This window comes from Camarhynchus parvulus, chromosome 14 (assembly GCF_901933205.1).
Source record: "Camarhynchus parvulus chromosome 14, STF_HiC, whole genome shotgun sequence".
NCBI lineage: Eukaryota > Metazoa > Chordata > Aves > Passeriformes > Thraupidae > Camarhynchus > Camarhynchus parvulus.
Genome location: NC_044584.1, coordinates 12546488 through 12775758, shown reverse-complemented (window position 1 = coordinate 12775758; position 229271 = coordinate 12546488). Strand labels below are relative to the sequence as shown.

At 38.6% G+C, this 229271-nt stretch overlaps 6 protein-coding genes across 7 annotated transcripts; 4 read left to right on the top strand and 2 right to left on the bottom strand.

The window, feature by feature from the left end:
• Window positions 1–285: 285 nt before the first annotated feature.
• On the top strand, window positions 286–39654 carry CPPED1 (calcineurin like phosphoesterase domain containing 1). The gene is made up of 4 exons (XM_030958220.1): window positions 286–399; window positions 10366–10584; window positions 24849–25271; window positions 38374–39654. The coding sequence occupies exons 1-4, from the start codon at window positions 336–338 to the stop codon at window positions 38604–38606; spliced, it is 939 nt and encodes a 312-aa protein (XP_030814080.1). The 5' UTR covers window positions 286–335; the 3' UTR covers window positions 38607–39654.
• A 39163-nt stretch (window positions 39655–78817) lies between these two features.
• Window positions 78818–175619, bottom strand: SNX29 (sorting nexin 29). Its single transcript, XM_030957918.1, has 21 exons — window positions 175527–175619; window positions 170003–170067; window positions 169229–169281; window positions 168671–168795; window positions 167386–167566; window positions 165581–165651; window positions 164456–164704; window positions 162093–162459; window positions 161246–161364; window positions 157992–158073; window positions 157416–157498; window positions 150306–150369; window positions 149159–149287; window positions 142087–142169; window positions 139080–139186; window positions 134765–134881; window positions 133905–133960; window positions 132882–132963; window positions 121310–121450; window positions 106568–106707; window positions 78818–80242 (listed from the first exon to the last, which is right to left on the bottom strand). The coding sequence occupies exons 1-21, from the start codon at window positions 175531–175533 to the stop codon at window positions 80113–80115; spliced, it is 2451 nt and encodes an 816-aa protein (XP_030813778.1). The 5' UTR covers window positions 175534–175619; the 3' UTR covers window positions 78818–80112.
• A 1367-nt stretch (window positions 175620–176986) lies between these two features.
• On the bottom strand, window positions 176987–185508 carry TNFRSF17 (TNF receptor superfamily member 17). The gene is made up of 5 exons (XM_030958456.1): window positions 185423–185508; window positions 185128–185163; window positions 178277–178401; window positions 178002–178133; window positions 176987–177243 (listed from the first exon to the last, which is right to left on the bottom strand). The coding sequence occupies exons 1-5, from the start codon at window positions 185506–185508 to the stop codon at window positions 176987–176989; spliced, it is 636 nt and encodes a 211-aa protein (XP_030814316.1).
• A 5127-nt stretch (window positions 185509–190635) lies between these two features.
• Window positions 190636–213127, top strand: GSPT1 (G1 to S phase transition 1). Its single transcript, XM_030958166.1, has 15 exons — window positions 190636–191071; window positions 200702–200749; window positions 201127–201168; window positions 201906–202133; window positions 203137–203170; window positions 203636–203713; window positions 204923–205103; window positions 205470–205624; window positions 206614–206754; window positions 207488–207581; window positions 207916–207996; window positions 208576–208749; window positions 209184–209273; window positions 209606–209774; window positions 210481–213127. Exons 1-15 carry the CDS (start codon window positions 190771–190773, stop codon window positions 210531–210533), a joined length of 1869 nt encoding a protein of 622 aa, XP_030814026.1. The 5' UTR covers window positions 190636–190770; the 3' UTR covers window positions 210534–213127.
• A 4920-nt stretch (window positions 213128–218047) lies between these two features.
• On the top strand, window positions 218048–223036 carry RSL1D1 (ribosomal L1 domain containing 1). Of its 2 annotated transcripts, none has more exons than XM_030958023.1 (9): window positions 218048–218196; window positions 218301–218440; window positions 219213–219351; window positions 219936–220084; window positions 220220–220321; window positions 220916–221009; window positions 221094–221222; window positions 221938–222141; window positions 222379–223036. In XM_030958023.1, the coding sequence occupies exons 1-9, from the start codon at window positions 218161–218163 to the stop codon at window positions 222721–222723; spliced, it is 1338 nt and encodes a 445-aa protein (XP_030813883.1). In that variant the 5' UTR covers window positions 218048–218160; the 3' UTR covers window positions 222724–223036. The 2 variants fall into 2 exon arrangements, with proteins under 2 accessions (XP_030813883.1, XP_030813882.1); XM_030958022.1 differs by having other exon boundaries at window positions 221935–222141.
• A 1750-nt stretch (window positions 223037–224786) lies between these two features.
• Window positions 224787–228555, top strand: TMEM238 (transmembrane protein 238). The gene is made up of 2 exons (XM_030958402.1): window positions 224787–225182; window positions 228332–228555. Exons 1-2 carry the CDS (start codon window positions 224806–224808, stop codon window positions 228339–228341), a joined length of 387 nt encoding a protein of 128 aa, XP_030814262.1. The 5' UTR covers window positions 224787–224805; the 3' UTR covers window positions 228342–228555.
• Window positions 228556–229271: the final 716 nt, after the last annotated feature.

The following is a 229271-nucleotide window of genomic DNA, read 5'->3' as shown; positions in this document are numbered from 1 at the left end:
TTATTATAATTTATTTAAAAGCCAGCGCATCTTCGGGGCAGGTTCCACCCCAAGCCGCCCCCACACACGGCGATGCCGGGAGCCGCCCCGCAGCCCCCTGCCTGCTCCCAGGGCTATCCCGGGGCTCGCCGCAGAGCCGCCCGAGCACCGCTTCCCGCTGTTCCCCTCATGCCAGGCCCCAGCGCCTCCAGCGCGCCCACAGCGCCCGGGCCCGCGGGGCGTCCCCGGTGCGTCCCGGGGCCTCCCGCCCGCGCCAGGCGCCGCCCCCGGCGGAGGCGGTGCCGCCCCTCGGCGGCCGGGCCCGGCGGTGGCAGCGGCCGCGCGGGCCGGGGGCGATGGCGGCGGCGGAGAGCGTGTTCCTGAGGGCCCGCGGCAGGACCCTGACCGCCTTCCGCCCAGGTACGGGGAGCGCCGGCCGAGCCGCGCCATCGCCCGCGGGCTCTTCCCCGCCGCGTTGCCGGGCGGGAGGGGCGTGCGGAGGGAGGCCCCGGGTTTCCCCGGCGGCGGGAGGAGCTGCCGCTCGGGAGAAGGAGGTGTGGAGCGCCGGGGCCTGGGCTGTCTGCCGGCGAGCCCGTGGCGGCGAGCGGGGAACACGGGGGGCACGGGCGGCCGCATCGCGGACGGACGCGGGGCTGTGGCCGCCCCCCTGCCCCCTCTGTGCCGGGGCGCGCCCGGAGCCGCCCTAGTTTGTCCCCACGCTTTGGCTCCCGTGCAGATGCCAGCAGTGTCCAGCACCGGATTCGTTTTAAAATGCTTGTCGGTGCTGCTGAACCGGGTCTGCACAGCCTATGAAGCTGTTGGTGCTAGCGCTGTGCTGTCCTTTGTTTGTACCTGTAGGGGTGACCTAACAGGTGACCGCTGGGTCACTGTTGGTGCCCGAGCGAAAGGGCACCAAGGTGTAAGGTGGTTCACAGCTTGGTGAGATGCTGCTTTCCCCGGGGTGCTCAGCCTCGTTCGGGTCAGCAGCACAGGTGCTCCCCTGGCCCTTCCCCGCTGTGCAGAAGCAGCGCTGCGAGCCCTGGGCTGCAGCCAGCCAGGGCAGACGAGCTTCCACACCCGCCAGGTGGGTAAGGAGACGAGGCCGAGCCAAAGGTGGCAGCCGCCTGTCCCTGCTGGTTCCGGCTTGTGGTTGGACACAGAGGAGCGCATTTAACACCTTAACATCTCAGTGAATGCGCCTGCTTGTAAAATTCTCCCAAGGATGGAGGTTCTACAGTGTGCTGGGGTTTTTCAGGGACACAGCTGTGTTAAGAAATCATTTTCTGTGGTCATGCATAGAAGGTCTTCTATTTCTCTGTATTTATAAATTTCAGATTGTATTGGTTTGGTGAGGTCAGCAAGGCTATTTCATCCCATCAATTTTGTGGTCTTTTCTTGGGTTGCAGTGGAAATATTTGGCTTTGCTTGTTGCCAAATAAAGACGAATCACCAACTCAGAGCATGTGAAGTATATGTATACAGCCATTCTGGCAACCTATTAATTGCAGATGGTCTGGTTGGTTTGGAACAGAATGCCTAGCATTTGCTGAAGGGACAGATGGCAGACAAGCCATCTAGTTAAATCAACTATACAGTGAAATTTTGACAAAAGGAGTGTTCAACAGCAGTGTAAAAATTTCTGAGTAAAACCTGTATCTAACTCCTTGAAAATTTCCTTAAACATGGAAGAAAACATCATTTGGGACCAGGTGTGCTTCTTCCTTCTGAAGTGTCCTTGTTTGGAGTTCTTTAAATATTAGTTAAGATTTTTCTTACCACTTGGTTGCTTTTAATCTTGTTCAGGACTTGTTAGGCTATCACAGTCCAGCTACCATCTTCGAGTGCAATATTTTTTGTAAATAATTTACTTGGGTCTTTCTTAAGAGGCTAAAGTTCAACACAACGTTTTAGTAACTAAATTATTATGAAAAAAGAGAACCAAGGGCTGTTAAAACTGAGGCAAATTTTTCATGCATTTTAAGACAAAAATCAGTTATTTGTGTTTTGTTTCTTTTCTCCATCTTAAGGTTTCACTCCTGTTAAACATGTATCCACAGTTACTGTCACTGCTGTGGCTTGGCATGCTGCTTCCTTTTAAAGTTTGAAAGCCACTATTGAGAGCTAAATTTCCTTCCTTTTTTCCTACCATTTCTGCAAAGTCCCTCTTCCCTACTGGTAAATTGTTCAGTCTGCTTTTACATAACGTGGAGGTTATACCTGTAACTTACTCTCCTCTGCCCTTGATGTGGGACACGTGCATGAGGAGCTTGAGGTGAGGGATTGAAATTATCCATATAATCAATGAGGCACAGTAGGAAACAATGTATAAATACCCTACCTGATTGGCAAGAGACCTTTGTGTGGTTTGACTTTACTTTGTGAAATAAATTGTCTCTTTTATGCCTATGTGAAATTTTGCTTCAGCTGTCTACTCCTCCTATTAGTACTTGAGTGAAGAAACAGGACCATATGTTTGGGTAAGTGTTGTGTTCACCACTTCTCTCCAGAAGTCAGGAAGATGTTTGCTTTTTGGGTGGTTTTGGGTTGGTGGTTTTTTTTGGTCCCGAGTATGTCAGTAGCATGCTGTGCAAAGAATTTCTGTGGAAGTGGTGGAACACTTTTTTCAAGGAACTAAACAAGTGATAGTTCTGTCAGTTTAACTGGTTGAGAAGTGTCTGTTTGAACCTGTCTTTTGCTAGTTTTAGTTGATGGTTCTGAAACCTTTATGTGGAACAGGCGAATAACCAGTATTGCATCATCACAGTCTCAGTTCCACATGTGATTCTGTGTTCCTTTGTCATGCCTCCCTCACCAATCTTGTACACACTCTCAAAGTTTATTCAATTACTTCTCATATTTTCATTTTGCTCTGTTCTGTATTCCTTTCCAATCTCTGATTTTCTGCCATTTTTGAATGTTGAGGTGACTTCTTGGTAGCACTAGGTAAAAATCATATGAAGTTGGTGGTGTTTTCCCTATGTGCACTATGCTGCGCTTTTTTGCACAAAGTTCATCCTTTTATGAGCACTCACTGCATAGGAAGTCTCTCCTCAGCTCTTCACAACCAGGCCTGATTTTCATGCTGTCAAATGGCTTAATTTTAGCAAATTCCACTTCCTCGCTGTTCAGTTGCTGTGACAGATTGTTTTGAGTTTGTTGCACAGTATATAGGTCCTGGTACAGATCCAGGTGGCATCTGGGTGTCTTGTCCATTTTTGTTTTTCTTACCAGTTTTCTGTGCATGCAAGGACTTCATTTTGTATTTCCTGACAGCTTGGCTTCCATAAGAGTCTTTGGTGAGGAGCTGTTAGATCCTCATGGAGATGGGATCAAGTGGATCTCCCTTGTTCCTGTAAAAGCTGTTGATTACTCTTTCTGAAGAATCAGTAAACACAGGAACTTCTGTCTTGGTTAGTGCTTCCATCACTTGTCTGTACAGATGCCACTTTTGTAGTCAGTTGTCACCAGAACCCCTTTAAATGTAGATGTAATAGTGGCCACCTGCCTGTTCCTTTGGTGCAAGGGCAGGTTTCAGGATAACTCCCCAGAAGTTGAGTGGTTTTCACTTTTGAGGAGTTCTATGGATGCCCCCCAGTCTGAGTGGTTTGTTAGTGCCTGTGTCTATTTGTTGAATCATCTACTTGTATTTTGATTTGAAACAGACCTGATGTGCTGTCTCTCAGGAGGAATTATCACATTAGAGCTTCACAAGTAGATGCATGTGAATACAAAAATGTACCTTGTTTTTCTTCTTTTCAGCCTTTCTTTTTGGCTGCGTCTTGCATGTCTGGAACATCTGTTAACCTTAGTGACTGTGTGGTAGACTACCTGCTCCTAATTCCTGTACAAAGTGCTTTATTAGTTCTCAGTTTTATGCTGTTTTCAGTTCTTCACTTTTTTTAGCTTGACTTCTTGGACTTCAGTATCAAACCTTTCAGTGTATAAAATCTTTCCTGGTTTTTTTATTTGAATGCTTCAGCTTTTCAAAGGACATTCACCTGCTCTTATCAGCCTCCTTGTCACTGTTACTTAAGTAGTTTAGACAGTCTGGATTCTTTCTGGTCTTTCTAAAATCCTTAGTAAATACTGTGCATATTGTCTGAGCCTCTGGGATAGTGTCTTTGAATAGTTTCCATGCTGCCTTCAAGGATTTTTGCACTTTTTAAAAGCATCATAATTATATATAATTCGTCTTCCTTTGAAATTAAATACAACCGCAGTTGATTTCTTGCTTTCAGAAGAGTGTTAGATCTTGGCACATTATGATTACTGTTCTAGAGCTCTTCAACAGTAATATTTTTGAGCACTGATCAGAACTGCTTCCCAGCTTGCATATTCCATTCCCAGTACTGTCTCCAACTCTCATATGGATTAGGGAAATTTTTACGTGGGTTTTGAGAAACTTTCTGTGACTTCACCTTGTCATTATGCAAGCCACCCCCCTTCACACCTACAGTTCTGGGCTGTAAAGTTTTTGTAATGAGTTTACATGTTAAATTTGGGGGTGGGCATAAGGCATGACTAGAATTTAGCTTCTGTAGCCCTCAGTACAAATAAACTGTGTCTGAGAGGGCATTTCTTACCTTGATAGTTATCTAAGAAGTTTAAAAGTATGTCTTTTGGTAACAGTAGCACTGTCTCATTTTTTTTGAGAAACCATATTCTGTCATTTAATGTTTCTACTGACAGTATTTTTGTAGTCCATAATTTCTAGAATAATTTAAAAAGTTTTATTTTTTCTCTGAAAATGTATTTTAATACCTGTTTTGAAGGGTTTTTTTCCCCTGTACTTATAATGGCATCATTCATGACAGGTTGCCTTGGTCATTCAACAGAACCTTCAGTAGTCATATCTTTGGTAGACTCCTAGGGGCACGTGGAAAAAAAAAAACAGCGGAAAGACTTGCACATTTCTTTAGACTGAAATCTTTGGTATTTAGCCATACAAAAATAATGAGTTTTATAAGCCACATCTACTGATAATAGTTTAATATATAACAAGGAATTATTAAGAAAGTAGCACAATTTCTTTATTTGTTTTCAAGCTATTTCAGGACTGAGAGTAATGGAAAAAAATTGTTTCTGTTTGTGTTGTCTGTGATGTATGCATCCTGACTTCACTTAAGAGATTCCCTTTTCCTTCCTGCATAGACCTTCTTTGGAAAACCAAGGTTGTGCTTCCTTTTCAGTTTTACCCAGAAAAAGAGTCACAGGCACACTTTTGTGGGCAGAGACAACTCAGGGCAGGGAATCATGTCCCTGTGTCTGCTGTGCTCTGATTTTCAGGTATTGATTCCCCTGTCATACCCAACGTGACAGCGAGGGCATTTTTGTATTTGTTACTGCCCGTGATGGACTGAGCAGGCACTGGAGATGTGTCCACGTCCAAACTGCTCTGACACAGATGTGTCTAAAGAGAGATTATGGACAGGAGTAACTTTCTGTAACTGATTTGTTTCCATTAAATTCTGTAGAGGAAGAAGAACACCAATATACTGTGGAACCCAACCAATGTACTTATGAAAAATCTCACCAGGGAAATACTGGAAATCCCACCAGGATTCACGATTCTGTGTGCCTGTCAGAGGCCAGTGGTTTTTGTGAGCAATCTCAATAGATATGTTGGTGATCCTTGGAGATGGGGAGAGAAGAGAGATGTGAAACTAGGAGAAGCAAAAGGGGAAGAAATGAAGGCACAGCAAGAGATTAGCTGTTGTCCTTTAGAAGTTGGGAGATTCAGCTGAAATCCCACTTAAGTCCTTGAAGTGTCTTTTTACCTGTGATCACAATACATGGCTGAGGTTTTCTCTGGTGAGCTGCTGCTGACTTCTTTTGTCCTTCACATATTTAATCCTTAGATAAAATTAGAAGCTGGCACTGTTTTTCAGCCAATGCTACTAAAAATACATTGCATTGATCTTCTGTCTGTACTTTGGCATTCGCGGGAGCAGAAAAAGAGTAGGAAACTATTGAAACTGAGGCATAACAGCATGTTCAGGAGTTGGATTTCTTCTGTGGCCATCAGCTGTGCTTTTAAGGAGGTCTGGAACCAAAACTGCTTTGAAATAGGGGTTTTCTGTTGCTTGGTGTGTAAGAGCAGCTCCACAAACATTGCTTGTCCTTCAGAAATGGAAACTATATGTACCTCAGTTATCAGAGAAGTCTCAACTTTGTTCTGCATTTGTGTTTTCTTATGGTAAATTCTGAGAATCACAAACAGCTTCAATGTCTGTAGGGATGAAGAACCAATTTTCAGACATTCTCAGCTTCATTCAGTTTTGTGATGGAAGAGAGAGGACAGAAAAAATGATTAATTGAATCCTAATCTTCTAGTGCTTTACCTAGCATGCACTTCATCTAATACAACTACATTGCTCATCTAAAGGCTCAAAAATTCAAACTCCTAGTGAAAAGGATGCCTGTACTGTTATTCCCACAGAAGTCATTTGCTACATTTGAAGGGATGATGGCCATTGTACACATTATTTAACTGAAACCTTCAGAAGTAGCAACTTGGACCTGGATCATGACTAGAGGCTTGCTGCAAAAGCAGCTTTGGCCTTCCCAGCACTTGTGCCCAGTGGTGTTTGTTAGTTCTCCTCTGCCAGGCCTGGGCAGACCCCCAGCATGGGGCAGAATGATCCCCCTGAGCACTGTTCTTGAGATCCAGTGCAAGGACCAGAGAAAGGGCTCAAACAGGGCTTGTGGGGCCTGACTACAGGGCAGACAAAGTTCATTTGCTTGCTCACAGTACCTGATCCGTGGGTAGCTGAATGAAGAAATGAACAAGGTGAGGGAGAAAAGGAGGCTACAGAATAATGATCTGAACAGGGTCCATTCCCATTTCATTGTAAGGCAGAAGACTCCTGGATCCATCTGTGGTAGTGGAAGATGCTTTTCCCAGCTGTTTCTCGTTGCCACCCTCTTAGCATATTGGTTTTTGGAAGAGCACTCATGCAGACCTAGTCCTGGGGTTTTCAGCAGAATTAGTGAAATTGCACTGGTAGCAACACTTGAAACTTTAGCTGGACTGGTGTCACAGCTTGCACAGATGAGGAAAAACTTGTAAAAACAACTCTGAAGACAGAGCAGTGAGGACCCTCAAGAATTACCTCCTGGATGTGCTGAATTCAGAACAGGCTTAAGATTGGTGCCAGGTGCAAGTTCGCACCAGTGGTGTACTTACTTATACAACTCTAATCATAATATTCTGTTTTTATATTTATAGTACTTAAATACATTCCTGATTTTAAGAAAAAAGTTAAGTTGTAAGTTTAAACAATGTCCTTCCATTATTTTGTTCCCATATATTTCTGTTTCATGGGAAACAAAAGTGAGTAACAATTGATAAGAAATAAGCTAATGGAATTTGGTTTACGTACTAAGGTTATTTGGTTTTAATGTTTCTGTTGGAGTGATCAAATAACAAGACAAAGGTAGAAAATATTTTTTCAGCCTTACTGTTATTTTTGTAACTATTTGATAAGTTATTGAATACCACAGAAATTGCTATTGACTGAATTATTTGACTAAGACCAGTTAACTAAACTAACATTTTAAGTAGATGTTATTTATGTAGCCCTGATTCCTGGCTCTCTTCTGATATCCCTGCTTCACTTTCTTCATTTTATCTATTTCTTTCCTACAGGAGAATATAGCACATACCTTTGCATCATTTTCAGTTCCTTTCTTTTTTCACCTCCTATCTCCTTCCTTTTCTCCCCACTCTTCACCACCTCCACCCCTGCATCTTCTGTTTCTCCTTTCTTCTGCCATTTCTTGATTCTGTCTGTGTACTGAACTTCTCTTTTTGAAATTCATCTTATCAGTCTCTCTCTTTGCCTCACATGACCATCACTCACCCACTCAAACCAGAGCATCTGTGCAACAGTCTTAGAAACATTCAGGTACTTAAAACCTAGAGAGTTACTGTATTGGCATGAATATAAGTCAGGAAAATAAAATACCCCTGAAACATATATTAGAATAACCCCTAGTCTGCCTTTCCCACCTGCTCCCTGCCACTGCATTGTCTGCTTGCCAGACCTGTGTGTGTTCAGGTGTTCTGTCTGAAGTTCCCTGGGACCTGGGCCAGCCCTGCTGCCTGTGCACCCAGCCAGGGCTGCTCCAGGTGCTGCCTGTGGCCACCAGCACCACTGCTGGGCTCTGACAGCATAACACAGTCTGTCCATACTTGAAACACAGGCTCTAAAAACAGCTGCTAGCTCTTTTTCTAAGTAGTCTCTGTAAAAATAAATAAATGGAGTTATATTTTACTTAGGCTGCTATGGTAAAAATACTGACTTCAGATTAAACAATACAAAACAAGTAGATTTTGCTCAGCATTGATTTATCAGTACTGTCTGTCAGGTTGCTGGAAAAGGGACAGGTATTAGTAGTCCTGCCATATTGTTCAAAGGTTTGTTCTTTTGTCCCCATTTAATGAATAAATTGTGCCACTCCTTCAAACCAAGTTCCTGTTCCAGACATTCCTTTTTTTCATTTTCGTTTTGTAGAGGTCATAAAGGGCTTCTGATGCAAGCTTCCTTAACTGATTTTTTTTCCTATAGCTTTCTACCTATTAAAACTGTAACTTGATTTCTCTGCACAAACAGTGCCTTTATTGCCTTTATCATGTAAGCTGCTTTTATGGCAACTGTATTTTTCCATGCAAGTCATAAAATAAAAACCTACGTTATTTTTGGCATTCAACTGTTTCCATAAGGCTTATACTGCAAACTCATAGATAGATAGATCATTTCACTTCTCTGAACAGTTGTGTAACTTGAGTAAATTTTATTTCAGAATCAAAAGTCAATGAGTGGCTACAAGTTTCTGTCTATAAAATACATGATTATTATTTAGAGTAAGTCAGTGCTGGTAGAGAAATAATTTTGTTTAGAAATGAAATGTTACTTTAGTTCAAGTGCAGAAGCTTTCATTTGGAAAAACGATCTGATGCCATAGCAACAGATGACAATCACAGGCAGCTTCCGGGAGTTGCCTGCATTCCTCATCCCTCGTTCTGGCCTATCCATATCCGTGGTGCAAGAGATGAATTCTGAACTCAGTTTGCTAACCTTGCTTGGAAGAAACACACTCCCCTTCTTGCCAAGTGTGAAGCTTCAGTTCTAGAGCTTGTGGAAGGAAATCAAAAGTACATCCATGTGTTGAACATGCAACTTCTCTACTGTTACTAGAAAACCAGAAGACCATTTGCCTCAAAATGGATTTCAGATCAGACTGACATGATATGAAACTATATTTACAGATTATATTTTAATTTTAAATAATTTTTATCATTTCATTTTAGATTCAACTGTAGAAGGATGTAGTCTGTGAGTTTTTAACAGTTTAAATGCCGTTTTAAACCTCCAATAACAGTAAATGTATTAAGCCAAATAGAGCTGTCAAAATTAAAATATTCAGTTTGCAAATGAATGCATATAGACAGCTGGAGAAACCACAGTGTACTTGTGTTTGTACTTCACTTCCAGCTTTAGACATAAGTGTAGGACACAGGCTACCCATTTTTGTTTTAAATTTGTAACCAACTCTTGTTTTATTTGCCCAATGTTGAGATTCTTTTCTTCCAAATGGGCTTGTAGTCCTATATGTCACCCTTTATTTGTTGTACTTGGTATTACAATACTGGAGAAAGAAGTATACAAAAAATGGTACCAGTACAGATTCTGTCCTACCCTCTGCCTACACTGACTCTACCAATGGAAATTTGTTTCTGAGTTCTCACCTTTTTGTCATAGGTCTTGGGAGCAATTGTGGCAGCAGTAAGTTTAATTTTCATTGTTGCTGATGATTCTGGTGTTGCTGGGTTTAATGTTTGCTGACCTTGGACCTGTTGAGTGGCTTCAGTTCTGACTCCAAAGAATGTGCTACATCCAACTTTTCTCTAAAACTATGAGAACAAAAAAGCATCTAACTCCTTAATAGTTTAAGAAAAAAGTCTACTGGAACCATAAAATATGAAACTTGTGTATGTTTTAACTTGTTAATTAAAGAAGCAATAATTGGAATCTTAAAAGAGTCAACTGAAATCTAATGTTACGCACTTGTGCTGTGTTGTAGTCTTGTAATTTCCAGCACTACTTGCTGAATTCTTCACATACTTCTCCTCTAATCAGTCTGTAATTACTATGTGGTGTAATTAGATTAATATACTTTGGTTTATTACAACTATACATTAGAGGACAATTTTGTACTTCTGCCTTTATATTTGTCCTGTATGAATGAGTACAGAATTCTGTCTGTGCATTAAAGCAGTGTCAACCTACTGAGGTGAAGAACAACCAATTTAATGATGTATGGAAGCTTTCGTTCTCTTTTAAGTGTCTCTACTGGTTTTTTTTCCTTTTTTTTTCTTCTTAGATGCTGAGTACCAATGGAAGGGGCCCTTCTACTTCATCCAAGGAGCAGATCCTCAGTTTGGACTGATGAAAGCTTGGACACATGGAGACACTAATAATGGAGATGATGAATGGGGAGAAGAAATTAAATTAGCAGAGCAAGCAGTGCAGGCTGTTAACAAACTAAACCCTAAACCCAAGTTCTTTGTGCTGTGTGGAGACCTTGTCCATGGAATGCCAGGTAAGGCGATTAAAAGTGCAGAATGGCGGTAATAACTCAATTTTTTTATATTTCAGATTGGCAATAAAGCTAATTTACTTGACTTCAAAATAGTATTTCATAAGTATCATTAGTATTAGATTCTGTTTTGGTATTTTGGGGGGAAAAAACTGTGATTTGTAGATGATTCTTGAGATATTATTCTGATTTTTTCATCTGACTTTGTGTAGCATTCATCTTACGGCTGTACATTCATTTATTAATTGCTTGCTTTGGGATGACAAGGAGGGGCTCTAGCCACTGGGGAAAACTAATGCCAAGAAAATAGCAAAAACTAGATATGGCTTTTTGGGTACCTAAAGTGAGTAAGGCTTAGAGAATTCTGTAGATTTCTAGTGCTTAATAGATTCAAATATTTAAGTTTTTAAAATGCTAAAGGTCAGTGAGTTTGAGCTCTAGCAGCTCCGTCCTGTGGTTGTGGGACTCTGAACTCAGTGTGTTTCTTTGTACACTGAGAGGAAGAACAAAAAACCATGCAGAAATGTGAGCTAAAAGAAAGAGAAGTACTTTTCTGGGAAGTGAAATTAGACGTGGTGTTACCTGCTGAGAAGTGGTCTGGAAAGCAGAACTGAGCACGGTGTCCCACATTTGTTAGCCCTGATCAGCAGCAGAGCTGCAGACAGCCCTGGCTCTGTCACTGCCTGCTCCACAGTGCACCCAGGGAGCTGCAAACATCCTGTGCCTTGTGCTGCACTCTGCTTCACACTCCACCTGCACCTGAGGAGCTGCTTCCCAGCCCCTGCTCACAGCAGGGCTTCGAGCACGTTGGAGACCTTTCACTAATTCTTTCAGTGTCCCACAATGTTAATTTTAAGACTTCAGCTGTCAAATTGATTGACAGTATTTGTAGGCTTTCTTTTGATCAGAACACAGTTTTGCTGAAAGAGTGGGAAAGTGTAAAAAACAACAGATTTAAGCTTGAATTGAATCTACTGTGTAACACCTCAGTAGCTTGACCATAAAGTATGCCAGGGTGCAGTTTTATTGGCTTATGTGCTTCCATTAATTTTGGAATCATCTTCCTATAGCAGAGTTTTAATAAATGTTTTGATTAGGACTTCTAATTTGTGTAAGTGTTCCAAATATTTTGGTTTCAGTATCTCTTGAAAGAAGAGTCAGGAAAAATAATAAGTGTTATACATCCTGTTGAAAGGGATCTTTCACTCTAAAAATTTAGAAAATCCAGGAGGCTAAGTTGGTTTCTGTTTACCTGGATATTTCTCAAATACTCATAAAACAGTGACAAGTTCTGAGTACTTTTGTCTCTTTTGACTTCAAACAACATTATGCTAAGGCTTCTCTGTTGGTAGAGTTTAAGTGTGAGCTAGAGAGCCAGCAGTCTTCTGACTCCCACCGGGCACTGAATGGCTGGATACAGTAAGTCTTGTGTGTGGTACTTCTGGTTTTGGTTGGGTTTTGTTTTTCTAGCAGTGGTTCTCTGTAGTCATTATTGTCCCTTTTGCCAGTGTATGTCTCAGACTTGGTAATGTTTTAAATACAAACCTGTCAGGGCTTTGCAAAACATTAGCATTATTCATTTTGCTAATAGACATGTGAAAGAAACTGAGTGGATTGTACTGGTGAGATCACCTACATTGTGTGATGGATGTGCTGTGCCTTGTATAAATATTTGAAGCTGCCTCATGCAATTTCCAAGAAATTGCAAGAAAGAGCACTTCATTACTCAGTAAACTTAAGGGTCTTTTCTAGGCTAAATGATTCAATGATTCTATGATTACCTCACTTGAGCCACCATATTTTAGCTTCTCTAATAATTTCTTGGTGATTGAAATTATGTTAATAGTTTTCAAACCTGTGTTATCATGTAGTTATATAAAGTAGTTAAGGAAATGCACTATTAAAAGGAATTATAGAATATTCAGCTGGAACAATTACTTACTTCATTATTGCCTTTGTGTTTATACAAATGGCTTGCTCTGCTGTGTGTTGATAAACATAAAAGTACAATTTAACCGTTAAGTTGTACATAAAAGGACAGTTTTACAGCCCTTTGTCTTTCTGTCTAAACTGCTGACAGAGATAGCAGTGACTTGCTCTGTGGTGCAGATACCTGTGGATTAGCAGTCTTGGACTAGTTGCCTAAAAGGACAGGGAGATTATACAGCTTTTTAATCAATTCCTGTTGGTAAAAAGTGAGTGCGCAACGCAGATCTTCCTCTCTTCTCTTAAAATATTTTATCATGGAGTACTAAGGGTAAAGGTTTTGATGGACTGTTTTAAAGCATGCACTGTAGCCATTAAGCTGAACCAGTGTTGAAGCCTTTTGCAGAGGAACTCCAAGAAATCTCAGAATTCCAGCAGCTAGAAGTGATGAACAGAATCCTGATCAGCTGGGAAGCAATCAGGCACAGCACTTGGAATCCATTACAGATGTCATTAGAGCAACGAAGTAATCATATCTTGGTATTTAGCTGCTGATTAAAAGTAGTTTGTACTTTGAATATTATTTCCAGAAGTTTTTCTTGATTACATAATCAGAATAGGATATCTATTCTTGGTAACACTAATATTGTGGTACAATCACATCAAGAATTTTAAGTGTTACCTTATAGTGCAACTATCTCACTGAATATAATTTCTACGAACTCTATGCTTACACCTAGATACACCATGACAATGAAGGACTTCCTTCTGAGGGCATTTGTGTGCATTAAGTATAATATAATCTAATATGACAAAAATGGTAATCTGTAAAATATTGTTGATCAGATTATGTGTTCATTTGACTGCATTTTTCTAAAACTCTGGAAATTGATTTCTAAAAATGCTACTGTTCTCATGTCAAGTTGGAACCTTCTGTTTGGTTTTATGAAATCTTCCCATATTGTTCCTTTACCAATACACCTGGAGCCCAGCAGTCCAGTTCCAGTCCAACAGCCAATTCCTCACCCATTTTGTTCTCCACTTATCCACACTGCAACATCCCAGCTCCACAGCCCTTTGATGATTATAGAGCAGTGCCTCACAGTGACATCAGCCAGCTCTCTCAGTACTCTTGGATTCATCCCATCAGTCCCGTGGGATGGCCTGGGTTGAAGCTTTACAGGAGATTCTGGTTCCATCCCTCGTGTTTCCTGTGCTCCATTAGCTCTGGGAGAACGTTTCAGTGCAGGGAGGCAAAGGAAGCTCTGAGTACCTGCTGCTTGTCACTTCCTCACACAGCAGTGGGCTGTATTTTCTTTATTATTTTATTGCTAAAGTAGCAGTAGAAGCTTTTGCTGCCTTCTGCTAGCTGCAGCCCTCAGAGCACTCTCCCTGACAGCAGCCCTGCATACCAGGGTACTTTTTCAGTATTCTTCCTTTCAAGTATGTCTTTGGTTCCAACTCCCTCTAATGTCCTTTTTTCATTGGTTCTCAGACATGAGTTCCTCATTTAGCCAGATCGTTCTCCTTATAGCCTACACTTTTCTCTCTCCCTCTGCCTTCCCTGAGTATCCAGAAGGACCATTCTTTTGTTCATAGGACCTTGTCTTTGAACACTGTCAACCCTTTCAAACTCTTGCTTTCAGAACAGCCTTACAGGATCCTGTAGCTGATCCCTGAATAAGCCAGTGTGCTGTCATGAGGCCCCAGATGTGCTCTCTGCCTTTCCTGCTCCCCTCAGGATCTTGAACTCCACCTTACAGGCTGCTGCAGCCAAGGTTGCCAGGATTAACACACCCCCAGCACTGCTGTGTTTGTGAGTAGTAGGACCAGGACAGTGAGCCCTGGTTGGCTTGTCTGTGTCCAGGGATTGTCCCAGGCTCCCTCCTGGGTTCCAGATCTCCTGGATTGCTGTCAGCAGGTGTCAGGGATGTTCGTATCCCATACGTCCCAGGGCAATCTAGAGACTTTTTCAAGTTGCTCGTAGGAGACTTAATCTGTTTTTTGCCCTTTTTGGGTGGTCTGTGGCAAAATCCCACCTTTAGTGGCTGAGCTCTTCCCCAGTCCTGACTCAAATTCAATGAGGCTGGTGTCTGTTCCATAGAGTAGTGCCCACCAAACGTGGGGCAAACTCCCCCAGCTTCTTTCTTGCTTGTCCTCTCTGTTCCAATTTAACATGAGCATTGTGCTTCCTTCTCCATCTCATACCTCCAGTGTAGATTGGTGTCCAGGAAACAGCATCAGCATTTCAGCACCTTTTGTTACAGCAGCAGAGAATTCAGCTGTTGGCAGCCAAGGTCACCCTGCTGAAGCCACTGAGAAACACTGACTGTGAAGCTGAGAATCCAGCAACTATTTTTAAATGGCCGAATTCCTTCAGAGAAAATTGTTTAACTGCATTTTTTTAATGAAGCTACTGCTATCAGTAACTTGATAGTTCTAGCCAGGAAAGTATTTATGTGATGTATTTAGTCCAGGTGCTTAATTTTTTTTTCATTTATTGTTCTGGCTACATGGATAAAAGAGCAAGACAGCAAGTCCCTTTCAAACTTACTTAGCTCTGACTGTAATAAAATGTCGCTGTTTAGAGACTAAATGAAACGAGACTTGTCTAATAATGTGTATAATCACAAAAAACCTGATAGAACTTGATTAAGCTTGATCTGTTAGCAGTGTGATAATGGATCAGTGAGCAAGTAATGTTTATGCTTGCAGTTTTAAATTCATTTGTGTGTATGTGTTAATTACAAGAAATCAAAATCACTGGAATTTACTATTACGGCACTTGAAATACACTGTGAACACTTGTACTAATTATTTTAGTTAATGTGAAGGTATAATAATCTCTAATATACACATTCCCTACCCAGGTCATGCAGTGCTGTAATCTCACATCAGCCTTTTCTGTCAATTAAGCCCAAGTAGTGACATTTTTCTATTTTTTTGATACCTTTGTTTTATATTATTAAATTGTTTAATTAAGGGTTTTCAAATCATTATTTAGAACACATTTCACCATTTGTGCTTTTATACATGTATATTTTTTAAGTTGAACAAGCTAAAACATCTGATTGTTTCAATCAGCTTTACAGAGCTGCAGTCATATCTAATAGTGTTTTCTTATTGCTCCTTGGTGTGCTTGCTGTCTGTGTCTCTCACTCTCTTTGTTAGGCCATACTTGGATTGTAAAAGCTTCTAGGACTGTGTCTGTTACATATTTTCATGTTTTTCTGAGCCACCTAATGTGTGTTTCAGGCTGTGAGCCCGGGCATGTGTTGTTACTGTGAATAGTTTAAACAGGAGGTGACAGAAAAGGCCCTAACAATAGACAAGCTGAAAACAGAGGTGCCCCAGCTCTACACAGCTCATTGCTGATGTGTTCGTGGTCATTGAGGCGCTGCAGCCTTGAAAGCTGCCAGAAGATAACTTTGTGTAATGGGGGAAAAAACAACCAGGCAAGGCCCCAGAGCTGCAGCAGCTGGTGCTGGTGAAAGGTACAGACTTACCTTCCACAGCTGACATCCTGCAAAAAGCAGTCATGAATTTGGGAGAGAATTGTCAGAATCACTGTGGGACTGCGGGAGAAGCAGGTGCTCTCCCTGCCCAGTGACCTTCCTCTGTCTGTCTCCTGCTTTCTGTCCTTCAAGCATCGAACCCATGCCTACAGCTGGGATGTGTGGCTGTCCTGCTGCTGCTTCCAGGGGCCCCAGCTCTTCTGGGACATTCTCGGGTGCCAGCCAGCTCCCCCTGCCTGCAGGCTGGGCTCTGTGTGTGCATCACCGGTTTGCGTTTTCCCCCAGGAATTCGCACGTTCCGCTAACGCTCTTAACTCCTCCATAAAGCCTCAATAAGGCACATCAGCTCAGTTCAGCTAATTACAATTTTGGGCAACAGTATGTTCTTTATGTGAAAAGTGAAGCTGCATGTCTCCTCCAAATTATATACCCTATCCTCTCTCCCATGCAGTGTTTCTTCGTATAATAAAACAGGCAACGATGCGCAACAAGATTTTAAAACCAGGTGCCAAATGTTGGGATTCTGAGTTCATATTTAGACAGCAAGTAAGTGACAGTTTTTCAAATCAGTACTTCTCCATTTGACTCCTGCTTGACAATTTGATTATCAGAATATGAGATGAGATGGGCATACTGCCTTTTATACAATTAGTCCCCCTTATGAGCTGTGACACGTCCACAGAGGAGAGTGAAGTTATTTGCATTCAGAATAGACAAGCTGCAGAGCTGAGGAACATCAGAACTGATGGTTCTGGTGGCCAGACAGTGGTATGGCTTCATTTCTGTTTATAATCACTGTAGCATTTGAAGGCATCCTCTCTCCTGGGAGAATCACAACTGCATTAGCTTGAGCTTCTTTCCCATGCCCAAATTGGATGTGCAACTGCCGTGGTCCAAAATATTTGTCTCTCTCTTTCTGTCAAATATGGAGTGCCTTAACTTGACTCCCTCCAAAAATGTAATTTTTATAGACAATAAATCTTGAGACACAGACTGCAGTATATAATTGCAAACACCTTACAGGGTAACTCTAAGAAAACCTCTTTAATTTGCCTGATTTTCTAGACTGGGGAAAGCACATACCATAGCAAATGTTCCTAGTCAAAGCATTATTGTTTAAAACCTATTTGTGAATGTTCTGATTTCTCTTAATTAAAAAACCATTTTGGGCTGGTCAGGAAAGGTCAGTGAATACTTTGTTTGTGTAAGAGCTGAAGTTGGTAGGTCCCAGGAAGTCTTACCTGTCTGTCTTTTGGTCCAGGATTCACTAAAAAAGGAGCACTGAAGAAATGTCCAGTTTTATCACACTTGATAAAGTCCACAGTCATTTGACCATGTGTGTTCTTCCTTGTTAGGAGTATTGCCCAGGCCTTTGCTGTGCAGAGCTGTGCATTTGCAGCTGCTTTGCAGCAGCTGGGCTGTCCTTGGCCAGGCAGGTGCTGCACTCGTGCTTGTTGTGTCACACAGGGCTGGCGTGGTCACACTGCAGGGACGAGGTGTTGGGAGCTGGAGATCTGCTGCTGGTGGGTTTTGCACACAGCATGAGAGAGGAGTTGTACTGCTGAAATCTGCATGCAAATGCACAAGCTGCCATTTTTACATTTGTGAACTGAATAAATTACAGAGAAATGTCAGGTCCAATTCAAGTTCTTAATGCTATATACAGTGATTTGGTAAGACATTCCACAAAGGGAAAAACCTGTGAACTGCTTTTAATACTGCTTTTAAACTACCATTAAATAACCAATTTTGCTAAAACAAAGGATCATTAATTTATTTTTAAAATTTGGCCAGATAAAATTAGGCTGCACTGCTAGCCCTTAAGTGAGGCGTGTATATAAGGAGATATTTTGTCAAGTTTTAATTTTTAACTAAAAATATAGTAATTCTCAAAAACATCCCCTTCTCATCTAGAAGGCAAGAGCATGCATGCTGATGTTTGTTTTGTCCATATAATAAGCATATGAGGAGGTCAAAAAATAGTCTTAAAATAGGCTCCACCTTTAAAAATGGCTGTAAGCATTTCACCTTTACTATATTTACCTTTTTTGCTATTTGAACTGTCTGCTTGGCTCACTAACAAAAGCAAGTTTGTGTATTTTTTTAGCTCCCAGCAGCGTGGCACAGCTGGGGAGGAGGCAGCTGTATTCCAGTGTCACTTGCAGTTTCAGCAAAATTGTCAGCTAAATCCCAATTCCTGAATCTTTGTCAGTGGAGAATTGTAATTGAGCATGAAGTAGAAAGGACACAGATCGACTTTTTAGGTGCAAGGCAGAAGCAGAGGCTTTCAAATGTTTATACTGAATCAGGGTATAGGTAAAGGTTGTACTTGTTTGTGTGCAAGGTAACATTTCTATTAATGTGTCACTGCCTGATCGATAGGGCACTGCTTAGGTGTGACCTAGTTTCCTGACCACAAGGTAGTGTAATCTAACTAAACTCACTGAATCTGTTTCTTCTGCTGTTGTAACCTAACTCTGATCTGCTTGGTAGGATGGAATCCAAACCAAAATGATAGTTGGCTCTTTTGTTCTCCAAATTCTTGCACCAGTGTTAATTAATAATGGCTAAGAATTTGGGTAAGCAGCACATTATTTGTTAAATATCTAATAATAACTGTTTAAAGAAATACCACTGTGGTTGCGTAAATAAACATTTTGTAGTAATTATCTGATTCTAGTAAAACCTAATGGAGCGTTCAAAGCCTCAAACAGCTTACTGTGAAATTAAATTTGCTCTAATCAGCCCAGAGTAGGGAAGCATCAGAGATCTCCACACAAGTCCAACAGGCTTATATTGCAGAGAAACCACTGGGCTGTCAGAAGCAAATGTTTAATCGTCAGGAAGTAGACATTTATTTGTATTTTAGACCATGTTCTCTAGTCTAGTCTACAGTTGAATTTAGAAATCTGATAAGCAGATTGATATCTCTGAATATTAAAATCTTGGAGATGTAATTAGCTACACAATTTTCTCAGATCTTACATTTATGATACAAGTACTAGAGACAGTACTAAAAATCTAGTACAAGTACTGGATCTTTTTATGAGGTTTTTTATATTAAGTTAGGTTTTGGTACTGTAGCATAAAGGGTTTTTTTTCTGTTTGTGATGATTTCATCAGAAGCACAGACCCAAAGGCAGTGGTGGCCTGTGCTTGCTGTGACAGCTCTGTGTTGCTGGGAGGTGAGCAAGGATAAGAGCAGAGTTGAGCTTAAGTGAAGGATAATACTTATTTTCACAGCAGAACATGGAGCAGTAAATGCCATGAATTAGGTTGTTCTGTGGGCACCTGTGTGGCTGGCACTCAGAAAAATGTCAGCGTTTGCAGCCATTATAGTTAATGTCATGCACTGAAACCAGGAGCAGTTGATCCCATAATAGGCTTCCTTGTTCAGTTGGGAATTTTGTAATTGCTTTAATGTAATAATTGTTCATTATTAGCTTAAACTAGAGTTAAAATTTCTTCTTGTTTTAATGCTCAAAGTTATATAATAAAATAAATTTATATTTTCATGTAGGAAAATGTTTGTGTGATCATTTTTGAACCTCAAAACAGATTTCAAATGTACTGAAAAAGTCACAGCTGTAGACAAATGATTATTACAGATTCTGCTTTTCACTGGAGCTAATGAAATGAGGTTCTTTGTAAGTTATACTGAGTAGTCAATCAGTTTGTTCAGGAGTGAATATAGTAATATTTACATTATTTTTAACTGTATAATTTTTTGTTCATCATAAAATTGTCTTCAGGCTGTTTGAAGATTAGAAATATATATGTCTAAAGAAGAAAGAGGAGACATTTTAGCTACTACAGCACAGACTAAAGCAAAAAAACCTATTTCAGAACATGACCATAAATGGGATTATTAAAATGGATCTGCTTATTCCTGCACATAATAGTTTGGAATGCACAGTTGCATTAGTTCATTACAGCAGACACCAGAGGGGAAGTTTTTTAAGTTTAAAGCAAGAAACAATGAAGAGCACTAGTAAGACTGAACTGGGTGCCAGAGAGGTTTCCTTTCTATGCAGTGCCCTGTCCATTATCACATTTTTGTAGCCTCCCAGGACAAAAGAGAACGTGGGGACCAGAGTGTTTCATTCCACTCACGGCCAAGAGAATCACTTTTATGGGATGATCAGTTGTAGAGATGAGCAGAGGGAGGAGTCTGGCCCTGGCAGTCAGGAGGAGTCGCCTGATTGATGGGATGGGGAAGGGCAGGAGAGAAGGCAGCACAGTGAGGAACAGTGTCAGAGCTCTGGGGTGGGGAAGCTCCATCTGCATCAGTGCTCTGAAGAGATGCTGTGGGTTGTGCTTTGAAAAATGGCAAGATTGGAGCTCAGAGTTTTATGTTAATGCAAAGCAGTCAGATGTAGCTGCAGGAGGAGCCTGGCAGCTACGGTGTGGTGTTGATGATTCCATTGGGTTTGGACCTGTGATGTCTTCCAAGTGACAGTGGCCCCAGTGGGGCTGTCCCTGGGGAGGGGTCAGCAGACAGGGACGATGTAGGATCTTCCTTGTAGCCCTCTTAGTCTGGAGCCAACAGCCAGGTAGGTATCCAAGGCAAGAGCAGAGATGAAAGGCAGTCCTAGTCTGACAGGAGGGGGCTGCTTTCCCACAGAGATGGAGGTAACAGTTACATTTCCTCCAGAGCATGTTTGAGTATAGCCTTGGACCCCCTTGTCCCTAGAAATTTAGGGAACAGTGCTAGGGGAGGTCCTTTAAATGGAGGAGTAGGGCAACTGCAGACAGTCATGAAAACACAAAACAGGACAAATGTCTCAAGACTCAAAATAGTTAGGCTCTTTGATTGAAGCAATTGTGATGCACTGTAAGGCCCAGGAAAATACACAAATCTATCTGTTGTTATTTTTTAACAATCATGTGATTGCTGTCATCAATAATTAGTTGTCTTTTGATGTCACAGTACTTCTGGTATCATCATAAATTACAGAAGCAATGGACCCAGTGTTTTTCTAAATCTTATTTTCATAGCTGGTGTTTTGACATTTTCTATTTTGCTTTTATCAAATGTAGGTACTATTTCTATTTGATGTTTTCTATAGTATTTTTGTCTGCAGTGGATGCAGTCTCTTGGGTTAAATGTTGAACAGATTGCAGTTGTCACATCAGGGCCTTTCAAGAGTGTTGCTGGCATAAAACTTGATTTTTCTTTTTTTTCTTCTTCAAACTGAAAATTTGTGCTTTCCATTAAAAAACAATGTGATTGCAGCTCTTCTAAGTTTGGGACACTTAAGATACATTAAAATACTGAAACTGAGTAATGAGAAATCCAGGAAATGATTGTGCCACATTTTTGCATATTGTTAAATTCTTTGAAGATGTCTGAGCTAAAGGCTTCTCTTGCCTTGGGGGGAGTACTTGGACTTCACCCAACACCAAGCCAGGAATGCCTGGGGGTACCACCTCATAGTGGCATCATAATCCCCCCCTTCCCCCTCCTGATTCATATCAGTAGAAAAACTGGTGCTATTGTGAATTAATTGATAATGTTTCATTTGGAATTCTTCTGGAGAAAAAGTTACAGTGTTGTTGGGGGTTACTGTACAGGAAGGGTTGTGTTACACAAAAATTGCCATCAGCATTGCAGATACAGCTTGGGGGGAAACAGTGCTCTAAGTTGTTTGTAATAGCTGGTACCTTACAAAAACTAAACCCAACCCGATCTTACACTGGTGCACCCTTCTGTGGAATACCAAAGAAATTGTAACTAAGGATTAGTACCTAAAGGATTATTTATTTGGCAGAATAATCTGTAATTCTGCTGACTGAAGACAGCTCCAGCAAAAGTGCTGTAGAAGTACTGTGTTGAAATGTGCTCTTTCAGTGTGTGAAGAAGGCTGCTTGTCTTGGTTCCTTTAAGCAGGACAGAACACTGGAGCTGTTGAGGCAAACAGGGATACACAGCAGAAAACAAAAGGCATGGTGACATTGCACCTTCATGCTCCTGTTTACATCACTCAGCTTTCAAAAATGATAGGCTGGGAAGCTGTGGAAAATTGCACACAACTGCACCAGCAACAGTTCTCACTTTCGTGTTTTTCATAAAAGCCAAGCTGCCCTTTATGGGCTATTAATTTGTGAAATATTTTATCTCAGGGCAAAACTTTATTCACACAACCTAGCATAAAGACAGAAAATTGTGGCCCAGAATTTAAAAATGTCACTGCAGATGATGCCAGGATAAACATCACAGAAATTTATTTCAGTTGCATCTACCCTGGCACTTCACAAATAATTTTTTTTGTATTGCCTTTTGGCACTATATTATTTTCCTATTCACCTACAACAAAGCTCCCTCTAAGCCAAAAAAATACATGTCCATCAAACAGAAATGTTCTTCATAAAAATTTGAATAATTAGATATTATAAATCTGTGCCTGAGAGAGATTAAAAGGATATTTTTTTATGCTGTGGCAGAGACCACTTTAATTTTCCGGTGGCTTTCTTCTTTACCACTGTCATTCTCTTCTTTACCTGTTCCTTACCTCAGATGTAAACTGGGGAGGTGCCTCAGGAGGGCTCCAGTGGGACACATTTTGTGTTGTGGTGGTGCAGCTCGGGGCCGCTGGGACAGCTGAGCCCTTCCTCTCCAGCACTGCACCAAGGGCTCCTGAGACATTCCTCCACTTTTTCCCACTTTTATCTCTGTGGGATTCTCTTCTTTTGAAGTTGTTTTGACCTTCTGCCAAGCAGGTCAAGCCAAGATGCAGTTGTTCTAAACCAATCTCTCCTTAGTAGGATTTCCTAGGCTCTTGGGCAGAGACCTTGTTTTCCATTTTGAGCAATCTGTTTTCTGCAATAAACACTGAATATGTTTCTCTGTTGCTATAGAAATAATATTTCATTAAATGAGGGAATCAGTGCCCTGCTGTTGGCAAATCTAATCTAAGTGTTAGTCTCTAGAGTTTGAATTTCACCACTGGGAAGAGGTATACATAATTCTGCAAATTATTTCTGTAACTTTTGCATAAATGTCTTTATACTCTGCAACTGTTAGCTAAATTTCCCAAAGTGATAGCATGGAGTTTAACATGGTATAATGTGTTTACATGGATCTGAACAGAGCCTTCCCCCTTTGCATTTCCCCGCCCTCCTTCCCCCATATATTTTCATATTTAGAGCTTGGAATTTCCAACTCTTTCCATAGGAAAATGGGAAGTGGCAGTAAAAGCAGCACTCTCAGCCAGGTTCCTTACCCCGTGGACAGCAGTGTGCCAGGTTTATTTGAATTTTTGGTTTTATTTTTAAGAATTCAGCATCTCCAAGTAATATAGTTGTTATTTGCCCTGTATTTTTCTGGGATTAACAAGAACAGCCTAAATTACCATTAATATACCCCAAAAAGTGATCTGCTCTCCACTACTTTCTAGACTCCCCTGGGTATCCTATGCTCAGTATTTGTCAAGTTACTCAAAGATTTTCCTACAATAACTCTTTACCCTCTGCAGCAGTGAAACCCAAGAGAGTTGTGGATTTTGACTTAATGCACCTCATATCAATGTCCTTACATTTAGCCACAATTTAGACCTAATATGGGGGGTTTTTTCTCAGTATTTTTATAAGGCTGTAGAATTCTGGTAATAGCAATAAGGTGGTACTAAAGCCTGTAACTGTAAGGTATGTAAAACAAAATATTTGTTAATAAGGGTCAGTGTTTGTCAACATATTCATCATGAGTAGTTTGAAGAAATTGTAAAAACCCTTTTATCTCATAAAATACAGGAGTTGTAATACAGGAACCCATTTATGCATTTCTGTGTATAAGGTTTGTGTGTAGTTAGGAAAGTAAAACACAATTAAAAGTACCTGATGATTGATTGGCACAGACCTGTGTGCAAGTGTATGTTAGAAACCTGAATTCAGAGTTCTTGTAAAAATTCTGTTGCAGTTTTTGGTTAAAAAATGGAATTATTATTCCTGAAATGGGCCCATACTAGATGTGTGTTACATATTGCAGGACAAAACCAATTTATAAATGTTCATTTAATTAATTAATAATAATCATATCAATGGCCTGTAATTAAAGATTAGTCTTTAGAAAACATAGGAAAATCTCTGTAATCATTAGAAGAAAATTACTATCCTTTTAAAACTTCTTTCTAAATTCCTTCAGTGATTGTAAATCAGTCTGTCCATACAATAAATCTTCATAGGCTGGGACAAATTCCTGACATCCAGAAGAGTGCCTATATGGATATGCATATTAATATAAATAAATTGCAGAGAAAACTAGCAAAGTACACAACTTTTTTTTTATTTTAATGTCATTGTTATTATTAATAGAGACTCATAATATAAATAAGTCATCACAAGACACTGATTAAATTTTTGCCGTTAAAATAGTTCTTGTAATGAAAAAAGAAAAAAAAAACCAACCAACAACCCTTAATTTTGTTGCACAGCCATAAAATATAAGCCAGAAGTTGGCCTGGTTTTTACCCTTGTGCTGTTGCACCATCCAGGGCTGCTGCATTTTTTCACCACATCATGAGTCTGCAGATGAAAAGAACCAGCTGCAGCTCCTGGTGCAAAGCAGTGGCCATGGCATCACCTTCTGCTGTGCTCTCTGCTGGGTGCTGTCCAGAGCCTGCCTTCAGGGCAGCTCCTGGAAATGGCTGCAGCCTTGGGAGGGAGGGGCTGGGCTGGGTGGATGCACAGGCATAAAGTGGAGATGTTTTCATCATGGTCACATCTAATACACAATATTTTCTTACTATGCACAGTTCCATAAACAAAACCTAACAATGATGGTGAGAAATAAACATAAACATTCAAATATTTTGTATTTTTTTTCTTTAGGAACCCGATGGAAAAAAAACCAAGAGCAAGATTTAAAGAATGTTCTGAAAAACACTGACCAGGACATACCACTGGTATTTGTCAGTGGGAATCACGATATTGGCAATACTCCATCCAGAGAAACCATAGATGATTATTGCCAGAACTGGGGAGATGACTACTTCAGCTTTTGGGTTGGAGGTGTTTTCTTTCTTGTGTTGAATTCTCAGCTATACTTTGATTCCTCCAAGTGCCCTGAGTTAAGGCAAGCCCAGGATGCCTGGCTCGATGAGCAGCTGGCTGTTGCTGCAAAGCAGAAATGCAAGCACATAATTGTGTTTCAGCACATCCCTTTGTTTCTGAGCCAACCTGATGAAGATGATGATTACTTCAACTTGGAGAAATCAGTTCGTCAGGAGATAATGGAAAAGTTTCATAAAGCAGGTATTTTCTCAGACTTTCCTACTCTTGAATTTTTGTTTCAGATTGTTAATGGCTCTGCTGCCAGACAAAATACATTTAACTTAAATGGTACTGTTTTCAAGGAATTTTTGAATACAGCTTATAAGCCTCATTGTTTCCCACAGATCAAAATTATCAACTGAATCTACTTTCCTGTAAAAAGTATTGGACAAAATTTAAAACTTTGAGTGAAAAGTAAAAAGCTAAACATGAAAAGTTCCTTAGCATAAATAGCAAGGTTTCCATTTTTCAAGTACTGACAGATACAAGACAACCTGAGTTTTTCCTGCCTACAGAGGGGAAGATCAGGTATTGCCATAGGAGAAAAATACAGAATTTATGTTTTACATAAAACATGGAAACAGAATTCAGAATTACCTTGGAGGTTGCTTTCTCCCACACTGAGCCAATTTTAAACCAAGAGTGTAAGGCACCCCAGATTTATTCAGTGTTAAAACAAGTCTTGCTCTGCTAAAATCAATCCTTTGCACATCCCTTTCTAATAGGGGCCATGTCTGGGATGAAGGGCAGGTGGAGCATGTGCTAAATGAGTAATTGTACCAAATCCCTCAGCTTTGTGTGATGCCACTTGAGTGCCATGGAGACAGACACAGTACACAGCTACTCCTCCATGCTGTTCCCATTGTTTTCTGGTAATTGCCTTCATGTTCCTGGAGTGTGCCAGTCCCTCAAAATTTCCTGCCATCCTGCCATCACTGCATCAGAATGTCATTTTCTCTGTATCTATAAGAGAGCACATTATTTGGATTGCTGAACAATGCAAATTTTTTATGATCTTGTTCCCAATTTACTATCTAATTGCTAAGCCTGGCCTCATCCAACTCAGCCTAATTTCCAAGCTCTCAGTCTCCTACTGTTTCCCATCAGTGGGGCCAAAATTCACAGCTATCTGAGGGCTCTCCAGGGCACTGATATGTTTGCAGATTCAAGATTTACAAGTGGGACTTTTTTCTCATAAGGAGACATGCTGAGAACACCTCATATCTTTTCATTTTTGTGTTAGTGTTAATATAGTGGGAAGTGTTGCTCCTGGAGAGCTGGGCAGCTGTGACTGCCTGTGTACCATGGACTGCAGCACATCCTAGTTCATGGGTGTATCCCAGGAAACTGGCATGAATGTGGGAACCAAAGCAGTTCTTTGCTAGGATTTTCTGTCATCCATTTGGTTTACTAACATTTGACAACACTCACTACTGGGAGCATAATTCATCAAGAGGTGAAAGAAACATTTTCACTGTAACGTTGTTATATTGTGGTGTTTCTTAGAAGGGTGTCCAGAGGCTTAACCAAAAGTTGGGAAGGCTTCAAATGGTGGTATGGAATGGGAATGAGCAATACAGCTCTAGGGAAGAAATTCCCAAACTCCTTTCTGTGCCACCTTTCTGTTCCCTCCATCATTTCTCCTTGTGCCCCTCATTCCCATCTCTAATAATTTGTTTGGTCCTTAATGGGTGTGTTTAAACGCTGATCTTTGGCATGCTCCTTACTAAACATTGACTCAGTAGGTAACATTTGCAAGCCAATAATCAAACATTTTGCTAATGAAATGAATACAGAGAACAAGCAGCTCAGTAACTCAGACTGCTGAGAAAAATGAGCTGGATCAAAAGTTGGCTCAGAGTTACCTTAGTAACAGGTGCGTTCTGTTTCCATTTTATTATTCTGTTTAAGAGCAGCTTTTGTGAGACCACTGAGGTCTCAGTGGGTTGCAGAGAGGCTGTTGGCTTGGTGGCATAGAGGCACAGAGATGCAAGGACACCACTTGTTTTCTGAACCTCTGCTTTGCTAAAGAACAATCAAGTTTAGCACATCATTAGACACAACTGGTTTTCCCCCAGTTCATTTCATACATTCGTGGAGGATTAAAACACAGGATATTGCCATTGAAATCACAACATACTTTGCTTTTTTAAATTTAGAAATTTGGTATAACTATTTATTCTGGAAAACAAAAAAGTCAGTGTGCCTTTTTAGGAGACCACCAGGCTACCACTATTCTTCTCCCCCAACCTGTCACCAGTCCTTCCTTCCTCCCTTCCTTCTGCCTCTTGCTGTTTCAGTGCTTGTAACCATGTTTATTGTGTCATTATGTCAGTAACATGCCTGGTTTAGGGTGTTTGGCATCATAAGATGGGCATCATATTTCAGTTCTTTATAACCCAGGATCAAACCTGGAATTACCCCAGTTCTCATGTTTATACTTTTTCTAGAAGTGTCAAACATGGAGGCATAACTCAGCAGGTTAAAGAGGTACAGGAAAGGAAAGATAATCTAGTCATTCAGGTCTTTATGGGAACAAAGAAATTCATCTGGATTGTGTAGGAAATAGATACTTAAAGTATGGTCGTATTGGTCATATGGTCACAGGTGCTTTAAACTGAGGTATGCAACTTCAGAAAATTTTTATTTTCATTCCAAAGCCCAGATCTTCTGTAGTTATTATTTTCTAATCACTCCCATGTTACATAATGGTTTTGTTGTAAGTATCTGCTCATTACAAGCAGAGATAAAAGACTAACTGTAGAGGCTACATCTGGTATGAAATACTGAATTGCATTTCTCACATTAGAAGTGTCCTTAACAGTTGGGCTAATTAAAGATAAAATCATGTCCTTATGATAAATATTTATAATTGAAAATCTGGCACTTGTAAATATGTATTACTACTGTGCAAAGTTAAACCATACTTGTAAGCTGCATGTGGAAGAAATCCTGCTAGACCATGGTTTTTTAAATGAGAACTGTTGTCCTTGAAAATGTGATTTTGGTCACAGTGAAAACCAACTCAGTTGAGAGCAGAGTTAAGGATTTAAGCAGAGATACCTCTCTGAAGGTGTATTGGTATAACTTCTGCAAGTTAAGCCAAAGTTGTCAAAGCTCTGTCTCTTCCACATGCAAACATTAAGTACAGAAAAATCCCGTGTGCAAGAGCTGTGAAAGAGCTGACCTGATGTTCTCATCTGTGACATCTGCTGGAGTCACTCGACTCTGCTGCAAGAAATGCATATTCAGCTTTTAAGGATTTTACAGTGCTGATATAAATAGGTTTCCTCATAGCATTGTAGGGAAAATAAAGTAGTAATGGTCTAGCCAAAAAATCTGGTCTGCAAGTCATGTGTCTTTGATAAACATAAGCAGCAAATTAAGTTTTCAAATCAGGCAGTTTATGTAATAGAAGACCTACTTTTTCTTACATACCTCATTCCAGTAAAATTTTCTTAGGACATTAAATATTTTTTCTATGACCTGAAAAGTATGTATATTTTTGGTGAGCTATATACAGTCTTTTAAAGATGTCTTGTCCTTAGAACCATCACTGACACACTGAGCATTACTTATATTAGGTAATACAATCTAGTAATAAATGTTTCTTAATGGCACAAATCAACTAAAGCATATAAGCAAATGTCTAAACGTGTTTAGCAGCTCTGTTGAATAAAACCTAAATTAATAGATGGTTTTTCACCAACAGGGTTGAAAAGAGATCTTGTTTCAGAGTTAGATTAAGAATATGTGGTCTATGTAGCTGAGATGCATCTTAAAGAAAATAACTAGACCAGAGATAGAAACATACAGAAGGAAATTCCCTACAGTCTTCAGGTTTTTTTAATTAAAAAGTTTTAAATTCATCCAAGTGTCTTCAAAGCAATTTTTCAGATGTGGTTAAAAGTATTTAATGTGCACACAGGGGCAAAAATAACAACCTAACTTCATTAAATGGTATATTTTTTCATTATATTTGTGACTGGAGGTGCTGTAACTTCTAACACCTTTACTCATTAAAAGTGTGTGATATATCTACATTCTCCTCTTAGAAATGTTGTGACAGGAGAGCAGTGTTAAAAGAAGAAGAAGCTCTCAGAACATCCACAGCTGAGATATATTTGAGCACAGAATTAAAGCATGGAGTGTTGAAAGCTGTTGTTTCTAAAATTTACCAGACAACATATGCTATGTTTCATTATTTTCTTTGTTGTGTAATCAGAGTTGACAGGGAAGTAATATTTTCATCTTCTTGCCATTGAGACCTCAATTTTGGCAAAGCCCATACATTGAGTGAGTAATCCCATTGCTTATGTGTCAGTATTTATGATAATTTGAATACTCTCAACTTCAGTGATTTAGATCAACCTCTTTCAAGATTGCAGTTATGCACTTATGGCCCAGGTGGAGTGACCACATTTGATATATTCTATGTAAGAACCGTTTCCCAGGTATAGTAATGGAAATCTTGCATGGACATACACAAACATAGATTTTTTAAATTGTTTTTTCAGAAATTCAGCAGCAAGTACAAAATACATATAGTCTGTAAGGACATTAAGTGATATTTTTTCTCGGAAAAAAATTTTAAATCAGTTTTATCCACTGGGCTAAAGCTTCTTCTTGATCCTTAGAGCACACAGCAACCCAGGACTATTTGGGGTTTGTGCCAGCTCTGTGAGAAAGCATCACTTTCAAATGGAAAACAGTGGGCATTCACAAGAGGCATTCACAAAAATGAACTTGAAGAACAGAGTCATCTTCTAGAGACAGGACCTTGAAAGGCTTATTTAGACCAGTGCTCTGGAATCACCCTCTGGCTGTTTTTCCTCTGATTATATAGGAAAAACAAGTGACACCAAAATCCTTTTCTCTGTAGCTCTATTTAGTATTGTCTTATAGAAAGAAGCTTTCAACATCAATATACTTTTCAAAATAATATTTGGTCTCCTACTTACACTGACCAACTGACCACCAGCCACACCAAACTCTCGATTCTTTAGGCTACAAAGCAAATTTAAGAGAGAGGTTTCCTGCACGTTTGCAGGATAATGTTTGCAAACAAGAGTGCATGGGATATTTCTATTGAGATGCTTATAGAGCTGTGCAGTGTAAATTCTAATTACTCAGTTCTCTTTTATTCATACAGCCCTTCTGAGAAGGGGCAACAGAGAGCTTCCAAAGGGCTCCACAAAATAATTCTGTGTGCTACTGAGGGCTGACCAAAGAGCTTATGAAAGAGAGGATGTTGATCCCAATACTTACCAGTGGGACTGTTTCCATCTTCTGGTGCTCTGTTGGGAAATTATTGTTGTTTTTTTTTTTAGCAGATTCTGAGAGCTGCCTGAGCACTGAGCAGTTAACTGTGCTGTGACTGATGCTTTCACATCTTTCTTTGCTGCTGTAACACCTGCTTGGCAGATGAGGCAATGGGAGCACTCTGAAATTGCAGTGAGATAAAATCAATTCTATTCCACTGAAGAGATTTTGTTTTCAAAGACTTCTAAATATTATTATTCCTTGTATAGCACTGGAGTCTTGAAAAGATGAGATACACCACGTGCCCGGGGGAGAAAAAAAGGTGCAGCAAAAAATGCCTATGGTTAATGTGGCTCTTGTAGGGAAGCTGAAAGAACATCATTTTGGAGTGCAAAATTGTTGAGAAAACAGGTATTACTCTTGAACCAGCCACATTGTTCAGCACTTCAGACAGCAGCTGTACTCTGCAAGTGAAAGGAAGGAAGAAAAGCCAGTTTGTGCCTGAAACTCCAGGGAAAATGTTCAGATCAATTTATCCATATGACTTAAATGGTTGTATTTGCCAGAAACACTGCCTTTTACAAAATACCTGTGTACTGTAACCTGTGTGGGGGTGTACACACACATCTCAGAGTAGCATCTCCCTGTGCCTGGATACTTACTTGGTTCTCCTCTCTTTGAAAACTATGACAGGGTACAAGAGTGTTGATAGCATTCCGATCCTCCAACACAATTTAATGTCTTTGCAGAACTGCTTCTGCTTTGGCTGTACTGGTGCTCTCCTTAGCTCCTGCACTTTTGGGGACAAATGTATCCAGGATCAGCTTTTTCTAGTCTGTTCTCTTTCTTCAATCCTTCAATCCTTTGCTGAGAAACAAATTTGTGTGGTAACCCATGGATTTTTGGATAGACATAACTCTATTTAAAATCTAATTTTACCATTAAACTTGAACAGCTAACTGTAAAGCAGAGTAATGGGAGCAGAATGAGGGTCTCAATAGCCCAGTCTCCTGCTGCTCCTACTCCCCAAACTCTTGTGAAGGGCACAGGATAGAAAAGTGCATAATGGTATTTTTTTCCCAGGCCTCTTCCCACCTCCAAGACTTTTTCTTTCAAGGACTTACTGTGTCATATTAATGTTACCAACATAATGCAATTTAGTGATTCCTCTCTGGATTTGTTCAGTTGATTTGTGAAAACTTCCAGCTTTCACAATGGTCTGCAGGAGGGAATTTCATGTTTCACAGCTCTCTGAAGAAATGCTGCCTTTTGTTTGCTGTGAACTTCACCTGCTGTCTGGATGGAGAGCCATCAACCAGTACATGAAATGCAGTGAACAGTGATTCATGTCTGCAGTTACTGTAAAAAATAGTTCATTAATCAGCACTTAAAAGGTGATAATCTGAACCATGTGATAAATTTCGTAGTTCAGTCAGAACCACTTTTTTCCCCCAAATTCTCTACAGAGAGCATGGAAAGAGAGGCAAGGTCTGTACTGTACCCATTACATATTTATTATGTCATTCATATTGCACTAATTTAGCCTTCTCCTTCTTTTACAGTCTCATTTGCTTTTGCTGAGAAAAGCATTTATTTAATTGAAGGCTCAGTCTAAATAAAGCATGGTACTGATTGCCTATGCTGATTATTCCAGGCATTCTCCTTCTAATTTGGAAAATCTGCTTGCTTTTCTTTGGTTTATTTTTATGTTGGTAATTTTTTTCTTGTATTTTTACTCTGTCCATAGTGCTGGGTTGAGCAGTTTGATTTCCAGCTGAGGTGAGGTCAGTCACATTTTGGACACAGCAAACCTGCCTCAAAAATGGGGTTTGTACATTTGGAACTAAAGTTGGAAAACAGCTTCTTCTGAATTCAGGGGTTTTGGAATCAAGCCATAGAAGTGAGTGTAATTACAGAAATTGGAGTCAGACACCCCTGGAATTTAAACTAGCTCAAGTCTGAATTACAACCCAATATTATCTGATTATGTGAGAAAAACTGTTTCCCAGGTACATGTTTCTTTGGGGTTTTTGAGGAAAACCTGGGTGCATTGTTTTCCATCCAGTGTCACTGCAACTCAGTTTCCCTGGAGACTGGGGCTCAGCCTGTATTTCTTGAATTAAACTAGAAAACAGTAAATTTTTCACGAAGTTAAGAAAAGAAGTGTTACCTGTTAGACAAAATCTTACTGTTGCATGGTTACGGAATACACCTGTTTGTTTAATAAAGCAAAGAAATGATTTGGCTGGCATTTCTTGTTTAAAATGATACACTAACATGATTTAACTATTCCTGAAATAGAAAAGCTGGTCAAAACACTGAATAGAAAAGTTATGGCTGTTTGTTGGGCCCCACAGAGAAGAAAGGCCAGGGTCCCCCTTCTTCCTGCCCAGATGGAGTTGAAAACATGCCCAGTCTTCCATGTCCTTACATTTTTCTAAGCTACAGAAGACAGCAGGAGAGTCCCAAGTTAAGGGAACTTGGGAGTCTGGGAATTACAGGACTGCAGCTGCACAATAAGCTCCAACAGGGATGTTATCACTCAGGGGAATTGCCCATGAGACACAGCTAAATGCCTTTGTTCTCTTACAATGCAATTGCATCAAAATCATGCTGACCCTTTTCCCTGGTGCCACAGGGAAGGGTTTTTCTGAGTGATAAATGATAATTTGTAGAAAGAGTATGCTGCACTTTCTGTAAAATAATCTCAGCTTCTCCTGCTAACAGACAAACTGCCTCCTGCACAATACTCACTTGTAGTTTCTTTTTGTGTAATGAAGTATTTTCTCACCTGGTTCTTGTCAGGAATAAAATCAACAGTGTGCTAACAACGCTGGGATAGCTAAAGTTTTCTTCTCATTTTCTTCAGTACCTCCAGGGCTGAAAAAGGTCCTGACTATTTCAGTTAGGACTTGGTTTCTTTCAGAACACTCCTCTGCTTTAGGTTGCTTGGGAGCTCAGAAGTGCTGTAAGATGGCCACAGTTACAGAGAATAATCTCTATAAAATCAGAGCTGCTGCAGGCTGTGAGGATGTGATGGTTGTACACAGGCAGCTGCTTCTGAGCCTGCTCGGATCCCTTGGATCTCCTGATCCTTTTCTGTGCATATCCAGAGCAGAGGTCAGAGAGTTGTGTAGGCACCTTTCCCTGTTGGGCAGTGGATCAGTAGTACCTGTTACACCCTCTCTGTAAGAAAAGCACCTTTTAACACGTTGTGCTGGTGTGGGTCACAGAACCTCAAGAGAGAACAGAAAAAGAGAAGATGGGAAATGCTGATAAAAATTGTCCCATTTCCCAAAGCTGATAAAGTGAGGAAGATGTAAATCAACAAGAGCTTGGTGAAGCTCTACTACTTATTTGGAGAGCTGGCTGTAGAAAGCAGATGCAGAAAATGAGAGAGGGGGGCAAAGTGTTCAGAGGCACTTTTGAATTTCCTTTTGAAAAATGACTGCAGTAGAAACCATGAGTCAAGTGTTCATAATGTGGTTTTGACTTGGAAAAAGGTATCCAATTAAAATATGAACTTAGTTTTGAAATGCTATTAAAATAGAGTTGTGCTGTAAAGATTCTGCCTATGAAACAGGTAGCATCAAAGGCAGGATGCTAAACTGCATGAGCTGGGAACTCCCCTCCCCAGCACTCCCCTCTTACCTTGCCTCATCCGCTGAGGCCATAATGCAGTCTGTCAATTAGCATAAAACCAAAGTGTTTATGTGCTTTTTTCATGGTTGAGCTGATGAAAAGTCTAAGGCTTATCAACATATTTAAGTATTACATCACATGACTCTTTAACAATCCTTGTTTGGGTTTGTTGTTGCATCATTAATAATTTTTGCTAAGTAGGTTGCTCTGGGCTCAAAGAACTTGTACCAAAATAGGTATTTCATTCTTTAGTAGGGATGCATTATTCTGAAGGGAAAAATAGTTATCATCAGATCTTTGGGAAAGGAAAATCTTTTTGTCTTTTAGATTTAGCTTTTTCAGATCAGAACTAAAAAGGACATTTTGTGCTTGATCAGAAAGTGATGGCAAATTGAATGGCAGGAGAACAGCTTTGGTTTACTAAAATCAGAAGCAACTCCTGTATCGAAACCTTTTTTACAAAGACATTGACTTTTTTCACATCTTGACTGATTCTTAAAAGTCATGTTTGGTAGCAGGCATGAAGCTCAGTGGGTTAAGGTGTTTTCTTGACTCAAGTAAAGTTTTAGTACAGAACAAGACCTGGTACCCAGCACTGGGTGGAGCCTGCTCTGTATCTCTGGCTTCTAGTCCTGTCCTGATCAAAAAATTGATTTGGCAGTTCAGACCTTTTTTCCTTAGCAGATACTCTGTAATCTGTGTCATATTAAGCAGTCTGACATCAGGTGATGATGATCACAGATACAGGATGTGTGGATTCTTTTGCTTTTTTTTTTAGTGTAACTGTCTGCACAGTTTTTGACTTTATTCTGATTTTAATCCATTTTTCTTTAATGAATAATCCATTAGGTATGAATAGTGTCTTGCAGTAATGGATCCAGCTTTTTTTAGTAAATGGATACTGTGAAACCTCCAGTCACATTTAAATTCAAATAACTGTGTATTTCATAAAAAATGAAATCATGAATGTTTGTGAAGGTGCTGTTCTTTGGACATGTATTTACACAGGAGTTCTTTAGTATTTCATACAGCTTTTATATCAGTGTTTCTTCCAGCTGCTGTTTAAGAACCCAGTGATAAAACACAAATCACTGCTGCACCTTTTTTTCTTCTGTTGTAGTGGGAAGGGACTGTGTGTTTTAGTGTATAGCTGGATGCATTTTACTGACCTGGGATAAAGTGGACTATAAAAACAAGGTCTGCCAGGACACAGTTCTTTCCTCACAGAGCTGGGGGGGAAGGGGTGGGGGTGTCTGTTGCTAGCAACTTGGCATTATTACTTCAGATAAACATCTGAAATTAATAAATTAAATTTGGGTGCAAACATCTCAGATTCATTTTATGTTAAAGATCAAAAGCAAGAGCAAAGTAAATTGCCTGCTTGTCATCTTGGTGTTGTTGCAGTGGCTGGTTCAGCTTTCCTCCTTGTGCTAGCTCACAGACTGGGTGCAGTACAGCTGAAAGTGCTCCTGCACAAAAACCCCATCAGTGAGCCTCCATCAACACCCAGCAGTGCCCTGTTTGTGTCCTTGTCCAAGGTGTAACATCCTGGAACCCAGCAATAATGAGTTAATAGGAGCACTAGCACTAAAGGGTATCTGAAAACTGAAGTCTGGGCAAATTTTTTTACTGATGTGTGTCTCTGTCTAGGATGAGTTTCTCAGAATCATTCCTTGAATTATGAGACAAGTGGAACATTTTTTTCTCTAGCATAACTACAGTTCCTTTATAACTTTTGTATTCTCTGTCCTTCTAATTATACTTAGTCAGGGTTTGGCTTACATATATGATGACACAAAGCTTTGGCTTCTTTTCCTCTTTTAAATCGAAATGCCAAATTCTCTGGATGGTGGGAAGATGCTACTTCAGGACACGGAGAACTTAATTCCCTTCCAAAGTACCTATTTCTGCTACTAAAAGTGTGTCACATGGGTTTGCACCTCACTATGCGTTTGTGATTCTTACTTATTCTTAATTTTTTCCATAGACTAAAGTAGTTCTGCTTACCCACAGAAAAAGTGGAAATTACTGAAGAGGCCTTGTTACCTTGTTACAGTAGCAGCATCACCAACTTTGTATTCCACCACTGCCTTTTGAGGGACTCTGACTGGGTTTCTCCCAAGATGTAAAAACACTTCACCAGTTTTGCTGGGTTTTTGCAGCTGGGTCCCAGCAAGCTCCCAGAGTTGTCCTGCAGTGTTTCTCACCTCATGCCAGAGTGGTTCCGCTGCAGGATAATCAGCCCTGAGACACTGAAACAGGAGAACAGACAAGCTGGAGCTGACAAGGCCCTGGTACCATTGCTCAGTGACAAGGTGGCTTCATTCTCTGTTCTCCACATTGACTCATTTGCTGTTTGAGAAGGGCTTGGATTTGAAATATGAAAAGCCATGTAGCTCTTACCAGACACACAGCAGAATAATTTATATTTTGCTTTCCAAGCTGCTTAACTTTTAACTATACTTTGAGCCAAGTTTATATATTTTATATCAGTCTTCAGATCACTCACTCCTACAAAAGCAAAGGATTGATGTTAGCCAGCTGTCTTAAGATGGGTTCACCTACTTCTCTTTTTACTTTATCTCTGTGAAAGAGGTCTAAATCTACTGCAGGAAAAAATGTGGAAGGTTTTTTCTGGCTAGAGAAATAAGGATTTCCATGTGAAGGTGTAGCATTCCTCATTACAGCTCTCTGGCTTTAAATTGCCTCTGCTATTTTCCAGGATTTCTGCTCTCTGAAGGCAAAATCAGTTGCTGCTAGCTTTTTATTTTTTAAATGTCATTTAAGGTTGTAATGTCTCACAAATTCCCCTCTCTGGCCTGCCAGCAAAATTTCCAGTATTTTTAGTCATCTGATCCAGTAATGTTTCTGTTTCACAACAGTATAAAGTAGCATTAGATGCAGCTTCAGGAAGCTGTAAGAGTCTGGACCAAGGGTCTAAGGACCTTAGACCAAGCATACCAAAACATAATCCCAAATCCTGTTTGTAAAACTAGCTATTTATGCTAACTCCACATTTCCATTCAAAATAAAACATACACTACCTTAAATTAGCAGGAAAACTGATCATTTTTTTTTACCAAATTCTGAATGCTGTTCAGTGTGCTGCTCAGCTGTACCTATGGGCAGAGCTTGGAAAGGCTAAATGGCAAAGGAAGGTGGAATAAGCTGAGAATGAAAAGCTTTGTCCAGGGCAGAACTTTCTCTCCCAGGGAGGAAGCTGCATTCTCAACTCTTGTGAGGGGGTTTGCAAACTTTGACAGGAAAGAGAAGTACTTAGCAACAAGATGATGTTGTTTTTTTTTTTACTCAGACTCAAGGTGTCATCATTTTGTAGTAATAAAAGCATTTTGTTAAAATTTATCAGATACGGGGAGGGGAAGATAATCTATTTGGCAGCATGAATCTGATTTGTAAAGACAATCAAAAAGGCCATTCAGAGAAACAAGTACATTTGTTTATGCTTGCAAGACAGCAGAAACAAAAGTAGAAATTAGTGGTTTGGAGGTGAGGATGACACAATTCATTTAATTACAAATTGTTTCCAAATTTCTGTAAAAACTCCATATTTTTTACTCCAATGAAGTCCAAAATGTAAGTAATCTGGGGTGCTTTAAAAAAAAAAGGAAACAGAACAGCCTTAAGTCTTTAAAAATAGAGAGGGAATCAGAGTCACGTGCCTTGTTTGTCCCCATACATGATAAATGTTAATTCATGTCATTCCAAGCCTGACTCTTGCAGGTGCCAACCTTTCCTTTCCTGGCTGCTCCTCTTTCTCCCTCTCTTCTTAAAACTTCTGCTTTATTAGATTTCTTCGATGTACCTGGCTCTGGTTCCATCTGTGATACCCTCAGTGTCTTGTGAAATGACTACAACTTACCTTCTCATGTGTGTTTCTTGTTTGTCTTGCCCCTTTATTTTTTCTAAGGTCACTGGCCTTGGGTGTAGAGGTTTAAGCTCTCCTTGGGAAATTTTCTTCATGCTAATTGACAAATACAGCTCTGCTCTCTTTGCCTTCCAGCCTGTGTTTCAATCATTCTCTAGGCAGGGATCTCATTTTAATCAGCTGCTTCTGGACTGTCCCTTCTTTCTAGGCAAAGGAGTGGGGAGAAAGCAAACACACCTTGCAGTGGGCATAAAGAACTCAGTCCAGTAAACCTAAACACAGCTGGTGGAGCACAATAAAGTTTGATTAATTATTTATTACTATTAGAATACTGTTTACTGTTTAATATGCTGTTTACTAATTATTTGTTTAAAATGCAAGTTTGGGTAAATGTTTTAGTTTTAACTTTATGCTTAATGAGTCATTAAAGAAGGAAGGTAAATCTGTCACCTGTAAGGTGCTAACTAAATATAAACTCTGTCTTTTTTTTTTTTTTCTTTTTTTCTTTACCAGGCATTCGAGCTGTATTTTCTGGGCATTACCACAGGAATGCTGGAGGGTCCTACAAAGGCCTGGAAATGGTGGTGTCATCAGCTATAGGATGTCAGCTGGGACAGGATACACACGGCCTCCGAGTGGTGGTTGTGACAGAGGAGGAGGTGGTGCACAGATACTACAGCTTAACTGACCTGGGCAGCCATGGCATAGAGAAGGAGCTGCTGGATATGCTTGCTAAGCAAAAGTAGGCTGTAGCAAAAGAGATTTTTCTGTGTTAGATAAATGTAAACAGTTTCCTGAAGTTTCCCCAAGCAGAACTCAGATTTCTGACTGCAGTGTCCCAGAACAGGTCTCAGTTTGTTGTCGTCCTAAATAACAACGAAGCTGTTGACATGTTTTTCTTTTTGAAAATGAGACCTATGAGGAATATGGGAGAAGAGCAGAGCTAATATGGTAATGTGTGATTGAAAGGTACAGGTCTGAGAATTTTTGCTTTGCTCCTAGGTAATACTTTCTTATTACAGAGAAACTGGTGTCTGTAACCCTTTAACTTGCTAGGGTATTTCAAAACCAATAAATGTAGTAATTTCTGTTACCTTCTGGACAACATAAATGGGGCACATTTTACAGAAACAAATCTCAAAAAATGTGAAGTTAGCAGACTACTGGTGAATTTTAGCAACTTTTGGATCATATCCTATTACCTTGGTGTCATATTTTCTCCCATTTCCCACTCTTTATTTTCTTAGCTCTTCAGAGCCAGGAGCAACAGGAGACACATTCTGGTTTGCAGTCACAGCTTGGGTTTCTGTTATATCTGTTATAAAGTTTTATATAATGTTATATAGTTTTATAGTTTCCATTATATAGTTTTATATAATGAAAAGTCTGTAAATGAGGCTGATATAAATGTCATTGACAGAAACTAAGGTGAAACAACTGCTTCCATTTTGAAATTTCACTGCCATTCAATTAGCACATATCCTGGCTCTAGCTATGGAAGTTGCAATAATTGCATGGGGAGAATATTCTGTACAGAATACTGTAATCAGAAGTCACTTTGTTGATTCCTAGACAAACAGAGAACTTTGATTTCCAAATGCAATGTAGAGTGCCTTACTGTAAGGCAATACAGAATACTACAAAATATTGAAAAGCCTAAAAAGTATGTTTTCTTCACTGCAATAAGTCTTTTAAAACAAATTTATAAAATAGTTTACATGCTGAAATCCACCTCTTTTTTTAGCAAGTGTATCTAATTTTTTGCAAATAAATTCTTCATGTAATTAAGTCATAGCTGTTGGGGTTTTTAAGTATTTTGTTGAACACATTACAATCCATGCCGTGGGTTATCTGGAACTGGAGCTGGTGCAGCTTTGGCACCTGAAGAGGGAGGAACACAGAGAGCATCATTCATGCATTCTGTCCCGTTTTATGTATGTACTCACATACAACAGTGTTCCCTAGAGGGTATGACAGGTATTTAAAGATGGTGAAAGGTAGGGAATGCTGTGCTGAAGAGTCAGTTTAATTACATTTTAGTTACAACAGTTTATCAAGGAGTCTCCTTCAAGCCTGATTTATGAAACTGCTGAGACTGTAAAATCACCTTTGCCTTGCAGCAAGTGGCTGTACCTGCAGCTGGACAGGGCCCACCTGGGGACTGCAGCCCCATGGCAGCAGCTTGAGCAGAGGTAATGTTGGATTCAGAGAGAAAAGAGGTGATTTTGCTTTTATTCTCCAGCTGCTTTTGCTTAGCTGAATGTTTTCACAGTCTCATTTTCAGTAGAATGTGGAAAATGAGAGAACATTTTGTAGCCATATAATACAATCATGGGAAGGATATTTAACCATAGTTTGTGGCTGGACATTCCTGTATGTAGTAAAAAGTTACAAAAATAAGCTAAGAATGTGGTTTTTTTCCAGCATAAATAACAAATTGTGTTTCCTCACTTTTCTTAGTGTAATTAGCTGGTTAAGAATTAATACTGATGCTTTAACTAATTTGAAATGGCAGAGGTCCTTGCTGTCACTATGCCTCATCTTGTTTATGTCAAGAAAAATAAAATATGTTAAATTATGAAACAATTCACCCATGGAGACCCTAATTATAATTTAAAACAACATCTTTTGATGTTGAGGACATTGTTTTGGTACCTCCAGCAGGGTTGGTAATTGTAACTCTCTGTCAGTGTCATCATATGACTGCCTTTAAAGCAAGATGTCACTCACAGTTCAAAGTGCTGGTGAAACGAGAGCAAGGGAGTCCTCCTGTTGTTGTGGGCTCAAGGGGCTGGACAGAGATTAAAAAACACCAAGTGACCACAGTTCATTTTGGTTTCTCTTAGGCTGCTAAAAGGATGAGATAAACTTCGATGTCTCTTATTAAATGAGAAAAATTCCCATTAGAACAGCAGAGGAACCTGTGAAGGTAACCAAATGCTACTGTAATTAAGTACAGTCTGAGGGGAGACTTGTGAACATGAGGCTAATGACTGAAAACAAAGTCTTTGGGAGAAATACTGGTTTTCCAGCTTCAGTGTAAGCAAATTTAAGAACACACTATTTCTGAACCTTTCCAAAAAGTCATTAAGACATGAGTACACTCTGCCTACTGCTTGCCTTTAGTGCATTTGGGTACAGCATCTCATCTTGCAGGTTTTAATGGAGGTAATATTTTTATAGAGCTACAGTATTCAGCTCGTGGAGATTAGAGACAGAAATGAAACATCTGTCTCATTAAAAATCACATTTTACACTGGCAGAAGTAAAGTCTCCCCTGGCACCCTTATTTGCAGACAGCCTATGCCATGGTCACTGCTTGATGATTCCTTTCTTAGCTCAGCTCAGCTACTTGGTTCCCAGTGTCTGGTGTTCCCAGACATTATCCTCAGCTGGTTCTATTCTGCTGTGAGAAAAATAACTGAAGACACATCTAATGTAAGCAAATCAAACAGCAGCAGGAAAACCTAAACATTTCCCTGCTTCACAGGGCCCAGGTCCCCATGTGTGTCATGGCACAAGTGGCTGTGTCACTGCAGGCTCATTGTGTCCCTGCTTGATGCTGGGAGAAAGCTGCTTCTGTTCATGCCCTCCCCGAGCCTTTCTGTGCAGACTCCAGCTGAACCCAGCAATGTCCTTTAGAGCAAGGGCAACCTTCACACACCCAGCAGTTCCCAGTGTGCCTGCTAACAAACCCTGACATTACCTGGCATCCCAGGATTCCCAGTCACCAGAGAAAAGCTGATTGGCATCAGAAAATTGTAAAGAGGGAATTTCCAGTTCATTAATACTCTGCATTTACCAGGAATGTCTCTGCTGACATGAGACACCACATTTCTGGCACATATGGAAGTGCAAAGCCAGGTGGTTTAGGGTGCAGGCACTGTGCTTGTGGACACTTCATTGGAAAATAATCCCTAAAAAAGTGTAAAAACAAAACACATAATGGAGAAGAAGCATTAGACCAGCCTATTAAACCAGCTTCCAGCCTAAATGAAATACAACTGTGCAGCAGCAGATACAGAAGGGGTGAAGGGGTGTCCCCAGAAATCCCCCAACACTCCCAGAACTCAGGCAACACAGACAAATCAGAAGCTTTTCAAGCAATACAGAAAACACACCCAGAAAACACACTTCTCTTCAGGAAAAAAAAATTTAAAAATAAAAAAACTCCAAAAGCAAAACCACAACCCACAACTTAGGGAGCCATTACTTTTTTTTAATTGACATTTTCATTTGTTTCTCTAGAAGTAATTTTCTCCATTAGCACTTTGTCAAATGCAGATAGTTTAGAACATTTCTACTAATAAACACCTCTTTTTTTCCTCTAGGAGACCCATTAAAGCGTCATCCTATTTAAATTTATAATGTTGTTATGTCACTTTTAGGCAGCCAGAAATTGAAACATCCATCTTCTAAATATATCCTTATCTTTCTGAAACATTGCTTAGAAAGGTCTAGCATTGTTAAAAAAACACAATCTGGCCTTTTAAATTAACTGGTAATGGCATTATCTGTATTCAAATCTTTCTCACCTGCCATATAAAAAAGACACAGCAATACAGGAAGGCAGCTGATACTGCTCTAACAAACCAAGATCCACAGCCCCACACAAGGCAGGCTGCCTGTCCAGGGGTTCCCTGGGTTGTGTCACCAGCACTGCAGGTAGGACACTTCCCAACCTCTTCAGCTGTTGGAGCAATTGGAGATAGAGCTGGAGAGAAGTGATGTAGCACATGAGCTTTATAGAACAGTATTGTCACCCTCACCCCACCCTCAGTCCTTTCGTGGGGATATTTAGGAAGTTATTTGGCATATTTAGAGGTATGATGACTGTAAAATGGTGTAATATTAATAATTCAAACTATTTCATTTTACCACAGTCCTGTACAGAAGATGAAGTGTTTATTACCAAAAATAAACTCCAGCAATAACTGGGATTGCTGTACTCATTCAGTACATTTCAGCATATTTTGTTGAGACTGCAGATTTCTACATTGTTCTTTAAGGTGTTCTACAATACAACTACATCAAAAACAGGACAAAAGAAGAGGATCTGTCATTCATGAAAAACACTAGGTTTTATCAGTACACCACCTCAATGCAGTAAGGATTACAGTATCAATCACTTCTCCAAGAAAGCAAGGTAAAAGAGAGAAATACCAGAGCATTCTGTCTGTGACCCAATTTGGGAACTGAGACAGACCAGTTATTGTTCAGAGAACAGCATTCCTTTTTACTGTGCAGCAACTTAACCAAGACAATAAATTCATGCATATTTTAAAATAATTCTATTTAAAAACACAGATGCTGCCAATCTTCCCAATCAAAGGACTTTTCATATTCCCTTTATTCAGTACACAGCCATGACAGGATAACTGTAAAGAAATATTTTGTAAAGTCTATTTCTGAGCCTTGTTTTCCATAGAATTTTGTTTGCTGTGGGTACAAGAGGAGGTAGTATTTTATATGTGGGTCATTCAAAATTAGTTCTACATTTTACAGACCGCACTTTTTATACAAATTAGTTTGTAGTAAAATCAGAGTTGAAGAAAAACTAACAGTTGGACAAAAATAGAGAAATATGAATACACAGCAAGGGGTGAGTAAACAATCCAAAGAGCAACAGAACCATGTTAAAATTCGCTTTGCAATAAGCTTTTTACGGAAAGAACTTGTATAAATGTATTTGTTTCACTGTTTTTCTTATGTGTACACTAGGCCATGTAGAATTTTCCTATTTTTCTTCTAGAAAAGCAGCTCACAGATTATTTCTAAGCCCTGTATTATCAATGCAGATATCTAACAACTCTCCTTATCCTAAGAAACAATGCAATCCTCATTTATTTCTCATTAAAGATGCATTGTAACACTAATCAGCTAAAGGTATTTTACTTGAAGCTTCTGAAGTTTATTTTTAAGTCTTCAACATGTTAATTGCTTTGCTTTGCCCTTGGGTTACCAGAAATTAAATACAAACACGACACTTCCTGTGGAAGTAAAGTAAAACCCATGAAATTTCTGTACTCTTACACAACACTACAGCAGTGAAAATTAAAGCATGTACATTTATTGCTTACTATTTCTGCTTGATTCTCCCTTCCTCACTCCCCCCCTCTTTCTTTAAATCAGCAGAGTAAATAATTGCTCACCTTGCTGACTTCAATGATTAGTTGCAACTGCTGAACTTCAGGACATTTCCTACTTCTGAGTGTGCTTCTGCTTCCTTCCGCCTGTGCTCCTGTACTGCACACCCTGGGGAGAAAATCCAGTTGCACAGATCATAGGGGCCAGAGAGATGCCTGCCCTGGTTAGGGCAGTCTGGCTAATCAAGGTCTCTGAGCCTTGAACAGGAATCTGCAATAATGTATAATTGTCAGCCAGTTCAGTGCAGAGAAGGGCATTAAGTTACTCAAGGTTCTTTTTATTTCCTTCCACATATTCATTAGTAAAAGTCTTGGTGTTGTTTTATGATTTGCAAATGTAGAAAGGGGATTTGTTACAGAATTCAATTAAGCAACCTCTGCACTGTATCTGAAGGCAGACTGTCCCTGGATGAACCTGCTGCTGTTCCCAAGTTTCAGGTAAGGAACTGTGGACTCTGGGATCTGTCACCCAGCAGCATTGTCTCAGTGCTTCCCACAGTGGTAGGAGGCAAAAGCCACTTAACTTTAGGACAGTGAGAAATCTCTCAGTTACAGGAGGACCTGCTGATTAGCATTCCCAGTTTTAATTAAATCTGGTGTAGCTACTGCCCTTGGGGACTGAAACATAGTGAAGATATTGTTTTGAAATTAGGACATAGCCTGGCAGAGGCTGAGCAGCAGAGCTGTAGTTGGCTGGAAACCAGACACACTTAGAGATCTGACAGAGGCTCGGACTCCAACTCTACAGCCAAATCTCCCTTAACCAGGCCACAAGAATTGACCTCTTCATTTTTAAGTAAAGTTCAAGCCAGGATTGGAATTAGCTGGGTCCTTTAGCATGAGAAACTGTTCAACCCAAGCATTTCTTTGCAGTAAAATTTCTTTGCAGTCTATTAACACTGGAAAGATTCCCCATTTCTCCTGGGGAGATAATCCTTTCATTACTCCTGCTGACTTCTCTCATTCTCCTCTGGCTGTTGTCACTCTCTGTCTCAAAGATGAGCAAAGCCAGAGCTCCAGGCACACATTCAGGGCAAGCCTTCATCTCCCAGGTACACTGTAAATTCTTACTGATCTTCCCACTCAGCTCACTTGTGGTTTTTACCATTTCAACTACCACTACACAAAGGATATTGAATTATTCCTCCCGTGAACCCTGAATGAATGGCATTTTAAGTAAGGTCTGTTAATGAGACAGAGATCAAACTGATGCTTGATGGCAACACTCAGAATTTTTCAGCATAACATTAAAAAATTATCCAGTTCATAGTTCACTCTCAGTAGTAGCATTAGTATTTCCAACACACCACAGACTAACTGGTGAATATTATGCCTATTACAAAATAATAAACATGAAGGGAATTATTTGGCAAATCTGATCAATTTTTAATTTTAATGAATTTTTAATTTACTATATTTTAAGATAAATAAATCACTTCTTACCCTAAAAAATATAGAATATAATTAGGACTCTATCCTGATAGTTCTAAAAGTGTCATTAAGCATAAAAATCCTTAATGTAATAATTAATAATAAGGTTTATTTCTTACCTTCTGAACTTACAGTTTGCTTAACATTTGCAATTTTCTTTTGAAGCTTTTATATACATTAAACTAATAGAACATGAATTGCTGCAATATACTTATATTGTATGAGGATATAATATCTTATGTACCTGTTTCTGGGGTGTCTCAATACAGTCTTACAGCTTTGTTCTCAGATATTACTCTCTTTTTCTGCTTTATATCAACGCTAGAAATACTCCGTTACAAGAAGTTTCTATATTAGTGCAGCAAGGAATGTATTTGTAGAAGTAACTCTAAACATCTAAGCAAAGTATTTCCAAATGTTATTATTTTTTAAAAATCCAAAACTTGAGGATTTTTAGTTATTATGCTGGATGCATGGATGAATGCAATTATATCTTTATTATTCTGCACTGACCCATCAGCCCATCTGGGGCTGGAGACATGAGCTGTCTTCTCTGCAGGAAAACACTGAAGTAGCCTCATACAAGGCCATAAAGAAATTGTAATGACTCATTTTCTTAAAAACATCAGTGTTTTCCAGGTTAGGGGTGAAAAATGGCTTCATTGTTAAATCTCTGAGTTAAGAAGAACAGTCAAGCTAAAACAAAAACAACTTAGAAACTGCATTCTTCAACACAATAAAACCCCTGCAAATATAGAGCACATCCATCAGTACCATTTATTTCTCAGCTGGGGAACTCACAGTACCTTTTCTTCAACATTTAAGCTCATCTTTGACTCATTAATTTAATACTACCAGAAAACTAAATTATGTCCAGTGGTTTCATGCAGAAATGGCCTCCAACTGTGCACAGGCTTTTTAATGGGGTGAAACACTGAAACATCACAAAGGGAACAGGGTAAGCTGAGTTTCCAGGAGGCTCTTGTGATTTCAGACACTAATTATGACAACTTAAATTCAATACAATTATTTTAAATTAACACCTAGGCCCAGAAATAGACAGGAAAATTGTCCAGCTGGCTCTCCACATTCAGAGACTTAATAAAGAAGCAAGAAGAAGAAAGGATAGACAGGTAGATTTTTTTTTTCCTCAAACAGAACTTTCCTTGACTGAACTCTGCCTGCAAACTGGTACCATGACAGTAACTAATGTACTACTGAATATGTGCACTGCACCTTTTTATCACCTCAGCCCTGAGCAGGTAATATTTCAGTGCTGAGTACTGAACAAGACATGTGACTAATGCATTTTAATGGATTAAAAGTCTTGATAAAAATAACTATTTAGCAAAGAAAGCTTTTTAGTAAAAGAAAACCTTATGTGTTTGAATAGTCTTACAGCCTTTGCAAAGTAGAACTAAATTTCACTCAAATTAAGACTCTAAAACCCTTCAGAAACGTTATTCAAAAACATTTTGATATGCTGGAATTGTTAGCCCCTTTCTAAGTGATGTCAAAGGAGAAGAAATTAAAAACTTCATAATCCTCCAAAATATCCTAATTTCATTACTTGACCTGGTATCAGACTATTTGGAAGAGTTGTATTCAGGAATGTCAGCCTGTCATCATCTCCACTCCTGGACATTAAATTTCACCAGGTGAATTGTAGAAGTAGCAAAGGTACTGGTAAATTTATTATCTAATATTTAGCCCCAAACAAAACATGTGGAAGTAATTGTATTTCCTTACCCTGCTTCCAAATTAGAATGTTACTACTTTGAACTAAGGCATATCAAATGCTAGGAACATATTTATGTATATAGTTCTAATTAGTGAATTAAATTGTTGAACCTTCTCTAAAAGCCCTTGTGCTTACTCTAAAGGAATTAGAGCAAGAAGGAGCTAGTCAGTATTTCAAATCCTCTGAAGTGCTGCTGTGTTGTTCCTTAAAGGCCACTGAAAACAGAATCTACATAAGGTTTGATATAAAGGTGTAAATTTGAAGTTTACATCTGGTTACAAAGTGCCTTTGAATGCTAAACAAGTTTGGAAATTTCTGATTAGCTGACAATGATCTTATGAGATGTTATGTTCAGAAAATGCATAATTAGAACTCCCCCTCATCTTTACACATAACTTCACTGTGTGTTAACAAAGAGAAAGTCCCAGTGAGGGATGCTTCCAACTGCTGTTGCACTCATCACATGCCTTTGACTTCACTCTCAGCAGCAGATTTTCCACTTTCTGCTGGATGATGCTGCTTAAAGGGAAACGGGGAGAAAGCAAGCAAAATACTGCTTTGAGGTATGAAAAACAGTACAGATCCTCTACTGCCTTCTGCTGCAAACAGAGAGACGATCTGTTGGGATGACAGGCTGAACTCCTGAAAGAAAAAGGAGTCCCTGCCCTTGAGAGAGCTCCAGAGCTGGAGGCAGTTGATAGAGCTCATTGATCAGTGGCTGGGTTGGGAAGTGTGAGGCTGAGCAGTGCTCCTGGTGGCACTGCCAGCAGCACAGAGAACTCTCTGTCCAAAGAGCAGTGGAGGTTTCTTTTGAAAATGTGTGCACATTGAGGGAGAATGCATGAAAAAAAGGCCTTTTCATATCTGTGTTCAACACATGCACTTTTTTAATCATACCAGAGTGTGCTTTAACACACAGCCAGCCTCTTCAACATTGCCATGCAGCCCAACACCCTCCAGGGACAGCTTGTTCAGCTGCCATGATCTTTGCAGACAGGCCCAGCTGAAAGCTTTCACACCATTATTGATTAAACTTGCCAATGAGCTACAAATTGCAAAAATCTTTATGAAGCTCTTTCCAACATTTGTCTCAAGAAATGTTGATCTGATAATTCACCTCTGGCAGACAGCAGTTTTCAGTCAACATTTCCTTTTCTTTCCATTCCAGGTGGTATAATACAACTAAAGAAATCTGGGTGATTGAGTGAGTTGAAAAAAAAAATGAAGCATTTGTTCAAAAGACTGAAACCCACAGTCAAAATGAGGCACAGATTTTAAAAGCAGCAGGAAGCATTAACATTTCTATGTTACAGAGTACATCTCAGTCATACAAGAAGAATTGCATAAGCTTTTCCACCATTGTGGTGAAAAATAGTTTTTCTTAAATAGAATGGAAGAATTTGTAGCCTGACATTTATTTCTGTGCCAATAGCAAATGTGCTCTCAGTCTCCCCAAATTCCATCCATCTGAGGGCTGAAGAGAGAAAATAGGGCAGCACCTCTGGGGGACAGTGTGTATGTGTAGTTTCAGAAAGGACAGCAAAACCATTTGAGTGGTCCAGAACATTTATAGAAGTTATATTAGTAAATGTTTTTCAAGTTCTGTGTCTGTTATAGTATTTCTCAAACACACAAACAGTGCCCTTACTTTTAGTCCTCTACCTCCCCTCTACAAATTTGGGGATGACCAGTGGCAGAAGAGGGTTGCCTGCCTTATAGAGAAGGAGATTTGCCAGGTATTTTTACAATTGTTTTTTTAGTTTCATTGACAAATGCTTGATTTTCTTAATGCTGCCCCAGTCAATAACAGACCAGGTTTTCAAAGTCAACTAAGCACCAGCCATCCCTCCTAGTCTCTGTGATTCCATCCCATTTGAGTTCATCAGTCAATCAGGGGAAAGTCCTGGCAAACAATGAGGATATTATGGACCATGGAGGACTGAGCTACAGAACTGCACATCCTGACACAGCTGCCAGCCTGAACCAGGCTTGGAAAGCTCCAGCAGCCTCAATGCTCCACTGAAAGGAGCAGGAGAGCACAGGCTCAGAATCCTGTCTTTAAGATGGTCAGAAACTGCAGTAACCACCTTGTGCTGGGGAGCAAAGGAACAAAATCAAAGTGAGTAATTGCAAGTTATTTTGTCTGCTGATTACAGTTACTTAAGTTCTACAATGTAGTATCTGCTGTTATTTAAGATTGGGTTATTTGCACTTTGCAAGGAGAGAAGAAAACAGATCTGCATATGAAAGGTGACACTTCTGAAAGCAAATGCTGGCTTAGAGATGTAAATATTTCAAAAATATTTATACATTTCTGCTTTCAAATCCCCATGTTTAGACACTGAGGTTTTCATCTGAATAGAGACTGACCTTTACTGTCACTGAGTTCACTGAGAATTAAAGGCCAAGAACTCAGGGAAAAGTAATTTTGACAACCATCCATTAGGATGAGCCTAACCATTGCCCTCCAAATAGCTTTCTCCTTTGAATATACAAGAGCTGTCAGCATATAGAGCCATCAGAACTGAATATTGAAAAAATAAAGCAGCCTAAGGGGTGCAATAAGACACATTAATCTGGAACTCCACTTCTAATCCAACTTAAAGAGTGCTTACGATCATAACTAAATTACAGAATTACTGAGAATTTTTACTACTTTGGACTCTGGAAAAATGAGGCTAGAATAATATTTCAGGGCTCTGTTTTGATATTATCTCACTGATTTGAACTATTCTTAATTTCAACTAATGACAATTTCCCTTGGCTTTTTGAACATTAAAATTAAACTGGGTTACTCTCTTTGTCATAATGATTATATGGAACATAGATTAAGGCAGCCAAATTAACTTGCTTCAGACACACTGATAAATTTGTTAGATTCTTCCTGCACATGCCAGATCATCATCTGACTAATTATGCTTCAACAATGTGCCTCGTTGACTGTGATACCTCTTTCATGATGATCAATGAACACTTTTCTCTTTTCTAAATAAAAATGAAATATATGTTATTTTTATAGTCAAATCAAGTTTTGAATCCAACAGTGATTGCAAATACAGTAAGCAAGAGCATAATACAATATATCAAAATTTCTGTGCAACACATTAAATCCTGGTATCCTGTGGAGACATAATCACATTAGAGCTCTAAGCACATGTAATACTTCTATTTCTTGACATGTTGGGAAAAAGAAGAAACTTTAGATCATTGAAATGATCTCATATTCATATACTACCTCTAGAACTATGTCACATGGCAGCAGGTTATACTCTCCTTCACATTGCTGTTGGGTAGCATATTCATATGCATGCAAGTCTCAAATAAGTAGAGCCACTTCTTTGGACTGAATTTCAATAGAAACAAACAAAAAGAAATCCTAAGACTTTCAGGCTCTAAGATACACTCTCCAGTCCAGAATAAGTGATCCCAAAACTTTGATTCCAGCCTCACGTACTCTGTGACGAGTCCTTCTGTAAGCAAGGGTTGTAATGGATATCAACTCCCAAGGGAAGGGTTTAGCAAAGCCCATCAGCAAGTTGAGCAGAAGTGTCCAGGACTGTCCTTCATGGTCAAGGAGTAATAAAGCAGCTGAGTATCAATAATGTGCTTTGTTAAACAGCTGATGGCCTGGGAATACCCTGAGAAGGTAAATGAACCAAGGAATGGAAGCACAACTTCCCAGAGGTGTGGGGAGCTGTATCAAGGAGCGTGGCCTACATGAGTCCTCTCCAGGCCTCCATGAACTGTTCTGCCACAGTAAAGAGTTCTCATACATTGGTGTGCAAGTGCAGAATTATTTTGGAGGCAACAAAACATTCCTGCAATACCCCTACTTGTGCAATTTTTGTCTGCAAAGATTAAAAAAAAATTATTTTCACTTTGTTTCATGCATGCAGGTACACTTGTTGTACATACAGACACTCTTGTTAATATATCAGAGAAAATTTTATTTTGAAAGGGACCTCTGGATGTCATCTACGCAGACCCTGCTCAGAGCATGCACTTAAGCTGAAATAAACACATAACCTCTTCTTCCCTTGACAATCAGCATGAAATATTTGTGAAAAATAAATTTTACTTTGGCACCCTCTAATCGCAGTTCCAGTTACTGTTCCATTTTTATTAAAGAAAATACAATGATATTAGAAGTTCAGTGACCTGGCTTCACACTCTGGATAGCCATGCTATTTTGCAGACTTTTTTTGCTGGTCTTTAAGTTGGCAAATTGGAATGTAATGTCACACAAACAGCAGATGTCCCAACATCTGCAACTACCTGGAATTTTACTCCAAAAATTCCATTCCACTTGAAACAGAGATTGAAGTCCTTTGTAGCAAATGAGGACAAGGTTATTTTGTAAGAATCTAGTTGTTAGAAAGTTATTTTTATTCATATCATTAAAACCTGTCTTACTTGTTCAAAGAGAATGCCAATCTGATCTACTGATCACAGCTTTTGAATATCCATGTTTTTAAACTTTTAGAGTGCATGAATCCATGCATTAAAAAAGAGATGTACTTTTGTATTTCATCTTTTAGGAGATTTATATTGTAGACATACAAAATTTGTCTCCCAATTATTTTTGTCAAGATGAGGGAAAAAGTAATTTATATCTATTAAATTTCTACAGCTAGAACCACACTCCACTGAGAGTATACCTTAAGCAAACCTTAAGAAATTCTGACTTGCTTTCTTCTCTAATAAATTTTGCAGAAACAAAAAATATACATGGAATAAGATAAATGAATGAGCTCTGGGGTTTTTTCTTATTTATTTGCTTGTTTGCTTCATGTAATCTACAAAGTCACATGTAGGGTAAGTACCACTAAAACTCCCTAACATCAACCTGAATTGTAGTCCACACCACATGGACAACATGACAGTCTGAAAACAGGGAGATGTCACATTAGTGCTGACCTTTGAATATCAGTTCATGCAAATGGGTGACTGAAGCATCCTTATCCTTTGGCAGGCCTCTCCCACTATTGGCAATTCTTGAAATCTGTAGCAAATCTCTCAGTTCTTGTTCCATTTGCCTCATGTAAATTTCAGCTCACATCAGAAGAATCTCACTTGTGATATATTAATTACTCTTTTCTCATTGCTCTGCCCTGGATTTCACTAGATTTCTTTTTAAGTCAGTGCCCTTGCCACAGGCAGTGAACATCCAGCACCATTACAGAATTATTACAAGCTGAGCACTTCTGTCCAAAGGCTCTTATCACCTTAAGACCACAAGCTGCAGGGAGCAACTGTCAAGATTATGTTCAATAATTTACAGTACACCAGATCCTGATGACCATATGATATTGATATTAAATCTGATTTCATCTGCACCAGTGTGCTTATCAATGTGCTTTATCTGTCTCCATGCTTTCTGGAGATGGAAAGTACCTTTTTAAGATTCTGTTGGGTTAATGCTGGCTTTATTTTTCTCTCCTCAATAGTTCTCTTTTGACAATAGAAATAATAAACAATATCTGGAATACATGTGCATTACAAGTTTGCAAGGCTGTCTTAGGAAGTAGATTGGAAGGATGATCTATATGAATTTTATGAACCTATTGAATGTTTCCGTATTTCATCCATGTATGACTTCAGATACTTTCTCAAATACAAAGAGCACTTTGGTGAAATGGAGGCAAAAACATAATTTGTGTTATGGCAGGAGCTATCAAATCTGGAGGGAATTTTTGAGGAGGCTTCCCTGGAAGAAGCTATTTGAAAAAGCAGCATTTGGGAAGGCATCAAATCAGCAATTGTCAAAGTAATAAGATTCCACATAACACACCAGCCAAAAAACATCCCTTGCCACTTATAACATTAGTTTATTCACAGTCCTGCTCTTCATTGGCATAATATAATAAATATGCAAATTTAGTCATTGTTAATGACATCAGTTATTTCCCACTTTTGCTTTAAAACCCAATGGAAAAGAGTTACTGCTATATATGTATCTGCTGTTTAGCAGGCACATAAGACCCACCAGAAGATTACATATATTCTGATTTTCCTGATTTCTTCATCTGGTTATGAATTTTTTTCCTTATAAATAAGTACCAGGCCAGTGTCATGGGACTCTTAACATAAGCACAGCAACAGCAGCAAAAATCAGGATCTACTTCTCTTCTGTAAGACTCCCTGAGGAACTATATCTGATGACTCAGACACTTTACTACTTGTTTATGGTGTTTGTATGCACAGAGCTGTGGGAAATGATAAAAGCTGGTACCTGCGGGTAAAGGAATAAGAAAATAGAAAGATGACTGATCAAAGCATATGTTTCTGCCTGCCTGATTATAAATAAAGGAAAAGAAATGAAAAAACACAAAGTTCTAGGTCACTTATAGCAATACTTATCAAGAGTGACTGGCTGGATGTTCATCAAATGGCAAAGCAGTCTGCTCAAAGATTGGGCACCAGACTGTCACCTTCCACACATGTGCTCCTAGGCCAGCTCCTGTTCCGCCCATCTGCAGCAGCCAAGATGTGTCATCAACATAACAGATGCAGGTGATCCCTTTCCACCCCAAAGGAGAAAAAGGTCAACAGGAAGCCTACAGGTAACACAAAGATCCCAAAGGAATGCTTCTCTCCCTATCCTCACACGGAGGCAGACCTCGTGTAGCTGCTATAGACAAACCCTGCCACATATCAATGATGCTTTCCAGAAAAATTCAACAGTTGGAATTCAATAAACAGTGGAGCCATTTCCCCCATAAGAATTCACTTAGCAGCAGGGGACTGCATGCAGATTTATGATAAACACAGGGACAGTACAGCGTAAGAGTCTTGCATTCAAAACCCAACATGATGCCATGAGAAAAGAGATTTCAGAGGCACAAACAGAAAACAAAGACCACAGGGATGCTGCTTGTGCAGTCACCCAACAAGATTCTCTGTGCATTTTTACTGTTGTTGGTGTTATGATCAACACCAGAACTCCCAAGGAATGGACAGAGGAGTGACAAACAGTGGAGTGTTATTGCCTCTCTTCTGCACTGCAGGGTTTCATTATTCCCAGGTGGTGGATCTAAGCAACCAAATTAATTTAGCATACTCACCACTGAGCATGTACTGAAGTTGCATAAAAGAAATGTATTTTGCAGGAATATTCTCCCAGTACCCTTTCACCACAAAAATGTTACAAGATGCAAAGTCTGAAAGGTCCATCCCAGGCAGTAAGCAGCTCGGAAAGTCTAAGACAATCCTCATAGGATAACAAGACCTACTCAGATTTCTGTAAGCCAGTAAGCACTGGGGAAAAGCTTATCAAAAGGCAATTCTTGTAAGATTTTTTTTTAACTGAAAGGAAATTCCTTGAGGTAGATGCCTATTTTTTATTACTTCATCTTAAAATAAATCTGCAAGAAAACCTTAAGTTTCTTGAGGATAAGAGTCTTAAAAAAAAAGAAACAGTAATACCCAAGTAAGTCTTATATAATCTTTCAAAACATTCAAAGAATATGGAAATAATGTTAAGAACTCTTCAAGAGTCTCCCAGACCCTACAGCATCCTGAGAACAGGAACTGTGAGATAGACTATCTTGTAGTATTAAACATATCAACACTTCGTTATTACTAATGGCTCTGTGAAATGGATGGAAACACTTCACAGTGTAACTGCCACACAGATGAATAAGCAAATCCAATTTGATATATTAGCAGACTAAAGAACAGAGCAAGACAATTCATTGTTGTCATAAGGAAAGTTTATGACAAAAGCAGGTGTATTTGTGTTCATCCCTAGTATGCAATCTCCAAAACCATCACTCAGATGACAACAGCTTTCAATGAAGATCCATAATGATAAATAGCTTTTTCATATAGCAAAACCATAAATCCCTTTTCCATTTTTCTTAAATGTCTTAATGCTAATTATGACATAGATGTTATATTTGCATCCCTTTTGGGGCTGTATATTTACTGCTTATATGCAAACCTGAAATAAAAGATTGGAAAAGTCACTAAGCTTAGTCTAAATTTGAATACAGTAAATGTTATAAAAAGCAAGGCAGCTAGAAAGGCAAAGGAATATGAAGTAATAGATTTACATTCTACAATTCATTCATATGGACAAGAAGGGGATTAAATGAAAATCTGGGAAATCTGGATATTTTATTTCCTTTCCCTTTTGCCTTCTACCTCCCCAGAAGGCAGAGTTTGCATCATGTATTTTCCCTTTAGAATTTTTGTTTGCCGTTTCCAGTTTAATAGTTAGTTTGCTATTTACTGTTGAAAAACAAGAAAACAGAGCTAATGGCGAGCCTGCTACCCTGCACAGTTCATCGTTTAGAAAACCTAATATTTGGAAGTGTGTACACATGTTTTGCAAAAACCCTACAAAGACCAGAGCTTCTTTTAAAAGAAATAATATGTGAATATTTCTGTTCCGCAGCTTTATTATTAAATCACATATGTCCATTACCAACAGTGTCAGATTTAAATCACTAGCATTAGTTATTCCAGAACTGCTTGGAAATATTGCCAGTGTAAGGAGAGGTCAAAATGACTAAGTAACCACAGCAAGAATGAAAAGTCTAAGAAATGTGGTGTCCAAAGGTAACACCAGACTATTTGTGAAAACCACCCACACTGACTCCAAATACATGGAAGATAAACCCTACAAAAGGATGATAATGTAGAGACTTATTCAATAAGAATCACCTAAATGTAAAAGCTGAAGAAACTGGAAAACCCACCAAATTTCATTACAATTCCTGTTCTCTCGCACAGATTTTTTCTGATATTAAAAGACAAGGGACAGCAGGTCTGCTTCTGTTCATGCCCTATCATTTTAGAATTCATACCAAGTGACTTTAGAACTGATCTCACAAGTCACTCTGAAAGTAGGAAATTGTGCAAACCTGGGGTTCAGGCAATGATCTCAAATAGCGATGTTGACATGGGACACATCCATCCAGAGGCTATTATGCCATGCCTGAGTGTTTTATAGCACTTCTTCTTTCCTAGTGTAGCCAGAAGATCAGGTTGGGTGCTCTTATGTGGAAAAGAAAATGATGCTTCATTTTCAAACACTAAAGAAATCTCCCTAATCTCCCAGAGAAACAGGAAAGTAGATTCGCTATGTATAGAAAGTATGGAAATAAGAGGTGGAGCTGTGTCTTCTAGAGGAGTCATCCCAGCATCTCTACTTTAGTGGTACAGAAGGAAAGCCAGAGGGGAAAATTACCCTTTTCATGATCTTCATAGGAAAGGCACAAACTTTCTTTTCACACAGGAGAACACAACAGGCATTCAGTCCTGGGTTATTGCGAAGGAGGAGAGAAGACACAGCACTTCAAAGGCAGCAGTGATGTACCCAATAATTGCCTACGATAAACATGCACAGAACCCAATGATTAATGCTTGAATCCCTGAACTCCTCTACAGTTCACCTTCGAGAAACACACCCAGATCTACCATCCTTCTTCCATTTAACCTTTACATCCTCTGCTTTCAGCAAGTTCATTCATTAAGTGAGAGCTTGGCAAAGATTTCTGGTTCTGCTAAAGAAAGCCACACACACACACATTCAACACCAGCTCAAAGACTGTTTTTTCCAAGCCCTCACAGCTCTGTGCGAGTCAGGAATGCAAACACCTACACTTCACAAGAGACACAGCTATAATGATCCAAAACACTCCCAACCAATGTGTACAAATACATCAATACTCCAGGAGAAAACATGGCCTGTGACTGCCTCTGCTCCTTGAATCGTAATGAATTATCCTCCCACCTCTAAAAGCAGCAGAGACCAATACTGGACTAATTTTATTTTTTTTTAATATGAGGGTTTGTGAGGGTTATCATACTATCTAATTTTTCTATATGTTTACCACAGTTTTTTCTTAACTAAATCAGCCATTGTTATCTTGGTGGTTTGCAGTGTGCCATACACTAATTAGCACAAGACTCAAGGATTATTTTTTGTTTGTTTGTAGGTTTTTTAATCACCGGTAATAAGAAACCCCATGAACATGAACCACATGGGATTTTCTTGCTCCACAGCCATTATGCTGCAGATCAAGCTGTGAAAGACTTTCTAGACCACTTTGCTGCAGGTGCTGGGGAGTTTTGCTCCATATTTTAAGAACTATTTTCTGTTCCATGTTTTGAGAACTAATGAAGTAACTCCTTGTGGTCCAGATATTATTTTTCATTTACTTCACACCTATCCTTTTTTCAAATGCAGAAGTTGTCCAAAACTCTTCACAATGAAAGATAGGTTTCTCCTACAGAAATGTACAGACTAAACATGCACTCACCTGTATCTGATGTACATTTCACTTGCCCCGTAAAGAGAACAACAGGGGCTGCTTCCAGGGCTGCATAAAAAATGCTGTCCTTAGGTAGTTATATAATTTCCCTTCGTCAGATAGCTATTCCTTGCATATGACTGGCAAGCCAGAGACTTGGTTTATTTGTAGCCGCTTCCGCTCAGAATTTCCAAGAAGTGACAGTATCATCAGTCCACTGAGTCACAGACACTGCAAATAAAGCAGCCTCTGCATGACAGCTTGTCATTCCTTTAAGAAATTCCACTTTTGTCAACATCTTCCATAACATATTACAATACGTGAGGTAAACTTTGAATAAAAATGCACAATCACAGTTTAGGAATAACAATATCCTCTATTTTTGAATTCTTAATGATAACAGGGTTTAGTGTTTAGACTGAAGGATTAGGAAATGGTATTCATAAATTCTTTTCCTTGCTCTGCCAATGACTTTCTCTTTCTGACAGTGTTAATGGGCTTATTTTGTAATGCTGATCCATAACATATTAATGCAACTGAAACATACTGGCCAGACTTGCTGCGGTCCCATCTGTCATTCCAGGAAAGTTACTCATATCTGTGTCTCCTTCTGTAGTCTATCAAAAGCTGAGGACAATTGCATTTACCAATTTGATGGGGTGCTATACAATTAACTGAAACCACATACAATACATAATCTGTGAGCAGTTAGATATAATTGGCTAAAGAATTATGAAGAACTGCTACTTAAACTTGTATTAAAATTACAACTGAATTAAGTCCTGTCCCATTACACAAATCAAGTCCTTCTGGGGCCTGGAAACTTCAGTTTACTTGTTGTAAACTTCATTTTAGATTAATTTGCCTGGTGAGTGCTGCTGAAGTAAAGTACCAAGGGAAAAACGAATATACTCAAAGACAAAAGATCATCGACTCTATAACATGGACTGAACAGAGAAAGGACAAAGGTTTCGAGTTTATTTTTGAAGAGATAAAAGTTTTCTGGTCTCCAAGCTTTCTGAGGTTTTTCATCTATAGCACAAATACCTGTTTAGGAATGAGTTGTGATTTTAAGTTTCAAAAACCAATTATGAAGTTAAAGTATTTTTGCTATATATTTTGTAAAAATAAGTGAACCGTTTGCCAAATGAGCTAACGACATTAATAGTGAGAGCAGACGACTCACATCCCTTGTGACAAAGGGTAACTATTGATCTTCCTGAGGAGGGAGAAAAGGCAGGTTTCCTACAGAAGCTCCTGCCTTACCAAGTCTCACATTAAAAGCCTCCGGATTCCTCTTTTATGAGTAACTATATTACTTCCCTCAGTGACAAGTGTTGCAAATTGAGTAAATAGTAGCAAGAAAAAAATCATTTAAATTTTGACACCTCCTCCTCTATTAATTCACGAGTTCCTTCCTCGTTTAGCTTGCCAAGGAAGAACAAAAGAAGCGAGGCAGCCATAAGGGAAATAGCGTAAAGGGCTGAGCAGTGAAGAGCCTGGTGGCATTTCGCATTTCACAGACAGACATTAAACATCTGCTGCCTTTCTGCTCAGCCGGCAGCCACCCCGGCCAGCCGCGGCACGCCGGGGACACGGCAGCTCCGGGCTTCCCACAGCGCCTTCTCCCCGCAGAGCTCTGGAACCTTGGCGGGTCACCCGCGGGCAACACAAACGTTAGGGCTAAAAGCTCTGTTTTAAAATAGTATTCCTATTAAAGTCCTCCATGCCAGGGAGGTCAGGGGAGGCGAGCAGGGCGCCTCAGGGCAGGGCACGGCAGGGCAGGGTTAGGTCGGGTCCTTAGGGCGGGGCAGGGCAGGGCAGAGTCCTCAGACGGTTCTAGAAACTGCCCGGCCGATTCCCCGGCGGTCCGCACGCAGCCGTGGTGGCTCGGAACACTTTCCTGAGGGAAACCCGGGCACCCCGAGACAAACCCGGGCACCCCGGGACAAGGCCGGGCAGCCTGTGAGACAAACCCGGGCACCCCGGGACAAGGTCGGGCCGCTCGTGAGAGAAACCCGGGCACGGCACCCAGCCGGCTTGAGGGAAAGGCGAGCACACTCCCACGACGCCTGTGAGGCGCTGCGAGGAGGGAGCCTGGGGATCTGCTTTAAACCATGTTTTCTGGAGGTGCTGGCACAGCAGACGCCGCAGTTCCCAGCCCCTGCGGAGGCCGCCGGCTCCCCCAGCTCGCGCTGTGGTGGCTGAGGCGGGGGATGGCCCGGGACAGCCGCTGCCCTTCACTGTTAACTGCGGCAGGGTGAGTCGAGGAAATCATCCAGGTTTTAATTTACAGGAGGTTGCTGGAGGAGGGCACCCCGCGGGAAGAGAGTATGGGAAAACTTTAGATTGATGAATAGGGAAAAGTTTCAGTAGCAGCCCTGATCGGCAGCCAGCAGCGGCTGCTGGGAGCTGAGGTGACCTTTTAGAGGAGAAAACCCCTCCGCAGCCAAAAAGGGGGCAGATGCTTTGTGCAGGGAGGAAAGCTTGTGGCAAAGCCTGAAACTTCGATTTCAGCTGGCAAACAGAGCGGCTGAAGGGCAGATGAGGCTGCTCCAGGCAGCTGAGGGAGGGCTGGGCTCCCTGCGGAGCGGCGCTGGAAGCGCTCATCCGTCTGTGCTCTGTCACTTCACTGCAGCCAAATGGCACCTGTGCCACCGCCTCCGAGCTCATCGAGTGCCTGATAACGGGGACTGAACACACCGTGTGCCCTCCCCGACCACTGGATTGATACCTGTCCCTTTTGTTCTGTTCAGGTTTCAGCCGTGTCTCCATGAGGTGAGGTGGCTGACAGGTATCCAAGAGGAGGTGAAATTTAGGAAGACGACACAAAATGTGTCAGGGAAACTTGCCTTACTCCTTATCATATCAGCCTTTCTTCCTGTGCCACGGAGATAACACACACACCTGCTGCTCAGAGAGGAGGCCACTCAGGGGCTGTAATATTACCCAGGTAACTGTTCCATAACTGCAGTTAAAAGACTCTTTTCAGGTACCAATATCCTTGCTCCAAAATATCTGTCAAAGAAGATGACAGAAAAAAATGTTGCAATCAATAACACTTGAAATTTCTCAACTTGCTGTAATACTGCCTGGCTGCAAATTGGAGGGGGAAAAAAAAACCCAGACACTTTGCTTTTTTTACTGTTAGACCAGGCAATTTACAAAGTTCATCCTTTAATGCTGACCCCTGAACACTGCAGATATCCAGGACAGTAACATAATTTGAAGATTTATTTTTTGTTTATGAACTCTCAATTTGCTTTTCACAAGTGAAACCGATAATTGATTGGAACAAAACCCAAGGGCATCTGATATGAAAGGATATGATGTGTTGCAGTTGTTTAGCATTCCAGATTGATCTGCAGAAAGTGAAGATGTGCATGACATTAAAAAACAAGCAAATATATACATTTTAATAATGTTTTGCCAGTACTTCATCCCACCAGCCTGTTACGACTGGGAAAGTACAATACTCTGTGCTGGCTCTCAACATTGTCTTACATGTACATGCCCAGATTTAACACCTACAGTAAATATGTCACTGTCAAACTCTTATCAGTGCTTATTTACATGTGGATGTGAAGATGGTTTCAGGAAAACCAACCACTCATCAAAATGCAACATTTGGGTGCCAGGTGTGGCCACTGGCTCAGGCTATCTACAATGCTGCAGGGCTATTTTATCTATTGCATCACACCTATTTGTCTAAATTATGTGACATTTCTGAAAGTCTATGTTATCTGGGAATTCTCAGAAGACATTCTAATTCTCAGAATTTGCCCCTTGAAAAGTTGTACTGTCTTCATGAACCTTGACTGCTTGTTAGCAGCAGAATTCATATCCTGGGGTTTTTGTTGCTGTTTCCTAGACAACCACTCCAGGTTCCCCCAGAGCTCTTGCTTTTGTGTTCCCTGATTAAGATGTACATGGTGCCTTTGGCTGATCTTATTTGTGTGAACAGTATTAATTTTCGTAGGTGCAATATTGATTAACATTTTATTTTCTCAAACAATATTAATTCCAGTGTTTTATAAAGGATGATAGGATTACACGAATTTTAACTTTGCTAAATTATAGCTTAAGCTCCCTAATGTGGAAGTTATTCCATTTTTTTTTTTGCTCAAGGCAATTTGTGGTTTACACAACAGACTGCTTGAATTCTACAGTGTAGTGTTTTTCAGTTTTTATGCAGACCAGCCATAATTATTACATGCTTCTCTTGTCCTGTGCATTCCTTGCTTGCTTTTCAGACTCTCAACCATGGCATTTTCTGAGTTAGTCACTCAAGGTGTAACTCAAATATAAATGGCAGGGATGTGGCTTCTCTACTTTGCTACTCCTGCTACTTCCAGACCCTTGCAGGAGTTTTTTTTTGACTGTACAAAAGCCATCAAGTCTGGCATCTTGTCTTGGCTCAGTGTCTGGTAGGTGATTAGATTTCAGCTATGACCAACTTTCACTCCACACAGTGTGGAGTGAAATCAGTTTGGGGTGAGGAAGGAGAGGCAGCATTGCACTAACATGGGTCTGGGTGAACTTGACTCGAGCTTCTCTCTTCCTGCCTGAAAACAGATCCATTCCTCCACCAGCCAGATAAGCCCATACTGAAATGACTCAACAATTTTCAAGAGGAACAAACCACAAAAGTGTTATCTCAAAGTTCAGGCTGAGTTTATGTGCCGTGCTCTTTAGAAAAAGTAAAAACCAAGAATGTGCTTAATGGGCCACAAAATCAGAACCCCAAGGGGAGCTAAGATCTGGCCAGCAAATGTAGTGTCTCCACATCTTTGCCTACCAAAATTTCATTCCTTTGTCTCTCCAAGCATTTACTATATTAAAATATTAATATACAGATTATGTTGCTTTACTAAAAATGAATTATAGATGGAGGCTTTATTGGCATGAAGCTAGAGTTCTTAATACAGCTAAAAAATCTTACATACTGGGCAATGTATATCTGATTTGTATTTCATAATATATTAAAAATGCTTTAAGCCATGTTATTTCTAATATTTATCTATTTTGTATTTTTACAATATGGACTTGTATTTTTGTGAGAAGTTTAAATCTTACAGAATTTGCACAATGCTTGAATGCATTTATTTTACCTGCTGAAAACTCATCTCTAAATGTTTAATATGAAGATGAAAATGCAAGAATCTCAAGCAGAAACATTATATGTGCTTTTCACGAAATCCTGAAAAGATAAATAATGAGACTTACTTTTATAAATCTCCACCAAGAACTGGTCCTGTGTTATTTGTGTTATTACGATGACCTAGGGAATACAAAAAATAGATGAAAGGTAGGTGGCACTTCCTGATTTTGCCTCTATGTAGTTCCTGAGGGAAAGCATCCACTTCTCATGCTGAATGAAAGTCTATTTGCTTCACACAGTGAGCAATTGCTTATGAACGCTTTTGAGTATTACTCACTATCTGAATAATATCTGAATTCACTGCCTGAATAAGGTTTTTTTGGAGGGGTTTAATGTGTCTTAAATTAGAAAAATTACTTCTTTAAGAATAGTGGGAAACAACAAAGTCCCAAAGTTTTACTGCTCGACTAATTCTGGAGTCCTTTTGTAAATACTGGCCTAAAAACACAACAGGTTTTCTGTTGGTATGCTGCTTTAATATATTTTACAATACCCTTTATTGATGCCTTGTTTTCTCACATGGCTCTTTTTGAGGAGCATTATAGACAATCAGTCAGCTTTATATGTTTCAGAATTGCTCCTGATGCCTTTCTTTCACACTAAAAAGCCTCTGTAGTACATTATACCACTTTACAAATGGGAATTTCACACTATGTTCTTTATGTACATACATAAATTGCTTTCATTTGTTTATGCCAGTGGCTTCCATGCTGGAATTGTATGACTGCTGAATAAACAACTTTTCTCTCTGAATTACTTTTTTTCATGCCATTCATGTCTGCTGCCAGACAGTGCAGAGTGTATGTACCCACTCAAAGTGAGGTGTGCTTATCCTCAGAGCATGAGCTGATTCTTAAAAATTCCTTGGAAATAGCTTGGAATTCCTTTACACCGGTGACCTAATGAAGGAGAAATATGTTTGCAAAAATTTCAGCAGTGGAAGTCAATGCCTTTTTTCTCAGGCACAACTTTGTTACAAAAAAGAATAGTGAAAGTTGTTTGTTTTCATTTCTATCCTTCTACTAATTGTGTGTAATGAGACCTCTGATCTGCAAACAGGGGAACATCACCTAAGCAACAACTGTGGCTCTTCCCCACTTAACCATTTCCAGTTAAATGTTCCTGCACTGTTCAAGCTTACTCTCACTTGTGTTTCAGAATACATTAGGTCAAAGCTAGATTCCTTACCATCCATAAAAATTTGCTGTTTCTGTGAGAGTAAGAAGGAAAATTGGCATATAAGTCCATAATGAACATACTCTTGAAGGGATGGAGCTGGAACTACATTATTTCACAAACTTTGAGCTCTATGTCATATTTTCCATTACTTACCCACCCAATATCCTTTCCCTCCTTCCAAAACAGTGGCTGCCCAACTGCCTATGTGCAGCTGTAGCCCATAGCAGTGTCTCTCCTACTCACTGTACAGGTGTAAGTCCATTTTTGAGTTCTTGCACTACCACAAAGACAGCACCATGCAAACATTTGTCTGCTCCCAGCCTTCTTTTCCAAGAAAGCAGTAACAACAACCTTTTCTAGTTCCTTGCAGAATAGGTATCCTTGAGATGACTTGCCAGCTGCCAGCCAGCAGCACCATGTGCACTGTGTGCCCTGCTCAGACAGCCAGCAGCCCAGACAAATTGCTTTCCAAGCTATGTAATGCCAGGCTGAAACAGAGGAAAATGTGAGTACAGTACATACAAACCTGACAGCAGAGCAAGAAAAGCATTAGACAATAGCCAGTTCCAAAATGATCAGGTGGCACCTATGTTTGCCAGACATAGAGAAACACACGTGGAAATAGGAAAATAAACTTTGGGAAACATTTTGAACATCAGAATAAGCCAATTGCACAGCTGCTTTTATTTTTCCCCCTCTAATTGGATGTCCTTGTAAAACTCTAACCTACAGGAAGATAACAAATAGGAAACAATGAGAACTTGGAGATCAAGAGTCACAGCAGCCAGTCACTTTTAGACAAAGCAACTCTGGCTGATTTCCTTTACCTGTGGGGAGGAGCTGTAGGCTCAGCCCATGGATTGAGTTTCCTGGGTGTTTGTCATCAGAATGTGGCATCTCTGGAGAAACCAAGTCCTGGAAATCCTTCCCATGTCTCTCAATGGAAGGTACAGTTAATCTATGGTGGCATTGATTTTAAAACCCCGTGTACTCCATTACAGCCTCAACAACCTCGTGTACTTCTCATTAACCCACCTTAATGGGAAAATGATCACGGTTTATCCCTTGCTTATAGCTAATAGAACATAATAACTTGAACTGTTCATAGGATTATCCTTTGTTATAATGTCAAACTCAGAACCATTTACTATACTAAAATCTAAAAAAAGATTTACAGCCACAAAGAAGCAATTCTCTGTTCTCCAGTGCACTGGCAAACTTTGTAATTTGGATTTCCTAAAACTGCATACCCACACAGATGCACAAATTGTTTCAGTTTAGCCATTTCAGATATTCAGTTCTTTGATATGGATATAGAAAATACGTTTGTATGTGAGGGAATCTTCTTATGAGTTGAGTATTACACTGACTGTGGGGCAACACTGGATTTGGTATGTGCATGCTACCTACTCTGGGCTTTCCTTTCTTTCCTGGTCTATACTTTGCTAAAAATAAACAACACTAACATTCACTGAGGAATGTTTTCATAAATCTGCACAAAGGAGTCATCTAAATCTCATACAAAGTAAAAGGAAAGCCTCACAGACTTCACAGCATCCCTGACCTTTCCCTCACACCTGCTCTCCTCTTCCTACGCATCCATGGATGCAGAGGCAGAGATTTACAAGGCAGGAAAACAAAGGGAGGCATATACAAGTCCTTCATCCTGGGTCACATCCCTGCTTCAACAAGATACCATTTAACCTCAGCCTGAACCTGGTTTCCATAGGCCATGGGAACAGTTACATAACAATGAACAGTTGAAACACAAATAGACAAAGACTTTACAAAGCAAAGCAAAGGTAAATTGTTAACTGTTATTTTTTAAAAATTACTTTTCTCAGTAGCTTATCTTGAACTAAATACTATAAAACTACAACTTTAGCATTACCATTTATCCATTAGTTCTGATACTAAGGAGATAACTTCTTTAGTATCCTTTTGCTCTAAATAATTTAAAAGAATGAGTCTTGAGGAAAAGCTTCAGCCTTAAGAATATATCCCTGTAGTATGGCTTTATACTTTGTAAAACTATCAGTATGTGGTTGCCCCTTGCACAGCCAGAGAATTCTCAGGTTTGTCAATTCTCTGCAGGACACTGTTGCTATTTCATTTTCTTAATGCTGCAATTAAGGATTTTTCAAACTATTCCTGATAGCATAGTCAAATATACTGCAAAGGTTTTTTTATCTCTCTGAGTGAAAAACATCAGTATAATTGTAGGATGCTATATATTGAAGACAACCTAAAAATCTAAACATGTCAGATGTACTCCCTCCTCTTGTCCTTATATGAATGCTTAAAATTCCCTCACATTCCAGCTCAGTTACATCTAAATGGAACTTTGCATTCTGTTTAGCAATATGTAAAATAAGATGATAACTCATAATGCAAAATCCAATCCCAACTTAATGTGGTGGTAATAGAAAACTGCTTTTATTCCCTTCATCACATAAACATGCTATGTGCCTTCACAGTGTTACATGTGATGCAATTTTGCAGCTACAGATGAATCCAAATTCAATAGAAAATGTAAATCAGAAAGAAAACTTTTATGGTCTATGCAGTAATAAAGACTGACCCTGGTTCTTCATGAGGTTTTTTATAGACCTCCTCCCTGCAGAAGATATCCAATGGCAGGAGAGTTCTGAAATTCAGAGCCAATAAAGAGCACAGAGAAGTTGAATAATCCCTCTGTAACTGTGTTGGACCTTACGCAGCTTGAGGACTTTTTTTCCCTATAAATTGACTCTCTTACTCATCTTATTCTATTTCAGTAAATCAAGGGATGACTCATAGAAAATCAGAATCCAGGCACAACAAAGACACCATATAACAAGTCATTTAGTTTATACTGAGAATGTTGGCAAATGTATATGTATACATGCTGACTGCTCCCCTGAGCAGTCACTGAAGCTTTTACTGCTGGATAATCTCATTTTACCCTAATCAATTGCACTGTGACATTAGATTTTAAAATAGGCAGGTTTGCTTATGGTAATAATGCTGTACAGCTGACTCAAGAATAATTATTAAGCTAAAATTATAATTAAAGATACGTGCCGATTGCCCAATTTACTTATACTTCTTAAGAACTATTTATTACTCATTTAAAGAATGTTTTCAGACAGATTAAATTAAAACCACCATTTGTTTCTATGCCAGGCACGTTCAGAAAAAATAACTGCATTTTAGTTCTGAATCCAGCATTTGAATAAGCTGGGAGAAGCACTAAATTAAAAAATAAAAGTTGACAGGGCTCAGCTGTCACCTGGCTGACATCTCCCGTCCACATCATGACCACAAAGCTGAAATTGGTTTGGATTTCTCCTGCTGTATTTGTCTGGTCCTGCTCAGATGTAACAGTGGCATTTCTGAGCAATAACCAAAAAACTGTATTGCATGAGAATCTGGAGACATGGTGCAATATATGGCAGAAGGTAAGACTGCCTCTGCTTGTGCTCTTCAGCATGTTACATATTAGTAAGATACAACAGAATTTATATGAGCTTCATAGCACACAGTAAGTGACAATTTCTCCACATGGCATTGCACTCCAACATGGCTGGTGAGTTTACATAAATGCTAAAGCCTCTCTCATTGTATGTCAGGGCCTGCAGTAGAGATCTTTGTGAAAGACAGCAGACAGGGTAACCTTCTGTTTTAAGCTGAATGTTTCATGTTCTTTCTCTCAGTTCTCTCATATCAAAGTACAGTCCTAAACCCCTTGCAGCCCAGGAACTCCAGATTAAAGACTGAAAGCCTGTAGCCCTTGGATGTTGCAACAAGTGAATCAAACATTCAAAACCAATCTCTGGACTTTGCAATGCATGAGTTCATTCTAGTTTGTCTTCCACTTTTCTATTCTATTCTGCTTAGGAAGTTCTTAAATTGGTCTTATAAATGCACTGAGTACATTTCTGAATCATGTTCTATTTTTGTCCTGTTCCCTCAAAATAACTGATCCATGCTGTAGCTTTTTGTTTGGGGCTTTGGTCTATCTTAGAAAGAGTTGTTTGTACTTTGAGGTTCTATACTTACATCAGAAACCACAGAGATTTTTGACACTACAGTTTCGGCCTGCACTCCAAGAATTATCAGTCTCTGCTCTCCCCAGGATTACAGGAAGGAGTGTTTAGGATCATACTCTTTGCTTCTGAGCTTGTGCCCTGAGCATTGGTATGATGCCCAACTTTTAGACTTGCCTTCTTAAAGTGCATGAAAGTTATTGTCATTCCTCTTATTTTTTCTACGAGAAGGAATAAATGTCTTACATCTGTCACTAAAACACTCTGAGGTGGTTTTTGTCCACCTTATGGACAACTTCACACACTATCAAATACTTATATGGGCAGAGACCCCTTCGTTTTGAAAACTTAAGCCTGAATGCAGGTGGAAGGTTTCACAGAGTCTTTCCTCTTGAGCAGCAGTCAGAGAGCTGCTTCCCCTTTACTGACCATATTATTTCAAGTGTTAACATGTCCAACATCACTGCCCTCTCTCCTGGGGGCCCACTCCTTATACACAGACTGAAAGTGGGTCAAGGACACATTGAAGAATTACAATTCTAATCAATGTTTGAGTCAAAAATCCAGAGCACTACTGAATATAGATGTCATTTGACACAGTAAATTACAGTCAATGTATAAACAAATAAATAAAATGCCCAAATGTGTAACTGAATTTCCTGCTTTAGCACAGATAGGCCATAAGCAGAGGGAATTTCTAATTAAGAGAGAATTGCTATGGTAACCAGAGGTGGTCACAGATAATTGGGTGTGAAACCCCATGAGGCTTCATGACAGAGGTGTCTGCATATATTATCCAGCACACTTTCTGTTTCTTAAATAGAACTACATTGTCAGGTCAAACAATACTTTTTGTATTTTAGATGCCTTCTTTCTGAGCAACCGAAGTGCAACTCCTAAGGAGTCTCTGGTCTTTAAATGCTATCAGAACAGTCCATGTGCAAAGAGAAACTGGAGTGAGGATTCTCAGCCTTAACTTACTCTCAGTGGGGGGTTAAGAAGGAGGTGTTTGACTTTGTGTTTGCTATGGGACAGAGAAGGGACATAGCTGCCTGTATTGGCAGAGCAGAGCAATCAGGGTCAAAGGAACACTGCTCCTCACAATGGGACTATGCACACTGTCCAACCCCATGATTGTCTTGATACTGCATTGTCTTAGTTAGAACAATTATTATTTAAAGTTGATATTTTGTTATCACAATTCATGGGAAAGCAAAGGGATAATCACAGAAATTGAATTATTCTGTGCAACCCAGACCAGTCTGATCAGACCAGAGGGGATGCTTAAAACTCACATTGCATCAGCACAGTAACACCTGCATCAGCAACCAATTGTGATTAAACAAATTTACTTAAATTTACCAACTTAAGCGCTTCCTTTCAGATAGTTTTGAGTGTTATCTTAGCTAATTAGATATTCATTATCTATGTAATAAATTGTATATTATCTGTGTAATTAGCCTTGATGAAGATTAAAGGAAAATCTCATTATTTCAAATTGTTTTTCTGGCACAAGAATTCTAAGATTTGTATTTAAATCTATTCTTGCACATGTGGATATGAATGAAAGGTCAGCTCTTTGCTTTGCAAATCCCCATTTCTCTGTACCAGCTCTACTTAAAGGGCATAGAGCTACTTCTGTGCATCCAATATACCTCTGGTCTGGAGGAACTATGTGAATTCTCAGGACAGGATGAATTCAGAAATGGGTAGCATAAATAGATCAACTCCTGCAGATTTCCACTACTGCTGCAACTCAGAGAAGTTTTGAAACTCACTTCTTTTGAGACCTTCAGCATCTTTTAATTTCCCATATATTGATGGTGGTTCTCAGGGTGCATTGGTGCATTGCATTTGACAGTTCCTCTGTAACCAAGGACTCAATTAACAAGCCTTAACACATTTTCATGTCCCTGTTATCAGCAAAAACAAGATCATACCTGTTCTGCATCTTTAAATGAGGTAGTGGGTTATTTGTCTCTCTGCATATCTGAAAAGGTTGCTCAGCCACTCTGAAGGTGCAATCTGTAAACACAGTAGGGCATTAAAGCCATCAGGAATTATCTGACAGAAAAATTATCAAAGGTAGTCAGAGCTCTTAGTCTGCACTGATAGTGCCAATCTAGCTGTGTTCTGCTGTTTCTGCATGTCCAGATTTCCCATTAATTACACCTCAGCAGGAGTTCTGCATACAGCAGTGTGGTCAAAGACATTTTCAATCCCTAAGGAGAAGCACACTATCATAGTGTAGCCTCTGTCACACAGGGAGGAGAGCCCTACCCATGCTGATTAAGTACAGCAGTTGACAGCAGATGTTATTTGTTAATTACTGACATATCCAAAGGGTCCTATGGCTTGACAGACTCGGTAACAGATCCATTACCCACTTTGTTTTATCTCATTATGGAACATATGGTGGCAGTTTGATGTAGTACAATTTTAAACATTTTTTAAATGTATTCCTACCTTGAATTCCTCACTCACTTTTTCCGTTGCTTTTTGATGGGTCAAAACATGCTTTCTTTTATTTTCCTTTTTTCTAGTATCCAATTACCTTGTGTTTTCAACTGCTCAGAGGTACTGATGTATCTCATCTGCCAATTCACTTTTTTTTCACCTTTGAAAAATATCAACCAGATGGTTTCCAAAAATGACAATTATATCTAATGCATTGTTTGAAATTAAAGTACCACTGCAAAAATGCCTCTCATGTTTTTAACTGCTTGAAGCCATACGTGTATTGCTTTGGGTGCACAAAGAACTGTGTTCCATCACTGCATTAGACAAAAGCCCACTGAGAATTTGAGCTGCTTCAAGATAAAACTGAGTGAGTAGCTAAATTGCAGTCTACAAAGTATTAGTGTGTATCTAAAGCTCAGATCTGAAAAGCAGATCCATCAAACTGCTCAGCAGCTCAAATATAAAGGACATTATTTTTTTATTTAGTCTTACAGTTAAGAAATACACTTGCTTGTGTACTCCAGTGGAAACAAGGTATATTTCCAATGACAGACATCTGAGGTGTTACCTGCTTTGATTTGTAGCTAGAATGTTACTTAACTACATAAATTATATTTGATTTTCTACTTCTCTATAAACCTGTTTTCTCTCTTTGGAAGGCACCTGAACATTTTCTTAGGAAGAGCATAGCCAGCAGGACCAGGGCAGTGACTGTCCCCCTGTCCCAGCACTGCTGAGGCCACACCTTGAGTCTTGTGTCCAGTTCTGGGCCCCTCATGACAAGAACTGGACATGGAGGTGCTGGGTCACGTCTGGGGAAAGAAACAGAGCTGGGGAGGAGCTGGAGCACCAGGAGCAGCTGAGGGAGCTGGGGGAGCTCAGCCTGCACAAAAGGAGGCTCAGGAGGGACCTTCTCACTCTCCCCAGCTACCTGGGAGGAGGGTACAGCCAGGGGGGGTTGGCCTCCCCAGGAACAGAAGGAGGGGAAATGGCCTCAAGTTGTCCCAAGGAAGATTTAGATTGGATATTAGGAACAATTGCTTCACCAAAAGGGTTCTCAAGTCCTGGCACAGCTGCCCAGGGAAGGGGCAGACTCACATCCCTGGAGGGATTTCAAAGTTGTGTGCAGGTGGTGCCTTGAGAAGGCTGCTCTAGAACAGAGGCTGGAAAGAGTTAAAGAATAAAGTAGGGATTAATTAGGAGGCCTCAATGGGATCCACCTTGGGCAGCACAAGAGCCCAGCCAGGGCTACACCCAAGATAAACCCAAAATGGTCACAAAATGGATGGCCAGTCACAGGGTCTCTCACTTTTATAAGTTCTGGTCCATTTGCATATTGGAGTTAATTGTCCAATTACAGCTTTAGCCCATGAAGTCCCATCCTTCTTGTTTTTCTCTTTTCAGTCCATGTTGTTTCTGCTCTTGGGCCTGAGATTTGGATTGGTTGTCCTTGGTCCCAAGCTAGAGAAGGAATTGTTTTGTCTGCCTACTCTGTGAAGAGAGCTCACCAACATTTAATACGAAGTTCAGAACTACTCACTAAAGCAGCACTAAAGAATCTGGAAAATATAAAAGCTAAAACTTAAGGCATCACATATGGCACTTAGGGACATGGGGTAACAAGGGACTTGGCAGTGCTGGCGGAACAGTTGGATTTGATGATCTTAGAGGTGTTTTTCAACCTGAATGATTCAATGATTCTGTATAAAATTGGGAATGTTAATAAACATAATTTAATTTCCAACTAGAAACTGAAATATAGAAACTGTCAGTGTAATTGGCACATGTTGAAGCATTTTCCTTCACGGATGATTTAGCACTTGAAAAAATAGGGAATAAAATTAAGAAAAAGCAAAATACTTTCAAAAATTAGGCATTTAAAATTAGTATTAACCTGATTAAATCTTTTCTTGCTATATTCACTTAACCTGTAAATATTTTTCAGAGATTGAAGCTATGTAATAGCAATATGAAATCTATTTTATAATAGCAATAATTCCCAAAGAAAGGCATTGTTTCTGACAGCTCTGGCAGATGTTAGTTGGAATTATTAAAAACAGGCTTTTTTCATGCAAAGTTCCACAGAATCACAGAATATTTGGAGTTGGAAGGAACCCATAGGGATCATGGAGTCTGAAGTGAATGGCCTGTACAGGGATCAAGCCCACAAAAAGGGTAGAACTCACACTGAGTAAAACAAACCCTTGATGTACCTCAGCTGACTCTGAACAACACACAGCACCAGGAATAAAATTAATCATGAAAATATTCTTAATAGGAAAATTGACTAGTTAAAATCAGAGCTGAGCCCTATGCAAGGGTGAATTTGTCAGACGTGAATTCAAGAAAACTGAGGAAGGGCAGATCTTAGTGATGCGATGGAGAATCCAAAAATATCACAAACTCAACACAAGCAGGTGTAAAAAGTGAATCTCCAAGCATACAAAAAGCTTCCCACAGAAAGAGCAAGCCTGAGGTGCCACAGCTCAGTATTTTTAACAAAGTGCAAGTGCAGAGGCTCACCCAGAGCACAACAGTTTGCTCAGCACCGAGCTCTGAAGGCAGGACATCTGTTAATGAGGGGCCCACATGACAGAACCAATTACAAGCTGCATATGAGTAAGGCTAGAAGGTGACATTAAAAATAAAGACATTTAGCAATGACAGTGTAGGCATAAGGTATATGCACTTGCTGAGCATCTTTAAAATACTGGAAATTAAGAAATGTTGGAAATGGCATGGATATTGTTGAATTGGAAATAAAGAAAAGTAAGTTATCACCATGGTTCTTAAAAATCTCCCATAATAAAAGCCTGCTGTCCCAGTGCAGGTCAAAAAATGGCAAGAATAATTGAGAAAATAGGCATCACACACACACAGACACAATCTGCATGATGATTTTCTAGAACAAAATCAAGCACGACTTGCAATATATCAAAATGTCAGCTATCTATTTTAATTTTGGGAATACAGTAAGTTCACTCACAATACTTAAAAGGTCATTCAGAAAGACTGAAGTGCAGTAGCAAAAATCTTACTCTGAACATTATCTTAAAAATATCTTTGCTCTTTCTTCTGACAGATTGTTTGTATGAAGAATTTTCCTTATATCCTTAAAATTTTTAGGGAAATAAAATATAAATAAAAGTAGTAAACCCACCAGAGGTCCTTTCCTGAAAAGAAAAACTTTAAACTCTGTAGGCCCACATAGAAATGCCAAGCTGTTACAATTTTCCAAACACAGCCTGAAGCTTTGCCTGGATGCACAGGAAGATCAGTGGTCCCTTCCAGTGACCTTGTTCTTCCCAGGATTTTAGAGGTGGCAACTAAGCAGCAGCATCCCAGCACCTGGACAAGGCAGTAGAAGCCAGCACATAAAGGGTTACAGCCTCAACCCTGTGCTTTCCAGCCTTCTCCAGCCCAGGGCTGGGAATCTGCTTGTCTCTCCCCTGATGATCAGATTTTACCCTTCCCAAGCAGTTCCAAGGTTCAGACTGGGCAGGAAATGGAGCTCAAGGGGCCAAGAAACTCCCCCTGGGAACAGACACTTCTGCAGGACTGAAACTCCACCCTGGTGTATCTCCAGTCCATACAGTCCCATTAACAGCCTGGGGCTATTTGTGCTCTAGTACCTCAAGCAGACAGAAAAGGAGAAAAAAAAAAAATCTTGCCTGAAACTGAAACTATTAACTTAAAGTTGATAGCATAAATTTGCTTTATGATCTTAAGTAACTGAGATATGAAAAGCAAAAACAAAATCCTAAGGACTGCCAAGACTAATTAGAAGTTCTGTCATCTAACTTCCATAGTGACACCTAACCTGCTACAGGTTTCAAAAGATGGAGATAAACATCACTGTGAATTTTACAATAAGTGTCTTTTTTTAACATGAAGAGTTCAACTAATTAGATCACTCTAGAATGGCAGTGGCTTGAAGAATTGTTATTTAATTAACCAGCAGGTTACTCTGTGAGTATGAGGAATCTAGCAACACTTTATTTTTGTTAAACTACAGTTTTGTCTGCTGGAAATTGATTAAATGCATTTAATGCTTCCTTTCTAAAGGAAGCATTATATGCATTTAATCTTCCTTTTTCGCATGATATGGCAGCAGCCAGTTATGAAGTGGATATGAAAGTGCCAGGTATGACACAGTGATGAACTGGATATGAATTGCCAACTGTATCATGGTGCAATAAAAGGAAATAAAACATTCAGATATGGACTCAATGTAAAACTGCCAAACTCCACAAATATGGTGGCATTGCCTGGCATCATTTGCCTTCCTGTTTGAGTGATTTATCCAAAGCGATTATAAACTGAAATGTTTGAGATGATTTTCAAGAAATACTACCTCTCATGTGAAGAAATAAGATTTGAACAAAGTCCGTTATGTACATACATCATTCTAGAAACACATTGAAAAAATGAACATAAATCAAAGAAGCAATTACAAAACAGCTGAATAGGACAAATAGGATGTAGAAACACTCTACTTCAAAGAAAAGATGTTATTTTTTATTTTCTTCTTGGTAAAGTAGCATATTTTTACCTGGTTACAATAAAATTACCACAGGATATTAAAAAAAAAAAAACAAGAAAGTATTTAGAAAATGTTATATATATACACATTTGCTTAAAAATTCTATATGTAAACATTAGCATAGCAAGTTAAAATAATATTAGTTTCTTAATACTTATGTGAATATTGTACATATATATGCTTAATTAATAATATCTTTTCTACAGTTTAATAGTAACAACAACAAAAAAAATACCTCCCCTAGGTCAAGAAGGAAATTCAGCTTCTTCAGTTGCCAACAGGTTTGGTCCCAACTTCAAGACACTGAGTTCTTCATCTCAGTGTTAACTAAGAAGGTAAAGCACAGCCTTTCAGAACTGTATTTTCAACCACACTTACATTTTTATAATGTTTAGTGTCTTAAATGATTAACACTCAAAAAACCCACTTCTCACAGTTTAACTACTGTCATGGCATGGGGATGGTTTCTGAAATCTTGTTAAAAGAATTCATTCCCCTACAGGGAAGTGCAATAAATTCTGTTTTGATGTGATAAAAAACAGGATTTTTTTTTTAAGTCCGGTTATTTGCAGAAATTTGTAAATTTGGAAAAGTCATTCCTTTCTAAACAGTTTCAGTGCTGTTGTCTAGAATAAATTCATGCCATTATGAATGAAAAACTAAGCCATCAATATTGATTAGAACTATGCTCTCATAATTTTTGTAGAAGGAATTTATAAATAATCTAAGTTCTCTATAACTGGATCATAAAATACAGTTAGTGTAGAGTGAGAAATAAATTGAAATATACAGTGTCACACCACTGTAGAACAAGTGGTTTATCTTCCATTCAAAATGTGAAACACAAGCAGGTTAATCAATATTTTAAAATGCATTTTGTATTTCATATTGATATTTTCCTATAGTAAAGTGTTTCTTTGAATACAGAATGCTGTGAAACTACCAAACTTCCAAAATAATAATCAAGTTAATATTCCATGTGATGCAGGGTACTGACTGAAATCCCCTAACCTATAGAAAATGAAGGAGGGAAATCCTTTACTTTCTTGAATTGTTTAATCACTTTTCCAGAAATGACTCAAGATCCAATTCAGAAGCATTACTGTTGTTTCCAAGGAGAAAAATGTGTTTGTGTGTGGAACAGGTTTCTTTTCATATATCCCAGAGTTCCAGCTGGAAGAGCCCAAGGCTGGTTCTAAGATTTGCAAGGGTGTATAGCAGCAGGATTTGGTCAAAAAGTGGGTTTTTCCTTTTAAACAGCTGTTCCACAGGTTTCTCACTGTCATTTCAAGCAGGTAACTGTATTTCTATCCACAGGTATTTATTATCTGTTCCCAGAATGCCAAGACATTGGATGAAAAATGTTTTGGGTTGGGGGGTTTGAACCTTTGAAATAGCACGAAACTTCTAGCAGATCTGAGATCCCTACATTCTTTGAAGGAAAAAAATAATGACATCAATATCAGAAAGCACCAATTACTGATTCTGGTAACAAAATACCAGATTCTTAATCATTAATATGTCCTGGCAGAAGCATCATTAGTTCACTGGGGATTCACCAAGTCTCATTTATTATTAGCTTGCTGCTCTGAACTAGTCAACCCCATTGTTAGAGGGTTTGTATTAATTAATTTGACAGCTACCATGTAGCCATTATTCTGTACAATAAAACACGACTGTTACAAAGAAACACCCCACCTTAGCAATAGGTCACTAATACCACTCTGTTCTTTCTCTAAATGCTTGTATTAACTCCATCACAATGGTTTATGACTTGCAGTAGATTCTGTAAGGTAGCATAATTTGATTACAACTATCACATCAACAATATATTCCATTAAAAAGACTGGCTTTGAAATTATTATCTTCCTAAGAATATGTGACTTAATGGACATATCAATTTAAGCCTTTATAACTACGTCAATATCCTGCCTCATATGAACCTTGGAGATTTATTACTATTATTATTATTATTATTGAGAACTTTGATTTAATTTGCAAAAGCCAAGTCGACACATTGCATTCTCTATAATGAATGAGAGAATCTCTAAATAAATGAGATTCTGAAAAACCACAGTCAGTCTGTGAATACTGATGAAGACATCTGCAAAAGCTGGAAGAGCTCTGCCTGCTCTGCATTTCTTAGGGAAGGGTTCATGGTGGAGGTGACTGGACAGCAGCATTGCAGTAGAAATTGTGCCACTTTTTTACAGTTTATTTTGAACAGTCACTAAACGATGCAGAGGAGAAGCCCTGATCTAAAGACAAAGCAGGAATGAAATGCTAACAAGACCACAAATTGCTCTAGGCTGGCTCTACCAGCCAGGAACAGCTCCAGGGCCCCGCCTGTCCCAAGCCTGCCCAGCCTGGGATCACAGCACTGGCCACTGGTGCCAGCAGGAAGGGTCAGTAATGAATCAATTAATAATTAATTAGTAATGAACCCAGCAGCTCATTGTGAGCCGCCCACTGAGCACAGACAGGGGTTGAAGAGCTGTGAGTCAGCCAAAGGAAGTTTAGAGCTGCACAAAAATTGTAACTGGATGGAATTGGGTGAACAGAATAAGCTGATAAAATCATTTCACTGGCAGATTCGTTGTTACAGGGATTTCAGATGAATAATGTATTTACTTGGGGTTCTTAATACCAACTGGTCAACTTTCTTCAAGAGGTTTTGCTGGTTCTGGTGAATGAACAGAAGTGGGATTTGTAACAGATATACAGGATTCTAAGATAGAGCCTTTCAGAATGTCTTGAGGTGGTAAAAATTGGGGCATTCCTGTCAGTAGACACCTACTGACATTCATGCAGGTACCACTGCAGTCTTCTACATAACCAGGGGTATAAAGTGGGAATGCCAGCTTGTGAAGAAAGGCTTTCATTTGATTATTTCCTGGGATTTTAGCAGAGCTTTTGAAAGGATTAATAATGCACCCATGATGGTATCTCGTATCACCAAGTGAACATTGTTTGCAGACTGTCATCTTAGCAGCTGATACACAATTCAGCTAAAGTTAACAAAGAGCAATTTGTACATGGTAAACAAGTTTAGGATCTTTATGTGATCTACATACATACTTTAAAAATTACAAGAAGAAAGATAATCAGGAATGAAATAATTTTAAGAGCCAAATGCAGATACAAAAAAGTCCTTTTAAACAACTAAAAAGAAATTCAGTCCGCAGTAAATGAAATTTCTTACCATTTGCAGTTTGCTGAATAAGTACTTGAATCTGTGAATTATTTCTTGAAAATGAATACAGCTTTCATGTAACAGATACACCACAAAGGTTTCCACACAGTGTTTTCTTTCAAATTTACTTGCAATTCATGTGCCATATTTCTACTAACCAAGTCTCCACCTTCAGAAAAATGAGTTAAAATTATTTCAAAGTGGGACCATCATTACAGCTACTTCTCTTTCCAACAAAGACAAGTTAAATCATCAGCACTGCATCAGGCTGAAGAGTTTGGAGAAGCTACTTAACTGCCAGTCTACTCACTTCCCTTTCTTCTTAAGTGAGTGTCCCACTGTAACTAGCTCAAAACACCAACACAGTAATTAATTTCTTAATGAACACACAGCAGTGAGCTCCCAGACTGGCCTTTGGGCTTTTCTCTTTGTGTGGTACCTGACATCTCTTACTGACTAGGAAATATTGTTTCATTTCTGTGATGTGGTTTTACTTAGTGGTATTTCACCTACTGAAATTTCTGACCTGGAGAGTGAATCCCACTCCTCTCTGCCACATTTTGCTGTTGAGTGCAATCTGGAAGTTCCACATTTCAGTGCTGGGAACCCAGCACGTGGGGCTCCTGCTCAGGCAGCGCTGCTGCCACTCCCTGTGGGTAACAAAGCCTTTCTCACCTGAGAGGTGCCACTGGAAACTGAGCACTGACCTGCCCGAACAGCACTCACTGCTCACAGCACTGCAGAACACAAGTTCCAGTTCCCTGGAACTTTAGTAAAGCACCGAGGTACAAAATCTGTTATTAATCATCAGCTTGTTTTTTTTCCTGGAGAATAATATAAGATGTGAAAATTTAATATAATGAATGGATAGTAAAATGACAAGATACATCGATTTAAGTAATGTTATCCAAAAAACTTCTGAGAGGAATGATGTTCTTACATAAAGGAAAACTAGAACACAATTAATAGAAAATTTGAGCATACACTGCTTAAACTTAACGAAGAGAAGAAGATAGCTAAAACATAATTAACTGCCTATGGCAGTGCAGCTAATGGATGCTGAACTGGATTCCAGTTAATCCATGTCAGGACTTCCATCACTTGTAACAATCCTTGTCAATGTTTTAGTTACTCTTACAGTAGTAGCATTACAAATTACTTTTCAGTAAGAGGTGATGGGTAACAGGCACTTCCATTACAGGCAATTTTTAAGTATCACCATGTGAAGGGTATTACAAAATCAGATTAAGAATTCCACCCTGCCCTGTTAATGATGGACTATTCTGTAACTTAAACCACAAATTAATAACAAAATATAATCCAAGAGTTAAAAGCACTGTTTTGTACCACATTAATTTTGTGTATCCTTATGGTGGTTTGTAGAAATGAATAATATTGCACCTGCCTTACAGCAAGACTGAAATTTCACTAAAAATAATTACATTCTCTGATTTTAAAGAATTACTTCCCTCAGATGAATGCTATTGAGACTATCTATCTAGAAATGTACAAAAGCTATTTTTCCACCTGTAATGTTTTTCTCATCATCTACATGGTGAAGTTTTTTAAAAACTTTTGTGTCAGAGGTTGACAATAAAAAAAAACCCAAAACAACCCAGGTCTTTCTATTTACAAAAGGTAATAAGTTAGTGAGGTTCTTTTAAGCACATCCTTCTGACATATTAAGTAGTGATAATCATAAAGGTTCTTCTAAGGAGAAAAAAAATTGTCTTGACATGAAGCCCACGTCTCTCTGGAACAGAAAACTGTACATGGAAAAGGGACAACATAATACAAACAAGGAATTCATTGTGACAGAAGGACTTCAGAGGAACAAAGGAGAATTTGTGCAGTGCAGCTTTACAAAACAAAGGGAACGCCGAGCAGTTTGCTGAGCTCTCGTGAAGAGCCCTCGTATTCTTTGAGAAAGTGATTGCTGCCTTCCAAAGTAGTTAATCAGGATATGACCCTTGGTAATGAATGTCTCTTTTCAGGATTTAAGTTGATGCAGCTGTAGTCTCTTCAGGAGCTTAAATTATAAATATAGGCTAGGAAGGAATGACAGAAGAACTGACAGTACGTGCTGCCCATGGTGCCAAGTGCAGGCAGGGTCAGAGGTCCCCGCTCTGAGGCTCCAGGCTCCGGGGCTCCCGGGGGTGGCCGCGGGACAGTTTGGGGAAGCGCGTGCTCACTCTGGAGCGATTGCTTTTGCTCACTGCTTCTCCAGAGGCTGGGATATCACTAGGGAGACAAAAAATAAACACAGAACAGTTCATTTATGTTCTATCAAATTGTTGTGTAGCTACTTCCAACATGAAAAAAGCAGATGTTATGAGAGCCTGGCACATGACTGCGAAGTACAGCACACATCTTCAACACCACGGAACTGCATTCTTTCTACTGGTGTCTCAAGTGTGAATTACAGAATGGGCTCTTTCAGAAATGAGAACTAGTAGAACTTTCAATACTTTATGGAAGATTGCAAGTTACAGGATAAAAGCGGATCTCTATGAGTTGCAGATCAGAAATGGTGGGAAAAGCATTTTGAAGTGATAAAAGTACAAGCAAAATAGACGAGCTTGGATGATGCTCAATTAACAATCCTCTAATCATGGATGGATGTATCATTACATGATGAAGTACATTGGTAATACATCCCTGAATTCTTCAGTCTCTCCTGACCCACAACAGACTACAGTCTTACATGAATGAGCCTTTTGCAAAAGACTCTGAGAAGAAGTACATTAAGTTCAAAAACAAGCAGTAACAGAAAATTCCAGCTTACCTAGGTGATATTCAGGCTATAGACTCCTCGGAAAACTACAGTATAAAGGGATAGCATTGTACTTTTGCCATTCTTTTACAGGACTCCACATGGTTTTTAATTAAACTACTTACACACAGATCAATAAATAAAACTAAGTTTTGCATCTAGCAACTCAACTAAGCAATAAAATTACACAGCATACAAAGCCAAGCTTATTTTCCTAAGTGAAAAACCCCAACTTCATAATATCTATCTTCAGACTGCGATAACAAGTCCAGAAAGGAGAAATTGCTCATCTGCACTTCCAGCCATATTAAACAAACACAGACATATTTTAAAACAATCCCCAAAGTTCTCTGTGCAGTTTCTTTTGCTGTAGAGTGACCTTTCTCACACACAGGTCAATCCCTCCTGCCAGAGCCACAGGCACACTCAGGCCCCACTGGGGCGTTTGGAGCACCACATGGGAGAGATGTCAGCAAAGCAAAAGCCTTTAACAAGTCCTGGGATTGACTGGAAAATTCACTTGCAGGCAGCAGAGCACTTCTGCAAGGGAAGGGCAGCTGTCCTGCCCTGCCACTGGCTTCAGAACTACAGTGCACACACAGCTGCCCCCACAAAGGGAAGAGAAAAATACAGTATGGAAAAGTTATGTTCAGTTCAGATGCTAAGCAGCAGAAAATGAAGTTTTGTGGGGTTTCTAAATGGCAGAGTATTTAACTGGTCTAAATTCCTGAGCAGAAAACTCTCAAATAGCTTTAGTTAAAATAATAAAGGATTTTCCTAAAGCAAGATTCACCACATTCCTATAATAGTATTTAGTCTTTCAAGGTAACAAAGAAGTTCTTTGTCTGAAAAAATGCATAAAATACCTGTGGCATACCTCCTCCTCCTCTTCTTCAATAACCAGATTAACATGTTAGATCTTTAATTCCTTATTTTCCTTGTCACTAAAATAAAAAGTCTAAAAATTAATTTAGCCTATGTTATTAATTCTTGGTAGCCAAGGATAATTGGACTTCCAACTGTGGCTCTTCAGTTTCTTACTCTGAAACTCAGCAATGCTATCTAAGTTGCTGTAGAGAATTCTGATCATGTGAATCCAATTTCAGCTGTGCTCATTACCATGGATTTCTTTTAGTAACATGAATATTATTACTCATAATTTTTATACTATTTATAAAACTGAGCAATAGTGTTGATACTGTAATTCTTGTAAAAGAGAGCATGTGACATTGACTTCAGAGGGTTGTGATTTTGTTTTAAGATATGTATTTTTCAGAACATGTAAATGTAAAATAATCTAAATATCAAACATATAAGGAATAAAATGGAACATTCACCTCATGGGGCTTTGCTCAATCTAAAGTAGGTTAATTCCCCAGCACAGTGGCCACTGCTGACAGAGCTTTGGCTGTCTGGGGCACACGGGGATCCCTGGCAGGTACAAGGGGTTTACCTTGCAGCAGAGAGCACCAGTGGAGTGCAATTACTGTAATTTGGTGACTGCTTTATGGAAAGCACATTTTAATGCACAAGCTCCTCCTGCTGGCATGTCCCCAAAACGACATCAGTGCCAGCCCAATGGAGCAAAGCTATTCAGAGGGAAAAGGGCAAAAGGGGCAGAAGCAGTTCCCCTAAAATGAAGAGAGATGAATTAATTTCAGTCTGGCAGGGCTGAGGTAATCAGGTCATTTAGGGTAATTACATGAACACCAAAGTCTGTGAGCAAAGGACAGAAATTGCAAGTAATTCTGTTAATTTAAATGATGCTACTCCACAACATGATATATCTAATGACTAAATTAGAGATTAATTTATCTTAAACGTCTTAGCTAATTTTTATAATGACAATCTAAGACACATCATTATCTAATGTAGGTTTACAGAAATCAATGTATAGCTGAGGAATTACAGCTTCATGCATCCAGCATGAAAACAAAACTGGAGCTGAAATTGAATTGATCAACTTCCATGGAAACAGATGTTCTACGGGGAAAAACTTTCAAGTATTAAAAGAGTCATGAATTTAAGAGTCTTTCAGCCCCCTTTTGATCCTCCCTTTTTCCAAACCTGATGGGAGAACCACCCATCTCACTTGCCTGCTTCAGCTCTGGCTTTCTTGCCAAAATGACCAACCCAAAACACAAGGTAAACAAGTAGGAGCGAAAGAGTCATCTCCCCTCTGTTCTGTCTCTTGTTATTAGATTTAATAATTTAGTTCTGGCCTAGAGTTAGAACAATACCTACACAGTCTCTGGCACTAACCAAGACAATTTCTAAAGGTATTGACAGTTCAACTGGTCAAATATTCCACAAACTCTTGCAGAGAACCATGAAGACCTTAACGTGATTCTGTCTGTATTTCTGGCAAATGCACATGAAGATGGATTTGAGACAAATCTTTTTGCCACCCAGTGTTTGGGATAAAGAAGGAAGAATAAGCCATTACATACAAGGTTTGCAGATCCTCTCATTTGTCACACTCAGTAAAAATAGTCCCTAGGTTAGTTTGGGGGTGCTGAGTTAGGGTCCACCTCTAGTTGATTGTTTTACTCAAATTAAAATACAAATTCAAAATAACTAAATCTAAACCAGGGAGTAGCTGTGCTGCAGTAACTCTGCCAGCCCTGCTCCCCCAAGTCCCTAAGTTCACAATTTATCTAAGCCTACACCTTTCCCAGCTACACCTGTTTGGCTTTAATAAAACATTCTGCTCTTCATTCTGTTCCTTCTGAGCCACAGAAGCCTTAGCAGGGTCCAGGCAGAGAGGCTTGCCAGGCACTGCCCTGTTCAGCAGTGGAATGTCCACATATTAAATGCTCAAGTTCTTTTCTACATTCTCACCTTGGCCCATTCTGAAGAAAAAAGCAACCTGCTGAGGCAATCAATTCTTCCTTCCCACGGGGTCATTGTTTAGCTTTTAAGCATTCCTGATTGATCTGCCCAGCGTTTGTTTGGCAAACGATTCAGTTTCATTGATTTTGTCTTGGTGTCAAGTTCTGCCTGAAGTGCATCTATAGAAAATAGCTTAAAATAACCGGTCCTTTTCATCAGCTGCTGGTTTATTCATACCTTTGATTTCTTGCTCTCCCTGTATCCAAATGCAAACTGTATTTTGTGGGGTTTCTTTACATACTCAGTACATGGAACTGCAGCATTCTCTTGGCTGATGTTGTGAGTGTTTACATGAAGAAATTTATTTCCCATCTCAATGCCTATTCTTCAGGATAAAATTAGAGAGAGAAGTTTCTGATAAAAATAGTATAACATATCTGCAATTGGAGATACTTTTGTATCAGCCAGAGATCAGAGAACAGAATAAGCACATCTTGGGAGTGTAGCAAAGCTCAGGATCAGGCATTTCATGTATCTATCTATAGATCTATCTCACACGTAAATGCCTCTCTGGAGACATTCATAATTCTAGTTTTACTTCAGTTATGTTAAATACCTCATGAAAAAAGGCATTCACTGCCAGGTAAATTTGGTGACTTTTGCTAGCTTCTTGTGTTATTAATTCTTTGTTAGTCATTATAATAATCTAATTCTGGTAATAACCTCAACACTTAATGTGGTGCTCAGGCAGGCAGCTCCTCAAAAAGGTCCTGTTCAACAATACCCATATCAGGAGATCCTTATTAGACAATTGAGAACTAATTCTGACTTGACAGTGCAACATATCTCAGCACCTTCTGCCAATTAAAATCAGATAAGACACCTGTTTAGTGGCATTATTAACTACGATTCTGAATTCACCAAATCATTTCACGTACTGTATTAACTCCTGCTTTGCAGTCAACTGGGTAAAATCCTAATTCCAGTTGGTGAAGTGTAAAAATAACTGGAGACACATTTTCTCCACTGCTCCCAATTTTGTAGAAATTAAATATAATTATTGATGAGAAACTGTGATCTCCATTTATTAATATAAATGTCTCATTTGGATGTTTAAAGAGTCAGTAATTAACAGAAGAGATAGAGAGACAATCCCTCTATAGCACACTTCAACACTGAAAATCCTGAAGACACTATTAGAGCAAAGTTGTCAGGTTACAAACTGAATAATCATTTCCCATCAAGATTAGATCTGAAATGAAATTTCAAGAAATGAAAAGCATTAATTCTAATACTCTATCCAACCATTTGGTTAATGTACAGCTCCTTCTACTTCCACATACACACTTCTACACTCATGGTGTATTTGATCTCTTCTTGCAATGAAATAATGACACATAATCGTGTTTCCATTTGTTACAATTCAAATTACCCTGACTTGAACATTCACATGCTACAATTCAGTTTTCATAACAGCATAAAGACTTTCTTCATCAACATCTGCACTATTTGAATTTTCCTGTAAACCATGACACTGTACATGACTCTCACGACACAACATTTTTCCCCACTAACTTCATTTTGAAGTTGGCATACTGAGATGGTTACTGTATCTAATAGTTCTATAACTGAATAACATCTGTGTTATACACTCACTCAGGAAAGGCTCAGAGCCCTGCAAAGGTGATCTTTCATCACTTTCCATCTAAGCAATACTCAATACTCTCATTCCTGGGCTTTCCAGTGCACAATGGGAATGGTGACTCCCCAGGTTTTGTGATGGCCCAGACAGAATAAGGCAATGCATGGACACTGTGCTCTGACAAACGACCCCTGCCCAGCTAACTAGGAAGACAGAGACCACTACACATTTACATTTGTTTATAACTTATATATTTGGTTTTTGTGTTCCTGTGCTTAGCTGAAAGGCAGGAAGCTTGGCTGTTCCATCCATTTCCCTCTGGAAATCACCAACATCCAGCTCTACTCACTCTCCTCCTGTCAGGGGTGGCTCTGTGTGAGCAGCACATCCACCACACTCAGCAAAAGGGGATTTCATGAACAGGTGGTTCAGAAGCAGAACATGATCCAGGGTTGTTTATGTAATAACAAAAGGTCAGATTTGCTCTCAGAACAGTGTTCAGTTCCTGGATTTGGGTTTTCCTGCTAATAATTATCTTTAGGGAAAGCACAGACAACTAGAATACATTGTTATTGAAAATATTGAGGAACTGAAGACAGAAGACATGCATTAGGATTCACAATGCATCATATACATGAAAATAAACTAAAACTTCTGTTTGGCAAGTAGCAATTTCCACATGCTGAGGCAGCAGTGCATTACAGCAACCAGGCAGGCACTTCCTCCCCCACAGTCACAAACTGTTTGCACACAATGGCTTTGACGTGGAGGGCAGACAAATTTAATTACCAAATTAGCTTTTAAACAGCATATAATCAATACAATTGGCATTGGGCATAAGAACAAAGTTTACAGCAAATGCCTTCTCAGACATCAGGACACCAGTAAAGCCAGTGGAGCCAGTAAAAGGAGTTAAGTATTAACACCCCTGAGCTCTCCACATCTAGTTTACACAGCACACAAAATGCAAATAATTAATCATGTTCCATGCCAAGCATTGGGGAGGAAAGAAAAAAGAAGGTTTATCATCTCCTCCATTTGCTTAATTTTGCCAGTCACAGAGAGGAAAAATCTGAAAGCTTAAAATATTTCTTCTCATGTGTTCATTCCTATAATTTACCTGATCCTGAGCTCACTAATGTACTGAGACTAATGGCAGTAAAAAACTTGGTGCATATTCCTGCCTTACTTTACCACATCAGACCTTCAGCCTTCAACACCCCCTAATTTGAGCATCTGGGAAGAGCAGCAGTTACCAGTCTCCTGTTTTTCCATGGGCTCAGGAGCAAACAGCTCCTGGTGCCTGAGCTCTGCCTGGGCCATGGCCCTGCTGGAGCCAGCTGGCTGCTGTGTCCCTGCTCAGGGGCTCTGTCCCTCCACTGTCCCCAACTCTTCTTTGATTCAAATTCAGCCAGGCAGGAATATCTGCCCCAAAGCACTGGCAGGTGCAGCTTTCAGTGAGTTTAAAGAGTCCCCAAAAGAATAATGTGCTCTTTGCTTGGGTTTTGCCAGCAAACTGCCCATCATAAAAACCTGCACAATTACCATCACTCTTATTTTTAAGGATAAGCCCCTTCTTTTAAAATTACCATGGAAGCAAATGGAATGATAGAGAAAAGTTGTGATCAAAACATGTTGTTTTGATCTTCCAAGGAAGTGCTTCAGTTTTAATTGCTCCATCAAGAGGTATCAGCTGCTTCTCTGAAGTATCTTCATTTCTCATGAAGATTACACATGATATTAACATGTGCAAAAGGCAAGAAAGCTGATGTGACCATTCTCAGAAACAGATCCAGATTTCAATCAATATCACAATTACAGTTATGAATATTTTAAAAATGAACAAACTTAGAAACTGCTCCAGGAATCATAATCATAACTTTTCTGGAAAATATGGTGACGACAGTAACATGAAGAACACTGTTCATCAGCAATCACTCTTTCTGGGTTTTATTTTTAAAATACTAAGGGCATGTTATTGCATTCCAGACATAAGCTTGATACTAATAGTGATCCATGCCCTAAAAACCTCAAAAATATAGGCCATAATCTCAGCCCCTGGGAGCTTTTAAATTATTCTTCATTTTAGCCCATTATTTAGTATTCCTAAGATAAAAAAAGAAATTCCCACTGACTTGGATAAGCCCATAGAAAAAAGTACATCTGCACCTGGCAACATAATCACAGGGTTGAGACTTGGTATAGTGGAATTAGATCTGTGCTCTCTAAATAAACAAAAGTAATCAAGATGGGGAAATATGTAAATAAATGAGAACCATCAACAGAATAACAAGGGAAATGCTGACTTTGTTCTTGGTAATGAAGACAGGAACTAATGTTTACATTTAATCCAAGACAGAAAAGGAAGCTCGTGGAAGAATGACACTGCCTAGTAAATGACTACAGGAGCCAGCTTGGGATGCAACAATCCTGATGGATTAGACAGAAACTAAACAAGCATCAGGCTGGCCAGCAAAAAGGTGACCATAGTAATTAGCAACCAAAATCACATTTTCTGTTTAATCATATTTTAATTATTTTCTCTGTAAAATGAAAATGTCTGTGATAAATGCAGTTCATCCTTTTTTTCATTATGACTCCAAATTAGGTTAACAGGCAGCAAAATTTGCTACTGACTCCAGTGGGAGTTCAATGCACAGTGCATTGCTGGCCAGGAGCTCCTGAAATTTGGGGTCAGCTCTCCAGGTATCATTAGGTTCAGAGCCTTTAAAAAGTGTATCTTATTGGTCCCTCTATAACTCAGAACTTTTACAGAGTTCAAAATAAAAATAAATCAGATTTGCAATAATATTTGCCAGAATATTAGAGAAGAATGAATTTAGGACAGCAGTGAGCAGCCGTGGCTGTGTCACTGCTGGCAGCCACTGCAGTGTAGCTCCAGGGCTGCAATGACAATCCTGCAGCTGGGAGCTGCTGAAACTTCTCAGTTCCAGCTCCTGGAGAAGCCTGGAAATGGCTGCTGCTGCCCAGAGAATCTGCTGCTGGAGGCCAGCTGAGTTTTGTCCCAGAAGGAAGCTAGCAAAGGATCACAGGATGACAAAACAGGCGCTTCCCTCGTTACCTATGAAATCCCCTTCTTGCTGTTTTGAGTTTTGTGGCTTTTGGCCACATGAAGATTTTGCTGTGAGGAAGAACAGCCAGTTTTGGCAGAGGACATCTTATGGCTCCAAGTACATTTTGAACTAAGCAGTGACTCCCTTTCTCTGCTTTGGCAGCTCAGTGAAGCCCCTGGTCACTGGGCAGTGTCACAGGTGCTCATGCCCAGTACCAGGCTGTGAGATGGAGCAGAACTTTCTCTCTGTTGGGGAAGCTCTGCTTTGCCAGCAGAACATCCCCAGCAGACAGGAGGGGATGTTTGTGCGAGCTGTGCTGGCCTGAACAGCAGAGAGGCTCTTTGTGCCCTGCTCAGGTGACACAGAATCTGAGTGCAGTGACAGCTCCACAGGCAGACAGGAATGCTTCTCACCTTATCCCTGCCCCGTGCTCAGCAATGCTGGGCACTGGGTTTTCTTGGAGTCTTTAGGATTTAGATGGATTTTGACTCAGCTGCAGCACTAACAGTAAAAATATGATAAAATATTCAGTCTGCAAACTAACACCATCTTCTTTCTTTCCCTTTGGTCATACCTGACTATTCTCAATAGCTGATGCTTTAGGATTTATCTCTTTTATTATGCAGGAGCCTTCTACTGAAAGATTTCTAACAGAGTCAGACATTTAGAGCTGTTCAGTGTATATATGTGATTTACCAGATTTACTGTATTAAAACTAATAAATTAAATCTCTTATAAAGAATTAACTTATGAGTCCTTAAGGATTTAAGATTTGAGAAAAAAGATTTCAGAAGTCAGATAGACGCAGAATAGTAAGAAATGGACTCTGCTGTTTGCAAGGCCCATATTTCTGACTTTCAGACCCAAAGATTAGTAGGTCTCTTTTTAACACATAACTTTTACTAAACTCTTAAGTGTAATTGTGCTACACTTCTAAAATCTTAAACTAAAAATAAACTTTCATACTGCTGTTGGCAATCAAACTGTGGAGCACTGTGTAATTAATATGTGAAGATTTGAAGAAAAATGACTTTGGTCTGCTCTTGGAGATGGTGACCCTATCTCCAAGCCATCCCAGTACAAACCCTTCCCGGAATTTCTGTTTAAAATCAGGTTATTTGAGCAAGAGGAAACTGAAGAAGCCTGTTTAGTGATAAAGCAGATCTGCATTAGGAAATGAGCAGCTCCATCCTCCCAGAGCAGCAGAGCCTGATGTCAGACTGAGGCTGTGAATACACAAAGTTCTCTCTGGCTGCTGTCCCTGGGCCATGCAGGGTCAGGTCAGACAGGATGGATTCCTGAGCCATCCCTGCTGCTGCACATGGACCAGCACTGGCTCAGGATGCTGCCACTCTTGTTCTGCACAGACCTCAAGAGTTCAGGTCATTTGACATTTCTGAACTAACATTTGGCCTCATTTGTATCTACAGAGCATGTATTTGGAGACCTCTGAAGCAGTCTAAAGTAAAAAAAAAAAAAAAACAAAACCAGCCAAAATCACTTTCTTTACCCATTGGTTAATGATGTGAAGGGCTATGGCAGGGAAGGAAAGCTGCACACTATGAATTTTTTGTTATTAATAGACAAGTACCTCTAATTACATCAAGTTATTCTAGGACATTTCAGCTAACTGCTCATGGATTCTGCTACCACCACACAAGTACCAAACATATTAAAAATATACCACAAAAATAGGATCTGTAATACAACAGAATTGAATGGATTATGTTTACAGCTGGCAGATAAGCAAAACCAGGGAACAAAGCTTCTGTAGGATGTTTTGAATTTCAGTGATGGCCTGTAGCTAATTCCTGCTGTTTTCACAGGAAAAACTGATGGCTGCTGCAGTATTTTTCAATACAAGTTCAAATAAGGAAAAGAAATAACCCACCTCCTTTTGAAAAACTGTGCAGTTGGGCATAAACAAGCTTGTTCTGGTCTAGATTAAAGCCAAGTACATGCAAAGTACAAAGATACCTCCCTTATGAAGATTATTTGTTTTACTATTTGAAGGGATGCATCCATTTATCCATTACTGTCAGTGGTGCACAGAAAGGAGCATGAATAAGCACTGGAAGACTGCAATATAAGTTGTATAAACAGATTGCTCTAAACCACAGTTTCATGAGTTTTCCTTACTGCTTCATATGCTAAGAGATAGGAATAAAGTTTATTTTCCATCCTCTGCATAGCCTCTTTCATTCCTCAAAATCTCTTCCACTGTGGAAAAGTAATTAAACTTAATCTTTGGTTTTATTCCCAGTGAAATAAGCATTACAGAATAATTTTTCTTGCAATACTCCAAATCGAACAGTTACACGAAGAGGAAAAAAAGTCGTGTTGTTTCATTAGCAAATTATTTTTTAAAAAATCATTCTACTAATTCCGCCATTCAAGCAATTATGTAAAATTTACATATGGGAATACATTTGCACACACTCATTCTGATTTAAAGAACAGTGTATTTTCAATAATTATTCCCCTTTTTTCCCCTGCATAACAGATTTCTCAAGGGCAATTGCTCTGAGATATTGACATTTCAGGGGATCTGGAGCAAACATCATAAACTCATGTTTGAGAGCTCAGCTGGCAATATCTCTGACAATGCATTACAGAAATCCACCATGCCAGAACTGTTTGCAAATGTCATCCTGTGCCAAAAGTGCTTGCAGATGTCACAGAGAACCACCCAACATGGAAAAGGCCCTTGGCTGAATGCAGAGCAGCTCCTGGTGCCCCAAGGCCTGGTGTGCAGGGGGCAAACACCAGCAGTGCCCTGGGACAGTCACCAGGCAGGGACTTTCAGGGGCCATTCATTGGTTTTCTGCACCAGAAACCTTGGAAATGCCATTTTCCACTTCAGAGTGTCAGAAAGGCAGTTTGGTGACACAGCAAAGGCTGTTTGGGAACTGAAGAGAGAACAGAGCTCTGTGGCTTGACCACAAGGAGACAGAGCCAAGCTGGCAGGTCACAGAACTCAGACCCTGCTTCCCAAACAGCAAATCCCCTAAATCTGCTCTCCCTGCAGGTGCTGCCTTTGTGATCCAATGCTGGTGCTGGGAGTTCTTCTACTGTCCCACATTTCAGAAACTCCTACAAGAAAAGTGATTTTACAATGGTCTGTGTTGTTGGCAAGCATCTCTATCAAGCTTCCCCTGTTAATAGAATTCAAGCTGAAAATGTCAAATTAAAGTTTTTCTCTTGAACATACACTCTGAATTTCCACAACTGGTTTGTACCAGGAGTCATCTGTTATAAACTGAGTCTATCATTTTCATGACTCCATGTAAGATTTTACTAAGTAGGGAATTAAATTCACAAATCTCCAGACTGGGTTTTGTGCAGGTCACACTAGCATAGTTTAAGTTATATGTTTTGCCATGCATACTAGTTGAAGAGAGTAAGAAGCCCCTAAGTTCCTTTCAACACATCAGTGAAAACCAGGAGTAGAAATAACCTCACTTTTTGTGAGAATAGTATGGCTTCAAAAACATCTAAGTGCCACAGTTTCATGCTATGCAACTTCTAAATATATTATAAATACAATAGATATGATAAATACAGTATTATTTTGTTTGGTTTCTTCCAGTTCCATTAATCAGTTTCTATTCATTCTGTGAACGTATATTTAAAGAAATAATTCCCTCTTCAGCTGTATGTTTCAAATTCGAATTTCAAACAACATCACTAGAAGAGTAGTGGGCTATGAGAACTTACTGATGAGGGAAGCTCAGCATCCCATGTGCCCCAAGCCCTCCTGCCATCACACCTACCTGCACCCTGCTTTCAGCTGCATGGAGAATGGAACTTGAGGAATTTCTCCTCCTTCCAAGCACTGTGCCATTCTCACAAAGAGCTCAGCTGGGGGATCCAGGCTGGCTGGGTGCAGGGGGTCAGCACATCCTCCCAGGGGAGTCCCCAGGGCCTTGTCCCAAGGAGCAGGGGAGGGAGCTCAGGGTTCTGGATCCCAGATCCATCTGCACTTGCACACAGACTGCTCTGGCTGGCCAGATGGCTTCTTACAAAACAACATGTTCACATCAACAGTGTTCAAAACACTTTCTGCTGGAAACTTGTTTTCTGTCAGGGACCTGCAGATGGTTCCCTTCCCCTACCTGTAAGTTCTCCAAAATACATCTTCCTGAACTGCCTGTTATGCAATCTTCATATGCTGAGATTTGACTGTGAATATCTAAAGCTGGCAATTTTCTTAAAATAAGCTCCAGAAAGAGAAACTTAACAAGCAATTATAGATCAGCTAGTTTAAATGCAGCTGTAGAATAAATATTACAAACTGTTTTGCAGGATTTAGTAGGCCAAAAAGTAAGCTTTAAAAATCACAAATTCATTACAGGGAACTCGTGTAGATTTGGGTAAGGCCAGGAAATTGGCTCAAGAAGGGCAAATACTGTGGAAAGAACATTACACAGCTCCATCAGAGGTGTCTGTGGGGTGTGCACGTGACACAGTGAGGTACCTGAGCCAGTCCTGAACACCTATGCAGTAAATGGCTCCTACCATCCACATGTCCCATTATGCAGTCATACAGAGGCAATTTAGTGCACTCTCACTGCTCAGCAGCTTAAAAAATTATACTGAGGAAAAAATTATCTTCACACCAAATTAAAATATTCACTTTGATTATTTTTTTTTTGCCAATCTGGTGCTCTTTGATGACCTGGATGCCACATCAAAATATGTGTTACAATGCAACATAATGCTACATGTTTGTGGGCTTTTTGTATTGCAAATTCAGTGCCTATTTTAAAACATTGTATTGATTTTGGGGGCTTTGATTGAATAGGGACAAAAAGACACAGTTTTGGTAGTTCAAAGTATGAGAGGTCCCACATGCTGGAAGGTAGACAGTGTCATACAGCAAGGACAGCAAGAACACAGAGGCATCTGCACTTGCTTCCACTCCCAGCATTTTAGCACATTCTCAGCTATTGATTGACCAACTTGCAAACTCCTCTGTGCTCTCCTGCTCTGAAAAAGTCAATTCCAGCAGAATAATGGAGCAAATTGTTACAGACAAAGAGGATAACTGGGAAATAAACTGTCCAGACATGTCTAGCCCCATTTATTAGAAAAATAAGGATAACACATAGAAAATAAAACTTTTTTCATTAAATTAGGTGTATAATTGAAGCAATTTTTTAACAAGAATCTGACTCAATCATGCCAGAAACTCATTTACATAGTAAAAGAAAATAACTAGACAACTGCAAAGATAGTAAAAGCTTACTTTCACTAGCTAGCTTCCTTTACAAATTATGTCTACCTGATAATGAACAAAATAAATCTGAATCTTTAATAATTACTGTTATTTGAAGGGAAGAAGAAACAAAATGCCCTGTTATATTTCTTAGCTATTCAAGTAGAAATATGTTCTAAGTGCTCACCAGGAAAGTTTTTATCAATCTTGTAGAGATGTCAAACTCCTTCAAACATGAAAAGTTTGATGTCCATGTTCCACAGTTGTCAGTAATCAGGTGCAGACTAGGAGGGTAATGGAGAGCAGGTTTACAGACATTGGTTTGTGTTTGACTGTTTTCATGGTTATGCTTTGCAACTCTTCACTCATTATTTTGCATGAGAACTACAACACGCATTTGTTTTATCCAAGATTTAGGTACAACACCGTGGCATTGCTTTTGGAGACAAACACAGCACCAAGAGCTCTTTTAGCCAGCACAGAGCTGCAGAACAGACAATCTGGGGAGTGGGGCTACCAGGCAGACTGAGGCTCTGGGCAGGCCTGGCAGAGCTGGTCTGGCACAGACTGAGCAGCAGCCACAGCCAAAAGGCAAAACCACAAAGCCCAAGGTGCCAATGTGCTCCCAGCCAAGCACAGCCCTGCCCAGGAGGGGCCCTGTTCCCTTGAGGTTGGCTCCCAAGGCACAAGGACCTCCTGCCTACATCCTCCCACAGAGTTCATGCACTAACCTGACACAGACAATATCACAAATATCCCATGGACCTCCTGCCTACATCCTCCCACAGAGTTCATGCCTTAGCCCTGGACAATGAGCACAGTAAACTGATACAGAAAATATCACAAATATCTGCATTGTAGGTATTATTAAAATTCCCACCTGGATTTGATTTTGTGACTATTCGTGTGTGCCCCACACATGCACATTTCATAATTTCATATATCTGCTAACACCACTGTCCTGATACCAATGAACAGTTGTAGCAGAGTTTGAGAACTGCACAAAGAAATTGTTTCCTACTGAGGAAATCCAGATTCTAGGGTTTCAAGTTGAGTAGAGTACATATACTGCTGAATGGAGGGGATCAACATATAAATTACCTCAGAATCTACTAAATGTTTACATGAGCAAAAATGTATCTTAAAGTATGCAGACAATGAAGTTGAAGACAGAAGATCCTGTGCATTTTCCAAGTTTCCAGTACTTAAAAAAAAAATCATCCTGAATTATGCTGAAGGCACTTCACGAGAATATATTCAGGCTATGAAGCTGAGAGAATGGAAGCTTACAGAGCTGAGGATTAAAGGATGAGAGGCAGTTTTGTCCCAGCACATAGAGAACAGCACTGAATGCAGAATGCTCACTGCACCAGACCTTCCCACCCCAACATCCTGCATGGAGCTGCACTTTTATACACTGTAAGAATATTCTAAAGTACCAGAATCACCCATGTATATTTTTTTCAAGGTTTGTTTCCAGAAGACAAAATACCTTCCTACAGTAGTGTTTAAATAAAAATTCTGTGCCTATGGTGAACACCTTTGGTTGCTAGCTCAGATACCATTGCTATTTCAAAAAATGAAAGAAAACCCCAATACCCTTCTAATGAAATGGCTTCTTCTATGTGTGCATAAAATGCAGTAAAATAAATCCTGTCTAAGTGCTCTCCTTTTTTACATTCTTTTCCACCATTTTCCCTTTTTCACCTCATTTTAACATACATTCTCTTCAATCAATCCAAACTGTCTCACTCAGTCTCTTGCTCCTACTACATTTTACAGCATTCCTCTATTCTTATTCAACTCATTTTTTCTTCTATTCCCTCCTTTTTCCAGTTTTCTTTCTATAATAATTCACACTGACAGCCACGAGACTGTTACCCACTAAAACCCAGCTATGGTTTGCTCCTGTTTATGCCCAATTATTCTCTCAACAAACTCCTGAGCTAAGTTGATTCTATGTTGGTGAGTCAAATCTCTGTTGTCCAGAAATCATCATTCTCACAGCTCCCCATGGAAACCAATTCCCTCCTGCATTAACAACATCAAGTCATCTCTTTCCAATCAATTCACCTGCTCATGTTTCAGTTTGCCCTTGTTTCACATTTCCTTTATTACAATATAGGCCTCAAGTCCCTGTTGACTCACTCTGCTTTTCAGCCACCCAGACCTCAATCACAGTGTGACACTGCCCAAGCCCAGTAAATCCTGAGCAAATCCTACTCAGTATTTGACAAATTTTTATTCTATTGCTCTACCTTCCCAAACATATTTTGTGAAAAATTCCAGTTATTTTCAGTACTCCTCCAGGCTGAAAACCTCATTTGAAAGTTCCTACTGATCAAGTCACTCCAGTTAAAAGAATTACTCTGGTGAGCAACTGCACTGCTGCAGTCTGGCTTTTCCTGTTTTATGCACTGCTGTTAAATTAATTTAAACTAACATCTTGACACTGTGCTATGCCCTTTAACATGTTATGATAATGACATTTTCTTGGGTTAAATTCTATTCCTGTATGTCATTAATTCAATATATTAACCAGTGTTGATAATCAGAAGGGAATAAAGTGAGAATATTGGTAGAAACCACAGTGCTTACAAGACAGGTGCAACAATTCTATATTTGAATGTCAGGTGCAGCTGTCATATGGCTCATCTGACAAGAACATCTTTATTCTTTTACTCACTTAGGACAACCACACCACACTACAAAAGAAAAGGTCTAAAGATGGCTGTCAACAAAGCTGAAAGCAAAAAAAAAGGTACGCTGGTTGTTCCATACCTTATCCCACAGTAAAGTGCTTTCATGCTATCAAGAATGAGGACAGGACTTTGAACTCCTGCACACTTAACTACATTAGCATTTCCAGCATTCCACTTTCCATAGCCCAGATGCAAAATTTGTTCCAGATCCAAAAATGGCATAAGGAGCTTTAAAAAATATTGGATCCATTGTTTATGAGTTAGGTATGGACAAAATAGGAGCAGGATTTTTCTGTGTGTTTAAAATTAGAAACAGTTTCTGATTTAGCTCACCAAATCCACCTTGGCAACTCCCTGCCAGACACGAGTGTGCAGTAAATATGCTGACAGGAATGGTGTGCCCAACCTCCAAAGTGAAACTTTCTTTCCTGGCTCCAGAGCCCATTTTTTGCTACCAATTTCAGAAACACCTGCTCAGTGCAGAAATGCTTGAACGTATAAAGAATTCACTTTTTAACAAGGGAGTGCATGTGACTTGTAACCAAGGAAACAGGATCACTGCTGTAATGACACAAAACTTAACTGGCTCTGTGTTCTTTTATCAGAAAAATCTTACTATCTTCTTGCATTGCCACAAGTTCACAAACCCCAGAGTTTAGAAACGCTGTCTCTTACTAAGGACTTGCTGAGTTTGTTGGCAAGCAGCAAAGGAGCAAGGAAGAAGGATGTGCTGCTGAGAATCACAACTCATCCCTCAGAATGATCCTTCATTACAAAGCCTGTTGTTAACTCAGGACAAAAAGGATAGAAAGTTATGATAGAAATCATGGGGCCCAATGAAAAAAAAAAAAATCCTAAACATCCTGATCCAGCCAGTTCCTTGCAAGAGACAGATGGGAATTGAACATCACAAAATGCACATCATAGTTCAAAGCTCCTTTTGTACAGCACTGAAGTTTGCTCTTGCATTGACCATGGCTATTTTCAACATACTCTGTTTATTCCAGAGCTTTATAAATTGTGTGATTATAAAGGAAACCAATATTCACCAGTTAGCAACACACAAGGTGCTTTATAAGTGGTTGCTGTCAATCTATTTGCTTTCTATTTTTGTCCCATTTTTTCAACCAATGCAATGGAGAGCATTTCCTGTACATTCCTACACATGCAAAAGAAATACCATAGCATAGCCTCTGTCATTTGTTTCAGTAATTTTAAACATGATTCTTATTTTCTCAGGCAGCATTAAACAAAAGTTTATTCCAAGGTGATTGTAAAGATGACAAGCCCTCAAATGTTTCCAGTGGTGACTGGAGAGTATTCAATCCTTGTACAGTATGCACTAAATTACTCCTCTCATAAGCACTGTAAAGGTCACTCTGAATATAAAGAAGCATGATAAAAATCTAATTGATGGAAATATGCTCATAAACACCTATTTGTGAGGCCTGTTGAACAATTCATAGCAATTAACTCAGCAAAGCAAGTCTCACTGTCTTTATTAAGATGGTAATTGGTGTAAGTCACACTATTTCAAAGTGAACTGATTCTTTTTTCTTTTTTTTTTTATGGTAAGGCTCAGTGCTGGCCCGATAAATACAATATATAAACCCCTTCAGCATTATGGAGCTGCTGAAGGGCACCCCAGCTTTACTGAGCATCACACCAAGACAAAAATAACAAACACCTTTCCCTTGAGGTGTCTCAGTCCTGGAACACTGCAACACTGAGGTGTTTCATTAGGGTGAGCTTAGAGGCATGTGTTTCTGTAATACTCTCACTATTACCCATCCCTGCAGGACTAAGTCCTTTCAATTGTACTTCTGAATACTCAAACACTTCTGACTCAGTGGTGCAAGACTGAGAAAATCAAGTGGGAGCAAGAAATTGGGAACAAAAGGAAGAAAACTTCAAGAGACAAACAGATTCTTTCACCTGAATAAAACTTACTTGCATTGGGCACTGCTGGCAAATTTAATAAGACCACCTGCTGGAAAAGAAACAACCTATAGAAATGCAGCTGAGAGAAATAAAGAACTAAGAAAACCAGATTTTCTAGTCCTTTTTACTTTAACAATTGAGAAGAAAATCAGCAACTACAAAATAGTTTTAAAAATATCAGAACATACATTCTGACTCCAAATTTTGACTTTTAGTTTTTATCTGACATGTAAAGGATTACAATGTTTTGATACAAAAGGCATATCTTGTTGGTTATTCTATATGCCTCATGCAAATCAATAGGGACTATGCAAAATATTCTTCCTGATCAAAAAATATCATTTAACTTCCAGGGAGCAGTTACTTGACTGCTAACTTCTGTAAAACTACCAACAGCAGAACCAAGTTGAAGTCAGCAAATATCTTAAGTGCTGATGGGTATTTGGAACATATTTCCATCTGCAGCAACAGTCTGAAGACTGTGACTGCTATTAATGGTATTGACATGATAACTACACCTTTCCCTAGCTGAGGTCAGAGATTTTAGAACCTCTTCCAACCATTCAAAAAGACAAACCACTGGTAAGAACAAAATCAGAGGGTGCAGGACAGCTCTTTACCCTGTTCGAAGTAGCAGCAGAGTTGCAGTAAATACTCCCTGACAGACTTGAATAATCAATGGGAATGTGTGTCAGTTTTTCATGTCCTATACAAAGCTTTAATTATTTCACAAATCACCTGCCAAAGCCCAGACAGATCCATTGTAAAATGAAAACCTACAATCATATCATCTTCATATGTTTGCATAAAACCAGCTGTATAAAGCCAAATACTTCTAGTAATCCTGAAGTACCAGTGTTTATCCACAGGTACTTACTGTATTCAACCCCTCTTGTTTTTAACATCACGCATCCCATGTCTCTTTATTCCTGCATTTTCTTGCTCCCTTTAGCACTCTTTCTATTCCTCCTCGTGTATTTTTTTCTTTCCTCTTTTCACTCTCAACTACCCAGAGCAGGGAAAGGAAAAATTTAAGACATTTGAAGAAAGCCATGTAATACACATCTTCAATATGTGCAAAACCACAGAACACAACATAAGACAATTCTTACAGAAGGGAAAGAGATGAAAGTTTCAATTTTCATATACTTTGACCAAACAATTTTTGCCCTACTTCTTCACATTTCACTTAGATCAAAACATGCATGATGCTTTTTTTAAGTCTGATGTCAAGCATCATAGGTTATGAAAGACTAAAACCAAAACTGTCAGTTACAGAGTGAGGAATGCAGAACCCAAGAATAACAGTGAGACAACTCTATGTTTGTTAAAAACAATCCACTCAAATTCAAGTATTTTAATTCTACCACCAACAAAAATTCCACAAAAAAATGTCACATTTTTGCACTGAAACTTCCTGCATTATCTGAACATGATCATCAAACTTTAGATATCTAAGATATTTTTACTTCAACAATCATCAGTGCTTGGCAACACAGTTCAACTGAAAGATAAATATTGTGTAATGTCTCTACATTAGATCAATCAATTAACATAGCAATAAATTAGTTTCATTAGCATGTTTCAGGCATTAGAAGGTGCTTTACTAATTAAAAGTCCCATATTTAAGCAAATGCTATTTCCAGTTTGTTCACGTAAATTTTATTCCAGAGTGCCTCCTGTATTCTATCAGAGAGGTGATTCCTGTTTCACAGCACAGCTGGGGTGTGCTGAGGGGGCACTGGAGCCAGGCAGTGCCCAGGTGGCGGCACAGGCTGCAACCCAGCACCAACCTGGCCCAGCACTGCAGGATGCTTCACCTGAGTGCTGCCAGTCATTCCAGTAAAGGCACAGATGTGCACCCTGATAGTTTATAGAATACAGAATCACACAATAATGAAGTTGGAAGAGACCACTAAGATCAGAGTCCAACCTATGCCCTCAGACCTCAACTAGACTATAGCATCAAGTGCTATGTCCAGTCCTTTTTTAAACACATCCAGGGATGGTGATTCTACCACCTCCCTGGGAAGAGCATTCCAGTACTTTATAATTCTTTTGGTGAAATTTTTTTTCTTAATATCCAGCCTATGCCTTCCCTGACATAGCTTGAGACTGTGTCCTCTTGTTCTGTTTAAGAAGTGTCATGCCATCACCAACTCAGTTTTTGAGAAATCAACCAATTCAAAATTGTATTTAAAACTTCCTTACTTTGCTTCAATATTGTTTTACAACATTTCAGGGATTGCTTGTTTGCTTTTCATCATATTGTTTATCTGAGGATGCAATAACAGCACAACAGTGACACCTCTATCTTCATATGCAAATATATTCATGTCTGTGTATTCAAAAATCCTGTTTTAACTAATATTCATCTTTCTGTGAAAAAGCTTAGGTTCATTCTTTACACTAAAACTGTGCCACATCTGCTGTACATGACCTATCCCTTGTGGGGATGAAGTTATTGAATGAAATATAATTGCTACACTAATCTGTAGTTAACTTTGAGTCTGAGCAAATGCTTTTATCCCTCTAAACATCTCAAACCTAACTTTGAAAGGGTCAATTGTCAATTTCTTTAAAATAACCCCAGAAATACAACATTCACAGAGGCCTCACAGTAACTTTCCTAGAAGATTCATTTCATTTCTACTTGGCAGCAACATTTTAATACTTTCAATGGTATTGTAGAGAAGTTAATGTTCTTTTTATCTCTCATAATACCTCTAATATATACATTTAAATGTTCTCAATGACACACTGACAGGTGCAACTGAAACAGAGATGAGAAAACTGCCAAATCCAAACCAAACCAAAATTCTTCAATTCTTTCAGAACAAACATCTATTCTTCTACAATATTTTAACTTCATTGTCTGCAAGACCAAAAGCAGATACTTGCCTTTTAACACTGTTTAGTGCTAAATAAATCTGAGAGGAGTAGTCTCAGGATGACATTCTTGTTTGAGTTGCTGATTGGCTGGCAATGAAATTTGCCTATCAGTCCCTCTCCATCACATTTCTCATAACTTTACCTTCTAAGAGAGTGGAAGCATTTTACCAAATGAGAAAGAGGTAGAAATAGTATTTTTTTCACTACCATTTAACTTGGTGACTCAAAGACAACTGATACAAAACACCTAAGAACACAACTTCTGCTACACAAATGTGCTCCTAGTACTGTCACCCAGGGGAAATGGAGACAACATATTTTTTGAAAATTACAATCCTCTAATCACCACAAAGAACTGATGACTCCTTTGGTGTTCAAATACATCCTGCAGACAACAGAACCTGCTGATGATTTACTGAGCAGATTCCCTGCTTTTGTTAAAGCATCTGTTTGGTTAGCTCCCACAAGGGAATAAATGTCCAGCTTTGCAGCTCAGCAGAACATAAAATTGTTATTTAGAAACCACTGTAGCATGTACCTGTGGCCTACAATATGAGATAAAAAAGTACTTAGCACAGCAATCCCTGAAAACATTCACCAAATTGTGTTTATACCGTTCTTGCATGCATTTTTATCCAAACATTTGCACTGCCAATGCAAAAGAACCAGCAGAGTGGGATTGTTCCCACTGAAGAGCTCTGCACAGCTACCAAGTGGAGTCTGTTGTAGGAGCTTCCCATGTTCAGACTTTACTCACAGGTAACAAACGTTGTGTGAGCAGCTGTAATTTAGCCAACACGTCTTTGTGCAGGGTGGATGTAAAACACAGCTCAAGTTAAGATTATATTCCAGATTTACAGAAGATTTGAGGTTGGAAGGCACCCATGGGGGTCACTGAGCCAATCCCCACAGGGCTGTCCAGGGCTGGGTCCTGCCAAATCCAAGCATGGAGTGTCAGCAAGGTCTGGACAAACTGCTGGAGGGTTCCATCTCCCTCACAGTGGGGAAAAAGGGGTTTTATTACTTTCCCTGCATTTCAGTTTGTGCCCATTATGAGGACATTGGAAAGAAAATCTCTTTTACAAAATTAGGACAATTGATACAGAAACCAGAGAGATAGAAAATTGGACCATCACAGAACTTCAGAATTCTTTTTCCCAACTTTTTAAAGCTTTTAGCTTCTTACAGACTTGAAACATATAATCAATATAAAGATTTATATTGAAAGACTCAATAATACAGTCCAAAGAAATGTGATTCTGGTTGCCAAAGATCCCTCCTGGTTTTATATATATTTACAGAGAGCTAAGAGTGTTTGATAATTTTTCATATTGATAAAAATGGGATTAAAACACAACTGCGCTTGTTATAACCAGCTTTGTTTATCCACAGTGAACCAATAAGTGCAAATAAATGTTCATTTAGTAAGTATTAGCAGAAAGGCCTTCACCAGCCAGCAGATGTAGCAATCTAATTCAGCAGTGCCAATTCTTGATTTAGGTACTGCTCCACATGGACTGAAAATTTATCTTTTGATATCAATTTTATTACTGCAAAGAATTTTTTATTCAGCATGTAAACAGACAAATTAGCAGAGTCAGAATCTATTTTTATATTAAGACATCAAAGTGGACTCTAAGGGAAACTCTCTGACCAATCCTGTGACTGAGCTAACACAGAAACAAAACCGAAAAATATACAAACTGAGATTAGTGGTAGAGACTGACAAAAGAAAAAACACATCAATGACAGTTCAGAGCACAAGGATTCAGAACAAGAGACACTTCCACGAGTCACCAGGAGCATTTGATACCACGATGGGTAGAAATGTAGCAAACTCATCACATCATTGTACTGCAAACTGTTAGCTGAGTTTCAAAATAAAAAAAATTCCTTCCTCTGTAAGAGTGCCAGGCTGTTTCATACAGATCAGTGTAAATGTTCTTCCTTGTCAGATGTGTGCCTGATTGTATGGAACCACTGCACTTGAAAGGGAGGAATTCCCAAAGGAACAAACAATAAAAATTTTAAGCAATATTCACTAACAGTGGATTCAGTCTTAGAGATATTATTATGCTCACCATAATCATATTTTAAGACCACAATCAGGTCTTAAAAGTGATTAATTAAAACTGACCCTGTAATTTCTATCCATGGGATGCCTAATCAGACATAACCTTAATGGGATTTTTAATTTGCACACTGAAGCCTGGTCACATAATTCTGCAGTGAGAAGAAACTCTATAAGACCAAATAATTCTTTTTATTTTACATTTCATTGCTTCCTAATATCATCTTATTGCAAAGCTCCCATACCTTCTTGGTGATTTCTCATGGGCAGCTCCTCACAGCACTGACTCCTTCACAGCACAGCCAACAAACTCCAGCTTTCTCCTCACCCAGCTCACCCACTCTTTTACAGCACTCATCCTCACTGGACACAGCTGTGGCCTGTTAAGGGCAGGCCTGTTCCTAATCTTTGGTGATTAGTACAGCTGCAACTCCTTAGGGGTGAGATTACCTTCTGCACTGTCTTTATTTTCTTACATTCTATCCCCCTACATCCTAACAGACAGATCTAATGCTCTGGAGATTTTTTATGCATATCAAGACTGGAATTTTTTCCCCCAGACTCAGGTACCACTACTGCCTACAGCACAGTCCTAGGACTAATAACTTAATGTTTTGTAATTACTCTTTCACTGATAAAGATGCAACTAACTGTACCTACGTTTGTGCTACAGAGGAAAAATTAAATATATCAGAATTTCTGTATGTATTTACAGTGTTTTATAGTAAAATATTATTAAACCTAACAGAAAAGAAGGATTGCAATTACAGTACAAAGGTCACAACTGATTAAAGTAATAAACAATTCACAGACTCCAAGATATTTCAGATCTCCTGTTGATGAAGCTCAAAATCCATTATGGAAAGATAATACTGGAGAAGTTGGCAATCTGAAGTGGAACTGAAATGCATTTTCTTTCAGATGCTTTTTAAAGTCCCAGAAGTGCCAGGTCATGACTCTCAGATAATAAAGGCCATGGAGAGTTCAAATAGCCTAGAAATGATGGCACTTTCAGACACTGATAGAAGGAGCACATTTTAGATGGGTTCTTTTTATTAATTTAATGCTGCTGCTGTAGCAGAAGAGTCTGATATCTCAGTAGTAAAATGCATTAAAAAGCCATTTTGTCTGCTGCTGTAGATGAAGAATGTAGTTATTTTGCTCAACAGCTGAATTCTTCCAGAATCCCACTAGTATTCCCTGAGAAAACTATCTGCTCTAGCCAAGAGAGAATGCTGATACACTTGTTATATAAGAAAAAGTTCTCAGGAAATAATTCACAGATACATGTAGGAACAGAATCTCTGCCATAATGTTCAGATATCACAGAACATTCCAGTCCATTGTCTCATGCAATGTGTCAAGAATATGAAATTGCCAAATTAAAAAAAAAAACTCTAAAAATAAAGGTTTTTTGCCACCTGTGGAACACCAACACCAAGGTTAGTAGCAGTGCAGTGCATCACAGAGGTGTTTAGGAATGGGTGATAAATGGTGTTGGCCAATTTCTTTCAGCAAATCTCTCTCCTTAGAGATAACTGCATTATTTTGTAACACAATGCTTCACTAACTAAATTGTACCCATAGAATATTGGAACTTAAATGTGCTCTCAATACAACTTTGCTCTTTCTGTGAAATTGATTGACTCTCCCCCTACATTACATTTATTAGAAGAAATAGAATTGGAGGGTTTTATAACAGGGAAATGGTGCTCACTTAGACTTGTGCAGCAGTGGCAGAACCCATTACAGGGATTGTGATTTTAATCTGGTCTCATGCAGGTCCCCATATCTGGCACTGCTTTTAATGAACAGAAACATGAGATCTAAATTCTACTTCCACACTTAGAAAAGAGATAAGACTAAATATCAGAAAGCAATTGTTTAGGGCTGAGGAGTAAGAGGACACTTTTCTCCCCTCCTGCTTCAGACATAAGTGGCCAGGAGATTATAAATATACTATTCTGGAAATGTCATTTCTCAGAACCAAAACATAGTGTAATAAATTACTTCTGTAACAATATTGTATTACGATTTTTAAAAACCCACAAAAGAAGGAGTATAATGGCATTTAAAATTATACTTCAAAATTGCAAATGTATTTGGTATTTGCCCCCCTCTTCTTTAAAAAGCAAAACTAAGTACAACATAAGAGATAACTTATTTTAAATTGCTCAAAAAAAAAGCTGCACATGGGCACCTCAACTGGAACTTTAAACCATTTCCATCTCTCCATTTCTCAGCTCTTAGTCAAATTCTAGACAATAAGTTCTTAGGGAGCAAAAGGCAAGTCTCTTAAGAAGTTTTCCCCACAAACATCACTTCACCATTTATAACATCATCAGCAAGATGTCTCATCAAATTGATTTCAAATCCACAGAAAAATTGGAAACTCATGAATGCCACAAGATGTATCTTGGCATTCTTCCACTCATCTATTACATTTTCTAATAAATAGAGCTTTCTTGAAATGCAATTTCAACTTGAAAATCTGACACACTCTGCAAAAGACCAGGCAATAATACAACTAAATATGTGTGCTGTGATGAAACATATTCATTTGAAATTGGTCTTGAAACTGCAAATGAATCCACAGGCATGGATGCACAATCCCTGTGCAGAGGCTCCTGGACAGCAAATTTCACACGAGGACTTTTGTAAATGAGTGTTCAACCTATACATAATTTGTACAGGTGTAGGACTGACAAACTATTACACTGAAAAATTACTAATGAAAGAACATGACTTTCAAAAACAAATTTTCATCAGAATTTTTCCCTAAATAGTTTTAAATATTTACAAATACATGAAGAAGTAAGTTTAAAGGGAAAAGGGACAGTTTTACCAGATTATACCCCTTCTGTGATGGTATATCAAAGGGTTTGAGATTCTTAACAGACAACTGTTATTTCTGGACATATTCAACTTTAACATTAATAAAATCAAAACATGCATCAGCAGACTGCAAAATTCAGCTAAAAAGAGCTCAACAGCTTGACTTTTTTATTTGGTTAGTAAGGACCCTGATAGTGCTCTACCCCCATCCAAAACAAAGATTAAAAAATAATAGAAACCCCACAAAAGAAAAAAAGAAAACAGAACTAAGGAAGGCCAAATAAAATAAATTGAAAATACCTAAAGTTCAAAGAGCATGTATGGATGCACATTTTAAAGTCACTTAGATATTTCTGAAAGCTTCACACTGTGATTTTCATTCAAATTCCCCATTTAAATAAACAAAAAAAATACTGTTTCTCATATATTTCTTTAAATACAACAAAAGCACCTGCAATCTGAACAGGAGCCTTCTATTTTTTAAAAAGCACTGATTTAAAGATTTTGGAGATGCTGGTATTACATTTTAAATTAATCTGTGATGAAAAAACCTTAATATTTTCTTGAGTACTTGACAGATACTTACAGAAAAAAGGGCATCAGCTGAATAAGTGTCTCTTTTTTGGGATTGGCTGTGAATTCTGGCACAGTTTGAATAATTTTGTTCATTACATTCCTTAGGTAATTTTGTAGCTGCTTGCGTCGCTCTTCCACAAACTTTGCATCCTAAAAATAGAGAGGAAAAATATAAATGGCACAAAGAACATGTTTCTCAGCTTCATCATGTAACTAAACAGTCCTGATAAGCATAAAAATCTTTATTTTGAAGATCTCTGTTATTATGGCTATATAAATATGTTGGCAACATGCAAAACCCCCTTCATGAATCCTAATAAAACCTGTTTCACAAAAACATCCACTGACAGGATGTCAGATCCTGTCCCTGGCAGAATCGGTCTTCTCTGGACCATAAACCACTGCAATCTTAGAGAGGCAGAGCAGAACAGCAGCACAGAGGCTGTGGCATAAAAATTTATGCAATGTTTTTGAGATCCAGAATCACCAGTCTTTGCAGGAGGAAATGCTGACTTACTCCCACAATGTCACCCAAATTCACACTTTTCAGATGTTGGGTTCACAAACTCCAGAATGGACAAGTATTTGTCCAGCATTTTTATGTTATTAAATTATTATTTTGTGATTATATCTTCATATTGTATATTTTTTCAATACTATAGCACAACTCTCATTAAAATGTTACTGAAGTTTTACGGAGGTTTCTGTAGCATTTAGATCCAGGATTTTATACTATGTTGGCCCAAATAAATAGAATAGTTCTATAGACTCCACGTTCTGCTGATGGACCTAGAAGTGAAAAGTTTATGACAACCAGCAAGATGCCAGGCATCCCATAACTTCCATGTCACTGAAACCTTTTCCCTGTGAGGGATGCCAATGACATGGACTATAATCTAAAGGTGCCACATTTCCCAGGAACAGGGAGCTCTCCCAGGTTCACAGTGCCATCAGGTGCTGGATGCTTCATGCTCTGTCTCGGGCAGGCTGGCACAGCTCACCTGGGTTAAATGGCACAGGATGTTCTTCAGGCACAAAACCAAATCTATTATTAGGCAGCTGCAGCTCACAAAAACAACCATTATCTAAAAGGTGTGTCTATCCAACCTGTATTGTTTATGTCTGTAAGAAAAGGCATTGAAATTAATTCTTGTTTCTTGGGGGGAAAAAAACCAAGCCACCAACAAAACACCATAAATATATTTGACAACACTGAATAAATTCATTGTATGGAAAAGGTTCAGCCCATGCTGCCATACAGGGGATGCAAATCTGAAGGTTATTGCTTCCCTAGATAGAACAGAACAACACTATCAAAGCAGGGATTCTCCTTCAAGTTCAGGAGGAATTTGCTGTAGCATTCCTAGAACCTTCACTGACGTTCTGTTCCTCTCCCTCATTAGAAGTTACCAGGAACAGGTTTATTTTTAGAAATAACAAATCAGACATAAATTTAGGGACATAACAGAGTAAGATGTAAGAAATTGCTGAACACATCCATACTTACAGACTTCAAAAACTTAAGCAGTGCTTACACTGTTTAATTAAATTAATGAAAATTCAAAATATAAATAGATTAATTTTTTTTTTGTTTTGTACATATGAACTTACACCGATGTCTAGTCCTGTTTTAACATTCCAGTTCTACATTAATACATTTCATTCAATGTAGTAATGTAATGAAAAACTAATTAACGTATTCATTAATCAGATAAATTAATTCAATTGAGATCTAAGTGAAAATTTTTAAAAACCTATATATTATACACGTTGCTATTTCATTTTTTATCAGTCACATATTTTTTCAGCAACATACACACCAGTTATGTTGCAAGTGATTTGAAACTCATCCTTTATTAAACCAACAAAGCTGTGGTGTAGGAACTCCCCCCAGGCCCCTCTGCAGGGTCACCTGCCCAGCTCCCAGAGCAGCTGCTGCTGGGACAGAGCAGAGCCTGCTCCCTGCCCTGCTGCAGGAGGACAAATGTGTGCAACTGAAGCCTCTACAAGCTGTTAGGAACATTAAAGCAGACATTTTAATTCATGACGACAAATAATATTACCATAAAATGGAACTATAATAATAAATAAACATGCTCTTCAGTGCTAATTAAACAATTAGCATTGAATAGCACCTATGTTACTATTTTTTTCTTTTCACTGAGATTTTTGTTCCCACTGGATTCTTTGGTGAGGCTCAAGGAACTCTTGTGTTCCCCTGTCTCCTCTCTAAGGATTTAAAGCCCCACACCACCCCACTGGAGGGACACTTTGCTGCCACCAACTGCATAGGCATGAAGACAAGACAAGCACTCATGGGAGATGTCTGGGAAGAAGACAAGGTCTGTGGAAGATGGTTCTGGAAGCTTTAACCACATGAGCAGAGGGGACATTTGACCCGAGCCCCTTTCAGTTGGAGTGCTCCTGCCCCAGGGGCTGCCAGGCTGTGCCAAGGGCAGGACAATCCTGCTTTGCTCCAGGAGCCACTCCCAGCTCAGAGCCCTCCCAGAGCTGCCTCACCCTCACTGCACTTGTTCATTCTATTCCATAGCTGCTGTCAGTTATGTTTTCACAATAAAACCTCCATTGTTAAATACCACATTCAGCAGCTTTTTCAGTTCTGAAGTTTTTTTGGTCACAAATCCTCAACAACAGTATTTTCAATTCTGAAATTATTTCAATTATGTTTCAGTTTTCTCTTAAGCAGAAGTTGCATTCCTTTAGTATTACTTCTGTATTGCAAATGTGTTTAATAAAAAACATCTTTCACAGGAAGGACTTTGTTATATACACAGAAGCCAAATGCTGAATGTAGGTACTTTCCATCCCTTATGTTACTCTAAAGAGTCTCCTTGACTACAGAAAACAAAGGACTTTTCTAATTAAGACTGCCAGAACATGCTTAGGGAAGGCACTTTTTGCTGTTTACAGTTGAACAAATTAATGCTCATAACATGGCTATTTCTCTGCCATTTGTCCAAAAAAGAAAAAAGGTAGAACGTCCCAGAAATAAAAACCCAGCCTAAAAACAGTTAAAAATGTTCTTTTACTCTGATATGAACTTGATCTGTAAAACAAACAACAAGCAATCCACCATGAAATTCTGTACCATGTACCAAGGCTTGTTGTCCTCACCAGAAGCAATGTAAAGCAAGGTCAAAATGATTCAGCTCCAGGTCTGCACTTTATCATTAAACGTGCATTTTGCAACAGCAGGTTGGCTACTCAGAGCAATGATTTTAGCACAGAGCTGTTACTGCCAAGCTGTTGCAGTAATAAAGAGTTTTTGTCACAATATAGTAAACAGAACAACTGGTAACAGAAAAACACAACTGGATCAAAGCCTGGTCAATTTTTTCAGTCTTAAATTATAAAAAGGTACCTATCACCTTCTTTTCATTGGGCCCAATTATCCCCAGTAGAAATCTAGGTAGTACTTTACATTCCAACTCGTAAACAAACACCTACTTTTATTTACAAGCAAAAAATACAGGGAAATTTTTTGCTGTGGGTTTGTATCAGTGACACCCACCTCCTACTTTTAGTACATGTCTTTGGTGATTGTATGAGTTGATACAAGCCTACATTTGCATATGTACTCACACAGAACACAGCAAAGATCTTCCCCTAAGGTTCAATATACACATTTACCTACACTTGATGTGAAATGTACTTTGAGGACAAAGTAATTTTGTTAGAATTATTAATATACTTGCAAGAAACCTTCGCATTTTCACATTATTAAAGGTTAGATTTCATCGTTTCATTTTTAGGGAAACAAATACATACACAGAAAGATAAAGCAGCAGTACTTAAATAAAGACCCACCTTTTCACTGAAGTTTTTTAGGCATATTTTCTAAAAAATAAAGGTGCTACTGTTTCTGCACTAACTACAGTGAAATTAATTTACTAGCCTACAGTTCAAGAGCACATAGTTTTGATTAAGAGACCACAAAATTTCAGCTAACAAGCAAAAAACTCCTTCAGATTACAGAAGCATCAAAACACATCTAGTAAAATATTTTTAATCTGCAAATCATGTCTCCCAAAATGTTGTATGAGCTTCTTTTTGACTGATAATTTGCCACATCTCTTCTGCCCATAGCAAAATTCTAGTATCAAATTACAAATATCTAAATATTATAATAGATAATGGAAAAGTTATAGACTCTCAACATATATTAGAAGATGATGTTAAGGTGTAAAACCAAGAAGTAGAGTCTTGATGCACCATATTTTATATCATGTTCTTTTGCAGTTTTTCATTACAAGCCAAGTTCATTCCCACTTGCAGTTTAAATTGTTTCACACAACTGCTGGTCTTTTATACACACTGCTAGTATGGAACAGATGGTGAAACATTGATATTCTTCATTATTAATGGGACAGCTCACTTAAGATGTTTCAAATATTTTCCAGGAGCTTTTGGAAATGCTATGATTGCCATGGTTACCTGCCATGATTTAGGGACAGATAAAACACTTTTAGATTCTGGGCTTGGTGCTGCTGCAATCAACATCAAACTCACTGCTCCTGAGGTTGTAACCATCACTTAGCATTTAACCAACCTCCTGCTGGTAGCACAGGGGAAAAGATAACCCAAACAAAACCAAACAACAAAACAGCTGAGGGCTCCACCCAACTCAATTAAAATAAAAGGAAATATGAAATAAAAGGAACTATGGCTCTAGGACTTTAATCAGCCTCTGATACCACACAATGCATCCCATCCTAAATTCAGCTGGCAATAATGCTATTCAAAGTTGAACCTGCAAATGCAGAAATAAACTCAGGTTATTCTAATGTAGCCTCATCTTTTCCACCACCTTAGCCAACCAGTCTTAGCAAAATTATCATATCTGTTTCTATCTATTTATGAGGCACCAAATGCTAACTTCAAATGAAGCTGGCAATCAGAAGCTGAGATGGGAGCTAATTAAATATTCAATTGCTGAGTCATTCTCACTAGTTTGTAATTAAAAGTTACATAGCAAATATTCACTTTACAGACTGACACCTTTACACAGATCACAGTAAAATAAAATTTCAGTACATCTGTCCTTAAGTAACTATTGCATCATAAAACTTTTAGGAAGGCACAGTTTCCAATCCTAAACATACCAGATGCCACAATATTACACAAAAATCATCTCAAAATTATTGAAACTACATAAACTTAAAATTTCCATCTTACTTGTGCTGCCAGATTCTGTATGGCAGAACCAGGCCAGCATTATACAACAACAAAACAAGGGGATACAATACATGAAATTGTCATTTTCCCCATCCCAGTGTGAGATTTTTTTGTCCATTTACTGTTCAGTGGAACAAACAGCAATTTAAGAGGATGAGATACAAAGAAGAAATCAAGGAACTGTCAGTTTTCAAAAGAAATCTATTTTCCTTTAAACAGAGATTTAGTACATAATTGTAATTATTACTCTGTGTTTCTCTACTAAAATAGCTGATGCATTTCCATCTCCAGCTCTGGGTTCATTTCAACGGTACCAGAAAAGTGCTTTTAGATAAAGTAGTTTGGAAAAGGCATTGCTGCAAACCCAGCCAGCAGCAGACATGCTGAGCGTGAGCTACAGTCCTGCAATGCCCTCAGTCAAGCACCAATTTATTCAAAGCAACATTTTAATCAGTAAATATGCCAACAGAAAAAAGAACGCTTGAGAATAAATCGAAAACTGATCTCTTTTTACTGTTGTGGTTAATGCCACTGTTAGGAAAAGAACTTGGTAATGTTATGGTAATAAAATCCAGTGTCATCTAAATATTTTGTTATTTAAAGACATATGCCAACCATGTGTTAATTTGTCAACTGGTCAGGAATCAACTGTTAATTAAAATGCATCAATAAAAAACTGCAGCAAGACCCCTAGGGCTCATCTCTTGCTCAGCTGTTGAATAGGAAAACACTATTTCTTTTTCTCCTCAGATAAAGTATTAGCAGTCTACCCTATAATTTTATTCAGGAGATTCTGCAAACTACAACACAACAGTTCATGAAATTGAGATCCATTTTTTCACTAGCCTACATTACAGTAATAACTATCAACAATATTAGTTAAAATGTGTCTCAGTTCAGTGCTTCTCTCCAACACTGCAGTTTTCTTTCCTAATTTCATTCTATAATCTGGTTGAAAATGCCCTGAAGGCCAATAAAGACAGACTCTGAATTTAAAATAACAACAAAATAACCCACCTCAAAATCCTTTAGAAACATGGTACATACACTGCTTACAATGTACAAGCTTCTATATACAGTAAGCTTACAGTGATGAAAAAATCAATAAATTGATAAAAAAAAATCAATAAAGCAACAAAAACTTAACTCTCATGTAAAATTATAGACTGTTCTTTAACAAAAATTTTATTCAGATACATTCTGATGGGATGATTCTGTTTTCTAAAATATAAGTTGAATTAATAAGGAATATTAAGTGCCCATCATTTGTTGTGCCTTCATGCCAAGATATTTTACATGACACAATAAAAAAACCCAAATTTTTCATGCAGGAAGCGCCTACAGCATTTCATATGATCTGAAGTATTTAATATTTCGTTTTCTTTTTTAAAAACTAACACAAAATATCTTTAGTACTAGCAACTACCCAAAAAGCTGTATAGCAACTAAGATTAAAATTTTCCAATATTTATAAAACAATACATTTTGGGACAGAGAAGAGAGGTGAAATCAAGCACATTGATATGTAAGGAAAGGGAAAAATGTGGGTAAAATTTCTAATTCAAAAAAAGAAAGTATTACTTTTAGTTTTGTAATTAGGTGTCCCTGTTAAGATTTCTCTGAAAGGAAGTTTATTAATCCAAGTAACTTGGTAATTTAGCATCGCCACCACAATAAGAAATAAATATAGAAAATTTATTTTTATATTTTCATTTTATACCAGGAGGCTACTAGAATATCTAAATGACGCATGAGTTGTTATAAAACTGCCATATTTTTATCTAGCAGTTGTCCAAGCAGCATGTAAATTACTTTCCTTTTTTTCCCCATAATGTCATGATGCAAAGCAACACCATCTGAACTGTTTCTATGGGCTCTATATTCAATAATTTGTTAGAATAAATTGCTTCTCTTGATTATAGCATTACAAGACAGCAAGAATAAAAACATCTCTTGACAGGCAAAGTTTTGTTTTGTAGACCCTAAATAGTCTGCATCCCTTCTTCCTAAACTTCAACAGCAATTAGCAGGAAATTTTTCTAACTTGAAAAGAAAATGACTCAATTCACTATTTCATTGAAATGGTGCCCTTGAGCACCAAATGAACAGATTAATTCAGTGAGACATTCTGATGGAGATGGAGAAGCACAAGCTGGAGAACTGTTTACCTTTTAAATTAAAGCCCTGAAAATGAAATGTGCTGCTCTGCACTCTGCTGAATTTAACCTTCATGCAGAGTTTCAGGTAACCCAGACATTTCATGCCACACAATGGCAAGCATTTACTATAAACTATTTGTCATATAAAAGCCAGCCATTTCCTGCTGACTTATTTCTCTTCTCTTGGATACTGATATGACAAAAAAATGGAAATGAAGAAGAACTGAATGCTCTTTTCTAAGTGCTGTATACATAAAATATCAACTGCAGTCTTATGCAGTAGAAAACCCAGAGGATCTGGATTCAAAATCTGAAATACTCTGTATTCCCCCTCAGTGTGCAGGTGACAGTGTTAGGAAACAGGTGGGCTGTGACTAGAAATCTTACTGACTATGCCAAGAGTCACATAATTTTTATTTCTATTTGTATGGTACCACAACTAAGTTACATATTTGAAAACCAGATTGTATTCATTTAGTCCCGATTGCTATTTTAAAGCTTCTTTGAGAATTGAACTTTTCAGCTACAAAGCAACACAGTGAACTTACACAAAAGAAAAGTTTCTTTTGTGGCTTTAGAATGGCACAAAAACTGTGGTATATTATAGAATTATCACATACAACCATATATGAGATTATTTGAGTTCCTTTCCTGGTTTGAACACAATACAAATGGGTCCATTTCTCTCCTTTTACCCACACTATACCACAAGGACATCTGTCAAATATATATTAGCTACAGTTTTTTCCTATAACCCACAAGGCAAAAGACTGCATGAAAATAAGTCAATACACTAGTTAAGCCCACTAAGAGGGTTGAAAATTAAAATCTACTTACTTTGAAAGTCAAGGATAATACAGAATTTAAGCTTCTGTATTACATCATAGCTAAGTAGCATTAGTGAAAGCAATATTTAACTTCAAATTTTTAACATATAACTTGAGGATTTATATTTTCAAGGCTTTTCTCCTTTAATAAATGTATCCCAATTCTGAAACATCAGAGAGTCATCATTTTCTACCAATTCTACTAGAAGACATTGGATATTAAAGCTTAGTACCAAGAAACATTATTTAGTCCCCTGCCCCACGTGCATTAACAACAAGTTTTGCTTACTTCTCAGCTCCCCCTGCCAGTCTGACTTTGACAAACTAATCTGATGAAAGATGGTTTCTGTGAGCTCCTAAATCTCATAGAGGACAAAAGCAGATATATCTGTACTTCTGATTCAATGCAAGCCAAACACATACTTAAATTTTAGGATGCCCTGAATTGTTTTGCTGAATTTGGACAGAAAACAGCCAAATCTCAAATGAAATTACTTCCTCCTCTAAGGTTCTTCCTGCACCATCCTATTTCAAACATTCCATATGTCTTCTGTTGTTGTTTATGTACTAGTTAAACAGGAATTGTTATACTTCCCATTTTCAAATACATATTTTATGTGGGAGGGGTGTGTGTGTTTCTTAAAAAACCTTGTTCCTATCATGCTGCTTCCCTTTCCAAAGGGACTTTAGTTCCTCCATCATCTGGTCTAAAAGCAGCTTTAAGGGCATGCTGTCTGTGAATAGACAGGTCCTGCTCACCAAGAATGGCAATCAGATTTTACAGGAGAGAAATGGATGACAGGGGTAACACAGCAATGACACCATGTGAAACCTTAACAGCAAAAATGCTAACACTCAAACTCTAATTTGAATGGCTTCAAATTTCTTTTTATATATATAAACTTCATATTTATATATTTCTTCATATATATATATACACAGACACAGAGCCAGACAACTCTACTTGACAAACTTCCTTAAAAATCAATAAACACTGTAAGCACAAGAGCAAGCTCTATTGTTTTCTTTTACTTGCAATAAAATCTTTATCTTCTCTGCTTTTTAATCCTAAAATAGTTATCCTGCAGCCTATCTTAAACTCTTCACTATCTTCAGCAAGAGGCAAACAGACCAAACACTGATAAAAGGCAGCTTTGCTGTTGGGAACAAAAGAAAAGGAATCCATCTGCACTCTGTGAGCAAAGGCAAGTTTCCACTGGCATAAATGGGAGAAAGAGCTCCTGGGAGCAGAACTACTTGCAGAATCACAACATACACTCCTGAAGCCAACTTCCTATGGATCCCAAATGGGGTCTGATGCTGTCATATGCATGCTCATGTATGTGTATATACCAATAGAATCTTTTTTAATACATGCACATGATATTTTTGAACTTTTTAAAATAGGGACATAATACAAATTAATCTACAATTGAGGTTAGCTACTGATAGGTGAAAAGTACATATTCATTTTATTGAACTAACATTTGAAACACTTAAGAGTTCTGTATTGTTCCCTCAATGCAACTGAGAAGTCACAGCAAAGTCACTCTTCTGATCTCAGCAAAGTGCTGTGTATCCTTTCCATGTGAGGTATGCAGTATTTTAAAGGAAACCAGAGGAGATCATGCAGTCAAGTCAGCACTCAGGGCAAAGCTACCTGATTCAATTTCTCCTCACTTAGACAATCAGTGAATTCAGGTCTTCAGTGGAACTAAAGAACCATTTCTATTTTGATATGCCCTCTACTGGGACAACACTCTTGCAAGAGGATTCTTAATTAGATCTTTACTCAATTACTATAATCTGCCCAATGTAGAAGCAGCAACTGGGATTTTAAGGCTGCTGCAATATTTAAAAAATTAGACTATTCAGTCCAGTAAATACTAATGTATTAATATTTAATGATTATTTTGAGACACACCAACTACAACATCAGCAAAGGTTCAGAATCCAAATGTAAGCCAAATGTTATCTTAAATGAAAAAAAATTGTATTTGTATGCAAAAACCTACAGGGAACCCTTTCCAATCAAGTGCTGATTGTACAGAGCTCCTCCTCACAAGCTCCCCAGAAGTGGGCACACTGCAGTGCTGCCCCAAGGAACCCAGCCTGTCCTGGGCACTCCTGCCAGGAAAGAAGCAGTGACAAACAGTGAGAAAGGACAGATGAGTTCAAAAGATCCAAAGTACCTGAAGGCTTAATAAAAGGAAAAAACTCTCTCTCATGCAAGAAAAATCAGTTTGAAATTACAAATCTTGGTATATACAGCTACATAGAAAATACTCAGCAAATCACAAACCAGGCTGATACATGCAGAACATGTTTTAAAATTACAAAACCTGAACAGTTCAAATGTTAACAATACAGCTGAAATTTGTAAGTTTTAAAGAAATTGATCTGCATGTTAAAAAATAATTAAAATATACGCTGAGTATATGACATTTCTCTTATACATGCAACACAAGGGAACAAATGTATTTCTTGTTTTACTCAAACAAGGCAATGAATTGAAAAAAGAACTCTTATTCATGTCAGGATACTCCTAGAAATGTTGACAACTATTTGCTACCAGCACTGAAAGATCTTTAGTTGAAGATACCCAGCATGAGGACTAGTATATATGAAAATTAATACATGGACTCTTGCCAGCATTATTATTTTCCTTCAGTAAATATCTAACTTGATTCAAAGCAACATTTATAAAAGAAATTATTCTCTTCCCTGCTTTATTTTAGTTCAAACTTTAGTTCAAAATAAAATCAAATGTTAAACTAATATGCTGAATATGAGGTTACCAAGCTGAAAGGCAAATACACACTCTTCTTTGTAATTGCAAAAAGGTTACTTGTCCAAAGCAGTATTCTTTCCTCTTTTCAGCTGTTTTTCAACTAATTGGTTTTCTGTTATTAAATGTAGGTTTCCTCAAGCATTAAAGCTAGTTTTTAATATTACATACATAATTTGTTGAAATACCATGAACATGAACTTTTAAGATAAATTGTCCCAACTGAAGGAAAACAAATGAAAGGCAAAAATACATTACAAACATAATGATCAAGATTTATATTATTATTAATAATGAGTTATAATTGTTAAATACTTTCAAATTCCACTGCTAGTTGATGAAGATATATAATATTTGATTTTCCAATTTTTATAATACTCATTCAGCTGAAATTCTGCTTTCTTTTTGCATTTTCCCAAAGTCAAACTCTGCAACTTCGCATTTGAATCTGACCTCCCTGCCTTCTACTGCAGTAAAGAGGGAAAATATGCATGAAAATTAATACTTCCCTGTATTTTATTCTACATTACTCTCTTCTAGTAAAGTTCCCTCCTCTGAGCTCCAATATTTTGCATAGCAAAGCACTGGACACTATTGTGCCAGTCTGTGGGAGTGATTCCAGGTCATTCTGCAGAATATGGTGTCCTCTTGTGGTCCTGGAGGTTCCTAAATCTGGGGCATGTAACTGAACATGAAATTCAGTGCTGGTTTCATTTACAGCAAGACCTTTGGATGCCTCTGACATCTACAATAAACACATCACTTTCATTAACCCCACACTACAGAGTGCACTGAAGGGATGCAGTGAATAAACTCATCCAGGTACTGACCTGAAGGACATAAAAGCATCAATGCCATTTTCCAAAAGCTGTAAAATGATCATTTTTAGCCATTTAGACATGGAGGACTGGTTTTTACCAATATGTTATTTGGGCATCTAATAACACTGAGAAGTTGTAATGGATATGAAAACCATAGACTGATGTAAGAGATAATTTTGTTAGTAGAATTGAACTACTGAAGCTCTTCTTTAGGCATTGATTAACAATTGTATTGATTAATCTAGAAATGGAAAGACAGCTCCAATTCTATCAAAACCAGCAAAAGTAATATCAGAGAGAAAAAGTATCTATTGAAATCTAACTGCTTATTTAAAGGTAAATGTGCTTTGGTAGCCACTACATTTAAAAAGCAGCATTGAAAAAAATAGTATTGGCAATATTCCTTCTAATGTTTACTACCAAACACTTCCACGTGTAACATCCTGCACAAATCCTCATCCTAAACTGAAAGTTCTGCAGAATTGCAAGACAGACATTCCTTTTGTCATCTTATTGCAGGGGTTCCATACTGCTGTCTCCTTATCACAAAAGTTCCACACCTTCTTGGTGTTTCTCATGGGCAGTTCCTCAGAGCACTGACTCTTTCTTCTTCACAAAGCAGCCAACTGACTCCAGTTACCTTTTCACCCAGCCACCCCACTCTTTTCTAGCACTCTTCTTCTCATTGCTTACAGCTGTGGCCTGTTAAAGTCAGGCCTGTTCCTAACCTTTGATAACTGGCCCAGCTGCAACTCCTTAGGGGTGAGATCACTTTCTACACTGTCTTTATTTTCTTATATTCTATCCCCATACACATTCCCATATGAATTAATTAATTTTACACTAAATTTTTAAACCTTCCTTTTAAACCTTCACAGGGCCATCTCAGAGCCTTTAACCCATCTCAGTCAGTCAGCACAGTTATTTTCCAAATGGTACAAACTCCAAAGGGGAACACATTCTGTGACACATAGAAAATAGCCCCACTTAAAGGGCAAAAATCTGCCTGCACAATGTGCTATGCAAAAAAACTCCAATGTGACAGACTGAGCCTTGCATAGCTGAGGTGACAATGTCACCCTGTGACTTGCCAGATCACAACCACAGCACTGCCCCACGTCTCATCACAGAAGACTTTCAGGAGTGGAAGGGATGGCACCCACTTCTTACTGTGAAGAAAAAGCCTTTTCTCTGAGATCTGATAAGTGGTTGTGGGTTTATGCAAGATTAAGGTAGAATTTTGGCTCAAAGCTAAAGCACCGTAAGAATAAGCAATGCAAATTTTTTAATGAGTTGCTCAACTGATAATTTTGTATGCATCAACTGTGCAACTGAAGTTGTAACTCAATTAGTATTTAAAGTAATTAAAGATGAAAGAGTATCCAAAAAAACTTAAAAGGCGTCTTTTGTAATTTACTGAAGTGGCTGATACTCCATCACTTCAAAAAAGGGAGAATTAGTTACGTAACAAAGAAGAAAATGCCTGGTTTCCATTACAAACCCATCCAGTAAAAACTAAATGAAAAATGCATGATCTTCTAATAGATAAAAAAAAAGCAGGAAAGCTCTCATAAGTACTTCCATTTCCTCAGTCAGCAGGCAATGAACCACATTAACTGGACCTTATGCCAAGCAAACAGACACAAAAATGGATTTTATTGATAAATTTTATATATATCTGTATCACCACTACCCATCCCAGATTATGTGCATCACTGCCATGTCACATGTGCCAAACTTACCTACGCACTTCTACAAAATACCTGGGAAATCACTGGAAGTCAAAGTTACTATCTTTAAACATTCATAATCCACATTCACTGACATCTGAATGCTAGTAAGGAATTTCTAACTTTTTTCTATTTCTTTTTGAAAATTCATATTACTTCATACAAATTAGCAAGGATTGTCTGTGTTAGAAAAACAAAGGACAATTGTGGCATTTTAATAATATATGCATCACTTTGGTGTTAAACCAAACACAATGTCATGAAGAGCTGAGTTTTGCAGTCATTATGTCAGTTGTCTTTTGATGGATGACTACATGGATCGCTATGGTTGGAGCTTCTAGAATATTTAATATAAGAATTCAGTGATACAAAGGCAAAAAAATAGTAAACAGAGAAAGTCGTATGTAAAAGCTAAAAAATTTGATTAATCTTAAAAACCCTAATTTAAGAACCCAGCAGTTTAGTAAAGCTGCTTCAGTCATAAACACAATTTCAATCTCCAATATATTGGAGATTTTACCTGTGATAGCTAAGTAAAACTTTTAGATAATTCCTACGTTGCAAAGGAAAATTACTTCAATTACTTGTCAATCCTTATGGGACTTGTATTGTACATTGCAAAGTGTATTTACACTCTTGATCAGTCGAAAGTTTTGATGATTAAAGATTTTAATTACACGGTACTACATATTTACTACATATATACTACAATATTTACTGTTTCATTTCAAAATCCCTGTATTACAGGAGAACACAAATTCCCATTTTAAAATGGCAGGGCTAAAACACAAAGACAGATTACAGAAATTAAGTACCTAATTGTCTTTAAAAAGCTGGTTTAAGTGTTGGCGAAGAGTGCAGGAATTCAAGGAATTTAGATTAATACTTTTGAAATTTAGAGAAACCTTTGATTAATTACTCACCAGTGTTAATTGCTGGCATTTTTTTGGAGAGAAATGGAGGAGACTGGACTTTGCATACAGGGCTGTCTAGGGGAGCTTTTGAGGGCTTGTGCATTTGTATACTACACCAATATTTCATTCAATAAAACTTCTCATTAAGTGGAAAAACCAATGCATTACCTACATCAGCGAATCTCCAGCTGACAGGGGGAAAGTCTATAAAAATAGCAGCTACCAGCAGGAGTGAAAATATTCAAGTCACCTCATTTTTTGTGTATGGATAAGAGAGGTTTTCACCAAACTTTTACTGACACTATGAGTGCAAGTACCTTGTTTCCAATGGCCTTTTTTGGTGGGAAGTTAAAAGTCCTCACTTGCTGGTACTTATTCTGTAATTTCTGATGCAAGCTTCTGAACTCTGCGTACCTTCGATAGACATTCCACTCATCATCCTTTATCCTGATATAAACCTGCAAAACACAGACAGGGAAAGGAATAATGTAAAGACAAGCAGGGCTGGTGTGTGTCCTTCACTGCCCAAAACCTCCTGGCTCAGCACCTTCATGTGAGGCACCACAAGCCCCAGGACACCACGGCCCCAGATCCACATCTGACTGCATTTGCTGTTGTACATGTCATTAACCTCATTCTCTCCCTTCTCCCTTTTCCTCCTCTTTCTCTCTTTTTCTCTTATTTTAATCAAGACAAACACAGCTTGCTCATTTTAACATGACTCTGGGGCAACCATGGCAGCACTTCTTGTTACCATGGTTTCCAGCATATTCTACTACCCAGTGACCAAAGGGAAAAAATCATTTAATACCACTATGAAATTGATTTCTATGTCCTCAACACAGTTTTTCAACTTTGTAAATTAGCTTTGTAGCATCAGAATTGCAAAACCTAATTTTATCCAAAGTATGAAACTTAATTTACTTCCTAACAAAATTACATCAAAAACTAAACTAGAAATTTTATTGTTTGGAAAATAAACACAGTTCATTCTTTCTGCTTGTATAGGACATTAAGTATAATTTAACACAGCTGTAGTTTTTGTGATTCTGTTTTTGTTTGCTGCTCATTATTTCATGAGCCTATTACCAATTACATGCTAAATATTCGCTTTCTCTAGGAAAATGTCATGCAGAAGTGAAATATACTTACAGAGAACTGAGATTTCACTCTTTCCTAGGGAATGGCACAGTTTAAAAGAATGCTGAAACAGCACAAGTCAGAAACTCTAAACCAAGCATCAGAACTTAAGATCCAGAGTGACCTTTCCCTCTGTTCCTTCAATGCAATCTGTAGTTTATTCATTCATGCGTGTGTGTGTATGTTAATAATCTCAATATTTTACACCAGGAATTAAACTGGAACAGTACTGGTGATGCTGCCTTGCAGCTCCAAAATCCCCCAGTAATTTAGTAGTAAACTGTAAGGCAAATATCAGGCAAACACTTATGTAAAAAAGCAACACCAACCACGGTCACACAGAGTGGGCAGTAACAACTGAATTTTTGTGGAAACTAGATAAAAATAAATTTTGGATTTTGATGTGGCCAATTTCAACACTGAATCACAGCTTTTCCTGGTGACTGAAGCACGGTCCTTCTCTCTGAGATATTGCAAGTCCTTTAGAGAAAAAATTCAATTTTTTTAAGGACTGGTGGTATTTCAGAGATTAAGTGAATGTCTTCTCCCACAAACACTGCCCATGCTTTGGTCTTTCTAAAGTTGTCTCTTCAGACACATAGTTTCTCAAAGTTATAGGAGGCTTCTTTTCAACAAAATACAATGTATTATGCAGATATCATGCAAATTTTGTCAAATTAGAATATTTCAGTGGAGAAAACACTAATATATTTTCTACAGGAAGACTATCATTCCAAAAAAGGAATGCTATAATTGCAAAACTAGCACACCTAAATTTAAAAGATTCAGAGTATTGTGATTTACAAAACCATACGTAAACAAAAATTCAACTAGTTTTGGTAACAAGAATTCAGATACTGTAATGATAGAACCACAAGAGCAAGCCTGTAAAAAGTATTCAGAATTCTTTTTCACTTTGAAAACAAAGCCAGGATAATTAAACACCTACAGGACTATCTGTTTTAACAACTGAGTACATCTTTGAAGGTAAATGAAGGAATATAGGAAATGCAACTATTTAGCATAATTCTAATCAAATTAATTTAATGTAGTAAAAAAGAATATTAAAATCTTTATTCACCCAGCTCTAAGGCCTCTCCCTGTCTATTCTCACTTCAATCTGTATATTGTTTGGAATTCTGTATACATTCCAAAATTCATGTTTCAATTTCCCTGTGGGGGGCAGGGATGACCAAAAAAAGTTAAATTATTTTAAACTAAGTTATTTAATATGGAAATCCTAATTCAACTAAGCACTTATCTTTCCACATGTGATTTGGTGAATCATGCAGTTTAACATTACCTGCTAAGCTGTAACCCATGGTTAACTAACTAAGGAGTCCTGTACACTGTAATTGAAATTTTTCAGGACTGCAAAAACAGATTGATTTCTTATATAAAACTATTGAAAATTTCTTACTGTTCTTCTATGTACATAGATATTGATTTCATTTAGACAGCAAGAAACAGAAATGCAACATTTGGAGCCCTGTGCCATATTGAATTTATTGACAATCAACTAATACACTGTGAAAGGTATATTAAAGCTCATGATGCAGCACACATTTAAACTTTTAATATTCTAATAGTATTCTCTGAGGGGAATACTATTCCCAAGCCATGGGATTGCTACACACTTCATGCACATTCAGTTGGGAAATCAAACTAAGTAAATACTAAATATAGAACTATTTGGATAAACTTATCCTAGTCTAGTCACTGAAGGCATATAGTTATCCTAGGGCCATGTTTTAGAAAGTTGAAATGACTACTTTCAGGTTTATTCTCAGATCAATTTGAAAGTTTAAAAGTTTAATAATAAATAATTTAATTTTCTTTCTGATTCCCCTGTTTTCCTGATATCATCCAATTCCTAACCTACTTAAATAATTTTCAGGGTAATGAAAATGTACAGACTAAATCAAAATCACTGCTAGAATATTTACTTGTAGACAAAAGATTTCACTTTAATACTATCTTGAATATAAAAAAAAATCAAGTGGTTTCTGTTTGTTAGTTAAGAGCACTTTCTGCTTGGGTCTCCTGTGTAAAGATTGATTGGTAACCTTTCTGTAGCTATGAGCTATGGCAGCTCTAAGAAAAATTTCAGTTAATAAGTACGTTTAATGAATTAGTCTGTTATTTTCTCATCACAAACATGTCTGAAGTCAGAGATTGGAGAGCAATAGCAATAACAGTAGTAATTTAATAGTGTTTATCAGTCTACTACCTGCTCACATAATATTACTGAAAAGCCAAAAATCTTCAGAGAATCAATGTGAAAGCACAAGTTTAATGACTGCATACTTAAATGAAAAATCCTGCTCCCATAGTACTGGGTTTAAAGCCAGAAGTTTCTTAACAGGTTAAGCATCTTTAAGCAGTTCTGAGTCAAAAATGCTGTTAGCAAGTCCTGGTAACAGCCTGGTACCAACTGACACAGCTCATCACCTCTTATATATAAAAGCCTGAGGAAAACAAAGGACAAAAGTCAAAATTCTAACTTGCTCCAGCTCCAGTGTACACGGACCAAATGCTGTAATCAACACTCATCCTTCTGATCTGCAGAAGTCCCGTGTGGGTGCTTCTCTTTTCTGATGCAAAATATAGTTTGGTATGTTGAGGATTCACTTTTTTCTTTCTCTAGTACAGCTGGCAGCAAGAGATACTGACTGAGATATTACAGAACCTTCTCCTGTTGCAAAGATATCCATGCTGTAGAATTCCAGATTAAACACCAGGAAGAATATACCCTACACAAAGTTACTCCTGAATCTTGCCTGCAAATGTGGCTCCCATTTCCTGGTAGGATGGACTGAATACATAATGAAAAATGAATTCTAAGACAGAGAACTCTATTGATGGGAGCTCCACAAATACAAAAGTGCTGAAGTCAAAGTCCTTGTGAGTCCTTGTCCCATTCCAAAGGGAATGGAATAATGCTAAGGGAAGGTGATCAGTGAAAACTCTACTAAACTACATATAAAAATGGCACAAGATACAAGAGAACTCAGGACATTTCAGCAGCAGAACACTTCAAAGGACACAGACAATACTGAGAATGTCTGTAAAGAATCAATCCTAGGCTGGACAAGGTCATAGTTTTGAGCATGGAAAAAAATGACGGAGAGCATAAGGACTGCAAAAGGAAGCTACACTAAGGAAGCTCCTGTGACATTTACCAGCTAAGTAAGCATTAAAAGAGGGGGGGGAAGGATGATAGAAAAACTATTACTTCTGTATTACTGTAATTCTACTGTATCAATGTATTTCTGACGTCCCTTCCCTCACAAGATCCTCTTGTTTGTTACATACTTTCAAATCAATGCCCAAGTAAAAAGGAAAATAAGCAACTGGTTTGGTAGGGACAACCCAATCAGCATGAACACAAAACCACAACATGCTAACTGGCACCATTATTTTTTGATGTTAACTCAGCTAATCTTGATTGGTGAATGTTTCCCTTACATTTGCTTGTAAATAACACTACACATCTTGGAGTATCATTAGTCCATAGTTTTACACTTTGGATAATAAAGTTGTTTTTAATTCTTAAAACTCTGGTTCAACTTTAATGCACATCTCAATTATTCAGGAGCATGAAGAGAGATTTTGATCAAAGTTTACCATTTAATCAATAATTGTTCACAGGGAATTGAAATTATCTTTTTTTCCTGTTAGAAAAGCACACTATGAAATGGGAGTAATGTATTTCAATCTACTTAAGTTCTATCAAAATTATGTATTTCTGCATTCAAAGCATATAGAAGTAAAAAGTATTCATGAAAAAAGTAAGAACCAGTTTCAATTCACTTCAGGACAATGGCATTCTGTTAAGAATACAAATTCAAGCTCAATTTTCCAAAGTTACCTCCGAAGTGTGAGAAATGAATACAAATGCAAGTTATATTTTGAGACAGCTGCAGGCCTACATTTATGGTTAAGTTCCCCCTTTGAAAATGATCCAATTTAAGAATTTTCTGCATAATGAAAAACAAATGGAACAAAGAAACTTTTCAGCTGTGATAGGAGCAGCTTTTTGTGTGCCATAGAGACATAAGAGGAATTAGAGTGAATAAGCTTTTATTTCAGTATGTGCAAGTGGATAAAATGATCAAAGACTACAAATATTCAATATAATTTATGTTAAATCTTCAACTTTCTCTTATTCAGGTCATAAAAATGAACAATATAGTGTCAAATATATGACACAACACACATCAAAGCATGGACCTTAAAAACAGCCAATATTGTTCCACTAAAGAGAAAAATGTCACACATTTTAGGCTTATGCACTCAATTACAGACATGCAGAGTAATGATCACTGCTCCTGCAGTCACAGTCCTGCTTTATTCACCACAGCAGCACTGAAGCGACTGGCCACTAGAGAACAAAGGCAACACTGCCTCCACTTTTGCTACATGGAATCAGTATTTTCTGTCTTTTTATATACAAATCAAATCAGCACCAAAAAAAAAAAAAAGTCACTCAACAGATAATAAGCTCATTTTGACAGTGAAATATGACTTATAATTACCCAAGATAATTAACGTCTTTTCACAAACATGCACTTTGAACCACACAGTCATTGCAATGCATGACAACCACTGCAGGGAAAGAAGTTTCTGCAGAAGAGAAAATAGGTAAAATGACACTAGTGCTGCCTTTTTCTCCAAATAGAATATTGTGGGTGCTCAGGCAAGGGAAAGGAGGCTATCTCATCAATCCGTTTCTAAAATACACAACAGCACTAGTATTTATTTTAGATATTTATTGAATATAAATTACTTGCTGCTTTCTGAAGTAGTTACAAAATAATCTGAAAATGGAAATTCTACTTTTACTTTCCTAGGATTTTTTGCATCCAGCACTTCAATAAACAAATCAATGTAGTAAGATGTAATTCTGTTTCCTTTAGAAAAATAAATGATTACACAAGTCTCCAAGGACTGATCTCATCTTTCTATACTCCCTCCATATACCCAGTTATTTAAAAGTTTTTTTCTGCTTTATGCTTCTTTGATGCATCCTTGGGTCCCACTGCAGAAAAAGTGGGATATTCAACCTTTTTGGCTCACACACTCTCAAATCACTCTGAGATGCCATGAGCAACATCTTTCTTTCAAATTCTCCCAATCATTCCAGTTCATTTTCTTCTCTACTTGCCCTGAGCTGCACTGAAATGGAATATGATTAGAAGACTATTTATTTCTCCTTTTTGCCTGCTTAGCTCTGCAGCTGCTGAAGTCATCCAATTCATCATGTATCAGGAAAATAAAATGCAACTTTGGGTTGAATTTTTTGGGTTTAGTTTGTTGCTTACCTTTCAACTCTTAATTGCCAGTCCATTGCCTTCCATCTTCAGCCTTCGAGGAAATACCCAGGCTGTTCTGCCTTGTGATTAAATTCAAGGTCAACAGGCCCAGCTGGCACATCCTGGACTGTGCTTTCCCTGTTTCATCTCTCACTCAAAGTACTTTCTGGGCACTGTCCTCCTCAAACACTTTTGGGTATCAGATACTGTTCTTCTCCATCTCTTTGATGTTGTGTTTCTGTGAAAATCCTTCCCTCTGAGGCTGCTGGAGAGGCTGAGAGGCTGGAGAGTGTCCAGAGCAGGGAACGGAGCTGGGGAAGGGGAGGAGCACAACTCCAGTGGGGAGCAGCTGGGGGGGCTCACCTGGAGCAAAGGAGGCTCAGGGGGAACCTCCCCACTCTGCACAACTCCCTGACAGGACCAGGAGCAGGGTGGGGTCAGGCTCTGCCCCCAGGGAACAGGGACAGGACAAGGGGAAGCAGCTTCAGGCTGTGCCAGGGGAGGTTTCCATGGAATGATGGGGAAACTTCTCCATGGAAATGCTGTCCAGCACAGGCTGCCCCACCAGCAGGGGAGTCACCACACCTGCAGGGATTTAAAATCCATGGGGAGGTGGCTTCTGGGGACATGGGTTAGAGGTGGCCTTGGCAGTGCTGGAGAACAGATGGACTCAATGATCTTAGAGGTGTTTTCCAACCTAAATAATGCTGTGATAAAAGCCCTTTCATAGGAAAGTGCACTGCTCTTCCTTCACAGAGGAAGTGCAGAGAAAAGTAACAGGTTTTAAAACATCATTTAGAGTAAAATCAAAAGAAATATTATAAGCAAATATGTCAGGCAATACTAAACAGCAAGACTGAAGATAGTCAAAGGAATAAAAAAATTGTAAGAAATGTTTATTGATTGTAGTCTTAGGGTGTCCTATTCATATGCAAATAGTAACAGTCTTGTCTGATTAGCATATTAATCTTTGAACTTATTTGGTTTATAATGTAAAGTGTTCACTGCTCTGCAAACAAGGCAGATTTGCAAGAAGCCATTTAAATATTGATATCACTTTAGGAATCATAAAATCTCAGTTTCATTATCTTAAGTGTCAGGCATTGATAATTACAGCAACAAAAGGCATGACTAATGGCATTTGCTGTACACTTCACAGGAAAGTGGAATCCACATGTATACAGAAAACAAGATACTCCACAGTTGAGAAACAGGACAAAATAATATTACTGCAATAATCAACTTGCTTTACACACTAAAGAAACAGCATCTAACTATCACCATCTAGAGGTAAAATGAAAATGCTTTTTTTTTTTTAATTCTGATCTGGATTCTGTCTGTATGCCCATGAATATAATAGACAAGAAATTATTTTCTAATGGTGAGTAATGTCTGCCACACAAAAGAGATGGGCATCAAACTGCAGAGATCACATATAGCAGTCATCAGAAAGCAACCTAGAGAAACTAAATTGTTTCTATCTAACAGAGAAAACAGGTTGCTTGGAAGAGAAGACTTTTGTCACCATGACCCTGGCTTTAAAAAGTCACCTAATATTTAAATTGTCTGTTTAAAGCCCAGACTGGGCTTCCTTAAGTGTGACTTCATACAAAACAAATTAATTTCTCCATATATGGCTGTGTCCTGTAATGTTTATAACTAATCAGTCTGCCACTCAGTAACAGCCATCAGAAACTCTGCAAGAGAATGAACCTCTGAACCTGCTTTTGGATAACTGCCTGATGTTCTTGCTGAAGATATGGTTATGAGTGTCTAGTCTGAGCTCCTGTCACAGCCTGGATAACTTCATCCACTGAAGTCCAAACAATCCTTATGATTTGTTGATTGGTAATAGAGACATCAATTGGTCATCTAATTATTTTTTTACCCAGGTGCAAAATTAATTGTATTAGTAATCTGTCAGTGCTAATGAATGGCAAGACAGGAGTCAAGAATTAAACCTGAAGCAAAACAAACTTGAGCAAGTAGAAATAGAGAGGATGTGCTCTGAAAACACTTAGAATGAGCTTGCCATGCAGAGAAGATAAGCATTAGTTAGAAGCAAAGATATTTTGTCATCATATCTAATATATTTCCATTTTAGGACTAAATTAGTCATTATTAGCATAACATTCCAAAGGCAACTCATGTTTAATTAAAATCACCTCCAAGCTTTTTGCACCCTGCTCTTACAGCAAGGCACACTGATCTCAACAGTTCAGAAAATTCCTTAGAGAATTATGAAATGTATTTTATCCAGAACACTTAAATATAAACACAAGGTATAGTGGTATTTATCATTCCAAAGTATCACTATCTAGGGACTTCCTTAGAAAAAAGTCACATATTTGTGTTTGCATTGATTTTTCTTCAATTTAATTAGCTCAGTTATTTTCTAGACCCACAAAAACTTCCACATATTATACATCGTGGAGAAGACCACTGTCATGCACTTGTTCTGAAATTGCAAGGCAATAGTTTCAATAGATGCTCCAATTTGCATTTTGAAACAGTTAAAAATGTCTCCATTTCCTTCATGATTTGAAAGATTGCCATTGTACTCCCCTCTCAGTTGCATTTCTTGCAGGCTGAGAATTTCTAATATGCTCTGCCAGTGAAAAATCTTTTTTTTTTTTCACCCATATTATTTGGAGTTGATATACTTCTTTGGAGAGGAGTAGAACTGCACACAGATAAACCAGACATTATACACAGCATAACAGCATTTCCTATTTGTCTATCCCTTTCCTAATCATTTGTAACAACTTGGTTTTTAGACCTCTTTAAATCCTTTTTAAAATTATGTCAGATTAGCTACTTTAAACTATGTGGTACGCAAGCCAGAAGCTATTTATCAGTCACTTTTCAGCTATTTCACCTTTGAATTCCTGATCCACTGCATGTGGAGATTTATGCTTTATTTATTCAAGAAGATCTGCTACTGGCATTTCATTTAAAACAGACAATCTGCTATTCTCCACAAGGAAAAATCCAAAATGAGAATAACCCATAACAACTCCATGGTGAACAGATTATAAAATATGCATTTTTCTGTTACTATTTTATATTCTGAGAAAACAAGTGAAAAAATATTTTAATTGAACTCAATAACTACACTGAAGTGCACATCCAATTCTAAATAGCTTTTCCCTTAAAATTTATACACCCTCTAATTGTTCCAACATCCACAGTTGAATGATACAGATCCCCAGCTCTGTTAATTTTTAAGACAGTAACAGATAGTGCTAAACTGGGGCACTGAATTATCTGCTGCTCACAACTGTCCCCTTGAACTCAGCCATTCGAATTAAGCATAAAATTCAGCCACGTTTCCAGCGCTTGTTTTGAAATCCTCAAGATTCATAACCAGTTAATTCTGCCAGTTAAACATTACTGCAAGAGTGCGGTGCAACTCTACAAATACAGAGGTCTGATTGAAATTTCCACATCTAATAGGATTAATTATAAAATGCTGCTTGCTTTCAGAGTCCACAGTTTTATTTCTGAGCTTGTCCAGAATCCTTAATCCTCAGCAGAAATTAAAGAAACTATTTGATGGTTGAAACTATGTGACAAGTATGCTGGTGCTGGAAACTTTTCCTGCTATATTTACTGAAGAGAAACATCTGGATTTTTTTAAGGATGAAAAATGCACTGATTTTGAACATCCAAAACAGATGTTAACATGACACAAAAAGAAATGCTTTGAAATGCCCTTCAAAACAGCACTACAAATCCACATTAAATTTAAAAACATAAAATTAAATTTTAAAAAGCAAGCACAATAAGAAAACTCCTGCAGGAATCTATTCTTATCCTGTCCAGGTCAGGCCTTCTTGATATGCAAATTAACAGGTCATTAATTTATTTTCCTGGTTTAAGAAGCGCAAGAGCAAAACTGGCGTTGATTTTGAAGAGACACAGCAACCCATATTTATTTCTCCTAGTTCTTATATTCTTCAGAAGCTTTTTGAAGTCCATGAAAACAGATAACAGACACTGTGGAACTGATAATTTGATAATTTTCCAAACTACTTGAGATGCTCTGCAATTGTATCCACCCTCTTCTTGTATTCACCCACTTGTACAGTCACATCCAGTCAAAGTTCATGATAAATACTGAACTCTTTAGTAACTTAATTTGATACCGAGTTACAAGTAAAATTTAAAAAATCATTAAATTCTTCACACAATGGGTAAGGTTGGAAGGGACCACAGTGGACCATCTGGCCTACCCCCCCTGCTCACGCAGGATGAAAAACAACATAGAGCAACTTAGGAAAGAAACAGTAGAAACCAGAGCTCTTCTGGTGGACATGGAGCTGCAACATCATTAGAGTAACAGGTGGGGTGAGATCTCAGTGTTTTTAAGAATTTCTGTGTTGGCAGACTTGTGTCTGGGTTTGTCATCTGTAGCCAGTGACAGCAAAGTGGAGAAATATGTGAAAGCCAGAAAGACAAAAATATTACACTTGTCAACAAGTCGGGTTTTCACACACCTGTGCATCTCAACTTGATTGATTATTCAGTGCTTTTGAACAAATTACTAACTGTTCCCATCCTGGTGGCTTTTCTTTCCATTACCTCAAGTCTTATTTTTCATTGTCTTTTACTGGCCAAAGGGTGGGTGTTTTCCTGTATTTTTCAACTACCTGCCAACACTTCATAAATGATTCAAAATTCTACAAAAAAACATCATTCAGAGTGAGAGGAATGTTAACAAGCTTCAGCAATCTTGTTCAGAACTAAGTACATGTGGCTGAAACAAAAGTGGAGAAATTTTGCAGCTGCTAACAATCCACAAATAAAGAAATGTAAATAGCCTAGGACAGCACGTTAGAGTGTTTGAAGTTCACCCTGCCATCCTATCCTTGGAGGGGTCACTGGTCTGAAACCAAGAATCCAGCAATCAAGGAACAGTATAAAATTTCAATGCTTCAGCTACAAGTCAGGCTGGAGCACAAACCCCTAAATTCTGACCTGCCTGAGGCAGAACACAATGTGAACATGTTCAATAACACCCAGTGAAGAATTGTTTCATTATTCAAGATGTTTTCAAGTGAGCTGCTACAGTAAACCACATCTGTCTGTCTGTCAAGCAACATTTCTGGCCATTGTTATCCCCAAAACTGAAGTACAACATGTACATGCATACTGAAGAAGGCTTTACTGATTAATACTGAATTGTTACACTCCCTGACCAATGAAGCCATCTTATTAGCATGCTTTTAAAGTATTAAACTACTACAAGCCAACCCTCAAAATATGCCATTTGAATAATCAACACAATCCTATGGATGAATATATATGCACTTACTGCTGCTGCTCATTAGCTGATCTCTAATGAAATTATACACAGAGCTTTAAATTATTAAAATGTGCTACTTCAGTCAGAAACTTCTACACAAAATCCCTGTTCAACTGGCTCACTCACCTGGTAAACATGGAATGCATTGGCAGCTTTTCCACGCAGGAAGACTGAGGGAATCCAAACATTAATAAGAGCACGATTTGATCTGAGGAGGGGAGAGAAAAACTTCAAATAGGGAATCATATTTATGTATAAGAATTGCAAAGCAACTACATGCAGTGATTTAAATAAAGATCAAAGTAATCAATAAAGCAACTTAAAATTTCGAATGAAGTAACAGAAAAATTGGAGTTTTGCCTGAACTTTTTTATATGTTCTGAATCTAAAAACATTCCCTAAAATTAACCCAACTGAAACAATTCCTTCTGCAGGTTTTCTGTGGTTTGGGGTTTTTTTTTCACAGCATGCATTTGACAACATTTGATTATACACATGAAGCAAAAATTATTCGCTTCAACAAATTCAACATTTTCAGCCACAAACCTCAGGTAAAGTTAATTAAATAACAGAAGAGCAGTGCACAATTCTGCAGAAGCCATTTCCATCCACTCTTTGTCATCCATCTCTAAATTTCTATTATTCAAATACATCAGCTACATTTTCAACCCCTCATCCACAAAAGCAAGATTCATTAGTTTGACTACTAAAAGCAAAATTCCAAATCACAACACTCTCAAATGATCTGGGGTGGGTTCTTACTGGGGGTTTTGGGGTTTTTTAAGCATTGATTAGGAGCTATTCTGTAAAAGAGGAAGTCCATCACATGATGAATAGCAACCAGCACCCTTCAAACCCAGAGCACTAAAACCAGAAACTTCTTGGTGCTTTGGCAGAATACCAAGACCTAGGGCACTTAAAAAGCACTCCAAGTGAATCTTCCTAAATCTGAACTCCTTGAATTCAACATTATTAACTACACTGGGGCATGGACTATGCAGCTCTCCATTCTTTTTAACAATGAAGCACCACAGCTAAGAATGCAGTTATTAGAAATAATAGAGGAAAAGCAAATTATTGAATCTCTTTGCTTATTCTCCTTTCCCAGAGATGGTATGAAGAGAAAAATTTGTGAATTATGAAACTTACATTTCAAAATCTGATAAACTCTGATCTTCAGATGTTTGACTTAAATCTCCAGGGACCTTTATTTACAAAACAGAAATAATTTCCAAACAGTGGCTATTATGTTTTCAATTAAGAAAGCATAATATTATAAGGAAATTACAATTCAACATTCAATTCTATAAATGCCAATAAAAACTATTCCTGACAAGCAATAAAAGAAAAACAAAATCCTGCAAGAAGACTGTGAACATGTCACCCTTGTGAGTCCTTTATGTTAGAATTTGCTATAGTTTTGTAAAGAAACAAATTGGGGTTTGTAAAAGCATGTAATTTTGAAAGATCTAGAAATTGCAAGCAAGAGCACCATTATTAGGGCTTTAAGTGCAAAGGGTGCTAAAACAAAGTACTTTGTGTGTATAAGCCATTTATGGGAAAATATGAAGCACATAAAACCTACTGATCACTTTCTTTTACAACCAATATTCTACCAAGGGAAGGACACAAGAGCATTTTATTTCAGCTGTGCTCTTACAAAACATTATATAAGTACAAAAGTTCATAATGATGTAATGATGGACTAATACCTGTAGAATCACAGGAAGTTGTTAGAAAACCAGATTGCAAGAGCATTTAGAACAAAACAGAAGTATCTTTTTACCTTACTTTACGACTAGAATAAACATAAAAGGGTATCTTCTTTCCTTTAAAAGGAAAATGTGAAATATAAAGCATAATCTGGAATAGTTAAGAGGAAAGGAATTGTTCAAAGCCAATTCTTCACAGATCTGTTATTTCTTACAAGCTAATGGATATTTCACCATGAGAAGCCTGTTTGAGCTATTCCAGAGGGATATTCTGCAGTGCAATAAACAAATACTCACTGGCCCTCTCAGATCAATGAGCTCTTGTCTCATCTGGAACACCAGCGCTTCCTTGGCCATCAGAGCACGGTGCAGCCTCTCATTGAATTCAATCAGCTCCCCATGCATTTCAGCCACCTGAAAAGTAAAGCCAGGAGATAATTGTGATCTGAACTGGGAAAAAAAAAAATCCCACTATGTAATTTCTTACACGTATATCAATTTCTTTTTACTCTCCAAATACTGCTAATGTAGTAATCTGAACTGATCATTAAGAACAGACATTGCTATAATTTTGATTCATGCCTTGAAATGCAGTTTTGATATTGAATAGGACAAAATGCAACTTCATGTCAAATTTTATTCTTATCACTCTAAATCATATGACAACTGATTCTAATAAAACACCCATTGACTTCTGTTCAAGTCAGTTTAATTCAGTTTAATTCTTTGATGAATGCAGCACTCAACAGGCACAAACCAATCACAATGTTTTGAACAGGGAGTACGGCAAAATGCACAAACTGCATTAAACTTTGTCAATAATTCATAAGTGATATATTCTTCACCCTTAGTTGGAATTTTAATAGGAATGGACCTAGAAGTCAATCACTCCAGGCAAATCTGTGAGAGGTCAGAAGAGTCTAAATACCAGAGTCAGGCTGTGGCACAGGTTGTTCTCACAGGTAAACAGAGTGGCCTCTTTGGACACTGAGTGTGGCTGGGGCTGTGCTCTGCATTTTAAGTCAAGAGAGCAGCAAGTGATGCAGGATGTTGTGAGAGCGCCAGGGGCTGGGGCAGGGAGGGGGATGTAAAGTCCCAGCAGTCAGATGTGGGCACTGCTGGGCCCTCCCCAGTGGTTACACCTGTTCCATGGTCAAACCTGTTCCTGTTCCAGCACCTCTTGGAATGCCTCCTCCTCCTCCCCCACCCAGAGGTGGAGAACAGCAGGGTAACAGCATGAGAGCACAACTGAACAACATGAATTTCAATGCAGGCACCTCAACAATAGCACACAGACTTGAACTACTGCCAGATCTCTCAAGGGTTCATAGTTTCCCTCCTGGAAGCAGTTCATTACTATCTGTGAATTTCACTATTTCCTTTTCTTGAATTACTCTGCCTTCTCCCTCTTCCCCAGGGAAGTTCCTCAAAATAAAGTAGTTTAATTTAGTGCCTGCTTTTAATTTTGTGCTTTGTTCCACACAAACCTGCATCCTTCACAGAACCAAAGCAAAAAAAAAAAAGCCTCAATTTGACAAGCCAGAATCTGACATCATTGATTATAAATAAAAAATAATTTTCACAAGGTGAACTTCAAGCATTCGTTTCCAATTTCTTTTTATATTAGAGGGAGTCCTTCAAACCCAGTAATTCATCACTGAAACATATATGCAAAAAAGAGCTAAACTACATCAACAATATACTAGAGAAAACAATAATATAATACTATTAATTGTAGATAAATAAATTTCCATACTAGCTTAACCACTAATTCCAATTTCAAGTGGGTGGTGTAACATTTAAGAATACCAGGTTAATATTAATAGGTCACTGTTAATTCCACAGAGCCTGGGCTGTAAGGGAGAACTTCCTTGCATTTCAAGTTCAGAGATACAGCAATAACTAGTTGCAAATTCACAGAGAAAAGCTGCAATACTGCTGGTTATCAAAAGCAATATAAAAATTTACAAGTGGATCTCAGTAGTTTGCATATTTGAAAACATGTTTGGTTTTTCAGGGCCTGTCTATCAGAAGAACAAAATCCAGACTGATGTGTGATTATTTTGTCGCTCTGATTTGGATGTCCTTGAAATAACTTTCTACTTGTAGACTCAATTAACATGTAAATTCAACAACTCTCTCAAAACACTACAAGTAATGCAAAAATATGTAAGTATCCCTAGCAAAGTTAAATAATAAAAAGGAAATTTAACAGCAAATAAAACACCAAATCACTTGTTCTATATTATCAAAAGGACAATTCGCAGGTGTCACTTACTAGCAATTAACTGACTTCAATACTTTCCCTTGTCAAACAAAAATGCATTACCATCACAGCAAATCAAAAGAAGCAATGAATAACAATATTAATTTAAGTTCCTTTAATTTTTCCTGCATCAAAGTCTACTAAAACAACAAAGAGGTCTCCTTATAATTATATCCTTTCAGATACATTTTCACAGAGTCACATCTTCCTTACTCAATCCACATTGAAGCTTAAGCAATAAATTTCCCTGCTGGGACTTCAATCATCTTCACAGTTGTTTTTCTTCATAACAATATGCTCAAAGCAAAAAAATAAAGTACAAATAAGCTAAGTTTCCCTTGGACAGAGGATCATTTAGATTTGCTCCTTCCTATACGAGAAAACAGTTTAAAGAACCCAAACCCTTCTCAGGAAGGTGAAGTGAGGATAAAGCAAACACTTGAGGCTCCACACTAACTCAGCTCTTTAGAGTTGTCAAAAGAAAACCTAAGCGCCTGAGAGCACTGCAGTTACACTGCCCAGCATGGCCACAGCTCAGAGCAGCCTCCAGAGAAAGGACAAAGTATCACCTCATGCTTCACAGCAAAGGACCAAGCAGTTAACTATAAACAGGCTAAGAATGTTTCACTAAGCATCTAACAACACAATCTACCTTGGAAAGATATGCTTCAAAACCAATTAGCAGAAAATAAGCTGAAGCTTCCATCTCAAAATAAACTGGGAACTGTGCACATTTAATGATATTCTTAATCATGTTTGCAATAATTCCCAGTCTTGGTCAGTTGTGCCCAGTCCCAGAGCGTTTACTGAGACTGGCACTGCTTGCCATGCTCAGAGCCTTGGAGAAGGGTTGTCACAGGGGTTATGTCCTGTTTGGACTATGTAAGGATCCTGTTAGATACTAATAAGTGAAAGAGATTCAGCCCCCCTCTTCCCAATATCACTGGTAAAAAAGCTTTTCTGTGGTTACATCCAGAGCTGTGTCACCACTGCCACAAACTCAGAAGTGCCAGCACCAAACTCCAGAGCACACAGAACAAATGTGGAACAACTCAGGAGGCTTCCACAGCACAGGGAGGCTTTATCTGGGTTCTTTATTAAGATATTGTCCTGATAGGTACAGAACAGAGGAAAGGAGTCAGAAGAGCTCAACCAAAGGTAAGCATTAGGGAGAGAATTAGCTTCATGTTGTGATCTTATTGCAGGGGTTCTATGCTGTTGTCTCCTTATCACAAAAGTTCCATACCTTCTTGGTGTTTTCTCATGGGCAGTTCCTCAGAGCACTGATCTTCCTTCTTCACAAAGCAGCCAACTGACTCCAGTTCCCTTCTCACCCAGCCACCCCACTCTTCTATAGCACTCTTCTTCTCATTGCTTACAGCTGTGGCCTGTTAAAGTCAGGCCTGCTCCTAATCTTTGATAATTGGCCCAGCTGCAGCTCCTTAGGGGTGAGATCACTTTCTACATTGTCTTTATTTTCTTATATTCTATGTCCCTACAGTTCCACATGGTCCTATGAGAAAAGGATAACCAAGTATGCATGTTTTAGAAGAACTGTATGAAGCTCTTTGATCCATGACCTGCATTTTTAGTCATCTTCATGTTAATCAGTTAATGTGGGTATCCAATATCAGGGTATTTTGGGAAAGAGAAAGACAAAATTATTTTACTTCTTATAAAAATGTTCTTTTAATATTTAATAGCAGATATGGATATTAGACACTAAATTTCATTACTTTTTTTCTTAAAAATAATTTGTATTCAAATTTAGGATGAAACCCTAATCTATCTTTTTTTTTCTTTAATGAATTTTATATTAATCTTAAAAGTAAATCTTGCCTTAGGAACTTTTTCTAACATGGTCATATCAACAGATGTAGTAGCTTCTATCAGCCATTTCCTTACTGCAGTATTCAATAAGCAATAGAAAAATTAACATGGTTTGCAATCAGAAACCAGCATGAAAGCACAGAAAAAGCTACAGATTTCACTATGATCTTAAATAAAGCTCAACTGCCAACACAGCCATGCCTGTAAATATGTACTGTAACTTACACAAAACCTCAAATCTATTTTCTGGGATGATTTCAACTTCACCAGCAGTTAAAACCTGAAGGAACTTGCTTATTTAATAAAATATTCATTTTTATATCAGCGTATGAAAATGTACCCCGTTAGGAAAAGTACTTTTAATTATCTGAGGTTTTTTATTTCTGAAAAAAAAAATCAGATTTATATTTTACATTCCTGAGGAAAAAAGATATCAACTAAGCAAAAAACCTATTTGAGCTTCAAACCTTGTTTTACAATTAGGATTCCATAAAATCTGTGCAGTACAAACTTTACCTCAATCAATTTCCTTTCATAGGAGCTGGCCAGTTCCTCATTGTTTTCTGCTTGCTTTTGCTCTGGAATTGTAAATTCACCATCAGTGCTCCAAATGTTTGGCAGAACTATAACAAAGAGATACCTCCAATTAAAAAGAAAAATTCCATAAACGTCCAGGACATCCTGTTTAGAAATAACAGCTCCATAAGAAACAGTTATTAAAAACATTGGAACAGACCATAATATTAAACACTATTACAAGTACTTAAATACGGATTCTGCAGGGACTTTTTTTGTAAAGAAATATTTAGACTGAGATTTTAACAGAAAAGAATGTAAACAAAAAGCATTTTGCTGTTGTGTGACTACAGCTGTCTAATATATGTATTACCTGCAGTTCCTGCCCCAAGCCTTCTAAAACTTACCTTATGTTTCTCTTTTAAGCCTTTTTTTTTACTGGGCTTCCAAAACATCATTTTACATTACTTGCACAGATTGCTTACATATCAGAGAAATTACAGAAAACAGGGCTGAGAATGAACATTCCACACTTCATCCAGTATTTCACGATTTTGCAGCAAGCAGAATCAGCTGGAGTTATTCCCTTCCTGATAGTTAATTGTCTAAGTTCTTCCTAAAACCTTCCAAGAAGGGAGATATCAGCTTCCCTGCATAACTTATTTAAAGGTAAGTGTTCTTCTCACAAAGGTTTTCCTGATAGCTAATCAAACTTCCTTCACCTGCCATGGCAGCCCATTACTTCTTTTATCTGTAGTGAATGAAAATTACAGATTATTCTATTCCTGTTCCCAGCTATCGTTTCAGTATTTGAAGATCACTTTAAGGCCTATTCTAAGTAAATCTCCTCCAAGTTACACAAAATCCAATTCCACTTTTCCTCATAGCTCATGAATTTCTAAAAAAACAAGTTAATACATAAAAGTAAAGCCCTAATAGAAGAGGAGTTGAACAAATGCTTTCAACATTCTTCAAAATCTGAACTATATATACAAACACTATTAGGTAGATAGAAGAGACCATAATTTATCTGGCTAAATATTTTTGAGCCTGGGAACTGATTTTTGCTTTGAGGAAGAATTTAGAAGTTTATTATTATTTATGTGAATTTGAAAGCTATTTTAAGATCTTTTTCTTGTAAATGTTGCTTCAAGTTCTTCAGCCAGACTTCTAAGATCAGCATTTTTATATAAATATTCTATCTAAGCAGGTTTAAAAAATGGTACAGAGCCAACTCCTGCTGATGACTGAGAAATGAAGATGCTCATTTATTAAATATTTAAATACCAATATCCAACTGCTCAGGCTACAGCAGTGATCACTCATTGTGAAAGCTGATGGTTCTGACTTTTGGGTAATTTATTTATAATCACATTTGCTGAGTGGAGTTTTTGGCCTTTTTAAGTCTCCACAAGGCAAAACATCAAGCTGAGTTTCATTTATTATTTTAGGAAACTATTTAAAAGCCATACTCAATAGCATTTGATCTGATTATTGTAGAAAACATATAGAGTCTTCATTATTTATAGTGATAAAAATAACAGCAGAAGCCAAATTTATTCTGACTCTTTCAAAACCAAGTGACAGAAAATCTGTATTCTAAAATCTACAACACGTTTAAGACTTTTGTTTTCATACCATTCAGAAGATTAATTGTAATTAAAATTACTCATTACATAAACAAACCATGGGTGCAATGGTTTTATAAATCTGGTAAATGAGAAAACTCTTTTTGTTTCACTTCTTTTTTGCAGCTAGTTCTCAGGGATTACTTACATGCTTATGTACTTTGAGTCAGAGACCACAGTACTACTAAAATTTCACCTAAATTTTCAATGGCAGCTAAGGAAAAAGAATTAATTTTATAAAAATTCAACATGTGAAGTTCCAATGTAAGAAAAAATTATTACAAATATTGTATGAAATTTATTCTGGTCACTAGTGATAAATATTATAGATAATTACTGTGGATTGATTAAGTATCTTTCCAGCATGAAGCACACGTGTGTTCACTTTTAGAAATGAACTGTTGGTACTGTTCCATCCCCCTTTTTCATCTATAAAATCTGACCATCCTACTCAGTTTCTATTCTTATCACTCACTAATCTGCATAATTTTAACACAGTGGAATATAGCTAGCCTAGGAATATTTTTTTTCTTTTCCTATAATTATACTCATCATGGAAACTGTCACTACCTAATGAAGGATAATTTCTGCTATTATAGGAAGCCTCAGCCATGGTTTTCGTGAATAATTCTTAATATGAATCACTACACTCCAGCAAAGTCGGAAGTAAAAACATGTGTTCTCACTAACAAATATCCTTGTAGGGATGAATGAAGCTCTGAAACTCCAGATAAGTACAGTGGCTAACCCTGAAGAACAGTAGTATTCATTCATAAAGCCACTTATATGACCAAAATATTCATAATTTTAAAAAATTACATGGTGCCAATTTCTGAAAACCCATCTCAGCTCTCTGAACACCTTCTGCAGCCAGTGGAAATCCATGTACCACCAGAAGATTCAGAATCAAGACATCAATTCAGTCCCTCATGGATGCTTCTATCACAGATCACAGAAAACCAACAGGTAAAACTGCTGATAACTTCACTCATTCTCTTTCAGATATAAAATCTGCTCATTACTACTCAGTACAGAGTCTGTTTCAAACAGTCTGCAAATACTGATTTCCAAAACAACAGCATAATCTAGAGATACTACATTTATTTTTATATTCCAATATCACATTAATTCACAGATTTTTATTTAAGCTAAATCAGCTTTTTCTGGAAAATTTCTTACTAGAAAAAGTAAGACCACCTCATCTACCAGAAAATGCTTTGTAAAAATGAGTACAAAAATCTACATCTGTATTTTTCCCAAAAGGAAAACATATCAAGTATGTTATTTTCACTATTGGAAGGTATTACTCCCTGAATGGCAGCACACAGAAAAACAAACCCCGTACATGGATTCTTTTCCCCCCTTCATTTTATCCTTACCTTCCACTGTTTGACCTTCTCTTCTGAGCATCTGGACAGCTCCTACATACTTCTTAAGCTGCACTTTTAGCACCTCATTTTCTCTATTGATAAAAAATAAATAAATAAATACTGTTTTCCCAAAATAGATAAAAAGTCCTTTTTAATGGAAACAAACAGACTCTCTGTTATAATAAGCTTTACCTGGGTTGTGTCACCATGATGCAAGGAAAAATTAAATAATACATCAACAGCAGAGTAGCAGGAAAATTAGTTTTCCAGGACCACATAAACACATCAGAGAAACAGATTATTCATAATCAAAACTTTTCCATTAATTGTTTAATTTAGATTTTCTGTACTATGCTATACTGATGGCAAACAAACTACAGAGTCTATCTAAATCAACTAAAACATAAGGATGGGATGCTACACAAGGAAATTCTGAATGGCCAATATAAAATGAGATCACTATTTTACTATTTTACTAATTTGCACCTAATTGCAAGCAAATAATAATTCAGCTTTAGAATCAGGCTTTTTAATTGTGAGAAAATGGCAGCACTTCAGCAACAATATTCAAGGCAAAAGTTTCCACAAACCATTCCTAAATGAAAAGCATAAGACAAGAAATGGAGGTAATCCCTTCAGCTGTCACACTCCAGTGCCTGTGCCTGTCTCATTTCTCTTAGTCAAAGCAGGTACTACCATGGCTCCACTTAACAACATTAAGCACCTTAGTTCATATTTGGGGGGAAATAAAAAGGGCTCCAACTGATTGATTTTAAACAAAGCTGACAAATCACATGTCTGAAAATTCAATTATCTGTCTAAGCCCATTCAGTTAAGCGAGTACAACAGAAAAGTTTATATACCAAAGAAGCATAACTAAAATGTGTTGCCAGACTGTGAATTCAAACAACTTTTATTTTTCTTTAAGATAATACTGAGGTAGAAGTATGTAGGTGAATGTAGGTGCCACAAATACAGCACAACACACAAGAAGCCCACAAGTGTTAGAGAGAGGAGGGAATTTCGGCTGGCAAGGCCAAATTGTGCTCCAGGCACAAAAAAACCTGGACATGGAACACAGCACAGAAAGCTGCAAATAGATGATACAACAAAAAAAAAGGCATTTTATTAATGGAAATTTATTTAAGAATTAGAAATATTAAAAAAAACCCCATGCAAGTATGTTTGATGGTCTTTATCATACTAGATATACACACACATAAAATACACATATTTTATATATATACACACACAAACTGCTGCTGTGAGCCATGCTACACTGCTCCTATAAGGAGCCTTGACTGGCACAATATTCCCATTCCTATGGATTTCAAGTCAGCTTGCTGAACTTTGTAACCTCAATTTTATTCAGCATTTTACTAGGAGGTTGCTAAATAATTGAGAAGCTATTGATTGCTTGGTAATCGAATTCTAAGAGTCCTTGATGATTTTATGCATTTGATGATATTTTTCATTTCTGAGACTACAAAGAACAAATCATTTTTTCCACCAGAGATAGACACTGACATTCAGGGTAAGGGTAAAAAGCATAAAAATCACAGTTTCATCCTATATACTGCATTAAAACAAACTTAAATAACTGATTCACAAAAAAAAACTTCTATGACAACTAAACAAAAAGGTTTCTCACCAGAATTGTAAGAATGTGTGCATGAAAATAACTGTGTACAGTACAATATATTAAGGATTCTCATGAAATAACTCTATATCACCTCATTTCTACATACGAGAACAGACTCAGTGCCTTCTGTCAGTACTGTGACAGCATTTTAAAAAAATCTTGTTTTTACTACTTTGTCTTAAAATTGACTTAAAGTTGATACAGTACAGATGAAGTTGAAAAACACTTTAATTCATTTAAGGTTTTTGATACAAGACCGAAATTCAAAGCAGGATACTATGGCCCAGTCACAGCTTTCTAATATGCCTCTATCAGGTTATTACTTATTCTTTGACATCTCTTACTCATTACTATGATTTAGCTGATTCCAAAGAGGGCCCATCCTGATGTATAGGAATTTATATAGTTCTTTTAAACAGAGCATATTTAAAAATCTTTTAGTAAGCACTCATTGAAAAGTCTTCAATGACTACAAGAGGTATTTTATCAGATATATTCCTAACAAGCATTTCACAGGAAGACAAATTCCTGTCCAGGAGTTACAGCTCAGATCTGCAAACTGAAGGATGTTAAATACTTCTATATGCAGGCCCTGCTGTACTTTTGCAATGTATCCAAACTGCCACACCCAAGCTGAAGCAGAACTGTTCACCTGTTGTGAGCCCAGAGGTCAACACAATATTTTCAGCATCTTTAAAGTGCTCCAAATAGTTCCACATTTAGTGCTGAAGAATGAGCAACAAGACTGTAAGTACAAGTTGAAGGGGATAGAGAGGGGAAAAAAAATTTAAAAAACATAAGGCTGAAATAGCCAGCAAAACAATGGCAGAACTGCACCACAAAAAGCAGATATTTCTCCAAAACCTCAGCTGTACCAAACTTCCCTGCCTGATCACTCCTTCCATTTAATAAGCTGCAAGACAGATGGTAATATGTGCTGATATAGGGAAAAATGACAATGACAGAGGATGACATTGTAGTATTCCTACAAATTACTCTTTTTGCTCAAATAGCAAAGGTCTAGTGAGTGTTGTTGTTTAGGCTTCATAGCACATACATAGTAATGATCAATTATATAATGAGTGTAAGTTGTCAAATACCTTCAACTCCCTGCCTAATTTTCAATCAAAAAAATTCCTCTCTATTTCATTAATTTAAAATTAGCATTTAAGGAAACTCTGTCTGAAAGAAAATCAAAACTTCAGCCAGAATGGTAAATTTTTTTAGCAGCAAAAACTAAGCTTGTGTTTAGGAAGCACATACTTGTCTGTTTTGCAGTGAATGAACATAGAGCATACAGCTTTTGTTGCAGACAAAGAGGCCTTACAGGATTTATTTTCTTATACCTTAATAGAAAAAAAGAAAGAAACAAACCCAAACAAAACTCCACCACACATCTGCTTCTTGAAAACTATATAAAAATTCTCTAGGGCTTCTATAAAATGAGCATGGTAAGAAAAGAATTTGAAAAAGAGTCATTTCTCATGTATCTCAAGTATATGGCCTGAATGTAATTAATTTTTGGCACAAATATCAGATTCTAGCAAGTGCTTTCTGTGAAGCTTACTCCAGAAAGGTGTCTCATTCCTAAATTCAACACTGGGAAAAATGAAATAAAACAAAACCAAACAAACTACAAGAATCCACCAGATGTCTATGTTTTGATTAAAAAGTCAAGATTTTTAGGAAATACTATAAAGGTACCAAATGTCTAAACAACAAAAGAACCTGCAGGAATTAAGAATTAATAATAAACAATGTCCTGCAACATTATGTAGAATCTGAAGCAGAGGCTGAGCCAGAGGACTTCCAGAGATGCCTTCTAACCTGAATGATTCTACTATGAGGAGATGCAAGGTCACAGTCAGTTGTCATCAAACACAATTAAATAAGGAAAATGAGAACTGTTACTCATGGAAATAGAAGCTGAACTGTATACAATATAATGAGATTATATAATAAAACCAGTCTCCAGAAAAAACTTTAATGAGGAATAATGTGCTGAACTTAACTGCTTATCCCAGGCTGGGGCTGCTCGTGGGCCATCACTGAAAGCTTCCCCCTGGCTGGGGGCTCCCTCAGAGTTGGAGGCTGGGTGGTTTTCACCTTGTTTAGCTCTTCTCCTTCCTCCTCCTCATGCTACACCTGCTTCTCCTCCTCCTGCCCTCACTGATGCCTTGCTGCCAAATATTCTTCCTCCTGCTGCCTCTGGGAAGCTCCTTTGTCCCTCACTATGGGCTGACTTCCAGTGGGTTTTTTCATGTCTAGGAGCCACTGATGACTTGTGACATGTCACCAACTAACCAAGCAGGGAGAAAAAGTCATTTAATATAGGAATATTCAAATTACTTTTCACAAGCAGGAACAAGAGATATTTTTCCTCTCTCTAAGAGCTGCTAAAGGGAAGTGATGGAACCATTTCAAGATGTACCACACATCAGTTCACCCATCACTGAAGGGCTATGGCTGTGCAAGAAGTGCTGCAAAACAGAATAACAGAAAATGCCAAATCCAAAAGCAATGTAGTTTAAGTAACCCAGACAGCAGATAGAGGAGGCAGATTAGGTTAGAGAATCTACAGTAAACAGGAGGTATGTAGAAGTGTAAGATGAAGTAGAGACAAATTCTCATCCCCCATTTTTCCACACAGTGCATTTTCATCTTCCCTATCTGCTTTTCTTGCTACAAAGCCTGTCCTTTGTAATATGCTTTCCTCCAACATTGCTGAATATAGTCTAAGAATATGCAATCTGAGATTATCCAATTTCACAGTCAACTTCAATAATTTCCTTTGCCTTGCAAAGGGATGTAATAGTATTCCACACAGAAAAGAAGAATCTCAATTTAAAAACTTTAGTATTGCCAAGAAAACACTGGCACAATATGTCCATGCAATTTGAAAAAGGTTCATTAACAAGAACAAAAAAAACCAAAACCAACCAAACAAAAAAAAAAGGGGGGGGAAACCCCAAAAAACAAAAAAACATTATACTAGAGAGACGACTGAGTGTATTCTATCAGAAGACTTACAAATAGATTGAACCTGAGCCTGCTCCTTTTGGAACAATATAGCAAATGTTATGAAAGAGTTATTCAAGTATTTCACATGGAACAATGAGATTACCTCTCCCTGAAACTAAGCTTACCTAAGACTTCTTCCATTTCTCAAAGAGAAAATGGGAAACTTGGGAAAATGTCTCTCAGTAAACTAGCATTTTGTCTGGGAGGCCAGAGACTCTTGGGAGGGTCCAGGAGAAAGAACAGCTGAATCATTGCAGATTTCCAGAAGCCATCATTTCAGCACTGACTGATGTGTCACTGAAATTTGTGTTCTCAAAGCCTTCAGGAAGCTATTTATGTCAAATTCTTCAAAAGAGCTTTGGGGACACACATAAATATCAGCACCCATAATCTGAAAAATAGTCATTCATCAAATCACAACAGTCAGATTGTTACTGAATGATTTCCCTGGCCTTAAAATATTCAGAACATCACAACTGAGGAAAATTTTCTACACTGGTCATGTGATCAATTGTTTTCAAGGGAAACAGTGAGATTTCACTACTTCAAAATATCTGAAACTTAGTTTCCTATTACTCACCTAACATATTATGCAGCACTCAAAAAGCAATTCCAAACTTTCTGTTACTTCAAATTCTTTAGATTATTCAGCTTGCTCAACTTCTTGGTTTAAAGCACTACTTATTTTTAAAATTTACTACTCTTATTATTGCAGCAGCATCACCTACAGCATACAAAGTGAACCAACAAGAATTTAGAAGCAAAACCTATATTCCAAAGAAACTACATGCAAAGTTTCTTGTGTTAGGATGTTAGAAAATGAGTTGCAATGAATCATTAAAGAAATGCCTCCCAAATCCAAAGTAACTGGTGACACATGAATTTATCATGCCTCAGCAGCTCCCAACACTGTTTTTATCACATGACAAGGCAAACTGACTTTCAGAAGAGCAATCAACACAACACATCCATATAGCAATAAGAGGAATTACACAGACTTATTTAAAAATACCTCATTAGTCTAAGTGAGCATCTCTTCAGGTCTGGTTATAAAAGCTCCTTATCTATTCTTTAAAGAGGGATGTGCATGACAAATATCTGATTCACCCATATGTCACTGCAAATTCTAAAATTGTGGGGGAAGTGAGTCAAAGAAATATGAATATACAACTCCTATAACCTGAAACATGAATATTAAATGATGAAGTATTTGCATTGTCTCTACTGCCTTACAGCACATGAATGTCAAACCCACTTATGCATATCTCTCCCTCCCTCAAAGCAAGTTGTTTGGTTTGATGTGTCATCAAAAGCAGAATTAGTAGTGTCCTAAATACCTTTATTTTTAAGAAAGCTTTATATTTATCATTTTCAAATAGGCAGTAAAAAGCTTAAAGGAATCTCAGCTGTGGTACTTTGTGATTGACACTAAACACACTCTGCTTGTGCATGCAGAAAACAAACACCTCTCTCTGGGTAAGGCAAATTATTTAACTCTTGGATTGTTTGTTGTTTACTATACACATGAATCACCTCCAAGATCTTACACATCATGGTTACTCTAGAGTTTATTTTGAATTGTAAGAAGCAAATCACACTATTACAGCAGCATTTAGCTTCAAAAGTCTTTCTGAAGCTGAATCCCATTTAGACAAGGAGAGGGTTAAAATTCTTTCAATGTCACTGTAGCACAAAGTCAAGCTGGAGGCAACTCAATACTGGGGTCAATGCTGTTGGACACCTTAACATCACCTGGATGCTGGGCCAGAGCACACCCTCAGCAAGGTCATACACAACAAAACTGAGGAGCAGAAACACTGTGTGGCTGTGCTGCCACCCAGGGGGACAGGGACAGGCTGGAGAACTGGACTCAGAAAATGTCTGTGAAGTTCAACAAGGGTGAATGGAGAGTCCTGCATTTGGGGAGAAATAGCTCAGGACAGCCAGGCAATGCTGGAGGGCTGGAAAACAGCTCTGTGGAGGAGGATCTGGGAGCCCTGGGGACAGGCAGCTGAGCATGAGCCTGCAACACCCCCTCCGTGGCAAAGCAATCCAAGAGCAGCCTGGGCCCCACGAGGAACAGCACTGCCAACAAGTCACTGCCAACAGTGCTGCCCAGAGGGACTCAGGAGTCTCCATCTGTGCAGATATTCAAAGCCTAACTGGAAGTGGTCCTGAGAAACCTGTTCCAACTGACCTTCCTGGAGCTGTGGGAAAAACAGCTGCACTGCTTCAGAACTCGGTACTCACTTGGTGATAATGTCTAGCAGCAGCTATTGCTTACCATGGGACTTTTAGTCCTAAATCACTTCTGTTCTGCAAACTTAGCTACTTGAAAATTATTTCCCTTCTATGCAGACTCTGTTATTCCCTTGTTGCCCTGCAGTTATTTTCTGAGACATTTTCAGGACTGCTTACCGTGCCAAGGCCTGGACTTTGGTGGCATGTCGCTCCTCCTGCTCTGCCACCTTCCTCCTGCAGTTCTCCACCTCCTGCCTCAGAGCTGCAGAATGCTCCATCTCTGCATCCAGAAGGTTCCTCAGGGATCTGCAAGAAGGCAGCAGCCTCTCTTCAGGACACTGCACACTGCTAATTAGAGTATACTCCAGAAATCACAGAGGAGTGATACCACTGATGTCATCCAAAAATTTCATTATTCAATTTAATAAATTTACCTGATTTGATTATACAGAGATATGAAAAGCTACAAGGAAAAAGCTGTTGCAAATGTTTACTATTAATTTGTATTACTATCCTGTCAACAAGCCCAAAGCACAACTTATTATGGGATCTACTGTATCAGCATGCAGAAAGAATTTGGTTTTTTAAAAAGCTGGTAAGCTGTTTTCAGTACTTCAGTGCAAGTCCATACATTGGGAATAATCTACAAACAATATATTTATAGCAAGACAGGCAGGGCTCTTGTCTCTGCCAAGTGCACTGCCACAGACCTCTGTGTAAAAGCCCTTGATGAGATAGCAAAGGTCAGCATGATGCATAATGGTAAAACCCAAAGCATCCTGGTCCTTCTGCCAAAAAAAGCCCACAAAGCTGAACGAGGCAATAACTTGCAATTATGGGAGTGGGAAGAGCAGGAGGAAGGAAAATAGGATCTGTTGGTAAGCTCAGCCTTAAAAAACCCAAAATACCTATAGGAAAATATGAATTGCCAAAATAGCCTTACTAAAGCATTGAATACATTTGTATTTTTATTTATCTAACTATGTGTTTCAATAAACTAAATAAATACAAAGTATGTTTGATGGCATTTTATATAAGCAACTGATCATTTCCACATTTACATCATCATTGTGCCCCAAGTGAACACAAAGACAGTCAGAAATGAAAGTCACTTTCAGCATTACATTGTCAGCCATCCTACATCACTTCCTCACCAGAAGGGAAAAAACAGAAATTAAGTTAACCTTTCACAGAAAAAATAATATATACATCAAAAAGGTTACAGAACTGTTATGCATAGCTTTATAGAAAGGACAGCTTGTATTAGAGAACAGTTTGGGGTTTTTTTAATTACAGTCCCTCTTGACTAAAAAACACAAACTACCTATTCTGTTCTTCCAGCTCATCCTTTCTATTCATCATGGCCACGATAGCTTGACGAAGTTCATCTAAGAAGAAGGAACAAAAAGGATTAATGTCTATGTCCATTTTTGTTCATTTCAGATCTAGAAGTCATGTACACAGGCAGCACACTTAAGATGATGCCAACACCATTTGCTATTCAGGAAAGCACATAAAAATGCTCTTAATCTCATCACTAATTTGAGCAATCTTTCAAAGGTAGAGTTATTTAACACCACATCAGAAGTATTGATCAAATCAGATTAGTCTGCATCTGGCTTTAATACAAATGTTTACAAGTGTGCCTGTGGTTGCAGCTGTTTTATTTTCACAGATGTAGGGCAGAAAGCACCTTTTCACCACATGCCTATTAATGAGATACTCTGTTACTTGTTTAGCTTCTCCAAATTGCTTCTTCTCCTGGCTGTAAATCCTGACACAGGAAATAACTGCTGGAGGGAGATGGGAGCAGAGATAATGTCATTGCTTCCTCATGGCATTGTTTCTCAAGTTCAGCCCTAAAGATGATGAGATTTCTCAACCTCATCTTTTCCTATAAAATCCTTTCTATTTTTTTACAAATACCATAAAAATACTTTCTGTCATTAAATCAAGAATAAAAATAAAAAAAAAAACAACCAACAGAATTTTAGAATTTTTAAAGATTTCCTTTGGGTTAGGTTTAACATGATACCAGAACAGCCAAATACCATACTGAAAAGTGTCAGCTCCAACAATCTCATTAACAATTTCACATACGTTAATCAATAATTTTATAAGTGCTAAAAGGACACAATTATATTAAACCATCCCTCCCAACATTTAAGTGAAATGTTTATATATAATAAATCAGCCAACTGTGTTCTGCAAGTATTCAAGGCAGATGCCAGTAAATTTCAGTGTGCTTTTACTGAAAACATACTAACAGAACTGGTATTACATGATTTCTTCAAGCAAGCAAAGCCATTGAACAACTTTTTTCCCCTTTTCAGTACACAGTATCTTTCACCTGTATCTTTCTTAATATTTTCTACAGTTACAGAAGTTTTTTGCCTATTAAAAAAAAATTAACATTTTCCTATGGGCCAGATGGAGTCTGACAAACTCTAGTAGTGGATAAAATGCAAAAGATTTTGTTGTCAACCAAACGTTGACAGTCAGAGCTGCAGACATTATGATTCCAGTCTGACCTTGGTAATCTGCAGCTAAATCCCACCCTTGCAGGACTGCAGGGTTCAGCAGAGTTCTGAAATCATTTGAAATCAGCCAACCAAAATTTCTTCATGCTAGATTTTTTTCCAAAACATTCCTGAGTTTGTGGCCAGGGAGAAAGCAGATGATCAGTTTTCTGCCCATTCCATAATACCCATATTACACTTTAAGAGCTAAATGACATTAGCAAGACACATTTCAGTAGGTCATTAGAGGGAGATTGTACTTCATTAATTCAGCATAGAAAGAATAATTAGCTTTCTACAGTAACTTAGCATATCTAATGCAACCCTAAAAAAAAAAAAATCTTGTAGAAAAACCAAAAGTGAAATAGTGACATTTCTGGTTATTAAATACTAGCACAAGGGACCACAATCCACCAGCCTATCTGTGAAATAAACAATTGCTCTATGGATGAGGAAAATGTAATAATCCAATGTTAGAGCATCATACAAGTAAACAATACAAGCAAAAGGATCCACAGTAAGCTTTCTGTACAGTATCACTCCACAACAAAATAACAATCTTGAACCATAATGTTGAATTCAGAATCCTCAAGGACACATCAAGACGATGGCATTTTAAATATTTCAAGCGTGCCATTAAAATATGATAGTGCATAATCAACAAGTAGTTGCTGTTATGTCTCTAACTCTGAATAAATTAAAGCTGTTGCTGCTCAGACACAGCTCTGCACTTGCACAGGGTGCCCACTTTGCAGCAATTGCCTCTGTGTGTACTCAGTCTTTTAATGTGTACTGATTTATTAACATTTATACAGCTAAACTATTAGAAATTGGCTTCATTATTTCAATTTACCAGCCTATTCAAACTGTAACCTTAACTTGCATAATAACTTAATCTTCTTTTCCTTATTCCATCCAGAATCTTCTACATGAGTTGAGACCTGAAATTCCATCTTTTCTCACTCCCCTCTCCCACACACACACACAAGCAGAGCACAAAAGCAAGATCCTGCTAAAGACCATGGTTTGCACAGAAGACGAAGAAAAAAAAGCCTCTTGAAATAGAAGACTTTAAATTGCTTCTTTATTTCCATCTTCCTCTTTTTCTGAGAGTCATGGAATTGACAATAGAGAAACAACAAAGCAGAAATTCCAAATTTCATTATCACATATAGGGCAAAAATCGATGCTTAATTTAGGACCACAAATGCAAACACAGTTCATACTCAGTATTTCTTGCCAATTTATCTCATTTACAGGCACCAGTGGAGGTGTGGGATGAAAGCATCAATATAAACCACTAGTCTGGGATAAGAGACCAGAATTCCAAGAAGGCTGGTCCAGCCCAGCAAGATTGCTCCATGGCTATAGCTCTGCCGTTTCTTCTTGAATTGATGAATATCAAGGAGCCATATTTTCTATAAATTACTCAAAACAAACACAAGAACTATACAGTTTATAATCAACATTCCTCTACACTCTCTATGCATAGTAAGCACAAAAAAGTAAAACATTATTAGTGTAATTAAATGAGCAAAAATTTACCAAGAAAAAACTTAATGTCATGATCTTTTGAAGCAAGGAACAGAGTAGAACTAAAAGGAAACCATCCTATTTTATTCAGGTATAATATTTAAAACTTTCAAAAATTTTAATTTCTTACTTTCACTTACGCTTCCTGAAAAACTTCAGCAGCATGTCAGAGCAGTCAGCTGAATGCAAAGGAAATCCAGTATCATACACTGCAGCAGGTTCCCTTGAAACCTGCCAGAACATCCCCAGTTCATGAGCTTTTGTCTGTCTGCTACACTTGCCTCCAAGATGAGTGTATGATCATAACCTAATTTTTCCAGCAGTCTTATGTCTCATACATTGTGTGGGTTAGAAAAGGGAATAAATTTAAAAAAATGTCAGGGTTGTAGCAGCAACCATAAATTTGGCATTTTCTGACTTCTGAACTCTGCAACCTCAATCTTTCTCCCCCCCTTCTTTTTTTTTTCTTTGCTTTTTTTAATAAAACAGTGGGAGGATGGCCAAGTATTCCTGCTTCAGAAAAGTGTTTGATATTAGACTTTATGTCCTACTTCTGTGCTGTTTTGTGCTTGATGACATTTATGTTCTGTAAAGTAATATTAATGAAAGGCAATACACAACTGTTATTAAGGAACAGCATTCAATACCAACATATCTAAAAGTGAAGTGATAACATGAGGTCCATAAAGACAAAGATGATAACTAGTGAAGTTTTTCCTAAGAGGTAGTTTTGCAATAACTTCTTAAAAAATAGTTCTCATCTACAAACAAATAATTCCAAACTCTTCTTTATCAGCAAAAAAAGAACATAATATAAAAAAAAAATCAAGGAATGTACTAATTATATTTTTCATATTAAACCTCACTTCTTTTTGAACACTAGCAATATTCTTCCATTGCTGAAATTAATCTGTGGTGCCTAATTACTGATGAAGTGAGTATTTGCTCTAAAACATTTTTTAAATCCATTCCATACTTCATGCAAAATCTAGCTTCTAGAAAGCTTTCATAGGGTCACAGAGCATGAAATATATAATGCTTTGACAAACACCTGCCAGTTTCCAGCAACCTCCAGAAAATTCATAAGTTTCACAACTCTTGTGCTATTTAGCCAAAGATTGGAGCAGTATGATTTGCAATCACCTGTTGTGAAGAATGAGCTGTAAGTGAAATCATCCCTCAGAGTACACAAGGTCATGCAGCCTCCTCTGCAATCCTGCAGATAGAGTATCAGGGTGGGCTGGGAACAGTTTACAGGAATTTTTATTTTTTTTATTTTCATGAGTGAAAATTTACACAGATATTTTCAGAGACAAATAAGACTTCCAGCAGACTAGTTATATCTTAAATCAGAAGTCTGACCTTTAAAGACTTAAAGAGCCTGATGCTCCCTAAGCTGCCTACATGAACACTGTGTTTTAAGGCTTAATTTAGTGCTCAAAAACATTGTAAATATTATCTTGTCATGTCACTATTCACAGGGCAAATTTTAGCAGGAAACAAATTGTGTTGCCCTTCTACTGCATAGAAGAGTCCTGGTGAAAACCAAGTGTATAAAGTAAACTGCAGCTTTCCTCTCCCTGATGAAATACAAACACCCTCCCTTCACAGCTGTGCTTCCAAAGAAAACACAGGAATTGAGTACCTGCCCCTGACCTGGGCCAACTGGCCTACAGAACAGGTCAGGAGCTATTCAGAGGACACAGAAAGTACAAAAACACCTTATTCACTGACACAACCAGGAGAAAAATATAACATGGAGGTTTGATTACTCAGTAAAGCTCTTCAGTGATCATGAAAAGCTCTGGGATTTCTCAAGAATATATGAAAAAGAATGGAATGTTGTACAATGTTACAACCTTTCCTAACCTCTGTGGTCAAGCTCAATTTTAAAAACTGAAGAAAATGATAATGAAAAAACTAAATTACCAATTACTTCCTAAAACTAGCACTATAATAAAAGAACCTTATAAAGAAGAGCACAAGTAGTGTCCTTCTAAAATGAAAGTTTTGCAACTTATTCTTTTTTCTATTGCAAAAACAAAATGGAGAGACTTGTGCTGGTAGAAGAGATTGTTCTGGTGAAAAACAATGCTGAAAATACAATCTTCCAATAGCAACTCCTGAAACAGTGTTGTTTGTGATTCAAGTACAATAAGATAAAGACAACTTTTTTAAAAACTGAAATTACATAGCAGAGTAGATGCATAAATAGAAAATTTCTGACCAGCTTAACTCTTTATAAACTTGGTTATGACAAAACAATCTGCAAAGCTGGGCCAGTTTTCAAATTATGCCTGACATAAACAGCAAAGCTCTGTGGATTTCTCATGAGTGGTATTAGTATTTTTTGAGATGTATCTGTGGCTAAGTTAACCAATATCTTACAAATGCATGGGACATAATTCAGGAAAATAATTTGAAATGGCAGGACTTTGAAATTACAGCTTCTCCTAACTTACTAGCCTGCATATCAAAAGAAGTAACAAAAGTTCAGTCTTATACTAATAGGCTGGAACAAAAGCAAAAAAAGAATGTAATTTTTTTAAAATCCATTTCAGGTTTTGTCTCCAAAAGTAAGAAACACAGAAATCCAGTCACTGGAGACCTTACAGCTTTTCTCACTGCACTACTGCATTCCATTTTTCTTGCCTGATGTGTTAGAATCAGTTGCTATGCAACCAAGCTATAAGCCTCAGCATTTAATAATTCTTCTGCTAATTGCAACAGAGAGAAAGAGCTTCAGTGTCTGACTTTGTCATAGCACTGAATTCCTCCTGTAGAGAATCTACGACCAATAACAGCAAACTTGAAAAAAAGCATTTTTATTCAACATACCCAGGATCATCTATTGTAAAGGCAATCACTAATTCTATAAATGTATAGTCAGCTGAATTTTAATTATAATTATGATTATTTACTAGGTGTTCTACTGGCTTTATAGATGGGTTTGATATACTTCCCACCCTTCCTTTCACCAAAGCCTTCTCTGAACTGGGAAACTAATGATAGTGTGCACACTTCTGTTGATCCTGTGTTTCCATTTCATTTACAAATTGCTAAGTATTGAGAATTGAAAACCTCCAGATTTTCTTTCTATTTTATAGCTCTTACCTACACTGGGAAGTAACTGAGCAACTGAAGGAGACCAACGGCGGCCCCTGCTGGTACCTGACTCCCCTACAAACAGCAGAATAACAGAGTGCAGGGGCACCAGAAAACGGCCCTGTGCAATTCTCTGAGAAATAAGTAACAACAAAAGGATGCTGTAGGGATAACATTAACAGAGAATATCAAGTGAGCAAAGGATCACTGTAGCTAATAACAGTAAGTCCATTCCACACTTTAATCATGGGTCCTAGAGGTCCCAAACTAGTTTGCCACTTCGTGACATACTTTGCAAGAAAGGATTTTTCAGCTTTGTATAGCTCAGTCAGCAGACAGTACCAGAGCCTGAAACACTGCCCAGTGAAAATGTTTGTTTTATCTCCTTTAACAAAGGGATGCTGATATAGCATTTGGATATAACTTTAGAAAATGAGATTAGAATATCTGAAGATTTGGTTCATTTTGATGATTGCATGAATCAATTGCAGAAAAGAATCTTGGCTGCATCACTTCTAACTTCCCAAATGTCATAATTTAAAATTTGTACATATTGAAATTTATAAGAAGAAACAAACACACACCCAAGAGCTTTAGGAACAAAGCCAGTTCAGTTACAGAACATTCTGTACACTGAGGAACATAAGCACATACTGGGTTACATGTTTAGACATTCAGTTTAAGAACTAAGTCTTTGTTCTACAAGTGTATGCAAAGAAAAAAGATCAAATATGTGATAAACAAACTGCCTGTGCTTCTATTAATCTTCCTCTGCGGCAAAGACTATTTCATCCTGTCTAGCTCTGCTTTTAATACCACTGAAACATGACTGTCCTCCCCCTTAATCTTAACTCAAGTTTTTGTGAAAGTCCACATTTATGTTTGGAGCAGATTTTCATATCAAAACCACCGAAGGAGTGGGGTTGGTTTGTTTGTTTCTGACCAGCCATTAATGAAAACAGGCCAAATAAGCAAGACTACATCAGAACTAAGCCTCAATGTGTTCAGAACTTGTAGAAACTTAAAGACGTTAATCAAATCATTATTTTTCACTTAACTACTGAAGCTCCATTTAATATAAGGGTATATCAGCTGCAATGAAGCATAACCTGCCAATACAAACATCATTTTAGAGCAGTTATTATAAGATGACCAGAACATCAGAAATTAAGTGCTCCAAGACTCTCTAGGCAGATTTTATTGAAACAAAAATAGAAAGGGTTACAGGACTTTCAAAGTTATTTCTATCAATCTAGATGCATCAAGGAAGTACTTACTAATTGTCATGGATTCTGGCACAGTGGCTGAAGGCAACATACTGCTTAAAGTATTCACTTGAGCTGGAGGACTGACTTCCACTCTAGTCACAAAAGCACAGGAAAATCAATATATGAAAACAAAATCCTGAATTCAAAACTTAAGAAAAAATATTCCAGAAACTAGAATTGTTGTCCTATTCACCCATATTTAATCGAAATACGTTGAACAATCCTTTAATGTATCTCCTGGGAGTCTAATTTAAGCAAGCACACAAAAATTCAGAATTAAAAGGCCATGGAGAATACATTAAAAAAATAACATAAAAACCAACATAAAACCTATTTTCAAAACCAGGAAGCCAAGTGTGTTATTTGCCATGAGCAAGTTACTTCCTCAAGATAATTAGGAAAGTTCAGTGTATGAACTATGCAAAAAAGGCAATTGTAGGTTTTTTACATTTGTCTTTCCAAACATATGCAGAAGTATCCTGATGAGCAGTTGGTTTTGCAGTACAAAGTGCATTAGTTACCAATAAATTGGCAGCTGCAGGGTGAAGGTTTTGTTCTTTCAGGACAAACATATTTGGCACATACCTGTAAGGAAGATCAGATCTCCTGGGAACCAGTTCTACCGGATGAACAGCATGTTCATGCCCCTCTCCATTCTCCAAGTTATCTAAAGCAGAATGCACAAGCATTAGCTTCCTTTGGGTTACACTACTCAAAAAATAAAATAAAAAACATAAATCCAAAAGTTAGATAGTTACCTTTTTAAACAGAAACACTCAACTTACTATAGATTTTAAACACTTAATTCTGTCTCCAAAGCTGGCTTCTGCAAATTGACCCTGAATGCCAGCAGGATTGTCCAGACTCTTAGGAAAAAAAAAATCATAAAGCATTGCACAATTCCTAAATTATACTTGATATGTACAGAGTTACACAGCCACAAGGAGACTTTTTCCTGAAGTTACTTGTGCAAGCCCCCAGAGTTGAAGCACCTCATGACACCTCATGCTTACAACAAATCTGGTTGTGACTTGCAGGAGAAGAATTTGTGGTAAGTCCCCAGCACGTGAAACCTTGCAGAGACATCATTGCTTTCTGTATTCCCAACAGAGCACCACGGCTTTTCCCTGGCTCCTTACATCCCTGTACCAACCATCAGGAATCAGACAGATGAGATATTGTTTAAAAAGCATGAATAATGTGCATCTGTCCACAGATCCACAGCTGTCGGCACCAAAACATCCACGTCACTGAGCCTGTCATGGAGGAAGCTCAGGTGGAAACAAACAAAAATCATATTTTATTGATGTGTTCTGCATCTCACACTGTAAGGGCTACGAAGATACTACAAGACAATCCTAAATAGAACAGATTTAAAAAGCAGAAATTCTAGAAAATAAGTTAATGAGAAATAAAGTTATGTCAGAAAGTCTATGGAGGAGAAAAATTCTTTTTGAAGCCATAGAGTTTACTGAAGCTTAGTTCCTAAAATACATAATCCATTTTTGTTCCAAGCAACTGCATTTTGATGGAGGCTTTCTCATTTCTAGCTACCCAGAGATATGATATGCCCTGACACATCCCTGGAGCACTGCAACAGATTAATACTGAAAACACATATTAACATACAACACTATAGGTTATGCTATCTCAAATATATATATATGTGTGTGTGTGCATGTATTATTTATTGGTATTAAAACCTATAAACCAAAATATTGGGTTAAACTATGTATTTTACAAGAGCTCATTAAGCATATTTTAACAAAAAATATCACTATAATAATGAGCTTGGCTGTTAGTGGGCTGGACTGCCCTCAGAATAAGCTAATGCATGTTCCTTCTGACATCATTCATCCAGCACAAGTGCAACTCCCAGAGTCAAGCAAACAAGTGCCTAAGGCAGCTTTCAATCTCAGCAAACTGTCAGTGTGGCTGAGGAGAGGGTGCCTGGATCCCTGTGTATCCCTGTCCCTGACTGCTGGCACTTGGGTGTGCAATGGGCACTTGGGTGTGCAATGGGCACTCAGTGCAGCCCTCCCTGCACCCTCCATCAGCTCCTCCTGTTCAGAGGTGAGACCAGGAGAGCACACAGTGGGGTTGGGGGGGCTTTCCTAGCTCTGATCAACTGACTCCCTTCACCAGCCCAATGCTGGATCACTCTCACTTGCATGACAGACCACAAAGAGGGACAGAAGGAGGACTAAAAATATCTGTCCTGTGCCCAGAAGGGATCTGAATGGGCCGGTTGATCATCTCCAGTAGGCTGAGCACTGCATTCAGTTCTGAGATGAAGCAACACAAAACAAGGGGCTTTGGTGTCTTCTTAGCAAGGGTAAGCCCCTGGGACAGCTATGGATAAGATGCACACAGATATGAACAGACATCCTTTTTGGTCATCTGCCTCCAGAACTAAGTGTTGGCTTGCACTCCTGATTTTGGATTTCAGATCAAACCCCCAGCTCATGCTTCTGATGCCTTGTGACATTGACTGACAGCAACTGTGAGTTCCATTCCACACACACCCCTCACAGACAGGAATGGATTCTTGTATTCCAGATTCCAACCTGTGGATGTCCCCAGCAGTTTCTAGTTTGTATTGAAGAGATCACAATGCCACAAACTACTCAATGTTTTCTAAATCCATTCCTTTGTAAATTGAAAAAATATGGCAGTACAAGAAATAATTTAAAATGTCCTTTTTTTTTAACCACTGGCATTTCTTATGAGGTACATATTTTAAAATGCAGCAGAGGGCAGTGCAGCATTATTTTATGATTCACATTTTTGTCACTGAACTTACACAACTGAATTACACTTTTTCACAGGCCTTCAATCAACAATCCATTTAAACTCTTGAACATATTATAATGTGTATACAAAAAATATGAAATATACTACAATTAAAACACTATTTGAATACCACTGACAAGTTTTTAAATGGTCACTGAAATGGGTATACCCAAAGTTCAGCGTTATATGAACAGCTAGAAAAATATCAACAGGGTGAAGGGGAGGGCTGGTGCACTTTTTTTGTTTTTGGTACTAATACAGATATTGTAAACGCACAAGGCCTTCTTTTCCATTCCTTTAACGATTGTTATTGCTTGCTTCAAATGGTTCACATCATTCTTGAAGTGTCCCTCACTGCATACAGCTGCAGCTGATGCCAAAGAAGAGCCAATGGAGCTTACACTTACAAATGACGCTCACACACAGCTCTGTTAATTCACTATCAGCTTATAACCTGCAGAAAACTATTTGAGGATACTGGCACATGAAAAATTAGATGTGAGCTGGCAACTGGTGCTCACAGCTCAGAATGCCAGTCTTAGAATAAATAATCTCTGCAGATCCCTTCCAACCCAAACCATTCTACAATTCCCATATCCTTTTCTGAGCAAGTATTTCCTAGCCAATCATTCCTTATATGCTGTGTTTCAACAATTAACAGCTTCCATTGAACTGCTTCCAGCTGCTCTCTAATCTGTCAAGATTAATTTGAATTCAACTTCTCAAACACACTTGGAGCTTCTTGCAGCTTAGAGGTATCTAGAAAACAGATATGGATACTTTTTATACAACTATCCTAAACTTCAATAAAATACAAGACCACAGCTTAATCCCAATGGAACTCTGGGTTATTTTGACATTGATAACTCCCCCCTAACTAAGTAACTACTCAAATGGAGAACTCTGATTCAGAACTAGAATAAATTTGAATTGAACTTTTTTCCCAGTTGTGCAGTAACTGCTGTGTCTGTACAATCCTGTTATTTCTTACCATTGTCCCATGTTAGAATAAATGTTGCTGGAATTCTGTGAATTCAAATGCCCACCTGTTTGGGAGTAAGAGCCAACAGCACTGACAGGAAATAGAACATCTGAGTCATCATTCAGGACCTGCAGAGGACTCCAACTGCATATCTGAGAATTGCATGTGACTATTTCACGAGGCCTATTTAGAACAAACAAACAAACAAACAAACCAATCTATTTATACAGACAGTATTACTGTTCATAATGCTTATGTTTCTTTCAGAGATACCACTGCAAGAAAAATCTTTATTTCAATCTGCCTGCCAATTTCTTGGTCAGCCATATATTAATTGATTAAAGACCAAACATTCCAAAGCAGAGGAGACAAGCAGCACTTGCCTTTTTCTCTAAACGAATTTCTGTCAGAAATAAAGAAAGCATATCAGTATCTAAAATTATTTTTTCTCTCTCAGTTTTTTCCTGCCTTGTTGAACTGTCTACACTCTGATGTAACAAGCTTACTCTGTTTAAAATACACCTTTTTATTGTGAAGCCAAAATAGAACTGCTATCATACTAAGAATAAGGAAACATCAAGTAGGCCAGAACTATATCCTGGTTATATTGTGCCAGAGTTTTAACAACTGAGAACTTGAAGGAGAACAAGAACTCTGATATCTCAAAATTTGGGGTTTCAGTGAAACTTAGAAGCAAAACATCATCACTGCAGTGGCCCATATTGTTTAAACAGTAAAAAGAAAAAAAAAGAGTGGAAAAAAAATGTGGGGGAGGAGAAATAGGGAGAGAAAAAAAAGAGAGAAAATCTATAGTTCAGTTCAACACAGGAATTTCCAGTGGCCATAAAAGAAAGGGAGGGGTGGAGGGGAAGCATGGAAAGTTTACCACTATCTCCTGCACCATTACTTACTTTTCAGAAGCTTCAGTTCCACCCTCTGTGCCTTTATTTCCTAATGATTTTCCATACAGCTCATCCTCATCTGCATCTTCATCATCAATGCTCTTCACATCCAGTTTCTGGTATTCACACTCTCCATTCATGAATACTGAATTGTTCTTCCACGAATGGTTACTTTCACTCCCATTCAGATTTTTTCCCAGAGTGCTTTCAGATGAAGACAATGCAAGAACTGAAGATCTGTCTACACTCTCCTCTGAACTTTCTCCTGTCAGAGTCTTTGTGCAATCCCCCAAGTTTTGCTCATCTTCCTCTTCATCAAATGAGATAATATTAGTCACCCTCTTCTTCTTTTTTCGATCTTTTTTGTATTTCAAATCTAGTAGTAATACAAAGTTTTTACACAGTTTAGAAAAGAGAAATAATATATGAGATATGTTTTTTTCTTAAAAGAGCTCATGTACTAACTTACTCTAATCAAGAAAAAACCACTCAGATCTACATGGCATTCATTATCGTTCCATTCACATGAGCTTTTAAATCTCTAATTACCAGCTTTATTTTATAAGTCTTACATAATTCAGATTTTAAAAGATATTCTGGAGATGCATTCATAACATGATTCAGTTGAAACTGGACAAAAAGTTCTACAAACCCATGAAATTAAATTTAAAATAATAGGTTAGCCTTCCTGTCACTTCCTCCTATGGACTACACCTAGTATACAATGCAGAGGAGGTCTGCACAACAGAGAAAATATGAAGCACTTTCAGAGGAAAAACTGAAAAAAACAAACTCACAACACGAACAAAATCCACAACCTGCAATCAAATAGTTTTGTCTATTCTCTAAAAATTGAATAGTCAGCTTTCAGCTAATTAGCTCTTGGTCTAGAAACACAGTGAAATTCTCTCTGATTACACCAGATGTATTCAGTGACAGCACTTATTTTTACACTATTACCTATTCTCTCTGAATCTGATGTGCATGTGAAGCTAATGCAAAGCTGAAGCACTCCAAGAAATATCAGAAATCACTCACCAAGACACCTCACCCCGGGACCAAATTGCTTTGTTTAATTCAAGTCCAGCTGTTATACATCCACAAAGCACACTAACATACTTGTAAAATGATGTTAAAACCCATTCTGGTTGCAAATAGAATTACAACAAAGAACACAGACTTCAATGGAAACATCTGACTTGCTCTAATGTTCCACATGTAATTGCATTTGAACAAACTCAATTTTTTTTTAAGTGGCATTTCACTGGAAGTTGTTCCTTTCATGTTCTGTATACACATGTGCTGCACACACCAGGTAGATCATGTTGTGGAGTCACAAGCACCATATGGTCAATTACTGCCTTTCATCTTGCAAGGCTATTCTGTACTAACAAAGTTATCCCAAATCAAGTATCACATACAATTTTAATCTCATTTAAGTGCTATACAACAAAAGCTTTACCACAAGTTTGTTCTAAAAACTGTGTTTTAAGACAAAGTCTATTTTAGTGCCAATAAAAAACAGATTTTATCTCAACTTCTGTTCCTACCAGATTCTCATGTGGGGTTTGTCCTTTTTTCTCATAACCAAAACAATTTATTGCCTAAATTCAAACCTTGTTTCTTAATTGAAAAGCACATAAATCTTCCTGCTGTTTTGTACTTTCACAAAGCAAAACAAACTTTTAGCTCAACTTCCAGAAACAGAGATAATATTACTTTGTTAATTTTGGAACAAAAAATATATAACGAAAATCAAATTTTCCTTGACTGATTTCAAATAATAAGAGATTAAGACTTTGGGTCTTTGTTAGTACTAACATCATACAAGCTGGTTGGAACACTAAGAACTCTAAAGGTAAAGAGTGTATGAGTAAATCTTCATTTAGGCAATTATCTGCTTTGCATAGGAATTCAGACTGTAAACACAGTCACTACTTGAAGCAGATTATAAGCTAAGATTTGCAGCTGATATTTAACAAAATATATAAGTCACTTTATGTCTGACTTGCAAGGTGGCAAAAGACAACGTTAAAAATGAAAAATCATTACATCACAAACTTCAAAACATAATTTTGTGAACAAGAAACTAAAACTCAGGTCACAAGCAAAGCTCTACCAATAAAACAGTTTAGCTATCCTCTCACAGAGATACAAGAATGCTGAAATACACAGTTACCATCCAGTATTCATACCCAAAATTTCCATTTTCATATTTTTTAATTACCCTCTCAAGTGGTTTGTATGCACAGTGCATTTATTTTAAGACTTCTGCTCTACAATAGTACATTAAAAGTAAATGTAAAAGTTATTTAAATGCACTTGAATATTTCCTAAGTTTCTGAATGGCACTAACATTGATAGAGGCTTACCAGCATTGACATTCCTGGGCAGAACAGGCAGTGGGTCAGAGTCCTGCTCAGGTTTGATGAGAATGGAGACTGCAGACGAGGCAGTGATCTCCCGCAGGAGGCTGCTGACACCCTGAGTGGACTCCTTCAATAAGGAAGTTACATTTTGTGTGGATTCCTTCAACAAATCTGACACAGTGGGTGTGCATTTGCTCTGCCCATTTAAATCCTTATTATCAATGTTGATAGCAAAAAGAATGGAGTTCAGACCTTCAGAAAAAAGAAAGGGGAAAAGGAGACCACAAATGCACCATATACTGCACATGCAAGTTATGAACATAGAAGCTAAGGATTAATGAAATTGTGACATGGAAAACATTTTTCCCAAAAATCTCCCACAGTTCCCAGTGCATGAATTCTTATTCTTTCATGTACCATTCATTCCTTTCTAGATTATATTCAAGCTGATGCAATCAGTTCTGAATTCTTCTTGATGGCTGTTCAGCTGCACATTAAATAATCAAAAAGTACTGAGAATTCATTTATTTATAACCTTTTATTTAAACCCATTTCACTGCAACTTTACTATCTGCTGGTTCCTATATTCTATTAGCAAAAATACCCGAGAACCCTGTCTGGCAGAATGAAGCATGTGACCATGTACCTGAAAAAAGGGGTATAAAAGGCAATAATGCATCACTTCTGTGGATGAACTCTGGAAAAGGAAATTATTTGTTATCATTCCTTACTCTTACTCTCCCTTATCTGAATTTACCTGTAATTTTGATCTTACTATAAAATTCCATCATTACTCTTTTTCAGTCAGGAATAACCACTTTGCTTCTCTAAACTGCACTGGTTTTAAGTTAGCCTTGACTGATGAAGAGTTAAAATTTTATGTGGAAATTTTTTGAGTTGTAAGAAGGCCAGATGCAGGATTTTAATAATCCACCAATTCACAGCATAAATTGGCATAATACCTTGACTGCTCACCATGGCTGTGCCTCTGACACACACTCTCCACATAAACAAAGTGTATTAGAGAAAATACAGTGTGTTAGAGAAATCCTCACAAGCAGAAACAGATGCAACACCCTAAAATGCAGTAGTTTTCCAAGAGCAGCAATACTGAAGAGAAAGCCTTACCAGCTGCCATTGTAGGGATCATGCTAGAACGTTCCTCATCCATCATAAAAGACCAGTCTTCATAGAAGACACTGTAATTTAAAGGGGAAAAAAGGACATGCAATGCTATAGTAATATATACTTCACTTCTGAAAGACAAAAAAACTCTGAAGAATAAGTAGGAGCACCCCAAAGGATGAAATTTTCTGTCACAGTAACTCCTTGTAGGTTCTGAAATTGATAACTGTTCAGATGGTTCTAAAAAGACATGCTAAAGAGTATTTTTTTCTTTAGTTTTAGCTCTGCACTTTCCACTCAAGGTCTGGGGGTTTACACTGCATTAGCAATCACAGCATTTCTCTGTACCTATTGCTATACATGTTTTGTATAAGCTTAGAACACATGAACACAAACAAAACAAAAATGTTCCTTTTTTCTTGAGCAATCTGCTCTGGTGGAAAGGGTCCCTGCCCATGGCACAAGGGCTGGATTACACAATCTGTAAGGGTCCTTTCTAACCCAAATCCTAATACTCTATGGTTCTGTGACCTGTTTCAATATCCAAACCCACACCAATTACCCTAAATAGTTAGGGTGAACTATGAATTTGGATGTAAAAAACCACGTTTTTTCACTGTGAACACATAAATTTAGTTGTGCTAAGCCTGGTTCTTTCTAGCAGCAGAATGCTGGTTTTTTACTATCAACATTCAGTTAATTAAACAACAAAACAGATAGCAAGAAAACCCTCAATCTATATATTAAACAACTCTGACAGATTCATTTAAAAGTTTCCAAAACATATAATTGGGGATGTAAACTGATTCTGTAAATCCCATTGGAATTTGGGTAACATTTAAGTCTTAAAAATTCTGGAATAAACCTTTTTAGAAATAGCATTACAATGCAGTGTGCTGATAATCCTGATACTCTGCAAGTATTGCTACAAGCATGAGAATAATTGGTGACACAGCAATCCAAGTCACTAATTTCCTAATGGTTTTCAGACCTTTTTCTTTATTTCATTTGTCTTTATTTGATTTCTCCAAAATCTATTTTGCAAGAAAGCTACAGATGACTGGAACAAACTAGAAATGAAGAGGAGATACTAATGAACTCAGTTCAGGCAATAATCTTATCCACTACATCCATTAATCAATGCAAATGAATAAAATGCCTTTCTGCTGAATCCACTGGACTTGATCAAGTGGTTTGAGCAAGCTCAACAGTTATTGATTAAGTAAGGAAAATGCCTCAAGTTTTCATAAAGAAAAGAAGCTGAAGCCATATGAGAAAAAGGCAGGACTCAGTTTATGAACTTAAGTGCATTTTGCACTTCCAAAGTACTTTAGGATTTCACAACGTGTAGTAAGTTATTCTTAGTAACTGTAACAAAAGGTTCACAAACTGCTACCTAACCACTTCTGCAGCTGCAGCTCCCCACTGCTGCACTGCTGGAGCTCTGCAATTACAGGATCTCCAAAAGACAACAGGCGATTACCACTGAAGAAATGAGATCAGACATGGCTGCAGTTGTGTACTATTTCAGTGGAATGAGAGAGGCACCTTAAAGTGTGGTGTCCAGGCTGCAGTGAGGAAAACAGCTGAAAGAACAGGGAAGGGATTTAGGGAAGAGTTCACATATTGATATAGGCACAAGTTACTACCTTAATGGCTGACAATAATTTTTAAAAATTATTTTAAGTGACTTGACAGGCGTAGCAATAAATATGGGGTACTAGGACAGCTGTGGCTTTTGGTTGTTGCCTGGGGTTTCAGCCATCGTCAGCACATTTCCTGCACTACAAAGGCGACAGATCCAGTACCTGAGGCGACTCTTATCTGCAAGCAGCATATGCACGTATCTTTCCAGGGAATGCTCATTCAAAGCACAGCGCAGCCAAGCCCGGCCTCTGCCGATGTCGGTCGTGATGGCCTTCAGAGAGTAGAAGCGCTGCAGCTCGTGTCTGTTCAGCACTTCTTTCACATAATACCAGAACACTGGCTCTGGAATTAAGGATTAATAATAGCGATAATGACAACCACTCTACCAAGAAAACCACTAAGTTCATACCTGAATACACTTACATGTAAATTTATAAAACAAACAGGTAACAATATAACTTTGAACAAAGGTGAATCATTTACTCTCCTTGTGCAACCCACCAGTTAAATAAGTTATTTATTCCTACAGAACTCGGGCTGTTTAAGCACTTAGAACTTTTCACTTCATTGAAAAAGCCACACAAATTAAAGGATTTGATCTGACACTTTTACACAGAATTCACATTTAAAAGCACATTTAAGCTAGTATTTTATCCACAGGTTCATATGTTCAACTAGAAACATATTATGGAAGGGAAAAGATTTCTTTAGAACTCTATGTTACTGCTAATGTGAAATGTTGGAGGGCAGGTCCAAAGGAACAGGTAGCTCCAGAATTTGTAGACATGTAAATAACAAATTCATGTTACTTTAGAAAACAGAAGTGTTGAATTTGAATATCTTTTTCCACTAAACACTTTCTGTGCGCTTTTCTCAAATATTGATAAAAACTGATCAGTTTTTAGATCAGATAGTTCTGATTAAAGAAAAGAGAAACATCATGGTGAAGAGAAAAATAAAGGAATCTTTTATTGAATGTGGAGAAAGTAATAAAAACCAACCCAACCAATACAAGCAATATAATTTTTTTTTCTAAAATTACATCAATAACTAGAAGTTAAACCTATCTGACATATATAGAATATGGCATTTAAAGAACTGAGTAAGACAACGTCAAGAATGAAAACATTGTTTTAAAAACTTAACACCAAAACTACACAACCCTGATCCCTGCCAGAATTCAAAATAAATTTGCCACTGTACATAATGCAACAGAAGGAAGTGCAGATTTCCTAACAGCAACTTCTAGAGAAACTTGGAATGCAAGTTAAACTAGACTAAGAAGCAACAGTCATCTTCACTGCTACTTCTACAACACATCAAGTGTAAAGTATCCTACCAACAATGCGCAGTTTGGTGCAATGCTTCAAACTTCTTTTTTAAATTATATCTCTTGACTCAACATAAGAACTAATTAAAACAGGAGAGCTACAATAAGCAACTTACCTGTTTCAGTTTTGCTGGAGAAACCTGCTGCCTGTTTGATTGCTGCTGCTGTCAGTGCCAATCCCCGGCTCCTCCTCAGGCCATGCTGGAACACAGCTTCGAACTGAGCACACAAACAGGTCACTCTGCAACAGAATTTTTAATGAACTCATGTAAAAGGAACTATGAAAAAATCATAGTGAAAATCAACTATGTTTCTATACAGCAACTTTATTCCAGATCTCTGAATAAGAAATGTAAAGTAAACCATTATCTTATAAGCAGTGAAAGATCCCTCCTATGCAGTAATCTCATTATTTGCCGGCAGTATAATCTACTTATACCCACAGCCTCATCATAATGATTGAAAGCTGAGGCTCAGGTTACATTCAGAAGAATTGGCAATCAATTTGAGAAATCACCCTCACCTACTAGAGGGGCTGTTAAGCATGTTATTTCAGCTTCAAATCACCTACCTTTCATGCAATGCAATTTTTTGAGCATGTCAGATATTTTGTGCCATATGTTTGATGTCATTATGATGCAAAATCTAAGCATGTTATTCTCAGACTATTTTACCTGCTATCTGAGTCTGAAGCAATTTCTTTTCTTCCTCCAAATCGTATTTGACACTGCAATAAACAGATTTTAAGAAATTTTTAGAACTTTTTGTTATACTAAATAAATTCAGTTTTCTACACTATTTGTACATATGAAACAAAGTCATATCAAAAAAGGAAGCAGCACAAAATAGAGCACTGCAAAATACAGCCTGCATCCAAAAAGTGCTCTAGAGCATCATGTTACACTAATGGGCTGCTCTTGCAGTTCAAACAGATCTTTGCTAGCCAGAGCAACACACCTGCAGCTCCTTCAGTAAACTGAAAACTGTGTGGAAATTACTACTTTTGAGTTTTAAATGTGCACCCACAAAACCAAACATTGCTCCTACCCAGCACAGTGCTACAATTACAGAGCCACTCTTTAAAAAGCATTTCACTGGCCTACTTGTGAGGAATACTTTTACCTCTCAAGCTCTTTCAAATTGACTCCAGTCTATGAAATTCTATTTGCTGAACTTCACATTGACACAAATATATATTGTATAGTATTATATATATTTTAAATAGATCTATTACAAATATAACCTGTCCAGAACAAGAATTTTAAATAAATACTGCACAGTAGTTCTTTGCTAGCAGACAAAAACTCAGCTGTACTATGAAAGCCACAATTTCTTCATTTCCTTTTCTTCCTTTTCCTTCTCTTTGTTAAAGAGAAAGCAAAGACAGTCCCTGCTAGTAGTGACATCTCTGAGTAAGCCAGTGCAGAAACGTCTGTTGGATTTCTCACCTGTTTAACTGCATCCAGCAGCCGCTCTAGAAGAAATTGTCTTTTTGTGTCGTTGGTCTGTGAACCTGAAATCCAACCAAATCATATCATTTTAAAAGATACTGGTTTTTAAAATACATTTGGGCCAATACAGATGTCTCTCTTTTGGACCCTGAAAACTTTCTTCCCATGCCAATTATTCCACTAAATTAACTAATGTATTTTCTCTAAGTAAAATGATGCAGTATAACTATGCTTTGAGGTTTCAAGTAGCCTTTCTCTAACAGGCAGCAATACTGTTTCAAATATCATCTTGATTCTTACTTTAGTAACATTTTGAAGATACATTTCACCAGTACCAAATACAAAATAATTATTCAAACTGATGCACAGCTTGCCCAGAGCTTCTTAGCACTACTACCAGTGTAGTACAGCATCACAGAACTAGAAAAGAATGGAAAACAAGAATGAGACACCAGGACTATCTTCTTACTGTCAAACCTTACTGCAGAAAGAGCTTTAAGTCAGGTGAACAGAGAGCAACTGCTACAGTAAATCCCTTAAAATTTAACCACCAGCATAGTTCTTCTGATTAACACCTATAAGATCTATTTTGTTACTATATAAGGAACTATGCAAGACAATCTTTAACTTCTCAAGCTATTTCAACAATACCACAATACTTTGCTTTTTGGAATATCCTTTATAAACTCCCATGAATATGGTAAAATTTAGTCTTTAAGATAACTTACATTGCCTCTGTAATTTCTTCATTCTCTGCTTAAGTTCAAAGCATCCATCAGAAACCTCTGTGACCTCTCTTGGGTTTAAGTCATTCTATTCTCCTTTCTCTCTCAAAGAACACAGAACCAATGTACACATGGATTGAAAGCCAATTATCCAAACTCTGCAGGAGCAAATTGCTCCCAACACTGAAAATCAAACACCACACACCAGCAAAGAGAGATGACATCAAAGATATGCGCTTCCTCTTGCTATCCAAGTGTGAGGTCCAAATCCCAGAATTTCCTATCTTCATAATCCCATTCAAAACAGTTTGCTTTTAAACCAGCAGGATATAACAGAATTTGTTGAAATGATTCTGCCTTTAAATATGTATACTCACATAACATATAAATATTCATTATACTGATATAATGTATTTTATATATTCATATTAATCTATAAGTATATTAATAGAATTCATATTCTATATAGTTTCATAGAGTCCTTAAGCAGAAGAAAACCCCCACAGTATGTCAGAATAATGAAAACAACAGGAAAAACATGCAAACATAGCTGCTAAGCAAGCTTCTCAATGCTGGTTTTGCTGATACAGGGCATTTCCAAGAAGTTGTGCTTCCCATTTTGAACTCTGACTCAAAGTGTGCAGACATGTGATGTGTGAGGTCTGAGGCTGTTAGTCAAGCACTCCAGTGCACACAAACAATGTCCAGTGCCAGTCCAAGACTCCAGGTTCAAACCCCACACCAAATGGGTTTTAACTTCCTAACAGCTATGCCAGTTATGCCAGTGTGAAGATAAAGCTAAATTCATATAATCCCTATGATTCCACTCTGTGCTCCTTCAGAGATTACAATTTATTAAACAATATTCAATGTTCTTACCATGCATACATTGCCAAAATGGACATGTATACATGCCTATGTATCCATTTGCTTTATAATAAATCACATCACCATAAAATAAGGAAAACAATCTCAACTTTCAGAGCAGCCTCTCATGCTCAGTAACACTGAATATACACAGCTCTGCAGATTTTCTCTGCTGTTTCAAAACTCATTACTCTTAGTCTTACACTACCCACATACCTGCAAGAGGCACAACACAATATTTCTCTTTATATTAATAGCTTGAGATAACATCAGAACAAATTCATGAAATTAATAATTTCATGACCAGAAAAACATCTATCAAATGAAAATATTAGTAGGTGGACCAAGTTTGTCTTCCAAATGCAATACATGTTAGTTTTTAAATTCACATCTCTTTGGACTCTGTATCTATTTGGTAACAGAAATGGTTTGCAACTAGATTCCAAACTGTGATCAATATAAAAATGCATAAATACAGAATACTTACTGATGTTCATTATACTAATTAATGCCTTAAACCACTAAAGCATGTGATACCAAACAACCTCAACTTTACCAGACTGAATGTAATGTGTATTTTCTCTTTATTTTACTTGTAAATCTGCACTACTAGCAATCATTACTTCAGGAGATTACAACCAATAATTCCTGAAGCAGTTCAGATCACCCTCACCATGAACAGGGCTATAAGACCATGTCATGTGTCTGCTGAGGGCTTAGCTGAAGTTTCTATTCAATGCACATCCTAAATTCTTTTGCTTAACAGAAATTTTACAGGTACAAGGAAAAGAATATTCACTAAGTCTGTTTTTGTTTTTTTTTAACTGAAAGATTAGGTTACGTCTCTTTTCATGCTGGGGGTATATTTTTCTTTGTAACAAGTCTAGAAAATATGGTATTTTTTAGTGATGGTTTTGTTTCCAGTAGGTGGAAGGTAAAAATACATCTCTACTAACTCTATTGAAGATTTAGTTCTTCCATATTTTCATTTTCTAAACTAAGTCTTCAGGAAAAAAAAGACATCTTTTCATACCAGAGCACCAATTAAGTGTGATCAACTCCAGCTGACTTTAAGAGTGTATTCCAAACTGACTAAAATACCCTTCTCCTTATTCAGAATAGCAGTAAAAACTACAGCAACACACATACAAATACAAAACATAGAATGCATAAAAACAGCATTACTCAGAAAAAGGCTGTATTTAGAATATTGCCATAAAAAAGGAAGTTCATACGGGACTCTAAAAATAATTGTGAAAACATAAGGTTGAAAAACTCAGAAACTTCAAGAGACTCCTCCCACCAACATCTACTCAGTCAAAAAGGGCTTAAAATAGGCTCAGGTACTGCACCTGCCTCTGTGACCCTCTTCATTTTCTCTTGTTCAAGGTCATGCTTTCTTATTTTTCAAACAAACCTCTCTCCATGCTATGACACAAACATCCACATCTACAGCAGCAGCAAACTGCATCTAAGTAAAGGAAAGCTGGATTTTCATCCAGTACTTCCTAGGTAACGCCCTCTTCAGCACCACATGCAGCATATAAGTAAAATAAATAAATCTCATGTTGCTCTTATATAACTTGCATTTATGTCCTGAATGCAATATTTCAGACTGCAATCCCTTTTGCTTGCTCTAATGCAGGTTCTGATGGCACAAGTTTAAAACAAAACAAATACAGACCTAATCTAAATGCTACCTTATACTACCTTATTATGATTCTACTGCTCTACTCCCCCAACCACGAGTTGTATTTTTAAGTTTTTGAAACTGTCATTAAACCAATGACAACACCCCCAATTCTTGACAAACACATAAATCTTGTATCCTTGTATTATTTGCCTTTAAAGTTTAGCCTACTCAGCACTGTAGAATAAAATATGAGTATGCAATTAGTAAGCAGCATTAGTAATATTAAGGTGAGGCTTACATCAACAGGAATTTACCTTCATATCCACTAGAAATACACTGTAGCTAAAGAAAATAAACATTAACCATAATTATAGCCACTAAGAAGTTCTTCCCTCTATATTTTAGGAACACCTCTGTTAAAAGGGCTAAAACTGGGCGTAGAAGTACATACAGGCAGTGCTGTTACAGGCACTAAAAGAAGGATACAGTTAAAACTGATGAGAGGTTAACATCAGCCATCTCCCTTATCTGAAACAAGCATGATGGTGATATCTCAGATACTTCTCTGTTCTGATCAGTTTGACTTATATTATTCTAGAAAAATACTGTATAGCATTGTGTAACAGTAATGTTTGTCAAAGTGCAACATTAGGGGGTTTTTGTTACCTTGCTAATCGAAACTGTTGGAAAAACCCTACAATTCTTGGCAGGGGCTATACATGAGTGGTTACTATGCAATTGAACCACTACTGTTAATGTCACCCTAGGCATTACTCTATTTTAAGTAATGAAATGTTTCTTTTCTCAGAAACATGTATCTCTTCGTTGTCCTAAAAAAATATTAAAGGTAGCAAAAATAACTACACGATGAAGCTTTAGGCCACATGAGGTGTTACCTTCCCTTTTGAGTCACAGAATCCAAATAGAGCTCTCAAACATTAGTCTCCTAGGAAGATTTAGGCTCTAATTTGCATAAATTTGCACAAGGCTATTCCCAGTTTGAATTTGAAGGGTTGAGGTTTTCCACATGAAAATGATGACTCTTAAAAATTCTGTAATTAGGATTTAGTCTATATTGTGTCAAGATCTGAAACATTTGAGAAACTTTCTTTTCCCATGCTTTGAAAGATTTCACTGTTACTTGCATTTTTCACAAGCAGTTTCCCCATTATAATATTTTTTTTGCCTCATCTCTTCCACAAAAATCTTCTATTTTCTTCCTACCACAAAGGTGAGAACAAAACAGAGAAAAATACAAGTGAAGAGGTTTTATTTTTCAGTTCGCTTTCAGAAATGTCTGCTCCCCACAAAACAGGTAGCATTTAGTTACTCCAGTTAACTCCTCAGTTTATTTCTCACTGCCTTTGGCAACAAAGATCACCATGTATTACATCGGGGGGGAGATCAATGTGTGATCCGATCCTCAGGTGCAGAGTGTCGTCTGCAACTTCCATTGCTGAAGATGTACAAAGAGACCCACCAAAGTTTTTACTGAAGCACCTCCCTTCTCAAAAAGCCCCAAACAAGTCCTTGCCAATGTGTTTTAATACATATTAAATAAATACCGCTTATCCTTTGCATCTATAAGAAAAGTCTATTAGAATTTTTATTTCTATCCTAACAAATAACTCTCCATGCTGGCCCATTCAAGCAGATCTGCTTCCTCCAGTCCTGTAGTTTATGGGTCGTAATTCTCATGCAGAGCTTCAAATATTTCCTTGACAAACACCTCAAAAAGCTCAGGATTTAGCACACATTTACCCCCAAGATTCAGCACACCCCCGCACCGCTCCCCTCTACCACAGAAATTACCGCACCCAGAGACATCCTCACCGGGACACAGACAGGGACAGCAACAGGGCCCTTTCTCCACAAGCCGTGGTTCTCACCTCTCCCCCCGATGGCATGCTCCTGAGCTCATATTTTTAATTTTTTTAAACTCCTATTTTCTCTTGGTCATTTATTTCCTCAGGAGTATTTCCTATGAGTTTGCACAGCTGAGGCAACAGAGATGCCCGAGCCCAGCATCACTTGTGCTGTGAGCCAGTGTCACGCCCAAGGGCAGGACTTAGGATTTAAAACGGGGTAAAACAGCACTTCGGGGAGCCGGAACGAGGAACGGGGTGTGGAGATAAGAGACCCAAGTGTCCCGTGCCTCAGCACGGCACCAGGGAGCAGCGGGGGGAGGAACGAGGGCAGTGCCACTCCCGCCCGGGCCCCCCGGGCACCTCTACCCGCGCCAGCCCCCACAGCGCCCGGCGGGCCCGGGCGGAGGGGCCGGCCCGGCCGCACTCACCGCTCATGGTGCCCGCGGGGCTCCGTCCGCCGGAGCCGCCGCTCTCTCGCACAGCCACGGCCGGGTCGGCAGCCACCGCCCGCCCCGGAACCCGCCCGGCGCCCCGGAAGGTAAACACGGCCCCGGGAGCGCCGCGGAGCGCGTCCCGGCCCGGGGCTCCTCAGTGCGGCCCCGCGCCCTCAGCGCTCCCCGGCCCCGGAGCCGCCCGGGCCCAGGCGGGCAAGGGCGTCCTGAGGGGCAGGAACGCGGCACCGCCAGAGGAACGGTGAGAAAAGTGGAGATAACCCCACATGTGCTGTACAGATTGGAAGCTCGGAAAGGCTTGTTAAATAAAAACAATAAGATGATAATAACAAATTTCATAAGTCTCTAGGCCTGTTTGAGAGGTGTTGGCCCTGTGTGGCCAAAGCGACACAGAGCGCTTAACTCCCAACTTGCCCCAAACCTTGTGTCAGCCTCCTAATGGTGCTGTGACTGATCATTCGTAAATTTCATGCAATGAAATACTTCAATTTGTCATTCATGCAGGAACCTGAAGTGGAATGTTAGCTACAAATAAAGACGATTGTTGTTGTGGTTGTTGCTTCTGTTGTTGTAGTTTTCCAGGAATAAAATTGTGGCCTAATATTAAGAAAGTAACATTAATGCTTGCAAAGCAAGGTGACAGAAATATATTCCTAATTTTAGGCCATAGAGTAATCTAGCATGACTAATCATCCATCCTTGTAAATGTAACAAGGGTAAGTAAGGAAAATTAATAAAAGATAAATAAATCTCAGTCTGAAAACACTTGGCTCTGAAAGGAAAGCCTGCACCACCAGGAAATACATGGGATTGCAGGGATTGCAGTGAAGGCCAGGAGCTGGACTTCAGTGACCCTAGTGGGTTCCTTCTGAGTCAGGACATTCTGTGATCTGTGCTCCCCAGCACCACAGCCTCCCTTAGGGTGACCCAGTGACATCTTCTGAACCCAGGGGCCTCCATACTACAGGGCATCCATCCACCTTTAGAACATCCCTAGTTCAAGTGCTGAAATTACTCAAGACTGGGGATGTACTGTAGGTCTTCGTTTCTGCCTCTTGGAACAGTCCTTGTGTACCATCAAGTAATTTTTGGCACAAGATCTGAGTCTAACATGAACATACATATTTGCAAACTTGTTTATTTTGTATATATCTGCTGTAAGTAGGTACAATCTCCAAAGGCAGAAAAAGCTGTCCTATGTAAGGACTTTCTGAAATTAAAAATTCCAATAACTAGTTGAGTGCCTGAGGTTACTGTAGAAATACTTGACTAATGAAATACTAGAATTAGAAATAATGACAATATTAATGCAAGCACAATGGAAGATCTCCAAGGATGATGTACTACCTTCTCCACTGACTGCAAGTATTAAGGTTTACAGCTATACTGGAATAACTCATTTATTATTACTCAGTACAAATGCACTCCTCTCCCAGTCATCCAACACCCAGAACATAGTTGTAATAATCAAAAGATTTGGTGGTAACTAGAACAGTAGCTCGTTCTTCAGTAGCTGGTAATGGAAATGAAGTTTCACAGCCAGTGTGAGGTTTCACCAAGCCACAGTCACTGCAAGTGCATTCTTCCACTGAATACATTAATGTTTCACTTGGAAGTGTGTGTCTGATTTCTTCTGTGTTCACACTGCTTTCAGTATTAGCCTTGAGAATGTCATTCGGCTCCACAGCGGAGTCTGTAAATACACAGAAGTTAATTTAGTACATACATCATGCTATACTGAACAAAGAGCTTTAAAGATCCAGATTTCATTATGGTCCAACTATGTTCTAACCTCAATGAAAATTTTAAGGTATAGTGAAAATTTTAAGATGTAGCTACATAAGATAATCTTTTGTTCTATGACAACACAACCTCCTTCAGAATAAGCATTGAAGTAATTCAACATGTTTTCTAATCAGTTATAATTTATTGTCTGAAAACTCACAAATATAGTATTTGCAAAATGGAAAAAAACCTTTTTTCACCTTCACAAAATATACCACATATGTTTCACACAGACTACAATATTAAATAAAATTATTTAAAGTCTCATAAAATGAAAAGCTAATTTTGAATGTGTATCCTCTGCCTGGGAACAATTCCTTTTGCATTCAGTGAAGGAATGCATTCCTTTGCTTTTAAGTTTTCATAAATGATTTCTCAAACAGCAGCAAGTAAGCCAGGTATGAATATACAACAACACAAACCTCACGGGATCCAGAACCAACAAAGAGAAATTGCTGCTTCTGCAAGTCAACATCTGGATATTTATTCCCTAATAACTATGATAATTTCATGGAGACTATTTGAGGAATACCAAACAATCCAACAAAGACCAAACAATCCAACAAAGACAGTCATGAGAATCTGGAATATATACAATGTTTTTACATGTTAAGAGTAGCTAAAATGTACAATGATCTAAAATTCTTTGATGAAGATCTTATTTACCTGTGTTTTCCAGTTTTTCTTTTAGTTGCTTTAGGTGCTTCCATTTAAACAAGACCATTAAGGTAAACAGAGTGAATATTAAAATCAACCCTATGCCCAAACAAATCCAAAGGATTCCACTTGAATCAGTACCTTATGAAACAAAAGAGATGCATTACATTAATCATAAACAATAACTCATGTACAGTAAATATGTCCAACACATCAAGCCTGAGTGTAAAATACAAGATGAAGATGCCCAGCACAGGCACAGAGTATTGCAGAAATCTACTTACTCTTCTCACAGTAGTTTTCACAGGAGGGCGGTGGTGCACTGGAACACCGCAGGTGACAAGGAGTACAAGAGAGCAGCAAATTATCAAAGTATTCATTTTTGGGGCACTGTGCCATCAGGAGCAGTAATTATGGAACTACAAAGCCACAGAAATTGTGAAAGAGTGAGGATCATCTACAAAAGGCTTCTCAGCTCTCAGTTTGAGCAACTCTAAGAACAGCTAGCAGTAATAATGGACTTCCATCACAGCTCCACTACACGGGATCATGTTACAGAAAAAGGATTTCACTCTGAGGTCCCCAAGGAATTCCTTTTTTGGCAATTCACAATTTTAGAAAAACTGAGCAGCTGCACCAAGATAGTTTTCAATGTAAATTTTGTCTGAAACAGAAAATGGTTATTTATAGAAGATGTTTCTAGAGCAGGTGCTAAGTACTACAAACTGTAGAGAAGAAAGATCTCCAAACAGAAGTCATAATAATTGTTCTTGTCTCTAAAACTGGGGAGTTTTTTTCATGGTGATTGCTTCTCAATTCTGAATTAGTCTCATTTATCACCTATTAGGGCTTGGTTGGTATTTTTGTTCATTTTGGGGGTTTTAGCTTTTTTTTTTTTGCTTATAACCATATTTCTGTGAAAAATTTAATAAGATTACATTCTAATAATGAAAGAAGTGCTATATTAATATTTTACAATTTTGATTCAAAAAGTTATCTGCATTTTTCACTTATTTTTCACCTATTTTTCCACAATACAGAACTGTCATTGGGCTAAAACTGGAGTACCCAGCATGGAAAAGTTTTATAGCACATCTTCTTCCCAGCCAGGTAGATGTATATTCAATGAATGTAACATTTCTGAAAATGTATTTAGTCTCCTCACAGAAAAAATAAAAATCTTTGACTAAAGACTGTCACAATGAAAGTAGTTTACACAGCTAACCTGTATCTTGATGTTTTATTCTAATATAATTTATTTTAAATACAAAGTTAACTAATTTTTAGCAATTAGCAGTGTTAGAAATTAGTTAATTTCTAGCAAGTAGCAATAACTGCCTCTATCCAGTATCACTGCCACAGACAGAACAGAACTACAGGCTTCTTTCTTTATCATATTTAAGTTAATTGCCTTTTTGACTACAGAAATATAAAAGGAAAACATTGTATAAGGGGTTGTAATTTCAAAGCCCATTACTAGAGACTCATTTTCCCACAAAATGCACCATGTGGGAATACACAAACTGTTTTTAGTGGAGCAGTCTAACAGATCTGTGTTCTGGTCTCTAGCAGATGGAAATGCTTATTGTGGCTTCTGCACTTGTTTCTATGGGCCAGGTGCACAGCTCAAGGCTTTCTATCACAGGCTCTTCTCCCTCTTCAAGATTAGTGGATTAAAAGGAATTGATGAAATCTGATTTAGGTGTGACAGAAGAAAATAAGGATAGAGACAGTGGGTTATGCCAGAACTTTCTCTAGGAAGTCAATGCTGGTGCTGAAGTCATAAAACTGGTTCTGCCTTGTTCCATAATCACGCTCTGGGGGAAGAAACCTCACTTATGGCTGCAATACCATCCTTGGTTCTGATGAAGCACATTTGGTACTTTATGCACAGAGTAGTTCCAGGTTTTGCTTTTAAGATGCTGTTTAGCCTTTTCAGCCATGGAGAAGACAATCACATTCTCAACAGTGATCTCAAGAGAGCAGCTACTCATGAAACCACTTCATGATACTCATGACACAACTTCATGGTACCCACAGGTACAGTAAGTGAATTTCAGGACAGACAAGCTGATCCAATTCTTTAAGCTTTTATGCACTGACTTCTGTGAAAGATCCCAGCCTTTGCTGCACTCCTGGATTGCTGTTTCAGGGGTGCAACACCTTGCATTTGTCTTTGTTGACTTTGTTATGCACTCCTGCTCCACGTGCTGCTGTGATGTATCCTACAACTGATATCTGTTCAATATGATATTGGTATTATTCATAAAAACTCTAAAGGGACTTTGCAAGGAAATGTTGATCTAAAAGCAAGGAAAGAAATAATAAAATGTGCCTATGTCTGGAGGCCACCAAGGATGTGGTTAGATTATATACAGATAAGATGATTAAATGTCTTGGTGTTAGTGAAAGGGATAGTCCTGCTCTTCACTCTGTTTACTCTGAAACGTGAGGAAGGGCTGGAGGGCTTACTTGACCACATGGCAAGCAGATTGAATTCATTAATCCAGTCAGTTCATGGAGTTTTACATCCTAGGCCCTGGAAAAAAGGCCAGAAACAACACAGAAAAAAAATATATATCTATAAACAGCTGATCACTTATTGGAACATGCAACTAAGTTCACCAGAGAAATCCACATTTGGTGAACTAATGCACCAATGTCTTAATTTGAAAAGTCCTGTCAAACTCTAAGTACAGTAGAAATTCATTTATGCCTAATTATTTGAGATTATATATATAGGATAATAAGATATTGTGGCCGAAATGCTTTCTCTCTCAGTTGGCCAGAAAGTTTTCCTCTATGGCTGGTTAGAGTTCAAACATATTTCTTGTAAGACACAAAGTAAATACAAAGTAGTCTCATGTTTTCAGTCAAACTCTAGGAAACTTCCCCCCAAGTAAAAGGCACAGTACAGCTCATTTCATCAGAGCTCTGGAGAATGATGCTCTCTCTTACAGCAATAATTCTCCCTCTACAGTTGGACCACTATTTCCCAAAGCTTACAGCCTCTAAGGATAAACTAATTTTTTTGACAGATGTGCCCCAAACCACAAATCCTTGCTAATTAAGCAATACATTTTTCACATATTGGAAACTGGGGAGCAGTGACAGTAAAGGGTTTCTACTGTGTCATTCCTTTAAGCAGCCACCATTCCAGTCCCAGCCTTTTTCCCTTAGCTGTACACTGTGCCAGTGATGTATGCAATGACAAAACACAGGCAACAAATGGTTAAAAAAACTGTGAGGAATTATGGTTGTCATGGCCTGCTGCCTTTGTTTTCTGCACATCCTAACATTCAGGAGTTCCTCTCCTCAAGGGCACAAAGCAAGCATGTAATCAATTGATCTTGATAAGCAATAGATCCCACTGACAGATCCCACTACACATCTAAAGCACACATTATTTCAAAATCTATTTCCAGGAGTAAGAAAGACATTTTCTAGCTTAACAGGGTTTTTGTGCAACCTTCAGTTTTGAGTAATTTTGATAGCAAGGAGCTAATACTAAAAAAAAAACCAACCAAACAAACAACGCTTTAAGCACTTTTTTGGGAGAAGTGTGCTTTAATATGAGATGCTTTATACCTGAATTGAGAAGCTGTTTATAAAGTAAAATATTGGATTCAGCCAACGAATGAAACAAAAACCAGAAGCACTAAGAATAAATTCATTAAGTGACATTAAAGATATTGTTACTTAGAAACTGTAGTCATGTTATGTTAATAATTGTTCCACTGCCTTGTATAGTAGACATTAAATCCTCTAAGCAGAACACCAATTTGTTATATGTAGACTATGCAAACACACAAAAAAATGAGATGATGGTATGGAATGATGGTTCTCCTACTGTGATATTTACCTTTAGGGAATAATAAATATATGCCTTACTTACCAGTAAAGTTACATTTCAGCTCTTGTTCAGTTATGGGATTTACAGAGCTTGCACTGGCTTTCCAAACAATTACACATTGATGCTAATAAATGCTCTCTTATTTTAATTTGATTTTGCTTCAAAAGGATGGCAGAAATTAGCAGAGTTGGACAAAATAAGAAAGGATTTATTAACTACAATAATCATTTAACCATAAATCACAAAGTATTGCCAGGGAAGTATTTCTGCAGTTACATTACTGTAACTGAAATTCAAAAACTCCCCAAGATATCCTCTAAGAATAATTCAGACAAGTTGGCCTGCTGGAGTTGGCATCCTTCAAGAGAGCAATGGAAAAAATGCAAGAAAATAAGTATCAACTGCAGAAACAACAGGAAGAAAAAAGAGAAAAGGAAAACCAATCTCAGATTTGTTTCTAAAATGTTTCTGTCTGACTCAGGAGTGACATCTGGGGACAATTTATAAAGACCAGTATAAATTATATTTTCTGATTGTTGTTTAGAATAATGGTTTTAGTACTGACAGTTCTAGTAGAGTATCAAATTGCTGAACAGGATTTCAAGAAATCAAATCATTTTTACTGGTGAAGAGAGTACAGATAAAGGGAGCACAGCCCAGCACAGAGCAGGAGCTTTGGAGCTGTGCACAGACATACACAAGTTCACTTTGGAGCTGTACACAGACATACACAAATTCACTCTGGAGCTGTACACAGACATACACAAATTCACATTGGAGCTGTACACAGACATGCACAAATTCACATTGGAGCTGTACACAGACATACACAAGTGTTTCAGCCTTCTCCCATGGGAGCAGAACACCTCCAGTTCCATGTTGCCCTGGCAGAAAACAGGCACACCAAGCACTGAACATCCAGCCAGAGCATTTCCTGCCATGAACCCAAACATGACTATTAGTTTTGTTAAACATCTGGAGAAACTCAAGAGTTCCAGAAATTCTTGTCAGTTCTTATTTGTGACATGTTAAATTGATATTACGTGACAGAAATCAGTCAAGAAAAATTTTATCTTTCACTATTTAATTTGAAAAAAGCTATTGTGTCTAAGCCAAAATAATAAAATGAGAACTCTGGATGGAAAATCAAAGTAAGTAATATCATCCTGTCAATGATTAAAGATTGAAATTCATCATTCAGAGAACAATAACTTGAGATCTGTTTACCACACATAACTTAAACAACAAAGTTTTGTTCTGGCACTGCTTCAGGGTTTCTCTGTTGAAGCTTGTGCCAACTTTTTTGCCTGACTGTACTTCAGAAATTCTGCTGGCACAATTACATAGCACTTACCAAGAGAAAGAGGGTTTTCTGCTAGGACTATAACATTCCCTTCACAAACAACATTAGCTAGGCTGACAAAGGAATTCTTCTGGTTGTATAGTTGCTTCTACATTGATGGCTTTGTGCTGGCACAGCTCTTTTTTTCCCACTCACTAAGGCAACTGACCTACACTGTCAAATCTTATACTACAGGCTTGTTCTGATCCTCTCCAATTCTCTAAAGCTATTTACAGAATAAATCCCTCCCCAAAAAGTCTCTTATAAATCACCTCACCTCAACAATCCTAAAAATCTGTAAGACCAATGTACATACCAAAAACACCGCTTTTTCTTCTCAAAGGTTATTGCACTTCAAGGAACAGCATTTTTACAGACAGTCATCTCCTAAAACAGTATTAAAACTTTCTGAAACAGTTATTTTCAGAAATCCATCTTTGTAAAGTGCATGCTTTGACTGTATGGCTGGGAGGAAATAAGCTGTTCTAGGAATGGGGTACACACTGCTAGTAAATAAAAGAATGGAGCTATTAAAGGGTTCATCATGTTCATTAACTTTTACAAGCTGCACAGAACAATGCTGCTCTTAGACAAAATATTGTTTAATGTCATTTGCACACAGAGCAAAAACAAGAACAATGTGGATTTTGCCTGTTTGGTTCAGCACATTTTAATTAGACCACAGCTTTGAAAAGAGTGATGTTGCTGGTGCTACATTGAGTATTTCCAAAATGGATTAAAGAGCAAAACAACAGAAGAGAAAATGTTCCTTTAAAATAGTGATTAAAATAACAATAGTATAAACACAGTCAATTAAATCACAGACAGCTTCTGTGTCCCCCACTGTGTTCAAAGCTGACTTAGCTAAGAACCAGCTTATGGAAGAGAGGAAGGCACAGGAAAGCAGTCCTAATAGACTGCAAACCCTTGGGGTAAAGAAGATACCTTTTCATTTTTCTGACATCCCACATGTGCCAGAATAGTTATGTAACTACTAAGGACAATGCATAAGAAAGGAATTGTGCAAGCAAGTTTGGATTAACCCAATGTTTGTTAGAATGTCACTGACATTTTTGTGTTGGTATAATAGTTTTTACAGAATGCAAATATAATTTATTTCTTAATGTAAACACATTTTGTGTTGGAAAAATAATCTCTTACGTGCTACTATTTTAGTGATTTTGCAGGTGGACACAATGAACTGAAACTCATCAGCGGTATAATGCCAACAGGAGTATTGGAGTTACAATAAAAACAAATGGGCAGGAACAATTATGAATTATGTGAAGTGTTTGGCATACACTAAAGTCTAACATAAAATTTTGTTCTGGTAATTTTAGCCAAATTCTCTAGCTATTCAGAGGTTTGAGTAATGTACATTCACTTTTTTCAAATTCTCATGTACAGCATCACAGTGTCAATGTGTGCTCTCTCTCTAGACAGGAGGGAAATTGTAATTGATTCAGCCACCACTACTCCAGAATAATTCCCCATGCAAATTGCTGTCTCTGGAATAAGAATACTGGCACAGAATACTTCTAGAGTAATTAAGCCTATTTAGAAACAAGCTCACTATTTCATTCTCACAATTCCATAATGAAGTAATTATTTTCTGCAACAATGTTAACATGTTAACTAGCCATAGAAGAGCAGCTTTAAAAATCCCATGATGCTGTTATTCTTCCTTCATAACAATAATGCCATTCTGCTTTAGTCATTACTGAAACTAAAATCTTAAGGGATCTCTAATGGACAACATGCTCCCTCAACTGGGATTCCAGAGAATTAGGAAGGTGCAAAGAAAGCACATGAAAATCCCACATGGAACCAGTTCTCTATTTCCCCCTCCCTTGAGACAGACAGCATGGAAAACTGTCCATATAAAACTTAAGTGTTACAAAACTCTGACCATATCAGGAGATCTGGCCTGGAGTTATCACAGCATCCAGCAGCTCCTCCATGTCAGGGAGTCCCTGCAGTCAGAAAGGCTGGGAATAAGCAGTGTTTTAATACCCAGCCACTCCTCAGCACACCTGTGCTCCAGCCCCTTCCCCTGCTCTGTTCCTTTCTCTGGACATGATCCAGCACCTCCATGTCCAGTTCTTGTCCTGAGGTGCCCAGAGCTGGACACAGCACTCCAGGTGTGGCCTCAGCGGTGACTGCGCTGGTCCTGCTGGCCATGCTGCTTCTAAGGAAGCAAAAGGTTTATTTTCTAATGAAAATATTGCTGATCTAAAAGAAAGCATAAGAACAGAAAAACAGAGGTCTGGATTATGCTTCACAAGATTTCTTTTCAGCTGCTTCAGTATTTTGATTGACATGATGCCTCCTCCCACCAATCCTACGCCTGGCTTTCAGATCTCTGAAACCACAATCTCTGCCTTTCTTCAAAATAGATTCCCTCCTGTCTGTAACCTTCCTAGCCCCAGCTCAGTCACTGTTTACATCATTTAAGTGATCTCACTCTTCCCTTCCTTGGATGTGCGTTCTTTGCTCAGCACATTCCTTCCACATTAAGCAATCCCTCTGCTATTTACAACATTTTAACTGTCATAGATTTATAAACTACACACAGGTTCTTCACAATGTGCACACCTAAATCCCCATCTTTGTTTCCTTTGAGCTTTGATAGCAAGAAACCCACACACACAACAGTTTTGACAGAAAAACTACTTATCTAAACTACTCTCCTACTCATATTTTTCAGTCTGGAGTCTCACGGTATCAAAACCACAGAAGAAATTCTGTCTAAGGAGGAACTGCACTGCCTGTGCATTCAAAGAGAGGCATTGTGAGCAAAGATCCACCAAGAACCCAACTTATACATCTCTGAGACCTAAACAATACAGGGTAACTAAGCAATAGATCACACAGCTGAGAGCTCTAAGCCTCCAGTTAGAGTCACCTGAAAAAAGGGATGGCACTTGCAAAAAAGACCTTTCAGTCTTTCTTTTTAGAGATACACAATCAAGGAGAATAAAGGTTGTGTATACACATAGAAGTGAGAGATACACATGACTATTTTTAAAAATAATGAGCTGGGCATGTGAAGTATTTGAGAGCTGAGAAGATGGACACAAAATTACAAACTGGCATTTTGGTGTAGCAATTAATTTATTTCTTTTGCTATCTAAAAGAAAACCAATTAACTTTATGCCATTTTTGAAGCCTGCAGTATGTGTTTAATTGCTCCAAAAGGAGCCATCAAAAAAGGCTTTAACTAGATTGGAGCCCTCAAAAAGAAGAATCCAGCTCCAAAATATCATTGCCAACCCACAATGAAATGTGAGACAAATTCTAAATTCCTTTGCAGATGTGGACTAATTCTATGATTGGACTGTGAAACAGAGCTTATGCTCTGGTGCTACATTAGGAAAACCAAAGAAGACTTTTATTTGAAATTCTTCCAATGAAGTAGCTTCAAATACATTTCCATGAGGGAATTCATGGACTGCAGTTCTGCCGATGCCCAGCACAGGGAGAGGAACAGGCCAGAAAGAGCATTTGTTAAATAGCAGTATTGGAACAACAAATCAGTAAAAAGATGTTTCCAGGACAAGATGTCTTAGTTTGGATTAGACATGGTCTTGTGTAAATATAAAAGCCTCTTTATTTACTGACACTTCCACGGGCACCAGTAAAGCTTAGGAGAGACTTGACTCTTAATGAAGCCATCATGCTGAAACAGTTGTGTTTTCTATTCTCTAGTTCTCAGCTACACCTCCACAGACTACCTGGAGAGAGAATTTACCAGGCTTCAAGAACATTAGTTTATGAATTCCTGGCACCTAGTCAACCTTCTAATAATTTGCCTCCTGTCCTTTCTTTCTCCTAAGTAAATAACTTGTTCCTTTGGCTTTGTTTTTAAAGGCTCTTTCTGACTTCAAAGCAATTCTAAATACCAGGTTACTCATTCAGGTGCATAGCTAATGTACATATTTGAATACCTTTAAATATCAGGGTATGGCTCACACTGTGTCACTCCAATCCCAGCTTGCTGCCACACCAGAAAGGGAAGTTGTATTCCTTTCCTGCTCCTCCCAGTCTCAGCCAAATTGTTTCTTCCCATGTTGCAGTAGCTCAGGAAGTTGATGTCAAGGTAAACTGAGTTAATTCAATCATAACTCAAGCCTAAAACAACTCTCTTCCCATTTTAAGGCTGTTAGTAGTTTATGGAATTTTAGAAACTTACCTGTTGGTGGTGAGCAAGTAACTTCTTGAAGCTGTTCACCTGTTTGGAGCTTTCTAATGAAATCCATCTTTCTCTTCTGCTTCAGTTCCCATGGCTAAAGCATTGGTATTTCACAAGTGTCCCTGCCAGGCTGCAAAGTGCTTGTGGGAGCTTGGGTGGAAGTTATTACCACAGTACAGGCCACTGTTTCTAATAGCATGTGAACAGAGCCCTCCACTTCACTGCTGCAGGACTGACTCACCACAGACTGCAAATTAGTGGTGAAGCTGCCTTGGGATAGTTTATTGTATTAATAACTTGCTCTCACCAAAAAAGAAGTCCTGTTCCCCATTCTTACTTTACACCAGCCCTAGCAGTTGTCAAACGCCTCTTATTTGATTCAGCTGAGTAGCCCAGGAGGAAAAAGAAAGTGGATTATTCTGTCACTAAATGTAATGAGCTGGACAGACTCAGCACAGGGTCTCAGAGCTCAGAGGCAGCACAAGGACGGAAGAACTGCAGTTGTGGGGGGACAATTTCTTTGCCCCTCAGTCATCATAGGTTAACCCTAAGCTGGGCCAGACTCCTCTTTTCTAAGCAGTCTTGATCACTTAAGTCATTCATGACATGAGAGTGGATTTATATGGGTAGTTCTCAATAAGAAAAGCATTTTAGCACTTATTAAATGAAGAGCTGGTATATTTATTCGAAACATTTTGATGCAGAAGAGATTTAAACAAGAAAAGCTTTAATAATGCTTTAAAACCTCAAGTAAACAGGACCATCCAGTGGATATTTTGCCAGTAAAATTATCATAATTCCACTTTTGTTTTGAGTACCAGCTGTTCCAAAGTGGAAAAACAAACTAGTAGTCCTGTTAAAAATGTAGTGTTTGAGTTTACACAGTTCCATGTGTGACAGCCTGCAAAACAGGTTGGTACACTCTGAAGGACGTCTGGCATCTTTTGAAATTCTGTGGACTAATTGTTTATATCCTAGCAAGTACCTAGGGAATAAGTACCTGTCAAGGAAGGAAGAAAGGTTGTGAAACACAACTAATTCTTTTCCCCTGAAATCAGTGGTAATATGCACTTCTACACCTCTGATCAAACACATATTTGGCCCTACTCTCCCTACACAAACACAAAAAAAATTATCACAACTCAGAAAATTATAAAAAATTATCAAAACTCACCACTTCATGAGCCATCACAAAGAAGGCCAATTTCAAAAACCTTCAAGAAGTTTTTTTAATGAATGCCAAAAAGGGTGCAAGAGTTGCTGTGTCTGTGTTCCTTGTGCTGATCATCTTAAGGTACATCTTAACTGCTCAGAAAAGGCAGCTCCTGCCTCCAGTCGAGGCTTTCCTGACCTGTAGGCTGTGTCAGGGCTCAAACCAAACACCAGTTTGCAGTACAGTGTTGCACTCATTATAAACCTGTTCCATGCTCACAGAGACAGTAAAAAGTGTTCAGTAACAAGTCACTCTGTCAGCAGAATGCCTGCAGCTTGCTCTCCAGTGCAGTTCCAGCCATTATTCAACACCAGTAATCCCTGAGTGCTGATATGGTGCTACCTTGTTTCTGTACTATGTGAAATGTATCAGACACCTCTTGGCTAATAAATGTCACCTAACAAGCAAAGGTTAGAGCTAAAAGAAAACAAACCCAAACAATGCACTGTGTACTACTTTTCCTTTTGTTAAACAGAAAAGTGATTGCCGTGCACAGCTGGGACTTACTTGCAGCTTGACAAAATTCCAAATATTACAACAGTAGCACAGGTGAGAATCTTCCTTAATTATACTCGATTTGAAAAGTAGACACTGACAATGTCTGAAAACGAGAGTAACTCTGTGCCAGAGAACAGGGTTAGGGTTAGCCTCTTGGTGGGGCTTGAAGGAAAGGCTTCCACTTAGGCAGAAGTTTTTAGTCTCTCATTATAAGTGATGCTTTTTCTTCCAAAATGAACTTTCTGTGGTGTTAGCGAGGCTTTGGTTTTGTTGGTTTTTTGGATTGGTTTTTTTTTTGGTTTTTTGCTTTTGTAAGTGCTACCCTGCACACTAATGTTTTCCCTGGCTATGATCTGTTGGAAACCCATATTTCCATTAACACCTGTAGAAGTTTTTGTTTGTCCATGGCCCACATGTTGCTGCTGGTGTGCAGCCAGAAACCCTCTGGTTCTCATGTCAGGATTACATTACACAAATGCCCCTTCAGGAGAGCTTTTGTTCTCCAACCAAAACTGCCCAGGACTCTGTACCAAAGGGAGATATTGCATTTTTAGTTCTAAGACCACCTGCTTTCAAAACAACTCTGTATTCTGTCCTCGAGTGTTCTGATATGAATAATGTTGCAGATGGCTCGCTCCTCATGTGTCAGCGCTCCAAGAAACTCCAAAGTATTTGCTTTGTGTAGCTATAAACACACTGTACCCTACAACGAAATGCTGCCACAGCCTCATGCAGCCCCACAACCAAAATCTACTTGTTCTGTTCTGTGCTGTTTCCTCCAAATATACTTAACTTCAAGCGATGTTTTTTGGGTTCGTTGGATGATATTTTTGTCTTAAAAACTTCTAAGAGTCATACCAGTGGCGGGAGGGCCTCAAGTCTTTGCAAAGTCCTACTGACTCTGGCTTAACTGGATGGGTTTTTTACATGGTAGCAACCAAGTCAAAGGGTCCTATGGGATGACCAAAATTGGAACTTTCCCTGCATCCTGTCCACTTTTGGCTGGACAGGTACAGCAGCGTTCCTTCTTGCATCCCGTGGGAGGCCGTGCGCTCCCACAGCTCCCCCGGGAGCTCTGCAGCCGCCTCTGCCCTCCAGGACGGGTTCGGTGTGAAGCGATGGGAGCTGACCCGGGCGGTTCCTGTCCCGCCTGTCCTGTCCCTGTGCATCCCTGCTCCGCAGAACGGGTTCGATGTGATTTTACACCGCGGGTCGCTGACACGGGCGGTTCCGCTCCAGCCTGAGGCGTTCGCGCCAACCCCACGTTCCGCATCCCCCTGGAAAAGGGGGCGGGGTCAGCAGGGACGCACGGCGCGCGCGGGGGCCGCCGGGAGTTGCAGTTCCTGAGCGCGCAAGGAACGCAGGCAACTCCATTTCCCGTCTGTCCTCGGGAGGCGGGGCGCGGGTGCGCGCGCGTGGCATGACGGGTATTGTAGTTCTTGCGCCGCGCCTCGGACGCGCGGCAGGAGGAGGGCCAGGGGAGATAAAAACTACTACGATGGCGGTAGGAGAGGCTGCCGGGAGGGGGTACGGCGGCCCGAGAGGCCACACTGCGCTCGCGTCGGGGCGGCGGAGCACACGCGGAATCGGCGGAGCGAGTGCTGAGTCGGTGCCGCCGCCGGCTCCCCCCTCACCCGGGAGACGCTTCGGGGCCGCGGAGCCTTGTGGGGCCGCCACAAAATGGAGGCGAACGGGAGCGGCAGCGGGAGCAGCAGCGACTCGGCTCCCGACTGCTGGGACCAGGCGGACATCGAGCCGGGCAGCGGCGCCGGCCCGGGCTGCGCCCCGCCGGCCGCGGAGGCCGAGGCGCAGCAGGAGCTCCTCGGGGCGGCCTTCAGCCGGCAGCTGAACGTCAACGCCAAGCCCTTCGTGCCCAACGTCCACGCCGCCGAGTTCGTGCCGTCCTTCCTGCGGAGCGGCCCGGCGCCCGGCCTGCCGCCGCCCTCGCCCCCGCCCGGCCTCCCGCCGCCGCCGCCGCTCGGTAACTGCGGGGCCGGCTCCGCGGAGGGCGAGGGAGGCAGGGAGGGATGGGGCCATGTTGGGAGGGCGCGGGGCCAGCGGGGCGGGGGTGCCGGGCCCGCGGCGGCCGGGAAAGGGCCACGCGGGGCGGGCGAGGAACCGGGCCGGGCCGGGGGGCGGCGCGGGGTCCGGGACGCGGGAGCTGGGTCCGGCTGCGGGAGGGGCACGGCCGGGGCAGCGGACAGGGGCTGGGCAGGGGGCGGTGGTGGCACCGCGGGGGAGCCGCTGCCGGACCCCGAGGCTGCCCCCGGGGTCGGGGGGCCCCGGCGGGGGGAGGCCGCGGGGCTCTGCCCGGGGAGCAGCAGGAACCGGGGGGCTCTGGCTCCCTGCGGGTCCCGGGTGCGTTTTGCGGGGACCTTTGCTCGGAAAGGGTCACCCGTGGTGGGAAAAAACCATATAGCCCTGCTCTTCCTATAATATATAAAATCAATATAATATATGTAATATATGTGATACATAACATGTAACACTCTAGGAGTTGTCGACGATTTTGGAGGTAGTAAATTTACTGTTGTTGGGGAGAAAAGCCCTTCTTCAGCCACCAGTGCCTCAGATGTATCTTAAATGTCTTTTTGAAGATTACATCAAGTAATTTATTTTTTTTCTTAACATAATGCCGATAAAGGATTAGTAGGGAAGGGAGTTTTGTCCAGCTGGCCTCAGCTAATGGAATAACCTGAAATTTACCCTGCTTTTAATTTCAAAGGATCTTTGTGTGCACAACCAATGTTTATACTAGATTTTCTTTGCATATGGGAAATTGAAGGAGACCTACTTTTTCATTTTCAGCTCCAAACTGAAGGTTCTTCCAAACATCAGACATGCTGCTTAACTTTGTGATAGTGTTTTAATGTCACTCCTGCAGCTAAGGAGTTTGAGATCTTCCTATTTTTTCCTATAATTTTCTGTATCCCTATGGGTATAATATGAAACAAACTAGTGTTTCAGGTATTTATCTAGTAATTTAATTTCACTAAAGACACTACTTGTTACATTATGTTGGCCTGATTTCCTGTTGGTTGTGGCTTATTATTTATTGTGTTTTTCTTTAATATATTAATTGGTCTTGATCTCCCTAGTATCTAAAGCTAATAGTTGTTCACAACTAAAATCTGTAACTTTTATATATGAATCAAAAGTTTGGGTTTTTTAGCTATGTAATCAATACTGAAAGATTTTTTTAGTGTTTTGAATATTATTAGAATAATTTTGATTTTTTTTTTCACAATTGGCTGGGTAGCTTGGGGGGGGGGGAAAAAGGGGGGCAAAAACCTTTTTTAGATATTGCATCTGATCAAAGGTGTTCTATGTAGTTAAAAAATTTTTTTTTTTTGTTTATTAGAATATTTTTTTTTTTGAATTCAAACTACATCTCCTCACCTACTCATTTTTTCTTCACTTTCCTTTTCTTCACTCTTTTGCTACTTCTGCAACCTGTGATGAGCTTCTTCTTTCCAGAAATTAGGGATGGCTTGAAAACTGTCTGATGATCTGGAGTGATCAGGATAGCTTTGCTTTGTGTCTTCATTGCTGAGTACATTTCCTACATAGTGCTAGAATCTACCTGGTTTAAATTTACCTTAATTGCTATATCTTCTTTAAGGTTTAGGATTTTCAGTTTCTCTAAGTAGCTTCAATATCCCTAAGATTAGGCAGACAAAAACCTGCAGTTTAAAATTCTGTTTCTTTCCTAACTGGGATACTGTACTTGCTAGGTGCTGCTCCAGGTCTGCTTGCTTGGTTACAGAAGGTAATTGACATCTTCTCCTTGCAGATGTTTGTATAAGGTGACAATTACTTTCCTGGCTGGAAGAACTAGGTGGAGCTTGCTCTGGAAATAAGTCAGAACAACATGTGATTAGACAGTGGTGCTGAATAAGTTACTTTTCAGCAGCCCAGTTTGCTTTTGTTCCCATTAGGTGCTCTGTGACACTCATTCTTCATTACATCTTTTGTAGTGGGAAGAACCTAAATTAGCCTTGACAAATCTAAACCTTAAGAAATCTAAGAAGTTGGGTATCACTTGAGGAATTTCAGTGGCCTAAAGTTAAGTTCTAGTAGTGCTTTTTTTCTTGGAACTTTATCTTGGTGAGGTTTTGCTCAAGTCATAATTCCTTAGTAATTCGAAGGCCATTATAGATCAGGATAAATGTGTAGTAGCAGCATGGCATATAAAAATTCCACAGGACTGATTCCATTGTGTGGCTGCAGTGTGTAATAGTGTTTCCTTTCGTGTGCACTAACTTAATGTTTCTAGTAATTTGAATAAAATTCCTGTCATTTATGTTTAGAGCACAGAAAGAGCACTCTCAGAAGCCATTTATGGAATAAGATGTTAACTTTCTAAAACTGGGAAACTCCTGAGACCTGCATTCCTAATAGCTTACTTTCAAACTGGTTTACACGTGCTTTTTTTTGATTGAAAATTGTATATTAGGAAGAAAGCTGACTGATTTTACCACCAATATAACTTATGCTCAGAGATAATTTAATTTGAAAATAATTCTGAAACTACCATTATATGGGAAAAGCATATTATTTACATTTTTCAACCTAAGGAATATACTAAAACCAGTACGTTCTAAATGTTGTAGCTATGAGGACTTGCATTTATCAAATTGTGTCCAAGTCAAACTCATTTGTGTAAAATCTCTCTTTGTTGGATTCTTTTGGAAATGTGAAATGAAGACTTTTTGGTTTTCTGTCTGTGACAGCCATGGCTGCAGCACAGTTCTGTGCCAGGTGGACTGGGAGGGTGTCACAGACACATTGTGCTTCTGGGGAAACTCTCTGGCAGTTGCTGGACTAGCAAACTCAACTCAATTAAGGCCATGTGTGATAATGAAATGCCAGTAGATTATGTTAGGGCCTCTAAACGTTCATAGTCACACCTGTGCCTTGCAACTTCACTGTTCTTCAGCTTTTATGACTTCTTTTTGTACTATGTTTCATAAATTTTGTAGATGTATGTAGCAGAAAATTACATTTTTTCTTTGTTTCTGTATCAAGGCATGGTTCAGAGGGAATAGTTACACCGGACCTGCCATTAGTAATATTTCTATTTTTTTTAATTGGGTATGAGAGAGTCAAAATGTTTTTGAAAATGCAGCATCAATCTGCATTTTTGTGGTTCAGTTTTTGTCCTAGTTCTTGAATACTCACAGGATTCTTGGTAAAATTTATCACAGCTTCCTTGTATGGTCTTTATTATATTTTGTGTTAGTTCTTCTTTTCAGAAATAATTTTTAAGTATTCACTGTTGACTCTGCTTGGAGCAGGAGACTAAACTAGCTAACTCCTGGGATCCCTTCCAACCTGAATTGTTCACTGATTTGAAGTATGCAGTGATGGTAGCAAGAGAAAAAGCATCATTAGTATAAAGTAATGAGTATAAAAAGTGTGACATGCCGCAGCGGGTGTAAGGAAAGCATTTGTCCCTTTTGGTGGTATTAGAGCTACTGTTTAGTTTGGTAGTTCTCTTGACCACTTCAAATTAATTTCTAAACATCTTTGCTAATGACTACAGTTTAAACAACTTGCCCCTACAGTCCTGAGCCAAGCAAACATCTGGCTTGAGATTCAGTGCCCCCGTTTGCTTCACTCCCTAAATACCCTCACTTGCCTGCAGTAGTCACTGCTGAAGCAGTTGAATTCAAGCAGCTGGACATCCTCAGCCTTCGAGTGCTGTAAATAAATGGATATAACATTTTTCTTCCTGCTTTTCCCTGCCCTCATTTTTTCTGACCTTGCAGCAGCTGGGACATCCATATGTCAGACAGACACAGGAGGTGGAGTTTCAGTATCATCTACTTCAGTTCTGAAACCTGTAGTTTCCAGAGCAGGATGATGAGTTATCTGTACCACTGTGTACTCCAAAGCCTGGTATCTCATTTTACACTGTGAGACTCTTCAGTGTCTCAGTCCTCAAGAACTTCACTTTGCATATGAACTTACTGAGAAAGGCTTGTCTAAGACAGTAGCCCGCAGTTCAAGAAACTGTTGTGTTTAAGGGTTACATGGTTTTTCATGTCAGCCTTGGAACAGCCTGTGCTGATGATTTCCTCACCAGTGCTGGTAGTGTTACTGTTAATGCTTCAGAACTGCAAACTTGAACTGCTCACATGGCAGCAAATCAGGGTTGTATTGTCACTGCCAGCATATGGGATAAATTCTTCTTATCCGAAAATCTTGATTTGAGTTGGCACTTGTCTATCTAGAGCAGTGTTCTGTATCAGCTTCTCTAGACAGGTGAGCTGTGCAGCCACTTCTGAAACAGGCAGTGCAGAGAAAGGCTGGATGTCTTGGCACTGCTGGTGATCAGACAGAACATACCTGTGTGGTGCACTCAGGGTGCCAATGTGTTACACAGATGTCCTTTGTCTACATCTAAAGTGTCCCCAGGAAGGTGGCCAGGATTGTGTTGCTCCTGTTAGAATAATTCATCACCCTCGTGGCCTTGCATGACTCCAGTAAAAGACACACAAACCCCTGGGAGGCAGCTGTGCGCTGCCTGAGCTGTCCTGGGGGCTGAGGCAGCCTGCTGACCATGTGTGTGGCACTCTGCTTTGGGCTACTGCTTGAATGTGTTTGAAAGCATGATGCTATCTTAAAACTTGCTTGCTCTATCAAAATGAACACAAAAATAAATTGGGATAATTCTTGGATTCTATTTATAATCTGGTTTTACAGTTCCACTTAAGGAATTTTGGCATTTTTCTCCTGTTTTGTGCTGAGAGATATGCAAGGAAAAGAAGCAGCTGATTGTATGAAGCTATGATTGAAAGATGGTTTTATTCTGTGTTTTTTATTATGAAGGAATAAAGCAGTCATAATTTAATCCATTTAATTAATGACTATGTTTTGAAGAGGTCTATGGGAAAATGACAGTGATTGTATTCATTACTAAAGTTAGTTTAGAACAGGAGATTCAATACTACAAATATGAGTCATACTAAAGATACTGGGTTAGGAGAGATTTTTGTCAGGGTGGAATCCTGAACTGTTGAAGTACTGAGCTTGGTTTCTTGATTATCTGTCTTAAAAATCAAGTTATCACCTGAGCACAAATACTTGGCCTTAAGCAGAAGAGGACTTCAGTATATTCCCTGAAAATCCCCATAAGCTTTCTTAAACTTAGTTGTTAAGGAGCATGTCAAGTTTAGATAAGATAAGCTGAAGGTGTGTCCTCACTGGGAAAGGAAGAAGGTGGGTCTTTTACTAAGCTAACATGTGATAAAAACCTATGAATATGAAACAAATGCTAATTTTTTTTTGCGAATTTTACAGAGTCAGGTTAAACTATTAAAGCTGCTTTTGCATTGGTGCATTTTAAAAACTGGCGTTTCCACTGGTGAAGCTGGGGCATAGGCTATAAAGCAGAGCACAGAGAAGAACATAATTTGGGGTTTAACTTTCAAAACAACTGCCTTACAGTGAACTCCTGAAAACCTTTTTTTTCTGTACAATTTTAAGTATCAAATGTAAAGCACTTTGTTTAGCTTTATTTGGGCTTGACATAATTTTTGTGTGTTTTTGTTATCCAAGAATCTCTTGGGGCTTTTTTTATTCTACTTTTCACGCTATGTGTGTTTGATGTGGACTTTTATTTTTTTACTCTGCTGTAATTCCCTTTATGCTTTCATTTTAAAAAAGGGGGGCAAACATCTGTTATGTAATGCATGAGAACTGTTGAGACTGTATGACTGTTGTGTGAAGATGTGCTGAACTCAGGTATTGGAATTACGCATACAAAAAGGTGATGGGAATCCTAAGGTGGGTGTCATGTGTTTCTTCACTCTTCAGGAATTCCTGTGAAGGAACTTGATGCCTCTATTAGAACAGTAACAAATTTACTATACAGGCATCTAAGTTTTGTAGAGAAGATATTTCAGGCTGAATTTGTCTTTTTTATTTTTTTTTTTTTTTTTTTTTAATCTCTCTGCTGTGTGGTGCAGAGTTTCTCTAACTCTGTAGTCTATCCCAGTGCCTGTCAGGTTCCAGTCCTGTCTGGGTTCTTATCACTCCAGCGGCAGAGCAGGCTGGGAGCTGAGTGCTGCTGTGTCTTGCACCAAATTTATGCCTCTCATCAATTCTGTGAGTGCATTTGCATTGTGGTTCAGGTAACTGATGTTCAGGAATTAGTGGGCAGTTCTTACTTGTGTGAAGACCTTTATCAGGTTTTTCTGGACATCTGGTAAACACTGGGGTTTGTGTAAAGATGGAGGTTGTCACTACTGCTTAGCAATTCAGTTTGACTTTAATACTGTGTTTTAACCACTGTTCTAATATTGATTCCTACCAGCTGTACCTGTTCTAGATATGAAAAACTTGCTACATTCTAATATAAATTTAAAGAGCAATTTTCTATTGTTTATCTACAAGCATTCTAACATGTTAGTGCTGCAAAATCCCTAGCTTATAGTCTTTTAAAACAATATTTTCAGAGGTTGGATGATAACTTCAAATTTGTTGTCCTTGTGCAGCTTCGGTTATTGTACAACAAAAATGCAAACAAGTACAAAACTTGATGTGATATGCTACAAACTTATCAGTAGTAGAATACTGTGTGAATGAAGTAGGCAGAGTGGATTCTTTAGGACATGAGATGTATTTTAAAGAGATCAGTCACCGTGTTTTACAAGTTTTACAATTTTGGACTCTGTATTGGTAGTGTACATACTCTTCCAGTCAATTTTACATTTAAAATATCCCCACAATTACCTTTTCTAGACAAGACTCTGAATTACATAATGTCATTTTCTGATGACACCAGTAGATAAATGCAGCATCTGTATCCTTTTTTGCCCTTGGCATTGACAACAGAGATATTTCAAAAAATGTCCTAAGGCTCTGATGTTGAGCAGGACTAAAGATAAGCCACTCAGTCCATATAATACCATGGATAAGGTTGCAACAGCAGTTCCTGACTTAGGGCTTGAAGGAGAGATAGAGATGGTTAGGTGTAAAATCCTACAGTTGCTTGTCATGCACAAATCCAGTAACTTGAGGCATTTAAAAATTGGCATCACTTAAGGCATGTCCTGACTTTAAAACCAGATTTCCTACAAAGTACGTTTTGAGTCCCTCTCATATGAAAGATTCCTGTCTGGATGATCTTCACAGATGAGAAGAGGTGGCAGACCAAAATGCACCAGCCCTGTGCTCTAGGGAAGCAGTAGCATTGCATCCCTCTTTTCAGATGGTGGTCTTAAGGCAAATTTCAGGCAATCTGTTCACTTCCACACGGAGTATGGTAAATCTGAGCCTTTGTCTGAAATAACCTGACAGAACCTGAAATTGTTTATCAGAAGTAAACAGTTACTGTGGAGAGTGGGTATTTGTCACTTAGAGCATGTTTTGAAATTAAGTTTCTTTATTTACTTGGTTTCTTAACAATAGTTTTTTTAGTGAGTGGTTTATGTTTCTTTCAGCTTTGAAGAAACAGTATATGTTTGATACAATTCAGTGTCTTCCTTCCAAAGCATGTCTGCCACTTGTGTGCCAAAGTGACCAGAGTTTAATAAATGGCTGTGGTTATAGCTGAATATCTGTTCCCCCCTGGTTGTGTGGCACTGCTACTCTTTAGCATCCATGCACAGTCTTACTGACTCTTGTGTGCTAGGCCTGTACAAAATTTACAGAGGGACTTTTTATTCTACTTCTTCTCTGTTAGTTGTGAAGAAACTTTTTTCCTGTCTGCATACCTGCTGTATTGCAGACCAGAAAATAAAAACTGAGTGTATATGAATGGTTTTGACTGACAGTATATTTCTCAGAAATTAACTAGCTCTCCAACCACTCCTAGAGCGTCTGTTCCAAGGCAAGTGCATTAATATTGCCATTTGATACATTTTTCATTACAGACAAACTTCTGGAGTGAAATCAAAAGCTTGTTGAAATGATCTTGTAATTAAAATATTTATGCATCCCAACCACAATATGTGTGAAATAGCCAGCAGTCTTCTGATGTGCTACAAAATGGAGGCTTTAGGTTCATACCTAGATTTTGTGCCACCTGCTTACCACACTCAAAAATGGGCTCCTTGGAGTCTTTTCCAGCTGCCAAATGGGAGTGATAGATCATTTCTTTAAAAGGATCTAGGGATATTCTATTCTTATGCTTTTACTGACTGTATGAATTCATTCTTTTCAAGCCTGGTTGGTTTGTTTTTGGGAGTGTAGCTCATGTGTGATCCAAGGCAGGAGTGCAGGCAGTGCTTTCATTTGGGCATTGCTGCTCATGTGTGATCCAAGGCAGGAGTGCAGGCAGTGCTTTCATTTGGGCATTGCTGCTCATGTGTGATCCAAGGCAGGAGTGCAGGCAGTGCTTTCATTTGGGCATTGCTGTGCCCCCTCCCTGGTTTGCTGCTGGCCACTGGCTGTTGTGCTGTGACCCACATTCACCCTGCCTGCAAAGCCCTGTGCTCTGGCCCCCTGCCAGCTCTCCCGGCGCTGCTCCACTTTAGAGGAGTCTGCAGCAAATACGCAAACAGTGCGAAAGCAAAGAGGCTTAGAAGCAGGTCCTTCTCTGGGTGCCTTTGTTCTTTTGAGGGGAGTTGTTTCATCTTTAGGTCCCATCACGCGTATAGAGCAAGTGATGCTCTAAGATCTGGGTTCAGAATTCAGTTGAAGGAGAGTTGGAGTACAGCTAAACAGAGGGTATGAATTTTGTATGTGGTTGAAAAAAAAAGATAACTTGTTTCAAAGCATTATGTTCTCTTGGTATAAGTTCAACTTATAACAAGAGAAAACTACGTAGGTTAAGGTTTTAGGTATAGTTATAGAAGGCCCCTTGATCATGTGAAATAACATCCCAAAACATTGAATTGTGTGTTAATTGCAATGGATCACTCCTAGTGAGTTTAGGTTTAACTAGTAGTTACACCTCAGCGTAAAATGTGGTGTCATGGTTTAGTGTATGAGAGGGTTGAGTAATTTATCCAAAAAACCATACTTGTGGCTTTGATAGATGCACATGACCAGTGGGATTGCCCTCCATGGAATGGGACTGTGCTCTGGTGTTTAAGAGGACTGGCAAACTTACCAGACATCTGAATGAATTTATCATCTCTTGACCTTAATAACTACAGAAGATGTTAAGAATTTGTTTTTAGTAGCTTCTTTCTGTTTTCTACTCAACATTTAGTGGAAATGAGGCACAAGAGCAGTGTAGATATGGCTGTAAGACCCTTTCCCTGCAGTTGTGACGCCACATTGTGTCTTTGGATACAATGAAACTGCTTGGTTATTTTTGAACACCAGTTAGACACTAACACCAACAGCCAGCCTGCTCAAAGAGGATGGGCAAGTAAAACACTGTGTATAGAAAATTGCTTGCTTTAAGTGTATCTTTCCATTCAGGTGGAAAAATGGCTTGTTTTCAGAAGTGGTATATTATTTTTACCATGTCTAGGCAGTGTTCTTTGGCAATATTTGTGCTTAGAGGCTGTGTTTAGTACCACTTGGCAGGGAGGAGAGTCATTATTCTTTCCATACAATTCTTGCAATAAAATTGGGAGATGGTCTTTTATGGCAAAGTTTGGAAATTGGTCACATCATTGTACTTTAAAAGATAAACTTTTTTTCTCTGCAGGTGCACCTGTAGAGCCTTCTCCAGAGGAGCAGACAGCCTCTTGTGAAGGTAGTAATTTTGGTGATGATCATTACGTGATTTTTTTTAAATTATTGCAAATAATCTCTTTTAAATCTCTATGAACCTTTTCCAATCTTCATTATCCTCACACTACTCTTGTAAGGCAATGTGATTATCTGTATTTATTTACAGTTTCATAGGCAGTTGGGGAAAGGCTCATAAAGTGGCTTTATGGAAGGAAGATGGTAAAGCTAGCATGAAGCAGAATTTTTGAAATGAACCTGTATATTAAAAAGCTTTGGCAAGTGCCAAAACATCTGAACTATCCTTTTATTAATTTAGTCACTCATTTTTCTTTGTTCTTGATTACTGTCATGCTAAGTATGTGTCTAATGATTCATTTTCCCCCCTTTTTTTCCTTCTAGGTTCAAATGCTGCTGTTAACATGGAAATTTCAGAATCTGTTGGTAAGATGAGAATTGTTCCTTTTTACTATGATAGTACTATAATGTACTACTGCAGTGCTTCTGGTGAATCACTGCAAACAAAATAGTAGAGCCTTTACACTTACAAATAGTCCTTAGTGTACTTTGTTGTATCTTTATACTTGGGTGAGGAAAGAGGTAATTGAACACTAGTATGCATTGAGAGCTGCAACTGGACTGCTTGGACACTGTGAAATGATGAGTGCTTTATTAAAAAATAATTTCATATTACCAAATAGCCCCATTAACATGTGTGGAATGGTGATTAGCAAAAAACTTTAAAGTGGTCAGCAGCGTGAACAATCAGAACATAGAAATTGTATCTTTTTATTGGTTTTATAAGGCTTATGAGTGAACTTAAACTATAATCCCTCTCCTTTGCTTTCTAAACATATGGTAGTGTGTGTCTGTGGATTCAGACTACTGTGCTGATCTGAGTGGATCTTCAGATTTGATTTTTCTTTGTAAAATTGTTGCCATGTTAAAACAGAAGTTTCTGTATCCTAGATTTCTTATGTCAGCACACAAGCTAGCTTGAAAGCTCCTGGCATTAATCATTTCAGAAACAAGCAGCAGTTGTCCCTTTTCCTATAGGAAAATGTTAACAGACCTGGCAGTTAAAGCCTTGTGATTGTGCCTTTGGGGCAGGGGCTTTTCCCCAGGGTAACTCTTTTTAATTTCTTTATCTATTTGAATATATCTAATTGGTTCATTTTTAGTGGAAAATGGAGAGACAGAAATGTCCCCAGAAGAGTCATGGGACCACAAAGAAGAGCCCAGTGAAGCAGAGCTTGGAGGTGGTCCTGCAGGGGATGCGGGGCCTTCTGAAGAGAGCGCTCAGGAAATGATGGAAGAGGAGGAGGAAATACCAAAACCGAAATCTGTTGTAGCACCTCCAGGTGCTCCTAAAAAAGAGCACGTAAATGTAGTATTCATTGGACACGTAGGTGAGTTGTAAGGGAAGGTGAAGTACTTGGATCTGTCAGTTGTGTACTGTCTAGAACTCAGAGGATTAGAAATTAATGCTGTTCTTTGTATTCACCATGTCTTGAGGCTCACAGGAGCATTCGTTCTAATGAAGCTGCTCTGGAAAAAGAAAAATTTAAAGGTCTTTCAGGGGTAAAGGGCCAAGGGTAGAGTGTGTTCTCTTGGACACAACAGTGCCTTTGTTCATGATTTCTCAAGTAGCTGCTCTGTTGAGTGCTCAATTGATAGATCTGTATTTATGATCTGAAGAACAAAATCAGAAAATGGTGCTTCTTTTCTGCTTATTTTAGGGTTCTTGCTATTAGATTCAAAAAATACTATTCTGAATATTAAAATTAGTAGAGTTACAGCAATCTATTAACATAATTCATGGTTAAGAGAAGCATTTATAGCAAAATATTTTCATATAATAGTTTCAACAAGCTTCATAAAAACTTGAGTGGTGTCAGAAGTAGAGCAGAATTACTGAATCACAAGTTATACAGTAAATTCTGCCTTTTCATTTCTGTAGTTATTTACCACCTTAAAGGTACTGTAATTTGGGTCCTTGGGTAAATTCAGAATAGAGTCACATAAAGTAAAGGGGCTGTGGGCGGAGGTACAGCCCAATATTGAAGAGCAGCCCACACAGGTTAGGGACAAGGGATAAAGGAAGCAGGGAAAGGGGTTTTGCAAGAGCTTCCCACTCTTGACCCTGGCTTTAGCTGGATCACTGCTTGGTGAGGGGGTTTTGTTATGGATAACGCTGAATTTATATATATGGAAACAGCATGTTCAAAATTTGGTGTAATTTAATTGACAACAAATTATAATAGGACAAGGGAAAGTGCAAGATGCTTCCAAAAACTTAGATTGTGGTTCAAAAAATAAATCCTTCAGAAACAAACTAGATTACTTAGTTCATAATGGTCTGCTGTTTCTGGAATTTTACATTGTTGATGACTTGAATTAATTTTATTTTAGATGCTGGCAAGTCAACTATTGGAGGACAAATAATGTAAGGAAACTTAAATTTTTAGATTTCCTGTTCTTATGAATTAAAAAACATCAATTAAAATGAGTAATATTTTCTTTGTGGCTTTCATCAGGATATGCTAATACTTTTATAACAATGTCCCTGTCAATTGAGGTACTTACTGTATTTGGAATTTCTTAATTGCAGCATATTACTGTTATTGCTATAGGATTTTCACTTAATAGAAACAACTATGCAAAAGCAAACATTATCAAATTTTTAAAATTAATCACTTTCTTAGAGCATGGCTGTTTTTCTTTGTATTTTAAAATGAAATTTGAAACAGCTTTATACCATTGGTTAAACTTTGCCCTTTCTGTGAAGATTTTAAAGAAATTCATATCTTCTTTTCCCAATCACAATAATCTGTGGAGATTGTATAAGTAGCTATTTGGAAATACCTTTCTGCTTTCTGTAAAATTGCACTTTTATTTTCCCTCTCCTTAGGTATTTGACAGGAATGGTTGACAAAAGAACACTTGAAAAATATGAAAGAGAAGCTAAAGAAAAAAACAGAGAAACATGGTATGAACTTTGTGAAGATAGTAGCACCCTTTGCCCTTTACTGCAATGAAACTGGTTTAAGCTCTGTCCAAGCAGACTTGGCTTCCTCCAGGCACGATGGTGCTCTTGTCCTGGGTGGATTTTTTGTGGCCTCTTGTTTGTTTTGGGTTTTGTTGTTGTTTCTTGGTTGTTTGGGTTTTGTGGGAGCAGTGAGTGTATACAGCACATGCAGCAGCCTCATTTCTGCTTCAAACAACTCCTGCAAAATTGATTTCCCTTTTGAAAGCTTTCTCCTTTTGGCTGGAGGATAAAAGGGGTTCAAAGGGCTCTGGAAAAGGAGCAGTTAAAGACTTCCTTAGAGCATCCTCAGGGGATGGGCATTGACCTGAACTCACTGAATCCTGTGTGAAGGGCAATAGAAAGGGTGACATGGTTCTTTTCACCAAGCAACTGCTGTCCAAGCTGCATCTCCTCAGACACCCCCCAGTCACTACAAAACAAAAGCTAAGGATGGCTACAGGCTGCTGTTAATGGCAAAAAATATTACTGTGTTAAACCAGTTCAGTTGAGTTATTACCACTTTTTATCATTAGTAAGAGCATTTTTTTCTCTATAGTCACCAGTTTTCACAAAACCTGAAGGATCTAAGTAGCTTTTTTTTTTAATTTCAGTTTACCTAACTGAAAGCTGACTTGTTGTTGGCCAGTGGGAAAAATTATTACGAGGGGACAAGAGTCTGTATAATGAAAATCGATCAAAGATAGTGTGAATAAAGATGGTGTCTATTTCATAGCCAACTTCTGCTTAATAAGTGCAAATAAGTGAGAACTAGTAATTGTAATTATCAATAATTATATGTGCAAGTCAGAACTAATGTTTTAGTTAATTATGCTGAGAAGGAAAAATTGTTTTGTATTTGAGACTGAGGCAAAGTTTAAATTATATGAGGTTAGATCACAGCTGAAGAACTTAAAAAATGAAACATGTTTATTAGAATTTTTAGAAATTAATCCTTATAGTTGTGTGAAGGAGAGCTGGCAGTGGGCTCTGCAGCTCATTGTATGCACAAATCAGTCAGTTCAGTATTTCCAAGAACAGTAGTGACTTTACATTTAGCAATACTGAGGTGGTTAAAATAATAAGAGAAAATGTCTCTTATGACTAACAAGTTATATATGAATGTAATAAAAATTGATACAACAATAGAGTGTTTGGGTTGGAATTTTTCAGGTACCTTTCATGGGCCTTAGACACAAACCAAGAGGAACGAGACAAAGGTAAAACAGTAGAAGTGGGTCGTGCCTATTTTGAAACGGAGAAGAAACACTTCACTATTTTAGATGCTCCTGGACACAAGAGCTTTGTTCCAAATATGATTGGTGGGGCTTCTCAAGCTGATCTTGCTGTACTGGTAAGGAGACATCAGATACTTTTATTTTGCATATGCTGAGGAATTAAGTTTCTGATTTTTTTTTCTGTTGTTTACTTCTTTATTCTTTTTGTTACTTACAGCAGGCAGAATTTTCAAATGTTACATGTACTGAAATGAGTGAGTTTTGGAGTAATTTAACAGCTTCTTAAAGCTGTCCACAGGTGTCATGTGATTTTTTTTTTTTACATGTCAATGCAGAAACTAATGGGTAATACTAAGAATATACCAGTGCATTTTGCTTTTACTAGGTCTGACTACCCAAAGTTTTTTGAAATAAGGCAGTATTATTGATTGTTCTGTTGGGAGAACTATAGAACCTTTATTAAAATACGTATCTTTAATTAGGTTATTTCTGCAAGAAAAGGAGAGTTTGAAACTGGATTTGAGAAAGGTGGACAAACAAGAGAACATGCCATGTTAGCAAAAACAGCAGGTGTAAAGCATTTAATAGTTCTTATTAATAAAATGGATGATCCAACTGTAAACTGGAGTAACGAAAGGTGAGTTTAATATTAAAAAACTAATCTTCACTGCAGATACTGCAATAGAATAATTCCTAGATAAAGTAGTTTTTGTATCCCATTATTGCTGAAAGGATGGTTGACTGGTGGACTAAAGGCAGAGGTTATAAAACTGGCAGGAAAACCAGAAGCTCAGTGCCCATGACAGTGCTTCTCAATTAAGCTGGAAGTTCTGCACTCCAACATTCACAATCAACTGCTTGGATTGATGCAGACATATCTAACAAACCCCCATGCATTCTAGCATTGTTTAATTGTTGACTTGGAAACTTTATACTGAGTCTGGAAAAGGAAGTGATTGTTTGAGTTTGCCAGAGTTGTGAGAGAACCTGCTGTGTGTTCTACCTGTGAGTTTGCCAGAGTTTTTAGAGAAGCTGCTGTGTGTTCTGCTCAGAATTGAGGAGGTTTTAGTGGGAAGCCATGAGGGCCTGTGCAACCCTGGAATGTCAGCCTGCTTCACTAAGAGACAAAGGCACACCCCATTCTCTGTCTTGGTCCTGCCCCAACCTTCTGACATTACTGAATTCACCCCAAACTGAGAGGAGGCAGTGTGACAGAAATAAACAGACAGATCAAACCTAGTTGTGGGAGACTGAGGCAGCAGTGCCAGCCTGGAGCCTGACCTCAGGAGGTGTCTGTGGTCTGTCCTGGTCTGAACTGGCCTGGATCTCTCACTTTAGGCAGTTGCAGCTGGTGCTGCTGCTCCCCAGCCCTGTCACTGCAGTGTGGGCAGAGCACTGATGATGCTTTATGGGGCAGAGCAAGGAGGGGAACACACAATACTGAGCTGTGCTGCTGGAAGGTTGGGGAGAAGATGCAAATAGGTCTCCAGACCTTAATTAGGCTTGCTTGCTGCTCACACAGTAACTTCACTGATGGAACTGAAATGTCTGCATGTTTTTTAAAGCACAGGATTATGTTATGCTGGAATAAGTGAATTTACCTTCATCTGCTTGTCATTTTAATAGATATGAGGAATGTAAAGAGAAACTGGTGCCATTTTTGAAGAAAGTTGGCTTCAATCCCAAAAAGGACATTCATTTCATGCCCTGCTCAGGACTGACTGGAGCAAACCTTAAAGAACAGTCAGAATTCTGTCCTTGGTATATGTATGTATCTTAAACTGAGCAACTTGAATATTTGCTATATTTCAATAAAAGTAAATGCTTCAGTGAAGCTGGGAGGTAGCAGAGCGTGGTATGTTGCAGTTGTGTGCCAAAGTGCTTGAGGAAATACAGCCAGAGCAACAAGAATACAGCCATGCAACGTGCCAATGAAAAGCATTTGCAAGCTGCAGAAGATTATTAGTAAAATATTAGCAGTGTTCTTTGGCTGTGTGAGTTCAGTGCCTTTACGAGCCCTGGAATTTGCCAGTGATGCTGCAGCTGACGTTGCTGGAATGAGTAATTGTTTGATGTGAGCAGTTTGCTTGAAGCTGTATTGTAATTAGGGACAAGTCATGTCTCTCAGTGGATGTCATGTTTTCAATATTGTTCAGTGTACTTTAAAAAGAATGGAAATCACATTTGAACCTAGCTTATGGTTTTGTATTTCTGAAATATATTGCACATCTGTCATGAGTCTCAAAGGAATAATTATTTGTGTGAAATATGCCTTTAATGTAACTTTAAAACATGCATTTCCTGGGTATTAATATGTTGGTTGAAGTAAAGTGGACTACTGATGGGATGTTATAATAGATTTAGCTATCCTAGAGGTCATTTTTCTAAATGATAAGATGAATATGATTGTTTTTGTTGGACTGCATTTATCCATTTTGAATAATATTTTTAAATGGAAGGGTGCTCATGAAATTGAAACAAATGCCTTCTGCTTTTTTAGTGGATTACCATTTATTCCATACCTGGATAATTTGCCAAACTTCAACCGTTCAGTTGATGGACCAATCAGGCTGCCAATTGTGGATAAATATAAGGTACAGATTAAAATAATAATATTGAAAGTATAAAGAGGCTGTTTTCAGAAAGCAGTAAATGGACTATTTACTGTACTTTTAGAGGGTATCTTTTTTCTTTGTTAATGTTACATTTCCAACTGTAGAATAGAGGAGGGAAGGGAAGTAAATAATTTTGGCATTATATGAAACTCCTAAAATCTGTAATCTTTCATGACGACAATTTCCAAAACACTAAGCCTAGCAGTGCTGGATATTCATAGAGTTAAGTAATCATACTCAGAGGTAAATCATAAATAGAGGACTCTTTAGGAAAATGTTTTCAGTTGCTATGTAATGATTTCTCTTTGTGAAGGACATGGGCACTGTGGTCCTTGGGAAGCTGGAGTCGGGCTCTATTTGCAAAGGACAGCAGCTTGTGATGATGCCAAATAAGGTATGGTAAGGTTTAGATATTTTTAAAAATTACTACCATTAAAAAAAAGAGCTTTGTTCTTAAAGATACTCATTACTTTAAATCAGAAAATGTTCTGTTGCTCTGTTAGCACAACTAAGCTCTCACATTTTCCATGGGTGTTGTTTCTGGGGACAGGGGTGTTGTGTAGCTCCACAGCAGTCAGAACTTGGGTTCTCCTGCCTTAGTAAACTCAGTTGCAGGACTACAAATTATCACACTTCAACTGGATTTTATTTCATGTTTGTTGGCCACTTTTACCTGCTGTGAGTTAATATTGCTCAAGAGTTTCTTTCTTTTCCCCCTTTTTTTTTTTTTTTTCTTTCCCCCAAATGGAAACAGGACAAAAAAAAAACTTGAAAAAGAAAAATCTTCTTTTAAAAAATTCAGTTATTAGTAATTCATCAATTTAATATTTTAAATGTTCTGAAGCTTGACAGAACCAAATATAATTAACTTAAACTGCAATGGAATTATTTATTGAAATACTGTTATATTACAATTATTTTGTACCTGACTAAAATATTCACAATGCAAAACTACATTTTTGTTTTCTTTAAGCACAATGTGGAAGTTCTTGGAATTCTTTCTGATGATGTAGAAACTGAATCAGTAACCCCAGGTGAAAATCTAAAGATCAGACTGAAGGGAATTGAAGAGGAAGAGATCCTTCCAGGATTTATTCTCTGTGATCTCAACAACCTTTGTCATTCTGGACGCACATTTGATGCCCAGGTAGAATAACCAGATTTAATTGCTGTATAGAGGGGTAAAAACCATGGAAATATTTTATGTTTTGCCAAATCTAAAACTTCAGTAGTTTGAAGTTTCAGTTCAGATTTCTTATTCACTGCCATATCACTAAATGGGCAATAACAGATATACTTAACACTGATATCATTAATTTGAGTTTTTAAAACATAAGTTGTTCTGAATATAACTTCTCAATGAAGTTTTAGATACTTATAATGGTGAAAGCAAGACCTCATCAGGCTAGTTCTTCAGTTTTCTACTTTCATATTATAAAGTTAAAAATTTGGCTCTTTGATAAAAATTTATGTGTATATTGTTCAATAGACTTTTTAATATACTTCTGCATTGATTATTCTCTGTTCTTTTATAATTGAAATCAGGAAAAATGCCCTTTTTTATTTTGAATTTTTTTACAGATAGTGATAATTGAGCACAAATCCATTATCTGCCCAGGTTATAATGCAGTGCTGCACATCCACACCTGTATTGAAGAAGTTGAGATAACAGTAAGTGTCATTTTAAGTTGTGATGTGAATATAAACAATCCAGTCGTTGGGATGAAGAGTTCTGTCATGTCATACATTTATAGAGGAGCTAAAGCAACGAAGCTCCAGCCTTGAATGCAATTCTTGGTTGTGCCCTAACACAAACAAAAATGGCTGTAACTGTTAGCATAAGCCTTCTGCAAAGTGGTGTACATCGTGACTGAATAAACCATGCAAACTTTTTCATGTATTTGTTTGTAAGTATATTCTTCTTTAGACCAATTCTGTTTGTAAAAAACAGTAAAATAACCCTTATTTTAGCACTTACAGCTATTATTTTTTTTCTTACCCAGGCCTTAATCTGCTTGGTAGACAAAAAAACAGGAGAAAAAAGTAAGACACGGCCCCGTTTTGTGAAACAAGATCAAGTCTGCATTGCCCGTTTAAGGACAGCAGGAACGATCTGCCTTGAGACATTCAAAGATTTCCCTCAGATGGGTCGCTTCACCTTAAGGGATGAGGGTAAGGCTGCTTCAGCAGCAGGTACTGACTGCTGCAAAAACTTACTTGGACTCAGAGCCACAGGCAGTGAGGTACTAAAATGCTCTTATCTAGTGGAAATCACTCTCTGGGTAACAATGGAAAAGTTTATCTAAGCAAATTGTTGTCATTGTGCAGAGTCCTTGCTAGTAACAGAGTTTTATTTGAGTAATGTACAGAAATATCCATTGTGAAACAAAAGACTGGATTTGAAAAATAACCAGCAGTGCTTTTTTAATGTGTCCTGGAATGTCCACCTACAGTATGAATACTATCGTTTCACAGTATGGTATTCACAGATATGAAAAATATCAGGGGGGTTGTAGGTTAGGCTTTCACATGCACACCCTGGTAAAACTCACAGATTTGTGGGATGCATTTAAAATAAAGTATTTGAAGAATAGTAAACAGATCTGGTAGTGATTCTGCCTTGCTTTCTCCTGAGATGAGTGTAGAAGCAGACATTCCATAATCCACATTGTGTTCTTTGCTGTCAGAATAGCAGGCTTACTACATTTAAATTTTTATTGTGCTTTTAAAATACACTGATGCTACAACATAATAATTTATTCTCTGTGATTTCTAATACTTAAGAGCCTGTGATTTTGGGGCAGGTTTTCATGTTCTTGGAGATGTCTGCATTCCTTTCACAGTAAATATAACTCTGCTGTTTGTCTCCTTGGTTTAGGTAAGACCATTGCAATTGGAAAAGTTCTGAAACTGGTTCCAGAGAAGGACTAAGCGTTTTTCTCAATGACCCCGCACAATACTGTGAGGAAAATCGACTCAGCAAAAGCCTACTTCACACCGCCGTCTTATTTTCTGCCCATTGATAAACTTCTCCCCATATTTTGCAAAGACAAATTTCACAGCAAAGGTCCACATTATGTCAGCTTTCTCATATTGAGAGCTCTGCTATGCCACTGTTGAATTTTCCCAAAAACAATTTTTTTTTCTCCCAAATTCTGCTTCCTTGGAAAGATTCGGCAATAGCTTTGTAAGTGATGTGGACATAATTGCCTATAATTATGAAAATCTAAAGGATTTTTAATGTTTAATTTCCCCTAGCATCTCTATTAAGACCTCTTTTTTCCAGGCAGATCATTCAGAGTGTGCGAGTGTGTGTGCACATGTTACAAAGATGACTACCATGTTAATAAACTATTCAATTTGAAATCTTTTTCGGTATTGGAATTGCTTTTGAATAATGTTTTTTATCCAGATGTAACGCAGTTGCATTAGCTTTTTAACTTCCCAGTAACCCAGATATTTGGTTACTTGGACTTTTCTAAACTCCTCAGCCTCCCCACACACACAGTTTTAAATGAGGCAATTGGGCACTCAACCAAGTTTGTATTAAAATAATTAGGTTTGCCCCTTCCCTTTCTTGAATGCATTCTGAAAAGTAAAAAACATTCATGCAAATGTGGCACCTTCATTAGCTTTACATTTGTTAATATCTTCAGCAAATTTAGGTTGACCTAACATCATTACTAGACACAGGAAGTCAATTTTGAAGGCTAGAACTACATATTGTGTCTTTATAAAAATTCAGCATTATTAAATTCTTAACTGCAGAAAATGCTAACAACCAGTAAATCAGCGAAACTTGCAAAAATAAGAGAATCTGTGGCAATAGTGCCTATTAGTATTTATAAGAGCTACATTTTGTGGGAGAACTGGGCCAATTAAAAAGTGCCAGTTACATAAATTACTCAGTTCACCCTGTCTTTAATTTAGAGGGCTGGATAATCCTTGCTGTTTTAAAGATCAGTGTGAACTGAGAGGGAGAGAGACTATTTAAATCCCTAAGAGTTTGCACATACTGAAATATGGGAGGATCAGAATCAAGCACAGTCTGTAAATTTTTGCATATCAAAAAGCAATGTAAGCTTATGAGGATCAGTGAAGTTTTTCTTGAGAAATTAAAGCAAAACTGGTTCAAAGTAAAGCTTACTCAGTACAACTTGAAGGAGCTGCATAATAAAACCCTATTTAGCTGCACTTTGAAAATGGACTGTCTGCAATTGCTGTCCTGATTCTAACAATTAGGATGAAGGCTAAGGGATTTTTTTCATTTTCCAGAGTATTAATAGTAATTATTGAAAGGTATCTTCTGAGCTACTTCAGAATATCTTAAACTAAACATTCGCAGCTGTAAAATTGGTGAGCCCCTCTTCTCCCCCAAAGATTTGCAGTCTAGTGACTGTATCTGAATTGAAACTCAAAACTGAAACATTTACCTTTTTTGGGATTTTTTTTTTGTTTTGTTTTGTTTGTTTCTTTGTAACTGTGGAACTCCCATTCATTTCACTTACAGCTACATTGTATGGACAGAAGAAGTTATTGTCCTTCAGTTTCATATGACTACACTTGTAGCTACCGTAATGCATGGAATTTAAATAAATTTTATTATGTCTGCAAATCTCTGGGCTTTTATTTTTTTGGTAAATCAGGGTTTAAAAAGTAACTTTTTTTTTTTGTTCTTTCTACCAAGTGAACAAAACCCACAGTTCCTTGGATCTTAAACTAATGAGGAAATTAAAAGCCAGGGAAATTTACTGTCTTGTTCATCTTCTGGACTGACAAGATTTCCAGATATCTGACTGATGTCTTGAAGTAAGCTCATGGATTGGAAATTTGCAGTGACCATTATTGGAGAATACTTACAGTTAGATTCCTAAATTGCTAGGTCCTTTAAAACTTTTTTTTAAAAGCATTGAAGTGTATCTGAAAACTACATGATGCTCCAGCATCAGTATTCCACTGTTGAGTAAATTTAATGTGGGCTTTTAAAACTTCATTATTTTGAGGCTGGACTGAGTATTTAATATTAAACTGAATAATCACCTGGTGGGTTGGAGTATCAGTAGATAGAAAGTCAGTATTTCCATTATGCATCCCATCTAGTGCATTTGATGACCATTTCCATAATTCCAGTTAATGTCACCTGGTCTGTAAACTGAGAGGTTGTATTATTATAAATTCATTAACAGAACCCACATTATGCAATTAAAGATATTCCTGTCCTGTAGGAGGTTTTTATTTGGGTATAAAATATTTGCATTCTATAGCAAATATATGAAAATATAAGGCATAAGTGTATACAAATTGGCTGCATTTTGGGTAGAAGAGCTGGAAGTCCATTGTATTTGAGCAGTCCTCAGATTACATCTCAACTTTTTCATTTCATCTCCATTCTACATTTTATAGTCCCATTTTTGCTACTATTAAATACAGCTAAATTAGATGAAAGAAGACAAAAAGACAATGTGGCTTTGTTGGAAATAAACACTATTTGCTGATTCACTGATGTAATAAACTTTTTTAAATTACCATTTTGAATATTATCTTTTGTGAAAATGTGATACCCTGCTTTGAAGATGATACAAAAACAAAGGAGCTGTGCAACCACAACAGCTGAAAGGATGGAGGGGAAAAAAAGAGGAAATAAAAGTTGGATTGAAGATACAGCACCCCTAGGAGCACTGCCAGGGTAACTGTGCTTGCATGGGGTACTGGCAGGGTATTCCCATGGTGTAGCTTTAATTCATACCAGCAAAACTCTGAGCGTGTTTCTGCAGAAAGGAGAGTTTGGGGTTTTTTTCCCTCAGTATCATGGCATTTGCAGTGTGGTACTGATGAGGATCACACATTTCTCTCTGACAGCTGGCCAAAGTGTGTAGTGTAGATATGGCTTGAGTGCTTAGCCATGATGTAACTTATAAAAACATAAGTAGTTATTTTATAAGTTAAGACCTTGTATGTCCTTAACTGAAAACTTTGGTATATGTAACAAATACTAAATACAAAAAAAAAAATAAATCGGAATGTGCAGCAGTACTAATTATTTGGCAACAGGAAAATAATTCCTTGTTTCTGCAAGCTCCAGGAAGTAAAGCACAGTAGCTGGAGGAACGGGTGCAGTGATCAGTTGAGTAACATTGCCATCAACTGTCTGTATGAAACCATTCCAGCTACCTTGGTCATCTTAGCAGGCAATCAGGACCTGATCCACAAATGTGGTGACACCAGTTCCTGAAACACTGAATAACTGGCAGTAAATTGTATTCCTGAGCAGCAAGCTATTGATGATGGTGTAATAGTGTAAGAAAAATGGCTGTTTTAAGGAGATTTATCCATGGGGATATTTGCTGGTTGCAATTTTTATGCCCCTCTACAGATTTTCTTCAGTGGCATAAAAAGCCCAGTGAAAATTACTCAATGAAGAACCTCTATTTTAGACTACTTATGGCCCCAGTCTATATATTAAAAATCATGTTAATGATGAGAAATGTGTTTTTATAAGTGTTTATTACTGAATATTACCTAAGAAGAAGAGATTATTTCAATGTCCCAGGTATTTGATCTGTATTACTCTGGCTTTTCAGTTCGTACTGCAGACTGTTGGAATGACGCTGTTAAAGCAGATGACCTGTACTCCAGACAAGACTGTTTTCTTCCTGAACTGGTACTTAAAGGCTCTTACTTATTCTGCTCTTTTTGTATACTCTATAGAGGATTTGGTACAAAAAATATACCAACAAAACTGGAGTTACTACTGAAGATTTTATATTGTAAACATGTTTATTTCCTTGTGTATATTTTATCACACTATAAACCTGACAAGATACTACTTTTCCTCTGAAGAAATACTAGAAAGGATTCTAGTCTTAATATAAAATAGAAATTTATGCTAACAAACCCAAAATCTGTTGTCTGTGTATATATAACTTGATAATCCATATACTTTCATTGGCTTTCCTTCCAATGTAAATTTTTCTACATCTCCTGTCAGTTCCATACACCTAAAAAAGTCCACCTACTTCTGAATAAGAGTAATAAGAGACACAACAGATTAACTGCTGGGTGACAAAAAGGTACTTGAGGCAGTGTTCCTGTCATCTGTTAAACCCCTAGAAGAGATGCGAGGCAAAGATTATAAGAAAGCTTTGCAGCTTTGTCCAGTGCAGGGACTGTCCTTTGGAACAGCCCCTTGGTGGCTGTGGATGCACCAAAGCCTCGTGTGTGAGTCAGGTACAGCTGAGGCTGACTCCAGCATTGCAAAGGAGCACGGGCAAAAGAAAACAGTGCTTCATCTCTGCTCTAGTGGGGAGATTCTTTCTGAGCTCTCCTGTAAGGCACTTCTTAGCCCTGTCTTAATCTCTGCACACTCTCTGTGTTGGTTTTGTCACAAGAACTACACTCACAGAGATCTGGGATGTTGGCATTGCCATCATATGGTCTGGAGGAACACAAGCCAGGAACTGAAACTTGAATAACCTTAAACCTCTTTACAGCTGAAACAATTGCACCTTTTCTGCGTGAAAGTATAAAATTAGGCATATAAAAAAAATCTTGAATAAGTAATGAGGTAGAGCGTCTTGAAATTATTTTCCATCATAGCATTTAAATAAGCTATACCAATTTTTTTAAAGAAAAATATATACTTTCATGATCCAGAAAGTTAAATTGAGAGCTATAGCAGGACTGTGTACAGCAATAACACTGGTAAAAGTAACAAACCTGATTTCCTTGTAGAAGTAACTGTAAGTTTATGACATTGCTAAATTAAAAGTGTGCTCTTTTATAGTTTATATTCATTGCATGCTGTATTAAGCTGAAATATTTCTTATTCACAGATTAACTTAATTTTTCCAAGACAGCTCTATTAGTTATGCCAAGCACCTTTCAAGAGAAAATGATTAGACTAAGTCAGTTAAACCACATCTGGTAAAATTTAGTCATGTCAGACCAAAACTTTTTCAGAAAAGTATACTTGGATGAGACTGATATGTGAAAAATTCGAATTTGAGTCACTAATAATAGTCCCTGCAGTTTTTATCCTATTAATGCTATACTGACCCAGTAAAATCAGTCTTCAAACATGCTGTTCAATCATATCTTACAGGATGAGCCTGGCTCATTTTCAGAGAGCTGTTCCAGTCATCTGACTTTTTCTATTTTGTTTTAACATGTCACATTAACATGTTGATGTTTTATTGAATTACAGCTGCCCTAAAATGTGCAAAGATAGAAGCAAGGCTATTAGACAGAATATACAGCACCACAGCCAGTATCACGTGCAGAAATTCCAGCAGTACTGAAAAGGTTTTAATGAATCTGCCCTCCTTGGCTACCCTGTGTGTTCCTCACCTTCAGTAATCTCTTTAATCAGTACTTCATACGACATGGCAACAAAGGACAGGTTTTCTTTTTCTTAGCCAGCTTCTTTTTTGTTTTGATTTGGTTTTGTTCAAATAACACAATAGGAAAGGAAAACTTCAATTTTCCAGGATGCTTTTTTTCACTCTTTAAAATCAGTGGATGTCTGTATAGTTCTTTCCTGTCTGGATAAGTCTTGATGCCATCAACTATTCCACTCTTGCTCCAAGAACACTAACAGCAGAAAGAAAATAGAAACCACTACATAAAGCAGCTTGCCAAGAAATGAGGGTATTTTAGTACCTCTTTGCACTGGGCACACTGATGGAGCAACAAATTTTGTTGGAAGACATCTGATGAGAAGGAATAAAACCATACATAGAAAGGCAAAAAGCAGGAAAAAAATCTAGAGAAGAGCGAATGACTAAGACTCCTAATTTCATACATATTTAAGTCCTGGTTATGCATAGCTGTGTTATCCAGAGAGCAGCTTACCTGTGTGATGAATGCAGACAACCCAAAGCTGCCAGGGCACACACAGCACTGTGAGAATGAGACAAAAATATTTCCAGGGTAAATTTTATCACAGAACAATGTACTTATCCAGCATGGAAATCAATGGAATAAGCATTCTGCAATTAAGCTATTTCCATGTAGTCAGTCAATGCATTTCTAAACTGAACAGGAGATGCAGCAGTTCTGCCTTTATTAGTCACACATGAGAAAGAAATGGTTTTATGTGATAAGCAGTGGTAGTGGCAGATAATCAGTTGCTCCAATGGTAGTGACCTGGAAATAGCCATGTTCAAGACAAAGTGTGTGAGGAAAATGAGCAGCAGAATACAGTCCCTGGACTCCATGAGACAGGCTCTGATTTATTCAAAGAACCAGTGGGCAGGATCCCATGGGAGGCAGCTCTGAAGGGCAAAGGAGCTCAGGAAATCTGGCAGCATGTCGTCAAGGACAACGTCCTCCACTCATACAAACCGTTCCTCCTGAATACACAGTAAAACAAGTAGAGCTATCAGGAGACTGGCCTGGCTGAACAGGGAACTTATGACAGCACTCCAGTGCAAAAGGACAGAATTATGGGAAGTAAAATCAGGGATAGTCTTCAAAGAAGGAATCTGAAGAACATGCTCAATCTTTCATAAACACGATGGTGTGCTGGGGGGCCAACTAGATGGGTAACCACTGTTCAGGTAACAGGACCTGGAGGGCAGAGATAATGGCTTGTACTCCACCTGAAGGCCAGTAACAAAATGGAGTACTGCTGCTATTTATCCTGGACTGTGTTCTGTTTAGCATCTCTAACAGTGACGTGAAGTATGGTCGTATCAAGTTTGCAGGGGGCATCAAACTTGGGACCAACCATTACCCTCATGAACCGAGAGACCTAGATAGGCTGTAAAGACTCGGCAACACAAACCCGTCAATGCTCAAAAAAGGCAAATACAAATCTGCATTTGGGAAGGAGCAGCCCCTTGCGGCAACACAGGCTGGGAAATGACTGGCTGGGGACCAGCTCTGCTGGAAAGCGCCAGGAGCACAGCAGGCTAAACATGAGCCACCCCTGGAAGCAAAGGGGGCCAGCAGCACCCGGGGTTGGACTAGGAAAGCACCATCCATAAAACAAGGCAAGTCCGACTAAATGTTTTTCACCGTGTGGACACGATGGCTACAACTCCGAGCAATCTGGCTTGACCTCCGGCTGGCCGTGGTGCCGAAGCGAGATGGACTGACGGCCTCCGGCACTCTGCTCCGGTTAGCCGGTGACTGCCGAGCAAAGCTGCCTGCAAGCTCAGGACGGGCCCGCCGCACCCTGCGCAGGGGGTCCGGAGCGCACGGCCACCCCAAACCCGCCCGCCCCCCCCCCCGCCGTGCGCAGGAAAGCACGGAGCGCACGGCCAGCCCCAAACCCCGCCCGCCCCGCCCCGGGCTCGCAGCTACGGCCGTGCGCAGGGGGAGGAAAGCACGGAGCGCACGGCCAGCCCCAAACCCGGCCAGCCCCAAACCCCGCCCGCCCCGCCCCGGGCTCGCAGCTACAGCCGCGCGCAGGGGAGGAAAGCACGGAGCGCACGGCCAGCCCCCAGCCTAGCGAGCCGTGCCCCGGAAGCACAGCGCTCGGGTGCGCCGCCCCGGAAAGCGGCGCGCACGCAGGCGCGGAGGCCGCACGTGGCGGGAGCGGTGTCCCGGTAACGCCATGGCGAGCGGGAGGAACCCGTTAGATCGCGCCCAGGTATGTGGGACCGGCGCGCCCAGGGGCTGCGAGGAGCAGGGCCGGCGGGAGCGCGGCCGGGCCGGGCTTGACCCGCGGCTGCTGCCGCTGTGGTGCCGTTGCAGGTGAAGAAGGCGGTGGAGGCTCTCTTGGCTTTCTCCAGAAGCAAGGCAAAGGGAGACGCGCTGCTCCTCAACGAGAGCGAGAGCGTTCATCTGCTGGTGACGGTGTGGAAGGTCCCGCAGGTGCCAAAGGTCATCAGAATGTAAGACATTGATGTCCGGCATGGTTACAGGGGTTGGGAAAGAACACAGATTCTGAGCTCAAGGGCTCTGACTGCCACGGCCTTGTCCTGGGAGCTTCTATGCCGTGACCAAGAACTGCCGGGTTAGAAGCGGCTTTACCCCTACTTTTGCTATAAGTGGAAGCTGGGCTGTGCCAGCTTTTTGCACGCAGGATGCTGGTTCTGTGGGTTGCCAGTTACAGGGTATGTGCCTTTCAGTGCTTAAGCTACAGAAAATATCTAGATATTACCTATGTCTATATCTAGAATCACCTTCTTTGTCTTGACCCACCACCACCAAATCATTAGTAATACTTCTTCCTTCTTTTGATAACTAAACCTGAATATGAATTAGAAGTCTCTTTTTAGACCGTAGCTGCACTACACTGAGAAAGTTTCCATCCGTTTATCAGGGCCACGGTGTTGTAACTTTTTTTTTTCTAATGCCTGGATGCAGCCATGGCATGAAGGGAGGAGCATGGAGGGTCCTCCTCCTAGGACCCCTGTGGTAAAGGCTGCTGGCAGGATAGAAGATTCCACTTTGTATCTGACTGGAGCTGTGGTGTATAAGGTTTCACTTTTAGAGTTCTGTATGCTTATCAACTGTAGGTTCTACTGAGAATATTTAGTAGTTAACAAAGCGTAAATACAGGCAGGTTGTTAAAGGGGACCGATCTCCAGTGTAGTCCTAGTTCTGGGGAAAACTTCTTTCTCTTATTAGACGTTTTTTATTCATCTCATATTCTCATTGTAGACCACTGCCCCATGGCATTCGACCAGAAACAGCTGATGTTTGCCTGTTCACAAAGGATGAACCAAATTTATCAGCAGAACAGACTGAAAATCTGTACAAGAAACTTTTACTCCGGAATGGGATCAGAAGTATTAGCCGGGTAAGGGTGGTCCTTGTTGGTATAATTCAGTACTGCCATTTCTTTCCTTTTATACCACCAAAATGAATACAAATAGTTGTTCTTTTCTTCTGTTTAATATTCTAATACTCATTCACATACTCTAGTAAGATTTTTCTGAGTAAGATTTTTCTGACTGCTCAGACTGTGGTGTTTCTAAAAGGCAAAGTTTACTCAGAATAATTTCTTCAGTTTGAAACAGGATTTTTAGCAGTCAGATACAATTTCTAGATAAATGTTCAATATTTAGTTTAAGTAACCAGCTGGGAGAACTCACAACATTTGATTGTTTATGCCACCAGCAATAAAACTGTATAACAACAGTTGATTTGGATGTTGTTCATGTATGCAAGTTCTGTTTTGTGATGTGCAGTTACTATGCAAGAGATCCATATTTTTTGATTCTTTAAAACAATAGGAAATGGATACTTTTTTATTGTCTTCAGCATTCTAAAAGAATGCACTAGGATGGACGATCAGTTATGCAGCTTTAATCTGTGCAGTTCTGAGAAGCATTTCAGGTTGCATTTTCAGCAGCAGGGGCTAAACTGGTGCTTGTGTTGCAGATCATCTCATACAAAACCCTCAAAAAGGAGTATAAAATGTTTGAAGCCAAGCGGCGCCTCCTGAATAGTTTTGATCTCTTTCTGTCTGATGACCGAATTAGAAGGCTTTTGCCCTCACATCTGGGAAAACACTTCTATGAAAAGAAAAAGTAGGTCTTTAAACTTTAGAAATCCATTCTTGCATTATCTTTTATATCAGATTCTTCTTAGTAATGGAGGAATTGGTTTTCTTTTGGGTTTTCTAATAGTTTCCTTTTTTTTACCCCTCTCCCTTTCTGTTTTAGGGCACCTTTATCTGTAAACCTGAAAGCCAAAGATCTTGCCAAGGAACTAGAAAAACATATCCAAGGGACTACACTCCCAGTTAACAACAAAGGGTGCTGTTAGTAAGTACAAATGGATTAATACGTCACTTGAAGGATGGTTCTATCTTAACTGTAGGAATTTTAAGTGAGCTATTTTTATTCCTTTAGTATGTGAAAAAAAGATGTTAAGGGTCACCATTGCAAATGGGGGCATTTTGAACCTTTACCTGTATAGTTAAATTAGTAGTTCTACTTAAGTTTTACTGTGAAGTTGAGGGTTTTGTTTCTTTTTCCTTTTACCTAAGGAATTTCTAGGCACCTGTCACTGTCAAAGTGCTCATACAGTCTTAGTTTTAATCTAATTTAATAATGTTTTTCTATTTCCAAAATATTCTAGTGTCATAAGATTTTTTTTTCATGTATTGTGTATCTGAAAGGATTCGAATTGGTAGTAATGCTTTGTAATGTAAGGCAGAAGTTGCATATCCAAATATGGAAAGATGAATACAGGTGAATCCCTTCTAACTGTTATCACAAAAGATTTCTGCAATAGCTATCCCTCCTTTATGATAATTGCAAATAAGTGGGCTTTTTGCATTTCTGAGTATGCCTAAACAAGTGACTTGAAATAAGTTTATTTGCCCATATATAATTATTATTAATTTCTTCTTCCAGTACAACGCGCATAGGTCACACTGGGATGAAAGTGGATGAGATACTTGAGAATATCATTGCAGCAGCAAAAGTGATTGGTGACAAGTTACCAAAGGTACTGCTGATTGACTGCATTACAGACAAATAGGTTCATACTTCAGCCTTATTTTCACATAATCTACTGGCTTTGTTTTTGCAGAAATGGAAAAATGTAAAAATTCTTCACCTGAAAACACTTAAATCAGTTGCACTCCCAATATTCACTGCGGATATCTCCAACCTGGATGAGCTTGACAAACAGCCATCTCTCAAGAAAAATGAAGTAAAGGTAACCAAAATTTCTTCAAACTTTGCATAAATTAAATCTGTGCATTTAGTTGTAGTTCTTTGTTTTCCTTCTATGCATTGTTATTTTGGGTTTAAATGCATTAGCAACTGATCCCAGGTTTTTATGGCTAAAACCAGTCAGACACTCCTCGGTGCTTCAAATATTTAGCAATAATAATGAAATTATGGCCACTCTCTTACAGGTTTTAAAGCAAACTAGAAATAAATTATTTCTAGACCTAAACTCAAAGGACTTGAGATTCATTCTTGGAGCTTTGCTTCTGTTGTTTATCCGTATTTGCCTTCTGAAAGTACACTCATTAACGTATATGTGGATTCAGATTATGCATCTGTTTTTTGTTGGTTAATCAGTGGCATCTGAATAATTCTCAATCTCGTATATTTGTGTATATAGGGGGGCCTCATACTTGTTAAAAAATAATAATTGTCTATGCCTTTGTACTGACTTCTGTTTATATTCATTTGTCTGAAATTAAATTGGGACTGTGAATATTCAACTTAGAGACTGTAAGGTTGACATTAGTATAGTTGTGAGCTACTTATAATAAACTTCTGCATGTAATGCATTTTTTCATATTTTACATATGGCTGATTAGTCCAGGTCTATTGAATAAAAGTCTTTAATGTTGCTACACCATCTATTTAGAAATGGCATGGGTATTTGTCTGAGATGTACTTCTGATTAATTCTAGAAGGTAAAACCCAAGAAAGTGAAGAACACAGCTAAAAAACTGAAGTCAAATCAAGTCACTGTGAAAACAGAAAATAAAGCTGCTGCTGGTACCCAGGAGCCTGTGATAAAAGAAAAGATAGAAATGGTCCAAGAATCAGGTGATTGTGATGATGAAGAAATTCCACAACTGGTGCCTATACAAACAACGAGCTCAGCTGACCTGAAGGTAATTGTTGAATAATATTAAGAAACCTGCATTTCAGTTAAAATTAAAGATTTTGAACTGTTTCAATTGTTCATTGCTCCTTAGGGAACAGTATGTGTTAGCACACTTCAAGACTAGGGCGCAGTTCAGTTGAAAGTATTTGTCATTTGTAATGGTTTTCACTGATCCTTCTTCCTTGAAAACAAGAAATATGTTTCTTGGGTGGAATGGTAATTGTTTTGTTTGTGTTAAATACAGAAAATGAGACCAAATTCAGAAAAAGATGACAATCTGGGCAAGAAAACCAAAACACCTCTTGGTAAGAGAAAGAAAGCCTCTCAAGTGGTGGATACTCCAAAATCAAAACCTGAGGTTACAGAAGAGTGTGCAAACTTGGAGACGCCATCAAAAGAGAAAAAAGCCAAGCAGGTCAGTAAGCCAAAGGAAGCAGTAAAAGAAAAAGACGTGAAAAAGGCTCCAAAAAAACCTGAAGCAAAGTCTTTTGCAACACCCAAAGCTGGCAAGTCACTACAGTCAGCCAGGAAATCTTCAAAACCACAGAAGCAGGCACCCAAGAAGGTGCGCGTGCCGCAGTCAGCATGAACGTTGTCTGTTGTAACATATTTTGTATCATCATTTTCAGTAAACAAATTTATTGATGAAGTAAAATACCTTCTTAGGAAATCTGATCCCCAGAGCTTTTTTTCACCAAGGCCTGTAATGATTCATTGGTTTCCTTCTAATTTACAAGCTGGTACAGATAAACTCCCTGTCTTAATGGTCCCATCACCTTTTATCTTTTGCTGGCCCAAACCAGAAACACTCAAATTTTTCAAGTGTCAAAGGGAAGAGAGGGGTTTATCCCAGGGAAAAAAGGCTGAGAAATATTTTAATAAATGCCGTCTTTCTGAAGCAAGAAGCATGTCTGCTAAGAGCAGCAATCTGCATGTGCTTTTAAAGGTGAAAAAACTGCTACAGTTGTAAAAAAAATTGTTCAATATAATAAGGACAGGTTGACAGTGATTGGTGTTACTGCAAATATCTAAGTTAGCAGCCTGATACCAAGCCCCACATTGTAATTTTTAGCTGTTTTTACCTAGGGTATTTGTGAGTTAAAAAGGCCCAAAGAATTTTGCTTTAACCATATAGATATATTTTACAACATCAAGCAAAATCTTACCTTCAGTTTTGGGCTTTATTTCTGCTACCAGAACAGTTGAGACTATTCCTGCATGATGGTCACAGAACTGTTGTTCTTCCATCTGAAAGCCAAAGGCTGTGTGAATTCCAATTGTGCCAGCCAAGTGAACCTGTCCTGTTAAGGCATGAAAAATATATACTTCAGGACTGAAAGGTGATATATTTGAAATTTTACACAACTGCCCAGTTGTTCTCTGTATGATAACTTGTCTGTCCTTTGCAGAGTGAGAATACGAAGCAGATTTGTGTTGGAAAATCCTAGTGGTAAAAACTCCAAATAGGAATAAGTCACAAAATTAATCAACAGGAAATAACCAGCCTACTTTGTCATTCAAAAAGCTACCACATCTCCTTTTTATCCTCATATCAAGATACTGGCTACCTAGGAAGAAAGTGGGTACTAAATAAGAATATGAAAATTTCTGCTTGATCTGTGGTGTCAACTTCTTTTGACCTTTTTGTAACTTTTCAACTATTTTGTGAACCAAAAGCTATGATAGTAATCCCAGTAAACCAATAGCACTCACTGTCACTGGAAGAGTATTAGCAATATCATTTAATGCACACTATTTCCACTAAAATGTGGGAAGTACCTATTCTATTAGGCCTGGTCATAATTCCCGTTGGCTTGATATTTCTAGTTCCTTATTTCTAGTGGCTTATGCATCATTAAATAAGGTGTTTGAGATAAGGCCCTTGTGAGAGCAGGCGCAGGAGATCCTACATCTAAATACAGTTCTTGTGCTTGAGGACTTGGGAGTGTAAGAAGATATGTATCAGGTCATTAATACAAAGGTGAACTGAAATATATGTCTTGCCTTTAAAATAACTGTTTTACTTACTGAATTTTACATCCTGCCTTGACAACTTGTTTCCTGTTTGTCAACCTGAACTTGTATTCCAGCTGCTCTTTTTAAGCCTCCTCGAGCACAGCTAAAGGAGTCTATGTGCATTTGCAGATGCACATTGTAACTGTCCTGCAAATCTCTGCTGTCTGCGACCAGCTTGCCTCCCTTGCGAGTGCAGAGCTCAACGAAGTGGACGTTCATCCTTGGCCCACTTTTCTGAAGTGCCTCCCTTCTGGGGTGCCTGAGGTGGCACTGCCTCAGCTGGGCGGGCCCAGCCGTGTCCGGCTCACCTGGGAACGGTAGCGAGCAGTACTCGCAGAGAGGCCTCAGCTCCCGAATGCCATCGGTCGCTACGGATCAGCCTTTGAGCCGCGCCGCGGCGGGCTGGGGGCTCGGGGGCCGCTGAGGGCGGCGTGCGCCCGCCTTCGCCTTCCCTGCGCGCAGCTGCGGGGGCGGGGCGCGGCCCGGCCGAGCCCTCAGGTGTGTGGGGGCGCGGTCTGGGCATCCCCTCGGCGCGGGGGGCGTGTCCCGCACCTGCCCGGGTGGGAGGGCGCGGCCCGGCCCTGCCCTCAGGTGGGCGCCGCCCTCGCCTTCCCTCAGGTGCTCGCGGCCCGAGGCGGCGGTGGCGCCGCTCCCGATGGCGGCCCCAGGCGGGCTGGGCCGCTGCGTGGCCGCCTTCTGGCTGGCGCTAGCCTTCGACGCGGTGGGGCTGGCGGTGCTGCTGGCGGGCGTGTTCGCCGACGTGTTCTTCTCCGACCTGCTGATCTACGCGGGCGGTATCGGCATCTTCCTCAGCCTGGTCTGGTGGGTGTTCTGGTACGCGGGCAACCTGGAGGTGCCGCCCGAGGAGCTGCGGGACGACGTGGGGCTGCCGGTGCCCAAGGGCCGCGGGGACACGCTGCTGCGGCGGCTGGTGAACGGCTTCAGCCTCCGCCTCACGGCCGCGCTCGCCCCCGCCCGCCCCGCCGAGCTGGAGCTGCAGCGCGCCCGGGGCCGCCGCGCCGAGCCCGGCAGGTGAGAGAGAGCCGCGACCGCGGGACGGGACAGCGAGGGGAGAACGGCTGCGAGCTCCGGCTTCGGCCAGAGCTCGGGAGAGCAGTCCTGCCCGAAATTCGGTGTAACACCTGCTAGGTTAAACCACCTGCTGGCAGCTGACGCTTCTTAAAATAAAAGTAGTGGGGAACCTTTCTCAGCTCAGGTGGTAAAAAAACGAGTGGGAAAGATTGCACTAGTGGGATTAGGCAGGGAAGACACTTCCTGTCGCCGTCTAAGAACGGAACGGGCGAGCAGGAGCGGAGCCCGGGGAGGGTGGTGGGGCTGGCGTGCGGAGCTGCTGCCAGAGAGCAGCACGGCAGCCCAGGGGCTCTGAACTCGTCCTCACAGCAACCAAATGCTGCCAGAAATGGCCATTAACCACCACCCCACACGAGCTCTTGGGAGGGGAAGCCCCCTCGTTAGCGCCATGAAACGTTGCTTTATTGGAGAACAAGAAAGGTGAAATGCTGACTTGGATTTAACTTGGTGGCAGAGCTGTAGGTAAGAGGTTGAAACTCATAAATGCAATCATCAGTTAAACTGCTTGTCTTGAACCTCAGTCATCTAGAAAAGATGTGATAATACCTGATGTGTAAAGGAAGTGTCTTGATCCTATTTCAAAGCATGGTTGAAGAACATGAAGCTTTTCAATACACCCTAGTATGTTCATTGAGGAAGAAGCCATGCTTAATGCCTTGAAAATGTGTGTGAGGAAAAAAGTCAAGCCTTCACTTCACTATATAAAATCCTCTGTTAAAGGAACTGTTTTTTGTACTGTTTAAACTGTTCAAGGATTCTAAACATCTCGCTGTTCTGATTCACTATGTACAAGATCAGCTTTTCCTGCTTCTCCTTGAAACTGAATTCTGAAGACACTGTTGATTTACAGGAAAGTTAATGTGCAAATCGTCTTCTTTCATGAAAGCTATGAAATTTTTATTGCAACAAAGTTTTAACAGTAGGGAGATTGAGTATAGATAATTATTCCTTAATAGAAAACTTGTAGGAGGCAGGAAAGAATAGCAGCAACACAACTTTCAAAGATTGTTACTGCTCTTTAGTTGATTATTAACTACACCTGCAATTACAAAACAGGCTGTTGAAAGTGAGCCATTCTCTTTTCAGACCTCTTTTTTTTCTGAAATGGGTCTAAAATTGGCAGGTCCCTATTTGCAGGGAAAGATTTGCATTTATAAATGACAATGCAGAACCATTCCATGGCAATTACAGGTATTGAGCTCAGTGGATAATGTGCTATCTCTGTAGATGCAATGTGTGTACATGGATATGTATTCTGTTTTAATGAACTCCTAGTAGTGAAAGTTATCCACGATTTTGAAATATTTCAAGTCTTATTCCTGATTGTAATTAGATTTATATGTCCTATAGGGACAAATAAATAAATAAAGAGTGATTTAATACAAAATATCCTAGCAGCTTCTGTTCCTACAGTAAACAAACTCCAGTAATGGTAATTCAGAAGGAACCAAACCAGGGGGTATACAGCAGTTATGTTACATATTGAAACATAAACTCTATGATTTTACTTGCAAGGTGAAACAAAGGATAACAAATAGTTTCACCTTGAAAGATAATTTAGAGTTCCTTTTTGAAGTAAGTTCACCTAAAGTAACTTAGAACTTGTAAACAACTGTCTGAATCAGATCATTCCTTGCTGATAGACCAAATCCTCTCCCCATCAGGAGATATTTATGAACTTAACCAAACGGGTTAAACATGTTTGGGCAGATATTGTCTGCACGAGGAGGAAAAAAACCACCACACACACACACATTCAGAAAGGGAAAAACAACCAAAAAACCCCAAACAAACAAACAAAAAGCTCCAAAAACACCACAGGCACAAAAAATTCCTCCCCTCAAAAAAACCCCAAACAAACAAACAAAAAAACCAAGCCACCAAAAACCAAAACAAACTCTAAATGTCCTCACTTTACTGGCCCTTTGGAAACCTTCTTGAGCATGAACTTATTGAAGTTACGGAAGGAACACTACATGTTGTTCTGGTTTCCTATTGCGCCGGCAGTTTATATACAGGCACGAACGGGACGGGACTACTGTGGATGTGTCGGAACCGTTTATTTCCCAGAATCTTTATAATACATAGTTTTGTCTATGCAAAGATCCTGACAGTTCGCATCCAGGCAGCAAGCCAAAGAAACTCACTTGTTACAAGTCACCAAATACTCATCCTAGCCAATTACACAGAGAGAAAGCATATTGACAGTGATTCTATCCAATCAACATAAACACATGTAGCTGGGGTTAAAACAATACTTGCTTGTTCATTTATAAGAAGACAAAGCATAAAACCCTATTCATAATTTCAACCTTGCTATAGAAACTTTTTGCAACTTAGAAAGTTATTCCGAATCGCTAATACATAGCTCTATTGTTCTATTCCTCACGTCTTTGCTACAACTTAACAAGATGCATCAGCAATATCCATAACTCTGCTGCACTGAGGCCTGTCTGTTTTCCCACAAACCTGAAACCCTCTAACTTTATGGATTCCTACATTTCCCCCTGTCTCTTGACTTGTTCTCTTGAGGTGAGAACTCTCATGATATGGAATGCTTCTATTAAAGGAATAACAAGTAGATTAGGATCCTCAAGCCTGAAAAGAGATGCAGAATATGAAGTGTTCCAGAAGCCTATGCAGTCACTATGGGGAAGGTATGAAGTTCTTGCCTCCCAAGGCAAGGCAGGAACAAACTGTCCTGTGCTATGTGACTGAAATGTGGGATTACTTGATGTGGGACAGATAAAAATTTACTGATTCAAAAATCCAAAGGACAAAGCAGAAGATATATGATAATATAAAGAGAATATGTTTGGCTCAGGAAGACCTGGGGCAGTCAGTGGCAGTTGATATCCTGAGGAGATATTACTTGTGTGCCATATTCTTATGCCTTCATTGAGACATCACACTTGGCCACTATTGGAGATGGGCTGATGACTTGATGGATCTTTTCTTTGGGTCCCAATTGGCTGTTAAACATGAGGAAAAGTACTTTTAAGATTGACCTTAAGTAACAGTTTAGAGTTATATGGCCATTTGTTCTAAGCCTATTTTGGAGTAACCTTTTCTTCATGTGTTATCTTCAGGATCTGTTGAAGAAATTACTAATGAAGTTACTGTCCCAAAAAGTGGGGGAAATGCTGCAAATTATGGAAGGAGATGCCCTACTCAAAACAGTAGGATTCTCTCATTGTGGAATAACCTCTGCAAGCATTGTGGACTCTCCATGAAATGGACACGTGGAGCCATATCTCTGCCAAAAGCACCTATTTCAGTGTTGGACTGGATATGCTTTGAAATGGTGAAAAAAGATCCCACAAAATCTCTTTAAGAAGTGAGAGCTAAAAGAGAATTGAACCTGATTCACTGAAATATCAGTTCAGCTTGTCATATAGTTGGTTTTATTGTTTTACTTATTATTATTTTTAATAACCTGAAAGGTTTGGATAAAAAACTCTTGCACGATGAAAAGCTCTTGCACTGTTTTTTACCAAGGTCTGGAAGTTAAACTTACTGTGAATTTTTATAATGCCAGTGCAATACTTTTGTTTGTAAGGGTGCTTTTAAAATGTGTATATTAAACTGTTGATGCAAAGCTGCAAATGTAGTAGAAGTTGTTATAGTGTAAATACACAATTTACAGTGTATCTTGTAAAATGTTTCATTGTTATTCTGAAATAATCTGGAATCTGAGATTTTATAAGTAGATACATCACACCAGTGGTGTTGGCATACAAGTGCATTCTTTGTAGTTACAAATGATGTAATATGATGACTCTTGCAAGAGGCATTTTTAGTCCAGTGATGTTGGAAATTATTTTCCTAATGCTGAAGCATTTGAGAGAGGGAACATGACCAAAAGAAACCCTGTTGATTAACAAGTACTCCAAGGCATTATAAAACATTAACAAACAGTACCTGGAAAATGATTTATATTTATGCTAGTGATACCTAAAATTGTGCTAATGATAAAATTGTGTGGAGAATTTCCTCAGGAGTTTTTCTGGTTTTGAACTAACACTTAGA

What these genes read in the sequence shown, in the direction of transcription:
- CPPED1 (XM_030958220.1), top strand. Translation starts at nt 336, where the DNA reads ATGGCGGCGGCGGAGAGCGTGTTCCTGAGGGCCCGCGGCAGGACCCTG. An exon ending in CCTGACCGCCTTCCGCCCAG is followed by an intron (nt 400 to 10,365) that starts GTACGGGGAGCG and finishes TTTTCTTCTTAG; the next exon opens with ATGCTGAGTACCAATGGAAG. An exon ending in CCTTGTCCATGGAATGCCAG is followed by an intron (nt 10,585 to 24,848) that starts GTAAGGCGATTA and finishes TTTTTTCTTTAG; the next exon opens with GAACCCGATGGAAAAAAAAC.
- SNX29 (XM_030957918.1), bottom strand. An exon ending in CTCCAGCAAAACTGAAACAG is followed by an intron (nt 167,567 to 168,670) that starts GTAAGTTGCTTA and finishes CCTTAATTCCAG; the next exon opens with AGCCAGTGTTCTGGTATTAT. An exon ending in GCAGATAAGAGTCGCCTCAG is followed by an intron (nt 165,652 to 167,385) that starts GTACTGGATCTG and finishes TTTAAATTACAG; the next exon opens with TGTCTTCTATGAAGACTGGT.
- TNFRSF17 (XM_030958456.1), bottom strand. Translation starts at nt 185,508, where the DNA reads ATGTCAATCAAAATACTGAAGCAGCTGAAAAGAAATCTTGTGAAGCAT. An exon ending in TCTGTTCTTATGCTTTCTTT is followed by an intron (nt 185,164 to 185,422) that starts TAGATCAGCAAT and finishes CCTTTCTGACTG; the next exon opens with CAGGGACTCCCTGACATGGA. An exon ending in TGAAAACTACTGTGAGAAGA is followed by an intron (nt 178,134 to 178,276) that starts GTAAGTAGATTT and finishes TTGTTTCATAAG; the next exon opens with GTACTGATTCAAGTGGAATC.
- GSPT1 (XM_030958166.1), top strand. Translation starts at nt 190,771, where the DNA reads ATGGAGGCGAACGGGAGCGGCAGCGGGAGCAGCAGCGACTCGGCTCCC. An exon ending in GCAGACAGCCTCTTGTGAAG is followed by an intron (nt 200,750 to 201,126) that starts GTAGTAATTTTG and finishes TTTTCCTTCTAG; the next exon opens with GTTCAAATGCTGCTGTTAAC. An exon ending in ACTATTGGAGGACAAATAAT is followed by an intron (nt 203,171 to 203,635) that starts GTAAGGAAACTT and finishes CCCTCTCCTTAG; the next exon opens with GTATTTGACAGGAATGGTTG.
- RSL1D1 (XM_030958022.1), top strand. Translation starts at nt 218,161, where the DNA reads ATGGCGAGCGGGAGGAACCCGTTAGATCGCGCCCAG. An exon ending in ACCCGTTAGATCGCGCCCAG is followed by an intron (nt 218,197 to 218,300) that starts GTATGTGGGACC and finishes GTGCCGTTGCAG; the next exon opens with GTGAAGAAGGCGGTGGAGGC. An exon ending in GTGCCAAAGGTCATCAGAAT is followed by an intron (nt 218,441 to 219,212) that starts GTAAGACATTGA and finishes TTCTCATTGTAG; the next exon opens with ACCACTGCCCCATGGCATTC.
- TMEM238 (XM_030958402.1), top strand. Translation starts at nt 224,806, where the DNA reads ATGGCGGCCCCAGGCGGGCTGGGCCGCTGCGTGGCCGCCTTCTGGCTG.